At 40.2% G+C, this 253,481-nt stretch overlaps 11 protein-coding genes and 1 long non-coding RNA gene across 16 annotated transcripts in view; 8 read left to right on the top strand and 4 right to left on the bottom strand.

The window, feature by feature from the left end:
• LOC311260102 (cell adhesion molecule CEACAM5-like) overlaps positions 1 to 169 on the top strand; it is a gene marked incomplete at both ends in the record, with an annotated part of 13,271 nt that extends 13,102 nt beyond the window's left edge. The window contains 1 exon segment of the mRNA XM_084357614.1: positions 166 to 169. Within this exon segment, the coding sequence (XP_084213740.1) occupies positions 166 to 169 (4 nt within the window).
• A 6,238-nt stretch (positions 170 to 6,407) lies between these two features.
• LOC311260104 (cell adhesion molecule CEACAM6-like) lies at positions 6,408 to 10,003 on the top strand (the record flags this gene model as incomplete). The annotated part of the gene is made up of 5 exons (XM_084357616.1): positions 6,408 to 6,453; positions 6,954 to 7,268; positions 8,932 to 9,204; positions 9,374 to 9,625; positions 9,777 to 10,003. The coding sequence occupies 5 exons, from the start codon at positions 6,408 to 6,410 to the stop codon at positions 10,001 to 10,003; spliced, it is 1,113 nt and encodes a 370-aa protein (XP_084213742.1).
• A 17,618-nt stretch (positions 10,004 to 27,621) lies between these two features.
• Positions 27,622 to 34,436, top strand: LOC311260006. Its single transcript, XR_014622963.1, has 5 exons — positions 27,622 to 27,695; positions 28,729 to 28,800; positions 29,664 to 29,866; positions 30,878 to 32,600; positions 34,144 to 34,436. It is a non-coding gene; the product is annotated as an uncharacterized lncRNA (long non-coding RNA).
• Positions 34,437 to 46,512: 12,076 nt separating this feature from the next.
• On the top strand, positions 46,513 to 60,105 carry LOC311260105 (hemicentin-1-like; the record flags this gene model as incomplete). The annotated part of the gene is made up of 16 exons (XM_084357617.1): positions 46,513 to 46,561; positions 46,643 to 46,966; positions 47,264 to 47,539; positions 47,678 to 47,923; positions 48,025 to 48,083; positions 52,597 to 52,768; positions 52,948 to 53,226; positions 53,351 to 53,614; positions 54,405 to 54,686; positions 54,899 to 55,168; positions 55,965 to 56,243; positions 56,591 to 56,857; positions 56,938 to 57,216; positions 57,902 to 58,149; positions 58,260 to 58,387; positions 60,090 to 60,105. 16 exons carry the CDS (start codon positions 46,513 to 46,515, stop codon positions 60,103 to 60,105), a joined length of 3,438 nt encoding a protein of 1,145 aa, XP_084213743.1.
• Positions 60,106 to 68,482: 8,377 nt separating this feature from the next.
• Positions 68,483 to 70,858, top strand: LOC311260002 (cell adhesion molecule CEACAM20-like). The gene is made up of 6 exons (XM_084357486.1): positions 68,483 to 68,550; positions 68,653 to 68,973; positions 69,457 to 69,732; positions 69,836 to 70,084; positions 70,204 to 70,290; positions 70,371 to 70,858. The coding sequence occupies exons 1-5, from the start codon at positions 68,511 to 68,513 to the stop codon at positions 70,275 to 70,277; spliced, it is 960 nt and encodes a 319-aa protein (XP_084213612.1). The 5' UTR covers positions 68,483 to 68,510; the 3' UTR covers positions 70,278 to 70,290; positions 70,371 to 70,858.
• A 4,178-nt stretch (positions 70,859 to 75,036) lies between these two features.
• On the top strand, positions 75,037 to 81,211 carry LOC311260003 (uncharacterized protein). The gene is made up of 7 exons (XM_084357487.1): positions 75,037 to 75,118; positions 75,593 to 75,665; positions 77,601 to 77,942; positions 78,204 to 78,306; positions 78,913 to 78,947; positions 79,054 to 79,109; positions 79,254 to 81,211. Exons 1-7 carry the CDS (start codon positions 75,089 to 75,091, stop codon positions 79,392 to 79,394), a joined length of 780 nt encoding a protein of 259 aa, XP_084213613.1. The 5' UTR covers positions 75,037 to 75,088; the 3' UTR covers positions 79,395 to 81,211.
• A 3,453-nt stretch (positions 81,212 to 84,664) lies between these two features.
• Positions 84,665 to 88,267, top strand: LOC311259593 (nectin-1-like). The gene is made up of 5 exons (XM_084356828.1): positions 84,665 to 84,875; positions 85,159 to 85,500; positions 86,174 to 86,276; positions 86,601 to 86,635; positions 86,747 to 88,267. The coding sequence occupies exons 1-5, from the start codon at positions 84,821 to 84,823 to the stop codon at positions 86,773 to 86,775; spliced, it is 564 nt and encodes a 187-aa protein (XP_084212954.1). The 5' UTR covers positions 84,665 to 84,820; the 3' UTR covers positions 86,776 to 88,267.
• Positions 88,268 to 89,220: 953 nt separating this feature from the next.
• grik5 (glutamate receptor, ionotropic, kainate 5) lies at positions 89,221 to 195,894 on the bottom strand. Its single transcript, XM_084358621.1, has 24 exons — positions 195,830 to 195,894; positions 188,761 to 188,949; positions 187,545 to 187,682; positions 187,116 to 187,276; positions 181,120 to 183,177; positions 131,624 to 131,785; positions 129,653 to 129,817; positions 126,091 to 126,188; positions 125,495 to 125,660; positions 119,383 to 119,561; positions 118,563 to 118,616; positions 117,700 to 117,858; positions 117,169 to 117,321; positions 114,743 to 114,847; positions 111,634 to 111,741; positions 109,343 to 109,546; positions 108,215 to 108,328; positions 107,516 to 107,625; positions 107,117 to 107,290; positions 104,651 to 104,816; positions 103,270 to 103,495; positions 99,652 to 99,780; positions 96,903 to 97,024; positions 89,221 to 95,611 (listed from the first exon to the last, which is right to left on the bottom strand). The coding sequence occupies exons 6-24, from the start codon at positions 131,733 to 131,735 to the stop codon at positions 94,973 to 94,975; spliced, it is 3,183 nt and encodes a 1,060-aa protein (XP_084214747.1). The 5' UTR covers positions 131,736 to 131,785; positions 181,120 to 183,177; positions 187,116 to 187,276; positions 187,545 to 187,682; positions 188,761 to 188,949; positions 195,830 to 195,894; the 3' UTR covers positions 89,221 to 94,972.
• Positions 195,895 to 197,983: 2,089 nt separating this feature from the next.
• Positions 197,984 to 216,061, bottom strand: znf574 (zinc finger protein 574). 4 transcript variants are annotated; one of them, XM_084357081.1, is made up of 11 exons: positions 215,411 to 215,740; positions 214,922 to 214,953; positions 213,503 to 213,660; positions 207,600 to 208,794; positions 206,973 to 207,187; positions 206,560 to 206,739; positions 205,790 to 205,884; positions 203,487 to 203,581; positions 201,280 to 201,428; positions 200,612 to 200,899; positions 197,984 to 199,000 (listed from the first exon to the last, which is right to left on the bottom strand). In XM_084357081.1, the coding sequence occupies exons 1-11, from the start codon at positions 215,446 to 215,448 to the stop codon at positions 198,401 to 198,403; spliced, it is 3,045 nt and encodes a 1,014-aa protein (XP_084213207.1). In that variant the 5' UTR covers positions 215,449 to 215,740; the 3' UTR covers positions 197,984 to 198,400. The 4 variants fall into 4 exon arrangements, with proteins under 4 accessions (XP_084213207.1, XP_084213208.1, XP_084213210.1 ...); XM_084357082.1 differs by lacking the exons at positions 214,922 to 214,953; positions 215,411 to 215,740 and adding an exon at positions 215,979 to 216,061; XM_084357084.1 differs by lacking the exons at positions 214,922 to 214,953; positions 215,411 to 215,740 and adding an exon at positions 215,771 to 215,838.
• Positions 216,062 to 220,880: 4,819 nt separating this feature from the next.
• Positions 220,881 to 238,610, bottom strand: gsk3ab (glycogen synthase kinase 3 alpha b). Its single transcript, XM_084357469.1, has 11 exons — positions 238,468 to 238,610; positions 238,177 to 238,362; positions 231,459 to 231,646; positions 231,095 to 231,178; positions 230,253 to 230,363; positions 227,107 to 227,237; positions 226,605 to 226,809; positions 225,794 to 225,889; positions 224,800 to 224,986; positions 224,565 to 224,642; positions 220,881 to 223,743 (listed from the first exon to the last, which is right to left on the bottom strand). Exons 2-11 carry the CDS (start codon positions 238,349 to 238,351, stop codon positions 223,676 to 223,678), a joined length of 1,323 nt encoding a protein of 440 aa, XP_084213595.1. The 5' UTR covers positions 238,352 to 238,362; positions 238,468 to 238,610; the 3' UTR covers positions 220,881 to 223,675.
• A 231-nt stretch (positions 238,611 to 238,841) lies between these two features.
• On the top strand, positions 238,842 to 249,432 carry znf526 (zinc finger protein 526). 2 transcript variants are annotated; one of them, XM_084357468.1, is made up of 8 exons: positions 238,842 to 239,216; positions 239,698 to 240,085; positions 240,288 to 240,445; positions 242,285 to 242,380; positions 242,703 to 243,514; positions 243,616 to 243,751; positions 245,163 to 246,788; positions 248,825 to 249,432. In XM_084357468.1, the coding sequence occupies exons 2-8, from the start codon at positions 239,791 to 239,793 to the stop codon at positions 248,981 to 248,983; spliced, it is 3,282 nt and encodes a 1,093-aa protein (XP_084213594.1). In that variant the 5' UTR covers positions 238,842 to 239,216; positions 239,698 to 239,790; the 3' UTR covers positions 248,984 to 249,432. The 2 variants fall into 2 exon arrangements, with proteins under 2 accessions (XP_084213594.1, XP_084213593.1); XM_084357467.1 differs by having other exon boundaries at positions 238,843 to 239,216; positions 242,282 to 242,380.
• A 1,098-nt stretch (positions 249,433 to 250,530) lies between these two features.
• cicb (capicua transcriptional repressor b) overlaps positions 250,531 to 253,481 on the bottom strand; it is a 34,321-nt gene continuing 31,370 nt past the window's right edge. The window contains exons 14-16 of the mRNA XM_084357618.1: positions 253,401 to 253,474; positions 252,555 to 252,686; positions 250,531 to 252,469 (exon numbers count right to left, since the gene is read on the bottom strand). Coding sequence (XP_084213744.1) covers positions 252,180 to 252,469; positions 252,555 to 252,686; positions 253,401 to 253,474 — 496 coding nt within the window. The 3' untranslated portion in view covers positions 250,531 to 252,179. The remainder of the gene's footprint in view (positions 252,470 to 252,554; positions 252,687 to 253,400; positions 253,475 to 253,481) is intronic.

Raw genomic sequence — 253,481 nt, forward strand, 5'->3', positions numbered from 1 at the left:
TGGTGAATGAGAACTTATAAACTCAACCGTCTTTCCCTTGATGGTAAGTTTTGAATATGTTAAAACTACCATGGGCCAACAATTGCTATTCACTCAGTATAGAAGATAGTTACTCAAAACAACAACTCTTTACTTAATTCTCTCGTTTCCTTTTTTGTCCTGCAGGTGATCAGACAATAAAAAACATCTTGACTTTCACCAAGAAAAGTCACCAATTTATTTAGAATTTCAAGTTTTTCTCTTCAATCTTTAGATTATCCAGTTGAACTAAACAGTAACAGGATTATCAATGTATCTGAATGTTATTTTTAGACACCCAGAAATATAAACGTGCTTAAAGCTGCATTCATTGACTCTTTGACCACTTGGAGGCTTCAAGAGAAAATGCATTACATTTTTTATTGTCATTTCAGGGCCATTGCAGCATATGAATGCCCAATGTCCAATATTCACTGTCCTTTTAGCAGGTAGTGTTTACAGTGAGCCTTTTGCTGTAAACTCTGAAAACACGATTTGTCAAGTCAGTTTTGTTTTATATAGCCAAAAATCACAATGCCTCTACAGGCTTTACAATCTGTACAGCGTACAAAACCTCTTGTGCCTCAATCCTTGATTTACTAGTAAGAAAAAGAGGTGGGATACAACGGATGTCAAATTGACAGAACAAACCATCAAAATCACAGAACATAAAGATTACAATGAAAGAATTCAGATACATTTAGATTATAAAGTATTTTTACTGATCCAGGAGGAACTGAGCAGCCGGAGGTGTCGCCAAGTGGGTACCTGCGCTATACAACCTCCTCTCTGCCGCGGTGGTCTGGAAGATGACAGGCCACACAAAGAAGATTAGCAAGAATCGGTATATACCAATTTTGATGACTAAAATACAGATAAACACATAAGTGAATGATAATCCATGAGGGGCACCCAAAGGGGCGACGATCCAGATCCAACATCTGTGTGAGGCATCAGCCAGGAGAGAGGGAGGCTCCTGGGCCACTGATGGTCCAGCAGAAAGGAGCCTGAGTAAAAAGAGAGGAGAAGAAGGATAAAACTAGAAAGAGAGATAAAGACACACAGCTTGGTAGTTTGAGGGAAACAGAAACAACAAATAATAGAAGTTAGAGAAATACAGTGTTTATCAGGAGTCTAGAGATTGTTATTTTTTAGAGAAATTGAGAGATAATATTATAACTGTGGATCTGGGTGACAATTTAGAGTCCCTTTATGTTTACTGTATTACGAATGTAAAAGATATTTATTTGGAAATAAGTCCAATTGCTTTTATTGTACCTGAACAGCTGAATAAAAAGAAACATTTGTTGTTCTGCTTTTAATAAATAGTGATGAATGTGTATGTATTTAATTCTGGTGTTTGATATTTGAAGCATTGAAATGACTCTTATTGCTGTAGATATCTTTTATGTACTTTGTTTATTTCCTTAACAGTGCATATCTAATCTTACTTTCATTGTTCTCTCATGTCTTATGTTCCAACCTCAATGTTGAAATATGGAAAAATATTTGGTTGGGATAAGACATTATGCAAAAATTATGCACATAATAATCTTGTCTATGCCATGTGGTTCTGACAGCAATTTAATATGTAAATGCCGTTTAAACATAATGTCTTAACACTGGCAACTGTGTGCAAAAGGAGATTTAAAGTGCACTATTTCAATAAAACTGTATGTACAGGTGTATCCTGTCATTATTTACTTGAATTGAAACTTTTTTTGTTCCTATTTACTTGCAAAAAACAATAAATACAACAATAATGACACGTTAATGGTTAAATGAAGGTGCCTCTTAAGTTTACCCTTGATTATTGAAAACAATTTCAACAATTAGCTGACAACTTATTGTAGTGGCTCTCTACTCAGAGCCACTACAGAGACTTTTGTAACTTGCAAGACTGTTTATTCCAATAATAAAAAAATAACAGTGTGTGCTTGGTTAGACTGTGCTCATTCCGGTCTCAATCACCTCCACTTGTCCTGGTGAACTCACTTATCTTCCTTTCTGTACCCAAACACCACCCAGTGTTCAAAAAGGAGCATTACAACATATAAACAAATCATCCATACATATGTAATGGCTGTAACACAAATCATCAGACTTTAACAGAGCTTTTTATACATGTTAGGGTAGCAGTGATTTCATGAATCTTGTCCTCATTCATGCTGAAAAAGTATCTAAGTGCTGTGCTGCAAAATGCCTGAATAATGAGATAAATCCTTTACGCAGAGCTTTATGCTGTACTTTCTGATTTTTTCATTGAACTGCATTATATCGACAGGTGTTTTTTAAATTGAGTGATTCGAGCAAAATATTTGAAACACAGCCTCAGAAATTAGTGTAAAATTCAATTAAAGCTTCTTTGACACGGAGACGACACCAATAAAATATCATTGTATTATGTTCTCGTATTGGACTGAATTATAATAATATAATTTCCATAAATGAAGAACTAATATATTAATATTCATCATTCATGTCAATTAAACAGTGTATTATTAAATTACATATTACACAGATACATTACCAGCACAGGCTTATGTTTAAAACTAGCTTCATCTTCATGTATTATTGAATTTATCAGAGTATATATTCAATACTTATCAACAAATACACAAATTATTGCTATTTTTTTTCCATATTGTAAGAACATTTTCCAAAAATATTTTTTCTAGCAGTATATGCAAAATATATTTTAACTAATTGATTTTTTTAAAACATATCTGTGTATATTATTCTTGAAGCAAAATTACAATATATTGGTATGCATGGTCAAATGTGAACTTAACATGTATTTTTCAGTATATTACATAATATTTCTCAGTAGATGTTAATATTTGTTACATCATTATTTATTTTTGGTTGCTCTGTAAGGGAATGCACAGGGGTTTCTATTTTTCTGGTCACTCAGCACATACAAGACTCAACACAACAGACAAATTAATCTTTTAATTGATGGTGGTTAATTAACTTCTTCAAGAGTTGTATGCCTCAGCTGATTTTCCATTTAACATTAACTTCTGAGCCACTTGCCTCGCTGAAGTTAATACATTTCTATAAAGTGGAAATGTCAGGAAGCTGGTTTAAATGATTGAATTTGTGTAACGTCAGGCTGGTCACATTTTAACAATGCCTCACTTTTATGTTTTTCAGAGTCAACAGCATTTATCCAGCACATCAGAAAGGTGAGTAAGTTCAAGTCTTATCTTGTCTTATTGTATAAAGCGATGACGATGGAATGACTTATTTCTCAATCGTAAGAGTGCCGTCATAGTGATAATGAATCATGAGATTTAACAATCGCTCTTTTAACCCCCTAGAAAAATTGAGTGTGAAGCTGAGAAATTCAGACATTTATAAGATGTCACGGACAGCACGGAGCGACTTGTCTAGCTTTGAAGGTGAGTTAAGTGTGACTGAATAAACTGGAGAAGCATCCATATGTGTTTTCTTTTAGTTTTCGTACCTGTCTGTTCTGTGGTCTTACTTAATCAATATATTGACTGCGTGCCACAAACAACAACTCATGTATTTTCAGTTGCAGTCTTACTGTATTTTTAGTTGCTCTCTCTTCCTCTTTTGTTGTTCAGATTTGCTTAGAAATGACACCTTGCTTTAGTTCAACAACACTGTAGGCGTGCTGCTGTTTATCAAAACTCCTATCCTATCCTATTTATAATTATTTGTTAACTTTTCCTCCCGCAGCATAAACAATCATAAGAAGCCTTCCGCAGTTTCAAAGATCAACAATCTAAAAAAAGAGCAGTGTTATTGTTTTTTAATGTATTTATTCAAACCAACCATTTTATGTCTTCTTCAGGTTATTGTTCATTCTGCTGAGTTTGATGTTAGATGCAGAGTAATACTAATACAGCAGAAAACATGAGAGTTTTACCACATGCAGCCACATTCTCCTGTTATCCACTCCATCTTTTCTGGGTGGCGTGTCAAGCCACTGGTAGAACATCCTTCACCACAATTAGCACAACAACACTCCAATATAATTTGTACTAACATAATCTGAGCAAGTAAAGACTAAAGACATTTCCTTTATATTTCTATTTTATTCAATTACGTTTTGTGGGTACATCATTTCAGTTAGTTTTCATTTTTTTCTAAAGTCTAGGAGCATTTATATTTATTCTATTTAAATGTTTAGTTTTTAGTTTACTTTTAGTAGCCTTGGTGTTGCGCTGCGCAGCGTTGTTTTATTTATCTTATTCCATGGTGTTCTCTCTTTTCTTTTGTTTTTGTTGCATTTGCAGATACATTTTCCCATGCACCTGTCTGTATCTGTCTAGAATAAACAGGTAACTGAGGAGGACAACACATTTAAAGCCTTTTTCTTTTGTAACAAACTCACTGAGATCAGCTGGCCTGAGAACAATGCGAACTTCCTCCTTGTCCTTGGCCTGGTCTGTCCGAACATTGTGGATTAATGATTACAGGTGTAATAGTGATAGCTTAATAATGATAAAGAAGATAAGATTTCACCTGAGTGCAGGTCAGCTGCTAAAGATGCTCCATGACTTCCATTGTGTTTGACCAGACCAGCCTGACACGTCTGTTTAAGGGTCAGATACATAACTTCAGTAATAAATAACAGACAAAGTCCATTTATTTTTTCTACACAACAGGTATCATAAAATGTTTATAATAGACATAAATTATGAACTCAGGGACATTTGTCTATTGAGTCCAGCAACAAGGCCGGTGGTGTCATGATTTTCCACCTGAACCTACAAAAAGCACTGGCAGTTTTTTCAACATTCATCTGTAATTGGTGTCAATTGCAAATACAACTTTGAATGAACATTTTCTTTAGATTTTACAGTATCTAATAAGATATTTCTATCTCCTTTAATCATGCAAAAAATTTAAATACTACCAAGTTTTTTTTAGTCTCATTGTTTAAATGCCACTGCTGTTATAATAGAGACTAATGTCACACTTTTTGAATGTTTGAGAAGAAAGTACAGGGAGAGGTCAGATAGCAAGACCAATATGTGAAACATGAATTATGACATGATTTTCTTTTCAAGGCCGTTTGAGAGGTGAAAGACTGATGCTGGTGCTCTGACGCAACAATTGAGTGGACATGTCAGTTTACATCTTTTTACCTTTATGATTACACGAGGCAGAAGACAGGGCAAGAGGACACCAGTTGATAACAAACACTGATATTGATTTATATTGCCAGATGAGTCATCGACCAATCTGACATGTGAATGTGTACAGAATCACACTTATATTTAAAAGATTAACAAAACAGATCGTATTTTTTGTTTTTTTATTGATTTTTTTTGTTAAAACATCTTCAAGAGGGAATAAACGGGCAAAGTGCTTCAATTTTATAAATTATAGCACACTGAGAACTGCACGTGTAATAATAATTACTTTTATTTATAGAGCGCTTTCCAAAATCCACATTACAAAGTGCCTCACAAAGGCATCAAAAAAAAAGTCATACAATCATCCAGTTTTTAAAGAAACCTGGAAACAACAGGGAAGGGATACAAGAATCAAAACAAACATTTAAATTCAAGTAAAATAAGGAAATGCTGTGGGATAAAAATATGTTTTAAGAAGGGACTTCGAAGGAGATCCTAAAATGTACTGTATGTTGTAACGTAAGTAGAACAAGTAAGTATACACTTTTTTTTAGATAGGACAAGACCTAGAGAGAGATTTATTGATACTGTAGCAGAACCACAATGTCCAAAAGATTGAAACCATCTGGCGCCCAGGGAAGGAAAAGAAGAGGAAGGAAAACGTGAAAAAGAAAGAGGTACAGTAAGGTCAATGTGATGAAGTGAATGAAATGAATAGTTTAATGCAAGTTAACGTTAGGCATGTTCAGGTGTTATTTTAACCTGTTGGCTGTGTTTTCCTGCTTGCATGTTAGTTAAAATGTAACATCCAGTGGTCACATGTTCTTCTATTCTCTCTTCAGATGCACTTTTAAAATATTGAATACATACATGCAGTTTCTGTGTGAGTGTATGAAAATAGATTGTGAAATTGACTGCGATGCCATGGGGCGCCAGCTAAAATCTTGCCTAGGGCACCAAATTGGTCAGTGCTGGCACTGGTGACAATGACCATCTCTCTCTCTCTGGGGTGCGCTCTGTCCTACCTTTTCATATTGAAACAACGGTTGTTGTGGTCTACTTGATACACTATATATTTTCCTGCATACACATTGTTAATGATTATCAAGTTGGACCTTGATGAGGTATGATGACGGGAAATTCCCCTTTGCACAGTACTTCCTTGTACAAATTTCATACACCGAAATGAGCATTCATTATGCTGAAATCGGTAAAGGGAGCATGAAGTAAAGTGATCCTCTTCTGTCTTCTCATCTTGATGATACTGCAGATAAAATGGAAATAGCTGTGATACAATTCATCATCGTGGGAGTCATCTCAGGTGAGCTTTCATGCATTGATACAGCAGATAAAAGAAAATATTTATTAACTTATTTCTAAAAGCATAGATCAATTATTGATGCTTAACACTGTCAGATTACAATCCCTTCCTTATTTCGCTTTGGGAGATAAAATGTTACTGCAATTGAGCAGTTCAAGATTCGACTCAAGATGGAATGAGATTCTAATTGGTAGTTATATCAATGCATAGACAAATTAGTTCAGTCAATGCTATCCTCGTTCTAAGCTATCCCTTACAGTCCCTTACAGTGAAAATGGAGCCACATAACAGTAAACTACTGTACATAAACCAGTTAATTATTTAAAACAGAAAGTTGTGTGTGTCTTTGTGTAAGAGGACAATTAGCTCTCCTGTCCTACGTGCCCTTTAGCTGTAGTTGAAGGTTCTGTGTGATTGTGGTTGTAATCAAGGACATTATCCCACTGACCAAATACTCAACTTATTAGAGTTGTTCTCAGACCTGTAACTGTGTGTTCCAGGTTTAACCAAAGGAGCTGGTGTGTTGCCAGACGGTCCTCTGAATGCAGCTGTGGGAGACACAGTGATGTTCAGTACAACAGTGACTCCACCAGAAAAACCCTTTACATTTGTGCAATGGCAATTTGGTGACAAAATTATATTCAATACAGATACTAATGCTACTGCAGAGTATGTAGGCAGGGTCACCCTCTTCACTTCTACTGGATCTCTGGAGCTCAGGAATCTGGTTCTGAGTGACAGTGGAGAATACAGCATTTTCATTCTACCACAGGAAGGATCATCAATGACAGGAACCACCACACTGGAAGTTTATGGTGAGCAGATGTTTCACTTGAATCTCTTGTGGTGAAGAATGGAGATTATGTATAGCAATAGAGACAATATAATATTCTGCCAAAGTTTGAACAACTCTGATTATTTAACATGACAGATTTTTTTCTTTTGTTTTGGTCTGCACTCTTTTCTTTGGTTTGAAGTGGTGGAACACAGTCAGGAAGAGTTGGTGTAACATAACAAAGGCGTTTCTGTGCTCCAGTCAAGTTGAAGCATCATCTTAATCAGAATCTGATGAAAATGAGGAGGATGGATGATTGAGGATGTTTCGTGAACAAATGTTTCACATGTTGTTGACGCATCAACAGTGGATAGGAAATAATTGATAATTCTAGGTGTCCAAATGTGACGCATTTGAAAATACAAAACATCTCAGGCAAAACATAACACCAGCTAAATAGAATCTAAAAGTAAGTCTATCTATCTGTCCTCTCCGGTTGAAAGCACAATGCTTTTTCATCTCTGACTATACCTAGCACCACTGATGCATCGGGTCAGACGTGCTTTATTGACCTGTTGCTGAATGAACAAGTCCAAACAGAAAAAAATGTGTTGTAGAGAGCTTTTCACAAAGTTTATACTGCTCCTTCTAATGAACAAGTCTTAAAATTGAGCGTGTTGTAAGGGAGTCTGGTGACTTGCTTCACTTTTTTTTTACCCCGAAGAAGAAGTCTACTGTCTACAAACACGGAAGCAGACAGGACACACTTTAAACATGAAAACCAGACCGCTTATACAGTGATGCTGTGACAAACCGACATGTTTTACAAGGAAGGAATAATCCTAATGCATTGCATTTCATGCTGAATTTACAAGAAGGGACCAATGATTCAAAATTTAGCATTGTCATTTCACAAAGTTTGTTACGTTTCTCCTCATGATGCAACAACTCCTAAAATCAGGTGATTTGTAAGGGAGTCTGTGATATTGCCGTTACTAGTGACTTCACTTTATTATGTGGTCCATGTACATGACTCACACACAGCAGTCCACTTCTTGCAACAAGTGTGTGAAGAGTAACACAACAGCAGTTAATTTCTTTTTAATAAGAAAAAGGTATGACAGTGCACACCCCACATGTTTCTTTTGACCTATTTATATTATTGTCAAAATGACTAATTACAATGAAAAATTCATTATTTGTGATTAAAATAAGCGTTGTTGGTAATGTATTTCCCCACGGAAGTCCATGTAAGTCCAACCTTGAGCTTAATTAATATGACTTGAGGCTCTTAATTGCATTAAAAGCTGTTTTTTAAACACATTTTTTACTTTGTCATAGATGAGAAATTGGCAAAACTCAATGTTCATGTAAGGTGTTTCTTGATATTGTAGCGGTATGTGTGTGCTCTGTTTTCAACTGAACCCACACAATCTGAGCCATGTAGATGGCTGAGTTAAAGGTTGTTTAAAAGTGTAACTGTTAAAATAACGTTTAAAATATACTATGAATAAGTAACTTTATTTATTTACTCAGTCAACCCTGGGTTACTTTTGTTCCTGTTTTCATATTTTTCACACAACATCCATCATGGGTCTTCTAATCATCACTTGTTTAGAGTCAGTTTTTCTTCACATCATAAAATGTGTGAACTGTGACTCTATGTCACATTTACCACTTATTCATGATCTTTTGCCCAACAGAGAGAATATCAGGTGTTTCCGTCACATCATCAACAAAGCTGACGACTGAGGGGAACTCTGTCAACTTAACCTGTGATGCTGCTGGCTCTGTCTTTACCAGACTGTGGATGAAGGATGACTCAGATCTGATCCTGACTGGCAACATGGCACTTCACGAGGAGAACAGAGTTTTGTCCTTTAAAAGTCTGTCTAGAACAGACAGTGGAAAATATTCTTGTGAAATCAGCAATCCTGTCAGCAATGATAAAGCTCAGTACATCATGGTTGTGAACTGTAGGTAACTGTAGAGTTTATATATACTGCTCAAAATGATGTGTGCCAGAACAGTGTACTCCTGAAATGTTTTATTCAACACAAGATTTTACATTTTTAAATCACCTATTGAACAACCTTCACATTCTTTATTATTGAGCTGCTGTAAAACTTAAAATCTGTTTTTCAGATGGACCAGAAAATGTTCACATCGAAGGCCCAAGCAAGATCGCTTTTGAACAGACCTTAACATTAACCTGCACTGCTGAGTCCGAACCATCTGCTAGTTACACCTGGACACTGAATGGGACAGAGATACACAGTTCTTTTGTAGTCACGAAAGTCATCACTGGATTTTCTGACATCGGCAGCTACACCTGTCAAGCCATGAACAGTATAACTGGGAGAACGTCATCAGTGGTTCATAAATTGACTGTAACAGGTAACAAGATACTGTTGATTGCATTACAATCAGTTGATTGCATTGTGTGTAACCCACAGTATTATACTTCTAAAGAGTAGCAGGGGGTGGCTGTAGCTCAGTTGGTAGAGCAGGTGAATAGTGATTAGAAGGTTCCTGGTTCAAATCCCAGCTCCCCTGGGCAAGACACTGAACCCCAAAATTGGTCCTGATGTGCAGATGGCGCCCTGTGTGGTGCCCTCTGCCATCAGAAAGGGCCCTGCGATGAGCTGGCATCAGGTTGCACCCTGGATGGGTCGCCTGGATATGTCTCTCATCATAGTGAAACTTGGATTGGTTCCAGTAACTTCAGCCCTACTTTATCCTCTGAAAGGAGATCAAGCGACCCTCGCAGAATAGTAGATGATGAGATGAGAAGAATAGCAGGCTTCGTAAAGATTTTCCCTACTGACCCATTGCAGCAGCAGATTTATTTGAGGCTTATGAGTCAACATTGGCTTGAAATTCAAGGCTCTGCGTAAAATACCTTTAAAGGTATCATATGTAGGAATTCTGCATTAGTATATCTAAAAACAACAAGACCTTTATTATAAATTTTAATATAGTATATATTATATTAGTATATCTAAAAACAAGACCTTTATTATACATTTTGTTGAACTGTGTATGTGTCATGTTTCCAACAATGTTCAAACCCAGAGAAATCCACAATTTATTTTACACAAGCTTACACACAAACGGTGTGTTTTGTTTGGTTGCCGTGTCAGAAAAGACTAAATTTATGTTAAATAAAACGTTAAAACTTTACCTAATTTGTTTACATTTGTACTTGAATCACGTCAGAGAGATTGTTTAAATCAAATCAAATCAAATCAAATCAAATTTTATTTGTATAGCCCAAATTCACAAATCACAGTTTGCCTCAGAGGGCTTTACAATCTGTACAGAGACGACACCCTCTGTCCTTCGACCCTCGATTCGAATGAGGAAAAACTTGCCCCCCCAAAAAAGCCCTTTTAACAGGGAAAAAAAAATGCGGAAGAAAACTCAGGAAGAGCCACAGAGGAGGGATCCCTCTCCCAGGACGGACAGACGTACAATAGATGTCGCATGTACAGACCAGATCAACGAGATCACAATGTATACAATTATAATGGATGGTTGACAGGAATGAAAGCACATAAAGAGGCATCACAGCAACAACAATGAAATGCACATGGAAATGTGATTACTAGTGATAACAGTAGTAGTAGTTAACGGTAAGGATAGTATGTGGTAATGCATTACAATAATAGTAGTGGAACGTATGTAACAGAGATATGACTAATATTAGCGACTGTAGTGGTGGGTGTCAGGCAGGGCCATGGCAGTAGGCGCATCCACAATCAGGCAGGGCCATAGCACTAGGCGCATCCACGATCTGCAAACAAACACAACAATCCTGAGGTTAAACTCGCTTCACTGGTGGTGAACACACCACGACCGCGCCCGGGTCGTGGTGTGTTCACCACCAGTGAAGCGAGTTTAACCTCAGGATTGTTGTGTTTGTTTGCATTACCCATGCAGTGTTTATCTGCCCCAAACAGTTAGATTACTTTACAGTCAGGCTTGGGGAGTAACGGAATACATGTAACCGGATTACATAATTAGGAGACAAAAAAAAAAAAAAAAGGTAACTAATCTGGTAAAGTTATAGAAAAAATATGTAATTATTTTACAGATACATTAAGTGAAAAAGGGGATTACTCACAGGATAATAAAATAATCTAAAATAAAGAATGATATAGTAGTCTGAAACCATACACATGGGCACACAATACACTTTACGAGCGTCACACAACATTACTCTGTGTCACGGTCCTGTCATTTTGGTTTCATTGTGCGCGTGTTTTATGTGTTGTGTTATGGGTTGGGAATAGGTCTAGCAATCTATATTAAGCAATATTCAAATCAAAATCTGATTTCTTTCTGCATTGTCCATGAAATCTGATCAAATCAATATTTGTTTTTAAACTTTCACTTTAATTGTTGCATATTTAATAATGAGCATTCAATGTTATTTTAAAGAGATAAGCTTAGTTAAGGTTTAGGACCATGTTTTTAAGGTTCCTAAATGTGTACAAATATACGGAGCTCTCACAGATTCTCTGCTTTGACAAAGAACTAAGAAAGGAATTATTTTTTATTTACACTTCTCTTAAATTATACTTATTATTCAAAGCCTTCAACTGCATCTCACATTCTCATCAGCAGATAGAATTTGCTCAGTCATCACTGAGCACAGGTGATTAAGGTAAATCATAATCAGACTTATACAATACAATGGATACACTGAGTTTGCAGCTTTTTAGGTGTACTGCATAGACTAATGAATTCTGGTACTACTGTCCTACCTACATTAATCTGATCATCATATTAAGCTGTTGTTGTTGTTGTGTCAGAATGTTAAGGTTTAAGGTCCTACATATTAACTGGTGTAAACTTGGACTGCATTATATTGAACATTGATTTTAAAGTGCAACCACCAAATGTAAGCCTACCTAGCGAATTCATGTAAGTTTGACACAGTATCAACAAAATCGGAAGTTCACTATGATGTGCAAAGCATTTTGTGAACACCCCAAATAACCTTTTTGTTCTGTGTATCATCGTCATCAAATAATATGTGAGAAAATTTTGTGTTTTGTAATGGCAGGAGCTGGTGTAATATTTCAAGGTAGAGCCATAAATATTCAGCATCCCATGACAAACATCTGGTTTGGTTTGGTCTCAAGGGAAATGAGTAGATGGAAACCTCGAACTAAAATTATGGTGATGTGACAGTAGAAAATTGTTTATTCAACCTTCAAAAAGTCACTTGCCTATGTGCTGCTTTTGCTAGAGTGTTGCAATGTATTATATACTCCTATGGTCCTAAGCCTGACTTGAAAAATAGCCTTCACAGTGAACAGTAAACAATTTTCACAAATGTCCTTTATGATCCCATTTATGTCTCAAACAATACACAAACACAACATGTGTTATATATGTTGGATTTTTGTATAGCATCTGAACACATGACCACATTTTAACAATGCTTTATTTCTAATGTTTAGAACCAACAACAAAGCTCCGCCACCCCAAACTCAGAAACGAGGTCAGTATGTACCTGATGTTACTTCTATCATATGACCACACAGACAGAATATAGAATAAACTACTGAATGTATTCAACCTCTTTTTTCTTCTTTTGCCTAGAAGAAGAAGATAATGTGTATGAGGATATCTCAATGGTGTATGACACCATATTAAATTAGTGTGCTTTCCCTTTAAGGTAAGTTTGCTACTGTTCTCAGTTAAAGAAGCACAAAGAGTTTGTTTTTTCTGTATAAATGATTCATCTAGGTTTGAATCTATTGAAACTACTACTCTTTGCTTTAATCTCTTGTTTCTGTCTGTGTCCTGCAGGTGATCAGAAAATATAAACACCTTCAGCTGCACCAAGAAAAGAAGACACAGCGAACGTCAACTATTTCTCCTCTATCTTTAGGTTACCCAGTAAAACATAGCAGTAACTGGATTACTTTTAACTGACTCTTTGGCCACTTGGAGGCAGAAGTGCTCCACATGATGACACAAGAAAAAATCTATTTTTAATGCATGTTGATTACAAAATATAAGGACTGTGGTGTCGCCAAGTCACTTGCGCTATATGACCTCCTCTCCACCATGGTGACCAGAAGGACGACGGGCCAAACAAAGAAGATTGCCAAAAAGAATGATAATATATACAAATTTTTATAAATTAAGTACAGATAAAAACACAAGTGAGCGGTGATCAGTAATGGGGCCCCAAGTGGGCGACATTTCAAATCCTACATCTGTGTGAGGCAGTGACAGGAGGGGCCTGAGTGAAAAGAGAAGAGAAGGTTGAATAACTAGAGAGACACACAGCTTGGCAGTTTGAGGGAAACAGGAACAACAAACAACAGATGTTAAAGAAGTGCTGTGTTTATCAGGAGTTTACAGTTTACACAAGCTTTTATTACACCTTAACAGTTGAGTTTGAACATTTCTTAGTCTGCTTTTGCTAAACAGTGATAGATATGTTTGCATTTAATTCTGATTTCTGAATTTTACAGTCTATATCTGATCTAAAGTGTATATACTTATGTTCTCCTGGTCTCTTATTGTGTCAAACTTCAGCATTGAAAATGTAAAAATATTTGATTAAAATAAGACACTATACAGAAATGATGCATAGAAAACACTGGTAACTGTTAAAATGAGGTTTATCCCATCATTGTTTACTTGAAATTACTCATTTACTCGCAAAAAACCCAAAACAATAAATAAAAACAATAATGAAATGTTTCAATGAAATTGTGCCTTTGAAGTTTAAACTTATTGTGGTGACTATTGCTACTAAAGGATTGCTGGACCAAGTTTTTTCAGACATGTGTTTTCTGTATAGATTACTTTTGTAACTTGCAAGACTGTTTATTCTAACAAAAACAACAGGCCAGTCCTAATCACCTCCACCTGTCCTGGTGAGCTCACCTATATTCCCTCCTGTACCCTACACCACCCAGTGTTCAAAAAAGACAATTACAACAAATAAACAAATAACACATTCATATGTAATTGCTGCAACACAAATCATCAGACTTTGACAGTCCTCTTTGTAGCTGTTCTAGAGCAGTTGGGATTTCATGAATCTTATCCTAATTAATTTAGAAAATGTATCTAAGAGCTGCGCCGCTAAATGTCTGAACTATGAGATAAATCCTTCATGCAGAGCAACTGCTTGCCAAAAGCTCCAGTATGTTGCGCTCCTGTGGTCTAACTGTAGTTTATCTGGCAAGATGGACCTTTTTAATCATTAGATGGACATTTCAGAGGTATGATAGGAAAGTTTTCCATTGCACAGTACTTACCTCTACTATTATTAATATGGGACTGCATTTGTCAGATCAGCCTGTTTTATCTAATTAAGCCATCGTTGGTCCATGTTTGGTAGCATTAGGCGTGGTGTCTACTGTATTATTTGGTAGAAAGGGTAAAATAATGTCTAATTAATAGATTTTGGATCTGATATGGTCTTGTTTCTGATTTGTTATTGAATAATCTTGTGAAATTGTATTTAATAGTGTATGAACTCAAGTTCAGCAGTAGATTTAATGATTGATATTTACAGGAGTTCATTTAGCTAAATGTGTTTATTAGAGCAGTATTGGGAACTGAATTGACATAGAAGCTCTAAAAGCTGAGGTGAGTAGATGTGCTGGTAATTATTCAAATTAAAGATGTAAATGCACATCATGACATAATTTTAGTCATTTTCGTGGATTAACCCTAATTAAGGAGTGAGCACCTGACTTCACCTGCAGGATCAAATGAGCTCCTGTTATGATTGATAATGAACAGGCGAGGACAAGTTAAGAAAATAAAATATTCAGCAATATTGATTTTTAGGGGTCAGTTGCTTCATCATTTTGGTCCAGACTAAATATCTACTATTAATGGACTTAAACAGGACATCTTCAGTTTTTTGGATAACTATCACTGGATTGCCATGATATTTGGTTCACACAGTAATGTCCCACTTTAGTGATCTCCTGACTTTTAATCTAGCGCCATCATCTGGTTCAACACAGTTAATGTTTGCATACTAACGTGGTAAACTAAGATGGTGACCATGTTAAACTTTATGTAATATACTGTACTAGCCTTTCATTAACGCCAGCATTCTGATTTGTGTGTGGTTCAGAAGCAGGGGCTCTAATGTCTGTTTCACCTGCAGTCACCTTCCCTTGTGTTCTGGTTTCCTCAAACTGAGAGAGCATGGGATGGCAGTTTTTCTCAGTAACAAAAAATCAGTTGCCTTTTTTGGGCCTGCCTGAGTAAGAGGTACCAGTAGAATGCACTCTTGACCTTTTCCTTCTCCCAACAAGAGAAACAGAAACAAAAAAAACAAAAAAACAGCAAAGATTCACAGTTTGATTGTTGCTTTTACAAGAAAACATTTTTCAAACCCAAAACAAAGAGCTAGAATAGAATAAAAAGCTCTGTAGAGCTGCAGGATTGGGTGATAATAATTTGAGGTTTTACACTATAAGCCCTGTTACATTGAGTGTATTGTTAACAAAAAAGATATGTACGCAAGCTTTCATCGCATCTAAACAGTTGAGTTACATTTGTTGTTACTTGTTGCTATTACTATACAGAGATGCATTTGTTTTGCTTTTAATTCTGATGTTGATACAATGAAATGGCTCTTATAGTTTTATGCATTTTTGTACTGCGTTTTTCTATAATGTGGTGACTTAATGTTTCCAACCTCAATGATGAAAATGGAAAAATATTTGGTTGAGATAACACATTAAATACAACAAATAGAATAATACTGTTGTTTATGTGGTTTTAACAGCAATTGAATATGCAACTGTCTTTTAAATACAATGGCCAGACACTGGTAACTGTGGAAATGAGATTTAAAGTGTATTTTTTCAATAAAACTGAAAAATCCCATTATTACTTGAATTTACACTTGCAACTTGCAAAATAAAAACAATAAATCCAACAATAATGACACGTTAATGGTTAAATTAAGTTGTGCAATTTCAACAATTAGCTTACAACTTATTGTGTTGACAATTGCTACTCAAAGCAACTAGAGAGACTTTTGTAACTTGTTTATTCCAATGATAAAAAACAAAACAAAAACATGGTGTGCTCATTCCAGTCTCAATCACATCCACTTGTCCTGGTAAACTCACTTATATTCCGTCCTGTACACAGACACCACCCAGTGTTCAAAAAGAAGCATTACAACACATAAACAAATCATCCATACATACACCAATCAGCCACAACATTAAAACCACTGACAGGTGAAGTGAATAACATTGATCATCTCATCACAATGCGATGTTCTGCTCGGAAACCTTGGGGGCTGGCATTCATGTGAATGCCACTTGACACGCACCGCCCATCCAAACACTGTTGTGGACCAAGTACACCCCCTCATCACAACAACACTACCTGATGGCAGTGGCCCCCCAGCAAGACAATGTGCCCTGACACACCGCAAACGCTGCTCAGGAACAGCGCGAGGAATACAGTAAAGGGCCCAAGGCGTTGACTGGGCCTCCAAATTCCCCAGATCCTAATCTGATCAAGCATCTGTAAGACGTGCTGGAGCAGAGGCCCCGCCCCGAAATGTACAGGACCCAGAGGATCCACTATAAAACGCCCTGGTGCCAGACACCACAGGACACCCTCAGAGGTCAGAAGTCCATGTCTTGACAGGTCAGAGCTGTTCTGGCTGCGCAAGGGGAACCTTCACAATATTAGGCAGGTGGTCATAATGTTATGCCTTATCGGTGTGTGTAATGGCTGTAACACAAATCATCAGACAGTGCTCTTTATACATGTTAGGGTAGTAGTGATTTTATGAATCTTGTCCTAACTTATGATGAGAAATTATCTAAGTGCTGTGCTGCAAAATGTCTGAATAATGAGATAAATCCTTTATGCGGCCGTCTTCTGCGTCGCGGCGACGGCGGAGCTACGTCGTCGACCCTACGCCGTCATTGGGCATTCGAAGTTCTGCGTCGAGGGAACGCGTTCAATTCACCGCCAAGCCGGGGGGGGGGGGGGGGATTGGTTTCGGGGGGTTCTTGCTCTCTTGCACTGCAGTTGCGGTCAGAGCGGATATGCTGTGTAGCATTCTGGTCACAGTGTGGGGCTACAAGCTACATGCTACACAACACCAATACTCCTCCTGCCCTGCTGGGATCTCACAAAGCATGGAGTTCACAAGCAATAGGAGACAAGCATGCAAGCAGCAGAAGTAACTGGCGGTGTTGTTATACTGTTGACCGGAAAAGCAACTGCCGGAATGACGGTCTGAGCGGACCAATCCCAGTCCTTGCCGTTCGCGTCTCGACGCGTCGACGTGACGCGTAGTCAGGATTTTTTGGAGGCGCACGTCAGGCTACGGCGCAGGGTCTGCGTAGGGGTCTGCGTCGACGACGTAGCTACGCCGTCGCCGCGACGCAGAAGCATAAATCAAGCTGAGACTGTAGTGTAGGGAATGAGAAACACTTCAAGACACAAGGGGATGAAAGTTTGTCTGAAACATGGCCGGAAATACCTACGATCAGTTTTCATGTCTTCACCTCAATACGAAATACAGAGCAAATTCACAGTAAATCCACTATGAACGTTTCACTGTTCAGTACCGGCATTATTAATGATTATCAAGCTTGTTGATCATTGATCAGAAGTATGACGTTGGGAAAATCCCTATTGCACAGTGCTTCCCTGTACTACCATCATATATTGAAATCAACATCCATTATGCGGAAACTAGAAAAGGGACGGTGAAGTAGTGTGATCCTCTTCTCTCTTCTCATACTTGATGATACTGCAGATGAAATGGAAAAAGCTGTGATACACTTCATCATACTGGGAGTCATCTCAGGTGAGCTTTCATGCATTGATACAGCAGATAAAAGCAAATATTTATTCACTTACTCTAAAAGAGCAATCATCAATTATTGACGCTTAACACTGTCGGATTACAATCCCTTCCCTATTTTGCTTTGGGAGATAAAATGTTACTGCAAATAAGCAGTTTGATGTTTTTACCGAAGATGGAATGAGATTCTCACTGGTAGTTATATCAATGCATACCAGTGCATAGACACATTAATTCAGTGAATGCTATCCTCGCTGGCTATCATTTTAGCCAGCAACAGTGAAAATGGAGCCACATAACAGTAAACTACTGTACATAAACCAGTTGATTATTTAAAACAGAAAGAGAAGTATCTCCAATTGACTTCCTCTTTGTGGTAGAGGACAATTAGCTCTCCTGTTCTAAGTGTCCTCATATGATAGGTGGAAGAGGTCAGCTATTTCAGCTGGTCTGCAATTTGAAAATCAGCTTTAGCTGTAGTTGAAGGTTTTGTGTGATTGTGGTTGTGATCAAGGACATTGTCCCACTGACCAAATACTCAACTTATTAGAGTTGTTCTCAGACCTGTAACTGTGTGTTCCAGGTTTAACCAAAGGAGCTGGTGTGTTGCCAGACGGTCCTCTGAATGCAGCTGTGGGAGAGACAGTGATGTTCAGTACAACAGTGACTACACTAGAAAAACTCTTTACATTTGTGCAATGGAAATTTGATGACAAAATTATAATCAATACAGGTATAGATCCTAATGGTACTGCAGACTATGAAGGCAGGGTCACCCTCTTCACTTCTACTGGATCTCTGGAGCTCAGGAATCTGGTTCTGAGTGACAGTGGACAATACACAGTTCTCATTATACCACAGGGAGGATCATCAAGGACAGGAACCACCACACTGGGAGTTTATGGTGAGCAGATGTTTCACTCACATCTCTTCTAGTGCCGAATGGAGATTATGTATAGCAATAGAGACAATATAATATTCTGCCACAGTTCGAACAACTCTGGTTATTTAAAAGGACAATTTTTCAATTTTCTTTTCTTTTGTTTTGGTCTGCGCTCTTTTCTTTGGTTTGAAGTGGTGGAACACAGTCGGGAAGAGGTGGTGTAACATGACGAAGGCGTTTTCTGTGCTCTAGTCAAGTTGAAGCATCATCTTAATCAGAATCTGATGAAAATTGTGGCATTGGGGATGTTTGGTGAACAAATTTTTCACATGTTGTTGACGCATCAGTGGAAAGGCAATAATTGATAATACTAGGTGTCCAAATGTGACGCATTTGAAAATCCAAAACATCTCAGGCGAAACATAATTCAACACCAGCTAAATCGAATCTAAAAGTAAGTGTTTATCTGTCCTCTTCGGTGGAAAGCACAACGCTTTTTCATCTCTGAATATACCTAGCACCACTGATGTATCGGGTCAGACATGTGCTTTATTGACCTGTTGCTGAATGAACAAGTAAGCCCAAATAGGAAAAAAATGTGTTGTAGAGAGCTTCTCACAAAGTTTATACTGCTCCTTCTAATGAACAAGTCTTAAAATTGAGCGTGTTGTAAGGGAGTCTGTTGACTTTCTCCACTTTCTTTTTACCCCAAAGAAGAAGCCTACTAGTTACTGTTAACTGGATTTGTAAAATTTGACATGTTTGCTGTCAACATGTTAAATGTGGTGTACATTTTGAAATCAGTTGAAACAGTATGTTCAAACAGCTAATGGGAGGCAAGACGCACCTCAAACACGGAAGCAGACAGGACACACTTTAAACATGAAAACTAGACAGCTTATACAGCTAAGCTGCAACAAACTGACATGTTTTATAAGGAAGGAATAATATCAATGTATTGCATTTTATGCTGAATTTACATGAAGGGACCAATGATTGAAAATTTCACAAATTTCACAAAGTTTGTTACATTTCTCCTCATGATGCAACAATTCTTAAAATCAGGTGATTTGTAAGGGAGTCTGTGATATTGCTGTTACTAGTGACTTCACTTATTATGTGGTCCATGTCCATGAGTTTCACTCACGGACAGCAGCCTTCTTGCAAGAAGAACACAACAACAGTTATTTTTTTTAATAAGAAAAGGTATGACAGTGCACACCCCACGTTTCTTTTAACCTATTTATATTATTAATGTAAACATTACTGATTACAATGAAAAATTCACTATTTGTGATTAAAATAATGGTTGTAGTTGATGTATTTTTAGTGACCCCAACAGAAGTCCATGTAAGTCCAACCCTGAGCTTAATTAATAAGACCCAAGCTGTCTTAATTGCATTAAAAGCTGTTTTTTAAACACATTTTTAAATGTGTCATAGATGAGAAATTGGAGAGCAAAGTGAGGCAAAATTCAACATTCATGTAAGGTGTTTCTTGATATTGTAGCGGTATGTGTGAGCACTGTTGTCAAACATACCCACACAATCTCAGCCATGTAGATGGCTGAGTTAAAGGCTGTTTAAAAGTGTAACTGCTAAAATAACATTAAAAATATACTATGGGTTACTTTTGTTCTTGTTTTCATATTTTTCACACAACATCCATCATGGGTCTTGTAATCGTAACTTGTTTAGAGTCAGTTTTTCAAGAATCTATCCATTTTCTTCACCATCATAAAATGTGTGAACTGTGACTCTATGTCACATTTACCACTTATTCATGATCTTTTGCCCAACAGAGAGAATATCAGGTGTTTCCGTCACATCATCAACAAACCTGACAATTGAGGGGAACTCTGTCAACTTAACCTGTGATGCTGCTGGCTCTGGTTTTACCAGACTGTGGAAGAAGGATGACTCAGCTCTGATCCCGACTGGCAACATGGCACTTCACGAGGAGAACAGAGTTTTGTCCTTTAAAAGTCTGTCTAGAACAGACAGTGGAAAGTATTCTTGTGAAATCAGCAATCCTACCAGCAACGAGAAAGCTCACTACATCATGGTTGTTAACTGTAGGTAACTGTAGAGTTTACATTTACTGCTCAAAATGATGTGTGCCAGAACAGTGTACTCCTGAAATGTTTTGTTCAACACAAGATTTTGCATTTTTAAATCACCTATTGAACGAGCTTCACATTCTTTATCATTTGTACTGCTGTAAAAACTTAAAATCTGTTTTTCAGATGGTCCAGAAAATGTTCACATCGAAGGCCCAAGCAAGATCGCTTTTGAGCAGACCTTAACATTAACTTGCACTGCTGAGTCTGAACCATCTGCGAGTTACACCTGGACACTGAATGGGACAGAGATACACAGTTCTTCTAAACTCATGAAAGTCATCACTGGATTTTCTGACAGTGGCGATTACACCTGTCACGCCATGAACAGTATAACTGGGAGAACATCATCAACGGCTCATAAATTGACTGTAACAGGTAACAAGATACTGTTGATTGCATTACAATCAGTTGATTGCATTGTGTGTAACCCACATTATTATACTTCTAAAGAGTAGCAGGCTTCGTAAAGATTTTTCCTACTGACCTATTGCACCAGCAGATTTATTTGAGCCTTATGAGTCAACATTGACTTGAAATTCAAGACTCTGTGCAATTGCCTTTAAAGGTATCAAATGTAGGAATTCTGCATTAATACTGAATATCTAAAAATGACAAGACCTTTATTACAGTATATATTTTGTTGAACTGTGTACTTACATTGCCATGTTTCCAACAATGTTCAAACCCAGAGAAATCCACAATTTATTTTACACACCTCTACACACAAACGGTGTGTTTTTTTTGGTCGCCGTGTCAGAAAAGACAAAATTTAAGTTAAATAAAACATTCAAACTTTACCTAATTTGTTTACATTTGTACTTGAATCACGTCAGAGAGATTGTTTAATGGTGAAGCAAGTGAAGCAAGTTTAACCACAGGATTATTTGTGTTTGTTTGCGTTACACATGCAGTGTTTATCTGCCCCAAACAGTCAGATTACTTTGGGAGTTGGAGTTACTTGGGGAGTAGCTGGCACCGGACGTCAATAGACGTTGGTCTTTGGTTGGATTCAAGTCATGACGTCAGGTGACCAAAAACCAACGTCCATTTAATGTCTACTTTCAACATCTTTTGACATAGGTATATGGACGTCAAGTGACGTTAATATTTTGTTGTTGGGTCTGTTGGGTGTTACATGACTGATATCCAACGTCGGAACAATGTCTGGTGCCAACGTCATTTTGACATATGATTCTGACATTTATGCTGACCAAAAACCAACGTCCATTTAACGTCTACTTTCAACATCTTTTGACATAAGAATATGGACGTCAAGTGACGTTAATATTTTGTTGTTGGGTCTGTTGGGTGTTACATGACTGATATCCAACGTCGGAACAATGTCTGGTGCCAATGTCATTTTGACATATAATTCTGACATTTATGCTGACCAAAAACCAACGTCCATTTAACGTCTACTTTCAACATCTTTTGACATAGGAATATTGATGTCAAGTGACGTTAATATTTTGTTGTTTTTATGTTGTGGTGTTAGGCAACCAAAACCCAACGTGTGTCAGACGTCTTGTACTAACACAACTTTGACGTTGAATAATGACCTTTTTGAGGACTAAATTCTAACGTCTGGACAACATCTATCAAGAACGTTAGTTTGACATAAGATATAGTCGTCTAATGACATTGAAATTTGGTTGGTTTAAAGTTTGGGTGTTACTTAACTGATATCCAACGTCGGAACAATGTCTGGTGCCAACGTCATTCTGACATATGATTCTGACCTTTATGGTGACCAAAAACCAATGTCCATTTAACGTCTACTTTCAACATCTTTTGACATAGGAATATGGACGTCAAGTGACGTTAATATTTTGTTGTTGGGTCTGTTGGGTGTTACATGACTGATATCCAACGTCGGACCAATGTCTGGTGCCAACGTCATTTTGACATATGATTCTGACATTTATGCTGACCAAAAACCAACGTCCGTTTAACGTCTACTTTCAACATCTTTTGACATAGGAATATGGACGTCAAGTGACGTTAATATTTTGTTGTTGGGTCTGTTGGGTGTTACATGACTGATATCCAACGTCGGAACAATGTCTGGTGCCAACGTCATTTTGACGTATGATTCTGACATTTATGCTGACCAAAAACCAACGTCCATTTAACGTCTACTTTCAACATCTTTTGACATAGGAATATGGATGTCAAGTGACGTTAATATTTTGTTGTTGGGTCTGTTGGGTGTTACATGACTGATATCCAACGTCGGAACAGTGTCTGGTGCCAACGTCATTTTGACATATGATTCTGACATTTATGCTGACCAAAAACCAATGTCCATTTAACGTCTACTTTCAACATCTTTTGACATAGGAATATGGACGTCAAGTGACGTTAATATTTTGTTGTTGGGTCTGTTGGGTGTTACATGACTGATATCCAACGTCGGAACAATGTCTGGTGCCAACGTCATTTTGACATATGATTCTGACATTTATGCTGACCAAAAACCAACGTCCATTTAACGTCTACTTTCAACATCTTTTGACATAAGAATATGGACGTCAAGTGACGTTAATATTTTGTTGTTGGGTCTGTTGGGTGTTACATGACTGATATCCAACGTCGGAACAATGTCTGGTGCCAACGTCATTTTGAATATTTTGTTGTTTTTATATTGTGGTGTTAGGCAACCAAAACCCAACGTGTGTCAGACGTCTTGTACTAACACAACTTTGACGTTGAATAATGACCTTTTTGATGACTAAATTCTAACGTCTGGACAACATCTATCAAGAACGTTAGTTTGACATACGATATAGTCGTCTAATGACGTTGAAATTTGGTTGGTTTAAAGTTTGGGTGTTACATAACTGATTTTCAACGTCGGACCAATGTCTGGTGCCAACGTCATTTTGACATATGATTCTGACATTTATGGTGACCAAAAACCAACGTCCATTTAACGTCTACTTTAAACATCTTTTGGCATAGGAATATGGACGTCAAGTGACGTTAATATTTTGTTGTTTTTATATTGTGGTGTTAGGCAACCAAAACCCAACGTGGGTCAGACGTCTTGTACTAACACAACTTTGACGTTGAATAATGACCTTTTTGATGACTAAATTCTAACTTCTGGACAACATCTATCAAGAACGTTAGTTTGACATAAGATATAGTCGTCTAATGACGTCGAAATTTGGTCGGTTTAAAGTTTGGGTGTTACATAACTGATTTTCAACGTTGGACCAATGTCTGGTGCCAACGTCATTTTGACATATGATTCTGACATTTATGGTGACCCAAAACCAATGTCCTTTTAACGTCTACTTTCAACATCTTTTGACATAGGAATATTGATGTCAAGTGACGTTAATATTTTGTTGTTTTTATGTTGTGGTGTTAGGCAACCAAAACCCAACGTGTGTCAGACGTCTTGTACTAACACAACTTTGACGTTGAATAATGACCTTTTTGATGACTAAATTCTAACTTCTGGACAACATCTATCAAGAACGTTAGTTTGACATAAGATATAGTCGTCTAATGACGTCGAAATTTGGTCGGTTTAAAGTTTGGGTGTTACATAACTGATTTTCAACGTCGGACCAATGTCTGGTGCCAACGTCATTTTGACATATGATTCTGACATTTATGGTGACCCAAAACCAATGTCCTTTTAACGTCTACTTTCAACATCTTTTGACATAGGAATATTGATGTCAAGTGACGTTAATATTTTGTTGTTTTTATGTTGTGGTGTTAGGCAACCAAAACCCAACGTGTGTCAGACGTCTTGTACTAACACAACTTTGACGTTGAATAATGACCTTTTTGATGACTAAATTCTAACATCTGGACACCATCTATCAAGAACATTAGTTTGACACAAGATATAGTCGTCTAATGATGTTGAAATTTGGTTGGTTTAAAGTTTGGGTGTTACATGACTGATATCCAACGTCGGACCAATGTCTGGTGCCAACGTCATTTTGACATATGATTCTGACATTTATGCTGACCAAAAACCAACATCCATTTAACGTCTACTTTCAACATCTTTTGACATAGGAATATTGATGTGAAGTGATGTTAATATTTTGTTGTTTTTATGTTGTTGTGTTAGGCAACCAAAACCCAACGTGTGTCAGACGTCTTGTATTAACACAACTTTGACATTGAATAATGACCTTTTTGATGACTAAATTCTAACGTCTGGGCAACATCTATCAAGAACGTTAGTTTGACATAAGATATAGTCGTCTAATGACATTGAAATTTGGTTGGTTTAAAGTTTGGGTGTTACTAAACTGATATCCAACGTCGGAACAATGTCTAGTGCCAACGTCATTTTGACATATGATTCTGATCTTTATGGTGACCAAAAACCAATGTCCATTTAACGTCTACTTTCAACATCTTTTGACATAGGAATATGGACGTCAAGTGACGTTAATATTTTGTTGTTTTTATATTGTGGTGTTAGGCAACCAAAACCCAACGTGTGTCAGACGTCTTGTACTAACACAACTTTGACGTTGAATAATGACCTTTTTGATGACTAAATTCTAACGTCTGGACAACATCTATCAAGAACGTTAGTTTGACATAAGATATAGACATCTAATGACGTTGAAGTTTTGTTGGTTTTAAGTTTGGGTGGTACATAACTAATATCTAACGTCTGATGCCAATGTCATTTTGACATATGATTCTGATATTTATGGTGACCAAAACCCAACGTCTTTTCAACGGCATAATTTAAACGTTTACAGAACGTGATATTCTGACATCCTTTGACATAAAAATGTTGTCGCTTTTAAGTTGTGGTGATAAGTAAATAAAATCCAATGTCTTACAAACATCTAAAACTAACATCAGTGTGGCATAGAAAACTTCAACTTTAACGTCATAATGACAACATCGAAACAATGTAATATTCTAACATTGTTTGTTTGACGATATTTTGTTGGTTTTAAGTTAGGGTTAAGTAGCTAACTAATATATAACGTCATAATAATGTCTGATGCCAATTTTGACATAATAACATTTATGGTGACCTTTTTGTAATGTCTGTTAAACGTTTAATATTAACAAGCTTATAATTCTGACATTGAGATTTTGTTGGTTTTAAGTTGTGGTGATAAGTAGGCCTAATTAAAATCGAACCTCATCCACACGTCTATCACTCTGATATAGAATGATGACCGAAACGTTAAAAGTCATAATGTTAATCGTTAATTGTTGGATGTTGATGTTTTAGATGTATCGTGCTAACATAATATCGACGTACAATAATATAATTTTATGTTGACCAAAGAAAGTCAGTGTCAGTAGCGGATCAGCGTCAGTAGTGGATCTGACCATGCATGTCTGGGGATGTGTTTTATGAGCTAAATATTTTCAAAACCCTTGATGTGAAAATGTATCTGGGATGATACATTTTAACATCAAGCAAGAGAATCTCTTTAAAGTGTATCTCCATCTACAATTTACACTGTCGGCCTGTTTTGCTTGACACAAACTGTGAACTACATTTCCTGTTCATAACTGACCTATAACCAGTGTTACCAGAATGAGTTTAGAAAAAGAATTTTTCAGTCACATTCAAAATAAAATTATCCAACTAAAATACAGTCTGATAGCTCTGCTGTGTTTTGGTGATCACTATGTGTGGTATTGGGCCTATGCATTGCATCTTTACAAGCACCTTCAGTTCAAACTGCATATCACCATTCACAGAGCCCTGCATGAGGAGATGAGCTTGTAAAACTGTATGGACTGTCATGGAGATATTGTGGATCTCACTTCAACCCTGGTGCAGCTGTTATGGGATAGGGTTAAATGGGACTGTTTTATTTTAAAAAATTAAAAAATAATCTAGCTACCGCCAGGCCAAGCTCAGGCTCCAGCAGCAGCCAGCTACCAGCTACACCTCAAGCTTCAGCAGCAGCAGCTACTGTACCAATAGGCTAAACTCAGGCTTCAGCAGCAGCAGCTACCGCTAGGCTAAACTAGGCTTGAGCATTAGTACCACCAGGCCAAGTTGGCTCCAGCAGCAGCCAGCTCAGGCCAGGCCAAGGCTGCAGTGCTAGTACAGGAATTCGGGATGCCTCGGGCATGAACTCTTTGTGTTGATTGATGATTACAGTCACATGATTCTAAACACATCACTGTTTGATCCATTTGATTTGAATCACAAATAGTGCTGTCATGATTCAAATTTTGATTCTGATGTTCTTTGCATCAAACTGTCGCAATGCTATAGTAGGTATTTTTTGTTTTCTAGTACAGCTGTAACCATTATTGAATTACAATATTATTTTCTGTTTATGTATTTTTCATCACAGTAATTTCCATGACATTCACAAAATATTGCTCTAGGCCACCATGAACTGTGGGACATATTATCATTATTATTATTATTATTATTATTATTATTATTTATTCATCAACTTTCACCAAAAAACCCATTCAAATGTAACAGACAAAACCACAAAAACATTAAAAAAAACAAGATTGAGTCGGCAACCAAGGGAACGCCCACAAAAACGTCACTTCCGGCGTAAGCGACGTGGGGGGGGGGTCATAAAGCGCGGAGACGGCAAGACAACATCAGAGGAGACTGCCTGCCATCGGGTAATTACCACAGGTAAGTGTCTTCTAAATGTTGAGCATGTATGCGTGGGTGAATGTAATGACAGTTTGCTGTTTTTGTCAATTCATCATGCAAGTGCGGGAACAAAGTCTGGAGGTTTGTTCATTGTCGTTTGTAAACTAAAACATTCAAACTGAGCCCCTTCTCTCGGGCTCAACTGCAGCCTCCTGCCAGCAGCAGTTCTCAGGAGTGAAAAAGAAAAAATACAGCACAAGTGAGGCTCTGTAGCCGCGGACCGATACCCGGCCGCCACCAAGAACAGAAGCCTCGAAGAGTAACGTTAGGGTAGTTAGCGTCGAGTGAGCTGGTTTTAGCGGTGGCGGCTAGCATCCGCCGCTAGCATTAGCTTCCCAGCTCACAACAGCCATCTTACGTTACTCGTTACCACCGGGCTACCGTTGCTCGTGACGGACGGCGCGTCGTTAGACCTGGGCCCGGATGTTTTGGGAATAGCCCCGGATCTCTGTGCCTTTTTAAAAAAAAAGAAAAAATCAAATGTAATCGCCTAATGATGAAAATAGCCCCAGAGGTTTTTATGTGGTTGCATTATTCAGGGATGGAAATTAGCACCCGCCACCCCCCAAATACGGCTGAATTTGTGTGCTGGCTGGTGAATTGAATCAGTTTACCAGCCACTGTGGCGAGTTCAGTCCAGTCAGGTCTGATCCAATTATTCTTAATGATCGATCTTGGTGAAGGCATAACAGTGCGCTTTCCACAACCCTGGAGTTAGATCCGGTCAAATTATGTTTCTGATTGGACCAAAGTGTCAGTTCAGAAGGGCCGGAATTAAACATTACTAGAACGGCCGTAAGCGGTCATTTAGACCGCTAGATTTAAACTCTATAATCTCGCATGTAAATACCCAACCGCGTGATGATTGAATTCATTGTGTCACTGTTTTTTTTACACTGTTTAATATTTTCCTGAAATTGAAATTCATTGAAGTGAATGACAGATTAAACAGTAATGAAAATAATTGCAGCTCCTAACAACAGAATCATTTTGTTTTTGTTTCTTGAATTAGGTGATCTTGACGGTGCAGTAAGTGACAGTGAGCCGGAAGTTGAAGATGGCGAAGGTTCCAACTTAAGTGAAGGTTGGTTGTATTTGTTTTGTCCTCTTCTGTAATGAGTACTTGTGATGAGGTCAGAGGATATGAAAACATTTGCACAAATGTGACAAATAACATGTCTTTTAGAGATGCAGTGATACATAGTTTAAGTGAGGAAACAATATCGAGGGAACAATGTACAGTTTAAAACTGGGCTGTTAAACTGCCCGTGTGGGTATTGAAAGCTTCAGTAGGTAGCAAGTATTCAGTCATGTTTGCTGGAACTGTCACTTTATTCTGATAGTTGGACATTAAAAGAATAGTTCACTCTAGAACGAAATTCAGTCATTATCGACTCACCCTCATGCTGATGAGAACTCCGGTGTAGTTTCTTATTCCTCAAAGTGCAGCTGGAGACCCGCGGGGGTACCCTCCGACGGAATAATCCATATAACGAGTGTCAATTGTGGCCGAGAGGAAAAGGTCCATAAAACTACACAAAAATTTTTGTAATATTCCTCCATACTGCTTGTCCGCTGCAATCCAAGTGTCCTGAAGTAGCCACATCCAGAGTTTACTCGAAACGACCTCATTCAGTACATTTTTCTAGCCTAAACAGTCACTATGCTATATCTGCCTGGAGGCATGCTCCGCATTCACGCGAGTCTCCCTCACAGCGTTTGCACTACGGAAGCCGTGCCGGACAAGATGAACAAGACTCGCGATAGATACACACCGGTATTTACTTCCTGCTTTGAGCGCCCGAGCGACACACGAACACAAGAGGGATCTGCCTGCACTAGTGATTTTAAACTTTGACACTCACAGCAGGATGTAATATTGCGTGTAATATATTGTTCATCTTCATTGTCTTTGCTTAAAAAAAAAAAGATCTTTTTTTTTTACAGAGCTAGAGCTTCCTGCTCCTCCAAGGAAGCTGCAACGTGTTCAAGAGAGGGAGTCTTAGGCGTACTTGTCATCGTTGTCAACACCATCAAGTCAATCTATCTCTCCAATCCTAGAAGTCACTCCAGTCTCAAGGAAAAGGATCTTTCCAGAGGATTGCAATCCCCGCCCTCTTCCACACCTCAGGCTACCAGGCCAAAAAAAGGTTCTTCAGGACTTAATTCACTTACATAAATATTCTGCCCTAACAGGATAGGGACCCATACACAGTGGTATGCTACTATACTAATGTTATAGATTCACAATTAAAAGTAGTGTACCTATTTTAAACTCAGAAAAAGAAACGCTCAGTTGAATGGTTGTGAGGATTAAAATAGATGTCACCAAGTTGGCTATGCTGCTGCACAAAACTTTGTTGGCTATAACTGGTCCGGTATTGGCCCAATTGTCAAAATATTTACATCAGTACAAATCTACAAAACATACAATGGCAGACAGCGACCATTGCAGTTAACTGGTGGAAGAACTAGCTAAAAAAAATTAAAAACTGATTCATGGGAGTGTGATGGGAGAGGAATGAAAATCCACTCCCGTCTCTCCCTGTAGTTTGCGGGACTATATTTTTGTAATGTTGCAGAATTACACTGCAGGTTGTTGCTACAGGAAAGGAGCTGATGGACCAGATTCGGTGGATATATTGAAGTTTTACTTAAAGGAGCCGTATGTAAGACTGTGGCCAAAACTGTTTTTGCCCCTCGCCCCCAGACGCAAGGTTGCCAGACAGCGACATGCTAACCTCTGCTCTGCACACTCACACAGTCGGTCTTAAAGTAATAATAATAATACATTTTATTTATGGCGCCTTTCAGGGCACTCAAGGTCGCCTTACACAACATATAAACAGTCATTTAAAAAAGCAAAGGACACATATAAGTGCAATAAAAACAAAATAAAATCAGAAAACTGCAAGGTGGAAGACAACTTAAAGTGAGTATGAGAGTTTGAAGAGGTAGGGGGGGGGCAGAGCGGCTGAAGGCTCTGGACCCCATGGTGGACAGACGGGCAGAGGGCACAGTGAGGCTGATGGAGGAGGCTGATCTGAGTGCCCGGGAGGGAATGTTGATGTGGAGGAGGTCAGAGAGGTATGGGGGGGCGAGGTTGTGGATGGCCTTAAAAGTGTGAAGCAGGATTTTAAAGTCTATGCGAAATTTGACAGGAAGCCAGTGGAGTTGTTGAAGAACGGGCGTGATATGATTGATGGAAGGAGTTCTGGAGACAATACGAGCAGCTGAATTCTGGACCAGTTGGAGCTTACGGATGGACTTGTGGGGGAGACCAAAGAGGAGGGAGTTACAGTAGTCTAAGATAAGTATAAGTAAGATAATCATGTCTCTCTAAAACATGTTAGACTGCATTAGTTACTACCTGCAGTCAGAGGGATGAAGCAGCAGTAGGCTACATCTACATCTGTGATCTGCAGGTTATTGTTTCACATCACCACTTGGACACTACGCCCCGTATGTGTGTCTGTATAATCAAACGGTGTCTTTATTTTTGCCAAGCTTCTCAAGTTTTACTCTTTCAAATAATCAACCATCTACAGAACTTTTCAGTACGCTATTTTTCTACTTCTTCTCATCATTATTATTATTATTATTATTATTATTATTATTATTATTATTTAAAGTGAGCCTCTTATCGTTGAACAGAAAAATACATCATACAAGCAGCAACTTTTGCAGCCTTGTCAGTCTGCATTGAGCTACAATCCGGCAACATTCATGACTCTGTACAGTCAAACTAACCAAAAACTTCTTATTGATCATCATTATAAAGTTTCAGGGCGTTCCTGTAACCATGGTAACTCACGGTGCCAGAGAAGAGGGAGAGACGCTGAATGAAGCCGTTTACACAGATACACTGCAGACAAAGTCCAGACTATAGTTGTTATTTCACACATGTAGCACACAACAGGAGACTCCGTGTCAGATGAGTTCTCACGTGCTGACTAAACTCGGTTGATAACGTAGCAGCGCGACAAGTCCTTGCTAGCTAAGCAGCTAAACTTTAGCGCCGCTCCGTGTTGAGATCCCGCCCTGTGTGGGTCACTGCACTGTCATTGGTCAGGCGCACACACGCTGTTAACGATACCATTGGCTGTAGAGTGTGACAATCTGTCAATAATCATCAGCCAACAGTTCTCCTACGATCTACGTTGATCTCACAAGTCGCCTCTATGAAGTTTGAATGAAGGAAATCCGTCGTAGCGACGGAGAACTTTAATCCATGCCAGAGACAGGCGACCTGACCGGGCTGGACTCGTCTCATGAACCGTTACACACGTTCACCATCACTTTATTAACAATCAGCTCCATTTCACCTCATTTCCTCCCTCTTTTCCAACTTTAACTTTGTACTTCTTTCGCTTTGGCTTCACAACAGAAGGTGGCCTGTCAGACGGCAGAGAGACAAGCTGCTTATTTCTACCGTGTGATATCAAGGAAAATGAGCATAATAACCGATAATGGAACTCGATCTTAAATCGCAATCTCAATTGAAAATAAATAAATAATTTTATCTCCCAGCTGTAGCTGCAGCTCAGTGGTCCCAGTCAAATGCGAATATTCTCGCTGTTTATAGATCAGTATTTCAAATTAATATGATTAGTCTCTGGTGACATTGAGTGATTTTATGATAACTTGCTGTACATTTCTTATACAGCTCCTTTAACTGCAAAAGTAATTTACCTTGGAAATTATTTGTCTTAAGTTTAGTCTGAAAAATGGCTTAACTATTACATTTTCTTTGATTCTTGTAGCTTCCCAGAAAACTCGGCCCACTGTAGAAGACCAGAGGGGTCAATCTTCTGTCTCTCTCAAGAGGACCATCAACCACTCCAGTACAGAAAAAAAACTCCCCGTACCCAATGCCAGAAGCAAGTAAGTATATAGTATAAAACATATAGAGGAACTGCTTATTGATGTGTTAAAAGGAAAAAAAGGCAAAAGTAGTTATTTTGCAATATCAGATCTTTGAAATTAAATTGTACGTTAAAGACTGAGGAAGCCAAAAATAAATATGTTCTAAGTTTAAAAATACCACAGGAAAACATCATTAACCACAATGTCAAATTTGAAGGACTAAAAAATTATGCATCAAAGTTGTCAATAAATGAGCAGCATTCTCTGCCTCAGGACGCTGGGGGTATGTCCGCAGCAGGCAAAGAAACCACGCCCCCCAAAAACCAACATGCACTATGTTGATGTCCTTTACAAGTAGGCTAACCGCAACGTTTCACCATTATGTAATTTGTTCAAGTTCAAGGTTGGCAGGTCTGTGCTGGTCTCATTGATGAAATGTAAGAATTGTGGCAGTCGCATTAGTTTGTTTGAATTAAAAGTGAAGTTTCATGTGTGTATTGGACAGAAGAGCAGCGCTGCCTGGGGGCTCTGTAGTCTACCTACATAAATCACCACATTTACATCAATAAATGTTTTACAATGAACCGATCCATCTGCATTCAATTTTATTAAGTTAACATGGTTTTGAATACAGGATTTGTGGCAAAAGTTTGTCATGTCTGCTTATGTGAAAGCCAACGGAGACTACTGATGACCTATGTGATTGTTGAAGGGGTGTCCCAATTTGTAGGGGTTGACTTTCAACCCCTACCCCTTGTAGCTCTGTTTCAAGGGGCAAGGGTTAAAGGATAACTACCGTTTTTTACAACCTGGACCTTATTTCTAGCAAAATATATGGTCATTTACTCACCCAGATAACTTTGGTGTCATTTGGCGTTGTTCAGACGAAATTAGATCCAGTGTAGCGCCGGTATATCCATATAATGCGAGTGACGGCGTACCGAAGTGCAGCCTCTATGAGCATTATCTTCCACGAAACTAGTTCATTTCACCAATATTTTGTTACGATACGCTAGTGCTATTCCCCTCTGAGTCCGGGCTCGTCTATTGTCAACATCCGGGGTCTGTAGGTTGACCTACTACCTCTGACCTGGAAGATGTCGTCTCTGAGCTGCGCGCGCATCCAAGACAGCCCGGCTTGTTTACCTGTAGCTGCTACTGCTAGTTTGACCCCGGATGTTGATGACGGACGATCCCGGACTCAGGGGGGAATGGCGCTAGCGTATCATGACAAAATATTAGTGAAATGAACTAGTTTCGTGGCAGATAATGCGTTATATAAAGGCTGTGTGTCGGTGCCCTGTCTTTCGCATTATATGGATATATCGGCGCTACGCTGGATCTAATTTCGTCTGAACGACTTCAAATGACACCAAAGTTATCTGGGTGAGTAAATGACCATATATTTTGCTAGAAATAAGGTCCAGGTTGTAAAAAACGGTAGTTATCCTTTTAAGGGCTAGGGGTAGGGGCAGGGATGAAAATAAGAATTGGAATTCAGCCTTACTCTTACTGTTGCCTTACTTGTCCTGTACTCTGAAGTTTCAAATATTTCTTACAGAGTGTCCTGAAGACTCCAAGAAGGGAGGAGGAAACGGAGGCGAAGATTTCCGAGGCTGTTGCCTTCTGCCTTAAATATGCCCCAGACAGGGTGGGCGGAGGTGGCAGGAAAAGCCAGATGCAGCAGTGACTGTTATTCTACTTCCACCTCTGTGCACTGTCCTGTTGTTGTTGTTGTTGTTGTTTTTAAATGTTGAAACTGGTTTTCCCTAAATGTTAAATGTGTTAAAATTTTGTTTAAATGTTAAAATTTTAAACATTCTTAAATGTTTTATTAAAAAGCCTTTTTGTGAACCAGTTTGTTATTTACCCATACAGCTAAACAGTGTCTTAAATGAATACTTACCAACAAAAGTTCAAACATCAAACTCCAATATTGGTTTGACATCAAAATATAATGTATGTTGGAGTTTTGTCGAAAAAAGGGATGACGTCAAATCCCAATGTCGTTTAGACTTAAAATTCACATGTTGGGTGGATGTTATATTGTAATTGAAAAGAGTTGACGTCTAAACCCAATATTGATTTGATATCAAAATCCAGCGATGGATAGATGTTATATTTTAGTTGAAAATGAAAATCTGGTCGACGTCAAAACCCAACGTTGATTAGATATCCAAGTCCAACGTTGGATAGATGTTATATTTTAGTTGAAAATGAAAATCTGGTCGACGTCAAAACCCAACGTTGATTAGATATCCAAGTCCAACGTTGGATAGAGGTTATATTTTAGTTGAAAATGAAAATCTGGTCGACGTCAAAACCCAACGTTGATTAGATATCCAAGTCCAGCGATGGATAGATGTTATATTTTTGTTGAAAATGCAAGTCAGGTAGGCGTCTAGATCCAACATTGATTTGATATCAAAATCCAATGTTGGATAGAGGTTATATTTTAGTTGAAAATGAAAATCTGGTCGACGTCAAAACCCAACGTTGATTAGATATCCAAGTCCAACGTTGGATAGAGGTTATATTTTAGTTGAAAATGAAAATCTGGTCGACGTCAAAACCCAACGTTGATTAGATATCCAAGTCCAACGTTGGATAGATGTTATATTTTAGTTGAAAATGAAAATCTGGTCGACGTCAAAACCCAACGTTGATTAGATATCCAAGTCCAACGTTGGATAGAGGTTATATTTTAGTTGAAAATGAAAATCTGGTCGACGTCAAAACCCAACGTTGATTAGATATCCAAGTCCAACGTTGGATAGATGTTATATTTTAGTTGAAAATGAAAATCTGGTCGACGTCAAAACCCAACGTTGATTAGATATCCAAGTCCAACGTTGGATAGATGTTATATTTTAGTTGAAAATGAAAATCGGGTTAACGTCTAAAGCCAACGTTGATTTGATATCCAAGTCCAACGTTGGATAGATGTTATATTTTAGTTGAAAATGAAAATCGGGTTTACGTCTAAAGCCAACGTTGATTTGATATCCAAGTCCAACGTTGGATAGATGTTATATTTTAGTTGAAAATGAAAATCGGGTTTACGTCTAAACCCAACGATGATTTGATATCCAAGTCCAACGTTGGATAGATGTTATATTTTAGTTGAAAATGAAAATCGGGTTAACGTCTAAACCCAACGATGATTAGATATCCAAGTCCAACGTTGGATAGATGTTATATTTTAGTTGAAAATGAAAATCGGGTTTACGTCTAAACCCGACGTTGATTTAATATAAAAATGTAACATCTGCCCAACGTTGGATTTTGATATCAGATCAACGTTAAGTTTAGACGTTAACCCGATTTTCATTCTCAACTAAATACCAACGTCTATTCAACGTAAGAGGGCAACGTCTATATGACGTCTAGCTGACGTCTGGTGCCAGCTGGGAGAATACATGTAACAGGATTACGTAATTAGGATACAAAAAAAAAAAAAAAAGGTCATATTCTGGTAAAGTTCTGGTTGTTATCCTGTGTTCTGTGTCATTTCCCCACTGTACTGGATTCTAAGGTTGAAAAGGGATTTCTCATATCTTGTGCAGAACATAATGGGGTAACTAAAAAAGATACAAACAACCAAATAAAAAGTCAGAACCACTCATTAATAAGGTGTGACAATAATTAAATAGGTATTTATATCTGGCTATGAAATCACATAAGGAGGGTCTAAGGACAGAGGATGTTGTTCACTGTACAGATTTTTATTTGATAAAGGAAGAAGTTATTGTATGCTTTGTATCAATAGGTATGATTAGACAGTTCCTGTTTGGATAATGTTGTAAAAATCATGTTCTTATCCCCCTTTTTTTTTTTTAAGTCATCCCAGACGAAACATCAGGCTGTGCGGCTGGTTGCATCACTGGAATAGTAATTGCATGTTTGGTCGTCCTTGGAGGAGCTGCTGGTGGAGGGTACTACGTCTGTAAAAAAAAGTAAGTAGAGAGATGTAACCATGAAGCCATTTTGTTTTTATTAAGAATCTCAGGTTAGAAGATTCTTGACAATTAATAATGAATCTATCTCGGGTCCGGATTCTAACTTAATAGTTAGAAAATAAATTAATCTGTTGAGCACATTAATTATTTTTCTGTTGTCAGAAATACACAAGAGATTCAAGAATTGTGTTTGTTGTATTGCATCATTACTACATTAGTTCATATAAGAAAACAATCTAATATTAAAATGTTGAAATTTCATTTTTAATCGTATTTACAAATGACCCAAACACAAAATATATTACTGTTTAATTTTGATTAGCATCTGGGTGCTGACCACATTATTGCTTTATTTTTAATATTTAGAATCAACAACAAAGCTCCACAACAATCTGGTCAAAAAGGTTAGTATTTACTTGATCTGACTATCTTGCAGACTGTATATATACTGTATGTGTATATATATATATATGTATATATATACATACATTTTACATGAGAATAATCAGATGTTATCATTGTTTTGCCTAGAAGTAGAAGAACATGTGTATGAGGACACTTCTATGGTGTATGAGAACATTTAAATCAACTCTTTGTTTCCGTTTTAAGGTAAGTTTTTAACTCATTATTCTGATTTAGAGAAAAGGTATAAGGTATAAATGAAGATTAATATAATTTAAATAATGAAATTAATCTTAGTTTGAATCTATTAAAAGTACTATAGGCTCACTATTACTGTCCACTCAGTGTAGCAGACAATCAAAATAGCAGCTCTTGAATCACTTGTAATCCTTTTTTGTCCTGCAGGTGATCACACAACAAAAACACCTTCACCTGCACCAAGAAAAGAAGACACACTGATGTGTTTCGAATTTAAACTATTTCTCTGCTATATTTAGGTTTTACAGTCAAATTCAAGTGTAACAGAATTACTAATATAGCCGTGTTATTTTTAGAGACGCAGCAAAATAAGTGGCTTTAATTAATTGACAATTAGAGGGTTTATCAAGTCAAGCCAATTTTATTTATATAGCCATATATAACAGATTATACAGATCACAATGACAATTTTTCAGGTATATAGATTATAAAATACTATATGTGAAGACAAAAAAAGGAAATTAACAGCTGGCGGTGTCCCAAAGTGGCATGTGTGCCATGTAACCTTCTCTCCACCATGGTGACCTGGAAGAGGACATGCCAATGAAAGATTATGTAAATTTTTTGTTGACAAAAGCACAGCTTAAAACATAAATGATCAATGACGCATAAGGGGGCCCTAAGAGGGCGATGATCAGGATCAAGCCACTGTGTGTGGCCCTGACTGGCAGGAGAGAAAGATTCCTGGGCGGCCAATGGTCCAGCAGAGAGGAGCCTGAGTGAAAAGAGAGGACAAGGAGGAGAAAGAAGTTTGAGGGTGTAGAGTGGTTGGTTTTGTGCTATTCAACCAATCACAAGTACTGCTGTGAGGCTCAAGTTATGAGGACTGTTACTTATCAGCTAGGTTGTTTGAAGGTTTATGCGCATTGTAACAGCGTACCAAGAGTACTAGAAAGACCCGGGGTTTCACCAGAACTAAGCCGAGGAGGAGAATGAATGCCCGCTCCTCTTTCTAAGCACTGAGCTGAGCTGAGGAAGTTTAACCAAAATGTAACATAAAGGCACAATGTTTCATACATATAAATATCTATTTCGCCACAAACAAGCATCTGGTTCATCACATGGTTGTTTATGAGAGAAATTTCTTCAAACTCGAGATAAAAAGCTCTGTAGAGCTGCAGGGTTGGCTGATAATACAGTAATTTGTTTCATTTAATGTATTGTTAATATAAAATATATCCATATGAAAATATGTACACTGGCTTTTTTTGCACCAAAACAGTTGAGTTAAAAAACATTCCTGTTCTACTTTTACAACACAGTGGTGACATAATGGTGATGACATTTCAAGCATTGAACTGTCTGTTTTATATATGTTTTGTGTACTTTGTGCATTTTAACAGTGTATGCCTTATCTTATTTATATTCTCCTGATCTCTGATTGTGTCCAACCTTAACTTTGAAAATGGAGAAATATTTGGTTGGAATAAGACATTAAATTAAGCCCTGAATAATAATGTTGTCTATATCATGTGGTTCTAACAGCAGTGGAATATGTAACTGTTGTTTAAATGGTGTCAAAACACTGGCAACTGTGGATATGAGATTGTATAGTAATTCAATAAAGCTGTATATACAAGTATATCCTATTATTGTGTGTGCTTGAATTGATACATTTGATTTCCACTCATGTATTAGCAAAAGACATGGTGCACTATGACTCCAGTCACAAACACATGGATAGTAGGCATCAATATCTTGAGGTTTGCTCATTATCTTTACATGAACTCCTAATAACTCTAATAACTTTTCAACAAAGTGTTAAAGAAAAGAAAAGAAAATCTTCATTGATTCATCTTAGTTACCTACATGTTGAGTTACAACTTGTCTGCATGATGAGAGAAACACACTGCAAGACGTTGCCCTCTTGTGGTGTAAATGTGTTTGTATTAGCTTATTTATGGGTAATGATATGGCTAAAAATACCTTTGTACCGTATGTTTCACACAGTATATGACTTAAGCACAGTCAGCACAGAAAATATTGCTGATTACTCCAGGAGCCTGATCTCCTCTGTGAAGCCATTGCTATTTGGACTTATAAAATATATCACTCCTTCCCAAAACTTGCTTAAGATATTTGATTATCTTTATAAGTCTTGCTCCATGACTACATTGTTAATGATCAACAAGGTGGACTTTGTGGCTAATTAGATTGACACTGCACAGCACTTCCTTGTACAACCTTCATAAACCGAAATCAGCATTCACTATTCTTAAGTTAGTAAAGGGAAGGTGAAGTAGTGTGAGGCTCTTTTTTCTTGTCATACTTGATACTGGAGATGAAATGGAAAAGGCTGTGATACAGTTCATCATCCTGGGAGTCATCTCAGGTGAGCTCTTATTATTTGATACGGCAGATGAAAGCGAATCTTAATTCACTTATACTTTCAAAATATAATCATCAGTTATTCATGTTTCACAGCGACAGATTACACTGCCTTACAGTTTTGCTTTGGGATACGTTTTTTTTACTGAAAATAACTCTTAGTAATATCAATGCAGTGACACATTAGTTCAGTGTGAATGGAGATATATTTGATGGTAACCTGTTAAACAGTCAAAATGTCCTCCTGTCTATTTTCTATTTCAATTTAATATAATGTAACACCTAAGCTATTTCAGCTGCTTAGAAATTCGGCAACTAGCTTCTGAGGTTTTGTGTGATTGTGGTTGTGATTAAGGATATTGTCCTGGTGGCCCATTTTGAAATGTACTCCAATTATTAGAGCTCTTATCAGACCTGTGACTTTGGTTCCAGGTTTAACCAAAGGAGCTGGTGTGTTGCCAGACGGTCCTCTGAATGCAGCTGTGGGAGGGACAGTGATGTTCACCACAACACTGACTCCACCAGAAACACCCTTTACATCTATTGTTTGGACATTTGGGAGCACATCTATTATCAGCTTTAGTGGTCGAAACTCAACTGCACCAGAGTATGAAGACAGGATCACCCTCTTCATATCTACTGGATCTCTGGAGCTCAGGAATCTGACTCTTAATGACAGTGGAGAATACAGAGTTACCATTCAATCACAGGGAGGATTTCCAGTGGAAGGATCCACCAAACTGGAAGTTTATGGTGAGTAAATATTTCATATGTTGTACCTCTTTCAGTGCTGAGTGGAGAAGATTAATAATAACAGTTGAACAAGAAATTCATATTATTGGTTATCAAACTTTTTGAACTTTATCAATTCTTGATAAAAGAGGACAATACAGAGTTAACGAAACAGCTGGAAAACCACTGAAGGCATCGCCCAGACTGGCAATACTCAGTTAACAAATGTTTCATATGAAACCTCCAATACCAATGAATCATATTTGGTGTCTAAATGTGACATATTTGAAAATCCCAAACATCTCAGGTAAAACATACTTCAGAGTGTTAATACAAATCATAATATTAAAGTAGTTGTATTTTAAAGAGCAATTCTGTAATCTAATAAATATCTAGATGAAACTTTGAAGGCTATCATAAAGTTAATCACATTATCAAAGAAATCCACATTATTTGTAACAAGTGATGGAAATGTTTAATAACTTAGCATGAACAGTGATAGTGTTGTGGATATAAGGCCTACCAAATGTAAAAGTTAATGAGTAACTAAGCTAAACAGAAGCTGAATATGGGAGTCTAACTTCCCCTTCTGTTGAAAGTTTAACCCCTTTTTCATCTTGGACCACACCCATCATCTCTAATCAGGTGCTTGACCTGTTATAAAACCAAGCAGTGTTAAAGAATAAGTTTCTAAGTGTGTATTTTGTTATGTTAATGCAAATATAAAACACGTTTGTTTTCTTTCACAGAGCCAGTCCACAATGTAACGGTAACTCCCAGCAGTACAGACTTGGTGGAGTTCAACAGCTCCATCAGTTTGTCCTGCTCCTCCTCTGGATCCTCTCTCTCTTTCCTCTGGCTGGACGGCACCTCTGAAGTTACAGCAAATGACAAATTTCAGCTCACTGATGGAAACTCCACTCTCACTATAGTCAATGTGACCCGCTATGACCAGGGACCATTCAGGTGTCAAGTGTTCAATCCAGTAAGCACTGCTACCAGTGATCCAGTAACCCTCTCCATCAGCTGTGAGTTAACTTGCATGATCGGTACTTCAGAATCAGAATCAGAATCAGAAACAGATTTATTGCCAACAGGGATTTTACACCAACGAGGAATTTGTCTTGGTGAATAAGGTGAATACATTGAAGACAATAAACAATAAACAAACAGTGACTAGGGGGAGCACAGGGGAGAGTGTCAAAAAGTCTGTGACCGGGATGGGAGGGGTCGGCCACAATCCTACCTGCACGCCTCTGAAGCCTGGAGCTGTGCAGGTGTTGAAGGGATGGAAGGTTGCAGCCAATCACCTTCTCAGCAGAGCGTATGATATGCTGCAGTCTGCTCTTGTCCTTAGCAGTGGCAGCAGCGTATCAGACGGTGACGGTGACTTAAACTGACAACATCTGCATGTAAACATCAGATAGAGTTTAGATTATTGTCACAGCTTCTGATGGATTGGCTCTGCTTAGTTTTTTTTGTTTGGTTGCTTGTTTGTCTTTTGGTTCCCAGTGTTATAACTTCATAATTTTACAGTCATTTGGAAAGTTTTAATTGCAGTGCTGTTCTATTGCATAACATTGGGAATAAGTTTCTTTTTTTCGATATAATAATATAGTTGTGTATACTAATCAGTATCAATGTCTCACGATGTGTAAAGCTGCATCTAATGTGTCTTTAATTTTCATGCAATTTTACAACATGTTGTTTTTTTTGTTATCGTTGTGTCTACATGTAGACGGCCCAGGAAATGTCACCTTGATGTTATCTCCATCACACGAAGACTACGTAGAAGGTTCAGACATCACTCTGTCCTGCTCAGCTGTCTCCAGACCCTCTGCCCTGTTTTACTGGCTTCTAAATGGAGACTACCTGTCTGATACTGGACCAGAGCTCAAACTGGTGAACATTCAGATGAATCAGAGTGGAAGCTACGGCTGTCAGGCCTTTAACAACAAAACTCTGAGATATGAAACATCTCAGTCATTAGTTGTTTCTGTAATGGGTAAGTTGCAATTAATAGGTTGATTGTATGTAATGAGTCAGTAAGTTGGACACTTACAGGAAGTGTCCACCTGCATAATCTGTATCAGCTAGTTGTAAACTCAAATTGGTGTGTTTCTTTTAACAAAAGAAAAGAAAAGAAAGAGAAAGACAACAAAAAACATTTATTGTGTTACATTTGGGATGCACTGTACACAAAGCACCAAATGACAGACAAAGTTGTCTATGGTGAACATAGTGGAATATTTTTGCAGCTGAAGATGCTTTTCTCAGTAGTTGATGATATTGGGATTACATTCATCAGGTTTCAAGGAACTGGTCCATTACTCTATATGTACTCTCTGTGCAACCGAAAGCACATTACATGGCAAAGATCAAAAGTCTTGTAACTGTCAACTGTTTTGAGTCAGCTGAAATTACATAAAGGGACAAATTATTGTACATTTTGTATCCACAGGAATTATGCAGACACTTCCTGTTTGGATAATGTTGTAAAAATGTTCTTATCCCCATTTTTTCAAGCCATCCCAGATAAAACACCAGACTGTGCGGCTGGTTGCATCGCTGGAATAGTAATCGCATGTTTGGTCGTCTGTGCAGCAGCTGCTGGTGGAGGGTACTACATCTTTAGAAAAAAGTAAGAGAGCTATAACCAGGAAGCCATTTGCTTATTATTAAATATCAATCACAGTCATGGTAACTGTAACAGCTCAGTATTAACAGGTTTGGACCAAAAAGCACAACTCAGAGTCCTGGCAGTTATGTTAAACTTTAGTTTTGTCCATCGTCAGAAAGAAGTCAATACCCAACAGGCAAGAAAAGTAGACAGATGTTTCCAGTTAGGGATCAGGCTAAGGAGCAGATGTTAAGAAGCAGGCAGAATGGCCCATTTAAAGGTGTGTAGGTGGGCGCAGAAGGTCAAGTGAGGTGAAGGGCCCAAAAAGGGCTGCTGCTCACAATGAACAGTAAACAATCTTCAGAAATGTCCTTTATGATCGCATTTATGTTGCAAACAAAACACAAACACAACATGTGTTACTGTTTGATTTTTGTATAGCATCTGAACACGACCACATTTAAACAATGCTTTATTTCTAATGTTTAGAACCAACAACAAAGCTCCGCCACCCCAAACTCAGAAACAAGGTCAGTATGTACCTGATGTTACTTCTATCATATGACCACACAGACAGAATATAGAATAAACTACTGAATGTATTCAACCTTTTTTTTCCCCTTTGCCTAGAAGTAGAAGAACCTGTGTATGAGGACATTTCAATGGTGTATGACACCATATTAAATTAGTGTGCTTTCCCTTTAAGGTAAGTTTGTTACTGTTTTCAGTTAAAGAAGCACGAAGAGTTTGTTTTTTCTACTATTACTCTTTACTTTAATCTCTTGTTTCCGTCTGTGTCCTGCAGGTGATCAGAAAGATTAACGGACCAACAAAATCGCAGAATACAAAATACAAAATAGCAGAATACACAGGCCACGTTTCACATCCTACATCCGTGTGAGGCAGCGACAGGAGGGGCCTGAGTGAAAAGAGAAGAGAAGGTTGAATAACTAGAGAGACACACAGCTTGGCAGTTTGAGAGAAACAGGAACAACAAACAACAGAAGTTAGAGAAGTGCTGTGTTTATCATGAGTTTACAGTTTACACAAGTTTTTATTACACCTTAACAGTTGAGTTTGAACATTTCTTAGTCTGCTTTTGCTAAGCAGTGATAGATATGTTTGCATTTAATTCTGATTTCTGAATTTTACAGTCTATATCTGATCTAAAGTGTATATACTTATGTTCTCCTGGTCTCTTATTGTGTCAAACTTCAGCATTGAAAATGTAAAAATATTTGATTAAATTAAGACACTATACAGAAATGATGCATAGAAAACACTGGTAACTGTTAAAATGAGGTTTATCGCATCATTGTTTACTTGAAATTAGTAATTTACTTGCAAAAAACCCCAAACAATAAATAAAAACAATAATGAAATTGCCTTTGAAGTTTACTCTTGTTTTTTTATTTAACTTTATGGACAAATGGAAACTTATTGTGGTGACTATTGCTACTAAAGGATGTTTGGACATGTGTTTTCTGTATAGATTACTTTTGAAGCTTGCTAGACTGTTTATTCTAACAATACAACAAAAACAACAGGCCAGTCCTAATCACCTCCACCTGTCCTGGTGAGCTCACCTACAGTATATTCCCTCCTGTACCTAAACACCACACAGTGTTCAAAAAAGACAGTTACAACAAATAAACAAATAACCCATTCATATGTAATTGCTGCACAAAATCTCTCTTTGTAGCTGTTCTAGAGCAGCTGGGATTTCATGAATCTCATCCTAATTAATTCAGAAAATGTGTCTAAGAGCTGCGCTGCTAAATGTCTGAACTATGAGATAAATCCTTCATGTAGAGCAACTGCTTGCCAAAAGCTCCAGTATGTTGCCCTCCTGTGGTCTAACTGTAGTTTATCTGGCAAGATGGACCTTTTTGATCACTAGAAGGACATTTCAGAAAATTGCTATTGCACAGTACTTCCCTTTACTATTTTTAATATTGCACTGCATTTGTCAGATCAGCCTGTTTTGTCTAGCCATTGTTGGTCCATGTTTGGTAGCATTAGGCGTGCTGTCTACTGTATTATTTGGGAGAAAGGGTAAAATAGCGTCTAATTAATAGATTTTGGATCTGATATGGTTTTGTTTTTGATTTCTTATTGAATAATCTTGTGAAATTGTATTTAATAGTGTATGAACTCAAGTTCAGCGGTAAATTTAATGTGTGATATTTACAGGAGTTCATTTAGCTAAATGTGTTTATTAGAGCAGTGTTGGGTACTGAATTGACATAGAAGCTCTAAAAGCTGAGGTGAGTGGATGTGCTGGTAATAAATCAAATTAGAGATCTAAATGCTCATCATGAAAAAATTGTTGCTATTTTCATGAATTAACCCTAATTAAGGAGTGAGCACCTGACTTCATATTATTCACCTGTAGGATCAAATGAGCTCCTGTTATGAGTGATAATTAACAGGCGAGGACAAGTTAAGAAAGTAAATGTGGATTTTTAGGGTGTTGTTGGTCAGTTGATTCACCATGTTGGTCCAGACTAAATATCTACAATTAATGGACTTAAACAGGACAGCTTCAGTTTTTTGGATAACTATCACTGGATTGCCATGACATGTGGTTCACACGGTCATGTCCAACTTTGGTGATCTCCTGACTTTTATTCTAGCACCATCATCTGGTTAAACATAGTAAATGTTTGCATACTAATGTGGTAAAGTAAGATGGTGACCATGTTAAACTTTATGTAATATCCTGTACTAGCCTTTTATTAACACCAGCATTTTGATGTGTTCTCAACATGTCTTTACTGCTTATTATTACTACTACAGTTTTTTTTCTTATCTTGTCATTGGTATTTTTTTTTTACACTTTATTTTTGTATTGATTTAAATTGATGTTATTTTCCTTATTGCAGCTGACATGTTTGTCTCCGGCTAACATGTAAAGCATTGTATACATTTATGAACTTTTTTTTTGAAAAGTGCCAAATTAATAAAGTTATCAATTTATTAATTTATTAATTGTGTCATTACACAGAACAAAGACATAATAGTGTGGACACATGACAAAACCTGGACATTACCTGGCAAAATTCTGAAACAACAACACAAGTAATAATAATACTACAACGAATGTTAGCACTGACTGATAAAGTTAATATAATTATGGTTATTATTATTAGTAGTAGTAGTATAAACATGATTATATTAACATTGCAAAGCACTGCTTAATACATGAATAAATAAACCTAGACCTGGAGTTTTGTTTTCAAATCAAATCAGGTTAATGGTCACATACACAATCAAACAATGTACAGTGAAGTCTTTTCTCTGCATTCAACCCACTCTTGCACTAGCAGCAGTGGGACCAACTCCAGCTCAAAGCCAGCCCCTTGATCAAGGGCACTGAGAGGAGAATTAACCTAAGGTGCATGTGACACTGTGCTATCCAATGTTTTATCAGCATGTTATGTAAGTTTGGAGAGCCACAATTACAAAGGGTTAAGAGAGGTAATAATTAAGCACATCGAGCCTGTGGACCTCTTGATGGTGTGTTTCATTTATTGCTGATAATCTCAGGGACACTTATTCCATTGTTGCTCCAACGCAGACGGCAGAGGGTCAGATAACATCAGAAGGGGACCAAACTGAGTTATACACCATGAACTACACATTTCTCAGGTCAAGCATCCTTGTGTTCCTCTGCTCAGGTAAGAGATGTAATAGGAGTGATGTTCAAATTCATTATCTACAGAACTGCAGGTTGGTTAACTCTGTTCACATCTCAGCAGGTCTTTGCCATGGAGCCGGTGTTCTCACTGTTGACTCGATTCGCAGAGCAGCAGGTGAAAGTGTGACCTTTGCAACATCTGTAACACCGACCGCTGAACCGTTTCTGGCCCTGACTTGGAGCTTCAATGGTGTCACCAACGTAGTAACCTCTACCAGTGTAGATGTAGTGGGGCAAGGCTATGAGAACAGGATCAGCCTGGATAGGTCGACTGGATCTCTGGTGCTGCGAAACCTGACTGAAAAAGACAGCGGAGAGTACGAATTAATCATCATCCCATACGGAGCACCGCAGATTCAAGGAAGTGCAAAACTGGTGGTGCTGAGTGAGTAAGATTTATTCTTTTGAAGCTGTATTTAACGTTAGGAGAGAATTTAAAGGTGCAATTTGTAAGACAGAGGTAAGATAGGTGATTCTTGGGTTGGTGGATGGCCCGACCAACCAACCCAAAGCATCAGTGTTTGACAAACTTGGACTATCTTTCTCCAGTGATTTTCTGTAGAATGCTTGTGTACTCCAAATACTATATCAGCTACTATTTACAATGCCTTCTTATTTGAAACATAATCACAATTCTTGGGTCAAGTTTCTTATAATCTTTCATTCATGTTTTTGTGCACAGCCAAAGTGTCAATACTCCCGACAGCCTGCCCCGCAGAAGACTTAATCGAAGGAAAAACCTCGGTGAACCTCACTTGCAATGCCAGTGGTGTCGTTTCTACCAGAGTGTGGACGAAAGATGGCCAACCCCTCGCTTCTGGACTGAGATTCAGCTTTCACGATGGCAACAGAGTGTTGTCCATCAGCCCTGTGGACAGGAAAGACACCGGAGAGTTTCTTTGTAACGTCAGCAATGATTTCAGCTTTGATACGGCAAAATGCAACCTACAAGTCTATTGTAAGTACTTTCAATTGTGCCACAGTACGTTTATTAACATCTACATGTCACCTTTAAACCCTAACAAGAAGGTTTTTTCACTCTCATCATCATAAAATACAGTGTAAATGATCTTCCTCTTCATTTTCTTCCTTCCAGATGGACCAGACAGACCAGAAATCGTTCAGACACCAATAGGAGCAGAACTTGAGGATAGTGTCTTTCTCAGGTGCTCTGCCGACTCCCTCCCAAAGGCGGATTATGTCTGGACGTTCAATAACAAGAGGACACATGGGCCCATGCACTACATCCATGAGATGGAATGGTGGCACCTGGGGAAGTACACCTGCACCGCCAGTAATGCCGTCACTGGTCTCGAGGCCTCTGTGTTCCACACACTGACTGGTATTTGAGCTCTCTTTCAAATATCTCTTGTTTTAATGCTGATGTATGATTGAAAGTAATGGATAAAAAAAACAGAGTAATGTGTTTTTCTTCTGATCCAGACTCTTCTACTTCCATCAGTGGTTCTATGTCCATGATGGTTTGCACTGTCCTGACCTCGGTGGGTCTCATGTTGGTCTAAAGACTGCATTTTCTCTCTGGAGATCATTTTGATCAATTATTGTATTTGCTTCAGATAATTTGTATGTATTGTTGCTGTGTCCCTTTAAACTCACATAAAATTAAGCTGTGAATGATAAATGATAGAATGACATCTAGAGGTCCTTCACATTTATTGTTGTCCCTGCAGTATTTTTTACAATGTTCTGTACTACGCTGGCATTCATTACTGTGTGTAATGACTAATAGCTGTCTCAGTTCCTTTTATTATATATTAAGGCAATCAATTATTTCTGTAATGTTGCCTCATTTCTGCGAGACAAGAACAATTTGTCCTCATAGCAGCTTTGGTCTCATGACAGTTTCAGCTTTAATAAATCAATCTTGACACTACTTAACATTTCAGGTGTTGTATAACTGACCTGATATACTTGTTCTTGTGTCAAATGTATGATAAAGTGTTTAATGTTCTTTAACGCTGACTGAATCCTGATTGCATCTTATCAAACTGTCTCCATAATAAACTTTTATTAAAACTCTATATCAGATTCTGTAGTGTTAATGAACACCATCATGTACTGTCCATTCAGTCCTCTTTTTTCCACAAGGGTGCACCCAAGTGCTGCCACGAACTTCCCGGCAGTACTTTACTCTAAACTCTTGCCATGATCAAAGTGGATGTAAAAATGAATACAAAAAAGGCCATGGCCAACTAGTGCTCAAGAATAGAAAATGGAAACTGGAGCAACAGTGTTTAAGAGCTCAAGAGCAGTAGATTTAAATACAAGTGGGCAGAAATCAGTTGCTTAATCCTCTATTAAAACATGACTTTTAAGGAATACATTTGGGTTTGCACAGAGTCCTGGACTAAATTTGTTGTAAGTGAGACTATTACATCTAGCAATTGGTCTTGTAGTTAGTCAATTAGTCAAATAGTATTACTCTTAGATAACTACTTAAATCTTTTTTAAATTCTGCTCTTTTTATATTGTTTTCTTCTTCCTAACAACAGGCAGTGCTATGGTATTTTCATTGTGATGTTGATTTTCACAGTAGTACAATGACAAGTATCTTGAAACTTTAGCAGTGAGGCCTCCCGCAAAGGACTTAATGCAGGACTTGAAACTCCACAAGCAGACAAAAAACTCGTAATTTGGTGGAATTAGTCATGAAGTAAAAGTATTGGACAGAATAGGAATAGGAATATAATCTATATAATCCACATTCCTCACCAGCATCAATTTGATTGGGATTATGTCTTTAGTCAAAAGTAGTTCCAGTGGAAATTGTTCAGAATTAAGGCTGTGGACGATCAGGTTTAACTGTTGAGTCTGTAAAGCTGCGCCTGTATTTAAGTCATTAGAATATGTTGTTATTATTATTGTTTCAGAATTTTAAGAATAAGTTAAAATCGATGCCCATATTAAAAAAAATGACCCCAAGAAATGCAGCAAAGTGTGTATGTGTTATCTTATACTATTCAACAACTTTTTTAGAAGGTCCAAATCTGAAAAAGGTTTTTCAAATATTTTCCATTCCCTATGTCTGACCCCCGTGAAAGCTTTAAATTTAAACCTGTTGTAGCGATGCACTTTTTCCTCTGCTTTATTATCTTACCATACTGTATATAACACATATAAACATATACAAAGGTACAGGAAAAAATATACAATGCCCTTTTTAATCTTTGAAGGTGGGTGTCGGTTTGAGTCTTGTAAATTCCACTAATTAAAAAGCCGAGGTCAAAACTTTGTTGTTTTGTTTGTTTGTTTTTTGTTTGTTTTTTTGCTTAGCAACAGATCTAACTAATGAATGGGCTAATTAGCCTCAAAAAAATGATCAAAGGGCTGCAATGATGCAGGCGGCATTCAGCGGCCATAGAATAGGACTGCTGTAAATGATCTAACACTGGAACCATTCAGGACACCCAACACCTACAATACAGTACACATTACTGTCCAGTCACACTTAATCGTATAATATCGAAACAAAACCTGCATAATTTAAAGAATAGCTAAGGAGAAGCTAACAGAAACACTGATGAAAAGTTGTCTGTGAGCTGCCAGTTGTTTAACATTAACTAAAAACTCAAAGATATGGTCTGCAGTATGTACGCGTGCTCTAGAGAATATTAACAGCATTATATTTTATGTTCAGCCACTATTTTTGCATTACTTTATTTAGACAACTTTTCTGCTTCTGTATTTCTTCTCTCCTACAAAACTAACATTTATTCTTTCTGTAATCTGCCTGCAACAACTGTTTTTCTTTTCTTTTTTATGACATAATGCAATGTGACTATCGGTTCTTATCAAATTATAGCCATTATAAAGTTTTATTAAAGCTGGAAAAGCTGATTTGCACAGGCACAAATGATCTATTGTACTGCTGTTGTGTAATGTACTCTCTGATAAACATTTCGACTGTGAAATTAAAACATCTGGCTGCTTACTATTCCTGCTTCTTTGTGTTTTTTTCTTTGCTTATACAATCCAGTTAACACAACAAATGTGCATATGCGCTTAACAGTTGTCATACCTGTAATTCCATATATGTTATCAGTGTGTTGCACTTGTGCTTTGATCATAAATATTGATGACAGCAACAAATCTCCCAAAATGGGGGAGGGACATGTAAAGCCATTCAAATTGTCCATGTCACTAATAAATAAACTACTTAAACATCAAATAACAACCATAGCAACAGCACACCTTTCACAGCATGTGATTTTATTACTATTATCACACTGAGTGCACTGTGTTGTAAATGCATCATGTCAGTGTAATATAGTGTGTGGGCTGAAACACACAGTAAAAATCTGACTACGTGAGAAAATGTCAGAGAGCAGGAATATTTCATGTCATCAGCATTATCATTCAGTCATGATAATTATTGATGCATTTTAATAAACATAGCCATACATAAAATAAAAGACAAGGACCAATGAAAACTTTTTTTTTTGTCACTACCTTAATATGCACAGGAACTATGCTTTATCAAGAGGGAATTTATTGTAGGATTGATTTTAAAATAATATTAATAATAATGAATTAGTCTTGCATTTGTGTCCAATACTAATGACAACATAAACAGTAGATGTACAGATTTATTTTACAGCCAAAGTAAGCAAATTACTTGACATTACCTCTCCTCTGCATGGTTTGTCTGAAATAACTGCTTGTCTCAAAGCTCAGAGACTGTAGCAATAACTGATGCTGTTGTTAAAAGCAAAAGTGGTGAAAGATTCACCAATAACAGAGATTTCATACATTTGCAGCACCTTATGAGCACTGACAAAAATTAGAGTAAGACTATTATAAAAGGATTAATCAAAAATAATTTGGTGTTGCATGTGACGGTACGTCTTTTTTGTCTTGTTGCTCTGTGTTCATGGAAGTAAGTGTTCATGTTAAACACTTTATTTTACTTTAAGGTTTTTAAAGCTACTTTTGCTTAATTTGTTCGACAACAACTATTGCCACTCTGTCCTGGATGATTGATATGAATGTGCCTGAAGTTAACTAATCAGATAAGAATTACAACTTCTCACATTATCTGTATGGCTATTGATCATTGGTTATTGTCCAGAGAGAGGCACCACGAAAGTAGTAAAGGTTGTAACAGGTGAAGAAGCCCATGATCCCTCCCCTCAATCACTAACTGTAGCTACAGCACCTCCTCTCTGAAAACACTTTCTACATTCCTGGAGACTGCAGGAGAAATGGAAACATCTGTGATTCTGTTGATCATCCTGGGAGCCATCTCAGGTGAGCTTTCACCGACAACACACAACTCTTCCATCACGGTTATTCAGATTATTAATGTAACAGTATCAGTTTTTCTTTTCAGCTGTGACCAAAGTCTTGGTGTAACAGTATTATATTATTATTAATTCAAACATTAGTTGATTACTGAGCAGTGATTTATTTTCTATAATCAAAACATCATTAGTATAGCCTTGATTTTGATTTTAATAATCCTCTGCAAATATTCAAATTAAACTTGATAATGTCAGTTTAAATGTGACGACTTGCGGGAGGGCATAATCGTTGTTATCAAACTTTTTTCTTGTAAAATTGAGACCTGAGATTATAAAAAATTATCTTTACCAGCTAATCATTCTTATACTGAAATCACAATCTTGTATCAGTCAGTGCTTTGGTGTATACATGTGTGTACAATGTGTTGTACAAAGTTTTGTTCACACTTGCAGAGTAGAGGTAACACCTCTCTGAGCCTGATAGTTTCAAAGACTGCATTTGTTAATGCAATGATTGTTTCTTCAGTTGATTACACTCTCCCAGTCATCGAGTGTATTGCCACCTTTGTTTCTGTCACATTTATCCAAACGTCTGTCTCCTCCAGGTTTAAGCCATGGAGATGGCGTGCTACCAGACAGTCTTACTGCAGTTGTTGGAGAGACAGTGACGTTCACCACAACAGTGACTCCACCAGAAACACCATTCCTGGTAGTGACCTGGAGTTTTTCTAATGTTAATATAATAATGTCCCAGATTGGTATAAACATAACGGACCCAGAGTACACAGACAGGATCACCCTCTTCACCTCTACTGGATCTCTGGAGCTCAGGAGTCTGACTGTTAGTGACAGTGGAGAATACACAGTCACCATTATATCAAATGCTGGAGGAGCGCGGAAAGGAAACTGCAGACTGGTTGTTCAATGTAAGTTGTTACATCATTTACTCCCCCTTGAATTAAAAACATACAGAAAACCTTGTCAATATTTTGATCCTTTAAGAGACAGATTTTAAAAGTGATACCTACAGGGTCGAGAAGAGCAACTGATTTGTGCAATCTTTCATTTACAACTCCTAGTAATTGTTGTATACTTCAACCCACAGTGCCAGTCTCTAATGCAGTAGTAACTACCAGCAACACAGACTTGGTGGAGCTCAGCGGCCCTGTCAGTCTGTCCTGCTCCGCCTCTGGATCCTCCCCTACTTTCCTCTGGCTGAACAGCAGCTCTGAAGTTACAGCAAGTGACAGAGTTCAGCTCACTGATGGAGGCGCCACTCTCACTATAGTCAATGTGACCCGCTATGACCAGGGACCATTCAGGTGTCATGTGTTCAATCTTGTCAGTAATGACACCAGTGATCCAGTGAGCCTCTCCATCAACTGTAAGTTACTAAATTTAATCCTCAGGTGATGAATGCTCCTTCAGATCCCTTTTTTTTCCTCACGTTACAAACCTTTTATTGGTGACTCTTTCTTGTCCTCGTTCCATTATACCACACACTGCAGACGGTCCAGAAAATATTAATTTGACATCTCCATCACAAGAATACTACGCGGAAGGGTCAAACATCAGCCTGTCCTGCTCAGCTGTTTCCAGACCTGCTGCCCAGTTTTACTGGTTTCTGAATGGAGACCTGCTGTCTGACACTGGACAAGAGCTCCGACTGGTGAATATTCAGATGAGTCAGAGTGGAAACTACAGCTGTCAGGCCTTTAACAACAAAACTATCAGATCTGAAACATCTCAGCCCTCAGCTGTAACTGTGTTGGGTAAGTTGAAGTGAAACCTTTTACAGGCATATTCAATAAGATGGCTTTTTAATGTTAACAGAAAAAAAAGAAACCTTTCAAATCTTTATGATGCTTATCAAATATTGAATTCTAGATCCCTAACCTGATGTAATTTAGCTCATTATGACTGCTGTTGGTGTAATGCATTCTTGTGCCCACCTGTGGGAACTTTAAAGTCAAATTCGTTAATGCCGTTCATTTACTTCGTCTTTTAGTTTTTTAAGAATTTAAATGCATCACAGAAATATTGTTTGATGACTTCAAATAGAACAAAATAAACTGTAGGATAACTGTAGTTGTTTTGTTTATAATAATAGCATTGTTTGATTAGTCTAGATATTTGCCTTATTTTGATTTAATTTCAATAGTATTTTCTTTTGCTAGTTATTTGTTTAGTTTGATTACTGGCTGGTTTAGCATTTAGTGTTTGCGTAACCACTATTTTGTTTGTTTTTGCAAGGACAAATTGTTTTTGCCTTCTTTTTGCCTGTAAATTTGATTTAGATTTGGGTTTTTTTAACAAATGGCCACTGAATAAACTATTATCATTGGTCTTTTAAAGATGATAGATACTTGTTGATATAACTTATATCTGTATTAATATTTGTTATCTGTGCCATCACATAATTTCATGCAGCTTATCTCTCATGCATTATCATACAATGACCTAATTTTGAAAGTGTAAACTAAGTCAGAGCTCTTTAGGGTTAGAAATATTGTCATTACTTAAAAAGTACAAAATGATAATCAGTACTTTTTCATCCCACAGCTCCAGTATCCAATGTGAAGGTGAATGCCAGCACCACAGACATTTTTGAGTTCAGCAACAGCTCCATCAGTCTGTCCTGCTCCTCCTCTGGATCATCTCCCTCTTTCCTCTGGCTGAACAGCAGCTCTGAAGTCACACAAAGTGACAGAGTTCAGCTCACTGATGGAAACTCTACTCTCACTTTAGTCAATGTAACCCGCTATGACCAGGGACCATTTATGTGTCATGTGTTCAATCTTGTGAGCACTGGAACCAGTGATCCAGTAAACCTCTCCATCTACTGTGAGTTACTAACCTGCATGTTCATCATGTTCTCTCTCATATTAGTAGATTAAATTGTCCAGCTTGATGATTGATATTGAGTCATTAAGCTTTGTGTCATATACACCTTTTGCCTCACACTATAAACATTATTTATTTGTTATGTTCTTTTTGTGGCAGTTTTCTCCCCATTTTTTATTGGTGACCATATCTTTTTATGTTTCTTGCCACAGTTGGCCCAGAAAATATAAATCTGACGCTGTCTCCATCACAAGAATACTATGACGAAGGGTCAGACATCAGCCTGATCTGCTCAACTGACTCAGGACCTGCTGCCCAGGTTCACTGGTTTCTGGATGGAGACCTGCTGCCTGATACTGGACCAGAGCTCAGACTGGTGAACATTCATACGAGTGAGAGTGGAAACTACAGCTGTCAGGCCTTTAACGACAAAACTATGAGAAATCAAACATCGCAGTCTGTAGCTGTCTCTGTACTAAAATGTAAGTTGGATGACACACTTTTTGTTGCTAACGGCTAAAACAGCAGCTAGCACTTACTGCAGACTTTTAGTGTCCACAGTGTCTCCTTGAAGGTTAGAGGTTTTTGATAAGATGATTTTTTAGAGTTTGAAAAGAAATCACCTTATGAAACAACCTGCAATTTACAGTGCAGTGTCGTTGTATATAACAGGTACCAATATAAATAAGACTATGGGAAAGATTGGAACAACAAGTGGGCGTTTTGAAAGAAAAGCAAAATAAATTATACCTGAGGTTCTCTTATAAATACTGGTTATTTCAAAGGTAATAGTAATTATTTACAGTAATGATATACTTGACTCAATCCAACCTAATTAAACTTTATTTATATTACACTTTTAATACAAATGTGCAGCTCAAAGTGCCTCACATAGCAAAACTGAAAGTCCGAAATAAACAACCATAGATGAAACTATATAAAATTGCAACCGCAAAACAATAAAACATTAAAGATGTTTAATAAAATAATATGATTAAATGATTACAAGTTAAAAACTATGACTATCAAAAGGTTTTTGCAAGAGGGGACCCAATGAAACGTGTTACACAAGGAGTGCCTTTCAATGTAAAACAGGAAATCACAACTTTCCTCCAAATTAAATTGCTACAAAGGGCGTTTAGCAAGATCACTGATTTCTCTCCCAGTACTGTACCCAAAAAAGACCAGTATTTACTGAATTCAATACTAAATTGAGCATAATATATTTCTCATTCAAATGGTCAATATGTTTTGTTTTTTGTTTTTTTCTACCCATAGCGGAAGTCTCCAATGTTGTGATAACTCCCAACACCACAGACCTGTCAGAGCTGGGATGCTCCGTCAGTCTGTCCTGCTCTGCCTCTGGATCTTACCTGTCTTTCCTCTGGCTGAACGGCAGCTCTGAGGTTACAGCCAGCGAGAGAGTTCAGCTCACGGACGGGGGCGCCATCCTCTCTATAATTAATGTGACCCGCTACGACCAGGGGCCATTCGTGTGTCATGTGTTCAATAATTTCAGTAATTACACCAGCGATCCAGTGAAACTCTCCATCAGCTGTGAGTTACAGGGCGTACCTGCACAATCAGTCTTTAATGTTACAGCATCTGCATGCGAATGCTAGGTAGACCATTAAATTTGCAGGTTGATTCATGATTATTACAGCCATCTTGTCAGCAGTGGTTTCATCTAAATTACTTGTTATTGTGCTCCTTGCTGTTTGATTGTTGCAGCGTTTGACTCGTACTGAGTAAATGACAGCTGTATTTAGTTTAATGATGCAGTTCGGCATTTAAAAAACAGTAATGAAGCCTCCACACTGAGACAAGCTGAATGCAACATGCAGCTTTTCTCAAGCTACTATTCTTTTATCGGTGACCATGCTGTTTTATGTCTTCTTCCCCAGTTGGCCCAGAAAATATTCATTTGAAGCTGTCTCCGTCACATGAACACTATGAGGAAGGATCAAACATCAACATGTCCTGCTCAGCTGACTCCAGACCCTCTGCCCAGTTTCACTGGTTTCTGAACGGAGACCTGCTGTCTGATACTGGACCAGAGCTCAGACTGGTGAACATTCAGATGAGTCAGAGTGGAAACTACAGCTGTCAGGCCTTTAACAACAAAACTATGAGAAATCAAACAACTCAGCCTGCAGTCATCTCTGTACAGGGTACGTTAGAATAGGTTTAGTTAAATGGTTCAACATTTGAATAATTGCTGCTAACCTTTTTTTTTCTGTCTCACCCACAGCACCAGTCTCCAGGGTGGTGGTGGCTCCAAACAACACACACCTCTTCGAGTTCAGCAGCTCCGTCAGTCTGTCCTGCTCCTCCTCTGGATCCTCTCTCTCTTTCCTCTGGCTGAACGACAGCACTGAGGTTACACAAAGTGACAGAGTTCAGCTCACTGATGGAGGCTCCACTCTCACTATAATTAAAGTGACCCGGTATGACCAGGGACCGTTCAGGTGCAACGTGTCCAATGGTGTCAGTGGTGAAATCAGCCAGCCTGTCTATCTTTTCATCCAATGTGAGTTCAAGGAAACAAGACAAATCAGTCTCCATATACAAATTGAAAGACCATCAAAGTGTATTGTTTAATTTTAACTATTTTGAACACCTATAGTTCTAAACATCAGAATCGGTAAATCGGGTACAAGTTTTTACTAATACATATCACTAGTATTGAGACAATAATTGCATTATCTAATGAAATATGAGCTAACTTTAATATATTAATATAGAACAAAAATCTATACTTTGGATAAAGCAAGTTTAAAATTTCTTGTCTCATTTTGTTGATATATTAGAGTCGAAGGTTTTTACAGAGGTGTCTCTTTTATCACTCCATAAATCAGAAAATCCTGCAGTTAAAAATCAATTTTCACCTTTTTCGTTAAAATAAAAAGTTACATAAATCAGGGTTGGAAAACATTAGTTTCATTGAGGCAACCTGAATTGCCTTCCAGGCAGCACTACCTGAAAGGCTCAAGGAACCAAAGTTCCTGAAGTTTGTTGAGTGCTTGGCTTAGTGAATCAGAGTTATAAATACCTCATGCAGTACTGCAAAGGCAAAGGCCCACAATAAGCTTTGTAACAATAAGTGCGAAAGCCAAGAATTTAATACTAATCTCTCAAAACAAGTAAGATGGGACTTCTCGACAACAGTATGCAAGCTTAAGTTCAGACAATCTGTCTCTTTGCTTGTGTTCCAGATGGACCTGACAACGTGGCCATCAAAGGACCTAAATCCACACACGTTGGAGATTTCACCATGCTTTACTGCTCCACCATGTCTGTACCATCAGCAACCTTCACTTGGCTGTTTAATGGAAATCCAACTAGTTTTCATGAGGCTGTGTACATCCTACCGTCCGTCACAGACTCTGACAGTGGGACGTACACCTGCACTGCTGTGAACACTGTGACAGGGCAGAATCAAACAGTGAACCATGAGCTGACTGTGATAGGTATGTGACAAAAAAAGGAAAAGAAAGACTGACAGAGAAAAGCATTAATATTAATGAGATGTGTGTTTTGGATGAGAAAACATTAATTTTGGATTAATTGTTTTTTTCTGATTTCTCAGACTGTGACTGCTCAGCTGTTGTGGTGACAGCTACTACCATAACAGCTGCATGTTGCCTTGTGATTGCAGCAGTGTGTGGAATAATTGCGTATTGTCTAATAAGGAGGAAACGGTAAGCAACTTGTGATTTCTGTTGAAAAAGGTCCATAGTGACAACTATTAAGTTACATACAATTGTATATGCACACATGTCATAAATGTCATTGCAATGCTGCCACAGGAAATATCCGTATTTATAATTTACTTAACATAACAAAGTTAATATCATTAAAAAATACTTAATTGAAGGATGTTTACATTTGGTCATGATAGCTGTAGCCTAACTAATGGAAGGTTAATTGGTTTAGTCAAATGCTGCTCAAGACCCCAGTTGCAGTTTCATAGATGTTATGTTTTTTTAAACTGAGTGATCGATATGTTGGAGCAAAATATTTGAAACACCTTTCAACTACAGCCTCAAAAATTAGTGTAGAGTTCAATTAAAACTTCTTTGACACAGAGACGACGCCAATTAAATATCATGTTATTATGTTCACGTATTGGACTGAATTATAATAATATATTTTTCCATAAATGAAGAATTAATATATTAATATTCTAGCTTTTTTCATCATTTGTGTCAATTACACTGTTATGACAATATTTTCACCTTGTAATTACATATTACACTGATACATAACCAGCACAAACTTATGTTTAACACTAGTTTCATCTTCATGTGTAGAAATATATATTTCATAATGTACTTGCAATGTATTATTGAATTTATCAAAGTATATATTCAATATTTATCAACAAATATATACATTATTGTTATTTTTTTCCATATCGTAAAAACCATTACCATTTTCCAAAAATATATTATCTAGCAATATATGCAACATATATTTTAACTAACTGATTTTTTATACATATCTGTGTATATTATTATGTATTATCAAAATGTACATAAATTATATTATGTAATATATTCTTGAAGCAAAATTACAATATATTGGTATGCATGGTCAAATGTGGACTTAACATTTTTCAATAAATTACATAATATTTCTCAGTAGATTATTTATATTTGGTTGCTCTGTAAGGGAATGCACAAGGGTTTCTATTTTTCTGGTCACTCAACACTAACAAGACTCTAACAGACATAAATTAATGTTTTAATTGATAGTGGTTAATTAAATTCTTCAAGATTTGTATGCCTCAGCTGTTTTTCCATTTAACATTAACTTCTGAGCCATGAGAGTTCTTAATGCCTCACTGAAGTTAATACATTTCTATAAAGTGGAAATTTCAGGAAGCTGGTTTAAATAATAGTTTGAATTTGTGTAACGTCAGGCTGGTCACATTTTAACAGTGCCTCACTTTTATGTTTTTCAGAATCAACAGCATTTATCCAGCACATCAAAAAGGTGAGTAAGTTCAAGTCTTATCTTGTCTTATTGTATAAAGCGATGACGATGGAATGACTTATTTCTCAATCGTAAGAGTGCCGTAATAGTGATAATGAATCATGAGATTTAACAATTGCTCTTTTGACCCCCTAGAAAAATTAAGTGTGAAGCAGAGAAATTCAGACATTTATAAGATGTCACGGACAGCACGGAGCGACTTGTCTAGCTTTGAAGGTGAGTTAAGTGTGACTGAATAAACTGGAGAAGCATCCATATGTGTTTTCTTTGAGTTTTCATACCTGTCTGTTCTGTGGTCTTACTTAATCAATATATTGACTGCGTGCCACAAACAACAACTCATGTATTTTCAGTTGCAGTCTTTCTGTATTTTTAGTTGCTCTCTCTTCCTCTTTTGTTGTTCAGATTTGCTCAGAAATGACACCTTGCTTTAGTTCAACAACACTGTAGGCGTGCTGCTGTTTATCAAAACTCTGAATCCTCTTTATAATCATTTGTTAACTTTTCCTCCCGCAGCATAAACAATCAAAAGAAGCCTTCCGCAGTTTTGAAGATCAACGATCTCAAAGAAAAAAAGAAGTGTTATTGTTTTTTAATGTATTTATTCAAACCAACCATTTTATGTCTTCTTCAGATTATTGTTCATTCTGCTGAGTTTGATGTTAGATGCAGAGTTAATGTCTGATGGTTGTGCAATAATTGGTTTGACGTAAATACCTACGTATATGTTATACATTACAATAGCTGTAAATAATTCAGATAATAATTGTTATTTATTTAAGTGATTACTGAATAAAGTAATTGAGCATGTCTTTTATGATACATGTCATGTAAATATGTGTTTATTCAATAAACAAGTTATCGAAGGTGTCACCTTACTCTGTCACAAAGACTGGGTCAAAAGATGTTATTATTTAAGATGACTATAACAAACTAATGCAATAGAAAACATGAGAGTTTTACCACATGCAGCCACATTCACCTGTTATCCGCCCCATCTTTTCTGGGTGGCGTGTCAAGCCACTGGTAGAACATCCTTCACCACAATTAGAACAACAACACTCCAATATAGACGACAGTAGCTCTTAGTTCATTTTATGAACATCTCTGCAGATGAAGATAATATAAAGCTGCAAACTGTCTGCACTGTGAGGCTCTAATCAGGCTCCATGGTGGTGCTCTAGGCTCAACGCTAACATCAGCATGCTAACAATAACAATGCCAAATTGCGGATGTTTAGCATGTTTACTTATTCACCATCTTTGAGTTGTAAAACCATAAAAAGCGTTTAAAAAGTCTCAACTTTTTAGATCTTTCAGCTAGGTCGACCTGCTGTGACCTCGACAGAGTGTAGCTACTGCCGAGTCTTATCTGTCAGTTGTTAAATGAGTTAATATTTTACAGCTCAGAAAAGCCACTGTTTTACACTCATAAAATCCTCAATGTTTACTCAACTATACTGCCTGACTGACATGAGCCAAATCAGAAAACATTAAAGTAACACAATGTTAATGTGCCACCTCTCTAACTAGATATGTGTGTTGACTTAAATTTATGTTGTCTGTTAGATGCATAGTCTCTGTTGTTTCATATCTACTGCTTGTGTGTTTTATCATTTGATGAAAGCAGATAGAAAGATGGAAGGCAGACTTAGTGGTGCCGACATGCACGTGCAACAAATGCTGTAATACTGTACAATCATTAGAAGATATTTACATGCTCTGTGATGTTCCTTGCACGCCCATGAGATCACAGAAGGCCGCCATAAATTAGTATTAATCTAGGTTACTGTAGAGACAACATACAGTGTGTTATGACTGCAGGCTTCATTCTCTCTACAAACACAAAACATGCAACTGTTGTGTGTGTAGTAGCTTTGACTGAGTTTTGTTTCAAGTTTCAAATGATCAAAAACCGTCTTCCAGGTTTTTACCTCTATAATGTTCTTTGTGCACTGCAGATTTATTGTAGTTTTTGTATTTTTCGTTAAATTGTATTTGTATTTTATTTATAGCTCTTTTTTTATATTCAGTTTAGTTTCTGTTCGCTTCCAGAAAAGGTTTGCTCATTTCAATTTAGTTTTTAGTTGGTTTTTTCTTTTTCACTAAGTATACTACATTTATATTGCACTGGGGGTATCTGTTGCCTTCACAACACTTTGTGGAAACAACTGACTTGCAGTCATGTAGATATCCCAGTTTTAATAAACATAAGCATAAAAGCCTCTTCATGCTGGTTGTACTAAAAAATCTGAGCAAGTAAAGACTAAAGACATTTCCTTTATATTTCTATTTTATTCCATTACGTTTTGTGGGTACATCATTTCAATTAGTTTTCATTTTTTTCTAAAGTCTAGGAGCGTTTTTATTTATTCTATTTAATGTTTAGTTTTTAGTTTACTTTTAGTAGCCTAGGTGTTGCGTTGCACAGCGTTGTTTTATTTATTTTATTCCATGGTGTTCTCTCTTTTCTGTGAACGATTACTTTTCCTTTGTTTTGTTGCATTTGCAGATACATTTTCCCATGCACCTGTCTGAATCTGTCAAGAATAAACAGGTCACTGAGGAGGACAACACATTTAAAAACCTTTTCTTTTGTATCAAACTCACTGAGATCAGCTGGCCTGAGAACAATGCCAACTTCCTCCTTGTCCTTGGCCTGGCCTGTCCGAACATTGTGGATTAATGATTACATGTGTAATAGTGATAGCTTAATAATGATAAAGAAGATAAGATTTCACCTGAGTGCAGGTCAGCTGCTAAAGATGCTCCATGACTTCAATTGTGTTTGACCAGACCAGCCTGACACGTCTGTTTAAGGGTCAGATACATAACTTCAGTAATAAATAACAGACAAAGTCCATTTATTTTTTCTACACAACAGGTATCATAAAATGTTTATAATAGACATAAATTATGAACTCAGGAACATTTGTCTATTGAGTCCAGCAACAAGGACGGTGGTGTCATGATTTTCCACCTGAGCCTACACAAAGCACTGGCAGTTTTTTCAACATTCATCTGTAATTGGTGTCAATTACAAATCCAACTATGAATGCACATTTTCTTTAGATTTTACAATATCTAATAAGATATTTCTATCTCCTTTAATCATGCAAAACATTTAAATACAACCAAGTTCTTTTAGTCTAATTGTTTAAATGCCATTCCTGTTATACTAGAGACTAATGTCACACTTTTTGAGTGTTAGAAAGTACAGGGAGAGGTCAGAACACCAACATGTGAAACATGAATTATGGCATGATTTTCTTTTCAAGGCCGTTTGAGAGGGGAAAGACTGATGCTGGTGCTCTGACGCAACAGTTGAGTGGACGTGTCAGTTTACATCTTTTTACCTTTAAGATTACACGAGGCAGAAGACAGGGGAAGAGGACAGGTCACCAGTTCACAAGTTGATAACAAAAACTGATATTGATTTATATTGCCAGATGAGTCACCGACCAATCTGACATGGGAATGTGTACAGAATCACACTGAAATTTAAAACATTAACAAAACAGATTTTTTTTGTTGAAACGTCTTCAAGTGGGAATAAACGGGCAAAGTGCTGCAATGTTTCAAATTCTAACACACTGAGAACTGCATGTGTAATAATAATTATTTTTATTTGTAAAGCACTTTCCAAAATCCACATTACAAAGTGCTTCACAAAGGCATCAAAATAAAACATATAAATCATACAATCATCTGGTTTTAAAGAAACCTGGTAACAACAGGGAACAGATACAAGAAACAAAACAAACAGAAAACATTAGAACAGATTAAAGAAACAAAACAAACATTTAAATTCAAGTAGAATAAGGAACGGCTGTGCGCTAAAAATATGTTTTAAGAAGGGACGTATCTGAATATTTAAACCAAACCACAAGTGAAATTTTAAAGAATAAGACAAATCAGGGTAACGAATCATCAACATTGCATGGCTGTCCATCCTGGGAGATGGATCCGTCCTCAGTTACTCTTCCTAAGATTTTTTGGGCAGAACAATTTTTGAATCAAAGGTATAATGAGAGAGGGTGTTGTATGCTGCACAGATCTTAAACCCCCTTTATGATTTGTGATATTACATAATTAAAATTGCTTTTACTTGACAATAAAATGCTTCTGATAGAGAGGTCATTGATTGGTTTACAGTGCTATCAAATAAATACAAATCTATAGATGCTACTGAAATTAAAAGTGAATCCAACATGATAAACAGCAAAGTGGTAAAAACATGATAAACTGTTTCATATCAAAACAGCATATCTTTCTGTTCTCACCCATGATCGCCCATGATTGTTATATGAGCTTAAAAGATAAGATTAGTTTAGTACATTGAATGAGATAAAACATTTTATGATCCTCTGGAGAATTTGGCATCATTAATATATTATTAACTCTGCTGGATGAGGCTGTCACATGTGCAGTCAGTGGATAAGTGTATCGGAGCAGCTTGGTGAGGATTGTCTGACAAACTTTTATATTTTTGGTTTTAAACTTCATCTTCTGTTAAAGACATCAAAGAAAGCCCATCTAGTTAGGTGTAGGTATGGACACACGGTACAATAAACTGTGTGCACACATGCGACCTCAAAATTCAGCCGCAGTCTAGAGAAGCATTGCTCATCATTTCAGTAATGGTCAAACTCACATTTGGAAACCCGCCTTGGAAAATGAGATAAGGTGAGGCTTTAATGACTCGAATGGAAAAAGTAACTCAGCACAGAAGTGGTCAAATCACCCACAGTTAAGGGCAGTTAACCCAGTTTGCTGAGGCTTTAAGGAAGTTAAATGAAGTTTTACTTTATGGAAAAATACGACCTTATCAAGTGTGAGCATTGTGAAAGCAATCCAGATCATTTTTGATTTTTAAGTGTGTGGGTCAAGGGAGGGCAACGTCGGTCCTCCACAAGACCTCCTGAAATATCTCAGCAACTATTGGGTGGATTGCCACGACAAGTTGAGCTGAGCTGAAATCAGTAGAATCAATAAATATAACCATATAAAAAAAGTTAAATAATGCTGAAGATTCTTTATTTAAAACCCAAAAATAACCAGGAGGTTAACTGATGATGGGAAAGAACACTTAGTTTGTTTATCATAAAACAAAAAACTGAACACTTTGCTATTTCTCTCTGTGAATGCTGTGGAAGGAAAAACTTTTGTACTGAAGGAAAAAGTATGATTTCAACAAGATATGTAGTTGTATTATCTTGTCTTTTAATCCTATCAAATATAAAAGAATACTGCAAGAACTTGTTTTACTGAAGTAAATGTTATTTTTTTTCTATTCTTTACAAAATAATGTCATGGTGGTAGTAGTAATACAATTGTAATTTATTTCAGTCATTATTAACAGTTTTCCAAAATGAATGAACATAGAATCAAATAGACAATGATAAGCCATTAAATTAATACTAAAACACAAAAGGAAATGAAAGAATAAACAACAGTGTAAATCAAATCAAGTCAATTTTATTTCCACAGCCCAAAATCACAATCACAGTGTCTCAGTGGGCTTCACGATCTGTACAATGAATGAAAACCTCTGTCCTTGGACCCTCGTGTAGGCTGAAGCTTTAGTTTATTGTACCCATACCTTTCTTACATGCAATATTATTGTAAATATAGTTATATTATTATTTTAATTGACACTACATTTACTTTGCAACCAGAATCATACAGTACAATCAATTTCTTTCATGACAGTCCATATTAGGACAAAGTCACAGGAAGGACAGTAAGGAGTGGATTTTTAATGGAGAACTCCTGACGTAGTTATTCTATTGAGAAAAGGGGTTTGGTTTAAAACGTAAAGGGTGTCTGTCTGTTAAAGCGTTTACATTACAACAGACTACATACTGTGAAATATTTACAGACTTGGAAATAAGCCAACGAATCCATTCAGTGCTCATAAACATTTAGAGAGATGTAGCATGACTCCATATGTTAAGAATGCATTTTGTATCACATAAAACTTTGGTTTCTGTATTAAACTGGAGTTGTGAAAACCTGGAGAAGTATCGATTAAAGGGCATAAATATAAAGTTGTAAAAAGTCAGTAAATATGTTTTTCTCTATACTGTAGATATAGAGACATTTTATGTATCTGTACCTGGTAAAAACTTTTATTCCTGGGATGTCAGAAGTTAAATCTTGATGTAATTTGCTGATTGTTTTAAGTCAGTCGCTTGTTTCTTGTGTGCTGTTTTTTTTAAAAATTTATTTATTTTGGTTGTTTTAAGAAGTTGTTCCTTTATGTGAAACTGTTATTGTTGCTGTCTTAGTCAGGATTTTAAAAAAAACATCTGAATCTCAATGGCAATATATTCCTGGTAAAATGAAGGTTTATAAAATAAAATAAAAAATAAAATGTGATGCATTGTGAGATGATTTAACAGACAGGTATTAGGAAAGAAACTTTGGGTCACATATAGAAACTTTTATTTAACATTTTATTGCGAAAAACATTGAAAACCACTTCTGGTGTTGTCTTATCAAACACTCAGCACCTGATGAGCCACATTACTGCCAACACTCCCAGCATACAGTGAGACAACAGAGGTAAAGTGACATCATATTTACACTGAGAGAGCCACTTACTAAAGCAAACTGTATCTGTCGGTGACACATCTGTGACTGACGTTTCACCTCCCATACTGTACATTCACATGTCAGGAACTGTAGACACACGTGAAGGTGAATACCTCTTCGTTTCAGCTGGTCTTATGACAAACACAAACAATATATGCCTATCTCCACCTTGTTTTTTCAATATAAAATTCAGTCTCTCTGCAGACACTGAAGCTGAGACCTGTTTGTAGAGCTGTCTGAAGGAGGTTAAGTGTCTCTTGGACGTCTTTGATCCTCCTCCGCGAGGAATGCTACGGCTCACTGCTGCTTAAGAGACCCAAAACCACTCACTGAGGAGCTCATAAAACTGATGCACAACACGCCTTCACCGCCGTGACTCAGACATTATGCAATATAGTCTAAAACGCTTATATTATTTTTAAATTGATTTACTAATGGTTGAATGACCTGATTTAACCTGACTTTAGGACAAACATCTGCTTCTAAATCGATGCATGAATAATAAATAGTTCATCTTGATGTTATGCTTTAATTTTGAATGATATTGTATGTTTTCAGTCTCTGTAGTTTAACATCAAAGGTGCACTATGTAGTTTTGGGTAAGACATTTTAATCTGAAGAGAAAGATCTTCACTGACTTATTTTATTTATGTCAAAACAAACTAAATAAAGAAATGTGCTTTTTGAACTGAATAAACTGAATAAACAAACTGACCCTAAAGGACAACACAATTTCATGCTGTTTTATTCTGTTTGTATGTGGTGGACCCTGCCACCTTTCTAGCTTCAAACAGTGTTCTGTGGACCTTGTTTTCCTCTGAGAACAGCTTGTTATTTAGTCACAGAAAAAAATGAATATTTATGAGTTTGTATTATGACCTTATTATTTTTTGAATGTTAAAGTTCTTGTTAAAGTTTAAAATTCTTCTCCAGAACTACATGTTGCCCCTTTAAGATAAGACCAAGACTGAAGATGGTCAAAATATTGTGTTTCCATGCCTGTTTTTTGTAATCAAGTCTGGTTTGGCCAGCCTGAAAATGTTGATGTCTAGAGTTTGGATCATTTACAGCAAAGCAAGCCAGCAAAGTTTACAGACATCAGCCACAACGTGCTTCAGATTCAAAGAAATAAGATCAAATAAATAAAAAGAGATTGTCAACACAAGTTAAAATAAAAAAATTACACATGTTAACACCTCACAATACCTGCTTATTGGTAGACTATTCCAAAGATTAGGGGTTTCTGACTGGAAAGTATAAAGAACGTGTCTGAGGTATGAATAATAGATATAAAGCTGATCAACGCAACCAGTCTGATGCAACTACCTTCAAACTTTATGCGTAAAACACAAATCAAGTTCAGTTGTGGAGGAGAGGCAGGCTAATCAAATACTCTTGTGGTTTAAATTTTGGTAGATGTTAATTATAATCAACCTAATTTGAGGCAACAGTCATTAATTGATGGTTGATTAAATGTTAAGTAATTACATGACCTTATAAATCCGCCAAATTATGCATTGATTTCAGCATTAGAGCTTGATTTTTTTGTCATGCATTGTCTTTATTTTTTTATTGATTTCTTTTTAAGTGGGAAACAATCTTAGTCTCTGCCAGGACAAGATCATTAGCAAAGTCTTTGCATACAAAGTTTTTGCTTCAGTGAATTTCTAGATTATTGTGAAAAATATTGTTATTATTGTTCTGAGGACATGGCTGTAGATCTTAAAGAAGGCCTGAGGGCTGAAATGTTGTCTGTACATAAGTATATGGAGCCAGAGTGTACGACACACTTTTCCAGTCTATCTCCAGTGATCAGCGCCTCACAACAACAAGGGCGAACGTATAACTTGTTTAAAGCTAAATGGTTACCAGGATCATGTCGAAGTTTAGCTTAAAGACATGAGATTCTTCTTTGTTCAGTCAAAGTTAGGACACAGAATTGTTGTTCCTTAAATACAACTGGCTAGTATTTATCTGATCAAAGGACATTTCTACAAAAACAAATTAGTGCAAGTCTGGGTTACTCCTGACTGAACATATACCCACAGGCATTTCAGAGTATGTACACAGTGGCAGCATAAACAGTGTTTGTGCTTTTCATTACTGAGTGGGGGGCTGGAGCTGTGCAGTGGGTGTGGGGATGATAAAAGAGCAGGAGCACCACAGCTCTCCTAGTTTTCATTCCAGGGAGTGTGAGACGATGTCACATGAGTCATTATTCACCGCGGAGATGCTCAGGACTGCTGCTGGTTTGGTGCTTGTTTTATCAGGTAGATTCAATTCAAATATTTAATGCTTTGTTGTATCAATTTCAGGCCACACTGGACTCAAAGAGGTTTAACAGTGTTGTTCTTCATTTTCTATTTAATCAGGCATGTGTGTAGGTGAGGGTATCTTATCCCAGGGACCCCTGAGTGGAGCCGTGGGGGGCAAAGTGAAGTTCGCCACCACCCTCACACCCTCAGAGAAGCCATTCCTCTCCGTCAGCTGGAGCTTCAAAGGGAGGAACATCATCACCTCCACCAGCGTCAACGTCACTGAGCCCGGACATGCGAACAGGATCTCGCTAGACCGAGCCACAGGGACCTTGGAGCTCAGGAACCTGGTGCCCGAGGACGGCGGAGAGTATGCTGTCATCATCATACCAGACAAAGAGCTGCAGAAACAGGGGAGGATCACACTGAATGTGTATGGTGGGTTTAATGTTTCAAATATCTGATGAGAAACGACCTTACGGCCATTTAAAATAAAGGGTGGGGAGTTATGTCTTTAAAGGTCATTGTACTGGTATGCATGGATATACAGTACACTGATTTAGTACAGAAATCTGAATTTAAATCTACATCTCTTCATAGCAGGGTTTATAAAATTACATTAAAATTAAATGTGAGAAAATATTTAGTTAACTGAAATAAAAAAATGAAAACTAGACTTAAGAAAAATTTAAACTGCTACTCTGGGGTGACCCAAGCATCTGGTTCTGGTTTGCCTCTCCTCTGTAGCTACTCTTAAGACTAGTGAGAAAAAAACGATTAGAGAAAGAACTCAAAGATTGGTAGTAAATCAGTTGTGAGTAAATGTGCATGAAAGAAAGAAAGAAAGAAAGAAAGAAAGAAAGGAAGAAAGAAAGAAAGAAAGAATGGGTCAGCTCATTGGCACTCTTTTTGTTCTGCCAGTGCCGATAACTGGAGCAACCATCCGCAGCCCGGCCGCCATCTTGATAGAAGACAAAAGCTCCACCAATCTCAGCTGCGAGGCCTCCGGCTCTATCAGCACCAGAGAGTGGATGAAGGACGGCCGACCTCTCCATCCAAGTGGCACAGTCAGCTTCTCCTTGGACAACAGGATCGTCTTCTTACGACCTGTTCACAGCTCCAACCACGGCACCTACCAGTGTCGAGTCAGCAACCCAGTCAGCACCATGACTGTGGCCCATAATCTCACTGTGAACTGTGAGTTCTGCTCAGTGTAGACCATGGACACTCATTGTAAAATCAAAGAAAAGAAGCTAGCTCCTTCAAGTCTTAACATGGTGTATCTGTTTTCTCTGTGCAGTTGGACCTCATAATATGTCAATTATTGGGCCGTCAGCAGCAGCACCAGGCCAGAGAGTGACACTGCAGTGCACGGCGGACTCTGTCCCCCCAGCAAACTTCACCTGGACGTTCAACGGCAATGAGACACATGTTAATAACTCCTTGTATGTTATCGAGAGGTTAGATGAAGACAACATTGGGAATTACACCTGCACTGCCAGTAACATGATGACCACGTGGGAAAACTCCACAGTTCTGAATCTGAGAGGTGAGAGTCCTTAATATGTCAACAAAAATAAATGTTTATGTATTGTTCTCAACTGTCATGGTCATTTTTAAAATGGCAGTGCAAGTGGTGATAAGTGTCGTCTTCTTTCCTTTATGAAGCGTCCTGCGCTGCTCCGTGCTGGTCGTTTTTAGTGCTGCTGATCAGTGCGCTGACTCTGAGAGGGTTAATGTAAGAAGAAGTGGCAGGTGAGAGTCGTAAATTCTAAGATATTATCCCTTAGTGTTCGTATTTACTTTATCTTTTCATTTTTTTTTCGTATCTTCAGATAAAACTACGTTCTTTGAAAATTTGAGATTCTTCCCTCGCCTCACTGAGGACCCTGAATGTCAACCAGAATGTGCGACACATGAAATGTTATTTTGACTCAAGAGACCTTGATGCAACAGGTTGTCATTCCTGAGACAAAAAGGAAACTCTCACATTGCATAACAATCATCTTTCTTTTTAATGAAAAAGACTTTTTAAAATATATTTGAAAGTAATCACACAGAAGATATATGTTATATAATTCCATTATTTCTTAAATATTTTTGTCCAAAACTTTATTGTTCATATGAGCACCTGCTGGATTTATTATTCACATTTATTGTGTATTATTCTTGCATGTATGCAGACATAAGAGTGTAGTGTTTATGTTTTTGTGATTGTTTGTTTTTTTGATTTCTTTGCTGCCTTAATATGTAGATTTTATTGGTTTTAACTCTATTTTTTGTCAGTGTTTGCATTGTATAGCACCTTGTAACACTGGTTTTAAAAGGCGATTTATTAATAAAGTTTGTTATTATCATTATTATTATTATTATAAATCAACATTTGTGCGTCGACATTAACTGCCTTTTTCCTTCATAACTTATACCACACGTATTAATCCAACATGTTCCTGCTGATCACTGGATTCTTGGATTTATGTTTTCTGTCCCTGCTCACAGATAAACCAGAACATTGTGTGCACATGCTTGTGGGTTCTTTGCATCACAATTTGTGTGTTTAAAATTGTGTTATTACAGTATATGCAGACCTGACAGTTCCAAGTTATTCATCTTTTTTTTTTTTTTGCTGCTATATCAGACTGTATGAAGGCATATGTGCATCTAATTATTCGTGTTGAATGATCCATGAATAATCACATAATTAGCTCAGTAATATGTTACTGTATATGTGTAATATTTTCTTTATTGAGTCTGTTTATAACTTATTTACTTACATTTTAACAAATGCCCAGATTTCTCTAGTGTCAGGCCTGTAAGTACCATTATTTCCATCTGAAATGTAGTGAAGTAGTAAGGAACTTTAAACTGGTTATTTGGTTAGATACAGTAAACTAAACTATTTTTCATGGTGGAGCACTGAAAATGAATTGAGATGGCTCTGTAGTCTGGTAATGTGGTACGGCACTAAAACAAATGTGACTTGTTTAACCATTCTCATATTAGAGTTATTGATCTCACATAGTCACAAATAGATACATTACGTTATTGTCATGCATCCTGCTGAGAAAAGATTAATCGTTTTAAAAAATATGTCGCCTCTTTCACTCGCTTTCAGACACAATGCACATGCAGACGGATCAAACTCTTTACCACAGGAAACAGTGGCGCTCATACCACTTATGTCCACAGGGGCCGCCAGAATCAACAAAGAATTTAAGCCCTTGTAGCGACTTTAAATTATATAATTTGGAAATGCTTTAGTACTTCAACACTGTGCTCAGAGTAAGCACAATGCTTGAGTACAATATACTGGACCCCAACACTCACAACAGCACAGAAGCCACTGAAGTTCACCGATTTTACTTTGACTATTCAAGGTCTGAGAACCTTCGTCAACAAGATCTGTCTGCTGTAACATCCTCCAGAGCAGCTAATATGCACTGATACAGTCAGCAGTGTAACACATTCCTGATCTACAAAACTCTCCTTTTACAGTGTTGTTCATTTTGTACTTTTGCGTGCTTTGACTTGGAGGAATGTAACTCAGGATGCAGAGCTGGGTCTGTTGCACTTGTTATTCCTGTCTTGCCCTGTAGACCAGTCATTTACATGCAGGCAACAAGCTGAGTTCGACCAACTGAAACAGACAAAGCTTTGCATCCCCGACCTGATTACCCTGTTGAACACCTGGGGCTAATTCAGCTGGGGACTTTGATTGGTGGAGATAATTATGCATCACTTTTCTGAGATGAAGCTCCCTTCAGGAGGCTTGACACAAGGTCACTGGTGTGAGGCTTTAAGATTAATGCACTGTTCTGCTTTGTTTCTCCACACTGCTATCGTCCAGCATCTGAAACTGTTGAGCAAGGTGAGTTCTGACTGACAGCCTGAGAACACGTGGGGGTAAAAAAATCTGTGTTGAGAGTGTCTGTGGAGTGTGTGTCCTGTAACACAACATTTAGACCATCATGTGAGGACAAAACTCTGACGCTAAAACTATCAAGGCCATCGGAATGAAATATAATTATTTTTCACAAGATTAAATATATAATGTGTTGGGGTATACTCCCCCAGTAAAGAGCAAGGTGTAGTGCTGGTGAACGCAGCCTTGACTCAACTCCTCCCTCAACAAATTCCCTAATCAGGGCCAAGCTATAAGGCACCTGTGTGCCTTTGTTCTGCTTCCTGCACTGTCTCTGCTGTGGCTGTCCATGTGAAGAATCCCTGTTTGCTCCTTCCCTGAGCATTTTCTGTTTTTGTCTGGTGCATGAGTCGTGAGTAGGCTTAGATTTAAAATGTATTTTAACATGCAGTGAGCCAAGCTAATTTCAGTTTCCCCTTGTTCAGGCTCACCTGCAAAATAACACTGCTGTTTTGCCCACAGTTGTGCCTTTTAGCTTTGTGTTTTAAACCAACTGGGTTACCTTACTTTACTTTGTTGTTTGCTACCTTGTTTATTTGATTACTTGTTGTTTTTCTGACCATTTGTTTAGTTATTTTCTTAAGCAGAGTGCCATATTGTTGGGAGGCTCGGCACCCGTGGTCAGGTCCCTTCACTTTTTGCATGCGAGTAAACACAGGTATACACTATTGACTGCACCATTTGCTGTGAGGTTTGTTGTGCTGCACTAAATGTGAGTAGTAGTAGTAGCACCCCTGGACACTAGTCTGCCGCTCCACATATGGCCTCAGCTTAGTTTTTAAAATAATTTCATACACTTTACTGATTTTAAGAGTTTTTCATTTGCTCAATAACCCTTTCTTTCCCCCCAGCAGTTCCAACCCCTGTCTGTTTATCTTGATTATTTTGATTATTAAAAATAAAACCTTTTTAATTTGCTTCAAAACTCACGTCTCTACTCATTCAGTAACGAGCCTGTTTTCCCCCCTCAGTGCCCCCTCGCCACATAATAAAGAATTTAGCATTAAAAGTTTCAAAATGACGAGTTCTTGTTATATATTTTGTTGAGTTGTGTACTTTATCGGAAATGGTTCCAACAATGTCCACAAATTTACTCAAGGTAATGGTCCATGTCGCTATAACTTCGAGATGGAGCCGGTGGGTGAGGAAGGAGCCGTCAAATGAGACTAAATGTAATATTAAAAAAAGGACTGAACTGAAACTAACTTAAATTTATCCAAATTTTGTTCTGCGCTACGTTCTATTAAAGGAAAAAAAATCATATTGGCACATTTCGAACATACAGTATACCGACACCAATACGTATATCTGCAAGAGGTCAAAATCATATCAGTTGGGTGCCATTTAATACCTCAACATAACATGAAATACTTAAATATGATAGTTTAGTTTAGTAATGGTTGTATAAAATTGACAGCTCAAGCAGGACCAGTTGTTCTCTATTGTTCAGGAGGAAACCTGCAGAGTCTAATGGAAGGTAAAACTGGATGAAATGTTTTTTTATTCCCTTGCATACAGTAAAATTTTAAGTTATTTCTCTAAATTGAACATGTCTTTGTCAAAGATTTTAAATTCCATATCAGGGAACTTTGAGAAAGTTATTCAGATTGTGCAATAAGAGTTCTCTTGATAATAATGCTCTCTGTCACAGTTCATTACCATATTTTATTCCTCTTTTAGATATTGAAACTTTTGCCTTTATATTTGAGTTTTTTTAATAAGTTACCTGCATGCTTCAAAGCTTCTTTCTTTTACTTTCTCAACCTCAAAGACTCATTTCCCATTTCATTTCCCTTTTGAGACTATTTATGTTCCCCTTTCTTTCTCTTTTAAGTCGCACAAACACTCTGATTCTGAATATCCACTTTTAATGACTTTAATTTCCTCCTTCTTAGAAAGGAGAACAAAAGCATTGAGCGTTATCGCAAATCTGACATCTGCATACCCATGAAAGGCATCAGTCATACATTTTCAGAACAAATACATAAGATAACGTATCACAAGCGTTGCGTGTGTGAACAGATGACAAATCAATCATCAAACTTTGTGAGGTTAGTTTTGACTCACATCCTGTATTTCTACTTTCATCTCCAGGAAATCTACACACCAGAACATTGTAGTAGGACATGCATGTGTTTTCATTTGCTTTCGAACATGGAGCTGAAATGGAACAAAAGGAGGGCAAAAGCACTTTTCTGTTTAGATTAATACATTTTGCAACGCACTACAATCCATACTGCGACTATAATCAGAACATCTGAATACTTTTACCAGCCAGAGATGTTGCATAGCTTCTGATATTTACACATCTCTAAATCCAGAAACTATAACTCACTCTTGCGTTATAGGAATTGCTTTGTTCAAATATTAAAACTCTGACAGTTGGTTCATAAAAATGTCAGGTTTCAAGATCACAGTAGTGTTTCTCTAGCTGTCATTATCACCCCATGGCCACTAGAGGTCACTGTTCTATCACATGGGTTGCAGAAGGGACTAAACCAACAGTCGGAAATCACACATACTGCTTATTGCTGACTTGTAAATCACAGACTTGAAAAGTTCTGAAGAGAAACAGTCAGCCTGAAAGCAGTTTGATAACGTGGTGAAACATGTGAGCATCATCCTGCCATCATGTCCCCATCATCCTCTTCTCTTTCTTGGGTAAGTGACTTTGATTACTTACAACTGATAAAGCTTCAATAAGATGTTGACTTTGGATTTTGTCTAATTTGAATCTTTAGTTAAATACAAAGTGGACAAATACTGTTTTCATCTTACAGTGCTTTTGTTTAATGTACATTAGTCTGAGTTAACTCCCTTCTGAGGCTGTGGTTTTGCAACGTTATGCTGCAGCAGATGTCTATCAGTCAGCGATGGTGATAACAGCCTGTTCCTCTTTGCAAATTCTATTTCATAACTGAGACATTTCTCCTGTTGACTCACCACAAGTTTCTCAGTGTCTTGACTAATACACCAGCCACTGGACATCTGGCTCTCTGTCACCCTGTAGGTTTCCTGAATGTTGACATGAACCAAAGTACCAAAGTTCATATGCTGTTTAAAACTCATGTGGCTCATCCACAACCACTCATGTTGCATTGTTAACGTGTTTGTTATTTTGTCCACCACCTGTAGTTGTGCACAATGAAAACTTGCAGCAGATCAGCTCTCATGCTGCTGAAGTTGATGTACATCACTTTACTCCCAGGTAAGAAATAGTTTTTAAACTTTGGAGAGTTTACTCTGTTGGTAACGCTTCAGATCACGGTGCAGTGTGCAGTAATTCTTCCCCACAGTTAACTTATGTGTAGCTACTAATGGTGATCGTGTAGTATTGATACATGACTATAGCAAGGGAACACGAGGTGAAGTAAGAACAAGTGGGGAACAATGTGGGAACTTCAAAAGAATTGATATTGTATTATTTTGTTAGGAGCTGTTCAGTGAAGGGTTGTAATGAGGTGTTACTCAAGTACTGACGTTTTGAGGAACTTGCACTCTTGTTTTTCCATTTTTTTCCTACTTCCTACTTTACCACATTGTGTTAGCAAATATTGTACTTTTACTCCACTTCATTCATTTTTATAACTTTAGTTACTTTGCAGATTACATGCTGAATCAGAGCAAAGTAGCACTTTTCTAATTAATCAGTCTTGGGATGTAAGTTAGTACATTTATTTAAATACTGTACAATTTTTGAGGTACGTGTACTCATTTTCCGCTTTCTGCTACTTTGTTTCCACTCCATTACATTATGAAGTTAAGAATGGAAAGTACAAAATATTGTACTTTTTAGGTAACTGTTACTAATTACTCTCTGCATTCTGCATCAGAACATACAAGCACAATTTTAAATCATATATTTTTTTTATATATATATACACACATACTTACTTGTACTTATAATACTTAAGTACATTAATTGCCAGAAAATTACTTTTGATAGTTGAGTACATTTAATATCAGATACTTTAAAAGTTTTACTCAATTACCATTATATGAGTAACTTTTACAGTACAAAAGTAATATTTCATCTATCTTTATTTTGGTTGACTTTTTGGTACTTGTTGCAACATTAGAATTAATTTATTTTATTGGCAATCAGATTAAAAAAACATTGATTCTGATATTCAGAAAAATGTAAAATATTAGTATACATATTTGTAAATATATGTTCAATTTTCTTCACTTTTGATACTAAAGTACATTTAGTATCAGATATTTTAAGACTTGTACTCAAGTACTATTCATATGAGTGACTTTTACCAACGTCATATTTTAGCGATATATCTTCACTTTTACTCAAGCGTGACTCTTGGGTACTTTTTACAACACTGAAGCTGAATAACAAAGCTAAACGATTCGGGGAAGATGAGATAATGAGTCCTACTAGAATTTAACTCGAATGTGATTTAATTCAAAATTGTCGTTCACTAATTAGCAACACTGGAGGGGTAGAGATGATAAGAAAATGAGGAGGCGAACTTCATTTCACTTCTTAAATAACTATAATGGTAGGTTTGTGTTCTTACTGTGGAAAGAGTGAGTTGAGTATTACCAAGAACATACTGCACACCCGTGTTGTAAAGCAGGTCTACTTACAGTATAGAGGTTCAACCTTATAGTGGAGTGGACTCAGCAGCTTGATGTGCTGTAGCTTTATGTGGATTTACACTGTTGTCACACAGCGTACAGTTCTGTACACCGCAGCTCTGAAGGTTTCTCATCTTCATATTAGAAGCAGCACCTGTTAGTTAAAAGTTTTGAAGATACCACAAAGTTTCAACCTACCATCTTGTTCCCTTGTGCCTACGTGTATCATACATACTGCGCCGGTTCACCGTTTCACACTACGCTGTACATTGTGGGCTATAATCCAAAGTGTTACCTTTTTAAAAAAAACTGTCTAACACTATTCACACATTTTTATGTAACAGTACACACCATCTCTATTATAGCAACTGCTCGGTGATGTAAAAAGTTAAGTTTGTCTTTCTATACTGCTGATGAAAAGGTGAATTGAGTAATTACTGATAAAACAAAGTCGGTCAAAGACGGTAAGTTCATCACAAATGAACATCTGCCATCATATCACCTATCACCATACTTACCTTGTTGGTTTTTTGGGGGGTTTTTTTGTCAGTTCTTGAATCACAAGATGTCAAAGTCCGGCCTGAAGTGACTGGATACCTCGGGCATGATGTCAAACTACCATGCGATTTCATCCCAGGACTAAAGGAAACCAAAATCACTCAGGTTCAGTGGGAGCTCAAGCCACCAGGAGGAGAGGAAATCCTCATTATTGTTTCGAATGACAACCTTGGAGTTAGTGTTAGTAATACGTCTCTAAAGGACAGAGTGGAGTTTGCAGAACAATCTTTGATAATTAAAAATGTGGAAAAGGGAGATGCAGGGTCATACACCTGCAGCATTGCAACCTTTCCAAGTGGTTCATTTGAAGGAACCGCCAACCTTGTTGTTCAAGGTGAGTAAGAAAAGCATTTTCACACAAACTTTACCTATTAATATCAAAATTGGCAATTTGATTACAATGTTTTGTTTGTTTTTTCCTGCGACCTGTTAGTGGGGAGTAACATGGCTTTGATTCTCTTCATATATATTGTCAACATATTGTCTTGTGTTCATCTTCACCAATCAAACTGCAATGATAAATGAACTAGGACTTAAACTTAAAGTAATTTAATGATACACACACGGTTTGTAACAGTCGTGTTTCTTCTCCCAGAACAGATGCCGTTATCATCAGGTGTCGTTTCTGCTGTGGTGATTGCTGTCTTGTTGCTGTTGGTGATTTTGGCTGCCATAGCTTACCTCATCTTCATCAGAAGGTGTGTGAGTGTGTGTGTGTGTGTGTGTGTGTGTGTGTGTGAGAAAAATGTAGAAAAGAAAGCTTTTCCCATAACCAAGACTCATAATCATGAGGTATTACAAATACTGTCTATCAGTATTAATCATCTTAGAATAACTACATCTGTCTGATGTTATGTTGAACAGCAGCACTGTGTGTATGCAGACTAATGAGGATGTTGCTCTTCTTCTTCTTCCTCTTCTTCTTTATTTTGGTCTTTGGCATTTACAGTTACAGTCTTCAAAAGGCGGTAGCACAACATGAACCATGTATGCATGACTTCACCCCATGTATCTTTGTAATTATTATCAGCCTTGTTCATTTTTTCATAGACACAGTGCATGAGGGGATAACTAACCATTATTTTCTTTAAATCTTATTTTGAATTTGGCCTGTACCACAGAGTTAGACTGTCTCTCTTCACAAACATTTTTTGTTTACTTGAATAACAACTAGATTAAGGTTGAGTTTAGTTCATTAGAGTTCATTTTATAGTTAATTCAAAATATTAAAAATGCGCGTTTTGTTGGTTTGTTTCAGCAAACGCAGAAAAACTAATCATTGTGCTTTTGTTTCCTTTACTCAGACCTCATTCTTCAGTCAGGCACCGTGTCCACATTGGTAAGAAAACACGTTCTGTCTCATTCTATTTCTAAACAGACGCGATTCTTTTATATCACCAGTTTATCATTTCACTTCCCTTGACTAAAGCTTGTCTGTCTCTCAGATACAAGTGGTCCAGTGAGGGATGTGACCAGGCCATCTGTGATTGTGAAACAGGAGGTGAGGAGGAGCTTTCAGTATGATTAAGTTTTATAATGCTGATGTTGCGTTAAGAAAAGAGAGATTTGTTTCAGCAAAGTGACATAATGATACAACTGAGCACAAAGTGTCCATCTCAAAACTCTCTCTCACACTTACTCATAGGATGTGGTCTACGCTGATGTCAAACTCAAACCGTCCAGAGATAGAAAACCTTCATCCAGCGACAAACAACCAGGCACGGCACGTGATGATGAAGATGTCACGTATTCTGAGGTCGTAGTTTTGCGTCAGCAGCACGTATGAGACGGAGTGTATGACAGTGTTGTTGAAGTTATTTTTCTTTGAGAAGCTGAGGGAAATGACATTGTTAAAGCTGCCGTATGCAAGCTGCATTCACCATTGACTTTTGCGTCTCCTCACGTCTCCTGTGTCTCGGCCAAGAAGCTGCACTTGAACACACCGCAAAGATGACAGCCGACGCCCAACAAGCCCGTACGTTCTGCGCCTGCGTGAAAGGAAATACCTCTCTGTAGATATACAAACCATTGTTATGATTAAGCAGCATTTTTTTTGACACCCCTCTTGCTATTATAGCTATTTCTAATTCAAACTATGTTTTACAAAAGTTAAAATCGCACTGGCAATGAGGCAGAGGAGAAAAATAAGGAGAAATCATGGATACATCAGCTAATGAGGGGATTTCTCTGAAATGCTCAATCGACCAAAAAGCTGCTGACAAGGGCGCCAACTAGAGCCTCGTCACATGGTGGAGGCAGAAGAGTCTACAGTCACGCTAGCAGCCATGAGTCTGCCTTTGACAAAAATACATCATCGCTATATGTCATTACTTTTGCAGATATTTGCACACAAAATTTTTAAATTTTGACCTCATAGTGCTAGATGAAAACCCAGGGGATCAAAGGTTTTTCACTGGGGATCATTAACGTTTGTACCGAATTTCACAGCAATTCGATCCACCGATATGTTTCAGTGAGGTAGCTACAGTAACTGCAGCCTGGGTGTGATTCAAACATTGGCGTTTTGCTGCGAGTCATCTCTTCTCTCTGTCTCCTGCCTTTCCTGTCTCTCAGGCTGCCACTATCAAAATAAAGCACATATGTCAAGTCGATCTAACCACACAAACCACACTGTTCCCCTCGTGTCCTTTGACCATTGAAGGGGGAAGAAAAAAGAAGAAGAAAAAAATTTTAACCGCACGATCAAAGGGGAACTAACTCACTCATGTGTGCATGGTTTAGGGCCCTAAAAAGTGCCACCAAACTTGATTGATTTTAGTAGTAAAATTATCCTTTTATCGTAATTCAACTAAATTTGGCATCAAACATTTAGATACTACGGTGTGTATCTCTTGCTTTAACTGTTACTATCCAGCATTCGCATATGATCCTTTTTAGGATTAAAGGGTTTGTGAGTCAGAGAGGAAGGCTGCAGTTGTACTCTTTCAAATCCTCACTTGTTCTTTTATAATTCAGCCTGTTTCTTCAAACTTCCTTGCAGCAGCTGCAAACCAAAAACAAGAATTGAATATCACGACACCTTAGTGCATGTATTCTCATAGCACAGATACTGGTAATAGTTGTAGCAGTATTTTACACTACCCTTTATTCTGTCTGCTTTGGGTATGTTGTGCAGATGTTCACAGGTGTGACAGTTTGAGCGGGCCAAATGTAAAAAGGTGATAAAATATGGTTTGCAAAGTTGCTGTAATGATGCACACTGTCACTGTAAACAGTCCCTATCTGTCACCTGCTGGTAGCACGGCTTCCTGGCTGTGTGATGTTGTGGGTGTGAGGTAATGTCAGCTCACTGTGCAGTCAGAATATGAGAACTTAACCGTTTTTTTGTTTTGTAAAAAGACTAACTTAAGGGCATTTTTTTTTTTTTTTTATGTTTTGTTGTTCATCTCCTTTTTTTTCATGGTCATGCAGTGCTTGGAGCTTCAGTGTAATGCATTTGAGATATTTAAGTCCTGTCCTTGTTTATCAGATCATTCAGATAAGCAGACAGACACATAATGCACAGTTCTGTAAAATTTAGCTTGAACAGAAAACTTTTTGTTTGTGGGCTAACGTTGCTTAATAAACATTTGCTCAGACCTTACCAAATCCGTGGTTTCTCATTTCTCTTTTTTACAGCCGAGTTCTGTCATGACAGGAAACCGATAAGAGAGATAAGGTGATTGCTGTGTAAAGGGAGTGCATTGTGAAAGTCTTTCCAGAGCAGTGCATGATCATTTACTCAAACCAAGAAGAAAAAATGCAGCATTTCTTCCACTCAGAGAGCAAAGACAGGTGTCATTGTAGCACTTTGGAGAATGAACCACAGATAAGTTATGTCGTCAAGAAATCAAAGCCTAGGACAGACTGCAAGCAAGCATGGACACTGTGGAAGGGATGATTTGCAAATTGGTATTTCATTGCATTAAAATATTGTGGCTCACAACACATCATTTGTAGTCCTTTTGTGTTTGCTTTGTGTCTCTGTGGTCATTATGTGTCTTGGTAGTTTTGTTGCACTAAATGCTTTTTGTGCTTTTTTGTACTCGTCCCTCTTTGGTCATTTTGCATCTGCATACTGTATGTGGTTGTTTTGCATCTCTGTAGTCATTTTGCTCCTGTCTACATGGTCATTTCACGTGTAGCCATTTTTCATCTATTTGTGGTTGTTTTGCGTCTCTTTGCGCTCATTATGCGTGTGTGGTTGTCTTGCGTCTCTTCTTGGTTGTGTTCCACTTTATTTTAAGTGTTTTGCAACTCTTTTACTTATATTTGTATTGGCTTTGTTGTCATTTGCATGTCTTTGTAGTTGTTTTGTCTCTTTGAAGTCATTTAGCTTATCTTTGTGGTCATTTTGCACCTCTTTGTAGTAGTTTGGTCTCTTTGTAGTGTGAAAATCCTTTACCCACCCTTCCCTTTGCATTAATCCTGAGCTTATTGTGCACAGATCTGAATACTAGTGATGTCCTTCTCTCTTTTTTTCACTTCACACAGTGCAACCCCACAAGGAAATTACATTACTCCCATCCATAATTAGGAGTTAAGGAAACACCACCCTGATTAGGGCAAGATAGCTGAAAACGTTTGGGGAATTGCACATGCTTGATGTGGAAAAGAGTTGTGTGAATTTTGATGAACATGGATTCACTGGTCTGCAGCTCACTGAGCGAGCGTTCACAAAATTTGCAATAAGGAAACATATTTGTAATTTTCACCTTATTTCAGACACATACTGTACTGTATGGACTCTGCCTTCAGGTCTAACAAGAATGTATATTTCTTATTCCTTCCTGAAGTCCATTTTAAAATTAATTACATATGATTGACAATGTTTACACTAACACTGCATACAGTGAACCTTATAGTTTACCATTTTTAACCCTTTTTACAGTAAAAGCCTTTTTTTTCTAGATTCTTGAGATATAAATCATTGCAAACTGTTCCAGTGAGATATGGGTCTAAACTGTACATGTTTTTCACAGCATTGAGCTTTGATTGGGGTAGAGTAATGTGACCCCTCTGCACCTGGTGAGCCATTTACATACATTTGGCCGGCAACCAACATATTAACTGTTATTTTGGGAGTCTTTAAAGCATTAAACGGAGTTATACCACCTAATGTATGCACATGGTTTAAGTATTCCGATGAAGCCAGGGCCGTAGCCACCATTGAGGACACCGAGGTCATGTCCTCGGTACTTTTTTCCTTAAGTTTCGTTTCATTAAAACCGAAAGTAAACACGGTCGCGACGTGACTGCAGGTCTATTTTTAGAACGGCAATTAAATGAATCGGAGCAAAGATGCAACGTGGTGGTAAGAGGCTGCATCAATCCAAGTTATCATTTGTTGCAGCAAGAAAGGCAGAGGATGATCAGGCAAAGAGGAGGAAAGGTGACAATTGTAATAAGCTGAGAGAATGAGAAAAATAGCGAACGAGCCTACAGATGCAACAGATAGCCAATAGAGATGCTAAGAAGCCTGAGCAGGATCTCCACTCTCTCTCTCTCTCTCTCTCTCTCTCTCTCTCTGTCTCAAATTCAAATTCGCGTTATTGGCATGAATGTTACGAGAACTATGTTGCCAAAGCATCAAGAATCAAAGAAACAAAACAAATACAACTCACAGAATCAAATATATACAAATAAAATAAAAAAATAAATGATAAAATAAAATAAAAAAGTATATATGCATTTATACTGTATACCCTGTGTGTGTGTGTGTGCAGATGAAGTGCTGTCTCTCTCTTATACACAGATTGGGTGTCATTAGGCAGTTACAAGTTGTTATATATAATGAAAAATATATATATACAGTTCATATGAGATGATGATGATAATAATAATAATACATAAAATAAAGAAATGAAAAACAACAACAACAATATTATATCATAGCAATAATGGTTGTGTCTGTCTCTCTCTCTCTTTCTCTCTCTCACTCAATTCAATTAAATTCAATTCATTTTGCTTTATTGGCATGACTGTTACAAGAACTATGTTGCCAAAGCATCAAGAGTCAATGAAAACAAAACAAATACAACTCACAGAATCAAATATATACAAATATAATACAATAAAAAATAAAAATAAAAATAAATACAAAATATATATATTTATACTGTATACCTTGTGTGTGTGTGTGTGTGTGTGTGTGTGTGTGTTGATGAAGTGCTGTCTCTCTCTTATACACAGATTGGGTGTCATTAGACAGTTGCAAGTTCTTATATATAATTAAAAAAAATATATATATATATACAGTTCATATTAAATGATGATAATAATAATAATAATATATAAAATAAAGAAATGAAAAACAACAACAACAACAATATTATACCATAGCAGTAATGGTTGTGGTTAGCATTTGTGTGTTTCTCTAGTTTCATGGCAGAGTGTTACGTATTGTGCAGCTAAAAAGTTCTCACTCACTCAATCACTCACCATAGCCTATACCAAACACTTCATGTATACAGTTACAGATCATCTTAGTTGTAGTTTTTTGTGAGGCAGCAACACCACACACACACACACACACACACACACACTCAAATACTTCAGTTATAGTTTTATATATATTTATTTTACGATTACAGCAACGCATTCATACAAAGACACACTAAAATAAATGTTTCATCAGCAACATGGTACTGTGTGTTTGTTTTGTTTTTTCCGGGGGGGGGTCCTGCCGAATGTTGACCTCGGTATTTCAAAAATCCTGGCTACGGCCCTGCATGAAGCATATTAACTTTAAATCTAAATATTCTGCTAAAAGTATGCCACGTTATTTTTTTAAGGGTGTGACAACATCTCTGACATGATCAGTAAGAAATTATGACAAACCCAAACAAAATAGTTCAGCTCTAAACTCTTTCCACCGCTTCTATTACTGGGCTGGCTCTCTAGTAAAATGTAGCTTGTTTTCAGAATTATCTTTCTTATATCTTTACATTATATAAGATTATCAGTTAATCTGATGGATTCTGTGGAGGCAACCAACCTGTGAGTCAACAACACATGAGCGCTACACTGCGCATTATTATTGTCACCTGACCACATGAGGACACTGTTCTACTGGGGGTTATTGACAGCAGCTGGGAGGACTGAACCGGAGGAAGGAAATCATCACAAGTGCACTGCAGTTTGAAACCGGAAAACACAGTGGCAGGATAATTTGTGTAACAATACACCGTGTCTGTCATTTATTCGAGCACAATGAAAACTTGCAACAGATCACTCCTCATACTCCTGTGGTTCAACACGATCCAAGGTAAGACAAGAGGTTTTACATTTTGGCTATTTCTGAAAAGCTTTGGTTGTTCTTGTTTTTACAGAAGTGTCTTCAACTTTTTTTTACTTGAGTGAAGTGAGGCAACACCACATTCAGATACTCCTTTACAAGTGAAAATCCTTCATTTAAAATTGTACTTAAAGTAAAAGTATTACAAAAATGTTATAAGCAAGGAAAAGTTACAAATATTAATAAAGGAAGTCACTTTTGATTTTGATTGATGCATGAAAGAGAAAAAGCAACATGATCTTTTTTTTGTCAGTTCTTGAATCGCAAGATATCAAAGTCCGGCCTGAAGTGACTGGATACCTCGGGCATGATGTCAAACTGCCATGTGATTTCATCCAAGGACCACACAACAGCAATATCACTCAGGTTCAGTGGGAACTCAAGTCACCAGGAGGAGAGGAAATCATCATTATTACTTTTAATGTTATGTTTGGAGTTAGTGTTAGAAATACGCCTCTGAAGGACAGAATGGAGTTTGCAGAACAATCTTTGATAATTAAAGACTTGGAAAAGAGTGACGCAGGGTTGTACACCTGCAGCATTGCAACCTTTCCAAGTGGTTCATTTGAGGGAACCACCAACCTTGTTGTTCAAGGTGAGCATCAAATATCCAAATTTCATACCTGACATACAGGGCTTGAATTCAGGAGCTCAACTCACAGGGAGGTGGGATAAAATGAGGTTTACTTGACCAATAATAAAAGTAGGGTTTGGGTTAAGAGGAAGGCAGTCGGCAGAGGCAAACGTATCCAGATGGGGCGAAGTCAGGCAGGAAAGAGTAGTAAACAAGAATACAAGGGTAAGGCAGGAAGGCAATAGACAATCTGACGAGGAACTGAAATGAAAGGGCAGGTAGTTAGATAATGAGGTAATCATTGGGGATGGTCACAACACACTGAGGACAACTGCTGGATCGAGAAGGAATTGCAGGGTCTGAAATGACGCAGTCGGTGATACAGATTATCATAATTTAGCCGCATACACCATCAATACCAAACTTAAATTCAAAATGAGTTAGACATTTCGGAAAATCTACTTTTTTGCCAAGACTTAGATGAGCGGATCAATAGCACTGTCACTACTAAGAGTGGTATCAATTCATCTCATTCTTGGCAAGAAAGTGAGTTGTTTCGATGTTTCTCCATTGAAAAGGAGATTTTAATTTAGATGAGACTTTTATCTGGTTAAATAAAGAAAAAAAATAAATGAACAAGTGCATTTCCCCAAATTTCCGGACTTGTTGATCATAGTTGTTTGCCTCTTCACAGAAGAGGTGCCACTGATGTTACCTCGGGTGATTGCTGTTGGAGTATTCGTGCTCATAGTTTTGACCATGTTTACCACAACTTACTTCATCATCATCAGAATCAGGTGTGTGTTTGTCAGATGTGTATTTTATGTCGGAGTATACAGTGTGAGCTGCTCGAAAACAAACTCCTTCTATGACCAAGCAGGTCATGACATGAGATTACTAATATATCAGCAGTTATCATGTATTTAGTTAACATTTTTAAGGCTGCAGACACTACATTAAGGTCATTTTACATTCAGTCCATTCAAACTGTAAAGAGAAGCTGTGATTCATTGGTTATTAAAACACAAACTGTACTTCAAAGGGTCTCTGAAATGAATCGGAAGAAAATGTCTTTCTGAAATTAGGTGCAAATGAACTAATTATGACTATTCTTTACTCAGACGTGAGACATCAGTCAAGGACAGCGTCTACACTGGTGAGCAAAAAACACATGTGCCTCTTCTCTCTATTTCTAAACAGCAGCATATTCATTTATATCTGTAGGTTTGTTTCAGTTGCCTTTGACAAAAGCTCGTCTGTCTTTCAGATGTAGTCGGTCCAGTGATGAGTGATTGAGGGAGACAAAAGGAGCTTGGAGTTGTTCGAGACTGCGTACATCATTATAATAGGCTCGTAAGGCTCATTAATTTGTTCTTATTCGTTTTTGGACAGCAGATCAATGCTGGTTTTGTCCGTTTTGACGGAGTATGTGACAATAAGAAAAATGTAGAATAACGTTGTCCTTATTCTTTAATCCTGAAAAATGTGGCTTCTTCAGTCCGTCAGCTCATGCTCTCATAGATCTCACAGCACCTGAATCTTACAAGCCACTCAGGATAGTCTTCTGTAGGTGGTGCTCCTACATGCCACTCATGTCATGCTCACAGTTTTAAAGGGTGAGTCAAACAATTTTACAGATTAAAGTGTGTTTACAGGTCTTGGAGAAGTCCAATGAAAACTGCTCACTACTGTAAGTACTAAACACAACATTTTTTCTGCTTCCTGTATTGGGAGCTTCAAATGGCGAGGGACAGCATCCTGCTGACTTTGATGATGCTTTGACTTTTCCTCTAGTGTGAGGTTGATATTTGTCACGCATGCTAGCACAGTGAGTTATGATGAACCTAAACATTACCTGCATGTAAGCATTATCGTCATGACCATGTTAGCCTACTTTCGTGACATTAGCGTGCAGCTCAAAGCACCACTGTACCTTCACAGAGGAACTAGCACTCCTGACATTTAGCTTGTTTTAAATGCCCTTTCTACAGAGCACCAAAAGTCCCCTTAGGTTGTTTTTTTCTATCTCGTGCACAAATGTGAGTATTCTTTATTAAACCAAAACAAAGTTGCTGGAAATAATAATAATTCAATAAGATTAAAATAATACAGTAACAAATTAGGGTAAAACATTCACAGAATAAACACACAAAAGAGAAAGCATGCTAAAATAATGTGTTTTAAGACATATTGAGGAAACAGCTGGCTGCCTGATGTCCTCCCACAGGTCGAGGGTCCCTGTCTCTGATTATGTCTGCTGTGTTCACCTTGTGTTCTCAGAACATCTGAAGACAAAATCATTTTTTGATGTCTAAAAATATTCTTACGGGTCTGTTTTTTTAATTTGCTGTGTTGTTTTATTTATTTAACATTGAAATTCACTGCTTAATAAATTGTTTTTCATTTTGTGTATTTGTCAAGCAGTTACATCTGTTTTCTATCTATTGATGCTTAAAATTTGTTTACACTTTTGAGAAAAATCAGTCCTGTTGAACAGGAACAACAGTGCACAGTAAATTGTCTCTACATTTGCTGTAAAATAGAACTAACGCTCTGTTTCGGAGCTGTTGTTGCTTAATAAACTTCCTCATTTCCACAGCCCAATCTGTGGAAAACACCAAAACCAGCCTGAACCAATTTTGTCATTTTTCTTCTGTACAGTAGCGTTCTTTCATGACAGGAAACTGAAATGAAAAAGAAGAAAAATGCGGTTGTGGGTACACTTTGCTGATAATACTTCTGTTCTTTAACTGGTAGTTTGAATGCAGGACTTTAACTTGTATTGTAGTACTTTTACATTGTTGTATGTTGTTCCATATCAGTAAGCAGTGTTGTATAAAGTAACCAAAAGTCATACTTGAGTAAAAGTAAAGATATTGTGTTAAAATAACTCTTTGGTAAAAGTGAAAGTTGTCCGTACAAATAGTACTTGAGTAAAAGTCCTAAGGTATCTGATATTTAATGTACTTAAGTATCCAAAGTACAAGTAAAAGTAAATTATACATCTATTAACATGAATATATACTTTATACTATGGGTTGATCGATTATCAGCCTGGACTATTATCTATGGAAGCCCTGAGGGGCAAGGGAGATTTTTTTTTTTTCTTGTGCTCCTTTTTCTATGTTCAAAATTTTGTTTCATGTGTCGAGCCGAGTTAATTTTTTTTTTCATGTGTGAAACGGAGTGAAACATTTTTTTTCACTCGGCTCGACACATGAAAACAAGTTTTTCACTCAGATGAAGTTTTTTTTAAATGACACGAAAAAAAAATCATGTGTCATTTGAAAAACTACAGCTGAAATACAGACATTGTTTTAGTTTTTCTTTCATGTGTGGAGAAAAAAACATTTTACATGCTGCTGATGCAGCATGTTATCTGAAAAGTAAAAGTAAATTACACCTGCATGTGTATTTATGTTTATAGCTTGGTCAATTATCGGATACGATACTGAGCCTTCTTTTCATTTTTTCCGATGATCAGAATCAGTGTGTTTTTAAATTAGGTAGCTTGATTATATTAATAATTTTAAACATGCACTTTGGCTCTGATGCATCATGTATTCTGCAAAGTATCTAGTAACTACAGTTATCAAATTAATGTGAGTAAAAAGTACAAGATTTGACTCTAAAATGCAGTGGAGTGGAAGTATAAAGTACCAGAAAAATGAAATACTCAAGTGAAGTACAAGTACCTCAAAATTGTACTTAAGTACAGTACAAAGACACGTGTCAGCGAGGGACTGTTTGAGTATTTTATTCCAAAAGAAGTTTGTGTGTCTATAGGTTTGAACAACAGGGCGATCTCTCTGAAGAACATCGGTGCACCTTCACCCCGACACCTCCCATCCCACACCCTTCACCCACAATCACACTATAGAACCTCTTGCTCTTCAATAGGAATAATAACAACAATTTAATCATAATATTCATCATCATCATCGTTTTAATAATCCATTTAGCACTAGTATAGAAATATGAAAAAATACCAAAGAAAAGAACATAAAAGTAAACAAAAAGGTTTGTTTTGTGGAGCGTTCAGACACCCCATCAGGTTTGTTTTGTGACCCTCCCTTCCCTTTCATATTCATACCGACAATATTTTGGCTTTTTAGGCTTTGCACCCTCCTCTTGCCTCTCCAAAAATGCTCTGCAGCTAATAAATGCCTCCAGCTGATGGTTTAAAGCTGTTTATAGCCACTTATTGGCTATGTGGTGCTGTCACATATCAAGTTTCGTACACAGAACAAACCAAAGAAGACATGGAAATAAGACTCTGAAGACAATTTAAAAAACAACACAAACATCAAATGGGTTGACAGCCTTTTAGTTGACAGAGAAGGAAGTCAGAAAAAAAAAATGTTGTGGGTGTGTTTGCCTGTTTGTTAGCATGTGTGTGTTTGTGTGCGTGCTGTGACTACATGTGGAAGGTTTGGTTGGTTCCTGTTGCCTTGTCAGCATTCTGAACACAAAGGCAGAAGTAAACAGAGAGAAAGAGACGCATCAAATCCAGGCCTGCTTCTGCTGACAGCGATCATTCAGAGAAACAGCATAATGTGTGCAAACAATGTTATCATTCGTTATCTGGAGCACAACAGTGTCTGCAAATCTATTTCACTGCATAAATGCATAATTTTGTACAGCAATGAAATGTTTGCCAAGACAACAATACTGGGCTTTTTTTTTCATGGGGATTTGTAAAGGGTTGAACTGGTGGTTTTGCATGTTACCTCAGACATTTAATACTACTGCTGAATATGGATGGGTGGGAAGCCAGTGAGGGATCTTTTCTGATGCACCAACTGCTGCTGTGATGATAGCATGAAGCTCCTCAGTTAAAGATGAAAAAAGCAGCTGGTAACTTTAAGTGTTTATACCAATGCCAATATGGACTCCTGACAATTCCCCTATTGATTCCTGATCTTTGTTTGAGTGGGGAAAAAAAACTGTTTTAAACCAGTGATGACCGAGTCGAGCTGGCTGTAGCAACAATCTGTCATCATCTAAAAATGGAGCAGCAAACGTTTTCATTTAGGTTTTCCTCATCAAAGTGGCACCTGTGTGCCGAGTGTCAAACACAAGCTATTCCTGGAATTTAAGCCCATGTTGACCTGAAATGATCATTTCAGCGAGCACTGTTGCCATCTTTCTTTTCTTTCTAACTCCTTGTTATTGCAAGTTTCTACCAGTGTAGACGCATGAGATCGACATCCTCGTCGGGGTTGCAGCAATAAACTAGGTTTGAAGTATAGCATGGTATGAAAATTAACGTTTGAGTTGTTAATAAAAAAATATAAAGTTTATATCAAGTCATTAAGTTGAAATGAAATTATAATAAAGTATTCAACAAAAAAAAAACCTTGTTTTCATTCCTTCAAGGGTCATTTTCACACAAAAAACTGTAATACTGTATAATATGATGACTTGAAACAGTGATGTTTTGTGAGATGGTTATTATCGTACCGTGAAAATCTCACACAGCTGAAACCCTTGTCACTGCAATGCATAACTTTCAGAAAAACATGTCAGCATCGATAAAAGGAATTGATAAGCTTGGCGGTTTATGTTCAAGAGAAGGATCGTAGTACTAAAGGGAACTTCAAACTGGGCTGAAAAAGATGTGAATGTAAAAAAAGGAAAAAATACAGATGCATTCAGGAGGCAGAACAAGAGGGACTTCAAGAATTGAGAATCAGCCAGTGAAAAGCATTAAATTCATGAAGTGCTTTGGACTGTTTCTTTCTCTTTCCAGAAGCGTAGGCGGATGAGTTCAACTTTTTGAAAAACTTTTCGGTATCAGTGAAAGGAATTAAAAAGCCTGTTGGCATGCAACTTCAATGGATCGGACAATTTGGATCATGTTCTCGTCGTTTCAAACGAGGGGGGGAAAAGCTAAAAATGTTTTCAAAAGTACGTACTGATGTGTTCAGGAGGCAGAAAACAGGGACTTTCAATGACTGAGAATCCTCCGCTGGAAAGCATTAAATTCAGAACATCTGCGGTCAGGAAGTCCTAGAGACCATCTTAGGACGAGATCACACCAGCTGTGAATCCTGTCAACATGTTTACCTTAAGAACCCATGACTACTGATTACTACATTATTACATGAGTTCTTAGTACTCAAGGGTCAGACCACAGCCAGTTTTCAACTCACGACTTCATTTTGATCGGAATTACACCCCTGTAAAGTTTCGTGCGGGACCACGAATGTGAGCCAGGAGTGAGCTTTAAGTAGACCACACCCTCGAAACCCCTCATTTAGATGCCAACTACACCTGTAAAGTCTTGTGACTGCATCTTGCACAGTTGTGACGCTATCAAGCTGACACAATCTGTCCACAGACAGACTGACAGACATAAAACACCTGGCAAAGTACTCAAAACTGCGTCTGTGGTAGTTCCCGCAACAATTGGTGTCTCTAGGACCACATTTTGCCATGATGACACACACACAGACTCATAAGGTAAGTAGACATGGACACTAAACCGAATAATGGGAATTCAGTAATGTCTTACATCAGCTAATCCTCAAATCTCAGGTGTCAGCATTTCCTCGAATACTCCAGAAAGATTTTTTCTGACTAAAACTATAAGTAGACTAACTATAACTAAGGGTGTGAATCAAGCCGCCCTCGAGTTCAGTCAGTAAGTAGTGAGTCACTCCACAGTGAATATTTTGGGAAATGATTAGGTAACTGATTCAACGAACAACTGAGACACTGATGAGTCAATGGCCTGCAGTGCAGAAAATGCAAATACAGCACTTGATAATGATGTCATAACAAAAAAAGATATAATCAGGGGATGATGGGCCATTGTGCAAATAATGACACAGTTACACTTGCTTCTGAGGGGATCATTTCACAGAGCTGTTACACCACAGAGAAGACGGCTGCAGCACGCAAGTGTAATCATGGGTGTGTGTGATTAGAATAAACTAAAGGCAAATCACGCTGCAGTCACATCTGATATCTGTCACACGTTCATGAAAACAAGTAGATTGCAGCTCAGACTTTAACTGCACACTGATGTGTTTAACGCTTAGTAATGGTCTATAAAAATAAAGCAGATTTAAAGGCCCAGTATGTAGAATGTAATGGAATCTAGCGGTGAGGTTGAGGATTGCAACCAACTGAATACCCCTCGTCTCACCTTCCCCATTAAAAACGCAAAAAAAACAAGCAAGTCCTTCTCGAGAGTCAGTGTTTGGTTTGTCCATTCTGGGCTACTGTAGAAACATGCCGGACTCCTGAAGAGGATCTGCTTCCTCTGTAGATATGAACGGCTCAGTCATAGTTTCAGGTGATTTTACACTGACAAAAACATAAATCGAACTACAAACCATAACTTAATCCTACACACTGGACCTTTAAAGCAGCTGGCAGTATTGTGTATTTTGTTCTTGTCAACAGATACCTTGAAAAGCCCAAAACCACCAACGTGTTAGTCTGTCTCTCAATAGTTTCTGACTTCCTCTACCCCAAGCCTCTTTGGTCCCACTGAAGATGAAACTCTTAAAAAATGGGCACAAATATATACTTTAATTTACAAACATTTTGTTTTTTGCACTGGGCACTGAATTTTTTTAGCAACGACGCAACTCATTTCATGTGTTTTTTGATAGTTTTTAAAGTCAGAGGTTTACGGCACAGAGGAATAAGCTACATGAGGCTTTGGCTACTTATTGTGGTTTTTGGTCTTTCCATTGAATTTGTTGACAGTAAGAAAGACACAGAATGTCACCAGCTCTACCCTCAAATGCTCCTTGTGATCTTGATTGTTTATGCAACACTTACTTGGTGAAAATGCAGTAGCAACTTGTGAGATTGAACATATGGTATGCTTTGAATAATCATCAGCAATACCATTAAGTGTACCCAATTTCAAGTTAAATAGCTATAACATGCAAATCCACCAGTGTATTCCCTTTAAGCACCGTGGCTAATATACTGTAGATTGTTTCAGATGTAGTTTCACACAATATAACATTAACAACACAATTAAAAGCGACCAGATTCTCTTCTCAGCCAGGATGAAAAGCATGTATTTCTTCTAAACCTATTTATCAGCATGTTTCGCTGTGTTCAACCCCCTCCTGAATGAGTCCCCAGCCACCGAGGGGAGTAATTAGCCGATCAAAAGCTTGAGACAGTATTGACAAGGCTGTGTTGAGTCTATCACTCTGGCAGGAGCCTCTATCGCGAACGGCCAAGTCTGTCTGTTAAACAGAGAGAAGGGAGGAAGCTGCGGCTACAGCCTGCTGGCGCATTAACAAGCCCCTTAAAAGATGCCCAGAATTAACAGATCAGGACAGATCTAATAATGGAAGTAGTTCAGTTCGGGATTTCTCATTCAAATTCAGTAGTGTCCTTTTCACTCTTTCTGTTCTTCTCTATCTTGCCTCTCTGTCTCTGCCTCGCCCGCTCTCTCTATCTCTTCTATGCTGTGTGAACAGAGGTGAAAAAGAAGTAAGGGCTTGGCAAGCGTTACCCAGGATAACGAGGGACATTAATTTCACATTTCAAAGGCTCTTGCTCTCTCTCTCGCTCTCCTCTTTTCGTGCCTGATTATCTAACATTTGTAGAAGGGTGCTGTTGCCGGGTACATCGTTCTCCTCGCTTAAAGTAGTTACAGACAGACTTACAGGAAGCACAATTTTTTTACGAACACACACACACACGCACAGTGTAAAGAAAGGCAGACCAACAGTTTCCTCTGCTACTGTTTGCATTTTGTTGTCTTGAAGTCTTTTCATCCACCTTCCCTGATACCATTCGAAAAAAGCAGCTGTAGGGCACAGGGAGGGACACAAAACTCTTGAACACAATTAGCCGCAGTCTTAGTATGCTATAATCCACCATATTGTCACACATAGTCTGAATTTAACTCTGTAATTCCCACTTTGAACAATGGTAACAAAACAAGAAAGACAACAAAAGAAAAAAAAAACAACAGGAAATAATTCTCTGGAAGTCTTTTAGTTGCTTAGTTTTAAATCACATACGAATACAGTATGTCCTCCAACAAGGCTTCGTTTTACTAGAGGGGTACGGTAGTTAGCTTCCAGGGGAGTGTCTGTGGAAGAAAACCAGCACCCTCAGATCTAAAGGTGAAGTTAGATGGGGGGGAAGGAGAGAAAAAGGAGGCCAGTGGAAACCATCATCTGGTCATGTGCATTTCCGCTCAGATTTGTCCAAACTGAACTGTTCGATTACAGAAGCTTTATCATCTCACAGCGTGCTCGTAGCCAGTTCTGTATCCGTAGGCCTCACGCTCCCCCGGAGGAAAGGTTTTCCCTGCACATTCTCCTTTTAAAAGTCATCTCTTTTTCTGTTGGCTGACCTTGTGGAGTTCAACTATTTCCCTCCTTCTCTCCCTCTTATGTTCTCCAATGAGTCTCACAGCAGCGTCTCTCTCAGCAGCACAACTGTTCCTCAGTCACCTCATCGCTGGCTCCCTGCAGCCCTCTCACCCCGCCCAGTGTTTCTGGTCTCAGTCCTGGTCACCCAGTAGGTCTGTGGTGTTGCTGTTCTGTGGAGGTGGAATGGGTCGCGAGGTATGTGGTGGAGGGCTGTGGTGTAGCCGCCTTGGGCTGGGCCCCCCTCCGCCCTCACTGTCTGTGTTGTTGGATGAGGATGGAGGTGGGGGTGGGGGTAGCCTGGGCAGGGGTGCTGACGAAGGCGGTATTCTTGTGGTGGTTGATCCTATACTGGTGCCTGATCTCAGGCTCTGGATCCTCCGGCACTCCTGGCAGATCCTCACATGGGTGCAACTGCGGGCGGGCAGCAGCACAGGGGTAGGGGCTGGTGGAGGAGGGGTGGTGTTGGCCCCCAATGGATCATCTAGGATCCGCTGTGGCCCTGGGCCCAGGTCCACAGGCCCTGTCCCTCCTACGCCACCTCCTCCCCCTCCAGCTCCACCAGTCAGCGGGCCGGCTCCGCTGTAGAGCTTCCCGTTGCTGAGACGCATCTCCCGGACCAGGCGCAGAGGCCGAGGGGCGCCAAGAGCAATGCGTGTGGGGTGGCGCAGGGCTGCTGAGCTGCTAAGGGGCCGACGGCGCCGCATACGGGAGGTCTTCTTACAGGAGACGGCGTTTCGGAACTCTGTGATCATCTCCCGACAGACAGACACCTGGAGGAGCAAAGGAAGGAGGGAAGGAAGAGGGAAAGACGGAAGGGAAGGAGGCAAAGGTAGGAGGGACGCCACAGACCCAAAGTAGGCAGGCAGCAGAACAAGACAGTGGTAAGGCAGTACATAAATAGAGGAGAGCGGAGGAAAAACAATAAAATTGAATGGGAAAGCAAAACAAAAACAAGGCGGGAACAAGGCAGAAGGAACAGACACAGTAAGGCATGGTGAACGAAAAAGTCGCAGGAGAAGCGAGGGCACAGAGATCAACGAATGGAGGGTTGGTTTGAAAACAGAAATGAGGAGGTGATGGGGAAGGACGTGGAGATGGATAGAGATGGGAGAATATCCAAGGAGCAGAGAGAGTTATTACAATCCAAACACACAGAACACCAAAATGTTGTTTAGTTTATGGGCACTTCATTATGGCACTATGCACTATGAACGGACAGGCAGGCCTGCAAACTCAGGTGCACACATACAAACTCACAGCAGCTGTGCACACCTTCACACACACAGTAAGACACACCTTCACGCCCACAATTATCTGAAATCATTCCAGCAGCATGACGACTGTAATTTGCACACACGGCGAACAAAATGCATCAACATGTCCACTACAGAAACAACATTGTGGGTGAAATCATAACAAAAAGTCATGTGCTCACATAAACAGAAACAGTACTCGTTGTCGGAGAACAGACACTGATGAGAGGAGGTGTGTGTTTGACAGAGAGATAGAGGGAGGCACACAGTGAGATGGGTGAGAAGTAATCCAAGAATGGAAACGAAGAATACCAGCGTACATGTGAGGCATGTAAAAGAAGATACATCATGACATTTAATGCCAGGGAAAAAGATCACACTACTTCTTTATGCAAGCAAATATTGGCATCTCTCAATATTGCTTATCCGTAAGTTTAGCTCACAAACACTTAGTGCCATACTGTTAAACACCAAACACTAAAAGGGCACACTGACTTAAAAAACAGGCAGGACATGCAAAGTGAAACCAAATTCTCCATTTGTCATAAACATTTCGGACAATACAGCATTTCAGTGCCGCATACTCGTACATTCCTCTCGTCTCACATGCACATAACACACAGGATCTCAAATGTTATAGCACACACAAACAAACAGACAAAAATGGAGGCAAAAGCTGAAAAGAATCTACCCACTCACACACAAACACACACACACAAAACAACATAATCAAAAGGGTTGGCGGGATGCCATGGGAACCTACTGGGGTGTGTCTGTGGGGTCGGCGAGGGCAGGTATGGGGGCATACCTCATCGGTCTCTGCCGAGCGCCGTGTCGACCACACAAACTCCATAATGGCCACAAACACGGCAATAATGAGGCCACAGATCAGCACCACGAAGATGCCCCCAATGTTCTCCATGCCCAGACCTGGAAGTGGGCCACAGGAAACAAACATTAGTACACGTCTGTTTTTTTTAATTTACTAGCCATGGAGAGTACTTCACAGCCTGTGAAAACATTGTGTAAAGTCTTCTGCGGCTCTGCAGGAGCTCTGTTGGAGAAATAGTTTAACATTTTGGGAAATGTGTTTGTTTGCTGTCTTGCCAAGGGTTGATGAGGAGATTGTTACCTGTTATCTGTATGATAAGCTGCTATCCCCAGCAGCTGTTTATCTTAGCTTAGCATAGAGACTGAAAACAGGTAGCCTAGCTGAAGGTACGGAAGCAGAGAACAGCCGTACTCGATATTATTTTTCACAAATGAATTATTGTTATCTTTGTAATACACGCTTTGTTATCTCGGAATAACAAGATAGAAAACAAAAGGTTGTTATTTCCTGTTATTACTTATAATGTTAATCAATTATCATGACTGGGTTTCTTTACTAAGCCTGGTCTAACTGATACATCGGTCTATGTTAAGTCTTTTAATCTGACTTTATGTCGGTTGCACCAACCAAACTTAAGCCTAGTCTTGACTACGCCGGTTTTAGTGATGCACATCCATGTGGCTCTTGGGGGTTGGGGTTAGGGTTTATTATACGAGTGGTGTACCTTCCTTAATTAATAGGGCAGTGCGTAATGTGTGTGTGGAGTGAGTGTGTGGTGGAGCGAGTGGCAGAAAGTGACAAGCGGAGCAGAGAAGAAAGTAGGCAGTAAGTTTTCAGTTTGACGGTTCATGTACAGTGTATAATATATGATAGATTGTCAGTGAACAAGACAAAAGTAGAGCTCCGTGTGTTGTTTAACAACTGCTGGAAACGTGAAGACACATTGTTAACAACCTTCCACTGTCTTGCTAATTTGTAGCTAATCATTTCTAAATTGCGGCATCATTATGGAGGAGGAGGAAGTGTTTTTCAAAAAGAAAGAAAAGGCAATTACACAGACAATGAAATAAGAATATTAATAAAGCCAGCACGAGAAAACAATGACTGTTGAAGGTAATAAGAGACTCCTTTAAAACGTTTTCGAGTCAGAGGAAACTTAATAAACTTTGTGAAACTCTGTCTACGACAAATTCTTAATTATTTGTCCCCTCTTGTAAATTCGGCAGTACATTGAGTTATTCATTTCCTAATATTGTGTTTGTCTGTCCCGGTGTGTTACAGTACCAGGTTGTACTGTATGCTTCTCTGTGACTAGATAAATTACCTTGTAGACAGCAGAACAGCTGCACAGATGAGAGCAACACGCGGTTTGACTTTATGCCTGCGCTCCTGACCAGGTGTGAGATTTACAGACTCCGGTTAAGACCAGACGTGACTGTTGGTGCAACCGACCACAGGAGAGACATGCCTGCATGCATAAATGGCTTCTTGCAACTGTAGCAACTAATTTAAAAGCAACATTATGTCACTTTTTTCACCTTAAAATTCAGAATCATTTTGATGGTACAGTGTCTTGTAATAGGGTGTGTGGTGTCTCTGTCACTTGTTTCTGCACATGTAACTTCAGTGAGAGGGTAGGATCACAGCGTTACATACATGTTTACTTCAAGATACAAGTTTTCAACACATAACCTTGTTTTGATGTGATGAGTTTTGTTTGTAGTTAGCACCTACATTACATCTGACAAATTGTTACAGACCTGGAATTTGTATTTATGACAGTGTTGTTGTACTCAGACAACTGTATGTAAGCCCATCTCTTATAATAATTAACTATAATGCAATAACCCTTATATGAAATCTCAAACCCGCCACACAGAGCAGTATGTCACATATAACATGTTAAGTATTGGTGTCCACTGGAGAGATTCTGACTGTTTTCCCGTTTCAGTTCTTAATCCTAAACTAAGCTAACCAGCTGTTGGTTGTAGCCTTATATTGTTGTACAGACATGAGATTGGTAACATTCTTGACCTCAGTTTTGTGATCTCCGAGACACAAATTATCTTAATAGACAGCGTCTGTAGCAGATTTTTTTTTCATAAAAGGGACTAAAAGTCTGTATTTCTCAGCCTCTGCGGCTCCAGTTTCGACCTTTCTTTTCCAAAAATCTGTCTCTTGCAAGCATTTCAACTTTATCCAAGTGGAATACTAAATCACAGGAGCGCGCTCTCTCAATTGAATTAAAAAATGTAAATGACCCATGATGAAGTGGCTCACTGAATACCAGAGTTATGGGGCCCTCAAACATTTGAGATACACTGCACAGATGAAGCTCAATGATGCTGAAAAGGAAGGCATGAAATTGTTTCCAGAGTTAGCAAAACTCAAAGAGATTTTCATTTGACAGCGCTGGAATAAATGGTGAGGCGTTTTCATTGTCTTTGTCATTTACACAGGCACAGACACATTTAACATACACACACACACACACACACACACACACACACCTGGACAGACACACTCACTCTAATAAAACTGCCATTACACACCACCTGAGACAAACAGAAGACATTTGGGAAAGTAGATTGCGCTAAGCACCCTTCACAAGGACATTAGGTTAGGCATTAGCCATTAGCTGGACTGTAGCAGAGAGTGAGGAGACTATTACTGGGGACATTAGAGAGAAGGAGGGAGAGGAGACAGACAGCTGCGGTCGACTGACCCTTGGCACGGTGGTCCTCCTCTTTGGGACATTGGCCTCCCTCCCACCACCTCCTCTTCAGTATCTCAAGCCTGTTATTCTCCTGCAGCTGGAGGATGGCCAGCGTGATCTCATCTCTGAACGGAGACCCTGGCAAATGACAGGAAAGAAGGATAAGAGCAATTGGTGGGGGGACAGAGAAGATGCCGCAAAGGAGCCCAGACGAGAGAGAGGTTTTTTCGGAAGAAGTGGAGAAAAAGATGAGGAACGTGTGGAGAGTAAAGGAGACGGAATCAGAGGGAAGAGAATTTCTGTTGCAGCCTCGAGATGGCTACGAGTGATCTAACTGTGAGAATAAAGAGAGGATTAGTGAGAGATAAAGAGCGAGATTACAGCCAGAAAGAGCCAGTGGTATAGCCGCTGGTCAGACAGCATACAAAGCATGTTATGAACTAGATACAGTAGGAAAGAAGGTTTAAAGGGTCAGTCCCCCAGAAATTGCATATATATTTTCTCATTTAGCCGAGTAATGAAGAGCCATGAGGATAATCAGCAGACGTCATTGTGAACAGTAATCATTGGAACTACTCTCTGCAAGAAAATAGACCTTATGGGATTTGTTGAATGCGTAGCAAAGGCGGGTAGTGTTTCTAGAAAGACACATTACTAGTAAATGGTTTTTTTTGTTGTTTTTTTTTTAATGAAGACAAAGTACCCCTCCCCCCAGCTACCCCTCCCCCTTCTTGGCTGAGACCCACCCTCCATCCAAGTTTTGTGGAAAGACGTACAGTAGTTTTTATGTAATCCTGCTAACATGCCAAGCACCAAACGGACGGGAGTGAAAACATAACCTCGTTGGCGAAGGTAATAAACAAAAGTGTTATTTCCCACTAATTACTGCCCTTTGAGTGAGTTGTGGAGCTGTGGTTGTTGGATATTTGAATATAACTTTTGTGTTTGTAGTCCAGTGTGCTTTTTCACACACAATTAAAGGATAAGTTCAACATTTTGGGAAAGATACTTACTTGCTTTCTTGCTGAGAGTTAAAGGAGAATACCACAATTAAATACGCAGCTACTGTATAGCCGGGAGGTGATTAGCTTAGCTGGAAAAGCTGGACTGGTTCTATCCCAATAATAAATAAAATGAGTCCTTTAAAGCCCACTAATTAACCGTTGTATCTTGTGTGTTTATCTATGGATAAAACCAAAATGTTAAAACAATACATTACAATCGAATGGTTGCTTTGTGCTGGGCAGTTACCTCCTGAAGACCTGCTGACTTCAGAAAGCCACTGTTCCCTAAAAAGAAACAGTCCAGCACATAACTCCTCATAAAACTGAGTTTTATTAGCCTTTGGACAAAGCCAGACTGGCTGTTTCCCTATAATTCCAGAATTTATGCGGAGCTAAGCTAACTGTGTTCTGGCTGTAGCTTCATATTTAGGGTGCCAACTTCAGAGTACAGTCAGTCATCTAACTTCAAGAAACTTCAAGAAGGAGATCAAGTGTATTTCCCAAAAGTGTCAAACAATCCCTTAAAATTTAACTGTGAATAGAAGTAAACGAGAAAACACTGAACAAGCCCTTTATTTGTATTTTCAGCATTTTTAAATATATAAATATATCTCCTTGTGGTCTGCTCTCCATGCTGATGTGCCGTAACTCTGCTCCTTAAGTCGATCATATCTCCCTTTCTTTCCTTCTCCTTCTTCACTCTAGTCATGCCCTCCTCCTCTTCGTTAGAACAGATCACTGAGATGCACTGACACCACGTCTATGTGCTAAAAAAAAAAAAAGCTTCAGAAGAGCTGGACGCGTGTGGAAAAGCAATTAACTGCATGTTCATTACTTCCAGTTGAAATACTCACTAATCCCCTTAGATAAAAAAAAAATAAATCAACCACGTACACGACTTTTTTCAGATGTAATCTCTCACCAATCAGCACTGCTACATGTGTCTGTTTAGCATAATTGATCTCATGCAGGTGCTTCTGTCTCTCTTTCAGTCAACGGAGGGTATTTTCTTTGATGAGGTGTTTAGAGAAAGTCCTTCAGGATCAGTCTTCACACAGTTTTGATTACATATTTCTTTTTAACTCAGTGTGACACTGATCACAACAGCCACAGATGATATGTTTACATCCCTGCACGCTGGAATTGCTCTCATCTTAACTTTTCATGTTGAAGATTTTGTGTCCTGTTGGTGATTATACTCCTTCTGCTTCTTTAGCTGCATGTGGTATCCCCTGTGGCTTGATTTCAGGCCTTATTGCTAAATTATAGAGCTAATCCCAGAAATGACAGCAACATTTGTGATCTTCCATGACCTTTGAACCCCCGACGAGGCCAATGGTAGCTCAAGATCTTCTGTTGGTCGAAGTGAAAAGGCAAAAGATGATGGGTGCTCGCTGTAAGGGCTTGTAGGTTTTGGAATATTCTGCCTGGAAATGAGACTGACTAAATCGATGTTGATGTTCTCAAAAAGCTATTTATAAGACTTGTGACAGTTTCATTAACATATTTTACACTGTATCTATTTGTCTGTTTGTGCATAAATCATAGTAACAACTCATAGTGTAATAAATATTAAAGTAATTTATCAAATATGATAATATTCTGTATTTCTCCATATAGTAAAGGTAATAAAAATGAAAGTAACAGATTTCCAGATAGTATCTTTACACAGTGATAATCTCAAATTACTGTATGATTATGAATTGTAAGGAGTGTAACATTTGTTTACCTAATGATGAGATAACATTATAACACTTGCCAGGTTTCCATGCTTCATTGATTTTAACCACATTTTGAGAAAATTGGCAGAAGAAATGTGAATGAATGTCTGTTTCCATCAATTACCGTTATACCGTTATAGTAGGAGTTCGTTCAGTGCAGTAGGTAGAGCCAAGTCTCCTGTCAGAAAACCACCGTACCATGGCAGAAGAGGATGCAACAAGATGATGACATTAAAACGAGTGCCAGTCGAACATCGGAGCGATGTGGAGATTAATCTTTAATCGTAATTTTTTTTGTATGTCTTTGTAGACACTGTGTCATGGTTTTGGGTCGTTATTTCAATATTTCCAGTCTTATTTTGGAAGTTCTCTCCTTATGTGTCAAATTTTGCTTTACACTTCCTGCCTGTTTACCTGTTACCTGTGATTCATTTGTGGATTAGTCCCTGTGTGTTTAAATCTGTGTTTTCCCCTTACATATTTTGTTCCTGGTGTCGCTGTGTTTGCTCCTCGTCTTTTCTGCAATCCTGCCTGTGTTCCCTGAGCTTCACTCTGGTTTGTACTATATTTAGTTTTGTATTTGTCTTTGGTTTTTTGGATTTGCCCCAGCCTGTTTTTGTCAGTTTTGTTGCTTGCTTCTGATTTTTTTGGACTACATCTACAGATCACTAAAGCTTTCTATTTGTTTGTATACCTGCCTGCCTAGGGGTCTGGGTCCTTTTTATGCACAAAAAACAAGTGGATTGAAACGCACCTACTGAGATAAGTCAAGTTTACAGGTTTTACTACAATGTCTATATTTGACATTAATAAAGTTATTTGACGTTTTTGATTCATCAGTTGCTAGAAAGCACTTTGTGCAGCATGTGTTTTGTTTGAAACTGATATATTAGTCTTCTTACCCAGTGGCATGCCGATGCCGTAGCCCTTGGTGTCCAGCAGGCCTCCGATCTGTGTGAGATTACAGTTGAGGCCGCGGTGGTACTCGTTCATGGTGCTCTCCATCAGGAAGGCGTACTTGGAGTTGACCACACGGGCGATGCCCTCCTCTGTGCTCTTCACAAACACACTGGGCTGCTTGGAGTTCATGTAGTTCCACATCCGCTGGTAGGTCTGGTAACGCGAGTTCTGCAGAGAAATGGGAACAACGATGGGAATCAAACACTGACTACGGACGTTTGGCTCCGAACGTGTCCTATCATCTGTCTTTTCAGCAGAAATCGAATGCAGCTCAATAAAAATGAAAGAGGAAAGGATGGAAGAAGAGGAAGAGAGATGCATCCTCGATAAACATTGGAGGAAAGTACACGTACAATGGAGAATCAAGTGTGAATAATGACAAGCAGAGTGAAACATCAATGGCGAATACAGGGAAACGAGAGAGAACAGAGTGGAGGGAAGAAAGGCGACATGAAGCAACAGATAATTCACTCATGGCATAGCTGATGCATCATCTTTCATACAGATGGAGGTAAATCAGCACAGAGGAGGTGGTTCAGCACTTAGCAAAATATGGCAAGCTCCAAAACAGGATTAAGTGTTTAAAGTGTACAATTACATGAGGTATCTCTGTGTATTGTGTGTGAGAAGAAAGGGAAAGAGTAGAGAGCGCGGCATCTGTGTGTAATAACGTGGGTGTGTATTGTATGTGTGTTAGTGTGTCTGTGTGTGTGGATTAGGCATTGAGTGGAGTAATGTACTGTAGCATTGAAGCTGGCTTACGTAGGCAAACATAAACCACTCTTTCTTATATTCTCAATATGGACAAACACCACCAGAATGCAAAACACACACGCACGCACACACTCAATCTGGCATGTAGCCATTTCCCATGCAAGTAAACAAATACATGGCTTTTTATACACTCACCTACGCACACTCCCACATGCAAACACACCTACACACACACACACACACACACACACTCTCTCGATGACAAACACAGATGCCGACACAGATGCCGGAAGCGCTCTCATAAGCAAACACAGGCAGTCAGCCACTTAACACAAACAGCTATAAAGAAAACAACAGAGGAACTCAGAGATATAGTGGCAAATATGAGGACAACTGCTCACTCCAGGCATGGCAATAAAGACAAAAACACTGCAATAAATCACACATTCATACACAAACACAAAAAAACTTTTGTTGCTAGAAAGGCAATTCAGGAAATTGTCAGATAAATCCATGTGCCATCAAAAACAACACAATTTTACAAGTTCACATGAAAACAAACAACCGAAAAGCCAAGCGGAGCCGTTTAGCTGCCGCAGCCGGCCTTACCATGAAGAACGTCATGGTGCTCCCTCCGTGGATGGTGCCATACTCAATGTTGGTCTGGTCGGCCAAGTCGTCCGGAGACTCGATGGGAGCCTCCATCCTCTGGACGGTCAGGAAGGCTGCCAGGTTGGCCGTGTAGGAGGAGATGATGATCAGGGTAAACGCCCACCTGTGCGATGGAGACGCGAGTGAAAGGTGTAAGTAAGAATGGCAGACATCGATGAAATCTTTTATTCAGGTTACGTGTTATTTATACATCACAAAATTGATACATATCATGATAAAGTCTGGAAAATCAATTGGAAGACTTTTCAAAGATTAAACAACTAATTCCAAATCAATGTTTCGGGCTAATCCAGCCAAGGAAATACCTGACAAATATACCCAGTATTACTCTAAATCAGCCCTGCTCATTGACTTGCAACACTGTCCACGATGGCTTAAGACACCCAGAAATGTTAAAAGGGAGAGATAGCTCAGTTGGGCAAAAATTGGGCTCAGGTTTCCTGGACTAACAGATTATATTCTTCACCCACAACCTCAAAGACGCGACTCTCTCACGACCTTTCTTTCATGTCTAAAAGCTTCAAGAGGGAACATCATGTACCCACTCCACTTAATAATATCCCCTATGCCATATCTCGCTCAATTTGCCCTCCTGTCTTCCACTACCCTTTATCTCCTTAGCTCTCATAGCGATTATTATTTTTTTCTAAGCACACGTCTCGTTCATAGCCACAGGAATATCATCAGGATACTCTAGTATTTCTGTGAACTTAGCATTTTTCTGTTGTTTGCTTGAAATGTTGGAGCTCAGGGCCTGAAATGTATGTCGCCTATATACTTAAAATTTAAAACTCAAGAGTCATTATCTCACATTGCAGATGCGCCAAAAAAAAAGCAACCTCAAGGAAAAAAAGCAGGTTCTTGATAAAGAAATGAGTTAGCCTGTATTTTAAAACACATGTGCAAAGGGGGGCTTTTGCAAATATGGCCTCTAAAGCTTTGAAAAGTTTATCTATTATCTGTTATCATGGCTCTTACTCTATATATTGTCTCAAGACTCATTTGAATAACTGGAACTTAATTGTTTTTATAACATTATTTTGTCTACTAACCCTTGTATCATTTTAATGTGTCTAAGTGCGTCTCCTCTCCTTTGTTTATAACAATAAACAATAATGTAATATTTTATCTAAATCGTTTCTAAAAATTCAGAATTCATTTATTTCACTTTTTATTTAAAACTTTGTGATCCTCTGATTTTGTGCCATACCAATACAGTTTTATATCATCGTTGCCTCCGCCAAGGACATTCTGTTTGTTTTTTTGTTTGTTTGTTTGTTTATTGGTTGGTGTGTCAGCAGGATTACACAAAAACTTCTGAACAGAGTTCCACAACACTGAGATGAAGGTTGGGTCTCAGCCCAGAACAGACTGAACCATAAACTTTTCGTTGCTGAAGGGACGGATCCAGGATTTGTTTCTCGATTTCTTTAACATTGCAAGATTGTTTTTTTTTTAAATTTCGTAAAATTCTCAGGAAATAATGCGTGGATCTTGATGAAAAAAATCAGCCGTATTTGGTCTGCTGGTATCTATGAGAAAGTACAGTTTGATGCAGATCCTAGATCTGGTGAGCTTAAATTATGGTTGAGTTTTGTTCCATCCTCCACATGGCTTTATACCCCACTGGAAGCATTTCAGAAGCTGAGCCTCATGCCTGTCTGTTGACTTGTTCAGATTGTGTTTATTTTGTCAGTGTGGTTGAGTAGGCTACATAGTTAAAATGTGTGTTTTATTTCGAAAATTGATGGGATGCACAGCGTCATTCTGCTGTCTGACTTCCTGTCTGGCTCGATCTGCTCTGTGCAGATAGACGCAGCTGTGGTCCACTTCCATCAAAAACAGACTCGGCAAATATTCAGAGCGGAGAGCTGTTTCTGGGACGCTGCTGAGATGTGCCATGCGCAACCAATGGAACCATGAGCATTGGCTAGAACGTAACGCCATACAGACAGTGGATGGGGGTGATACAGGGCTATCACATTTCATATTGGATTAGGCTTGATTGAAATAAAGGCGACTGTCGGGCCTTGACGGAGGTATGCACTCTACCGAGTGTCATTCTCTTTATTATTATTGCAAGATGTTAATTTTGTTAAAAAGAAAGACATAGAAACATACTCTGCTTTGAATGATGATTTGTGTCTGATGTGTTTTTTTTAATAAACTAGTGAACATTTATTCATACTGAAAAATTTTGAATCTACAAATAATCCAATTTTCTGTTGGAGTTAAAGCAACCAAGAGAAATATCTATCCTACTTTTCTGTTATTTTATTTTAATTTTTTTTCTGAAGGTATTATGGTTGCTTATATAAATAGAATACAAAACACCTTTTTGATTGGATGAGGACTTTAAACGGTCCGACACACCCACACAAACTCATTCATTCTGTAACTTACCACACCCCACTGACACATCTGGTGGACAGGGCTCTGGGCATTATCTCCGATCCCTGCTGCATGAAGCCTCCGACAGGGAACCACAGGCTGTTTCCAAGGGTGTACTGGTTCTCCAACATGTCCCTGCGTTCTCGCAGACACGGGTGAGGGTTGTACCACTCATAAGGGCTCAGCCTGGGGGGGGAAACACAGGTACATGAATGACCTTGAGGTTGAACTGCAGCACAGTATTATACTTCTGTCATATCATTCAAGTCGCCGCCAATCAGTCACTCGATCCCTGTCAAAGTGTCTGCGGCAGGTTGTGTATGGTAAAAAATTCCGTTATGTGACAGCCGACTTGTGCTCGACAAGATAAATGGCGATAGAGCGCAGATGTGTGTGATGTAACGTATGGACCTTGCAGCCAGGAAGAGCACACAGCTGACAGCCAGGTAGGCGAGCAGCATGAAGAGCCAGACAGCTGGAGAGAAGGGATCGAGGAAGGAGAAGTAACCCGGCTTTCGACCCTGGTACAGAGAGGAAGAAGAAGAAGAGAAAGAGAAGTAGAGGGATGGGGCGACAGAGAGACAGACGGGAAGGTACAGTGTGTTAAAAAACAAGGTGTCATGTCTCAGCAGTCGAGGAATGTCCCCTTTGCACCACAGGAGGGCAGTGTCCTTCACTGTACTCTCATAGTAAGTCTGCAGTGCTTTGATACGCTAATGCTACAATCCATAAACGCTCCGTTTCACAATGCCTACTGCTGAAGCATACTTGGCTTAGACCAAAACCTCATTAGCAATGTAAAGCTGCCACTGTTACCCAGTTACAGAGCACTGACTTATTGAGAAATTTAAATTACATCTATAAATTTCACTGTGGACACAGTGGATGCAGCGCGTAGCGTACTACACAAACACAATCCTCGGATGAGATCAACTCTTATGTAATATTCAGTCTGATTCGTTAAGACTCCTCTTACAAGTGTAGGACGTCGTCATCTGTGCGACCCTGCCAGCTTTACGAGCAGTGCAAACAAAAGGAATGAAATCCAACACTTGATCTGTCGTGAGCATCACCCAACGGGCGCCCTACAGCCCCAGATAACACCCTCACCAGTTGAACTCTGTACAAGATGCTGATCCCCAGGGTCATGAACGGCTTAGAGAAGTCGATAACTTTCTCTCTCTCTGACGTGATGGTGAAGCCTGCCACGGCCAGGTCCGCTTTCTGTAGGATTGACAAAGATAGATAGGTAGATAGATAGTTGTGTGGGCGAGAGAAGGGTAGAGGCAGAGGAAGAGAGAGTCAGAGAGAGAAACGACAAAGCGGTCAGGTAACTGTGCAAAAATAGAAAGACACTTGATACCGCGCTGGGTACATGAGAGCTCTGTTTGTGTAAAATGTTGACTTCCCTGATAGAAAAATAAAAAAACAGAAAAGTTTGACAACGCACTTGAAAACACATTTGGAAAAACATACAGACGTGCACTCTGTCCCTTTCCCTCTGGCACACACACTCACACATCATCCACCATCCAAATTAGGCTAATTGCAAGTAAGCACTGGGTGGCTGGTCTTTCCACCTGTATAAAACCTCACAGGTCTCTGGTCGCTTTGCCTCCCCTCCATCTCTTCCATTAAACACTAATTGATGAACATGGACTGCTAATTAGAGCTGAGTGATCAGGCAGTGGGGTGGGCAGGGAGGGAGAGGAAGCGTGTAGAGCTGGGGGAGCACCAGTGTGGCAGGCCCCACACAGGGACCACAGTCTGGTAATTGAAGTATACCGTATGGTAATTAAGCAAAGAGGGGCTCTCATTAGCCTGCTTCAACCAGAGTGTCTGTCAGAGGCGCACTAGGCCTGGACAGGGAGAGAAGGAGGCGGGGAGGGCTGGGGAGGAGGAGGGTTTCTGCGAGGAAAGATGGTGCAGACAATTTTAGGCAATGCTACCACTCTCTTTTGGGGAATTATCAAGTCAGCTTTTGTCCTAGATAAGAGTCTTACTCCCCTTTGAGGGCAATTTGAGACATGGGAAGTTACAGCAGAGTTGTGGTTTGGGGCTACAGCGTGAGTGTGTGTGTGTGTTCTCACTACAAGTTTCTGTTTGTAGAGACACTGGTTGGAACATTTGAGCATGTTTCTGTGCTTCTGGTGTGTGTGAGAGACAGAGAGAGAGAGAGAAAGAGAAAGGGAGAGAAAGACAGAGACAGAGGAAGGGAGGGAGAGGGAGAGTGCTCACCCTGTTGATTAGCTCTCCAACCATGCCAGTCCAAGAGCCGTTGGGCTCTGGAGCCCCGTACAACCCATCATCCACCAGCTTGATCTTGAAGGAGAATTTCAAGATGTCTGCCAGCTCCCTCAGCATGTCGACACAGAAGCCTTCATACTGGTCGTTGCCCTGGAAGTCCTGGTAGTTTTCTTTGCGCATGACATATGGGTTCTCCTGAACATGGGGGACACGAGAGGTTTCAATCCAAAAGTAAGAATATCTTGTTTTTAGGAGGGATTACAGATCGAAATGTAAGGCTCAATGTTTCAAAACAGGGATTTCTATTGTAAAAAATAACTGTTATATCAATAATAGATTGAAGGAATAGTCCGACATTTTGGGAATTGTGGGGTTTTTTTGTTTTCTGCAAGAGAGTGATGAAACAAGATTCTCATATTGGTACTCTCCTACAATCAGAATAACTTGCACAGAGACTGGAAACAGGGTGAAACAGCTAGCCTGGGTCTTTACACTCATAATATGATTTGCCTGAAAAAATGACTTTGAATTGAATTACATGTAAGATCTCCATCTAATCTTATTATTAAAAGTTAAATGGAAAGTGTCAAATTTAATGCATTTTAAATAGCTATGTCTGATTTCTATTTAAAAAATCCAGACGTATACATAAACCTTACGAGTTTATTCAATTATTACATATAAAGGGTTTATTATTCAAGTATTATACATAAAAGAAATGCATTTCAAATGGGTTATTCTGTAAGAAAGAAAAACACACATCTAGGTATTTATACACACTGACGCAACATAATCACTCAAAACTTTGCATCAAATGTGACACTTTGAAATTGAAAATGTATATGTAATTAAAACACATTAAAGCTGCTATAAGCTAACTTCCTGTCTGTTTGCCATACGTTCTCTCCTGTCTACGTCATTACATGAACGTGCAGCAGCAATTACCAGACATCAGATTATTACCAATTACGAGCAGCAAACAGAAGGATCCTGATCTCGGTGAATTCAGAAGCAGGCAGGACTCGTTATGGAGTTATCTGTCCTGTTTTGATAAAGTGGGAAAATGTCTTCTCTCTTTTAGTGCATGAGCAGGAGGAGAAAGTAATCACTGAGAGAAACAGTGATTACTGTTGGAATGTAGCGCAAATCAACACTTATCTTTATTATCTTTAATAAATATTGATTAAAAATGTCGCTTACAGAAGCTTTAAAGTTACTGTTTTAGGCAAATAATTTTTTTGAGTGCAGGATGTTAACATCTCCCTCTCCAAAGCTCCTTTATTACTAAGTTACAGCTTGTTTGTTTAATGCGTACAGTCCAGTCTTTGTGCTAAGCCAAGCTTTATGTTTAGCTTTTGGCAAGAGTGCGAATAAGCTTATTTCCCAAATATCGAACCACTCCACTTAAGATAGCTAATGTACCAGCGTAAGTTGCTATTAGCATGTCATTGGTATTTGAGTGGAAGTAAGATTCCCTTTTTTCTCAAATGTAACTTTTTACTTAAATTAAATATAATGTACTTAAAAAGTAATTCCTCTCAATTTTACATATCAAAACCAGTTTATTTGTCATTTGGAGTACTGTCCAGCTTGTCAGAGCAGTTTCAGTACAGCTGGAAGGCTTGAGTTAAAAAAAACTGGGACTTGACTTGGCAGGGAGAGTCTAACAAAAAGATTATATATTTACAGTTTCATCATGGGAATTGAAGGATTCAGCTTTTTTGGAGCTTGACCAATACTATGGACTGAAAGTCAGGATATCTTGGCTTCTGCAGAATCAATTTAGACCTTTCTTTTTAAAAATCTGTCTCATGCGAGTCCTCCAACATTATGGATGTCTAGCTCTAGACTGCTGGAGTACTCCTTTAAAATAGATAAAATGGCTGCAGAAGTAGGTGAAAGAGCCAAGAAGGCAGACAGATTCAGTGACCACAGTGGAAGAAAAGAGGTAGACGCAGACACACATACTGTGTTTTTGCACATCTAGCCCAACGTTAAGATGATGGAGTAGCGTCATATAAAGGATTTAGTGATTTTTCTCATATGACATTACTCATATGGAAACCAGAAGGAGACAACCTCTAGTGTTTTGATCAGGATTTTGGCAGTTTGAATTTACTCACACATCTCTCTCAGCGCTCTGTCAGTTGCTATGACAGCTACAGTGACAGGAAAATTATCAGAAACAGATCACAGCACAGCATGAGCTGCGGCAGGGCCTGTGCCGCCACAGGAAAACAATCCTGACCTCACCAGCGTGGCGGTTGAGAAGGTAACCTTACCAGGATGGTGGTGACAATTAGGGTCTTGTTTGCCAGCGTCTCTGAGACATTAATATCCAGGCTGGTGGAGTTCATTGCCAGGGTGTTGTTAGAGTACCAGATCCCGATCTAACAGAAAAGAGAAAGCGAGAAAAAATCAATGGCTATTGTTGGATGAATAATGTACTGTTAAGCTCTAACTTCACTGCAACTGTTTTGCTGTTGTGGCAGCCTACACACCATCTATAGCAAAGAAGTATTTCAGTGAGTGCATTAGCACTATTAGTCTGTTTTATAGAGTGCTTTTGCATGCTGAATATTTCGATGCTTTGCTCTGGTAACCATAGTGTTACATACTGCATATGCACATTGCTCTAATTCCCCCCATGGGAGCTATACACATACCTGCAGTACCGTGCATTGTAAAAAAACAAAAAAAAACAAATTCTGTTTACAAGCAGAGCAGTGAGCTGGGACAGGATGGCAAAGTAAGTGAAAGCATTCATGATCCAGAGTTTCATTGCCACGTCTATTTTCCTTCACTAACACCTCAAATTGCATAAAGCAACAGCTCACATATTTCCATTTTATGGCGACAGTAAAGTCGCTTAGGTACGTAAGTGTGTGATTATGACCTAACCAATGTGCAGGGGCGGAACCGCGGCTCGCAGAGGCATTTCTTTGGAAGATATTACTGTACATCTTTCAATAGGTCAGAGGAGAGGTAATGACTCCTCAGACAGAGTCACAGTTTTTCTCTGACACTCTTTATCCCGCCCTGACATTTAAGAGTGTTCTTTTTCCTCCCTGCCACCACTGCCTGCCGTCAGTGTGTGTGCAGCTGTGCAGAGAGGTGTACAGAGTTAAAGTGTTAATTATCGCAACTCTCCCGCAGAGTTAACATCCAGGTTTAAGTACGGTTATCAGGTGGCATTTAGTGTTAGCACAGAAGGCAGTTGGCCTATAGTAGAGAACAGCAAGATGTATTAAGGGAAGGTGGAGAGAAAGTGTTTCCACCGGTCAATGAACCGCAACGTAATTCCCTCAGTCTGGATCCGCAGTGATGTGTGTGCTTATGCTTCATTTAGTCCTGACTTTGAAATGCAGGTGAAAACACACTGAAAATTGTCCCTCACCTTTTTCTTTAATGTTCACCGAGTCTGTATTGACAGAATAATGCACCGAAATGGTCTTGAACACCTCGCAGGCTGGGGCTGACAACATTTTTTTTTTTGGTTTCCCACATTGTCCAACTAACCCGAACAAATTCATTTTGGCTTGTAACCAGTACATCAGAAAGATAAAATGCCCAGAGTAACAGGGAAAATGAATGAGGAGGAATGTGTAGAACAAAAACTTTTAAACGAGACTGTGTAACTTTTCAAAGAAGAGGTGACACACGATTCCTCTTACAAATGAAAAAAGTGAGCAATGAAACATGCTCTTGCTTAAAATTCAATAGACTCAGGGTCAGGGAAGGGTTTTGCTGCTACAGCTTTAATTTGTCTGGTACAGTATGACCAGTAGCTTTATCACTAACAATATTGAGTAAGTTTGCAAACGTTTCACTATTCCTCTTCACTTATAATCCTGTAATTGCCACTTGTGGGCAGAGTGGGGAATACGCAAAACTTAGACATCCTCACTTTAAACGCTTGGTAGTTTTTAATCTAGGCTTGATCGTAATCATTCATATAAACAGCTGCATGATATGACCATATTGTCACAACACAATTTCAAAACTTTCACAGCTAAATGAAACTTAAACCCAACTGATTGTTCAATTCAGGCCTACTGCTAAGATCCCCGATGTTATATGTATCATAACAATACCAAAAAAAACTACAGGGTGCTGCTTAAAGGATTTGATCCAAAAATGACAATTAACTGAAGTCGGTGAAGACTTATCCAAGTGTCTGGTAGCCCCGAGTACCAAAATTGATTTCATAGACATTATTTACACCCTTAATGCTCAGTTGAGCTTGTGCACCCACCTCAGATAAGGTGAACGCGTACACTTTTAGCTTAGCAGCTACAGTGAAGAAAAGGGTGTAAATAAGGTCATTTGAAATCAATTTGGGATCTCAGGGCTTCCAGAAACTTGGATTACACCAGACTAACTGCATGGAGCCATGTTATTTTATTTTTTCCCCAGCTACTTAAGTTGTTTTCGAGAATGCTGCAGTGCTGTTTTGCTGAGAAGCTCGAGAAATGTTCTGTGGACTACGAAATTTCAGCCCATTTTCCATCGACATGGCAGTGAGTAGACAAAGGAGCAGGTATACTTGAACCAAACTTTTCAACATAATAACATTTCAGTGTTTTTGAATTGTGGTTTCAAGAGAGTTCAAGAGGTTCTAGGAATCATGACTACTTTAAAAAAATCTATCTCCAAGACGGTCCGGTTCTATACGAGACAAGACAAAGACAAAAATAAACTCCATTAAGACTCCTTATAAATATTGTATGCAGTATTGTATATAGGATTAGCAGAGATGAAGATGCTTCTGAACATACTGTACACTCTGAACTGAGCTCGAGGCAAATTACAAACACTGATTCCAACAAATTGATGTCACTGTTTGAAGCCGTGGGAAGAAAATAAATCAAGCGTTAATAAAATACCATTTTTGTTTGTTTTGATATCAGAGAATATCAGGTCAACTTCCAGCTTTGGCTGAGAAAAAACAAAACATCTGCAACAGTCCAAACATCTAAACATATTCCTACTGTACGACTGTAAGAACAATACTTACTCTGAACTCGACTCTGCAGACGTGCTATAAAATTCAGCAACCGTTCAATTTAATGAAATGAAATTGATGGACTATACAAGCAGCTAATGTATTCCAATAGCCTTCAGATAAAGTAAATGCGAATACAAATTTGCAGCTACTGCATGACCCAAGTCTAATGGCAGGTTACACTACAGTGCCGTCAGGTGAAACGCATCAAACAAGCTTCACAGAGGACAGATATTTTGGATACTATCAGGAGAGTCCGTGATGATGCTGACCTCGGTGTTAAACGCCTCCCCTGGCACTGTGACCTCAGACGGCCGACCTGTAACTAACCGTAAGCCTATGGGCGATGTAACCTGGCTGCTGCATGATAACAGGTGACTCCTGACCTCTTTGTGGCCTCCTCGGTGTTTCTCCAGGATCCGCAGGGTGTAGTTGGTCCTCTGACCTTTGCTGTTGAACTCCACACGCCCTGTCAGACCGTCGTACTCCACCTGGCAGGCAGACGGAGAGCGTGAGGTGAGGGAGGAGGGGAAAAGCAGAGAAGGAAAGATAAGAAAATGAGAGTGGAGTAGGTAGAAACAATGAATGAGAAATAAAAACAGGCAATCTTTTACATAAAAATAAACAATCTTCTTCTCACTATCCATCATGGTTTTGCAAACAGGTACTATCTACAGTGATTAGGGGGAAAGAGAGGGTGAAAGACAGAAAAAAAGAAAAAGGCTAGGGAGACAGAGGAAGTGTTTGAGGCTGGACCAGACATGGATGATCAGTTTTGGATCAACTAGGAGAAAGTGACTGAGCGAGAGAGGCTCAGATGGAGCAGCAAAAGGAGTCAACAGCATCCTAATAAGACTCAGAACTGCACCTCACAGCTCAGCTCTCCAAAACCCAGGTGCTGGCACAGTTAGCGAGATCTATGATGAATGGCACAGTGCTGAAGATGGAGCACACCATGATGTTGACTAACAAAGGCAGATGTCGGGCCGGTGGGGCGGAGGCAATGAGGGATGGGGCCTGGGCTGCCTTGACAACAGGTCGTCGATGAGAGAGACAGACACAGGCGACCAGAGATGGGAGATGACAAAGAGTAACAGGAGACAGATGTTACATGCAATATGAGATGATGGTGATTCAGAGTGTAGCTGTACAGCAGTCATCAATCAATAATTCTGATTAGTGACAATCATTTGAGTCATTTTTTAAAGCAAAAGTGCCAAACATTTGCTAGTTGTACTTTCTTTTCTCTGATTCAATTCATTAGAAATTGAAAATGTTTCAAGGAGGGCTACAATTATCTTCATTAACGATAAATCTGACAGTTTTTCCGTTTTATCCATGAGATGTCAGGAAATACAGAAACATGTCACAATCTCCTATGTAGTCTCATTACTTCGTTATTATGACAAGTACACTGTCAGAAAAAAGGTAAAGTTAAGGACTCAGTGTTATGTATCACTTCATTTGAGGAGGCACAAAAACAGTAACTAATGATTTAGAAATTAGTCATTAATGAGTCGTCACAAGTTTGTGTCTTTCAGCTGCTGGTTCAGAGTAAAGATACAGTATTTACGAACTAATCATTCCTGTACCTAATGATTTATTAATATGCCGTCTCCCAGTCTGTTCTCTAGTAACTCATCATTATCTCCTATATAGCCATTAAATCACAGTTATTCAGTAATTACTCAGTAACGATTCAGTGGTAACACTTTAAAATAACTTTCATTGATAAATAGTGAAAATGTATAGTCAAAGGTGCAATATGTAAGGATTAGACACCTGTTGGATTATACTCCGAACAAACATAGGGCAGGATCTCACCAGAGTTTGGACTGTCAAGAGAAAGGGGTTTTCAGACCCAGGACTAGCTGTTTAGCATGCTAGTTTCATTTGATAGCTAACTTATGAGCATGAAAATTAAACAACCAATCCATTCTGTCGTCATCTGTGCGCCGAAAGATTTCTAGATGTTGAACAGACATTTCATTCAGCACATGAATTCTTCATAATAAAGACAATACAGAAGAAAATGTGATAAATTCTCAACTTCTCCTTATTTGCATCATTCACACATTCTTTTGTCCTCCTGGGTATTTTTAAATCTGCCAATTTCGAGGGCCAGAGGAAGGATACGGTTCAGTGCCGTAATTAGGTTTGATTTTAATATATCGCAGTAATTTTGGTTTTAACAAAAACTCATTTAGCCATTTTTCTTCAAATCTAGCAATTGCTTAATTAATGGCTTATAAGCATTTCATTGTTTGTTGAAAGTAAAATAACTATGACTGAAGGTTATTCAGTAACATATAATTTTACCATTTATCAACAATGGGTGCACAGGGGCATTTTTAAACGCTTCTTTTTATCAGACCAACAGTCCAAAACACAACGATTCAGTTTACTATCACATAAAATGAAGAAAAGCAGCAAATCTCACATTTTACTGAAGCAAGAAAATGTTTGGCTTTTTTGTTTTAAAAGTTAATTTGAAGATGTCACCTTGTAGGCTTTGGGAAATTGTAAAGGGTATATTCATTATTTTGTAACAGCATTCTAACATTTTACTGAATAAACGATTTATGAATTCATAAAAAAAACAGATCATCAGTCGCTGCAGCTCAATGTATTTTGCTAATGTAGAAAAGAAACATCTTGACTATGACGATAACACATGGAGATGCTACAATGGATGTGAATATCAAATATGCACATTTAAAAAAGTAAACATTTAATTAAACTGAGCCTTCAGGAGTACATAATGTGCATGCATTAGTGATTTGACAATACATGTTGAGTTGTAAGCGTTTACCATGCGCAGGTAGTTCATAAGACTGGTCCCGTGTTGCCAGATCTGAGGTGAGGTGCAGCTGAGTGGCTTCACTCCGATTTCCTGACTGCGGTTCAATTCCCTCACCGCCCCCACCACCACATGCACCGCATCAAACATCAGCGCTGACGAGAGCTGTGGAAGGGGGGAGAGGAAACAAGAGAGACGTAGAGGGGGAGACAGGCACCGGGCGGGGGGGAGGGATGGATACAAAGCGAGGAAAGACATGGAGCCAAGGGAGAAGATGCAACGAGGAGAGAGGGATGGAGGCAGGGAAAATAACAGGAGAGAGAGAAGAGATGTGAGGTATGAGTAACCCAGTGGGGAGGAAACACAGATGGATACATCAATACCCATTAAATACAAGCAAAAGACTAGCTGAATCTCTTTAACTGCTCCATGAATCAGAGTGTGGAATAAAGTAGCTTAATGTTACGTGGCATACAAACAAGGCTTCGAAAATGACTCCTGAACGTGTGTATGCATGAATACTCAAGTGTCCACGAGACTGACCGCAGGGCCGGGATACGTTAGGTCACAGCCCTCCCTCCAGGAGAGGTTGAGACTCCTGATGAACTCCAAATAGAAGGGATGGGTGGTGTTAAACATGGAGAAACCCACAATGTTGGACTGCTCATCCACGATATCATCGAGTCTCAGTAGGGGGAAGTCCTAGAAAGGATGAGAAGATATTCAGATGAGTGACAATATTGTATCAGATCTTTAATAACACTGTGCAAAAGAGAGTGTGATGACGAAAAAACGGGGGAGGAGGGAGTAATGAAGATATTGACAGCGAGGAAAAGGGTAAAACAGTGATAGAGGGGAAAGAGAGGTTGATGGAAATGACTCCAGTAGCTTCTCACAGAAATACACACACAAGACATCTAAAGCACAAGAGCACACCGTCTTCAGAGGACGAAGAGGGGATAAAAAAAACAAAAATCAGGCGCAAAGCATAAAGTGACACATTAATTCAAATGGTAGAAGGGGAGGGGAGGATATCAAAGAGGCAGATGAAAACACCAGAAGTGTAGAGAGGGTGGTAGGGAGAAAAAAGGGCACATCTTGTCTGTCATCCACCTCAGACCCCTTTTTCTTCCATGTTTTTTGCCATCCTCCTCTGCACTTCCACATCTTTGTACAGTATGTTCATTTCTCAGATCTTTTCTCTCTCTCTCTTTCCCTCTCCTCATCCTTCATCTCCCCTCTCTTTTCTCTCCCTCTGTCACCCCTCTTTTCTCCCGTTATCTCACACTCTGTCCGCTTTAGCACCTTTGCCCGCTAATAAAGGGACAAAGTGGGAGAGAGGAACGTGTGAACGTGGAGCCACAAAAGGCCGAGGAGAGGATGGGGTAGCATTGGTGAGCTCTTACCATGGTGGTGAGGATGTACTTGTAAAATGCTGATGTCATCCCCAGCTCTGACGCCTGTAGGACAAAGAGAAAGAGAGAGTGAGAGTGGAAAATAAAGAAGAGGCAGGTGGGATACAGAATGTGGAATAAGGGAAGATGTGGAAAGATTGATGGAGGGAGGGAGAGAAAGGGCAAAGGAGGAGGGTTATTGAGAGGCAGAGAGTAAAGGAGACAGTTGGGGGACAAAGTAGGAGAGAATATGGGGGAGGAAAGGAGGAGGGAGAGGGAGCATACGTTAATCACAGTTTTACATCATCAGACTAACACTAGGACATTTCGCTGAGGGCGGACAGCCGCTCCAATATGCCCAGCGAAAACATCCCATACGCATTCAAACTGTGACTCACTGCGCTGGCTATCGGCATTACAGGCCGTACCATGAATCAGAACAAGCCTGGGTAACATCTGCACCGCATCCCAGCAAAATGTTCTTTTGTCAAAGACTTTCTTAAGAGTGTAAGTGATTGTTGCTGGCAGACACGAATAAATATTGTTCCCTATGCAGCTCTGGAGGGCAGAGAAGGTAAAAAAAATACATGTTAATTCTGTTAAGACAACAAAAGTGCACCCTGTGGGACTCTGAGAGAGTTGTTTTATTATTCTACAGATGGTGAGCTCTGCACGCCCTTCACGACTGTAACCTGAATCTTTCCCAAATGGGAACGTTAAAGAGAAAAGCTCAAATCCCAGAGTGCTGCTGTGTGTACTGTATACAGAAGTAACTTCACATCCTGCACGTGTGGGAGGCTCAGAGGGATGTATTGATGTTTCGAGATCTGACCTTCTTGAGGATGAGATAGGAGACAGAAGCATTGGCGTCGATGATGATGGTGGCCACTTTGTCGTCACGGATCTCCTTCAGCAGCGGTGTAGGGTCCAGGTTGTCATCCAGCATCCTGATTGACAGTGTCTCCCGAGAGATGAGAAAGCGGCGGACCAGTTCCTCCAATCTCAGCAGGCCTGAGGCAGAGCCAAAGCAGAGCCGAGCAGCATATCAATGTCTGTATCAGTAGACACAACTCATATTTTCCAGAATGTAAGCTTTGCAGGACCTGTGAAAATCATGAGTTATCCTCGGATGGCTATGCATTTGTGTCATTTTGCAAACATGATCGATGGTTTGAGTAAATCCCCACTGAAATGTGACATCATTTAATACGGTGTCTCTCTCTGTAGGACTTATTTCTATCTATTATGACCTCCACCAAGGAGATTTTTTATTCAGTAAGTTGTTAGTGAGCAGAATATCTCGGCATGAACATGAACTTTTCATCACATCTACAAAGGGTGTTGTTTCAGTGAGCTGTTTAGTTGCCTCCCGCTAGATTTTATATAACACATCATGCACATGAAACTGCGTATCATCCACCTTTATCGTTGCTCGTACAGATCTTAAAACATTTTTTTTTGACCAAATTAAAATCCTTAAAATGGCATTCCTTCTCCCTCGTTACAAATTCCAGAATATATGAATATGCAACTATTTTCTCATTTCACAAGTTTAAGTGTTGCTCTCAAGATGTCTCCTACTTCACTATAAAGTGCATTCTCAGTGTATGTGCACTGGAGGCTTCAAGTTGCCACTTCACACTTGTGCATGCTGAACATTGTACCAGGATTGGCTATAGAACTATTTGAGATGTCACAAATCATGCTCATAGGTCCACCTCTTAAAATGAGAGCACAGAGAAAAAAATGACTGTGAGAACATCCTTTCAGTGTGAAACTCTGCAAGTCTTTCAAGTTTTCACATCACATTTGTATAGGTTGCATATTGGACTAAACTAGTTGTAATGTCATAAAATCATGCTCGTATGTCCATTTTTACCATAACATTTAAATCCACTTTGCAAATGCAGCAAGATACTTGCTGTACTTTAGACATGTATGTAGCTACAGTAACATGACAAAATATAACTCGACATAACTAAGTGTTAGTGAGTCTGAGGCTTTATCCACGAGTGTCCTGGGGAGATCACTAATGAGGTTACCGGGGGAGCAATTATGGGTGACATGTCCAGTGGTCGTTCGAACTGCTGTAAGTAGTAAAACTGCATAATAACTGACGCACTGGCAGTACTTGACATGTTATAGTAGCTAAGTGGGTTAAGTAATAACAAGTGTTAGTAGTACTCACACGACTGGTCGCTAACCTAGATCTTCATGAATGAATGATATGCCATACCAATGGCTCTAAGAAAGAGCATTAGCATCCTATTACCATAAAAAAGCACTGATTATGGTTAAGTGACAGGACATATGGGAAGTCAAGCTCATAATTCATGTAAGGTATCACAGGGGTTAGGAAAAAGGTGGATACAAAGTCCTGATATTCCCAGACTGAGTTTAAGTGCCCTCCAAAATTCATGGCTACCATCAGCCAAACAGCATGACAAATTTCCAAACATTCTCTATTAATAGAATAATAAATTTAGATGGTTGTGAGGCCCCAGGTAGACACTCTTCCACGCTTTGTAATTCACTTTGTGTCTGTTGTCTCATCCATCAATAATCGTTTGAGTTCTGAGCGATGTATGTAATTTGAGGAAAGTAGTATGTGTTCAAAAAATAATGACAAGCTTAAACCCAAATAACAAAATTGGAGATTCATGGATTCAGACAGAATCCACAACTCTCTACGGACTTAAATATGAAAAGGGGGGCCTTGGCCTTTCAAATGTATTTATTACATTGCATTTAACTTGAACTTTGAAATGGGATCATGGCTTTTACTCAAGACCCATAGAGCATAGAAGAGGAGGCTTTAGACATGTTAAAAGGAGTCTCATTTCAAGGGCTGTGGTATACACCTTTATGTAAGAACATTTCTCCGTTATTAAAAACAAAATAAAACCAGATTATAAGGTTAATAACTCTACCAGTGTGCCTATAGAGTCATGATGAATGGCAGGCTACTTTAAAATGATGACTGGGTATCAAAAGGTGCATTAGACCTTTAGACCACTTGAAAAATCCACACGACAGAAAAGTGAAAAGACTTTTTATATGCTTTTGACAAGGGGACGCTGTAATCATACCAAGGTTGACAGAAACGGAGTCTACACTAGAAGAAGGACAAAATTGCATAGAAATTATACGAATTGATGAACAAAACATCAGGAAAAATTTGGACTGGTATAAACTTCAAAGACACTGAAGAATGGGATCATGTCCAGAAAACACTTCACACATCTGAAAGAGCAAAATGATCAAATATACTTTTGTTCCTAGAGAATATTTCACCTCTGTTTGATTGCACAGGATGGGTGTATCCAACTCTGATCTTGGATGAAAGGTCGTTACCTATACTATTCATCGTGATCCAGCAATGTGCCTTTTAAATTACACTGTTGAAGGAACCTGATCCGATCACACAAAACAAATCTTAAGAACCAAATGCCAAATACCAAATAGCAACAAATTGGAAGGATGCAGCTGGAGAAGGACTGTGGCTTCAAGCATTCCTAAAGACGATCACTTTCTCAACTTTATGATTAGGAACATCAATTGTGGAAGGTAATAATGGACTTACATACTTCTACTTGCTTCTACTTTCTATACTGATTAGTTAATGCTCTAAACCCTGATCTTAATAAAAGTACACTAAATTCTCTCTATTTTTTCCTTTTTGTTCAAGCGTTCCCAAGTGGTCTTATTGTTGGCACTGCTGTCGCGAAGACAAACGTATCTCTTTTTGCAATTTCCTCCAAGCAGTGCAAGTGACAAATGTGAGTTTATGCATTCATTTAGCCTCTATTGGAGATGTGAAAGCAGATAGAAATGGTGCCAGGCTGCCAGCCTGACTGAATCGCCAGTCAGCCTTCATGTTCCAAGGAGATTTCGTGCCCGGTGGCAGACAAAACTGCATAGTGAAAGCGAGTGCGTAGGGAACCAGTCCAGTGTTTCCTCCACATTCATTCAGGAGTGGTGGACCACCTCAGTAAGAACATTACCATCTCAGCTCGATAAAATAGGAAACTGAATACTATGATCTAGTTAACAAAACAAACAAACATAGGACCAAGTGCATAGAAGTAGCCCTTTAATCATCTAAATCACCTAAATGTAAATAGTGCTGCAATCACTTAAAGCACCAAACCCAAAATTCAGACCAACAGGCATGGAAGCGGAACAAATACCAAGATTTACCCCCTGCCACCACTGCTACAACACAATGTCAGAGAAAACACTGTAATCCAAACACTGCTGGTGTCGTTATTCTATAGCCATTACATCGTGCAATCAACATTTACTTAAAGCAACATTATGTAGAAATTGGCATCTTGTGTAACTGTACCATCACAAATCACAAAACCTTGTCTTTTGCCAGATAAATTATTTATTTTTATTGTAGTCATTTAAATGTTTTGCTTTTTTGTTTCCTTTTTTTATGCCTTAGTATCCCCTCAAAAAGAAAGGCTGAAATACAGTACTCGAGACAATTCACCCACTTCGAGTGAATTCCCCTTGAAAATGAGTATGACCAATGGCAGTCAAGACTCACTTGACATTGTGTGTGGAATGAGCCTTTACTAGAAAGTCTACTCTGCCGCTTCCTAATTGTAATTCCATAGTAAAGCACTCCTAGCTATGTAAATAAGTGGTGGGGCAGGCATCTGGGGGACAGAGGGGAGGGGAGAGGTAGCGCACAGAGCCCTTCAGCAGAAGAAAGCCTCTGTAAGCAGTGGGGTAATCACTGAACCAGGCCAAAACTTTAATTAGTTTGAGGAAGGAGGGGAAAAAATCAATGCACTTTACAGCTTCCTCTCCTCTCTCTCTCACTCGCCTTCTTTCACTTATTCTCTCTCTCACACACAGAAGCCCTAACCTCTCTGTGTCTCTCTCGTCTTCACCCTGTGCTCTAGTTACCTCTCTCTGTCTTTATCCATCTTGCTCTTACGCCGCCACCGTCTCCTCCTCCTTGTGCTCAGTCTCTCCCTCTCGCTGTCCTTAACCTCATCCATCTCATGAAAACTGCATAATAGAATTAGGCTCAGATAGCTCGTCGTGACCCAGGTGTAGCAGGAGAAGGATACATCGGAAATGACCCAAAAAATCTCTGACTCACTCTCATTTAACAGAATATCTATGAACTGCTACTTGCACGGGCTAAAGAGGGACAAATTAGATTAATGCCGTTTACGTGCTGTTGAAAAAAATGTCCAGTTTCTAAACCCGTTGCTTAATTAGGATGCATGCACAGTGGGTGTCAATGAAATGTGTGACTTTGCACATTACTCGCCTCACTGGCAAAAAAAAGAGAGATTGTCTACTTCACTTGAACACACCACTCTACACTGGGGTAAACAAGATGAATAAAACAAGTGAGCTGGTGGTAAACATTGTCTGATGTTGAAACTCTGCAGTGCCATAGCAGAGCCGCACACACAACCAAACAAGTACCCCAAAACCCACTCTCACATGTACACATATGCAGTACACTCAGGGGCAACACACACACACACACACATGCATGAATATATAACACACACACACGTACGGACAAAGTGAACCGAGCACTCAAATATATCAAACACAACAAATATATGAAATACACACATACCGTGCCACACACACCCACACGGTCGTTCAGAGTGTGGAACAAGCCTGTTGAGTGGCAGTTAGCACCTATTCTGCAGCCATGGCAACCAGCTCCATGGCGATAGATAGCACAGCCAAGTGGGTCAGAGTCTGTGAGCGTGATAACCTTGTATAGATCACCTTCAAACCAAATACATTACACACACGCACCACTCCGTCTCTCCACTGCATCTTTTGGCCCGAATGGTAACTATCAGCCTATCTGTTGCCTCGATGAGAAAGTCCTATGAGAGGGGCTGCTCTTATCTACCCATTCAACCGATGATCAAAACTGGATTTGAAAAAAAGATGTCTGATGCCATTTCAAAGCTCTTTTAGTTCAATCAAATGACAAGTCCACAAGGAATTCAGCTTACTTTCAGGAAACCTGCAGGAGGCTGCTTAACTGCTGGGGAGATAATGAAAGCATCTCACTGATTGAATCAATTTTTCATAATGTCACAGCTTTTTGTTTGTCAAAATCTACCCTTTTCACATGGCTACGAGAGGTGTTCACAGGCTCCAGTGGTCCCACTTATTCTTTATGCGATTGCCCTTCAGTTTTTGTACAGAGCTACTTGGCTGGTGTGAGCAGTCAACAGCTGCACAACAACTGGTCTCGGCTCAGTTTCACTCAGGACTGGGCAGAAAGTCTGGCAATTATTCAGCGGAAAAATTAGGAATTTGCCACCTCCTACAGCACATAGCGTACCTTGTCATGTATTCACAAAGCGTTGATTGAATACTACAGCCACCATCCGACCAGGCCCTTTAATTCCTGCGACTCTCGATAGGGTAGTGCATAATAAATCAATAACGCACTCTTTCAAAATGAAAATAAAGAGGGCTAGTGACTAAGCCCCGAATCCCCTGTGATGTTAAAGCTCTCTGAGTGCCTGGCAAGTTAAATCAACTCCCCTAAGTTCTTGCAATACTGGAAAGCATTTCCAACACGAATATTTATTAAATTGGTTTGGACTAACAACCCTCTGAGGTGGATAAGAGACAGTGTGTGAGAGCATGAGTAATAAATAGGAAAGACTGCAGCATGAGCCATGTTCTGAACTCTGACAACAGACAGAACTTTATGACCAGACTGTCAAAGTCAGTGTCCAACTGCGCAAAACAGTCATATCCGCCCAAACAGTGCGAACGTGCCAACACTCCCACGGAGGCATTTTCACACACACACACATATAGTAGGTGAATCAGCTTGTGAGAAGATGCATTTACACCCACCTAATCATAAACACAACCATGCAGTCAAACATAATGTACTGTATAACTATACTACAGGCTACATGTGTACTCACACTCAGCCTTGGCGCAGACCAGGCTGGCTGAGGGGTAACTGAATGAGCGCAAGATGGCTCCTATGGCCAAGCTCAGGTCCTCGTTGCTAGGGTACAGAGTGACAGAGGCGAAGCGCAGGTACGGCAAGCGGGGAGTTTCCTCTGGACCAATCTTTACATGAGGGATCTGCCAGAAGGAGAGAGAAACGGAGGAGAGAGGCGATTAGGGAAGGCGAGCAAAGCAAATATGTTGTTATTAACTTCCACCCAAACACAACAGGAAAAAACGGTGAGTAAGGAAGATCCATTAGAGGTGCTACAGGCTGAAAAGAGAGATAAGAAAGATGGCAGAGGCAGAGAACAGAGTGCCGTAAAGATAAAAGGCGACGGGAAGAAAGGAGGAAACAGTTAGAAGAAGTGGATGACGGTTAATTATATGAGTAGAAATTGAACGGGCAAGAAAAAAAAGGAATCTCTGGATGCATTTATCATGACGTCTGTGTGGGTAGGAGGGGTAGTAAGTCAGAGAGAAAACGGTGCTACACGACTGTATGCACACATGATGCAGAGGCAGTTTTGTACAGTTTTGTGTGTGCGTGTTTATCTTCCACACTCACCTCCTTCTCTCCACATATATGACTGACAGTAGAGCCAGAGGCGGGGCTGGAGGCGGGACCTATCACAGAGACGACGCCTTTGGGTAGAATCTGACACACTGAAAGGAAGAATAGAGAAAATAAACACTGGGTATGGAGACACACACCTTTCCTCAGCGTCATTTTGATGGCAGCCTCCAGCTGGCATACAGTAGGGGCTGCTATGTGGAAATTTAAAAATGCAGAGAAAACTCAGAGGATACATCTTGATTTCTATTAAGGCACCGATTTTATTTTGAGATAAACACTCCAAAAGCTAGAGCAGGGGCAGGCCAGGGGTAACTTGCTGCTATTATTCACTTCTTTAGACACTGAGACGATTTTTAAGACATTTTGCTATAATCATTTGAATAAAACTAACAGACTGGTGGTCACCTCCAATTAACAAATGCCAGTTTCATTGTTACCCTTTCAACAGGAGGACATTAATGTGGAAGAAACTGTGACACATTTGTCTATTACTACAACTACTTTGCTCATGAATAGCTCAATTAAACATTATCTTTCTGAATCAGTATGGTCTATTCAAGAATCAGTTTCACTGATCAAAACCCCCGAAGTCACAACAAATGTCTCTACTACGTCCACATTGTCATGATCCGGAGTTTTAATTTTGTGATTTCCTGTTTTGTGTTGAATATTTATTCCCATGTGTCATGTTTTACTTTTCCGCTTCCTGTCTTTGTTTGTTTTCTCACCCTTTTTTCCTGCTCACCTTTGTTCCATTCGTTAATCACTCCCTGTGTATCTAAGCCTGTTTCCCCCATACTATCTGTTTGTCTATTTTCATCCTGTAACTCTGTGTTCCTGCGTTTCTGGTCTGTTCCCTGGTCCTGTCTTCCTGTCGTGTTTTACCTGCGTTTGCTGTCTTGTATTTCTGTCATTATCGCCCACTTTTACCTCTGAATAAATGTATAAAGTGGTAACGCTCAGGTATTGTGTCTTCATCTGAAACCTAAAGATCAGCTCAGGTCAAAAGTCTTAGTTTTTTTTGTCAACTGTTTCATGAACAAGCCATGTAACTAATAAAGGTCTTTAATCAAAACGACACTCTTGCTCCTCTATGCATGAAGTTTGCTCTTTTGCACACATTTCCACTACGCTGAATAGGTACATGAATAAATGATTAAATTACAGGTTATGTTCATTGTCTGTCTTATGCTTGACTAATTGACCGGCTTGTAGTCTGTGTTACGGATCAAGAGCCGTAACAGACTCACATGTCCACCTGCCAAAGACAATTAAAAGAAACTAGTAAATGCTTGAAGGGAGAACACTGGAAAATCTGCTTATTTGCTTCCTCGTTGGAAATTGGATGAGAAGACCGATATCTGCATGATAAATATGAAGCTACACTTAACTAAGCTAAGCTAACTAGCTCCAGTTTCCCTTTTTAGCATTAGTGTGGTGTCAATTTCCTCCTGTAAGCCTTTGAATGTCTGGTGAGTTCATTCTTATTGACAACATTTTCTATCTAACCAGCTGAAAAATGCTTGAACAGATACCGGAGAAAAAAAGTCTGCTGGCATAACTGTGTTATTCTCATAGTCAAAACACTCTTTTCCTGCTGGTATATTTAGTTGGTATCTAAATTCATTCCAATTAGTCCTCTTCAGTCCCTGCCACTGTCTGTGAGTGTGTGTGTGTGTGTGTGCCTGTGTGAGAGTTGTACTGTATATGCCCTCACTTTGCCCATGTGTGAATGTGTATCTGTGTATGCAGATGTGTGTGCATGCATGTGAAAACGCCTGTGTGTGCGGGTGTGCGTGCGCGCGAGCACGCCTCAGACAGCAGTAGCTGTAAGATGATGAGCTCTCTGATCCAGAGACCAAAAAACGCTGCAAGCAAACAAGCCTGTCAGAGTCTCCTGCCCATCGGTCAAGGACACACACACATACACTCAGAGACACACGCCTGCAACTCAAGCATGCACATATGTACACAACTCTTCTCAAGCACACGTACACATTTTGCCAGTAGCTTGTGGCAGGGTCAGTGACCTATTAGAATAGGAGCAGGGAGGCTGTGTCTCCTCAGTGACTCGATTCAGCAGTTCTTCTGTCTTTACAGACTCCAAACATTCAGTTTTTTAATACTCTGTATATCGATACAAATTTCATGCAGCGGCCTCTGTGGTGCGGTGCTGTGTTCTGTTGGCCTGCACTGCTGGTCTGTATTAGTATTTGATGATTTGTTTGTGTCATAGCCTGCAGAGCAGACAGTGCCAGCTGTTACTGGAGGGCACTGGTCCACTGTTTTTAATGAGACAGGCTTACTGGCCCATTACTAGTCTCCAATGAGATGTAAACTAATCAGCAAAGCCCTTACTGGTTCCTAATCACATGAAAGTGGTTGTGTTTTTTATCATTTTTGTCATCATCTCAGGTTTTTGCTCACAAAGTGGCAGCTTTTGAGAAAATCTAATTATCTTTCCCAAGAAAATATCAGCACCCTTCTTAAAGGGACCCCCCCCCCAATAAAAAAAAACAACATATTTTTCCTCTTATCTGTAGTGCTATTTTTTTAGTTTTGGAGATATCAGCTGTCGAGATGTCTGCCTTCTCTTGAATATAATGGGACTAGATGGCATGGGTTGTGGTGCTCATTCAAAGCACCAAAATTGCGTCTGAAAACAGCATATTTCCTTACAAAAATCATGACCGGGTTTGGGCCCCAGGAGCTCAGTTCGGAGAGCATGCCGCCCATGCACAGAGGCTATGCGCTCGCCGCAGTGGCCCAGGGTTCGATTCCAACCTATTACCCTTTCCTGTCATTTCCCCTCTCCCTCTGTTTCCTGTCATTCTCCGCCTGTCCCATCCAATAAAACAATGAAAAGGCCAAAACAACAGAAAGCAAGAAATCATGACCTTGATACTCAAGATAATCCACAGAACTTGTTGTGAGGAGTTTCATGTTGAAGCTATTTCTTTTCTACCAAACTAAACCGGCCAACCGTGTCAAAACGCAGAAGGAAGTTTGCATCGACTCATGAACGTTCCTACATGGAACTGCTCACAACAAGGTCTGTGGATCTTGAGTAACCACGTCATGATTTTTGAAAAGCGATGTTGCTGTTGAGTTTTACAAATCTATTTCATCGGGGCTTCGAGCATCACCTGTCGAGTGCCATCTAGTTCCATTATATTCAAAAGAAGGCAGACATCTCTACGCCTGATATGTTCAAAAGTTGTCAACTTACACCAAATCTAGATAGCTAAATAGCACTACAGGTAAGAGGAAAAATAAGTATTTTTGATTTTCGGGGTGAACTTTCCCTTTATGTGGAATAAAACCTGCAGTATTACGTAGACTACTGCTCTTTTCTTCTCTGTACTGGTCACTATTAATATTAATAATCCATATTACTAATAATATCTACCGGTATTTTTAGTGACCACTTTTGCCTGTGCTAATTAGAAGCTATGCCCTATTGGACTAATGGATAGAGCTGGACTTAATCACACTGATGGGCTGTCTGAATCTGCTCTACTGGTCTTTTGTGGTGCACATCAGCTCTACTCACTGGTGTCAGTAGTGTCGTACTGGGAGTCTTTTTGCAGCTCGTATATGTCCACCTCCACTCGGGCTCGGGCCGGACCCTCCATCACGCTGTTGATGTTCTCCCTGGCCAGGGCCAGTGCCAGCCGCTCCCCACGCCCACACACAGACTGGTCGTCCAGGATTGCCGCTAGAGAGGCAGGAAGGGAAAGAGAGTTAGGTGATGTAGTGTAGAGGAGGACAGAGCATGAAGATGGAGGGCAGTAGGAGGGAGCAGGTGAGGAGTAGGCAAAAGAGATGAGGAGTACAGGTGGAAGATCCATGCTTGTGTGTGGGTGGAGATCAGTGGGGCTGACAGAGAGATCACAACCACTTACTGCCAAAGGAATAAAGGTATCTGAGCTTAATCAAATTAGTATGCATTATCAAATTCAAATAGTATCAGAAATAATAAGAATTGTTTCAAAAAGATTCCCTTTGTCATACAAAATAATTTGGGGTGATACAATCTGGCCTCAATGGAGTTACTCAGTTATCAAAACGCTGATTGCCAGACCCCTTTGATAGCTGACAAATGCTGTTAATTGGCATTCAGCACAATTTTACCCAGTTTTGTTGCGGTGTTTGTAGTTGAGATTAAGTTGGTTCAAAGCTCAAGTCCGTTATAGTCTAGTAATTCTCAAAGTGGAAGAAAGGTCCCCAGCAAAATGTGAGTGCCATGTTTTCACTATAATTCTATATATATACTATATATTTTGGTCATGGGCTTGAATCACTTTATATAAAACATTTTCAATTTCATGATAAGTATGTGCTCATTACCAATTAACATATTTGAAATGTCTTTGAAACAGCCCGCAATTAACACAATAATCACCTCAAAATTTAGTGAAAATTACCCCAAAATGATTTAATAATAATATTTTGCTATTTCCCAATACAGACTTAATAAATACAGTAGCTGGTAATTTCTTTTTTACATTTCCAGGAAACTTGGAACTGGTTTCTGCTTAACTTCTGCTGATCAGACCATTTTAGATTCCCACTAGTATCTGTCCAACTTCCTCTCAGCAGGCCACTAAATTTATGTGAGTTGTTGCAGCTTACTTTACATAGTTTCTGCCCAACTTCTCAACCATTTACATTCAAACTAATTCAGCAATCCACAATCAGGCTCTCTCTCTCTTTCTCTGTCACACACGCACACAGTTTTTACACACAGGCACTTGAATGATATGATATCAACTTTCTTTTTTCCCGTTATTCATTTATTTGCTAATTTATTGTTGTCTCAAAATATAAATAGTGACATTTAACTTGAGTGGTGTGCAGACAATATCACTAGGTCTTACTTAACAAGCACTAAGGCATGGAACTTTAATACGTGAAATTTGTCACTTGATTCATGGTTATAAAGTTATATATGTTTGTGATTAACAATTTATGGTGGCTAAACTATATTTCAAAAAGAGACATTAAGGAAAATTGTTCCAAAGTTGGACTGATTTGCTGAAGTGGTGGGAATTTGTAAAAATGTAAATGGTTAAAAAATGTAATGCAATTGACTTACCTGCAAAAGTTAGACAGAAAGTAGTTGGAAATTAACCCACAACATCTGCATTCACTGTGTGCATTAGCTGTTTAGGCCAGAAAAAAAGTCTTTAGTGCTTTCTTTAGAGTTACTCCAAAAGAGGACAGAGACATTGCTGCAGGTGTCAGAAAGCTCTTTTTCTTTTTAGGGGCAACTCTACTTTTATTCTAACACCTGCATGCTATATTAAGCGATATTTTATTGTGAAAGAACAGTTTGGACACCATCAGGTATAGTATTAGTTCTAATTTGTTTTTTTAGTGCTTTGCTGTGACTTTTTCGCTTATTGTACTGACTAATGTGGCACCCTGAGGCTCCTAAACAGGCTAAAAACAAACCATGAAAAAAGTATGCTGAGAAACTTTGTGATCCAGGTGTTGTCAGGAAGGTCGGCTGGCCACTCACCCATGCGGACGGAGGAGAGCAGGGGGGCCTGACTGAGGGAGCGTGGCGGCATGGTGACTAGCAGGAAGGAGAGGAAGTGTATTGACAGCAGCAGTGCTGGCAGAGCCGGCATCTTCTACTGCTCCTCATGGAGAATGGTCTGCTGGCTGCCTGTACCACCACCTGCAGGAGCGGAGGACACACTGCACGTTAGTGGACACGTAATCGTTCCCCTGGCACAAGATGTCTCTCTTTAAATTGTCATCCTGCGGCTTATCTTCAGTTTGCTCTGTCACATTTCCATGTAGTGGGAACACCTTTAATTTGACAGCACATACAATAGACATTTATATTCAGCTAAGAAGACGTTCACTGTCATATCACAGAGGCATCCTAGTCCCATGCATAGAGTCTGTCTATTGCAAAAGAAGAACCCACATCTCTATTCATGTCTCCTGTGGAAACTCTGCCGTTTAGATGTGACAAGACTCAGCCTTGAAGAAATCTCCAGCGGTTCCAAGGAAAAAATCACAACAAATGGCACACATACTGCCACACACACACACACACACACATCTACACTGCATGTACACATGCATAAATACATGTAAATAAACCAACACACAGTCACATACTACAAAAGCTCACTGAACACAGATGGAGGGACATGTGCCTTGACAACCATTCAATATATACCCACTCACGCACTCAGTCTTTCCATGACCTAACAATCATCCCCCCACTAAACAGACACACAAACACAAAAACACACACAAAGAGAGCTCAGCAGAGCTCCACTGATGCTAAGCAGCCCTCTCTAGGAGTGACAAAGCCTTGCTCTGACTGACAACATGACAAGGCGAAAGGATGGAGAGATGAAAGGAGGGATGAAGACAGAAGCGAGGAGAAGAAGTGTTGTGTGACGGACTAGGCAGGGAGGTTGAGGGAGTGGTGGTGATGATGATGGTGGTGGTGGGGGGGGGCTGTTGACCTGCGAATGTTTCAAGCGTCTGGATCAGCGGTCTGAGTTTTAGACAGATCTGACTGACAGCTGAAAGAGTCAGTTCATGGCCTTCAATTGACCCCTGCAGCTGTAAACAAGGGGATGCTGGAGCGGAGGAAGGCTGACCTTTGACTCTGACGAGTGCATGTGGGGTTTGTGTTAAAGGAACATCCCTCCCACCTCCATCTTTTTCACTTTGAGATCTTTATTTCGTCTTTTTCATCTCCTGCTCACCTTGTTTAGCTTTGATGTTTAAAGCACATCAAAAAACTGCAACCCTGTGCTTTGAATCCCTCTGCGCTTCTCATAAATCAGCCAAAATTCCCTTTTTACCCCTTTCTTCTTCTTTGTTCTATATGCAATTACTGACCTCACATTCTCCCTGTCAAACTGTACATGCCTCTCATTCTTGAGTTTGTGCAGCAAGTGTGTGCACAAACATGTTTGTAATACTAATAGCATGTGCCATACTGTGCAGATGGCTGTCTTGCTCTCATTATGGTTACCACAGCTCAAACAGAACAGAGGCAGGGCTTATGCAGGCCATCTGTATGTGTGACACAACGCAGAATAACAGGCACACAGTAGGAGTTTTTTTGTTTTTAATAAATCATTTGCTGTTTTAACACAGCATGTTACATTAAAGGTACCAATAAATAATTGCTGCATCAAAGAGTTCTATGATGTTCCACGTATATAATGGTGTACAACAGAGACAGTTATCCCACAGCTGATTATTGTCACCACGAAGTGAGATCACTGCTGTCACACAGCTGCATTGTACTCCATTTTGCTGGTAACCACTGTACTCTGTTTGCTCCCCACACCAGTGCTCTCTTTCTCAATTTACTCCTCGCCAGTGTGTGAGGCGTCCGGACCTGTGTGTTTATTCCAGGACATGTATGGGCATGCGCTTACTTCGTGTGAGTGTGATGGCGTATTGATCGAGCCCGGCTCAAGTGGCGAGCCCTCAGGTGCGGTCAATCAAAACAATGGGGAACCTATCAAGGGAGCAGTGCATTTCACAGGAGCCATCTGATTGGCTTTTACCAAGAAGCAGATTGCCATGATGACGAATAAGATCCTAACTGAGGCAATGCCTTCATCAATGATGGGATGGAACCGGTGCTATTTCATTGTTATTGAGAGCTATTGACAGCATTAGACAGGGAAGATTACAGCATCTATACTCCAAGGGGAAGGAGAGGGAGGGAGGGGGGGAAGGAGATGGAAAGCCGTGATAGAAGTAAGGAGAATCAGAGAAAAAAAGAAAAGAAGCAGAGGGAATGGGCTGGGGACGATGGGGGAATAAAAGAACAAAATTGAATACAGAGAAAAGAGATTGGAAAGTGTTTCTGCAGAAAGAGAGACGCAGAGCAGGATAGACATAGAAAGGCAGAAGAGCAGAGGTGGAAAGTAGCAGTATAGTACATTTACTCAAGTGTTGTACTCCAAAATATACGATCAACATATAAAATATGATGCCTTGTTATAGATTAAGCTTCCAACAGTACATTAAGTAAAATTAGCTTCACATCACCTGGCTGCAACATTAAAGATGCTGCTTATATGTTCATCAATAACTCTAATCCAGTACAATTAAATATACTGGGGACATTCTGTACTGTCGGGCTGACCCCATCATTACATCAGCAGTTAAACTCTGTTTATCACAGTGTGTTAATGACAAATTTCATATTCATCACTGCTCTCCGTACGATAAATCTGGATGGACTTCTTCACTAACAAGAAGGAAAAATCATCTCATGATATTCATCTCTGAAGCACAGCTCACATCTCGCTTAGATATCCACAGTACATACTAATGTAATATATGCACAATTTGAATGGAACAAGTTGCCTTAAAGCTACATTACCCTTTGAGAATTTTAAGCCTTACTGTCAAATGTGTTGGTTTTTATTAATTCTGCTTGCCGTTTAAATGTTGGTTGTTTAACTTAAGACGCTCTTGAACGAGAGTTGAGTTGTTTACTGATTATTAATGTTTCAAATATCTTGTTCTGAGATAAAACTCTGAAAGGGGCTGTTTTGCATGATAAGTACATTTGCCTTTGATATTTTACAGTAAGTATAAAGTAGTACTTCACCGCTGGAAAGACGGCCCTTGCATAAATCTTCTATCGGGAGTATTCCACTAGCGCTTTTGGCACTTTGGGGCCAAAATGCGCTCGCCCTGCCTTCAAGCAGGTCACTGCGACATGCAGCGACTGTGGCCAGCCCATGACGACCCGTCTCTCGCTCAGACAAGTCCCTCTTCCTACTTGAAGATATCTGCTGTATTGTTCTGTGTTCGACATATTTCTTGCTATACATTTTAGGCAAGAAATAGGCAGTGTAGCAACATAATCTTGGTTTGTAGTTTATCAGCACTGCCTAGTTTAGACAGTTTGATTGGAGATTGGACTATTGGATTATATTCTTTGTGTCCCTGGATGTACGCTTATAAAATACTGAACAACAATCTTTAGTTGATACAACAGCCCTAGGAGCCGCCAGATGTCAGTTTGGGAGGATATTTGCCGGCAAAAAGTGGGGGGCTCTGGGTGCAGGCAAAATGGAGAGAAGACAACCAAATTACAAAGCTGGTTGAAAATCTTCAAAGTTCCTGTTTAAGTGAGATTTTCAATGCAACACATGCATTTGTTACATTAGTGATTTTACTCCTTCCACCACTGCAGGAGAGTGAAAGAAAGCAGGCAGCAGTAATGTGGTAGTAAAAGGTGGAGGGAGTCAGGGAAACAGACACCGTCAGGGAGAGGGAGAGAGCAAACGGTGAGATACTTTTACTATACTACACTGTTTAATCTGCGAGGACTGTGTGTCTGGCTGCTGTACGTGCTCTCTCTGCTGCTGTAATAGTACATGGCTGAGTCCCTGTAGCAGTCGGGTGTCAGTCTGCGGGGAGCTGGAGCAGTGAGAGGCCCAAGCAGAGCCAGACTAGTCTGAGCTGTACAGAAAACGACGCTTCTAGCCGCCCCCCACCCCACCCCACCCCCATGCTCGCTTTCATTCTGCACCCTGCTGTAAGTCACCCTGCGTGCTGGCACCACTGAGAAATATACAAAAGCAAAAATACATAAATATCCTGACTTACTCTCTCTCTCTCTCTCTCTCTTTGTGTGTGTGTGTGTGTGTGTGTGTGTGTGTGTGTGTGCAGGAGAAAATTATAAAAGATAGAGAGACAGAGAGAGAATGGAGAGTGAGCGAGGGGACATTCATTCCCAGTTGGAGATTTAGCTGCTTGCTGCACGCATTCATCTTAGTGAGTGTGTATGAAGGCATACGCATATTTGTGTGTGTCTGCTGATTTGTTTGCGTGTGTGTGTTCTAGAGACTTGGCGGCTTGCTTATAGTGTCTGCAGTGCCTATTATGAAAGAGAAAACCGTAAAATCAGAGATCTTAATTATCTAGAGGGAGCGCGAGGAAGGACGGGGGAGGGAGGGCCAGAGTGGGATGGAAGGAGGGAGGGAGGGAGGTGGGGGATACGGAGAAAATCAGAAAACGAGGGAACGCTATCTCGCCTCAAACCCCCAGGCAGATGAGGAGAGGATGAACGGAGACTAAGGCAGAGGAAGCAGGATGAGCGATAGCAAAGGGAGGAGAGGAGAAAGAGAGGGATGCGGAGAAAGACAAAAAGGACTCAGATGGAGAAAAGCAGCTTGCGGGGGGGAGCGTGGGGGGGGAGTAGAGAAGTAGGGTGTTGGTGGGGGGGCTGGCGAATCATTTGTTTTTCCCCTTCTGCCTTATTGTATGACATAAGAAAATCTGACAGTTATCATAATGGAAGGATGAATCATTCCCATAATTGAATTTGCAAGTGGAACGGCTTCAGTGGCTGTGGATTTAAAGAAGCCTGTACCGCCAGCTATTATGGGACACAAGTGTTATTTTTCTCATTCTTCCTACAATTAACAGTCATTGTTGACTAGAGAGGGCCTGTTGCAGACAGCCGGGCTGCTGTCCCTGAATGAGCACAGGCAGGCCATTTCAGAACATTTGTCAACCCCCAGACGCTGTGGATGAGCTGGGAGGTCGGTCTGGTGTGTGTGTGTGTGTGTGTGTGTGTGTGTGTGTGTGTGTGTGTGTGTGTGTGTGTGTGTGTGTGTGTGTGTGTGTGTCTGCGTGCGTGTGTGTCTAAGCATTGTCAGTGGGAGTGGAAAAGCACCAAGGACCCCTCATTCACCTCTTTTGGCTTTTTGTAGGATTAAGTGTTTAGTACTTTGTGTCTGCATCTCATATCAAAGCAGCAGCACATGTTTGCGGTCGCATTGACTCAGCAGTTTCACTTTGCACACATTCACACTTTCTCCCTCTCCTCTCCTCTTACATGTACCTCTCTAATCTCACCATCTCTGCCTTTCTCTTCTTATCTTTGTCCTCCTCTCTATTCTACTGTCTCTTTGTTCATCTTATCCCTTTTGTTTCCCCATTTCCATTTTTTCTGTGGATTATTACCCTCACCTTCCCGTCTACACCAGACGTTAAGTTGAGCAAAAGTGATTTATTCCTGTGATGGTGGAGGCTGGTGTGTACAGTACAGATTGAATGAGTTTACCGGAGAATGTTGAGTTAAATGTTATAGCAGCTTGGCCATATGGAATAAAAAACAATAACATGGACAGCTACAGTAAGCAATGCAATTAAATACAAGAGTAGTGCAATTAAAACAACCTTGTGAGGCTTTGTGTTGAATGGGTGTTTCAGGGAGGACTTCCTCTCAGCCCAGCAGGGGGTAACAATTAAATGAAGACCTGACAAGGAAGTGCAATCTAAAGCCCAATTCACATAGGACTAAAATTACCAAGGGACCTCATGTGATTTAGAAATTACCCCCCATAACTGTGTTTTGTGAGGCGCATTCACAGGGGATAAGGGAAGTTTGTATTTTACTGACATTAGCTGCCGAATATGATGTCAAGGCCCTTTGTTTCTAGTGAAGCGTGTTCTTCAGCAGCCATATTAATGTGTTACAAGCATGAATACATATGCAGCTCATTTAGATCACGTAACAGCTTGTGGCTTTACTTGAATATGGGAACCTTTTTTGTTCATAACCTTCTCTGTCATTTATTTTAAATGTCAATAAAGCCAATCTCACAGCTCAGCGGTCGACTTCTGTTCCAGATATTATGAGCCGTGATCAAATTTCATACTCAGTTGTCTGACAACAGAAAAAGTTTTTTTTTTTTTAATTAAACCAAAGCCGATTCACATGGCACTATAACATCACAGGAGCTCTGTGTTTGGTGAAATATGGCAAGTAATTTGTGGTGGATCTTTTGCTTTACAAACGATCACTGTGATTAAAATCACAGACGACCTCAACCAGAAAGAAGAAGAAATAAATTAGGGCTCTCCAGGTAATACTAGTCCTGTGTGGATAGGGCTTAATACAGCAACATCAAAAACTGCAGCCTCAAAAATAAGTAGAATCAACTACCCTCACCCCAACACTACTGCCACTCCTAGATGATGAACGATTAGTGTAAGTTTACGGAAGAACTGTGTTTTCAGATTTTAAAAGGCAAACACTAAGACCCTCTCTACACGTACACAAATATTTCTTTAAAACAAAGCTTTTTCTATGCATTTGGCCCTTTGTACAAACCTAAACATCTGAGGTAGCTTAAATCGGACCTTTAGGAAAACTCCTTGAAATATCCACACTTACATTCTGCTCTGCTGCATAAAACGGCACACTACTTCCTGCATTGTCACCATATGATTGGCACCGAACACTGGCAGCGGACATAAATTCCATCATAAAATATGAACAGGACTACTGAGCTGCTCAGAAAGAGAAAGAGAAGAACTTTATAAGCAGTGATAAAGAGATCAGACGACAGGCAACCAATTAATCAACGAATTGAGCATTCATTACAAGTCTAAATCATTTATGAAGCGAAAATGTCAAAAAAAATAAAATAAATAAAAATGTGCTGGTTGTAGCTTCTCAATTGTGAGGACATTTCTGTTTCAAATCATTACAAAATGAGTTTGTTTGGGTTTTGGGCTGTTTCAGAAAAAACAAGCAGTTTGAAGATGTCACCTTGGGTGTTGGGAAAGTGCATTTTTAATTGCAGAATAATGATGAAAAGAGATGCATTTAAAATGACTGCAAACCAAAATGTATTTACTAAAGTAGACAAACCCAATCTGATCTTCATCAGGTCGAAAAAAAAAGCAAGTCGAATGCAGATCCGCCTGGAATCGAAACGTTGTCTACTTCAATAAAAAAGTGTGCAGGCGGTACTCTTCTAATTAGTGCTAATTTCCAATAACCTTGCACCCACATGTGATGTGCGCCTAACTTCGCTCTTTCTAATTTGTATGATAAACATTAGTTGCAACAGTAATTATATGCCTCACACTTATTACCTGACTATCATTTTGTGGGTTGCATCAGGTGTTCGTATTATTGTGTCCTACCCAGTCTCCAGCCTTCTGTCTCGCTGTTACTCCCACCCACTTCCTATATGTTTTCACCTCGTCCTCCCTCAGCAGGGCTGCAGACACTTTGATCTCTCATTTTCAGTCTCTCTCTCTTTCTCTCTCTCCCTGTCTCTCTCTCTCTCTCCGTCCTCCCCCACCTCTGTATCTCTTCTCACTCAGCCTCTATCTATTTTGTCTCTCTTCCTCAGGAACACTCTATACCCCTGTCTCTTTACTGACCTCTCTTGCTTCTCTCCCTATCTTAGCTCTCACCGGTCTCTTCAATCTCGACAGTGCACTTTCTCTGTTACAGTCCCCCTTGTCCCCCCCCCCCCCCCCCCCCCAAGCTCCCTCCCCCTCGACCCCCCTCTCTCTCTGTTCATTGGACATGGATAAATTCTTCCCAGTGTTCTCTTTGACAAAGAGGCCCTCAGTCAGTGACACCGGCTGCTTGGGGAACCACCGTGCTCCTGTGACACTGTCACATCTGAGTATGTCACGCACAAACATGCACACACAAACGCACGAGCATCCACTTGCTGCACACGCATACACCAAACTCTCGAGGAAGGTTCAAAGAATATTGTGTTCGCTTGCTGATGCGTAAGCGCATCTTTTTGTTTTCTCCCTCCCGATCTATGCCTGCGTGTTGTGTGTTTGTATGTGCCAGCGGTGAGTTTGCATTTCAGCCTCCCTGCATGCATATGTACCACCTGCTGTTCAGACCAGTCTGGTTTGAGGGGGGTGAAACTCAGTGCACTTGTTTTTCAAAGGAGCTGTTTAAAAAAGATGTGCTCCTCAGTGTGACTAGCCGTCAATGCAGGCCCCACTTGTTGCAGCTGTGGCTTATGTAAGCACAGCAGTTTAATCACAATTAGGAAGCTCTCCTTGAACTCACTCGCCCCCTGGCTTGTTTAGAGAGCTAAAATTTGCATTCAGAACAAAGCCTTGGAAATATATGAGTGATATTATTACACACGGCGCTGCAAAGAGAACAATGCCTGAGTCAGAAAAGAGCACTGTCAACTTAAATCAGTGTCGGGTATAGACATGGAACAATATGAATATTTCATGTCACATTTATCCCGTCCAACATAATTGCGATTCTCGATATCATCCCCAATATCATCAAAATATTCAATTTTAAAATCAAAAACAAAATACTGGAATCACTACTAACATTACATTTTGTTAGGAAAAAAATATTTTCATTGCATCACAGATAGGATTTGTTTTGTGAAAAACAAACAGTCAAAAAATCTTAATGTAACTTATGTTAAGTCGTAAAAATGTAAAAGGTTCTGCTATGTCCAAATTAGAAATGTATCATTGTTGCCTACATGGCACTTTCTACAAAAAAATCAATTTAAGGTATGCTGTAATTGATTTGAATTCAAAAAATATATACGTCTATGAGAGCTCTATATGGCAGTGCTGTGACTTATAACAAGAAGTTATGCATTCATGTAATCTAATCAGAAAATGAGTTCCTGACTGGGAAAATTCCAATGAAGGACCCTTTAAGTCAACAACTCGGAAGCATTTTGGTACCTGACTTGCCGACTTTGAGGTCACATAGAAACATGGCAGAAGAAGTTTAAAGTTTGGTTGGTGGTTAGAAACTTAAAGAAGCATCATTTCCCAAAAACACCAGGTGAACCAAACAGGAATAATTGACTTAGACCTTAGAGAGTTAAATAAGTAATCGCGAAATCATAAAATCTTCCTGCACAAATAACGATAAGGATAAATAAATAGTTGTAACCATCTCCCTGTTGTTTTTTAGTTTGAAATCCATAGCATTTATGCACAGTCCATGTAACTTGTTTTTGTGGGGGATAAAATGCGCAAGCCATGCTGAGCCGTGGTGAGAGGCTTGGGGCAATTCAAAATAAATCAGGAAGCCAAGACAGGATTGACGTCAGCAGGCTAGACAGACTAGACAGGTAGACTTTTTTCAAGCCATTGTGTGAGGATATGCACGATTATCTCAATTAGTATTATCCCACAATGGAAAATTCACCACGATCAACTCAATGTCTTTGAGTCTTTTTTTTCTGTGGTAAAATCTTTAGTCGTCCCATTCCTGGTTAGGTATCACATGGATGCTATAATTGAACATTTTATAGGTGCATTGGGTAAGAACTTTTGTTAAAAACTAAGCTAACTAGCTAATGATATATACAGTTAGCGGCAGTTGTTATTCTGGTGATTTTTTTATTTCTTACATATTGCACCTTTAATTTCCATCATAAATAGCTGTTACGGGTTTTGTTCTAGGATTTTTGTATAATAGCATTGGTGCATACTCTATTTGACTTATCATAATCCTGTTCTTGCACCATAAGCCCCCTTGTGTTTTTGAATTTTTTCAACTTGCCTTTTTTAGTAGTTGCTGCTGCTCCCACTTTACAGCTGGCCATCCGAGGAGGAGGGTTTTCTTTTTGAATTGCCTCTCCTGAGGCTTCTTTCAAATTTGTTCGCTTATGTGCTAAAGGGTTTTTGCGTGTGTGAATACTATTTTACTTGTCTTCTTAGAGAGCTTAGCGCCAATGGTGTGAGCCTGTAAGGCCCATTGAGACATTTGAGCGTTAGATGCTGCTATACAAATAAATCTGACTTGACTTAAGGACCTCATATTAACACAGAGATCTTCTGTGTGTTTCAGCCAAATACTGATGCAGAATGTTAAAATTATGCCTGATACTATACAGCGAGAGAGGATGTGTTACTGTACATCATGCAAGCACATCAGAGTCGGATGTTTAGTTTGTTCGATCAGTCAGAGCGGAGCAAAGGCTTCACAACACAGAGATGTTTGTGAATCACTTGAAGCTGGTGAGTGAATATTGCTTTAAAATAACCACATATTTACAGTGAACATCAAATAGAAAAACGGAAGCAGCGCTGCTATATGCAGTGAGACAGACAAAGGTAGAGTGTTTGCCTTCGCACTGCCGTAGCTCTGTGATGAACCGATGAACCGACTCCACACAGCTCTCCCACTTAGACACCCACGCGCCGCACACACACACACACACACACACACATCAGACACACACGCAACAGATACATAGGGATGTACACAAACATATCCAACATATTCATCTTCATACACAGACACACACACACACACACACACACAACACACACACAGGTTGTGGATTAAATGACTCAGATGGCATTTGCTCTCTCTCTCTCTCTCTCTCTCTCTCTCTCTCTCTCTCATTGTCAGGTTTTGCTGCCGTGGCAACAGAGTCGAGGATGAGAGGAGGAGGGAGTGGGAGTGGGGAGGTAGTGTGAAGGAGACGGAGAGAAAAGAGAGGAGAGGAGAGCGAGCCAGTGATGGAACAGGTAAATGAGAGATCGGGGAGTCAGAGCCCACTGGTCATGTGAGGCGGGGCTTCGTCACTGCTGCAGTGTGTGTTTTTTCTGTGTGTGTGTGTGATTGACTATGCTCTAATAGTGAGAGGCAGAAACACAAGGAATGTGTATCTGCTACGTGACCGGGAACAAGTGTGCACTCTGCGTCTGACTCGGGTGTGTGTGTACTGTATGACTAGGACATGTTGCGTGTCCACTCATATCGTTGTATAATTCTGTCACCCACGACCGCGTCTAAAATTGGTCATCCGGGATCAGGACGAGCCGTCACACAGTCCGAACTGATAGAGAGCGACTGGGAGAAGAGGAGAAAACAAACATGAAAATAAAGGGGCAACTGAGTGCTGCGAAAGTGCTCTTCTGATTCAAGTTTACATGTGGGGTTTCTAGTTTGTGTTTTCGTCTGTACTAATTTGCACTGCAGAAAGCAGCATGCTCAAATTTGGTTTGTTTTCAGCTGCCCCGGGCAAGAGACAAATTCTCTCTGACTGCACTTCTCAGACTCAGTTCAACATCTGAAAAGGATTCACTTGCAACTATGCAAAGTAACTAAGCAAAGACCAAAATATGTAGGGCAAGCCACTGTTCTCATTCAGGAGATGAAAGATCGTGCTCCCTTGTAGTGCTAAATTGTCAAGTTTTTACGTGGAGTGCCAGTAAAATCCTGCCGAAAATAAAATGTTACATCATGTTTTTTTCAGAGGAAGACATTTCGCAAAGAAATCTTCCAAAAATCACCTTCTTTGCTCAAGGAAATTTGCACAGATGTGTAATAAATGAACAAGACTTAAATCGTTTCTTAGTTAGATGAAGTGTGTTTTTATGATGGCTGCAGGTGTGATGAAAGCCTTTCAGAGAATCAATATGACAAAATAAAAACATCATTATATCTTTCCAGTAAATTTCTTTCTATGAACAGACATTAATCATTAAAATGATCAGACAATGCGATGTTTTCAAATTAACAACAGCGTAAGAGCAGTGTTTTATTAGTAATTGCTATTTGTAAGTACTTGCCAGTTCAACCCGCTGAATCAAAGCTTTCTCCACATATTCACTTGTTAATCTGTGACTTTAATACACTTATTAGTTGAGTCTGCGCCAGGCAGTGGATGTTAAAATACTTTAATTTAATGAGAATAAATGTAGTAATTATCTTGTTTACTTCATGTTTCTATGCCTGACATTGTTTTCTGCTCGTGTTCAGGATTGTGCCTTGGGATAAACGCATAAAAAATACATTTTTACTTTTGATTCTGCTGCTAAAATAGCTGAAACTTTGCTTCAGTGCCAGATGGTGAATATAAGCCATGAATAATGCCATGCAACTCGAGACAGCGCCAATCCGTGTTGACTCAGCGACAATCTGAAGTCTGCGTCTTAATAGATAATACTGACTTTGGCCTTCGTGTTACTGTAGCAGAAAAATCTCTAAATATGGTATCTACAATTAAATGAAATAATACACACAATTAGTTCTATTTCTTATCCCTACATGTGCATGTGTAAAGATAAAAGAACAAAAGCTGCGATGAGCAGGGGCAGTCCTGGTGGCTGTATTGGATTACATAATTGATCAAATTATTTATGAGCAATTTATGAGCAGAAAAAAAAAACACAGCAGCATCCATTTTAAAAAGGTCACAAAAGCGATACAATGACACAATGAAGCCTAGAGGGACTCTATTTCATTGTGTCTCATGTTGAAAACAACATGGGTAGGAATAAAGCGCATGACCTTGGTCGATGTCATTGCCTCTCTCTCATGTTGTCTTTCATAATGCGCTCTGCAACATCCAGCACACTGGAAATGCCAGGAGAATAATCTTTAATAATGTCCTTTACCAGATTGTGGAGTTGTTCGAATGTAAAGAAAATGCCACATCGCTGGAGGAGGCAACAAACGCGCAATAATGAATTTTCAGTGTTCTATTTGTGTTAAGCCATAAATTATCCTTTTAATCAAATGTTTTCATCAGTTTTACAATTTCACTATAAAAGCCTACAGAGCATGAATACATTAATAACAGTATTTGAATACTGACCACGAAACAACGCTTTCATCAGACCATATTTTATTATTCTAATCCTAAAGCTGTACATATGTCCTCTCACGGCTGCTTGTTTCAGATTATAATTGTATATTATGAAATAAAAGTGTAATTCATTGGTATTTATGTTGTGTAAATTGCCCGGGGATAGTTTGTTCTACTCTGATTGATGTTAGCCTGGCTGAGCTATTCAACTGGCTGCGATACATATTAATCAGATCAAATTAGTCATATAATTATCTTTTTAGATTTGTGGTCTGAACAGGGGCTAATGGTCGGCATTTATCAGAATTTTATTCCCCTCAAAATCATTTCACAGTTTGCCTGAATATGTAGCATGTCTCTTCAAGATGTTGTATAATTCTGTCACCCATGACTGAGTCTAAAATTGGTCATCTCCGCTCAACATGAGGCATCACACTATTAGGTCTGATAGGGACTGACTGGAGGGGGGAGAGGGACGGGAAGCGAGATTCAGCAAAACACAGAAATATGGAGTGACTGGGCACTTTCAAAATGTTGTTGTGCATCAGTTTTGCATAAAAAGCTTTTTATTTGTGTATCCATCTGTGCTAAATGCATTACAAACAACAGCATTCCCAAATTGTTTTCAGATGCCCTGGGCGAGAGGCATTTTCTGTACCTCCCAGGCCCAGTTAAAAAACAGAAAAGGACATCATGCAGGAAGGAAAAGAAGATGAAGATTTGAACACTATTCGAGCAGTATGATTAATGAACACAATTTTAGTTTCCAAGTTGTCGGAAGATGAATGCTTTTTACAACTGCTGAGGAAAAAGCATAACATTTCATGTTGTACTGTATATTGCTGAACATTTTTGACTAAATATGCGAGGAGGGGAATACAGGAATGTAAAATGATGAAGTAATACTGTTTTGATGAAGAGTTTTCTTAACTATGAACAGCAGTTCTAAACATTTGATTTAGAAATTTAAACTTTATTGTGCGGTGAGCAAATGCAAATACCTTTTATCGTCAATTAAAGGAACATCCACACCAAGAAAGATTACTATTGCAATAACTATAAATATGTATAAGTAGGTTTTTTTGAAAACACCACAAATGGCGGAAAATAACTTTGGGATCACTTTCAGAGTGATTTGACATATGACAGACACGCCGAGGCCAATCACCATCCATCTGAATTTGCAGGGAGCCACATTCACAACTTATTAAACGCCTTATAATGTATATTAGGCTGCAAATTAAAACGCGTCATTTTATCTGAGACATACTGCCAAACGGTCTTTGGCACTGATGGGGTCTCTGAAGTTGGTTTTGTCCTTACTGATGTCCTCTTTGACAATTGCCAGGATAACGGACTCGTGCAAAAATGAATAAAATTTGATCAAGAGACAACAACTAATGTAACAGAGTCTTTGAAGCATTTGTAAAACCAGAACTGACACAGCTTGTCGCTGTTGTTTACAGAACGTTGTTCATCAGTGTGGATGCTCGAATTGTTATAGTTCTTCCTATGGACGGCCCTTAAAAGTCCCATATTATGTTCATTTCAGGTCCGAACTTTGAGTTGGAGTGTCTACTAGAACTATTTAAATGCTTAATTGTTAAATAAGACACATCATTTTTCTTATACTGTCAATTGCTGCAGCGCTGATGGTGTTTTTGCAAACATGTCCGTGCTGGGGGCATGGCTAAGGGCCACTGTATAGTTGTGACATCACAACCATGCAAAAGTCCTGACAGCTCGTTTAAACCGTCAGTTTCTGAATACGGGCTGTGTGCGTTTCTTGCTATTTATATAGCACCAAGACCTGCTTAATAATCAAAAAAGAGATGGGAATCTCACTTTGTACAATATGGGACCTTTAAGTATAAATAAGGGTAAAAGACAGTATTTTGTTGTGCTTAAATCCCTAATATTCTCTCAGCGTACCAGATGAGTGTACTATCAGTGTTTTCAGCTGCTCAGGTCATGTTTTTAAGAAGTTAGCTGTTAGCTTCAATATGCATTTCATCTTAACATGAACATGACGGTCAGCAGCGGAGCACTGGAGGCCAGAGGTCTGAAGCATAACAATGGCTCGGATGATCAAAAACATCACATCTGACAAATGATGAATAATTTCTTGCCATTTGGACCTTGATGCTATCTGTAAGTTAATATTTAATGTCCCTGGCCAGCAGGACAGATTGGCTTTTTAACCATCTCTGCACGTTTCAGCTGAGCAGGAGAGCTGCCTCACTGCAGAAGAGCTGTCGAAATATAAAAAGAAAACAAACTGCTATGGTGCTGATTTTCAGTAGAGATGCAGGTCACTTTCAGGCTGTGTGTGCACGAGTTTGTGTGAGCGTGTGTGTGTGTGGTTGTGTGTGTGTGTGTGTGTGTGTGTGTGTGTGCCCCTCCATGACCGCAGTGTAACCTTCTCAAGGTCAATTAAGTGATTCAGTGGTCAAACACTGCTGCAGTACATTCAGTTCAGCTTTCTCATGCTAAATTGTTGGTTATCCCTCCGCCGGCTCTATGCTAATAGATGGTAGCATATGCTAAAAGCAATGTCTGTTAGAATATTTATGCAACAGCGCCGTATTTAATGCAGGATTAGCATTTGTTTGCTCCATTGTTGAGTAAATCAGAACCAAGCACTGGTGAATAAATGCATAATGCATTCAGTTAGCCCATGGTACATTAGCCTTAGAAGTTCCACAACTTACTACAGAATTATGAATATCCACATTCATTTTTTATACGACTTACAACTGGCATCTCAAATTAGAATCACTCATTCACGTTACTTGATCTAGGTCAGGTTTAACTTCATTATGCATGAGAAATGTTTGTTTATTCAATTGCTCATTTATCTGAATCACTGTGTCTAGTGCACTATCAATGTTTTCATGCCTAACAGCTGCATTTTTGACATCTGAATAGAGAATAGAGATTGAATGAAGTAAATAAAATATCACATTGTTTGCGGGTGAAAGTGATCTAATACGTCTTTTCACACAATGTGATTTAATGTGTATAAGCATATATTTATGTACTGCGTGTGCTGCACATTACGCCAGCAGGAATGATGAAAAGACCTATGTGTGCTATGTTTGTAATGACTCACGCATTGTATTGGTGTGCTGAAATAACATAATGAGACCAGAATTAGATTTAATATATTTACAGTATTTGTAATAGCATCCAGCCTGAACCCAAATTTCACAACCTCCCTCTATTAGATCAGCACCATGAAACAAAAGCTATTCCACTGTCAAAGGAGCTGCTGCATAAAGCCCTGCAATCATTATGACAATGTCCAAAAACTGCTAAAGAAAAGAGAAACCCAACCCTCTGTTTCCATAATAATCCATGAAAGAGTGGACACAAAAAGCCACAAAACGGTGTTATGGGCGATGACAAAGAAAGTTTTAATTGAATCGCCCATATTTGCATTTTAACTGCAGTGTAAGTCTTGCAGTGTGTTGGTGTCCATGCTGCAGTGGTGATTATTGAGGAGCATGGCTCATGATTTGGCAACAACAAAGCACACAAAGTGTTTTTGAAAACGGCACTTTTTGTATCCTGCATGTCTGAGATAAATGTAAAACAATGTAATATGACGGCACGGGAGCCTCAGTCACTGCAGTCCCTGAATTTACTCGTCCATTTTATTGCCGGTGTTTTCACATGGTGCGTCTGGTCAAAAAAAATGAGTTCCCTGAGGAATAAATAGGGAGTGATTTGAAAGTTGCCCTATATTTGACTCAGTTGCTTTCAAATCCAGCCTGTCAAGTCGCACCGCATGCTGCAGCACCTCTCACTCCGCCCGCCTGCCTGCCTGCCCGGCGGCCGTCCGCTCGGTCAGGTGAGTTATTGCCAGGACTGTTCCTTAAACACCCCACCACCACCAACACCACACACACACACACACACACGCTCCAAGTCGTCCATTACTGTGCCTGTCAGCCAAGCGTGCAATCAATACTCCCCCTCCGACAGCGTGCACACATGTGATGGAAGGCAAAAAGGGAGGAGAGGAGGAGGACAGCAAGGGTAAAGAAGGGATGTTGGAGGGAGAAGAGGGGTAGAAAGGCAGGGGAGGAAGGGGAGCGTTAGTGATGGGGAGTGTAGGGCTTGGGGGCAACGGGTGAAGGAACAGGGGAAAAAGAGAGATGACAAGAAAAATGTCGAGAGAGCGGAGACAAACAACAGAGCGCAGTAATATATAACACAACACGGAGATAGAGTGAGTGTGGGAGTAGGAGATGGAGGACAGAGATGAGGAGTGGCAGAGGCAGAGGAGAGATGGAAAATAGAGGGAAAAAAAGACAAAACGTGTGTGTGTGTGTGTGTGTGTGTGTGTGTGTGTGTGTGTGTGTGTGTGTGTGTGTGTGTGTGTGTGTGAGAAAGAGAGGAATGGAGAGAGGTTGTGGGTGGATGTGGAGAATGCTATATATAATGGCAGAGGTTCAGGAATAGATCAGAGTGATTGTGTTTTGTGATTACCTAACACTCACATCTGCAAACAGTAGCAGCCACCAGCTGACATCAAAGACCACAAACACACACACACCCAAATACCCTGCACACACAGTCATTGACACACATACACGCCCGGCAAAGTAAGGCTGGCACACGCGGGCCAGCAAACCTCATCTTCATGCTAAACTGAACTAACTCTCCACTAAAGAGCTTCTGTCGTCTGGCCCGGATTGATAACGGAAGCAAACACTGCCCACTCACAAACACAAACACTCGGACACAAACACATTCTTGCCGTGCCTCGAACACATCTCATATACATAAAAAGATTCATAATCACATATAAACACACAGACATGGCTGTATTGTAAACACTCCACCGGAGTAGCCATGCTAGCCTCCTGCCACACACAGGCAGACATAGAGCAGACACAATGAGCCATGGCAAAGACCTTAATTGTTCATTTTTTGCTCTGCAAGAACCCTAACCTTTTTCTATTGTGGTCTGAGAGGAGGTGTGCCAGCTAAGTAGGACAACAACCGAGATCCCATTATTACCTGAAATTCCAGCAATCATCTTTTAATTTTTCGTGGTGAAAAAGGCTGCGTCTGCTTGTTTGTCTGTGCACGTCTGTTATCTTACATATTTAAAATGTTCATGTAAAGTCTAGTGGGCGATCTGGCCAAAGTCTAATTGCACAATCTATTTAATCATAATCACAATCCAAAATTGAGATCTTTTTGTTCTCAATTTTGAGATCCCTGTAGACCATGCCTATTCAAATACTCTGAAGAAGGGCCAGATCTAATTTTTTTTTTTTTTAAGTGCCAAGGGGCCTTTTTTCATTTCCTATGTCTGTCCTCTGAACGTGTGAAAAATAATAAAATCTCTATTTATTTTCTCTGCTTTCTTTATTAGTTTTCATGATTGAAACATAAAACATTATATCTACAAAAGTACAGCAAAAAAACTATTGACTGGGCTTATTAGCCAACAAACACAAGAATCAAAGGCCCTGAATGAGGTTATTAAAGGGCTGTAGGGGGTAGGGCTAGGGGGCAAGTAAACAAAGTGCAGAATCTTGATTAACAGGTGGCTCAATCTTGAGATCTATTCTCAAATCAATCACAAGAGCAGAAGACAGTGACAACGTTGCAACAAAATCTCCCAAGAACAGTGTTTCTTTACCTCAGGCCACCAAAACAAAAACCCAAAAATCATTTCATACAACAGGCGTTTCTTCCCTGCGAGTGTTCACAGTAGAAATGTCATGACTATAAAAATAACTCACATGGTCCTATACTTGGAGAGGTAAATAATTCAAATTGGTTGCATCATTCTGTATGGTTGGAACAGTGTTTTAGATAGAGATACTGTTATTTTAAGAGAAATTGTTTTTCTACTGAAAACATTACTACATGATCTAATAATTATGTGATACGCCCCAGGAAATAAGTATTTAAAAATCAAGGGAAAACATTCAAGCGAATTACCAGGGGATGTGTGTGTGTGTGTGTGTGTGTGTGTGTGTGTGTGTGTGTGTGTGTGTGTGTGTGTGTGTGTGTGTGTGTGTGTGTGTGCGCGTGTGTGCGCGTGTGTGTGTGCGTGTCTGGATCCCAAACAGCTTCCTTCAGCCTCGGGAAGACCTGCTCCCAGCTGGGCCAGTCTTCAGCTAGCTGCTCCACCTCCTTTGATTCCCAGCGATTGGGGAAATTAAATAGTTTCCGCGTGTGTGTGCATGCTTGCTTGTGAGTGTGAGTGTGTGTACGAGCTTTACTCTATGTCCCTGAGTGTTCACAGTATGTGTGTACGTGCTGTGGAGACGTCTACACAGCGTAGCCTGGTTTGTTTCCTTCCAGTCTGAGGTGATGAGAGGAAAGGCTTAGGGCTCGGAGGGAATGCTACCGCCAGGGCACAGAAGTGGGGCCTCTCTCTTCTCTACTTAGACACCAAATTACTAACAAAAGCCAACGATCACTTTGTGTCTCCTTACCGAGCTGTGGAGTCCAAGAATATCTGATGAGGATAGAGGTATGGAGGTGCTCCAGTTTCATGCCTGCATAGAGCAGGCGGTGAGCTGCACGCAGCCAAGGTGATCCCTGCCAGCCATTTTGCCCTGCATTTAGTATTCATTTTCCAGGCGATCAAACCTGCTGCCAAGAGGTGGAGAGAGAGCGTGTGTGTGTGTGTGCGACTATTAACTCACACAAATTGAGTTTGTGTGAAGTCCACATGCTTTAACAATCACATTGGTGTGGGTGTGCAGATGTAGGCTTAACACCCTCACAGATTGACACATAACAAAAGTGTCTGTGTGTAAGGATGTGTGTACGTTAATGAACTAACAAACACGTGTGCACCATGCAGCAGGGCTGATTAGGAACACGGGGATGGAGCCAGAATAGGCCAGGGGCCAGCAGATCCAGCTCCCTGCACGCAGCCAGTGGAGTAAACCTGGATGCGCACTGCTTCCTGCTGGAGAAGGATAAGGGAGGAAGGGGGAACACAGGAAGTAATGAGAAGGGAAAGAACAAAGAAAGCAGTAAAGAGGGGTGAAGCGGGGAGAAGGAGGATGAGCGGAGGAAGTGGGTTTGGGGAGAAAAGACAAAACAGCGCAGTAACAGGATGAGCGGGAGAGAGGAGGAGGGGAGAGGAGCGATAAGGGGCAGAGTGAGCAGAAAGAGAAACCAAGAGGGGGATGAAAAGTGTTCTGTTCTGGTGGTGGAGGAGGAGAAGGAGGAGGAGAAAACAGAGGAAATGGGGATAGTCGACGAGAGGGAAGGAGTGGAGCAGCAGTGCCCTGGCAGCGTGCGGTGGAGGCAGGCAAGATGGCTGCAGGGGACAGAGCACCCGGCCAAATATGGTCATCAGGACCCAGCTCTGTCCTACTTTCTCTAATGGGCTAAACCAAAGCCTGGATGATGCAGGAAGAACCATATATGGTCAGCGGGCAGCAGCGTCGGCTCTTGTCTCTTTGATGTGTCGTGCTGGAATGAGTGATGCAGGACTTAGGCCTAATATACAAACAAAGCCCTACAGCATGCATACACACAAACACACACACATACACACACATACACACACTGATCTCTCTGATTCCCTCTCTTTCATGGTGAGCTAGTTGACATGCCGACCCCATCTAGAAAACGGCGATGAGGGACGCTTCTTAAGTGTGTGAGGGTGACTGAACAGGTTGTGAACACATCGTACCTGTCCATCTGTGTTTGTGTGCGAATGTGTTTGTGCGCCTATGACCGCATTAAGTGTGCCTGCCTGCTTATATGCGTCTGTGTCACGCCACCCGAGGCTCCACCAAGCTGTGTGAACTCTCATCAATCTATGAAGGCTGCCCTTAGGTTTCACTCTGGGCTACGGTGTAATGGACTGGAGACACCCACCATACACACACCATGTGGCCAGGTCAACAACCTTCATCGGCAACATCTGTACGCATGGGCGGCAATCAGGGATGTACAAATACGGATAGACCAAGGGCATCGCTGCAAGTGGCTCACCTCCTGTTGTTGTTTGTCCTCTCTATCTTCAGAAGTGCTCTCAGATAACAGCAACAGTGTATCTATGTCGTACACATTGTTTTTGCTTTTGAATTATTCCAACTCCTAATTAGCATCTTTTGTCCTCAGTGTATTTCCTGGCAATGCTATCCACCCCAGAATGTGGGGACAAACTGACAAACACTGATCACAAAGGCGTTGCCATGGCCGGGAGATGAAGCATGCCAACAGTAAAGCACTGCTACTGATTCATCTCATCTATTTCAGTTGTCCTACGCAGGTCTTGTTGCTATGTGAGTTGCTATGATTGACCAGTGGGTCTCACATCCATACACACAGAGAAATTCCATTCCTGCCTGCATAAAGCCATTATATTAAGGAGCAGTGCTTCAAAAGAAGGGGTCTCTTTCATTATGGCTTCTGTGTCAGGAGCTGCAGAAACAATCACATTCCTGCAGCTGTAAAAACACCTTAAACAACTAATGTACTGTACAGTAAAGCCAGTCATGCGGCAAAGAAATGCCTTCAAAGGACAGGGCTGCTAGGTGAGATGGCTCTCAATGTGACAAAGTGAAGTCGCCTAACAATGCTCCATATATATGGACACATAAAGGGAGGTGTCACTCTCGCTATCATTGAAGCGAATAAGTCCTAAATGATCCCATCACAAGGGCCTGCAGGCTAAAATAACAACAGCTAAGAAACTGTATACAGGCTGTTGGGGCAGCCAGGATTTAGAGAACTGTGACTTTATTACTAAGATTCAGAGGAGCGATCATACACATTTCGTGGGGGGAATCTGAAACATACGCCCACGACGTATCTGCCACCACACTGTAAACAATGACAGAACAAAGAGATGCTGTTTACAGTATGTTTGTGACAGCCCACACACAAATGTACCCATTATCATCAAAAAATATGCTCAGTAACAGCACATTTTCAAATCCTTCCCCTCCGCCCAGGAAATGTTTCCAACAACAACTCTGGGAATTGTTCAAGTGTTCAAAATGTCACTTGCGTTCGTCTGCGAGGCATCGTCCTCTTCATCAGCCGCTCATCTGCTGCGCATTTGAAACAGGCCCCAGTGTGGGGCTTAGTTCCTGTTCTTCCTGACAGCTACACTTACAATGAGGCCTGTTGGCATCACAGTATTGGTTAACATTCAGCTACTATGCTGCTTAACAACTCCACTGTGGCTGCTAAGCCCCGTATTAAAGCATAGATAGGACGCCAAAAGAGTTCTCTGCATGCCACGTTAGACAGGCATGGTTTCATTCAGAGTCCTGCTGAGCAGAGAAAATTACAGACTTCCTGCAATGAAAAAATAGCAATTTAAAGTAAGCAATTACTGTACACATCCAGTGTATCCTGGCAACTGCTTTATAAATCTGTAGGAAAAAAAAAACTATGAGGTCTTTATCTGATAAAAACAGTGGTCAGGTGTTACAAAGGAACTAGAAAAAGAAAGAAAGACAGAAACAAGAAATATGTCAATGGTAAGTGAGTATATGTCAAGTTCAGTTGAATTTAAGTGCTTTTAAGATCTGCCTCAGGACAGGTGAGGTTGGAGTGAACGAAAATGGGATAGTGAGGGAGAAAGACGGCCCTCTGTTCCTGTCAGGTGAGCTGACACACTCACAGTTTCTGACAGTGTTGTGTTATGAGTTTGCATAACATGGACACTCACCGATGGCCAGTGGGAAAACTGACAGCAGGAAGCATGTGTGTGCACAAAGGAGCACGTCCTGTACTTGTCTATGCTTGTGGAATGCCTAAAAAGAAGTACATTACATATGCAATTGGGTGTGTGTGTGTGTGTGTGTGTGTGCGCGTGTATATTTGTGAACATTCAAGTACTTGTGTGTTCATGAAGGTGTGTCTGTCTCTGTCAGCGTTCAGAGTGCAGCCAGCAGTGCGCTGATGGCTGCGCTGCGTGGATGACACCTCCTGTTGACAGTGGGCTCGGAGCGAGGATGCCAGTCATAACATAACAGCAGGAAGGTGGGAGGACATCACCTCCAAGCGCACACACACACATACACAGTGACACACTATGACACAGTGTTAAAGTCACATCAAGGTCCTTATTTAGATTGGCTATCATCTCTGACCTCTCTCTCCATCCTCATTAGTCGGACTAGACAGCCTCTGCAGGCCTGACGCTGCCGCAGGCCCACACACAAGATGTCACATTGCTTCATCAGTGGTACAGTAACTAATGCACACAGCCTGTAGGTCTCATCCTGCTCGTGGACGTCTTGTTGTGCCATAATTGACTGTTTGATTGACATTCAGTCTGGTTCTTATGATAGCCTTTTTGCTAATCTGGAAGCAGGTCCAAATAAACTCAACAGTGATCTCTAAGAATTTCACCAGCATTTTCTCAAATGTAGGTGAGGTGGAATTCACAGGATTTTTGATAGATCTGACACAGATAACAGTAAGTATTATACAACATCAGGGCAGCTAAAATTCAAGACGCCAGTTGTCATTGGAGGAACAGTTAGAGGTGCACAATGACTGGAGAGGAGGGCATAACATGACGTCTGGCAACGCTCCATGACCGACACGTGAGCCAGAAATGGGTTCATTTCAGGCCTGTGTCACATTTCTCTCTCTTGATATTTTAGTTTGAATGTACTACTGTTACAAAAAAATCTAATAAAATGCCAAAGTGAAGTCTACTGCACACTCCTTTAAAATGTCAGAAGTCAAAATGTCAAATGCCCATTGAATACGACCTTAAATATCAAAATGAAGGTTGAAACAAGCATTATCTATGGACGTCATCTGCCCTTATCTAGGGAACCCATCCAGCCTTAGCCTTTAATTATTAATGTTAGCATGGGTGACAGAAAAAAATGGCAGGTCTTTTACCTAGAGGACAAAACCTTTCATTATCTGTCTTTCTTTCAGTCTTTGTTCCTAATTCCATTTCTCTTTCTCTTTTTTGCTTCTCCGCCCCCTTTCTCCGCATGTCTCAAGTCAATTCGGTTCAGTTCAAAGGGTCTTTATTAGCGTGACCAGCCCTGTGGCGAGGTGCCAGCTCACTGAGAGGGAACGCTATGATGGAACATCAGCAAACCGCAGGAATCTCACCACCGCTACATAAACACACTCATCAGGTGAAGAACAATCAACATGGAGATGAGAAAATCTATGCGTGTGTGTGTGTGTGTGTGTGTGCGCGCTGTGAGGTTTGTGCAGGTGCTCTTGTATCATACGTTTTAATCCAGGCTTACGTATATTTAGCAGATGAAATTATTTTATTAAGCATAAACAAAAGGTAAATGTGAGAGCGCTCTCGCCCACGCACGTCTAGCTCACTTTGACTGGCAGATATATTGAGTGATCCATGCATTAGTCATGTCTGCAAGGAGGACGCATACACGGCATGCCAAGCAGCTACTGCTGGGGAAAGAAGGGGGCGGGGGCTGATTGGCTGGACTCATTGACTGTAGAAGAACAGGGGATTAGCAACTAAAGGTGTCTGATGGCAGGTTTTAAACCCTGAGGTTGGATTAATCGCTCATTGCCATCAGATACCAAAACCACAAATGCAAAGTTTCAGCAAGGCACGGAGGCTCTGCGGAGCTCAGATGATTTAAACGAGTAGGAAACGCTGCAGCTGAGTGCAGTAACTTGGGAAAACGACTTCCATTTAAACCATTATTACCCTTAATGGAACAATAATTTTCAAAATCACCACTAAGAAACACTTTGGAAAAAGTACAATTAGCTATTGAAATTGCTACTGTGTACCAACTCTGGATTTCTAAATGAGGGTTTTTCTGTTGATTTCAACAGAGATTTGAAGGCCTCATGTGACATTTTGCGCTGGCAGCTGTTTTAAAAACTACTGTTAATCAATACAATCTCCCACTGAGTCTTTCTGAGAAAGTACAATGTGCTCTTTGTGTTTTATAATGGATTCTGTAAGATGAACGGGAAGATAAATGACAATCTGTTACAACACCTGCTAAGAGGAGGAACCTTGAACCCTTCATGATAAACTTGAACACTTCATTTGTTGGCATTCAGACAACTTCAGCTTTTTTCTGCATTATATGTTCCTGTTTATACATTCATGCTTCCTTATCTTTATAGTAACCTTTTTTTATGTCTTTTGGATCATCTGTGGTGTCTTTGTTACAGCCATGTCTGGACTTAATGAGCCTCAGTCTGTGAAGTTGGTAACCTTTAAAGGAATAGTTTCATGTTTGGGGAAACTACTTGTCATTTATACATTTCAGTTTGCATCCTGAACTTTGGGACAGAGCCTGGGTAACTGTTTCCCCCAGTTTTCAGCTAAAGCTAACCACGTCCAGGCTGTAGCTCAACAATAAGCATTTAGACATGAAAATGGTATTGATCTTCTCATATAACCTTTGGCAGGAAAGCGACTAAGCGTATTTCCCAAGATGTCAAACTCTGTCTTTAACTTGCAGCAGTCTTTGGCATGTGGGAAAAGGAAACGGTGAACATTTAACGCCCTTAAACAGAAGTCTTTTTTAAAACAATCTCTACCCTGTCAGCACAAATGGAGTGAACTGCATATCATGCTGCTAAGCAAGGTTATGTGAGGTTATACAGGGCAGGATTTTTACCTCTGCCAAGGAGATTACGTCTTCACCTGTGTCCGCTTGTTTGTTGGATGGTTTGTCAGAATAATTACACAAAAACTACAGAAGGTGGTGCATTTAGGTGGCTGGTATCTATGAGTGAGTATAATTGGATGTGGATCCAAGGTCTGGTGAGCTCCTGGCATGAATTAAACCCCTGAAAACTCATCCCTGTTCCACACAATTACATATTTCAAGGGTTTTTCTATGATCAAATCCCTACCTGGCTTTAAAATGGCTTGGCTGTAACCCTAAAACTTTGGCTCGTTAAGCATGCATTGTTCTACTGATATGCAAATTACACATATTCTAGCTCCGCCCCCATTCCACAGCAGCACCTGCATTTTTTTAAAGTAGGGAAACTCAGAATGTAAAATACAGATAATTAGCTACATCTGCACACCTGACTTCTTCTGAATACAGCTCGTTTCACTATGTCAGTGAGATAGAATGCCCCACCGCGCAAGTTGATGGGATTGGTTCCTTAGGTTTGTGACATTTGAAACCCTGGCTATCTGAATACATTTTTTTAAGACCGTCATTGGTGCAGTGCAGCTCTAAAGCAGGAAGGCTCAACCATGGCGTTGACTTCTGCTCATGATATCTCTTTTCTAATATATAAAACACTATTTGGACAGGTTAACAAGGTTAAAAACTTCAACTAAAAACTTAAAAACTTTATTTTGGTCATGGATGGTTTAAAATTGAGAGTGATGTCTATCAAGTTTGATATTGGATTAGGCTTGATTGTTTTAAAGGGGACTGATGGGCTTTGCTGAGCACCATTCCAGTTAGTTATCTCGATGTTGTCTTCTCAGAGGCGGTTGCAGCTTGGTTCAAATTGTAAATTTAAGGTTCTTTGATCGCAACATAAGTTTCAACCACTGATGTTATAAGAGGACAAATCACGTGCTGCATGTTCTTTGTTGCCCTCCTCAGTGACTTCATGTTGGATACAATGGCGCCCTTGTGAATCTCGTAGTAATGAGCATAAACCATCCTCATACAGCCTAATGAGCACGACCAAGGGCAAATGCAGCTACACACCCTCACACAAACACACACACACATTTACCTGTCAAACATATCATGAAACACGTGCACATACACACACCCAGGTGGTCTCATATCCTTGTTGTGTCTCAAGCCAGCTCACCTATTAGAAAACCAATCATGTTCTGCACCTGGGCCTATAGACGGTAGGAATTTGGAGCGATGCTAGAAATCCGACTCGCTTTCCTGCAATCTGCTTATTTCTTGTCCAACAAATGATCCATTTGTCATAGAAGGAAAATCATGAATGCTGCAAGAAAACCTGAGAAATCGGGCAGCATTTGGTAGATTGTTTGTATATTGGAATAAATGGTTTGTGTCAGGCAGGTACGCTTTTGTGTGTTTGCGTGTGTGTAATAGAGACCGAGAGAGCGTGTGAGGCTAAACAGAGCAGAGAGACGCACAGTTTATATGCTTTCAGAGTTCATATACAGACACAGAATCACTTTAAACTCATAAATGATAACAAAGAAAAGGGTCGACGAAAGGTCAAAGTGGTCAACACCATCTCTGTGTTGTCACATTTTTATAATAATAGAGAAGAGAGGGAGGCTGGCTGGTAAGTGAGTGATTCAAACTTACATTATGGCAAATACAGGGGTCAACACAATAACACTAACTCCTGTACAGTATAAAAAAATTCTAGGGCCTATGAATAAATGCTTTTTTAGACTTAGATTCAACAGAACTGCTTCACAAAGGTAATTATAATTATACATGTGATGGTGGTATTAGCATGCTATGCTACACGCTGGCAAACTAATGTTAACATTCATGTAACACTACACTAACAGAACTTGCATACGGCTGAGGCTAAGTCTGATTAAAGTAAGTCTGAGTATCCTGTTGTTCGCGCAACAATATGGTCTTCACTCCAGTAGCACCCTCAAACCAAATTCTAATTTATTTGGTTTGTTTTCTGGTTCATAATGAGCATTACTGCCTCACTGAATTTTACACTGAACACTCAAGCTGTCATTTTTTATTCCAAATTCAAATTACCATTTAAATGTGGGTAAATACTGGATCTGGAATGATTTGTCTAAATTCAAAAATTCAGTGTATAAAAAAGGATATCCGTTAACTGGTAATTACCGTTTTTTGAACAGCAAATTTCTGTTGAAGTCTCACTTATTCAAATCCCTACAGTCATTTTATCCAATGAACATAATTAGCTCTTGCCACAATTGGAATTTGATTAAAGGTAGAGTAAATTATTCTGAGGAAAGATTGATGTGTCTTATTCCCAGGTGGGCAGATTCCAATACGTTGGGTTGGTGTTGTTTTGTTGGTAAACACATATAATGTTTGACCAGTCTGTTGGTATAAGAGCAGCAGATCGAACCTTGTACTCCAGTATGGAGCGTTCCTAAACAGGATATGATGCAGTTTGTGAGAAAAGCCCCCATTTCCTTTGTACATTGCAGTGGGAATACTGTAAATTACATGGATGAATTAAGGACTAGTGGACACAATTTTTTTGTTTTCCCTGATTTAGGCAAATAAATGACACTGATCATCGTTGGGTGCTGAATGGGTCTTTTCCATTCATGTTGACCCTTATGTTTTGTTTTTTTGTTAGAATTATTTTCAGACGGTTTATTGGATGGGAATAGAATGTAAGAAATGTCACATTTATACTTAATTTGTCTCAATATCTACCGTATTGGATAAAGTTTGCTAACAGAACGCATGCTTCATATTGGCTCCTCACATACATTAATAAGATAAAATAATTACATCATATGGCCTTATTTGACTTTCCAGACTGGATGAATCAGAATCACATTTCAGGAGAAGTGCTGTTGTGGTGCTCAGAAAAATTTATTCGTTTTACAGCTTCTTCTTTTCCAATGACTGTGTATGGGCCAGTGTGCTTGACCAGCATGTGATGATCCTGGATGTTGCAATACTCAGTGCAGCAACTCCACAGACCAGCTCTTGTCCTGGGGGCTTGGTAGATCAACAGCACGCTCAAAAATCAAGCCATCTTTGCATGAATTCTGCACACACTACATGATAAAAACCAGTATGTTGTATGGAACAGAGACACAGCTTTTTCCACTATTACTGAACGAACAGATGATGCTCTAACCCCTATAAATATTAACGTCTTAACATGTGACATGTAATTAAGAGTGCCCGTGTCCTCGGTGACACTGTGATAGCTGACTGCAGCCCTCTAATTATCCAGGGCTGTAAATATTGTATTATTCCATATTGAGCTGCAAATTACACTGGGGTAACACATCCGGTACTAAATACAGCTGATAAGAGATGACACACCGACGCCTCCGTCTGCAGCCACGCCCCGTGCCTCACCTTTCACCTGTCTCTCAACATGCCATCAGCGTCACTCCCACACATACACAAACCACCTAATGCGCCATCCACTATAATCAGTTTCACACCTCAGAGGGACAGAGCGAGGGAGCGAGGCAGAGAGAAACAGTGGCAGAGTGATTAGCTTGACATCACATAAAATAAGGGTGTACTCGAGGATGGGTGGCAGGCGAGTGCAAGAGAAAAATGAAGAACAGGTGAGAGGCAGGAAACGAGACCAAAGCTAATAAGATGGCGAGCTAGAGCCAGTTGCAGAATAGAGGCATTGAAATGAGCGAGAGGAAGAAGAGATGGGCAGTCGGCGCTGAAATAGAGATGGGACGTGGAGACATGGCGAAGGCAGACAATGAAAATCAACACCATTTCATTTCTATTTAAAAGAGAGAGGCAAAATAGAGAGAAGAATTCCTAAATGGCTCAGGAAAAATGAGGGATAGATAGGACATGCCTGGAGGATATCACTATATTTATACTCTACTATGCTATTATTTATTTCTTTCTCTCCCTCTCTCCCCTGCTCCCTGTGACGGGCCTGATTTTAATAACATGCATATCTTTGTTCTCCCTCTTGATTAAGGGATGGAGATTGGGAAGACAGTGCCGCAGGGGCCAGCGAGGACCACACTCCTGCCGGATGGAAGACACATCCCCCTCCTTCTCCTTCCCTTCCTTGCAACAATCCCTCCATCCCTTTACCCCACTCCTTCACAACATGCCTCCACCCTCCCCTGCTTGCCCTGCGCATCTTCAGCCTATCATTAACATTCCCCGTTGCTTTCTCAGTTATGATTTCTCTCCCCTCCCTCGTCCTGGATAGCCTCCTTCTGCCCCTCCCTCGTTCCCCTGTCGGCACCCCCCTCATCTTCATCTCATCAACCACGCTTTGCATCCACTATACAAGGAGGGCCCTCCATTCCACACCTCTGTTTATTCATTATTTTGTGGGAAAACATCAAGACCTGAAGTTGATACTTAAGCTGGTATGATATTAATATACACAACAATATATATGCAAAACTCAACAGTATATATGCGGAATTCTCATGTAAAATTGCCAAAGTGATGTCCAGAAATTAGCAATGTGTCACTATCATATAATATACATCAAAAACCTCCCGGTTTCATAGTTTTTAGCCATGCTAGCTACAGTACATGGCCTTGGAATGGCAATGCCGCTCTGTATGTCCGTCAGTCAGTTGGTCAGCCCATCCAGACTGAAATATCTAACAACTACTTCATGCATTGCCTTCATACTGATATAGTATCTCCCAGTTTGTTCTCTAGTAACTCATTAGTATCCACTATACAGCCCTATTCAAGAGCTACTCATTAACAATTCATGACTTATCAGGCTATTGCTCAGTGTTACAGATTTTATACGCCTACATCTTTTACAAAGAAATAAGAAGCTTTGTTTTTTCATTTTCCATGCCTAGACGTCACTTTTTGTCAAAGAGCTGGATAAAATAATTTAAAGTTTTTGTTTTGCCCTCATACCACCTTCCTTTTTCCTCGCCTCCCTCTCCTCTACTTCTCCAACTTCATCCTGCTGGTAACAACCCAATCTTCCAGCCTCCCTGGCATATTAACATGACAGCCGTCAGCACCTCTGTGCGGCGTGGCCTTTGCACCGCGAGTCTGTAAGGATGCGTGGACGGGTGTGTATGTGTAAAGATGTGTCACGGCTCGCGTGGTTCAGTCAAGTGTGCGGGAGCGGAGAGGGCAAGCATGCAGAACATACATGAATATTTATTCAGTTATTGTATCTGAGGTGTGCATTTTCTGCTGTCTTGTCCTTCTTGGCCAATTATACCATTTTGATTTGACAGCTATAGTTACATGTTATTTTGCAGCATAAAATATTATTATACTATTACAAACTTATGTTTACATTGATAAAAATGAATTTCAGGGCGAGAAGAGATTCATACCAACAAGTGTTTATCAAGGGTGACTGCACTGAAGTTGTAAATGAGTATAAATATCGAGTATAAACATCTAGGTACAGTAATTGATGAAAAACTGTCATGGTACAGAAACACTGATGTCATTTATAGGAAAGGATTACAATGATTTTTTTTCCATGTGGAAGCTTCAATCATTTAGAGCGGACAAAGAAATACTGGTTCTGTTTTATCGTTCATTTGTATAGAGTATTTTAACTTTCTGCTTCATTGCGGACATTTTTCACTGTCTGTAGTAAAGTGAGATTGTTATTATGTCCAATACGACTGCAGGTCAAAAACAGCGCAGTATGTCACTGCTTTGTGAGACACGAGTGGCAAGGAAAAGACGGACAATCCTCAGTGATGTACAGTATCACATCCCGTCTACGGTGAATATGAGCTGTTACCATCAGGACGGAGGTACAGTACAGGGCAACACCTTTTCTGACTGCCCATGACCAGGGTCCTTTATTCCTTCCGGTATACAGCAGCTCTGTTCAACAACTACTTGTGATATGACATGTGTCTCACTTGCATTTTGAATATAAATATTCTTGATTGTTGGTGACGTTGTGGTTGGTGGTTTTAACAAAAATAATTTCCCAAACGATAATAAACAAAAATTGCGAAATAAATATGATGCAACTGCCAAACAGATTATAAAGTGCCTGTAGTTTAGACACATTTCTAGTCGGGGTGTAAACCAGAAATTATATCACGACACAATATTAAATTGATTCCTTGGACAATGATATGATATTTCCCAATATAGTCTCTTACGATATGATTTCGATTTGATTCAATTCAGGGGCCTGCGATCGCTATGAGACGATATCAGTTGCCCATTTAACACAATCCGTTACAGAGGAAGCTGCCAACCTTTGCCTTCCTGCTTTTGGTCATAAAAAAAACAACAGATAAATGATTGTAAGAAATTGCAGCCATTTCATTGTAGTAAAGTTTACTTTATATTGACCACTACAACACAGGGAGCGATTGTCAATCAATTACCTGCACTGTTTGAATGTTTAGGGGGGAGGTGCGCTGGCTCCGATGGCGAAGGGGACTCAGACGTGCTGTGGGAATTTCAAAATAACGAGTATCTGAAAAATGATGATATGGATTGATGTTTTCACTTTGCATCGATTCTATTGTATTGTTGATTATTTAATCGACATATCAATTCAGATCAATGGATCGTTACACCCCTAATTTCTACCAGTGACAACATTGAATATTGCTTACAGATATTATAAAACACGCTGAAAGGGTAGTAATTTCATATTTGATACCAATGTAAAATATCTTAGCTGCTAATACTTGCATACTGTATATATAGTTAAATTGACAATTCACCCAAATTACCCAAAACAAAAATTCTCATTTATCTTCACTGGCATGTGGATAGTTTTGGCTTTGGGTGGTTGGAACTCACAGTCAGTGGTTTTAATAGAAACTATACCTTTGGTAGAAAGTAATTCCAATAAAAACTGCTCACTGTAAAGTCATCCAGAGTAATTGGGACAGTGTTTCTGGAATGACACTGTGCTGCTGAGCTGTTTCAAGGTAATATTTTATTGAGCACCACAAGCAAACAATAATATCAGAGACGTATATCTTAATATCTGGATGATTGAACCAAAACTATCTGGGTGGCTAGATGCCATCAGAAGAAAGTGAGAAATGATGTAATTCAGGCGAACTGACCATTTAAGGAAGATTTTTAATGCATGTATTTTGTTAATAATAGATTATTTAGGGTATTGCTGCTTTAAGTGATTGATTATGATTTAAGTATGTACCTTGGCAAGCATCACCACAGCAACCAAACCCAGACAGGCTTTTATTGGTCAAATAAAGCCTGAACAACGCACCGCTGCCTGCAATCAGCTGCTGTAACTAAATATGTGTGTGTGTCGATGCATTTTTATTCTATGAATGAGGATAGACAGCACTGCGTGTCTACAATATGTATGTATCTGTGTCATATCACATTTAACGCGTCGCTTCACTCACCACCCATTGATTCATACTACCATGATGATCTTTCAGTATCGCTCCTTTGTTTTTGCCATTTTGCATCTGTCTCACTGTGATGCATTTTCCCTTCCCTCCCTTAAGCCTGTAATACATGCATGGCTATACACAACCACACACACAGACACACACAAACGGATTGCGGATGTGCTGACACAAGGATATTCTTCCTTCCGCATGAGCCTTCTCCTCTAAGCTCCAGGTCAGGACAGAGCTCATAGCATCCACATACCAGTAACAGCTTAAAGAGTGGTTCTCATGCTCTGAAATCAACACAAACACAAGCCCAACGAAACAAACACACACAAACACATGTGCTGCATTTATTTTTCATTATCTTTCACCTTCTCAGGAAGCCTGTTTCCCTCCCAACAACACTTGCTAATAGTCTTCTTTCCCTCCCTCGTTCCCTCCTGGAACAAAGGTGAAGGGCACGGAAAAGAGCAGATGAGGGAGGGAAAGAGAGGGAGAATCTAATGGTGATGTTTTTCAATTGGGTTGATTTATGGCTGGCTGTAACCATTATTTCACCATTTACTCCAGCGGGCTGGAGGAACCAGGCTGGACAGCTCAAGCCGGAGGTGGGTTTGAGAGCAGAACAGCAGAGCCACAGGAAACACAGGCTGTATTCAACAATGCCTGCTATACTAGCAGTACGTACTCATTTGGCCAAAATGTAGCATGTAGCATGCAGAGCGCGGACAAAAACAAAATCTGCGGTATGCCAAAAATGCCAGGATGTCATACTGACTCTGAAACAATCTCCAGCATTCATTAGAAAAGTCTACCTCCATACTGTTCCCCACAATCTTTATTTTCTTTAACCTTTATTTAACCAGGAAGTCCCTTGAAGTTAAAATCTCCTTTTAAAGTGAGACCTGGCCAAGATAGCACACCAAAGTTACAGGAATTATACAATAGAGCAAGTCAAAAAGTCAAAAAGGAGCACATTTGAAAATAGACGGGGGGCCACAAATACATTAAAGTCCATCCTAGGAATAGCAATTACACTTGTCGGTTACACATTAGCTGAAGTGTGTTCTGAAGATTATTGCATGACCAGGGCACAGAATAAGAGAACGCTGCTCTACCAAGTTCAGAAAAATCTTGGGAACCCAGAAGAGCACCCATCAAACGGAGTGGATCAGTAAACAGCAAACCGTTGTTGTTAAGTGATAGGAGATACAAAGGGACTTTGAAAATGGAAATGTACCAATGCTGCAGTCTCTTTAGGCTTAATGAAGACCAGGAAATCAAATTATAAAGTACACAATGTGTTCTGTTCAAGGAGTTGTTTTTAAATTAGAGAGAACTGTGATACAAAGCATCAATGCAGTGAAGTTTACAGGAGGCAGCACGCAGGTGAACAGGTGTCCCCATGTACAAGTACTGAATTGAAACAAGCCTCATTTTGATAATAAAAACCGAGCCTAACCTTCATTTTCTTTACTAGGTTCATGGTCACAACAACGGGTCAAACCAACAATGGGAAGTTTCATATGCTATTTCTTCACTTAAATAATTTCTGAGGATTTTTGTGGTGAAAAATCAACTTTGTAGATTTTAAATATTTTTACGAAAAATGAAGAAAATCAGCAATGTTGTCAGACTTCTGAAAGTCCAAAAGCGCCTGCGGATCGGCCAATTACGCTCACAGACTTCTCTTGCACCACAGTGTATACATATGTGTACAAACTGTACCTCATACGGTGATACCGTGAAATTTTCATGATATTTTCAGCAAGTTTAATGAAATGGCAAGAATACAAGGATAATGTTACACTTCCACACCAACAGAAATTGCTGAATGAGCTCCAACTCATCGACAGATAAGTGTTACCCATTTCTCTTTTTTGGGAAAATCCACACATATAACTTATCGATTAAGTATAAGTGAATTCCACAATTTAGCTGTGGCCATTCAGCCTGGCCAAGCATACTGCAAAATAAATCAATTAAATTCAATTTTATGTGGTTGGTGCTTCGAAGTACAGCCATAGTTAGGACACAATGAAGAAGAATGCAGCCAGACTTTCAGGATGAAGACAACCAGGGCAGAGACAGATAGGACAGAATGAAGGAATAAAGGAGTGAGTGGGCGAAAGATAAAGAGGCAGAGGAGGGAGCAGAGGGGGCTTAATGAATGTAAAGGCTATAACAATGAGGTGAGGTAAATTGTCCATTAACTCAAGAGTTTCTCATGCGTGTGTGTTGCCTCACCATAACGTTCCAATTTAGCACGTTACACTCCGATGCTTCCTGGCCAGACACATGCGAGGTGTCTTTAGGATGCCGAGTTAGACCGAAGTAAGACAGAAGAGAACGATTGAGGTGGACAGATAAGAGGCAAGAGAGAATTGTGACAGAGGGGAGAAAGGGGAAGGTAGGAGAAATAAGACAGGGAGAGCAAGATGGGGGAAATGTAGTGGTGAAGCAGAGATAAGGCGAGAAGATAGGGAAGCTGGAGAGGAAATATTGAAAGTTGAGAAAGAGTGCAATAGGGGGAGAATGGATAATTCAGCTGGAGAGGAGGAAATTCACAGGGGGAGGGAGATACCATCAGTTCTTCAGATACGGAGGGAGATAGTCACTGCAGAGGGACAGGATCAAGATTTCAATACAGGCCCGAAAGGAACAGAGAGCACCGCATTATCACAGAGCCAGAAACACAATTATTACTTTCGACAGCCCCTGAGAGAGAGGAACAAAAAACAACTAGTGAGCCTGGGCAGCCATGATGCTCAACAACAATTTGGTGGCAGAAAAGGCTGCACTGGATGGGAGGCTAATTCGTTTTAATTGGTCTGTGCAATCTTCGGGTGCGATGAGGAAGATAATGACGGGAGGGACGAAGCGACTTCTAACTCTGATGTAGCCTAACTGGCTAAATCGAGTCTGTCACATCAATGTCATTAAAGTGATTCAACAATGGATATCAAATGTCACATATCAATTAATGTTTAATGAGTTGAACGAGTGCACGGCAACAGACAAGGCGCCTCATCCTACAGAATATCTGCACGCCGCAGGCTTTGACGCTAGTGATGGCAGGCATTTGGCAGCGTTTTCATACCGCAAACCGAACACAAAGGGACACCTGTCATTAGCACTTACAATGAGTCAGTTTGGTGTCTAAAAAGCTTGTAGCAGCGTGCCAGAAATAGCCGAGCGTGCTCCTTCAACACCTTAGCTGCTAGCATGACTTGGAGTAATACTTGCTGGTAGGACGACAGCATTTATTTGGCCACGGAGGCCTGAGCAGTTTTGACAGATGTCAAGTTGAAATGATGAAACGCATCAAGAAATTACCAACAGTTCAAAGGCCTCTCCATTCAGCAGTTCAGCCAAGACTGCTGTGTACTCTTTTGTTTATGTGTTTATAAAAGCATGTGTCTGTGTTCGTGTGTGTGTACGTGCAGGCGCGTTTTTGTGCGGTGTATTTGCGTATGTGTTTGGATGTTGCCAATGTGTGTAGAAAAGGAACACACACTGCATAAAATGGATTAACTCACTATTATGGAGGAGCTGTCAGATGCCTATAAGACCAAAACACATTTCCCCTCTCATCTCCCTTTAACCGATGTTGCTTAATCTCCACCCAGATCCGCCTCAGAACGACTTAAGGGCTGTTACTGATTTCTCTAATGCTTTCAGATGAAACCTATGCTCTGACATGTATTCAGTTAGCTGGCAACAAAAAAAAACATGTGCACAGCGTAAAACAGTGATGGAAAAGCAGTGAAAACTGTGTATCTCACCCTGAGTGATGTGGGGGAGGGTTGGTTATGTAGAGGGTTATTCATAACCAGCAGCCTGCTACACTGGAGGCTATCAAACTTCACGAGTGTATTAGCAATTCACCAGGCAGGGTTTCTAATCACACCACAGCTGCACAGGGCTGCATGGGCTTATAAGGTGCTGGTTCATATTCTCAGCCTTGGGGGAGCACTGGGTTAATATTCCAACTGCCTATAGATGAGTTATGATTTGGAGTGCAAGTGCTGGGAGAGTTATGTAATTTGTGTTATCGTTATCAGCAGTAATAGACATTATCATCAGTTTGTTTCCGGCAAATGAAAAAAAGTGAAGGCATTACAGTGAAACTCTGCAGATTATTATAATGGTTTTCTTAATAAATGTGCTGACAAAACAGTATCATTGGGTCGTTGACAGCGTAATTGGTAGGTAATTTTGAAACACTGAGCAATGAACAGATAATACAGTACAGTAGAGGATCTCAGATGTTTTCATGTCTACATGGTACACTTCAGCTCCGTGAGTTTTGCTTTTAATTGGCGCCTCCATTCTTAATCATCAATGCATGCATGATTAGACGACCACAAGGGTTAAAATGATAAATCCTTGCAGAGTTTTCATCGCAGTAAATGATCATGGCTACAGTTCTTTTATCAACATGGCCTCTTGGTCTCTAATGAGCCTCACACCTTCAGCGTTGCTTTGCTCGAAAGCAAACATAGCTCATGTTTATTCATGATATGCCAATATGGGCCACTTCAAAAGATTGTCCGTTTGGCACTTTCAAGGGAGTTGCTCTCTTCCTCCCTCTCTCTCTTCCTGAGTTACAGTAGCTCCTCTTTGGCCCAGCCTGCCACACCTGTCTCCCTGCCAGGACTCGAGCTTTATTTACCGTAAAGCTTTCACACAGATAAACACAGCAACTCAGCAGCTGCCGTGCACACACACCCACAATCCACACACACGTAGGCGCACGCGAGTGCATTTTGTGCACCAGCACGCACCCCAGATTTTGGCTTACGATCAGAGCAAAACAAAACACGGCTGTTCTGGGCTCGCCTGTTTGTTTGATTCCTGTCTTTCTTTTTGTCGATTGTTCTCGCTCAACACACCTTCCTCATTTTTCATCCACCTCATTTTTGATTGCTTTCCTTCCATCTTCAATCTTCTCTCCGCTGTACCCGTGAGAAAGCAGTGGCCTGAACTGGAGGAGGTGGTTGGAGGAGTTGGAGGGAAAGCAGATGACAGGATAGGGACAGAGTTAGTCCAGCTCTCTGTCTCTGTCTCCCCCCTGCTTCCTGATGGCTAATCAATGTGTTTGGGTTTCCCCTTGTGGCTGTGGCCCAGGCGGCTTGAAAGGTGAGCCCAACAAAGCTTCCCCTTTCCTCCATGAGAGCACCGAGAAAACCAGCCGCCCTAAGTCTGGCAGATTAGCTAGCCACTCGAGGACTTTACATCTTTCTGCTGAGCTATCGCTTCCTACCTCCTCTCCCCAACACCTCCTCCCCTCTTCCTCCAACATCCCCTCACTAGAGAAGCCTTGGAGGATACAGTTGTACACACACACTTCCCTTTATTAGCATATTTCTGAATTTGGGTTTTCTTTTAAAATGGATTATTGTACAACAGTGTTTTAATATAGAAGCCTCTGTGGGACAGTAAATCAGGTTGGCGCTGTAATGTTGTGGTCTCCAGTGAAACGAGCCCAATGTTTTTTCTGCTTCACAGCAACACTGAGTGAGATGGATACATGGAGGCAGTAGAGATGATGGCCCACAGGTAAGCATTTAGATGAATTACGCACACACAGACCCACACACACATAACAATCATCCAAATGGTACACTGATCTCCACAGCAGCATGGCCCGACAGGCTTGATTGCCAAATGAAAACAAAGGCTGCATGTACAGTGCTGACACACACCATCAGTCACAGATAGCCTGCGGTCACAATGATTACCTGCTGTATGTAAATCCATTGAGCAATAAGGCAGGTTATCCCCTTATGAGACGAGGCTGTTATTATCGTGGACAGGATATCACCAGCGAGTGCCACTGGCCAACTGCTAACGACTGATTATGTCCCATTGGGACTGGACGGCGAAATTGGAAAATGGTGATATCGGGAGGCGAGGTCACACAAATCTTCAGGCGGTGCAAATGATGGCTGTGTGTTTTGTCCTCATTTGTCGGAGTGGGCAAAGGTCTGACACTGTCGGGTAAACAATGAATCTTCACTGGGGAAACAACACACAACACCACTAATTAGCCACCTGGTATGTACTTGGATTTCCACCAAGATACAATGGAATTACAAAATCTTTTTTTTCTGATGTTTTATGCAGGTTGATCCTAACTTTAACTTTAAAGTTGTTTAATGTCATGAGAAAGAAGTTAATTCTGTGAGCTCTAAGGAGAAATTTAACATCTATCAGCTAATTTTTTTGGCTTAACTGTTTTGTTTCACTCTTACCACTAATGTTTAAAAAACAAAAACACAGATGTTACACAGAAAGACATTAAAACTAGGGCTGGGCAATATATACAATATATATTGTTATTGTGATTTGAGACTATATATCATCTTAGATTTTGGATATCGGCATATTGTGACATAGCTTAAGTGTCGTCTTTTCTTTCTTTTCTACCAGACTGATTTATTAAAAATCGTATTGTTTTAATATTAAAACGTTAAATGTTAATGAAAGTACCAATAGTCATCCTAACATTGTTAGGATTGTTGTTGACAATATCGAGGGACTTGGTCAAAAATAACATGAAATTAGATTTTGTCGCCTAGTCCTAGCCCTTATAACTGCTTTACAGAAGATTCAAAATATCAAGATATATGCTGTGTATCGCTATAAAGGCTAAATATAGTGCAATATAATTTTGAGGCCATATAGCCCAGCCCTAATATTAGGTGCTCTATGTCACAATTTGCATGCAATAATACCTTTTTTATTGATATATAATATGTGAGTAGATTGTAATGTCACGAGAAAAATGAGACTTTCCCCGTCTATCTAGGTTGCCTACAAGTCTGTGGACGATTTCTTTAAGTAGTTTAATGTTGCTGGACTGTGGGTTTCTCTGTGAAGGACTCGGGTCAGATTTTACTGACAGTCCAAAGGATGTGACTTTATGTATCTTTTTGAGTGTCTCATCAACAGTAGATAAACTTAGTTTAGAAATGGAGTCCACTAACATAAACTAACGACCAGCTTCTACCACAACACAGAGGTTTTACAGAGCCCCTTTAAAACCCCACTGCACACAGACAGACAACGACAGTAACTAGATAGTAGAACAGCATATAGCAAATATTTCCCTCAGGAATTGGTTGACATCAAAAACAGATCTGAAAGCAGGAGTGAAAATAGGACTTAGATTCATCAGGTGGCCAGATGTCTCAAACCAAATGCTAACATTTCTCTGCATCTGTTGAATTTAAATATACATCTGTGTGCTAACACGTCCTCAACTTTCTGGGGCTAAGCTCTGACAACATGTAAAAGCTTATTTCTGTTTCTCCCAAGTGGCCAAAACACCACTCATTGCAGGTTTAGATGCTGTTGAATACAATTAAAGTTAATATAGCATCTGCTATATAATACCTTCATACGATACTATTCCTAATCCCCAATTTGCTCACTAATTACCAATGCTTAGAAGCTTTAATCTAGCAGCTTTAAAGTGAGACACACAACATGTTGTGTCTCAAGTTATCCTACTGACTTTCTTATCTTATTTTCTACTACCCACCTGCAAACAGCAGAGCTGAGGCTGACGGCAGGTGCTAATAGACTGCTATCGCCTGTGTGGATCAGGAGAGTGTGTGCTCTCTCAGCCTGTTTTACTGTGGATCAAAGACTGTCTGAAATCCTCTGTGCCTTTCAGCATGACCACAGCTCTGCTTCTGTGGTATAATGAAAACATTTATTCAGGCATCTATGACACACCAGCGCTTACCATGACATCGGCAGAATGCACACATGAAACCCCGCCTCAGGGTTTCATTATGTATGGAATTCAAAGGAATTATAAACACAGGCGGGCAGCGCAATACGGTTCTCATCTTGACAGATCACTCATCTTGATATATGGAGGGAAAAAAACGCCTACACAACATTTATATGGCACATACAAGCATGGTATGCAGAAACATTGTACACCCATGTGCACACTCACATGCTATGTCAGATGTACATTTAAAAGGGACATATAATGCGCTCATGCAAAAACGCAAACAGCTCAGTGTACGGAAGTAGTTCATTGTGCACTGGAACAATTTTTTTTTAGACTTTTTGGGGGTCTGATGAAATTGAAACATCACCACAGACTTGGAGATTCTGAGAAAAGCACCAGATAAATTACCCTAGCTTTAGACTCTGATCCCTGAGCAAGTGAATAGCTCAGGAGGACTTGAAATAAACACTGGTCAAACAACTCTGAGGATTACATCAAGTACCACCAAACCCGAGGCAAAAATTGTTTTTCATTTGTAACTGAGCCTCGTGGATGATGTGCTCCTATTGTGTAGCTCAAGCGAAGTAGAAAAGTATCGCCCTCAGGAAGGTGTCAGACCGTTTAAAGAGTTACTTTGCTTTAGCGAAGCATTTTTGCTTGGTGTCACGCACACCTCCATATGAGCTTAATTATAGTCAACACTTCCTTCCCCGAGTCAGTGAATCTGTGTTATTCACAGGCTACCTTTTTACGTCTGTGCTCATCTAAACGTTATACCTCAAGAAGGCAATGATGCAGATAAAATTATATTATTTCATGACACTTCTCTCTACGTAGTTGCAGCAGGGGGCAGTGGTGGGGAGCTGCCAAGATTTGACTCAGTGGAAAAAAGCTGTCGTATTTTCCCCGACCCTCCACACGCTGGTAGAAATCTGAAGGCCATAAAATCACAAATGAGTTAATTAATCATGTTGTATTTTTTTTTAATTCAGTTATAATGACGTGATATGGGCCCATTTGGAGTATTATGTTTCATTGAGTCAATTAAATATTTAGCAGTTTAAAATCAGGCACTAGCCCGTAATCAACTGCTGCATCACCATTTGGGCAGCTGAGCTGGAACTGACTCGCATGTTAATACTTCTGATTGGCGGAGCTGATTGCAAGCTCTTGACTCACGATCCAAAAATACCAGTGTTGTGCAAACACTGAGACACAGGGCAAAACATGGAAGTAGTGATGAAATATGGCCATAGACTTTATTTTAAGAACAAGAAACAGAGACGGCATCTTTTCTATTTAATGTGCTTTTTATCAGACCACAAATGCTGAAATAACCTGGTCTGCTCACTAATTCAGAGATAAAAGTCCCCCAACGTGAGTGAATTAACATCTTACTGATTATTTAACAGAGGATGATGCATCTGCTGGAGTCTGACATCTGGTCAGGCGGAAAATGTCATAAGGATGATTTAATACAGAGCTATTTAGATAATTATATAAGAAATGAAAAATCTCAGGTGGGTGATTTCATTAACAACCTGTATATTTATGCTAGTCATAATTTCTTGAGAATATTCTTTGTCATGTTTTGTGGATGTCATGGGAAATTGAAGGGAGGCTACCGAAAATCTTTCACATTTGCATTTTGCATGGACATCCCTGGACAAGTGGGCTGACATTTTTATTTTCTATGTGGTCAGTTTATTCTTTATTTTACAAAACTGATTAAAGTAGTAATATTCATGACAGAGCATATTGTTTCTCATTTCTAAGCAAAGACGGACTATCTATGCTTGATACAAACCTAAATAGTGAACCTAACTCAAATCAGAGTGAAACATCTTACGTGAAGAAGAATTCAAGTAAAAACCAAAGATCTCTATGTGCACAGTAATATTCAGGTTTATTAGTATTATCAATAGAAACTGGCAGGTTTAATTGTCACCTAGAGGAGGAAAGGCTTTGTTTCTTATACATTTCAGGTGAGACTGTGAGTCCATTTTGATATATTGTTCATTTTATAATGATTTAGAGCCTACACTTTTTCACAAAATGTTGTTTTTCAGAAAAGCATTGTTATTTGTTGATTTGTTTACATGCTAATCCAGCTTGGATTTAAAGGTTGCTCCCTGCTAATGTGCAGGCACAAGAAAATGAAAAGGACAAATGTGCAACAGGAACTGCTGTGTCCACATCTTTACAGAAACCTGTCTGCAGGACAACATCCCAGATCAAGCGTCTGGACTTTAAGGGGACAAAAAGAGGTGGACTGTTGGCATCGTTGATGCTTGGTGCTCACAAACAACTAAACTGGAAAGACAATGTTTCCAGATGTCGAACTTTTAATGCAAAGGTGCCAACAATAGTACCAATTTTTTTAATGTATATTTGTATATACATAACTGTATGTCTCTGTGTAGCATGAAGGAGTTTACAAACTTCCATTTGCTATGCAACCCTGTGGGGATCAAATGTACGGTCATTATTTACCTTTATACTTGCTATTATTAAGTATGAGTCTAATGAGAAACAAGGACAGGGGCTGAGACATCAGTCACTGTTTCAGCCTCCAAAGTCTCAAACTTGAAGAGCAAGCGCGTGTTGAGCTTTTGCGAATGTGGAGTGTGTGTTCGCAGGACTTTTGTGCAAGCGGAAGAGGAAGGCTTCCTCGCTGGTTTTTGTGTGCGCAGGTTTTGAGACTACTTGAGGAGCTCCATTTATCCCTCTCTTCATCCATCTTTTGCCTCTCTTTCAGTGCTGCCAACAAGACGTCTGCGTTGTTCGAAAACGGATTTTGACATTCATTACCATGACAACACTAGAAGCTTCAAGCTCTAAATTTGGTTAAGCATTATTATATCTTTTTGTAATCCATGAGGGCTGAGCACTGGTATATGAGCATGACACAATAAATAACGGTAACAATATAATAACCATCATTAATAAATGGAAAACTTTTGTGCATTCGACTTGAGTTAAGAGTTATTTCACTGTTAACAAACATTGAAATGCTTAAAAAAACATTTACTTAGCAATAGTTTATTGTTAAGTTGCAAGTGATGTTTGTAAATGATAAATAAATACTGTGTAGTTCATCTGTAAACACTATGGCGATTATAAAGATGTATCTGTATTTACAATTGCATAAAGCATTACATTATTTGTCAACAGTGACATAACTATTAACTAAAGTTTAATTAACTGTAAATGGACCATTTACTAATGATGGTTATTTTAGATTGTTTCCTAAACAACAACTACTATTTATCTCACTTTGTAAAATCACACTAGCAGTTTGTCCGAGTACATTAAAGCTAATATGTGGAAATTCTGCCTGATCCAAATCCACCATGAAGTCCTGTGGAGTCTTGCAGAGCTGAGCTGAGTCATACGTGTATTAATGATCAGCTTCAGAGAGAGGCGCTACCTGTAGATATCATGATGAGTGCCATTATTACACTGTCAGGAAAACTGCCGCTCAGCAGGAGCCGCAGTGAAACATGAAAATGTGAAATAGATTCACTAGACCGAGGCTGACAATGCTGTTACCTCGATGACTTTTGAACAATTTTTCACACAAAGGCAATTATGTAGAATTGTACCAGAATGGATGAACAGTGCTTACACAGTGCTTCAGCTCATATTGTAATCAAAGACATTGTCCTTCGACTTTAGTCACACTGTCTAAATATGGGCTTTTTAAGGTCTTCACAAAAAGCCTCCCTAAACACAGGCGCATAACTTCAATCCTTTATAATTAACAGCTATAGATACTGTAATGACTAACGATAATGAAATCTCTGATCAGCACAGTCACTCCCATAATCACTGTATTATCTTAAAATAAAATCAGTCAAATTAAACCAGTTTTCCTTATTTTGCAGCATGACCCCCTCAGGCCTCCTCGGGGGTCCTCAGACAGGTTTGATCAGTGATTGCAGTGTGACATTCCCTGCTGAGACTCCATTTCCAGCCACAGGCTTCGCCTGCTTAGTCACTGATTAGATTAAAAGGTGTGCTCTTTCACGCTGAAATGTATTGTCTGATCTTCCGATCCAGGACTGACACCCTCTGACAGAAAAATATATGGTTATTACCATGAAGCTGGCAACGTTCTGTGTGTGTAGAATAGTTGTTAACAACCTCTATTTCGAATTTTGTTTTTGTTTTTTTTTTAAAAATAGACTTTACAAGAGAAAAACAATCATGCAAAACATGTCAAACTATAGACTGTCTCTATGACCTAATTAGAAACAGTTTTCTATTCTGTTTTAATCATTTTGTCCTGTGATTTAATGTTAATTCTGCCTGCAAACTAGCTTTTCCTGCATTTCATTGAATATAACAAATGAATGAGGCGAGCAGAACCGGCCTCAGCTGAAGCTTTAAAAAAAACATGATGAGCACGGTGACATGAGTAAACCCCTCTGGTAAAAATCAAGAAATTGACACAGACTTAATGAGCAGTCATGCCACGATGAAAACACGCAACACTACCCAGAATGCTTTTCGCCAGTCTTGCCATGTTCTCTCAGGGACAGGTCCTGAAATGACCTCAAATAGAGCCTATCAGCCATTGTCACTTACACACTCACACAAGGCAGTGGCAATCTAGCCGTGAAACATTATAGCTGTGACTTTCCGAGCCTCTGCCAACCAACTGATTGGGACAGGCCGGGTCAGGACTGATCACCTGAGCCTCAGACCGTATTACAATTACACTGATAGAATACTGACCTTTTCTACTAATGCTAATGCAGGAGAGTGTCACTGCTGTCTTTAGTGTTGTCCTGGGTTTATCTACTGAAGCACTAAATAATCAGAAGTACACAAAGCGGTTACAGTAACAGTACACATATACAAACAATCACACTTCCACCCAGTTCACACACATCGTACACATTGCTTTTATCTTTTTGCAATCCAATCTTAATGACTCCATTAACTGAGAGGCCATTAGCGGCATTCACTTTATGGCCAGCCAAACAGCCCAGCCGGGAGCACATTATGGAAAGGGCATGTGTGTCCTAATGTCCATTTCTTGTCATCCTCCTCACACACACACTCATACACTCACTCAATCTTTCCCCCCAAGGCCAGCTAGCCTGAAGGAAGCAGGAGTGGACAAACGACTAAGCAAACAGGGCCATTTTTTGTGCTCCATTAGGCAATGAGGAGCAAAGGTTTAGTGCAGGCTGCAGTGCCTCGCGCTGGTGGTCAAGCGGCGGAAGATTGAAGGCAGAGGAAACTGAAGTGCTGCTCAGTGTTAGAAGAGATCTCATATCCCAAATTAGCCTGGCTCGCTTTGGAGCTGGAGCAGTCTGAGACACTTCAGGGGTGAACAGCCATGAGAACAAGAGGAAGCCAGTCACAGCTGATAAAAAAAATGATGGATTCAGCATTGACAACAAGCCAACACTTATCTGTTCCTGCTATAACACTATAAATATTAATGCATGATAATTTATCAGCTGATATTTGGAAATTTGTATTGTCGTCTACTATTGATGAAATTATGATTGCCTTCAATGACTTAATGGGTGCGGTAGATAACGGTATGCACCTTTAAAGTTGGTTTGCGATCCGCCAATGATACAGAGAAGAAGAATGATGCTCATGACGTCAAACTGCTGCACCTGAGTAAAACCATGCAGTGTACACTAGAGAGCCAAACATGTCACGATGTGGACGTTTTTACAGGTTCAGACGGAGACGAGGCCATTGCAATTTGCGTAACATGTTCCACAAGGGTTCAGCACGGAGGGAAAAAGTCTACCAATTTTATTACAACAATTCTTATTGGAGCTATGGAATCATCCATCTTCACTCACTACATCTGAGCCTTTCTTACCCTCCGGTGTGCAAAAATGACAGGTTATAACATTTTAAATTAAAATTTAAAATATGAAATGATCTGTTCTCTTATATGGGCCAGGAGAAGCAAAAATCCATACCTATATATGTATAGAGGAATGAAGCATTCCCTTCTACATGACAGTACAGTGAAAGACATAACAGCTGCTGACCACCTCTGAAGAAACAACATCTGTTCCAACCAAAGAACTGTAAAAGAATTAATGATGCACACAATGTAAAAATGTGTTTTTGTCTAAACAGTAACCGAAGCGGAGAATCATTGAGATACGTTACTGTCAAGCATAATCAAAACTGGAACCAGCAAATACAAATCTAGACCAGCGATTAGAAAATCTAACCCTGAGGGATGATGGGATCACTGATCTGAAAGGGCCTAACTGATCCAAACAGGGGCAAGGGGAAGCTCTGGAACCCAATTTGAGAGATTTTCACATGAACCATGTGCATTTCTGCCACAATTTAGACCAAGTCGACTGAAATGATTTACTGTACTGCTGCTGCGAAAAGCACTTAAAAAGGGGAGACCGAATGACACGAGCACGTAACTGATAATTTGGAACATCATCTCCATGTTGCCTTTCTGTTTCTGCATGTCTGGACTCGCTGAGCAGGGCGCATGTGATTCAACGATGCTTTCTGACTGGAGCTGTACTGGTTCTACGGAGTGACTCATACAGTTATTCTGTGACTGCGGGGCTCAGCTGGGGACAGCCCGGGGTCGAAGTTCATTTGATGTCACCGAAGCAAATACACTCCATGACATGTACATGAAACCTCCACTGGATGACAAATGTGCTGCACAGGAAGAGAAACTGAAATGAATGGTTGCCAACTCGCAGTGGTTTAAGGCGGCTTTAAGCTGCATGTTTGTGCCCTGTGTGTCATATTTCATTGATTTCGTTTTGTACCCTCCGCTCTGCTTTGTTATTTGTTACTCTTGTACTATCATCACATGCTAAATAAGTCTTTTCAGTTTCCAACTCCAAGCTCATCTTTAGCTCTGCAGGCAAACCGTTGTTCCTGCTGAGAGGAGAGTGGAGATACTTCATAGATCATAGAAGGGGGTTCAAGCCCAGCCCAACCCTGATATTAGCTCATGGCTCTGGGAGCGGTGGGTTTCACATGCTTGTACTTTACTTCCACTGAGCAGGACTGGACAGCGGTTTTTGCTGTCTGCTTGTTTTTCCCCTCTCCCGGGGGGGGTTGGGAGACCATTTATCAGCTACCACAAGAACATGTATCGATGTGCAACACAGCCTGGGAATTCAGCTTTTATTACACTTTAAACTGCAAGGTCAACTGGCAGGAATCCGTGTCAAAGCTGTCAAGTGCGGAAACATGAAACAAATAGCCCACGCAGAGGATGTGGTGTAAAACATCGAGATAAGGAGCGCAAGTCTCGACCATGAGGGCCTTGGTTTATGTTTACGCGTGTGGAATCGGGTAATATACAGAGCCTTTCCCCCGTTTGCTTGATTTTTGTTCTTTTTTGAGCCGATAGAGCAACATTAAGAACTGGGGAAAAGATAAGGCGAGTCAAAATTTATGTCACATGACTGAGCATGATGCCATCCATCCATTTGAGGAAAAAACCTGGGCTGACATTATCTCTAACTCACAGTGTGTTTTGTTTATGGCCACTTGTCATATGAACAGCCACACCAACTCTTTCCACTGAGCGGCAAGCAGAGAAGCCATGTTGTGAAGCAAGGGCCCTTGAGACTGTGTAATGTAGTCAGTACTGTCATGCCTTTGATGCCATCATATGCCACTCCTCCTCTCTTCTCTGGGTCTTCTGACAGTGACAAAGGGGATCGGCAGCAGTGTGTTATCACTGTGCAGCCGCAGTAATCGTATTATTTAGTAATCTTAATTCTGAGAGGCTGACCAACAGTGTGAACAAAGCGGGGCCTTGCTAAGCCCATCAGAGTGCTCCCATGGAGCAGAGGTCTTTTCCTGCTCCGCGGCCCCTGTAGGCCCACGCACTCCCTTTTGCCTGTCTGTTTCTCACCCTCCCTCCTCTTTGCGTCCTCCCCTCTGTTGCTTTCTGTCTCACACTCTGTCTCCTCTCTCATCCCCCTTCTGCTCTTGTTCTTCTATCTCCCGAATGTTTTTCATTCTCTCTCTCTCTCTCGCTCGCTTTATTCCTTCCTTTTTTTCCCCCCACCCTCCCAATCTTTCTGTCTCTGTAACGCTCTGAGCTGGGAGTTTGTGTAATGGCGTTATTCACAGTTCATTGGTCTGTTTGAAGGGACTATCTTGATTGAGCGTCTCCTGGTGCAGGGCCTGGTGACTGTGGGAGTGTATAAAGATGTGGATGTGTCCACGGAGATAGATGGGCTTAGTAATATGCAGGACATTGCAGAGGCTGGGTCTCAGGATAGGGTTTCATCCAAGGCAACACATAGGGAGATAAAAGGAGGCTGGAATGATATGCAGTTGGGGTGTAATGCTCAGGGCATTAGACGTGAAATGGAGGCAACAAAGAACTAGTCAGGGAATCAGAGTCATTCTCATTAGCTGGTTCACCCTCTTCAGTTTTAGCCCCCCGTCCCCTTTTCCATCTCACCCTAATGAATGCAAGTACACTGACACAGAACCAAAAAACTGCTCTGAGAAGCAAAAATACTCACCACTAATTAGTTCAAATTAACCTCAGGACCAATATGTAGGCGTGCACACACACACACCCCTCCACACAGACACACACACTCACACGCAGAAAGGCACCTCCATCGCCTCTCTCTGACACTACTCTGATGCGGTTGTAAGCTTGGCTGTAAGATCAAAATCTCAGTCTTTGGCAGACACACACACAAAAACACAAACACACACAGGCAAACACACACACATGCTCAAATTGCCCGGAGCAGAGGAAGCACAGGAAAGCAAATCCGCTGTGAAGACACCATAAAACCAACACTGCAGAAAGACGGACCACGTCTGCGTTTCTGCATACATGAGCTGAATACACTAAAACAACATGCAATGGACATGTGAGAATACACACACATACACACAGGAAGAGAGAGAGTCCTACTTACAGAATGAATCAGACGTTATCAGAAGTGCTGTGCCATATTAACGCTGTAGTAGTGAGTCAACACAGGCATTGAGATCTGAGACCACAGGGTTTTAGCACTTCAGCCGAGGGGGGGACGTCTTGTGGGAGTCAGAGGGGTTCACACTGTGTCATTGGGGGGTGAGGACATATAGAGGGAATCTAGAGGATTCCAGTGTTTATACTCAGATGGAGAAAATAATCCCGTGGGGTCAAGGCAAGAAAAATCAACAATTGAGAGAGGAGAGGTTCAACTCTGTGTACAAAGAGAATGAGGGATCGACTGAGTCGGTGTTTTTCTTCTTTCTATCTCTTACTTTAAGAAAAAAAGATAGCAAGAGCGAGTCTTGACAAATGAGAAAAGGAAAGGGTGAAAAATTAGTCAATCAAAATGGGGCTCCACCTTTCCTTTATGCTGTCTTTTTCTGCTTTCCTCTGTGTGCCCACTTCTTGTTTTCCTCGGGATTGCGGAGGGCCTAGGAGCAGAGGAACGCCAGCATCAGAAAACCAATCACCTCGCCAGACGACAAGAGAACATAAAGGAGTAAATGACAAGCAGATGAAGGGGAGGATTTCCGACACCTGCTCTCTCCCTCTGCTTCTCTGCCTGCCTGCCTGCCTGCCTCCCTCCCGCTCTCTCTCCAACCTGTATTTCCTTTCTAGTAACAGCCCACTCCCTCCCAGCCTGTATTTTCTTCAGTGCATGGGCTTGCCACAGTACTGACTGAGGTGGGTGCAGATGGAGTGAGATTCTCCAGAAGCTACAAACACAGGGGTGCTCCTCTTCTTTCTTTCTGTCTCGGCTTTCTTTCCCTCTCTCTGTCTCTTCCTCACATACTGCATAGAATGACAATGAATCGCACGCCGTCTACTGTGCCGGCACTGGATGTCTGCCTGGCTCTGTGCCTGACACTTGGAATAGGCTGCGTACCCGTCTTCCTGTCTGACTGTCTATCTTCCCGTCTGTCTGTCTTACCAGCCTCAGAGCTTGTCTGTCATTCAGTATAGCTGTCTGTTTACCAGGCCATCTTTCAGTCTGTCTTCATGCCAAACACTGAGATACAGACCAGGCAGGTGCAGGGGGGACATTACCCTACTCTCCTGCTCAAGTGCCCCCCCTGGTGTAAATCCTGACCCCTCCCCTGCCCATTGCGCTAAATAGCCTCCGACACAGCACAGACGATTTAGAAAGAAAGTCTCGAGGAGGATTTTGAACAATCCCAGTTAATTCTCTATTTTTCTTTTCTTGCCTTCTCTGCTTCTTTCTCTTACTTCTTCGTTCCCTCTCCACCTGTTTCCCTCTATTCTCTGCTTTTTCTCTCCTTCTCCTCTCCTCAGTGCCCGTCTCCTTGCTCGTTATCTATTCTGGACAGTCTGTCCCTCCTCTCTCTCCATCACTGAGGGAGGATGAAGAAGAATGGTGCTGCTTCATAATGTATTTCTCCGCAATGTGTGAGAAAGATGGTAAAAAGGAAAGGGGGGGGGGGGAATGTGGGATAAAGAGAGAGGGTTTCTTCAAATTGTTCCAAAAAAAAAAGTCCTCTTCCCCCACAGCAAATCAGAAGAGAGACCCTCTCGAGGGGTGATTTTCAATTACTCGCTTTTGCCCACAAGCCAATCTGGAGAAGTGGCCCAGCTGTGAGGTGTGCACAAAAGTGTCGTAATCTCGATAGGATATCCGGTCGATAAATCCGGACATGTCCGAAAGCTCCATACCATTGCTCAAGCATCACTGCAGCAGCCTATTTCATTTCAGATGAAGTCCAAGAAGCACAATCGTACAGCTCAACAGCTTGATTGGTTTGTTGTAAGTCAACTCCTCTGAGGCTTGTCAAACTCAACTTTTCTCTGCTTCCTGTAGTGGGCTTCTGGTGTCAGTAGCTTGTCTGGCCTCAACTCTGCAGGTGCAGTCCTCGCTGGAGTAGCTCGAGCTGATGGCTGGAGATGGTGGCGGCAGTTAGGTGTGGAAAGCTAGTCGCTGGAGGGTGTGTGTTGGCTTCCATGCTGCCCATTTGGTGTCCATCTCTGCAAGTCTTCAGATCTAGAAGGTGGAAAAGAAGAAGAGAGGTGGGAAAGTAGAGAGGAGAGAGAGTGAGAGTGCATGAAAGGTTAGCATGGTGACATTTGTGTCACTCTGCCTTATCGCGTACGTCATTCTCCTCCTCGTCACACTCCACCCTGCCTGTCGTCCTGCTGTCTATTCCGTCCTTGTCACTCTTCCTCCGACTTTGCTGCTTGTTTGCTCCTTCCTACTCTCCACTCACTCTATGATTTGATCCTTTCAGTCTCTCCCAACGAGCTCATCTTCAAACACTCTCCCCTGCCGTCACATCTCTCCTCTATTGCCTCTATCCAATTTTAAATCTACACCTAGCCCGCTTTCATCCAATCATTTCTCCTGTCTTTTTCTTCAATTCCAAGTTACCTGTCTATCACACTCCACAGTATTCAAGACAAGAAGCATGTGAAGGAGCATGTTGAAGGACAGAGACAGACCTCTGACTGGTGAATGTGCCTGAGGCATGTGGAGGACTGAAGTCCAAGCTCATAGCAGTGGTCAGGTACAAGCAGTCAGACTTGACTGGTGTAGACTATGGTTGTCAGTGTTATTCAAAATTCAAACTAGCATCTGTCCAGCATCTGTTATGATGTATTAGAATTTCAAAATGTTGCGATGTGCCTTGTAATACAGCAGGGTCTTTCCTAAAACACACTGTCCGTCTGATCCACTGCATGCCCTGTTGCCCTCAGTAAACCGAGGTTGCTCTCTTTGCTGACATGAAAAGGAAATGAGAGACTTGAGAGCTGTGCTGAATGGATAATCATGACACCAAACCATCTCAGAGATAATTGGAGGGAGCATTCTGGATTCACTGAAGATGGAGAAATTGCATAAAAAGATAGGGCAGTTTGCTAACTTTGTAAAAGGCAACTGTCTTATCGTAATGCTTGTCACTCAACTGAGGCAGCTGAGGCACCATGAATGAAAGACACAGTAAATTAAACAATGTATTTCAGGATAAGGCTACGTGGGTTTCAGTTTGATTTTTTCGAAATAGATTTTTTGAAAAAGTGACAGCCCGAGTATAAACGGGCCTCTCAAACTAATAATAGGGTTGCAATAGTCTGCTCATGTTTTGTTACAATACAGGATGGAGGGATCGCAACTTTATACACTTTGAAACTAATAACAAAGTTGTACTTGTTAGGGGTAAAACTGCGTTTCTGAGTTTCACTATCCATACTTTTTCTCACAGGTTTTAAAATAAATGGAAATCAAGGAATAAATTGAGTTAGTCAAAAGTTATTGAGCACCGCTGAATTGTCCAGAAAATGAACAAACATCAGAATAAAAATGTATCGATGATAAAGATGCACAATATGGATTATTTTCAGCCAGTACCAATAACTGATAATTACCTCCTTCACATGTCCGATACCGATAATTTCACATTTTTGTATTTTAAAAAGAAATGAATAACCTGGAGTTAATTCAAATGTCTTTTTCTTCTTCTAGGGCACTGGTGCCCAAACTTTATCTCTTGGAGGAAAAAACTGTATTTGTATTGCACTGTTTTGTAAAGAAGCAAAGTGGTAGTAGGATCCCAAGAGACTTCCTGCACAAAGTGACTGCCTAATATGCTCAGACTATGAAATATAATTGAAGATTAGGGATCCAAGTTATTTTAAGAGCATTTCTATCTCACCAAAAATTTAACAGTGTAAACAGCGATTTATATTTTGACTTACGTAAACCTTATGGTTGGGCCAACTTTGCCCCACAGCCCCCACTTTGGGCAGCCCTGTTTTAGGCAAAACCAACTTTAAAGATGCATACCACCTACGTGCTGTATCGTAGGCAACTGGACTTGTTTGTCACCAACTACAATATCTGAGTGCGTACTGTAGATGCTGCGCTTCAATGAAGTCAGTGAAAGTAATTTGGCTTCAAACAATGAGCTATTTTTATCGGCTACAATTTAACAAATACAGATAAATAGCTGATAATAAAAATTGCCCAGTATCAGGCAGATCATTTATCTGTCGGATATAAATCGTGCATTTCTAGAGGGTGAAAATGAGAATGAGAGAGGGGCGAACCATTCTCAGTTTGCCACAAACTCCAATTTCCTTGTTTTTACACAAACTGATAATAGATTTGGGAGTAACAAAAGAATATTTTAAGCCTGTAAGATTTCCAGGCAGCGTTTGAGACCTCTCACAGGTCATAATGTAGGCATCTGATTGTGCTCTCTTGCATTTAATGTACACAATTAAACTTTAGTGCCTTCTGGGAGTCATAACTGATCAGATTTGGCTTATCCTTTGATAAATTATTCGTCTCCATGATTAACATAGCCATATTTATGTACCTTTCTATTGTGCCAAGACATATTGTTACATCTCCTCACACAAACAATGCTCCAGGCAGACAGGTATGCCAGTAGATGACAGATGGCAAAACTAATGTTGGTCTGAGCTGAGACAGACTTGGAAGCCTGTTGAGTTTCTTTTTTTTTTAAATCTCCTAATAAATCATACCGCCTTTTGTCAACTAGATTGCCTAAACCTAAAAATAGCAGCATGTCAGATCTTTGCTACCCAACAGGTAGTCTTGCCTCTGTTACTATGCAACAGTTTGCACCTGTTGAATATATAAAAGGCATTTTTGAATTCTGATCAAAAAGCTCACAGCGGAGTGATGAATACCTGGCTAATTCAGAACAGCAGGAGAAAGCAAGCATTTATTTAAAAGTAGATGTGAACTCAAAGCCGTGCAGCGACAACAACTTCGCTTTTAACAGAACAAAATTAAATCATTAAATAGGCTTATTGACTCCATCCTTTATTCTGTAGTCCGGTGAGGTGACGGTCCATTTAAAATGAAACATTAGAGGTCATTCAGTGTATCAGCTCTAATCAATACTGCTGTGTGGGTAAATGTGACCCCCTTGTGACACCTATATCCTCATAGGACCATTTAGGATGAGGCCATGTGTAAATGTGTATGTGTGTGTGTGTGTTGACTCACTGGCTCAGTGCCTGTATGTGTGTGCCTGTGTGCACAGCCTTTGTTGGCATCATTTGCATGCTTTTGTGTCGCACGTGTGAAAAGATGGAGGTGGGTGTGAATTGGTGTGCAGAAGGTATGTCAGCAAGGAGTGCAAAGACGGAGGTGTGCGTAAAGCGAGTGACAATGCCCGTGTGTGTGCGTGCGTGCACATACGTGTCACAGCTGTCATGCCTGAAGCAATTAAACACATTGATCTCCTTCATAACCTTCTGTTGTACCAATCCCACACACTGAGGCTGAACACACACCTCTGCCCTCTCTGCATTGTGTCACAGACACACACACATGAAACGCTATCACAATGATTGACACAGACACAGAAATAGCAATCCTTTCACACACACATACTTTCACAGCATCTCCATTCATTGCCTGTGTCAGGAAAGACACTCAAACGTCTTCGGTGAGTCTGAATCCTAACAGAATGTAGAGAGAAGCTTGAAGAGACCGAGAGAGGGATGGAGGCGAGGAGGGGGGAGGGGTGACACAGCCAAAGAGGGGGAGAGATAGAGAGGCAAAAAGGGGATGGGGGGAGAGTGGTGTGGGAAGCAACAAATTGAAGTGAGCCATTCAGATTTCATTCAAATCCATCAAACTGGACAGGCCCATTAATGTCTCGATGGAGAGGAAAAAGGATGAGGGGAGATGGACGCTGGATGAAAAGAAGACGCAAGAAGGGATGGAGGGATAGAGGGAAACAGGTGGGGGAGTGGTAGAGAGGTGGGTTGGACAGGGTGAGTGGGTGAGAGACACAAGAAAATGAAAGGGGAAAACCCAGCAGTGGTGAAAATGCTCTGAACATAACTGCAGACTGAAGAAGAGGAGGCAGACAGAGAGACATAAGAAACAAGAAAATTATGAGGTGAAAGAGGAAAAAAAGGAGGAAGAGAAGGACGGACACTCACCCATTTCAGTGGGCTCTCCACAGGCGAGCACAATCCCCGCTCTGTGATCCCATCCTGGGGAAAGGCGCAGCGAGATCCTGGAGCTCCCTCCACTGAATACCAATGGGGCTGCTATTATCAGCTCACACACACACGCTCACACACACACACACACACCGGCACTGTGGAGGAAAAGGCACAAACATATAGAGTCAAGTCTGGTGTAGTTCTTAGAATTAGGAAAAAAAAAAAACTGTTCAGTGATGCAAACAGCATATCACAATAGAAGAGACATTGCAGCACAACTGCATTTGCATTCCCTTCTTCCTCTCTTATTTTCTCTTTCTTCATGAAAAAAGCATCAGAGGCAGTGCACAAGCCAGAGGCATCAGTCCACACACACATACACATGTTCACACACTGGCATTTGCAGCCCATACAAATACTTACTGAGCCTATATTCAATCCCAGCAAGTCCCACGGTCGACTCTATTCTGGCTCGCAGCTCGTCGGCTTCCGAGGATGTTAGGGAGAAATGAGTTGTCCGCTATTTTCCTTTCCCTCTCCGTGGGTTCCTCACAGCAGTATCTGATGCAGAGATAAAAGGATATGAAGGCAGACTCTTCGCCCTCCCTTATTTTCTCCTCATATGCAGTGTACATCCAGTTTTTCTGTTTCCATTTGTTGATTCAGGTCCAATCTGTCCGCCTGCCTGTGGACTTCGCTGTGATTCGGCGACACGCGACGGCAAACTGCATTCACTTAGTCACCCTCCCCTCTGCCTCTCTCCGCTCTGTCTCTCCCCTTGCTCAATAGTATACCCGTACCTCCTTGGCTTTCTCCAATCTAATCAGCTCTCCCTCTCTCTCCCTCTCTCTCTCTGCACCCTCCCACTCTCTCCCCTCCCTCCCTCCTGCTTCCCAACACCCACTCCTTTACTCTCTCTCTCTCTCTCTCTCTCTCTCTCTCTCTCTCTCTCCCTCCTAGGTATTTTTCTCAAAGATGAATATCAACTCACCCCCCACCCCCCCACCCTCTCTCTTCTCTCTGTCAGTCTCTGCGATAAGCATTTGAAATAAGGGGAAAGGCAAAAAAACTGGGCATGAAGAAAACACACTATCTGAAACACACACCCCAACAGAGAGAGGGAGCGAGGGAGTAATCATAGGGATGTGTTACATCCCAAGCCAGGGTAAACTACCCTGACAGAGTTTGACATGGCTACATGCTCAGGGTGACGAACGCTATCACACCACCACGCAACTCGCCTCATACCCTATGACAAACATCACGCACTAACACGCACGCACACAAACATATATGTACCTACTCACACAGCAAAATCAGATGTAAACACACAATTGGGTTCACATACCCAAGGCACATATTGACATTATGTCACTGATATGCACAAACAGAAGCGGGGGAGGTAGCGGTAAACACACACACATAAATCCTATCAGAGCATAAGGCTAGATCAAACATGTATGTAACTGTACACAGTGGTCCAATGTAACTAAGTACATTGACATAAATACTGTAAAAATCTGAAATATTCAGTTGCATTGTACTTTACTGAAATAGTTCCATTTAATGTTACTTAACACTTTAACTGCACTAGGTTTCAGGTTTTTACTTACTTAGTTACTTAGGAGCAACTACTTACATTTTTGTTGGTTTGGGGTTTTTTTTGGCCAACAGTACAGACAGGAAGTCAGAGGAGAGAGAGATGGGGGATGACATGCAGCTGTCCATCCAGAGGTGAACCGGTGATGTGTCAGATGGCGGTCATCACCAACGCCTTTGTACCAGGGTTCAGCCCAGTCACCAGGATTTAATGTTTGCAGTTAACTTTCTGCAAAAAGAAACATCCAAGTTTGTTTGTGGCATACGCTAGGTACCATATTTTCCATTTTATACAAAACGTGCCATATCACGTTCATATTACATGTTTATTCACTGACTTTCACATCAGGAGGTGGAGGAGATGGTGGTGGAGTTACAGGCAACAAGGCAGCCAAAGAGGCGATTGCAGATCAAGTCTGCATTTGGGCATTTGTAAGCGTGAGACCACTGGATATTTTTAGGAGACCTAGGGGCATTTCCACCCATGTTTGTTACGACCAAAACCAAACATTTTTCATGGGAAGTCGGGCCAGCCGCAGCTGTGTTTGTAGTGAGAGATCCGGGTGATTTTAAGGATACCTGGGGACATTTCCAGCCATGTTTGTGGCAACCAAAAGAGATGTCTTATGCCAAAACATGATGTTTTCCTAACCATAACCAAGTGGTTTTTGTACCTAAACCTAACTAAAGAATTAGCATAATGTTGTAACAAGAGAGAAATAGAACATTGAACCTTAACAAGCGTAAAGTTGCATCGTAAAGAAAGTTCAGCTTGAACTTATTTGTGGTTTTGCAGAAACATGCTTAACTAACATTTATTCTGGCAATTAGGTTGCTGGATTTCAGTTAAAAAAAACTGTGGTTGGACCACATCCTGGAATATTTCAATTTCCTGAACAAATGGGAGAAACTGCAGTCAAATATTATCTGTGCTCACAGAGACTGCTGATGCCTCACATCACCGGTCCAAATTGTCGGTATTTGACAACATGGGACCACCTTTAATACAAATTCAAATTGTGCTTAGAAGGACTGGAGCGATTTAAATATATCTGACAGATTTTCCCCCTATATAATAGTGATTACTGGATGATGGAAACCATGCCAGGGCACCCTGGTGATTACAATTTCACACAAAAACAAATCAGTTTAAAAAATATGATGCATTTTTGTGGATCTAATATACAGTTGTACAGGCAATATGCTATAAAGTGTATAAAGTAGATACAATTATCTTATCTTTGACCAACAACAAAATGATGATGTTGTTCAAACATTAATGCATTTATAAAAGTAATGCAACACAAAAGGTTCACTCTGCATAGTGGGCACTACATTAAGTTAATGTAATACTTCTGCCCTTAATTAGTTAAGTAAAATTCAAAAAGAGGACGTTTACTTAAGTAAATGATTCAAGTACTTCTTCCACCACTGGGTGAACACATGCACGCATACTGTATGCTCGCACGTTGCTCAAAATCATCCCTCCTCTCACCAGAGCACCCTGACACTTCATGTGGGACTCCCTTGAATGGAGTTGACATCCTCCTCACTATTTATAATGTTCGCTCATATAAGGCACAACTCCACAACAGCATGAGCCCACTGCAAGCAGACAGCAGTCTCCAGAGAAGTAGCTCACACTATATGATGTCCCATATCCCACTTCTATCACGCTACGCTGTCTCATCCCCCCTAACGAGACCGGGACATTGGCCTTATGATGCCTTTGTTTCTCTCTGCTGGTGCTCTGGTCGGTCCAAGCAGCCTTTTCACTATAGATCCTTTTCTTAACCTTGCAGCTCCAGTGCTCTCTTTAGCATTTCTTGTCCTCCAAGGCTATTAAACTCGCCACAGTGTGTTGAATCATTGATTTTGTCACTTTGTGCATGAGGTGGCTCTTTAATTGCTGGTGACAACACTGTGTTTCCTTACAGTGGTCTTTGTAAATAATGCTTTAAAAGATTTTTAGAGGAGGTGTTATGTTACAAGATTGCTATTTGAATTTAAATGAAAAAAAGACAACTCAATTTGCTGTGTGTGTACTGATAATTAGTCCTCATTTTTCCAGTCCAACCAATACTTTTACTTAGTCTACTTATAATATAAATACACAGTGGCGTAATGTAAAGTTAGGGCCTATTTGTGTCTCCCATATTGACTAATACCCTCTGATTTAAGCCTTTGGATACATCAACTCCGGTTCGTCCACTAAGCTGTCCCCTAATCAAACAGGGAAGCAAATATAGTTTGTGACAATGCTGAGCTGTCTCCTCTGCTTTGGTCTCAAACAACCCCCCCACCCAGTGCTTCATCATGTTTTCACCTATTCACTTTGCATCTCATAAAATAATGTGCATCTCAAGATGTCTTTGTCCAGTGGGCGGACAGTGCTGGAACACCTATTACTCACTCATGCTTGAGCCTTTTAGACTGCAGACATGTCACGCCAGCGGTTCCCTAAGGCCATGGCATTTTTTTGTTTGTTTGTCTGCACGGACATCTGGATATGACTGTTTCTGCATGCGGCCAACTTGCAAATGTAAGATTCTTTATTAGGCTCGGTGCATGTGGTGTGTGAGCGTCGGGACGGTTACGTACACAGCGTTACCCCCGGCTGCGACCCACAGCTGTAGTTTTCAGGAAGTCGGGAGGACTCTCCGTGCGCTGTCTCTCCCATTCCATCACACACACTGACACACGCCCCGCAGTCCCAGTGTGTGTGTGTGTGCTGTCTAATTTACCTCTGGTCTAATTTACCCCTCTCTTGGTTTTCAGCACTACAGGGTGACACTGAATCTGCTCTGTGAGAGTGACTGTCAGCGTATTTTACCTTAGTGGTTTTATGTCTAAACTATACGTTGATAATCCAACTTATAGAAATGCAATAAGGCAATTTAACTTAATAATACTGGTAATTTTGAGCCTTATTGCATCCACTCAAAGTCTGCTGTCACTCTCTGTTTTACTCTCCCTCCTCTCTCTAAATATGCATTCAACAGCTGTCTCTCTCTCATCTCCATCCCACACCACTTTGCTCTTGACAAATTGATGTGGAGCGCTTTTACATAACAACTACGTATCACACACACACACACACTCTCCAAATACCATCGACAGCACAAATGTAAACCTTACTCAACCATTACACGCACACCTCGCTGCAGGTGTCGAGAGCCCAGTGTTTGCAATCGCGAATGAGTGTTTCCCTTACTTTTCTCTTTGTAGAACACAAATGTGGCTTCCATGTTAACTATTGCTTGGAAAGCATGCTAAAGAGGGGAGGGAGAGGGAGAGGATGACAGAGGGAGGGGGGAGAATTGACATTCTGCCCGAGCACTGCGCTGTGCTCGTGGAATAATGATTAGCTCCTCAGTATTCTAGTCACAAATGCTTCACTATCAATGAGAGAGAGAGGGAGAGAGAGAGGAAGGAGGAAACACGAGGGAGGGGACACAGAGGGAGGAGACAAGCAGGGGGAGGTGGGGGGGTGGTGAAGAGGGAGGATGGATGGGGGGGCGCGGGAGGAGAGGAGCACACAGGGAGAAACAAGGTGAACAAGAGAGCAAGGGATGAAAAAAGTGAGGGTAATAGAGGACAAAACAGAGGAGTATAGTATGACATAAGCAATAAATGTAGGTGCTAGTATGCTGCAGTATGTTCACACACACATACAAGGATGCACGCTGCACATGTTCAATGTGCACGTTAAACAAATGCAACAGTCAAACTACAAACTAAGCTAGTGCATGCACACACAAACACCTCTTGTGCACCGTTGCATCCGTTCACGCACACACACACACACACAAACACACACAGAGAAAAATACACCACTACACGCGTGGAGACTACTTTGTCAAAGTCACAGCAGGTACAGCCACCTCAGCAAAGAGAGAGACAGAGGCTATGTCGCAGGGGGGGGAAGAGAGGGAGCGACAGAACGGGGGAGTAATGATGAAAAAAAGGGAGAAAGGAGAAAAAGAAAATAGGAGAAGGGCAGAGGGTGGAGAGGAAGCATGTGCAAGCAATAAATATGTAATCACAAGGCATGGAGAATGATAAATGTATACCATTACTTAAATAGGTCAATCATACATTAATAACCACAATATGATAATAGAGTTGGGAAGTCAGCTGTAGCCGACTGACTAAGTTTGCATAAGTGTGCTCACTTAGTCAAATACAAAGAAGTACATCATGTTTTTGCACGCCCCCCTAACTCAGACTTTCTATTTTAATGCAGATCATCATGAGAGAAGTGAAATGTTTTTCAATTAAGATGGAAATATTCAAGAAAAGGTTTTCTGTAATGCCACTTGTAGGGCTCAGCAAAAAATGTCATAATTATCAATTACCATAGTAGATAGCATTTATTTTTAAAATCAGAAACAACAGAGTGACCAAATGTTGAGGGATCCTTTCTCTTTCCTTTCTCTTTTACACATGCAGTCCATGAGACATTAAGCTGATGAAGATTATGAAATACCACCTGCAGCAGCACGAGGACCAGACTTAAATACTGTATATTTAAAGCAAAATGAAAATATAGTCATTATCTACTTATCTACTAAACCCAGGTAAAGTTTTGTAGCAGGATTTCTGGAGCCTCACAGCAAAACAGCATTGCAGCATTCTCCTAAACAAGTGGAGTAGATGTGGACTTGTTTAAAATGTCCAAAAACAACCCATAAAATGGCTCCATACAGCTCGTTCACCGTGGACCATTAAGGGTGTAAAAATTGCCTCTTCAATTTTGGATGTCTGGGCTACCGGGAACTTGGATTACACCATATAAGAGTGTAAGTATATAAGTATGGAGCCATTTTATGTTTGCTTTTAGCTGTTTTCTTTACAAGTCCCCATCTACTCCAGTTGTTAAAGAGGAATGCTGCAACACTGTATTGCTGTGAAGCTCAAGAAATGTGTTTTGAACTATGAAACTTCACCCAGCTTTCCATTGGCATGGGGGTGAGTAGATAATGACTGTATTTTCATTTTTTGGTGAACTTGATGTTGCAGGTGGCATTGCATAATCTTAAACAGCCTAATGTCTCCTGGACTGCAAGTGGAAAAGTGAAAGGAGTATTTGTATATTAGAGCACCTACAGTAAATATGGATAACATCTACAGTGTATTATGCACCCCGAGCAGGGGGGACCAAAGTAATTTCAGGTTCTGCATACATCTGTGGTAGTGTATAAATATAACTTAATAAAACATGGTTTTCTCCCCGTATAGAAAACTGCATAATTTGTCTTGCAGCGACATATTGTGTAGCACTGCACATACTGCACTGACCTTAACATGATTCATCTTTTCCTTCTCCTGAAGCATAACTACTGGATGTGTGCGTCGCTGGTAAAATGTTTGACCTTTAACAGCTACATGATAGTTTTACTGTGATATTTATATTGCATCCCTTCAGAAATACATTGCAGCATGACTTGAGTTCGTTGTTTAAGGAGTGGATGAAATCAGCCGCCTCTCACAGACTTGATATGCATGAAATCAGGGCAAAGTTCATTACTGTAGCATATAAATAAATATAGTGTATAGTGTAAATAATATATATAGACTGCACGTTCAGCACTTGAAGACATTATACCACGCATGTATGTAAAGATAACGCCCTATCACTGCAATTATCTTTGTTAGAAAATGGTTGCATGATTACATTTTCACAAGTATTAAGAAAGTGTCAGCTAACAGAATATGCCATCGTGTTACCGTGGAAACAAAGCTATGGCCAGCATCTCCACCTTACCAAGATGTCAATAAAAACGCCATCGACAAAGCATGACTTTAATACTTCTCTGGAGACTCTGTGGTTAACGGGTATACAGTGACTATAATAGTTTACTGTAGGTCTATGTGTTTTAATTTGCAGTGATTTACAATAATATACTTCCAGGATGTTGGCGACTAGTTTTGTAATGACGTTTTTAGTGTATCCTTCAGACAGATCATTATAGGCCCACACTGCAAAAACGCAATTCATATTAAAAAGGAAGGAAAGAGTACTGATTAAACAGTAGAGGTTAGTTTACTCACAGCATTTACAATTAGCATAATGATATAATTATACTTTGGTGTTTTTTTTTATTCCCAACCAGGGGTACTTGTGCCGCCGGGGGTAACTCTGCTGCAGTTGCCAGAGGGTAAGTGGAAAGAATGAGGAGAAGCACAACTAATTTGAAAAAATGAAATTATGATTTGATTGAGCAATAACACCCTAACATCTCATTGAGTGTCTAAAAACTAATTAGCAAAGCAGAGAAGTTGCAACAGTTATATTTGCTAAAATAATGGATAAATGGTTTGAAACGCTGAAAGCAATGGATTTCCCTTGAAATGGTTGAAAGTGACAGATTAATGGTTGCATTAGTTTCCAAAAAATGATAGATAGCTGGCTGAGATAGCTAAAATAAAAAAGTAAATTATTAAATACATGGATAAATGGATGTAGAGATTGAAATAAGGGTTGCGGTGATACACTGTTTTTAAGGTATGCCATGGAAAGAAAATTGACAGCTATCATACTAAGTACATTTTACATCTATGAAGGATTAAAACCCTTAAAAACATAAATGGTTAAGCTTGATTAAAGTAACATTTATGGATAAAAAACAGTTGAAATTACTTAATTGGTAAACTGTTAAAACAGCTAACGTTAAGAGTAGCTAACATTAACAGACAAGTGCTGGTGGAAGTATTTAGCTAAGATAATTGCCAGGTAGCTCATGGAGAAATTGTTAAAATAACGCAAGCTAAAAGTAATGAAGGGGATATATAGTTGAAAATGCTTAAATAGGGAAGTGGTTAAAATGTCTACAAGTACTGTATATATGGTTGAAATAGATTAAAATGCTTGTCGGTATGCTAGCTAAAAGTAAGCTAGCTAGCGTTAACTTCCGGCTGAACGTCCATCTTGTGCCACCTGTACAAACATGACATTAACGGCATCTGACCAAACGTTGTACACAGTTAACACTGACCATAGGAGGAGAAAAAAACCTTTTTTAAAATCCACATTTAAAATCGAAATCAACTTCCAGCTGTTATAAACCCGTGTGTCTACTTCAAAGCTGCCCTGGTACTATTCTTACCTGGAGGTGTGAGCCAAAAACAGAGCTGGTGGTGTCCTCCACCTGCACGGGACACTGTGATGTCAGCGGGTTTACTGCTGTGAGAGCTGAACATGCACATCCTCTCCTGAGGGTCACTTCAGTATTTTTAGTGTTTATGATATATATATATACATATATATATATAAAAAAAAAGGGATGCCCAGGGTGAGAGCATCTATTGCATGTGCTTGTTTCTCTCTTTTTTTCTCCCCCATTTGCAAGAATTACATTTCTAAATCTGATGGTGATTTTAGAGCCATATCTGCATAATTGTCCATTTCATTTGGTTGTATTAAAAATAAATAAAAGCCCTCTTCTCTCTGGCTGCTTCTTACAGCCTATCAATGCCATGAATAATTTAAATACGTAATTGCACATGCCAGCAAATACAGTAGTTTATATTCCTCTCAGCTGTGTGCATGGATGATTATAAATCATTTAAAGTATATTGGTTTGTGTTTTCGTCAGCGAGGTGCAAAATAGAAACGGCTATTCAGTTAAACGCAGACCATGTAAGTTTTCAGGGAGAATCTCCAGTGAACTGAAGGTGTGTTTCTTGTTTCAAAAGGTATCTTTGAAAGTAACAGCTCCCATTAGGTCATTAGTACAATGTCTTAACATCATAAATGATATTTTTAATCCAATATTAGACTGTAAACATAATTGTTTGGTTTGGTTATTTCTGCATCTATTCGCAGTTTCATTCATTTTTATACATCAAGCTCCAGCTGTATTTATTTGCCGACAGTTAATTTAAATGCTCCATTTTCATTGTCATTATCAACAGAGAGCTGCTGAAATCAGCTGCATTTGTTTGACCACAGCTATTCCCCATCTCAATATTTACAATTGTGTGTTTGCCGTTTAACAACCAAGACACACAGCAAGTAAAACCAGATCAAATCTGTCAGCTCACGTCTTGGCACCGTGACATGATGTATAAATCACATTTAAAGCCGCAAGTGAAGCTATAGACTGAGGAGGATTTAAATTACATTTAAATCTGGATTTCAAGACTCTGTATGACTGTGGGGAATAGCTGTTTTGTTTATCCCAACGCAGAACAAAAGACAAATCCACAAGCTCAAGTCTGAGCAAAGGAATGAAAACAGCAAGACAATATATTGTCTTCTGTACGGCAAATAGACCATTAAACTGCAGTCAGACGGCTTCCCTGGAGCATGTGTCTCATGATTTCACCTCCAGCATCAACAATTTCATTACACATCTGTGTGTTTGGTGTTTTTCACTTTCAATGTTAGGCAGCAGGTATGATAAACAGCACTCCACCAGAATATCAGCTCTCAAGATTTGCCAGGAAGGGAGGAAAAAAAAACACGTATTTATCGACTGGTTGCCTGTTGACTCTCTCAGAAAAGAAACGAAGAGCAGCTAAATTCTTGGCAGCAGCTCCTTTTTGCTCCTCAGGAGCCCTCTATTTCCTGATATGCTTCTCACCCTGCAGAAATGCTGCCATTTCCCCCATTTCAGTTTCCCTGCACAATCATCAGCATTTCTCCTTCCATGACATGAAAACAAACTAAGACTGAGTGCCTCTGCGTGTGTGTGGTTTCAAACCCCCCCTGTCAGCAATCACTGGGTGGGAGACAGCCATAAACTGCGCTTTAGAAGCCTATAATGGGCTACTGCAGCGCCGGCAAAACTTATATCATATTATGCCTCTTCCCATTCAGACACAAATAGGATCATTATTTTTGATAACTATACGGCAAGTGCTGGATAATTTCATTGGACTACTTGCCACTGCATAATGCCCTACTTTAGCTAAATCATCGTAAATCCTACCGTATCTGCGATTACTGTATTTAATTACAGCTCAAAACCAATCAATTACATAATGTCCTACAAATTATTGGAACATTAGGGTTGATCTACACACACAATTCTACTTCATTCTGCCTTCCACTAACGTAAGTGCGCGTGACAGAGCGGTTTGAGCAGCTGTACTCCTGCTGAGTGGTCTGTATATTTCTCAGCAGGAGACCTCATATTGTTTGTCAAATGGCAGAAGTGGCCATTTACAGCAGAACCTATAAAGTCAATCCCATTTGATGGGATGGTGGCAATGCCCTTGTGTCATCCACCTTATAAAATGATGGACGTTCACAAGTGTGAAAGCTGAAGCGTTTTATTATAAAGAAAGCAGAAGACATTTCATGGGCCACCACTGGTCTTCCCCCTAATAAACAGGGGCCGTAAATACACGACTGCATACAATCCTGGGCCGATTTTACAACCCGTTTTTCCAATCAGTTGGAAGACTAATCTAGGGTACATTCTGTGCATCAACTTAAAATTAATTTGATTTACACTGCCACCTTTATTGAGTTTTTGCCCAAGGGAAGATGTAAAATGGTACTTCTACACAGGATGGGACCTTTATTGAAACTGGCTCAGAAACCTATCAAACTATTTACATTCAAGGAAATAACTGGCAATCCTTCAATCATCAAACTTTGCACTCCATCAACAGTCTATATTCTCAGCTAATCTTGCAGTCTTTCTGTGTTGTCCTTTACACAATAGTTTTCATACAGTCTCCTCCACAATGAACTCAATAGCGTGCTGCGGCGACTGGCTCGTCTCCACCATGGTGATTTCATTCCCATCCATGGTGATCGTGGGAACAGTGATGCCCTGAGCTCCCAGAACAGAGGAGGGCAGGATGACGACCTGTGAGGCCCCCTCAATGCCACTGAGCTGATCAGACGGTATCATGACCGTCTCTGTACCTCCTTCGCCCCCTTGCAGGACATAGATGGTCTGCACCGTGCCAGACTCAACATCCCCTGTGGTGGTCACAGTAGACAGCACCTTGGCCCCCTCCAGCACCTTCTGGACATGGGCAGCCTCAGCAGCCTGCGCTACCTCGTCAATGGTATCCAAAGGCAGGTCACCGTGTAGCCGGATGTGTTTATCCAGGTTGGAGCGGGAGCGGAAGGCGGCAGGGCAGTGGGAACATGGGTAGGGCTTCTCGCCACTGTGGGTGCGGGCGTGCTCAGTGAGCCGGGCGGCCACGCTGAAACTCTTGCCGCAGATCCAGCAGCAGAAAGGCCGCAGTCCACTGTGGATGCGCTCGTGGTCCTGCAGGTGGGGCAGCTGGCGGAAGCGCTTGCCACATGTGGCACACTGGTGGACAAAATATTAAAGAAAAGGTAAGAGGATGGCAAGAAAATACAGTTCACAACAGAGCCAGTGCACAAAACTCAACTGCAATTAATATTTTCTGAGAGCTCTCTATATTTTTCTGCAGAAGCAGCACTTCCGCTCTGGCTGGTGTAGAGGAAGAGCAGAGAGAACAGGGTATGAGGGAAGGCAATAAAAACTAAACAAGTGTGTTACACTGCAACGAACAATTCTTTTCGTTATCGATTAATCTGCAGATTATTTTCACACAATAAATCAATTAAGTCTCTGGTCTAGGGATGCATGATACTGGAACAACTGAAATTGCAGTATTTTGGTTTTCAGCTATATGTTTTGAGATATGAAAGAATACAGGAACAGAGGCTATGCACATGATGTAACGGCAGGGCGAAATCACCATGGTTACAACCAGAGAGTGGCAGAAAAGCTACTGAGGGGCAACATATATATAGATAGATATTTATCAAGTGATGTCATCTTAATGTTTTGCTTGAATGCTGCAGAAACACAAAAAAATGTGAGTTGTCCCGACAGTCCAACAGTCCAAAACACTAAGATATTAAGTTTACTCTCATAGAAAAACAAGAATCTTGAACAACTGTATAATATATTTATTTCTGCTACATTTTGTCTATCAACTAATCAATTAATCGTTGCATAGCATGATCAACTGGAAGAGTAGACACTAAAAATAAATCCTGCCAGTCTGCTGAGAGCCAAACTATTTATAAATAAAGTAATCACATTAACAATTCCAGTCGTACCTTTGCTGCCACCTTACACTCGCTCTCTGCTTGTTACCACCTGAGTGCAGACAATGAACTACAAGTAGATACTTGATTAAACCTAAAGCAATACAAAAGAATGACTCTGCTGTGCTTTGATTCCTACTGGGGACACTCAGATTGAAAGTGTAATCCCTGTTGTCAGTTCTGCAGTTTCATAATCTCTGGGAGATATACTCTAATAAAACTACCTCTTCTGGTGAGTCTGCTTTTTATATAGTCAGCAAATATAAATGTCCCTTCAGGAATGCACAGTATATTTGATTTAAATTAAAATTCATCCCCACAACCGCTGGTGTGTTTGAGGACCAGTGCTCCTTGGACCTCAATCCTTAGCATGGCTGATAGATATGACTCAAAGCAAAGCCACAAACATTAAATCAATTCCTACAGTCCGATGTGCTGAGATGGACTTGGGTGGGTCCATAGTTGATGTCCTGCCTCGTCACCAGAGCAGCGGAGAGAGAGGGAGAGAGTCCCAGAATAGTAACAGGCACAGAGGGGAGCTGACAGGCCCTAACTCAGCCCTGCCATTAATCACAGGTACACAGGGAGGGAGGAAACACCCGCAGGACACACACTGCACAAATGGCCATGGTCCAGAACCAGAGAGATGGCCACAGCCATGAACGGGTGTGACCATGGGGGGTGAGGCTGTGCTGGATTTCCATTTGAAATATGGATGTTAAGGGTTTGAAAGTCTTGTGTAAGAAGGACAAAATAAGTTCCAGAAGGCTCAGAGAAATCCCCTTTTCACGCAAACACAGACACACAGACACACACACACCATTGCCTCTAGCTTTCTTACCTCAAAGGGCCTCTCATCAGTATGTGTCCTCATGTGAACATTGAAGGTGGAATTGTAGGCAAAATCCTTGTGGCAAATCTGACAGCGAAAGCGGGGTCGGTTTTTGGACTTGCTGAGCGTTCCTTGGAAGTGGGCCATCACATGCTCCTCCAGGGCACTGTTGGAGGTAAAGCGTCGGCGGCAGGGCCTCACTGGGCATTTGAGGGGAGTCTGGCCAGTGTGGGATAACCGATGGAGGTCAAGGCCCTCCTGGGTCATGCAACGGTGGCCGCATAGGTCACACTCAATCTGACGGAAGAATAAAGGGAGGAGGGAGGAAAGAAGGATGAAAAAAAGGAAGGCAGGATATGAAAAATAGACAGCCGAGAGCAATTAATGAAAAGAGAAAAGGTCGCTGTCCTCGTGGTCTGACTGAGACGTAACCACAACGTCACAGTTTGATTAAAACGAGGGACCTTTGTTAGATGTCACCCAGCTTTATCAAACCCCACATTTTCTCTCTGTCTGGACCGTTAGCAAACTAATAAAAGGCAAAATGACAAAAATAAAAATCTACAAACAAAAGAGGTAAATTGATAGCAGGATTTCAACACATTGCCTGAGTAATTGTTAAAAACAAATCTGAAAAAAAGAACAATCATTTTTAATTTTCATGATTTTCTCTCCACCTGTCCAGTGCTTCGTCCTCGGCCTTGGCCGCGTCCACGACCAGCGGTCTTCTCCTCCTCTGTGGTAGGGCAACGCTGCATGTGGATTTCCAGCACTGACTGGTTCACAAACTGGGAGGAACAGTGCGGACACATCGCTGGCTGCTTGTCTGTAATGGAGCAGTGTCAGGTGTTAGGCAGGTAGTCATACTCTCTGTTCATGCTGCATGATCGCTCCTGTGCCATGCTAATTATCGGTTGGTTGATTTGAGTTTGGTGATTTCCAGCCGTCATGCCAGCAGTCATGCAGTGACAGGTGATTGGCTACAGTACTCAAACACTCAAATGCAGCCAATTTTTCAGTGTCGACATAGAAAGCACCTGTGGTCAATGATTGCCTATAATGTGAACACACAAGGTAGCTCCTCAACAAATATATGCCACAAGATGTAAAGAATGAACTGTTGGAATAAGTGATTAGCAACAGGTCTTTAGACATGTCACAGTAATAAAAATACAGGTGTAAGTAATCAAAATGAGCAATGGCTGAATTCCTTTTCAGTCTCCTTGTCGCTGATTAACTGTCACACTGTCATGACTGACTGGGCCACTTGAACAGAGCAGAGCAATCATTCATGTTATTAGGAACACCTGTGCTTTCCCTAGTATGACAATTAATCAAATGGCAACACAATTTAACAATTAAACTAGGAAATTAATCGAAATACTTGGATATTTAAGTCATTTATCAAGCAAATATTCAAAGACTTTCTGCTTCTCTCTGTTTTATATAATAATAAATCAAATATTTTAGGTTTTTGGACAATAATTCTGAAGCTCTGTTAAGTTACAACGGCTCTTTTCTTTCCACATTTTGTAGACAAATCAAATCATCGAGCTTTATTGATTAACATTTTAAAATCGAGCAGCAACTAACAATTACTTTCATTGTGTTCATAGTGATCAGAGTCCAATGTGACATTTCAAGCTACTTTTCTGTCTAACCAATAGTCCAAAACCCTAAAATATTAAATTTACAGCAATATAATAAGGGAAAAGCTAATGAGTTAGTTTGTTTTGTTTTTTTTGCTTGAAACTTGACTTAAGTGATTGATTTTGATTGATTTGCAGATTTGCTGCAGATCAGTTGACTGATCACTTCCAATCAGCTGGTGACCTGGTTGTATTTTGGCAATGCAAACCAGACTCTCACTGGGTTGCTCTTGAGAACCTGGCTGAGAAATCGCTGACACTGATGGTTCATCAGCATGTCGATAGGTCGTCACGCCAACATCTTGCAATCTGCTAACCATCTGTACTGTCTACCCCGGTGGGGAGGATCCACTCCGCTCCCCATTGGGACCGTCTAATTAAACCTTTAATAAGGACAATCTCTGCCTATGGCCCTGAACTGATCAATGGATCAATCTCACCAATCATCTCTCTCAGAGGAGCCACGTACCTCTGACCCCTGCTGCTCGCTGACTCTTCATGCTTAATTAATGAGGTTGACGTTCCAACGCCCCCCAATTCATTTACCTCCACCTTCCTCCTCCATTCCAGACACAAATCAATGGAAAGTCATTGACCTAATGCATCGGAGGAACAATGCACATATAACATAGATGTATGTTTGTAAATAAACAAGATAGGCCACCCAGGCAAACCAATGGGGGGCATTTAACAGCAACTTTGTGTTAATCAATAGTAATTCACTGCCTGCAGTACGATAAGGACATCATATCTAATTGGTTTCCATTACAAGCAGGCTTGTGGGGGCTTGCATCTGATTTCTTGATATGTTCACCACATGTGATCTCATCTTTAATCTTCCTGAATGTTATAATGCACACAGAGAGATGGAAAGATTGATCAGCAGCAGATGAGAGGAAATCATACCTCATACAGTCACACAGTTGAAAGACGTGAGATATAAACAGCTGAATAAAAAAGATGTTCAATTTTTCATAATTAGTTTTTCTCAATTCGTAAATACAACAGGGCTCAGATAAGGAATAGTTTGGGTGCTTTGCTTCTCATTTTTTGGAATATATGCCAATTGTGTGCTCTATGTATATTGCATTTATTATGTATTTACCTTGTAGATTGATGAGGGAATGTATGTATATTTATTTATGTTTTATTTGTTTATTTATATGATGATTTGTTGTATATACAGTATGTATAAATGAATAAATAAAACAACATACTGTTTGCTGAACTCTCACCTTGGTGAGTGAGCGAGTGCAGGTCCAGGTCTTTCCTGCGTTTGAAGGCCTCGCCACATTCAGGGCAAGGGAATGGATGGCTGGTGTGGAGCAGTCTGTTGAATACACAAACACACATATTCATGTCGGTGCTTTAACTATTTTGTATATTACTGACTGTTTAGCATACTAAAATAATTCAAATATATTTTAACTTGCAAAAAGAATGACGTACAAAAACATGTCTCACAGTAACAGGCAACATTCACACACACAATTACATTAGATAATTATGCATAAGTTCCCCCAAAAAAGACTCATAAAAACTATAATAATGAGGGGTCATGTTTTGGTTTTAAGCTGCCACTCTATATGTGACTCGTAGGAGGATTACCAGCAAGTATGTGCTTAGCTGTGCTTCACGTTAAATAAGGGGCATTAAGTGAGTGTATAAACGTTAATAATAAAATAAAAGAACAGCAGTAAACTAGGAGGAGTCAGAGTTAGGACATGAAAGACTATATTTATCCATTGCATAACGTTACGCTGGATATAGCCTTAGGGGAGGAGAGAAGTGTTAGGATGTATTCACCTAATGCTGCATCAGACCTGCTTTCACAGCAGGGAAAAAATAAAGTACTGGTTCTTTTGATAGCTTCTCGTAATCAGAACAAACACAGATGATGTTGATGTTCAGGAAACACACAGCTCTGCTTAGTATTACATACAAGTATATGTATTATGTATATCATACTGCTGCAGGTAATGTGCCAGCAAAAGCCCTTAACCACAAAAGTTACTTAAAGCATAGCAGGATGCTAGAGGTGGTGCGCAAGGACCTCTCAAGGCCTGTGTAAGAGGCCAGGCTGTTTCTGTTCCCTGTTAAATAGACAATAGAAATCAATATTTCAGGAACAGCTGACCCTGAGGCGGCTGGGAGAATTAAAAATTCAGTCAGGGTCACCTCTTCTTCAAGCCAGATGCTCTTTAATGAGTAGGGGTGACGCTACAGTATTAGTACTACTACACTCAGGTACACACTGATTTAAGCTGAAACAATTCGATTAATCAATTTGTCGATAGTCAGAAGGTTCATCAGTAACAATTTTGAGCAACACTGAATACACATGCTTCTTGTCAAATGTGAAGATGCTCCTTTTCTAATCTTCTAAAAGAGGAAACTGAATTTGTTTGTTTAGCCGAAGGTTCTTTCTTGACCTTGGAAATCTCAATCGTATGAAGGATATTTTCCACTATTTTTTTTTACATTTTCTATCAATTTTGCAAAGTTTAGACCAACCACTTATGGAATCTAAGAACAATTTCTTCAAGTCCAGTATTCAAATACAATTCTGAGGTACTCAAACTTTTACTTGAGTACTTCCATTTTCTGCTACTCTAGACTTCTACTGAACTACATTTTGGAGGCAAATATTGATTCAGATTCCAATAATCCAAAGAATGCTAAATATCGTCGTATTCAGTCAAGCCGGTAATCGTTCGACCCCTAATGATGAGCACTAATATTGATTCCTATTTTTTCTCACCTAGCACAGCAGAAATTTGTGGAAAACTATGGTCAACAGGTTTCCTGAACATGTCACTGACATTAATGTGCCAACTTTCTGATTACATTTTATAACTAGATTACTGTCGTTCTGGTAAAAAAAGGCATACAATTTAAACACTGCAAAGGCCAATGTCAGTGCCAATGACAGTATTTATGCTTTCACATTCAATATGCTACAGACACCGCCACCGCTACAGCCACCGCCACAGCCACAGCTACAGCTACAGCCACAGCCACAGACAGACAGACAGACAGCCAGACACACAGACGGACACACACAGTATATCCTCTCCTCCTTGCTCGGCCAGGTAGGACAGGACCAGGCTCTTCCCCCGTCCTGGGTTATCGTTATCATCTTAATTTACTGGGCCTCTGTCTGTCAATCATATGCGGCTGCGGCTCAAGGGCAACCAGACATCTCAGTCAGCGTGTTTGCTACACAGCTTAAAGGTCTTGCTCAGTAGTCAGACACGGCTCAGCTACTACAGCTCCTGGCGAAGGGGAGGAGGTTTATCTAAATCCCGTCCTGGGTTCTGTTTGGAACCATAATTCTAATGTATTTACACGGTAAACAGGGTTGGAAATTATTGAATATTGACAATCTCTGGTCTATATGGAAATCCAGAAGTTCAGAGCTGGTCAGAGTGTTGAATATAGTGTATAGAGTGCAATCAAAGTCTTCTGGTCAATTCCACTCCTGCAAATACAGAATGCTGAATAACCAATGTTACTGGAGTGTTGCTGTTGTTATTACTTGTGATGGTTGAGCTGATCCTCGGTGCTGAACCGTGAGGGGCAGTGAGGACAAGCGAAGAGATGAGCGGCTCCCTCATTGTCCAGAGTGCACACCTGCATCGAGGGACACAACAGTTACGGTCAATAAAAAAGGATTTCACAGCCGGTTATCTACCAAAAACATCTTTTTATAGAAAGTCTGAAAGGTTTTGTCATAACCATACCATGTCCAAAGTGTGAAGACTAGAAACTTTAATTTTTTTTTTTTATGTGTGCAGTGTTCATAAAGCTTTTTGAGAGTAAAATACTTCTCAAGGTACCTAATTCCAAAAATGTCCGCACTCTCGAAACCATTGTGATCACATCTAAACTGTTACTATAAATGCAACTGCAAAAAATAAAGCGTACATAATTCTTTTATACCCACGATGTTGAATGTATATTGCCATTTTGTTTATTTCACTAGCGTCTCATATTAACTTTGATTGTATGTTTTGTTCATGATTATTTAATTCTTGCTAATTTCCATGCTAAGAAAAAACAAACATAACGACAGGATTGTTTCATTTCAAATATAAAAAACTGTTCAACAACAATAACCCCTAATGTAGCACCATAAGCACCCACTTATCTTGCACTACTTACCACTTCTACCTCCACCATCTTGTGCACTATTTATATTTAATATTTTTTCTTTCTCTTATCTCAAACCCTGTATATTAGATTTTAGAATGAAACCTTTTGATTTGAGTGGTATGTTATTAAAAATAAAATGGAATGAGACTGTACCGGTTTGCGTCCACGCTTGCGTGGCGTCAGTGTGGATGTGTGAATGCGTTGGTGTCTCTTCAGGGTCGGCGCCTGCGAGAAGTTTTTGCCACAAACATCGCAGCTGTAGGGCTTGTTGCCTGTGTGGCTCATGCTGTGGCGCAGCAGGCTCTGGGAGTTGGTGAAGGACTTTGTGCACACCTTCAAAACAACAACAATCAGAGTTAGCAGTTAGCAGTTATAACTTTCAAAACAATATCAATTATGCAGAGATGCTGGAGAATCTGTCAGATATAATGAGGTTGGTGGTTCATATTGTGTGTAAAACTAACCATCTTCAAAAGCATTACATCATCACATCAAAGTCAGCTACATGACATGAATCACATTTACATCAAAGAAGAATATCCCTTAGACTTAAGAAAGATTGCCACCTTGCACGTGAAGAGCTTTTCTCCAGTGTGGCTGTAGACATGGGTGCGGAGGAAGACGCGCCGGGTGAAGGTTTTGCCACAGTAGGGGCAAACATGTGGTAGTGGTGTGCGGGCCCAGTCCTGCAGCAGCTTGGCAGGTGGAGGGTGGTTGGTGTTGTCTGAGTCTGCTGCAGTGCTGCACTCTGACTCCTCTTTGGTGCCTGAGCCTTTGTTTCCTGACACCAAAAAAAAAAAACACTCCAATGAGAACCAAAATATCAAGTGACAAATGCCTTATTTTCTTAATAGAGCTTTAAAAAGGTCCAGTGTGCAGGATTTGGGAGATCTATTGACTACGATATTCATAATTATGTTTTCATTAGTATATAGGCCAAATACACACGGTGGACATTTTTCCTCTGACATCACACTAAGGGTGAGAAGCTCAAATGCTGGGATGTTGTTATGCTGCTGTGTTCCAAACCTAAGAAATCTAACAAAAGATCATTTCATCCTCTCACGAATTTACCAGCAACTGAAAATGTGATGGATAGTCAAAATCTGGCAGGACATGGGCCATCTGCAAACTCTCTGCTTGATGCCACTAAATCCCACACACTGGACTTTCAAAACAAATATTTTGCTTACCTTTGAGCGCACTGGCGCCACTCACAATCCTGAAAGAGGGCCTGCTCCTCTTTGCAACGGGTGAAGAACCGGACTCACCAGCAGAGGCAGATGGGGAAAGCAGTCGCTTTGAGCTCTGCGGTGTATCCTGATCTTTACTGGTGGCTGTTTCATCACTAGTTTCAGCTCCATCCGCCACCTCAGTCTCTGATGTGAAGCTGTGCTGCCGGCGATGGTAAAGGTACAGGGTGGTGTTCATGAAGCTCTCCCCACAATGGGTGCAGCTGTGTAGTGGCTCCTTCAGGTCATGCTTCTCCTTACGATGGGTGCCCAGTCCTGCCTCATCGTTAAAGCTCTGTCCACAATGGGTGCACATAAACAACTCAGGCTGTGTAAAACTACTGGTGACAGCAGCGGTGGGGGGAGTGGCATCCTGCTCCTGCTCATCAGTCCCATTGTTCTGAGCGCAAACTTCCTCTGGTGCCTCTGCCTTAGGAGCCTCCACCACCCTTTCCTCACCTTTCTGCCGGTGCTGCTTGCGGTGGTAGAGAAAAAGAGTGGTGTTTAGAAAGCTTTCACCACACACAGAGCAGCGGTGCAGAGCTTCCTCAAAGCCGTGTTGGGTCTTGCGGTGGGCCACAAGTTCAGACACCAGGCCAAAGCATGAGCCACAGTCCACACACAGGAGCACTGGTTCTGGCTTAGGCTTTTTGTTTGCCCCTCTCCTCTTGGGAGACGACTCCTCTGGACTAGAGGTCGAAGCAGTCACAGCAACAGGAGGATCAGAGCTCTGAGCTGAAGTAGTTTCTGCAACTTGCGGCCTCTCCTCCTCCTCCTCCTCCGCTATGGGTTCCTCCACTGGTTCTGGCTTAAGATCTTCGCAAGTTTCACTCTGAGAGAGAGCAGAATCTTCTGGATTCAAAGTTGAACTGGAGCTCTGAGCTGCATCGGCCTCTGGCTCAGGTTGCGCATCAGGTTTTGACTTGCTCCCAGAGGGAGACTCCTGACATGTCCCTTCTTTACGATGTTGCTGCCAGAGGTCCAGGGTTTTGAATAGTTCATCACAGTCCCCACACTGGTAGAGGATTCTGGGCTGGTCCGATGTTGCTGTTGTAGCCTGATTGAGTACATTCTTAACAGGTTGCACGGAGGTTTGTGCTGCTTGAACTTGAATCTGTGGTACTGCAATGGCCTTAGATATATTTATTATCTGTTGCTGCAAAGGCAAGGGTGAAAAAAATAACATCAGAGATTATTCTCAGTATTTCACTTGTTCTGTGCTTCTGTGTACAAAAGGAAACAACTCTTGCATTACAAATCAAATAGCTGTTTGAAGTAAATTCAACCTGCAGTGCTTTTACTTTATATAATTTTTTTCTCTCGGGCAGATGAGGGATGAGAATTCAGTATTGGGGTACTGAGGTCAATTAGAGCAGCATGTGTTTAGAGCCAAGGTTCCACTGAGGGCTCCAGACAGCCAAGATAAGGCCTCAGCCTGGCTGATAACTATCAAAGGCCCATCAGGGTTGAATGGGTCACTCCGCAGGGTTTTACATTGGCTCCCTTAATCTATTTAGATGACAAAAACAGAACATCAAGGTCGAGCTTAAAGACGTCTGAAACTGTCTCAATCATGACTGTCCACCATGTCTCACATACTGTAATGATTTATGGGCTTTTGATTTAGCATTCTGGTATGTGAATACTGAAGACCGCCTTCAGGTGATGGCTGATTGCATAGCATGCTGACTGCAATAATGTGCACAATGTTTGTTTATGATAACTTCTGGCTAAGAAACCCCTGCATCATGCCTTAGCTCACATACAATTTAACTATCTTTTTTAAAGATGCTATTTCAAAGTGTCCATGATTGCACTGTTGTGTAGATATCAAAGACGCTAGCAATTTCATTGGTACTGGTCTCACACAGAGCGTGATATCTGTTGGAAGTATTAGCAGAAAAAAGCTTTGTTTATAATGTGTTCAGAACAGTCACACATGTGAAAGATGGCTCACCAGTACTCCCTCATTCAGAAACCTGAACCCATCAATGTTAGAGGTCTCATATGCGAAAAGGGTTGTTATAAAAGCTTACATCTTAATATTAAACACCTCTAGTTTGAACCTTTGATTCTTCTGATAAGTGGCCAAGCTTTTACCATCCTGAATAAGGCTTTTCACACTGCACACTGAAGAAACCTTGGGCAGCATTAAAATGGAGGATATGAAGAAAAGGGTTTCTGAGATTTGGAAAGATTTCTGAGTGTGTGATCACATCCTCTGTACTGTCATATTTATGATACAAGTGAGACTTATTTTCATTTTTTAAGCTTTCATTATGAAAGTTACATACCAAATCAATTGCGGGCATATATTGTATGCATGAAACTCGCAAGTTTTAAGTATTGTGAAATTGTAAACCCTAACCTACACATATAGGAGGAAAATTTTATTTAATTTTTTCTTTTTAAAAAACACAGGTTTGAAATATTCAAAATCCTATTTTTTTATTTAAAAAGCTAGGGTGAGATTAGAGAACATGCTAAATCCCAGTATTTCCAAACAAGGCTTTTTAGATTCCTCTAGGACGGAGATGGGTTGTGAACTCTGCCATCATTACCACACAGTTGTTGTTGAATTATTTGCTCTTCTCAGCTTGACCTAGATTTCCTTGACAATCAATGAAAGTGACGTTGTGTGTGTGACTCCTGTCCATCTTGCAGTGCCTTCAGTGCAGTGAAGCAGCCAGCTGCTGCCTTTTTTTTCCACAATCGAATATTAGTTTTCAAAATGGAATGTCCTTTTTTTTTTTATTCGATTATATATTTGATTTTAATATTCATTGACAATCCTGAAAGGGAAACGACAGAAAAATTACGTCTGTTTCACCTGTTTGATAAATGCAAAAGATTTTTAGATTGCCATTAATATCAATAATTGAATAGCTTTTGTTGCCAAAATGATTATGGCTTGACTGTGTATTGTTAATTGGTGTTGAAGCTTCAGTAAAGGACAATAGTAACCACCCAACCAAAAAAAAACCACAAACCCATTTGCATCCAGTGAATGGTAGACACAAGTGTGGAGCCAAGGCCCCAGCTCTGTCCTTCAAGCTTTGTCTGCACAGCCCATTTAGCAACTGAACACTAAACATTTGGACATGCTAATTTAATGCTGAATAAACACGACATGGTATTGGCACTACATCAAAGTTCCCAATTTATTTGACTCCTCTGTTGCACAGGTTTATCAACTGCTTACATTTTGCTGTCAATTGCAATAAATGAAACTAAAAAATGACACATCACTTACCAAGCAATGGTTCTTGTTTGAAAGACACTATGAGACGGGTAGCAAGCCACCAGCCAGAAAACCAAGACTAGTAAACCACGGATAATGTGCCAATCTTAAGGTCTACCAACCTGACCATGCAGTTATTGTGTCACTATTTTCAAAACTAAGAAAATTTAAGATTTCATGTTTTAGATGGCAGACCCAGCGAATGTAATAACCTAATTAATCAATCATTTTTGCAGAGCTTCCAATGATGCCATATGTGAAGTGCATATTTTTCAGTATGCTGATAAGGAAGTTAGCAGATGCTGCAGATGAGTCATACTCTGGTCCAAAAGGGAGAAGAGGTGAATTTGTTTCGTAAGAGCAGGGTTCCCTTCTGATCAACCAAATGAGTGAAAAAGCAAACTTTAACTTTCACTTGTTTAGTGGACAGGATTGAAGAGACATTGGTTAAAAAACACTCTTTGCAGCTATTTGTAAAATAAACACACTGTTTTATAGTAATGTCACATAATATACGCAGATATTACGATAATCTAGCTAATGAAGTGGGGATGTTTGCAATAAACCTGCTTCTGGCAAAGTGGAGGCCAGGAAGCCATAAGGTACCCAGGTTTTATAGTGTTTCTCCAGCTGTTTCATCTATGAGAAGGCCAATGAGCGATCCATCAGGAGAAAGTATGGCATTGACTGATGCATTCCTCATGCTCCTCTTCCCGCTGGCAACTCAGGATGCAATTTGTCTGTCATGAGTGTCAGTGTGCTTTATGGACGTGTGTTGAAGACTGTAAGGATGGAAGCCTAGGCACTGGCTCAGACAGCCATGCCATACTGCTAAACGAGGGCCAATGACTGCTTTTAACCCCGGGGGCTTTTCTGAGGCTGTCATGGGAAAGCCAAAAGAAAAAGGTGCCAGTCGCACACAGACTCAGCAGAATGTGAGTTAAACAGAAAAACCAGCCCTATTAAACAACTTTCAAATTTTGCAATTCAAATAGTTTTTTTTGTCGAACTCAGAATTAATAGAGCTCAGCAGTTCTGAAGAATATATTCCAAACAGCACACATAAGGTAAAAAATACCGAATAAAATGCAAAAATCTGCAGGACTCTCAAATTCACTACGAGCCAAAACAATAGAAATACAACTGAATTTACATAGAGAAGCACACAGGGGGAGAGCACAAAAAAGATGAAGACATTTTGCCCTTTTTTTCTTCATTGTTTTGAACTCAAATTGTTCAATGTCACTGGAGCATGAGGAACATTCTGGTGATTCAGATGGCTTTGCCGGATACCATGTAAATATGGTTCCCTGGACTTCAATCTGGCCGGCGACCTTTATCAGGTCATTCCCTCCTGTTTTCCTGAACTTTTAATTCAAATTCATGCCCAAATTAATGCTGTACTGGCTTATATTTTTTAAAACCATGTTGCTTTTTTATTAAATCATATGACCTAAACCTTTCTATAAAGAAGACGTTTCAGAATGGAGCTCAACCAACATGTATGATTTATGCAACATGAGAGTTAAATAAAAATAAAAAGCATGCACTGTAATATAATCTGAATTATAAAGCCTGGTTGAACACCCCATAATCAATCCACTTTCAGCACTGCCACATTTTCTCCTGTTACACCTGTTTGCCTCACCAGTGATTCATTACTCTGATAAACAGTGTGCTAATGTGTTATTTTGCCATTAAGCTAGACAGAGAGCAGTTCCAGGTAGCACTTAAGTACTTGGAAAAACCGTTGAATAATCTGGAGGCTTTACTACACAGGGGGAGAGTTAGAGGTCTGGCAGATGTGCTTGTACAATGACTTAGTGATAGGTTTACCAGTTTAATGTAGGCATATAAGTACTCCAGTGCAAAAAACAAAACAAAAACCACATTACAGGTAATGTGAAGATCTCCACATCTAACGAGCACATTTTTAATGTGTGGTTTCTAACTGTTTTGATATATAACCATGTGGTTATTTGTGATGATGATTTTTGGTTATGCTTTATCTCGTCAAATAAAGGAAAGGAAAACATTAAAAAGGAGTCATGTCAAGTAGCAATTATTAATATTATTATTATTATTAATATTATTAGCTACTTGATTAAGTACACCGAGCTTAAACGTATTAAATCTAATCAAACAGTCCTGCAATAACTCCTGCCTTCGTGAAGGTTATAATTTTCAGCTTTCGTTTATGAGGCGTTGATCCAACTCTATGGTCATTTTGAAGGCTGAAGTTTGTGGAGCGGTTTTGTTATTCTGGCTTTTGTTACTATTATTGTGTCCACCCACTTTATATCAATGAGGCCACAACTAAATCAGATATTAATACACAGCAACACCTTGAAATGAGTCAGTAAATCATAACAAACAACTCAATGTTAAGTGCTCTGATCAAGGTCACTATTACTATGATGAGTAGCAGAGCATTGTCAATTTATGACTAAAGATCTCTTCAATGTCGTTCTCAAGATCTGATCCAGGGGCTTTTGTGTTATCACACTGCTGTGATGTTAGATCGCAATATTGATGTTTTAGGTTTTGTTCCAAGCTAAACTCAACAACCTGCGTTCAAATCACCCAGATACAATTTACATGATAAAAAGGGTCCAGTATTTACCCGAGCCTGTAGCACTGGAATAGTGGCAGTAGCGGCTGCAGATGTGTCTGGCTGTTCATCCTCAGCAGTGCATGTCAACTGGTGCTCGAGTACCTCCTCCAGAGTGTTAAACTCCTGGTAGCAGGGGAAGCACATGTACACGGACGAACTCTCCATGGCTGCCAGGGGATTAGAAATCAAAAACATTTCATAAGAAACGCAGCAATGCAAAACTGATTTAGATAAAGGTGAAACAGTTCACAAAACTCAGCATGCTTAGAATATGAAAATAATATCACAACGTGAGCCTTATACAGATGCCTACCCACCAGTGCATTACATTTGAAGTTAGGTTGTGAACATTGCCCTCTCCTGATGAAAAGACGTGCCTGCATACATTATCAAGACAACAGCTTGAACACAAGTGCCAGGAGGCTAACTCTGGGGTTGCCAAGATGACTCACCATGCGCTGAGCCTGAGCTAATTGTTATTTTGACCATGCAGGTGGCTGCTCAGGTAGAAACCTTGCCAAGCCTTTTCTCTCTGTCTGCCATTTCATGGGCCGAGGCGACGTTTAGCTCCAACATCAATTAGATATGTGCTGTAATTGGACCCGGTGGAAGAGCAGTCTAGCTCATGCAGCTTTTGAAAGTAACTATAATCAAAACACAAACCTTGCCACTCGCCGGATACCAATCAGACCTTACACAGCCCAGCAAAACTTTACTTCGACAAATAAACAAATAAAGAAACCCACTGAAAGACACACATCAATACCTTTGACAGACATCAATGTGACACGCCTTCTAGTAGAAAATTTTAATTGGCAGACAATGTAATATCTTCAAAGATAAGGCTGGCCAGGGCTCCAGGGTGCAAGTTCGACTGAACATTTTCATTGATTGAACTGGTGCGCCAGAAAGTCAGCAGGGTTAAGAAAAAATATAGCCTTTTGAGTTTATTTTTTAACAGTGAACTGGGTATGTAGACAGACAAATATTAAAACAACAAGACATTTTCTTCACGTTCATAATTTGTTGAGAAATTAACTTGATAAAGTTAGGCACACTAGTGCAACCAGTGTAAAAAGTTGGTCTAGAGACTCGCTGGCCATGTTCCACGTTTTGGACCAAAGTCAATAACGCTGTGTCAGTCTCACTGCTTTCCAGCTTCTTCAGCCTGTCCGTGACACATTTGTTCCTACTGAAAATCACAACACATCAATTCTTTTTTAAAAGAATTGACTTCATCCAAAAAAAAAAAAGTAAAATCACCAAACAGCTGGAGAATGTAGGTTTTAGCAACAGCGTGTTTGTCTGGGACGTTTTTCAAATGCAGATTTGGTGAATTAGTATGTAAAGCTACTGGACAGTGTATATGGGATCGAGTCATAAGAAAGCAACAGTAACCATATTTATTGCAATGAGCTAACATGGCACCTGTTGTAGTTTTGGTCTTTTGATGGGTCTTGCTTATAGAAAGAAACACAAAGACTATAATCAGACACAATTATGGCGTAACAATAATGCCCCACTGGGCCCTATTGAGGTTTGGGCCTGTCTGGTTTCTCTTTTCAGCAGAGGCTATACTATTCTGGCACAGGTGGTTAGATACAAGCCACTGGATTTGCGCAATACTGTTCAGTCTGACAGCAACGTTTAAGGGTCAGATGTGAGATGTTCTGCATCCGTTTTAAACCATTTACTTGCAAGCACCTGTAGTAATTTCCTTTTTTTTTTTACAACATGCCTTTATGAGTGAGCCATGTGTAGTTTACATTTGTCTAAAAAACCATGATATGCACTGTGGATGTTGACCTAATGCTAGTAAACACTCATGAGTGCTAGCTAGCGTTAGGTCATATGCAGGGACAATGTCAGTCCGATGTTGACACACAAGGGAAAGGATAAATATTAATAACTTCTAACTTTAGTTCACGCCATCGCCGGCTAACACCAAGCCTCATGTTATGTTAGCTCCTTTGATCGTCATGCTGGGACTCTGTCCCGAGCTAGCTTCTCTGACAGCAGCTCCACAGCTAATCGAAGCTAACGGTTAGCAGCTAACCTAACTGGCAAACTATATTAACGCTATCACAGTGTTGCTGATATGCAACGATGGCCATCTTTCTAGCAACATGGCTATCGTGCCGCCGGCGTGGAAGCTAGCTCTCTCGCTAGCTCGCAAGCTAATAAAACGACCGTGAGATCAGTCCTTGATTGCGGGCGTCGAAGGCAACTTAGCTGGCGTCTAAACCCCTTTTTACCACTTGGACCAGTGGTGCTTACTTTCAAGCACAAGGAGAAGAAGAAGAAAAGACCGAAGAAGGAGGGCGGGATATGCTTCTTCGGTGGTATAATGGCGGCGACAGACTAAAAGTTAACATTAGCTGTCTCCCCCCGTTGAAATCCTCCATACATAAATATCAATGTGCTGTACGTCACCGAAAAAGTAGCATTTGCGTAAAATAAGTTAAAGTATTTCAACAAAACTCACCGTCCTCAGACATTGTCGGTCGAGGAAATAGGACAGCAACTTCAGTTTTTTCTGCATGTTAGAAGGCTCGCTCTGATTGGTTGTTTCGGTCAATAGATGCACCAATAGTGATCGAGTACACATAACACTGAGGGGGTTTGTAGTTTAAAAGCGCGCTAAAGAGCAGTGGCAGTCTCATACCGACTCTGCATACAAAGTACCAGCACATAGGCCCTACAGTGTATTTCACAAGAAACTATTATAACTTCCAAGAATTAACTTCCACGCTTAGCTCATGAAATAATAAGAAATGATAATAATGTATACGGTGATTTATTTAACTTTATAAGTCAGAACCCTCATTTAAGCAAGGACAGGCAGTTAAACTCTCATGCAGAGCATATAAACTGCATATGTTTTTGTTTTTGACATGCAGGATCCAAGCCAGACATTCAGCCAGAGGTCACTTCTGGTTAACGTCAGTGTTTCCCCTTTCCTGCTTGAAACCATGATAACATCAACAGTGGTTGCTTCAATAACATGAAGTTCAAATAAAGATCTTACAAAAGTATAGGCCGCTTTGTTTTATTTCCGTTTGCAAAATAAGTTGCATAAGGGGAAGAGCAAAGGGCCATTGGACTAGTTATAAACAGTACCTGAAAGTCATACTTTCCTAAAATTAAAAATGTATGCTAAAATATTATTATGGCATACAAAAGGTTTTATAAGGCAACACAGACGTGCACAGAGCTCTGAGTAACACTCGAGTCAAATGCTTCAGTTTTTGATAAACGACATTGTTTACCAAGCGATGTAATCGAACAACCACAATCTGAGTTTTATTGCTGCAGTTATTTGACTCAGCTGTACTTGAATACCAGAGGTGTATTAAGTCTACACTATATAGCCTCACACTTATCAGATTTATCCTCTTCAGAGTGAATACAGGCAGGCAGCTGCACCAAGTATTATATACGGAGGTCAGTGAAAGTATAGACTAGCCCACTCCACTCATTTCCCAGAATTACACAGTGCCCCGATGTGCCCCATTGGCTGATTGTGAAGATGAGCAGCTCCTCCAGACTGCTTAACCTGACTCCAAATGATATTAAAGAGCCCGTTGGGCATTCAGCCAGAGGGTCTGGGGCCACTCGGGCTCCACAGAAACTGTTCAATCTGCTTGACACACTGCAGAATAACATTATTCATCCTTGACATATCGTATCACCGTGATGATGACTTGGCATGTTTTTCATCGAAGGCTACGGTTCAGGTCTCAGGAGAGGAGGGCTGTCATGTTATGCAGCGATGATTGCTCTGTATCATCTCACATGCTCTGGATTCATCCATGTGATCCGTCTTTATCACAGATTGTGTTGTTTACCCAACATCTTTATCTCAAGGGTCTTGAGCATGGCTGTAGTCGAACTCCAGTGGTAATAGATGAATGAGAATGAGCATTACATTTTATATGTGCTGCCAAAGCACAATTAGATTATGAGAAAATAAGGAGGGGAAATTAATAACAAAACAGTTTAATACTAGCATTAGTTAATAGAATAAAAAAGTGAGAAGAAATAAATGAAATAACACACATACATTACACATACAGTAGAGTCAGAAAGTCTGGGAACACCTGTGACTCTCTAGGATGGCGGACGATCCATCCTCAAATCCCAAAACATCATTTTTTGACGAGTTGGGAAAGAGACTCAAAAATCAACTTTTCTTACAAACAGCACTTTTTTAAAAAAAATCTTAATATTCGTATTTTAATATTTTTTGTGTAAACCAAAATCTTTCTTCGAGAATCATCAAACAGTGATGCAAAATGTCAGGCCTTGAATTCATATTAATGATTAGAGATGAAGGTCAAGGCCAGGTAATACCAGGGCAGGGTATTAATTTATGAGCTGAATCTGAAGGGCAAGCGAGATATTTTAGTAAGTACTGGGCTGCAAAGGTTCTGCCAGAGCCTATAAATATTTTCTTCTGAACCTGGCGAAAGACAAAAGAAAAAAGTTAATGGACACCCTGAGGCTTCATTAAATCCTGCTCCTCTTTTGTGAACGGCAGATTCTTGTCTGAGTTTAAACATTTGAGTTGTTCGGAGAGACTTTGCTGGCCCATGAAGATATTCAAAGGCGTTTGAGATGTGTGCTGAAGGTCCTTGACATGCTGGAGCCAAATGAGAGCTGAAGTCAACGTGATTATCAGATATCTTAAAACTGAAGTGAGACAGAGATATAACGGTTATAAAAGAGAGTGACTGAAATACAGCACCAGTACAATACCGGCATGGTAATTGTTCAAGAAACCAGCCCCCCTCTATTCACACTTCTGATATAATCACACTGTGGAAGCACAAGATTTCATCAGTCAAGGTCAAAAACATTTTCACTGACATTTCCAATAGCGTGGTTCCCATAACAACCGTTCTGATTTCATCATTCTCCAAATGGTCCCTTCCAGAGTTCACTGATCCGCCCGACTCCACTGCAGAGCATAAGAGAGCTTCATTTCATTAATCCCTCCTTGAAAAAGGTTTCATTCAAAGCTAAAGTAAATCCTATGACTCACACCTGATAAGCAATTTATAATGCACCGCACATTGTAAGGTCCACACCAAAGTACATTAAATGAGAGCTGCTTTATATTCAGCACATCTCGTTATTAACATTTCTTGTAATGGAAAAGGTACGTCATTAAGAGAAGCCCAGAAACTGGAAAGAAGACAAACAGCACTCCTGAGCCATTAACCAATCTTTTGATTGGTTAATGGCTCAGCTCCTTCCTCAGCTGAACACAAGCTTTTCATGGTGATGTATGACTGAAAAACAGACTGCATCCTGGGATGAGAAATATGCAAGACGAGAAAAATGCAAGACTTCCACCCGGTCGTCTGAGGGATGGCTCTGTTCTATCAGCCAGGATTACAAAACAAAATGTCAAGGCCTCTTTGCCTCAAATCATCATCTGACTTATTACGTGCATCTTCACTTTATTAGTTAATTTCATCACTGCTGACTTCTGCAGTGGTGGAGGAAGTACTCACATCCTTTACTGCAGAAGTAATATGAGCCAAATGTACTTAAAGCATCAACAGTAAAAGTACTCATTAGGCCAGTGATAATTAAATTCATTTGATATATTGGATTATTATGATTATTATAATGATGCACTGACAAACAAGAGGAATTTTACCCATAAATGTCCACAGTGGAATTTTATCATTTCATCTACATTCACTTAAAATAGCCTGCTATCTGAGCTAATCACAAATCCATTCAATGTATTCAAGAACATTGTTTAGTTGTTGGTCACGAGGGATAATGGATGATGATGAAATTAGTAACCCCATGTAAGTAACAACTGTAGTATGAGACAGAAATGGCTGCATTTAAAAAAAAAAAAAAAACTACAGGAAGTTATATGAAATGCTTGTTATGATTGGATCCAGAACAACTTTAGCTACATGTCTTGACATGTTTCTACGTGGCTACTCAGTGGCGCTTTTCTTTAACATACTAAATATAGTCATTTGTCATTAATGTGTGTATGTCATATTTGGTCGAGGTGGAACTAATTCAAATTAATTCATATACTTTTAGGTAGTTTAATTTACTGCATAAGAATTATAACGGTTTATGATATCATTATAGGTTTTTAATCTGAAAAGTAACCTTTATCTAGGGCAAATCCAATAAATACAGTGATGTTATAATTATAACGCTGATAAAGTAAAGTACAGTTATTTCATTATTATACTAAATAGTATTTGAGTACATATTCTCTTTTACCTCTGGTTTTCTGTTGCACCATTCACCTGCTAGGGGGCCCTGGGGCAAAAAAGCTGCTGTTATACCAGTGGATAATCACATAAATAGATAAATAAATGTTATTGTTTAGTATATGTAATTCCAGTGGATAGGTGTGGTCTACAGTGTGAGGCCTTTTAACATCTGGTACCTAAAGTACATTTTGCTGATAATACTTCTGTACTTGCACTATGTTGGATTCTAAATGCAGGATTTACTTCTAATGAAGACGTTTTTGTTTTAAATGGTTGTATTAGAACTTTACATTTGCAGAATAGACAACAAACTAAAAATATAGATAGCCTTTTTTTTTTGTCTTCACATTTTTATGCAATTGCAACAGTGATATTATCGGTTATTAAATCAGTATCAGCAACACCGAACAGATAATCTGTCATTATTTCCACATTACTGCTGGACTCACTAGTTGGGCCTCAAGATGCTAGGAATACGCTACATATGAGCACAAAATGGAAACATTGACGTATAATTAGATTTTGATGCAGGGAAAAGGGTAACTCCACCAATTTCCGTCATTAAAGTGTGTTTACAGGTCTTGGTGAGTACTGCTGCTTATGTGGAAAAGTGGTGTGAAGCCTTCTGTGGCTCCAGAGAAAGCCACTGAAGTTGACTACTGAGTGACATCACTGGAGGCAATTTATGAGATTACATGCAGCTTCCACTGTAGCCGCAAGACTGTAAATACATATTTTTAAAAATTGTGGCTAATCCACATTGCTTTTTTTACCCACAGTTGCTGTTGTACTCCAAAGCCTGTAACCACACTGTAATGTGTAAAATCTATTGAGTTACCCTTTAATAAGAAAAACCCATTAACGCCTTGTGCTCATCAGTCCATCATCCCACAAAATATTTCCAGTTAAATAAGGTCAAACCTGCAGTTTTGGGGCAGCTGAACCTTGTGCTGCAGGACTTCAGGTAGCATTGTTTTACTTCATATTACTGATGTTTTTTTTCTACGCCGGACGGGCAAGTAATCAATAAACATGCTGTTCTAATGTCATTCTGACTTGTGTTCCCACTGTGATCATGTAAACATGGTTCAATTAATCAGGTATAATTCAATCACGAATGTGAGACAGGAACAGTTTCATCACTTTATTAATGAGTTTAATTATTTATACCAACAAACAAAAACTGTCTCTCTCCCTCCATCCCTCTCTCTTCATCATCTCCTTTATCCAACCGTTCTGTTCCCAACAATGACGTTTTACCCTCAAGACAAGGGCGATAAAAGAGCAGGGTCACAGCAAATTAAAAACAAAGTGTGACAGATCAGAAGGTGGAAACAAAAAAACAAAACAAAAAAACCCCCCATTAAAATAGCACATTTAATCAGCTCTTCATGTAGGAAAGAGTACAGAATAATGTCCATGGTCTGCCAGCACACATACAGACACACATACATTCCCTGCAGCTGTGCTCAAGAAACTCACCAAGTATCTGTGGAGCAGACACACACTGTACTAACAGGTCAAACCCGTTACACTCATACGACACATGGTAAACGAAAACAGGAGACGGTCGGACACAGGAGATGATACATGTCAGTGGACAGATTCATTATTTCCCCTTTTCCTCCAGGCACGCACACACACACACAAACACACGCACGCACACAAACACACACACACACACACACACGCACGCAGGGTGATCTGTGCTCCCTCCCAACACCACGACCCCGTAGATCCAGAAGCTTGTAACATTCCCTTCACATTGAAGTTAAATGGAAAACTGGAGTTCCACCTGTTGGCTGGCATGTGCACCTGCATACATACAAGACCACTGATTGGAGGACACACACCAACATCTGGATTTGAGTACAGTATCTTGGATGTGAAATCACTTTGCATGTGGACTAAAATTTTGAATCAAAAAAATAAAATAAAAATCCCTCAATTTTACCCCCCGCCCCCTCCCCCATGGAAAAGAAAAGATACCCCACCCGCCCAAAAAACACAATACAATAAATAAAACAGTTATGACAACATTTATGGGGAAAAGGGAAAGTCGTGAAGAGAGAAATTGAGGGAGAGAGAATAAAAATGAAACATTTTGTTCTGTTTTTCCCCTCCTGAACCAGGGACTGAAATGAAATTGTATTTACAGACTGCGACTGAGGATAAACAGTCCGGCCGCTGCTGCTGCACCGGTCTACTAGAGAAAAAAAAAATTACAATAACAACAATATAATAACAATAATAACAAAAAATAACAAAATAAAATAAAAGGTACTTGATATTTACAGTTTAGCAGTGAAAAAAGGAGGAGGACAGAGGGAAGCAGTAGGCAGAGGGATGAGGACAGAAAGGAATGGAAAGGGGAGGCTCCAAAAAGCTGTTGGGTTTCAGGGGTTTGAGCATCATTTCTGGTCAGATTATAACTGAGATTAGTGGAAGTAATATAGTGTGGTCAACTCAGGCTGAACATGCACACTTGCGTTGTGGAAGAAAAGAAAACTAGACCGTTAGGCTGCGTAAGTCATTCAAGATCAGTTCCCGCCTCCATCGCAGGACAAGAAGAACATGATATGAGCATCACAGACAGGCTTTTTGGGAAGGTGCGCCGAGGGTTTCAACTAATCTCTCTCACTAACTTAATCCGTTCAGAATCCTCCCCTTGCACAAACAATAACTGTGAATACTAGTGGAAATGACAATGACGAGCTGGGTGAACAGCGAAAGCCGCCATTAGTCTTTCTCTGCATTCTTCAACATAATCAAGTTAATATGAAATTTGATACCATAAAGCCACATAATTAATGAGGTGACTATTCACCCTACAGCGCTAGGCAACTGTGTTTATGACATGAGAGACCTTGAGGCTTCTGTATTAGATGCAACTGGAGCCCCTCATTGACGGCTCCCTCTGAGTGAAGTTATGTTAACAGCTGGACAGTACTCATAACTGGCCCCTTTGTTTCCCCTCTACTCCCTTTGAAGATGTGCAATCAACATGAAACGCTTGGTTTCCAGCTTAACCAAAGAAAACATGAGCTTATACTGAAGAAACTGAAGATGTGCACTACGCTCGCATTAAGCTCCCACTCGTTCACATAAAAGGCAGCTGAGGAGCTAATGGTCAAAAAGAAACCGTGAAGACAGGCTGTGGTGCCCCCCTTAATGATAAAATTTAAAACCACCTCGTATCTAAAATGACATGGACAAAAACAGTAAGTTCTGTCTGGGAGATTAAAAAAAACTCTTCACCTTTGGGCTGGGTGAAGTGGCAATACTTGAGTAGAGTTCAGGGTAGAAAGTGACAGAAAAAGCCACATGTCTACACGGTGGCTCGTACATTACGAGTGTGACATTTTTAACCCTACTAAGGATGATTGTCAATATTAGCCAGGCCTCAACACGTGGCCCTAATTCTCTCCTCCATAGCCAATCAGGACCACATTCAACGGCACCACTGCCACACATAAAATTAGCTAATGCAAATAAAATGAACATAAAAAAGGGATAAAAGTCAACTTTAGATTATAACACAGAAAGTCCATATAACATGTACAACCTCCCATCTCATCTCCCAAACATCCAACCCAACCGATTTAAAGTTTGTGTATTCTAACAGGCCAGACGAGAGCCAGCACAGGCATAGAACTGCAGCTTATATTAAGCCCAAGCATGGCTACCAAATTGTCCTTAAAACAAACATCTTCCTGAAGCTAGCAGCCAGAGAATTGCTTTCTATTGGTTAAAAATTCAGAGAGTGTAGCAACGCTGAGTGTTTATGTGGGTGTGTATAGTTATTTCTTTTCTATCTTGGGGGGGGGGTTTGGAGCCAGGAGGGAGGTTGAGAGGGGGAAGAGCAGAGGAGAGAAAAGGAAAAATGGGGGAAGACAAAAAGAAAGGATGACAGAGGGATGGATGCTCAGGTGCTGTTGTTGATGGATCCAGGTGCTGAGCTGGGCTGGGCGGAACTGTCTGACACACTGCCCTCTGTAGGGGGGGAGAGGGAAAACAACTGTCACCAACACAGCTCATCTCATAGAAATAATTAACCTTTTTGGTTGATAATTCAGTGTTAATTTAAACTGTGTATCAAGTGATTAGAATGCATCTAAAAAAAAAAAAAGAAAAGCTGAAAATAAGGTCCAATTTCAGACTATGGCTGGCAATTATTTTGTCAACTGATGGTTTAATATCTCTGGACAATCAAAATTAAGTGCTACTTGCAATGAGGGCTGGCTGATATGAGCTTATAATACCATCAAAATACACATTATATATTTTTGATATTTTGAAATCTCCTCCAAAGCACTTCATACATCCTAGGACTGGGCAACAAAATCAAATATCACAATATTTTTGACCAAATACCTCAATATCTATTTTTGCGACAATATTGTAGGAATGACTATTGGTACTTTCACAAAATATTAAGACAATTTTGTGATAAATAATCAACAGTAAGGTTGATAATAGTTAAATGGTTAAAGTATTAGAACAAGTAGAACAGTCTGGTCAGTTCAGAAAGTTACATGACTTTACTGTAATGCAGCCTTTAAAACCAGGAAAAGACAACATTTGCGTGCAAAATTATGATATAATATTGAAAATCTAGGGCGGTATATAGTCTGATATCATGATAACGATACAAGATCGATACATTGACCAGCCCTACTTGTAATTATTTTGTAAATTCACTTGTGCTTGAACAACAAAGAGCCAAATAAAAACTGGCAAAACACAAATAAGAAATTCCTAATGAAAATGACAGCATCAAAAAATAATACATCATTTTGTTTTCTGATACGTACCATGTGAGGCAGGCGATGTCTGTGCACGAGCGTGAGGAGGAATGAGTGTGGAGTTCAACTGGGGCTGGATAGACAGCTCTGAGAACAGAGAGACAGACACATGTTCAATTAAACATTAACCACTTCAGACAACCTATCATGAGCAGGTAAGTGAAGCTCACCAGAGGTCAAATACAAGAAACACATAGTGGAGAGAAAAGAGAGAAAAAAAATAATGACAGGGAGGTAAACTGACCAACGGGACTGAAGTTGAAGAGGAGCGGCAGTTCTCGCCCGCTGGGCAGGCGGGTGTTGGGCTGGCGCAGCTCATCGAAGAAGGCGTGCGCGCACGCCTCCAGGGGAGACAGCCTGGTCACCGGCGTGTATTCCAGCAGTCGAGAGCAGAGGGCAATAGCCTCTGGTGGGGTACGAGGCTTAAACACCTGACAGAAGAGAGACATTTGGAAAAGAAATTCAGGGTTCTGTATTAACATAGTCTGGAGAGGGAATTTGGGTTTATTTAAATCCAAGGCTTACGGTGCTTTCAAAACAGAGGAGTTGCAGCTGCTCACGCTTGCTTTTAATGTCAACATGATAGTAGCAGTAAAGAGAGGGACAGCTGTGCAACTATACAACTTTCTGCTGTGGCAACAACAGAAACTACAGCGAGGGAAATGACACAGGAGCTGATTGTACTGTATCTGAGTTCCATGAATTTTACCAGCGGAGATGAATAGACTGATCGATAAGGAGAAACAAATTGGAGCTTCAAAGTAATCAGATAATAAACAATGTTTCTGTTCAGGGCTAGCAGATAATTGCTATATTAATCATGTCATACCAATTTCCTCAATTTTAAAGCTACAACTAACTACACTTAACTACATGATTAGCTAATCCTAGGTAGATGGCAGCAGCTTGTGGTGTAGCCTACAGGAGGTAGCTGGAGGCAGAGATGTGCCCTGTAGCCGTCAATCCGAAATACGAAACACTGATGTTGCTCTTCGAAAAATACAAAACTATATAAGATTCTAAATAAGTGTGGGCTACTTTTAAATACTAAAATCCTCAACTCTTTATACGTAACAACATAAACTATCAAAGTCTTAGGTAGTCTTTTGGTATTTTCAATGACATTTTCTTATCTCAGGGCAAAAAAAGCTATTTCAGAAATATAAATACTAAAAACTCACACTGTTGTTGGGATAACTCTTATCTAGGATTAATATTCTCCAGTAGTGTGAACATACCTTTGTCCAAGGGTGTGCTTTGATCTGTGGGAATTTGAACTCTGTGTAGTTAGGGTTCATCTCACGGATCTGCTCCCTTGTTGGTGTCCCCAGAACCTGACAAACAAGGGTGAAAAGTTAATGTTCATTAATATTAATCACACGTCCCGCATGCCCGCACACAAAATGTAGAGGAGGGATTGTGTCAGCGTAACAAATACTCTTTGTTATACCAGGTGTACAGCTTGCATTATTCTCCTGGATGTACTATTTCTATTTAACAATGTCTGTATCTTGTTACTGAGGTTGTCAAAAGAATCAATTCTTCTTCCATACCATGCGTTTGAAACAATATTGCATTTGATGGTTTGAGAGTACCAAAGCTTTCAAAACTGATCTACAATCAGATTGTCAACTCAAGGCTGTACAGATTTAAACATTATTAGAAATGTGTTGGTATTTGTTCAGTGACTTTTGGGTACCAGGACTGTGTGCTAAAAAAGGAAAGACAGAAAAAATAACCCTATTTTGTGTGCCTTTTCTCTTTTTGCTGTGGTATCAGAAGAGTAATCTACTATTGTATTAAAGTGGTATCGTTACAACATTACTAGATAATACATTTACATCAAAGTACATGCGGTGAGGTAGCATATGTATGTAACAAACTTTGCTGGAATGAATCAATCCTTTTTGTTTCTTTTCCCACAGTTGCTTGAAACCCAAAGCCTGTGCTGACAGCAGTTTTAATTCCAAACTTTACATCGCGCCTCTTTTAACTAGCATCTTGTCATCAGTTGGCTTTCGGCCAGTGTGTGCAGTCCCCCTGCCGTACCTTGATGATCTCTACTAGCTGGTCCACACCGCTGTCCCCAGGGAAGATGGGCTGGCCCAGCAGCAGCTCAGCCAGCACACAGCCGGCTGACCAGATGTCAATGTTGGACGTGTAGTCGGTGGCACCAAAGATGAGCTCTGGGGCACGATAGTACCGTGAGCAGATATAGGACACATTCGGCTCCCCCCGGACTAGCTGCTTTGCACTAGAAAATGGTAGAAGCACGATGAAGCAGAAAATACAGTTCAGGTGGAGAGCGGCAGTAAACATGAAACATTTGTGAAGCATTTTTCAGCATGTTTGTTCTCACAGAACGACAGTATGTAAGCCAAGACAGAAAGGCAAGAAGGCTCATGATGGATCAACAACAGGGAAAGTCAAGACTGAGAACAAGATGGCTACACAAACAGACAGCCGTCTAAACAAGCACATGAGACACAGACAGTCACCATAATATGATAAAGACAGACAGAGACGTCCAGAGGCAGTGTCTACTACCGACCTGCCAAAGTCACAGAGTTTGAGGATGGCCGTCTCTGGGTCCACCAGTAGGTTCTGGGGCTTGATGTCTCGGTGACACACGCCCTGGGAATGGATATAAGCCAGACTGCGGAACAGCTGGTACATGTACACCTGAGGGGGGACAGAGAGGGTCAGCATGACGCTCGACAGTGTTTAACAACTCCAACAGAATCAGGCAGATATTCTACGGAGATAAGAAAAAGAGCATGAGGACACCCAAGTTCACTCCTGTCACGTCAGGTGATTCATGGCTCACGGGTGGAGCTCCAGCTTCACTGTTCAATCATGTAGGATCACACCCTTTTATTAATAGATAGAATGCAATTTAATACCTTTTTCACAATCATACTGGCATAAACTGGTATAAAAAGAATGATGGAAAACCAGTGGGTAAAGTATAGAATAAAAATCAAATATTTCAGTTGTTTCCAGCGTTATATAACAATAATTCCTAAAGAAATAATTCAATGAATGCAAGTTCATTCAAGTTTTTCTAGAATCTACGCTTAGTCATTATGATCTTCCCAGTTACTGTAGCTAGCTGTAGTGACTGTGTTTGCCTTCAGTCTGATGGTGCCGAGTGACACTGGTTGAACAGCTTTCCCCTTGTAGATATTTAATGCCTCATGCCAGCCTGGAATTGGATACAAAACCATTTTATAACTTTTTAACGAACATTAGTGCCTACAGAAGGGAAAAGAGAAAAAACAACGTATGTACGTAGCGTATGCAAATTAGATTTAAAACTTTTGAATACCTGCTGATACCCTGTCAATTAACTGCACTGTAAAAATTCAAACATGATGCAGAAACTAACATTTGATTATCATTTGGATTGGTAGTCTTGTGCGATGACCTTAGCTGACCCGAGTTAAGCTCGAGTTGAAGCAACAATTCCTTGCCAAGGGGTTGGGACCCTTCCACCCACTCACAACCATACCCACACCCACACACTGTACCATTGAAATAAAGATAGACATTTTCTCTAACCGTTGCTAATTTCTTGGGAAAACCTTCAAGGACATCATCACTCCTCGGTCTAACAATTCCCAATTTGTAGACATTCACAGACAGGTTGCAATGTTAATAGCTGTTAAAAATATAACCGATTAAGGATGTATTAACTGACAACTAGAAGTAGGACGAATACATAAAAAAAGTATCTTGTTACAAATTACAAATACCCGTTTATCAGATATATCAAAATAAAATACTGGTATCAGAAAATGTGTGAAAATGTTTTACTTTGTGTTCTTTTAAATCAAACTTTGAAGTTAGTGATTAAAACAGCTTTTTGATGGAAAAAGTCCAAGATATTTAACATATTATTAATGATGAACTGATAAGCAATTGTTAAGGCAGCCAACTATCAATTAAAGATATTAAGATTTGAATTTAAAGGGATAACAAGCCAAATAGTTTGGGAATGTCTGAACTAAGTTCTAGCTATCCTCAAAAAACATCACTCTCTATGTGGCTCTTGTACTGAGGATAACACAAGGCGATACATTTTTCCCCAAGCGCATCAGCACATGTATGTCTGTAACATTTATGTCAGGTGCCAGTCACTTCTAAATGTGCCCTAATTTTTTCTTGGGTGCACTGTGTAGGTTGAAAGAAGCAGCTGTGTGGTCTCGATGGAGCCTGCAGTGGTGTTACTATAACAAAACATACACAGGGGTGAAAAATTCTTATTGTGGATGTTTAACAACCTTCATCCAACTCCTATTTGACATTTGACTACGCATCCTAGGTCAATGATATCATTCTCCAATAAAAATGGCTCCCACAGTTAAGTCTGCACCCATTTATTGTGTCTGAGGAATGCAGACGTAAACATCTTAATATGACAAATCACCATCATCATCACTATTATCATCACTATTACCCCCATGATGCAGTGACAGCAGGCTGGGCCACAGATTATAAAATGATTAGAGACAAGATGACTGGGGGACGAGAGATGATGGGTGAAAGGGGGCAAAGAGAGAGAAGAGGAAGCGAGGGGTGAGGAAGATGGAAATGTTAAGAGTCGTGGCAGAAGAAAAAAAAAACAAGGCCCAGGGGACAGAGAGGGGGGAAAGAAGACCCCAGACATGCTGTGATAGAAGTGTGTCGCTGGAGGACGGAGGGATGACAGAGGAGAGAGAGAGTGAGAGATCAGTATGCATCTCAAAGCCACAGGGGAGCAGCAGGCTGAGGTAGGGAAATGGGCCATGAGACAGCTATAATGTCCTCTCTGCTGCTCCAAACACAGTAAACACACAAACACTGTCTCTAAAATGAGCACCCTTTTAAACAGGGAACCAAGTCTATTGCAAACAGATTAATTCCCATGGGACCACCTTTTCCGTTCTGCTTTCATAATCCTTAAAACAGTGAGCTGTCTGTGAAAAACAAACAGGAAAATACTTGGCTGCGTACAACATCCACAGGCAATTGCTGAACAAAACTTTACCTTCAGTTTTCACTGAATTTCTTTTTGAAAAATGCCAGACAAAAGAGGAAACTCAAACAAAAAGAATAGGATGAAATATGTAAATCTCATCCTATTTATCATTTGCTACGATGACCTAGCGTGGAAATCAGTGACTAAAAACATTTCAGTGGTATACTTCAAACCTCAAAAGTGCAGAGAGCACAGACCTCTGCCATAGCAGCTGTCTTTCTAACAGATCATATTTGTTTATCTTGTGAGTGTCTCCTACAAAACAGAAGATGAAGGACATGCTGTTTGGCAATCTGGATGTCAGGGCTTCCCAAAAAACAAACAAGTGCAGCATCATAAGTTTACAATGCATTTTAGACACATTAATCCCACATCAATCACAAAAAATTCATACAGAGAATGCATACTTAATTTCCTCAGCGTTTTAAAGATTAACAGACGGGTGAAAACATGACCTCTGAGCGTTGAGGACACAGGATTGTCTGTAGTCAGTAAAAAAAATGGATAGCATATTAGCTTCTAAGATTATGACAGCATTTCCCTTTATGATGAATACAGAAATGGAGCATGACATGACTTAAATTAACCCTTTTGGTGGCTATAATGGCGTGGTAAAAGCAGTTAGGGGGAAGAGCCAGACCCAGCTGTGTGTTAGTGCGTGTGTTGTGTCCACCCACCTTAACATAGATGATGGGGATGGTGGTCTTGGCTTTGTTGAAGTGCCGAGCCACCCTGTACACTGTCTCAGGAACAAAGTCCAGCACCAGATTCAAATACACCTCATCTTTCTGGAGAAGAGGAAATAAAGAATAAAAGAAGAATGTATAATCAGAGGTAGAAGTTAAATCTATAATAAATCTGATGTTATGTACAAACAAACAAAACAATCTAATTTAATATGTTGGAGAGTACATGGTGAGTAAATAAACAAAAAATAATTATGTGACTGTAGGCAGTGATTAACTATATGACTGAAGATGGCTTTAGCTTTTGTGCTTATTATCCTAAATGAATATTTGCAACAGACAGTGACTTAAGGATTACAGTGGAAGCAGCTCACTGTCACAACATTTACACTTTTTAAGTAATAAAACAGATATATCTTTATGAGCTTAAACACAACTGATTTAACTGCCACAGTAAATATTGCTGAAGTACAATGGAGAGTATATGGATATTCATTGACTCCAATGTAATACTACTCTAATAATAGGCATAAACTGTACAATGTTGTATTTGTTGACTGAGCTGTGAGTGATGCTAAACTGATATAGCTTATGTTTTCTCAGACACGTTTAGGGCAAAAGGCAGTAATAATAAGAAAGCTCAGCAAGTGCTGTAACCCTTACATTACAGTACAGAGTGTGAATTTAATGTACAATAAAGACCAAGATGAACTTGTCTGAAACATGTCTATGAATCATCGTTGATGCATGCACATTAAAAAGGCTGGGTGTGGCGACACAGTGCTTCATCTATAAACTTGATTCCTACCACATGAAAGTCAGTGCATACACACCTTCTCTCCACTGGAGTAGAAGAAGTAACGTAGCCTCACAATGTTGCAGTGGTCCAATTTCCTCATAATTTGCAGCTCCCTATTCTAAAATGAAGAAAGGAAAAGGGGAAGGAAGGCAAACATTGTGAATTGTGCAAAAATATGAATATCATTGCAAACTGGCACAAGTCCTTAATTCAAGACAGTTACTGAAGAATGTAAAGATCTAATCAACAGAGTGACGGAGTAATGATTATGAAAAATACACATTAGGTCATTTGCTTCTACTAAAGGCCACCACAATCTTCTTTGTAGATGCAAACTTCCTATTTAACGCTTGCTGCTTCACCGTTATTATCTGACGAGTAAGCCTGACTAAGCATACCTTAAACCTCTTGTCTTGGAGAACTTTCTTAATTGCCACCATCTCCTGGCTGTCAATGAGGCGAGCCTGGTAGACCACTCCAAAGGAGCCATTTCCTATAACTTTTATGTCTGTGTAAGACACTTCCTGCGGGCGATCAGGGCCCTGCCCGGGTGTGGCTACCACCGTCGTCACTTTGCCACTGTCTCCTGTGGACGAGAGCACAAACACACCTTGTTAGAAAGATCCTGAAACGATTAGGCACATCCACCCTCAAGCAATGCACTCTAGTTTCACACAAAATGTACATTTAACATTGGAACAATTTAAACACACAAACATATTGTAATGAAACCATCAATGGAATTTAAAGCACCAAATGGGTAAAATTGTGTTTCTCGCATGCCTGAACATAGTGACATAACCCTCTCCAGTTCAGCCTTTAAAACAGTGTCCCTAAGAGAGAAGTTAAATATCAACAAGCACTCCTTCCTGCTCTGAATGGTTGTGACCTACAGTATGTGGCGGCTCCCCAGACACACTCCACTGGCTCATAATGGGCTCCTGATACTTCCCCGCAATACTTTCCTGCTTCCCCCCTGAATGAGGCAAGCCTGGTAGGTAAAACTAGACTAAACACCTTTCAAACTGGAGACACATATATAATGCAAGTCTGCGTTTAACCCAAGTTAGACCCATTCATATGAGACTGTTGTCAAAGATGATCCCTTGTCATCACAGTTAAGACTTACAACAGTGTGTTGCTGCTAAAAATACATCATTTATGCAATAACCAAATAAATTAACCGATAAATTAGTTGTTTTTCCTTGCAGCCAGCTTCTTTGCTTCACTCGCCCATTCCCTCTGAGTATGGCTAATGTTTGAAAAGCCGGCTAAATGTTGTTTAAAATCTATGAGATTAAATTCCCATTAAAAATAGGAGAGCCTGGAGCAGCACTGCAGCCTACATTAAACCCAGCTCGGGACAAGTCACAAAGCCAGGGCGGGTGACACATTTTTCATTTTCACTGAAAAAAACTATTAAAATCATGATGATGTGACATTTGTTGCGATCTTCACCAAACAAATGTTTTTTTACACCTGAAGAGTAAGATTTGTAGTCCAGGGCACCTCTGCAACACTACGGTACTTCATTAAAAATGCTGTTTTATCCCAATTTTACCGTAATCAAAAAATTGCAGCTTCTTGTGATGTGGATATTATACTTGGTCCCATTGCGATTTTAAATATATTTTGAAAACAGAGGCTGGCAAGACAGCAGGACAGCCGATATTTGATTTTTGGGTCCAGTGCTGATATTAGGATGCATGAAATTCAGATAACAGCTGATATACACATGGGCTGTAGTAAAAAGGGCTAGTGGGTTTTAATGTGAATATCACAATAGATACATTTTTATGATTTGACTTGTGCCACAAGTAAGGTGTTAGTGCTGATAGAGAAGTCTGCAGAGCTCTAGATCAAAACAAGCTTTTGACCACGCTGTAGAGTGTTACATAGTGTAATATCGTGTAAACAGGAACAGGACATCAAGTCCAGGCTGAGATGCAACTCTTGGATAAGAATAACTTGTTGTGATGTTATGATCTGAACCTTCAAAGGAACACCCATTCAACGTTTTCCCTGCCTCCAGGACTTATGAGTACACTGGTTAAATTAACAACAAAGTTGGATATAATTCAATGAAACAACACTTAAAAATACGATGCTTTGCTGATTAAGTGGCTTTGGAAATAGGAATAAAGTAACGGCCACTGCACCATGATCACATTATACAGGACTAAGAGGACAAGAGGGGGCTCTACCACTTATATTACAAAGGATTTTAGAGGAAGGAAGGAGTAGTGTCATCATCAGGCTAATGTTTGACCTTGTGGAAATCAGGAAAAGTGAGATGATCAAGATCTAACAGTAACTGACAGCTCTAGTTAGGGTCAAGTAGCTGCTCAGTGTTTTACGCCTGTGCACGTGTTGGGTCAAGACTGATCTGACAAAGCGGTACCAGAAGCAATGACACTGGGAGGGGAAGAAGAGCAAAGAAGAGGCCCATTGCCAAAAGGCTTGTCAGAGCCTGTGATAAAATTGCGTGGACAGTAGCACACCCAGAAGTGCTACCATTTCCTGGGCTTGCTCACTTCGCCTGTCTCGACAGGACCCCTCCTGATCTCTAGTAGGTCTCCACGTCTCAAAATGGAGTCAGACAATAAAGCATTTTGGTCTCTCCCTTAAACGAACAAAAAACCAAGACAGTGATTTGTCGTCATCGCCTGCTATTTCTCTATGAATACATTTGCTTTCACAAATAATATTTAACGATGTAATAATTTCCAAATTAGATTACCACCTCCAATTGATTCTGGCTGACAAATGACAACTATATTCCTTTTCCATTTTTGCAATTTTCCAGGAAAAACTTTTTCAAGGTTATCAGCAAACAGCCGCCGATGGCATATCCACATGATTGGCCTAGATCTGATCTCTCCCCTCAGGTCAGCAGGGAAGCATTCAGCTTTTGAGATCAGTCATTGTGCGGTTCCTCCACATTCCTGTATTCCAGCTCCACAATACACTGTTCCTCTGTATCTCCTTTTAGCATCGCTTTCACACTCTTTTTAAACAAGTCAAGTCAGAGGGGAGCACATTAAATATGGAGCAGCTGTGGCATGATAGTCCCCTGAATAATGAATGCAAAAATGAGCACTCTGCCCAGCTGTCAGTGAAGAGCTTTGGTTTCTGATATGTCAACGAAAGCCTGATGAGTAAGAGAAAAGGGATGAGCAGATTAGCTTTCATTACACCCACACTTATTAGCAATTAGCTCAGGGCTTGTTTGTAAGTCTAAAACACATTTAACTTCATAATGTGATCAGCAATTGTATGATGAACTCCAAGAGGTATTCAATCATCAGTGTGAATGATGACTACAACAGCACCTTGGCTTATATTGACTGATGATGGATTTAAACTGGGCGTGGCTTGGATAAATCATTCCAAAGGTTTTGGTGACTTCACAATAGAAGATAATTCAATTGACCCAAGTCACCGATACCAATCTGAGTCACAAAATAAACATTACAAATAACTATCGAAGGCCCTTCCATTTACTGATCAGATCCAAGGGTCTTGTTTTGTTCTGCGCAGACTCAAAATGGTGCTCTTTTTTACAGATCCAACTTTTCTCTCGCGTAACCTACCTTGCGTAACCTGCCGTAAGTGCTGATCCAATATGACGTTCTTTTTTAACTAAATATAAATCTGTTTAGTTGCTCCATCTATCTTTTTGTTGCTGTGATTGTATCGGCACTAAATACCTAGACAAAGGCAAACTGAAACGCTGAGTTTCATGATGACACTGATAAAGGAAATATATTAAATGTGTATTTGTCACGTGGTGCTTGATTAGTATTGGTACATCCCTGTACTTGAACATAAATTTACTATGGAGATAATTATATGTGTGTATGTGTGTTCATAATTTGAAGGCATGACGGATGCAACTGGAATTTTAAAGGGTGTGACAGGATATATGGACATGTCATAACCTACAGATCATCGTAAAATAGCTTAATAACTTTAAAATGATTAACTGGCAGTAGAAAGGTATATATTAAGATACTACAGCGCAGAGTAGTAAAAACTTTGAAGTAATGAAAGCTGGCTGGAAATGCTTGCTCAGATTCTTGCAAGGGGTGTCCCCATTCCAGATTCTTAATCAAAAATTGATTGAAATTAGCTTTCGATTGTCAAATTGTTCAAAGGCAGTATTGGCGATACGACCCAACCTCTCCCCGTGCAACTATGGTGCACGTCAAAAGGTAAAAAACCTTCAAAGACGACACAGCTAGCTTAAAGGTAGTCTGTGGCTGCACTTCCAGACACTGATCAACTGACTGGTACTGGAAGTTAACTCTGTCAGCATTGGAGATGTAAGGTTTATTTTCTTTATCAGGGATACTTTATTGATTTGTTTAAGATGAAAGTTTACTCGTGGGGGAAGAACTGAACTGAACAGAGCTGACAGCATTGCCACAGTTCCTGAATTGATTTGTTTGGGAAGAGGGTTTACTTGGGACGGATTTAAAAAATGGAACTTTGTAATAAACTGAATTTGTTTTGTTTTTCATTGTAATTTCCCGGCAGCGTGGCATTTTTTTGTTGAATTCTGGAGTTTACTTTTGGTGATTATTTGAACTTTTCCACCCCTAACATGCAAAAAGCCACCAGGATGGAGTTAAACTGTTGTTGTAAAATCCCCCTATCTTTCTTAAAGAACAACTTGAAAATGTAAAGGATAGTTGCAAGGGCATAAAAATTTTGGTAATCTATACAAATCCAGATGTGATAGTCTAACAATAGCACAGCCATCAGTGCTGAAAAAAAAGACCCCGACCTTAAAATCTAAAGTCACATCAAATTGTGGATTTGGAGACTTGTTACATCCCCACTTCTTACTCTTCTTATTAACTGATGGGATAAGTTCTGGTTAAACTCTATTGTAGCCTATATTTTTTAGGCAAAATTAGTGCTGTGCTGTAATTAGTCTTAACTACTCATGGTTAGACTACACTTGACGTTTCCAAAATGGAAATGTTTTCTTGTTCTGGAAAAAACGGTTTGGATTCTTCAAAGTATAGCGTTGGAAAAAAGTAGCGTTTTATTATTTCAACTGATGTTATCAAATAATCTGTATTGATACAACTCCTAAGATTGATTTTGTGACTGTTGTTTGTTTCACCAGTTCTAATCACTTCACATCAGTAAAGATCCCTTGAGGCTTTGATCAGCCAAAATGACTAAGTTTTCCCTTTTCCTCCTACTTTGGTCAGCCTTAGCTGGTCTCTGTCACCTCCTGCTCTCAATGATGACTTTAGTGATTTTCAATATTGCTGAAGACACCATTTAGTTGTTCACATTGACATATTGTACTGTTGACAGGCATCTGAATGAGTATAAAGCAGTGATTCAATCCAGTTGTTCCTTCCCTTCTGCACTTAAACCATTGATCAAATCACTATTACATGCTGCCAAGTTGTCTGACAACAGTTAATAGATGTTAATGGATATATCAGTATTGTGTGATTGGAAGTATTGGCAGACTCACAGAGAGAGTAGAGGTAGCAGAAAGTGGCCTGTTAACATTACTGCTTCACAGCATCTGACTGCTTCTGAGCAGGCAGACATGATCCTGCCTCAAGCTCAGTTTTCCACATGCACGTTAAAAAATGAGCCTGGGGTTTTCAGACGTATTCACTCAAGAGAGCTTAGCTTTTGGTGTGAAAATAGTAGGATTAGTTTGGCCAAAAGGTAGAGATGGAGAGGTGTTTTCAGATTTAGCCAGCTTAATATCAGTGTTGTCTAAAACTGAGTAAGGGAAAAAGTGAGCATATGAATGAGTTAAATCACCTGAAGATCTGCTGATTAGCTGTATGTACTAACTTCAGCAAAGGCTTCCTACACAGCAGGCTGAGTCAACTTTGATCTTTGGCTTCTATTCATTCACCTCTTCTAATAATCAACACACTTATTATTTTCCAGGAGGGCCCCAAATAACTCCTGTTTTTCTTTCCCGTCTGAAAACGCAATCTGAAACAAGAGCTATGATGCTATTTTCTTCCGTCTCTCCCGGTCTGTCCTTCTGCACACCTCTGTCCAACTCTACAGATCTTCAGCCAACTGCTACCGCTGCATAGCTACATGACCCCAGAGCATTCTGCAAGTTCTTGTCATGACACCAACAAAACCAACTGGAGGGACTTGTTGTTGGCTAACCAGGGTTTTCAGCACAGGCAACAAAATGGTTAAGAGTAAGCATCAGCATAAAAGTAGACAGCCTGCTAAAGTAGGCAATTGCTTAGGTGTACAGAAATGTAATTTGATTGAGAACTCGTCCTCCACCTGTGGGTTAGTGACACAGTTGCACAGGCAATATGCAAATTACGTTTGCCAAATTGTTTCCATTACACATAGCAAGATTTCTCCCTTTCTGGATTAAAGATGACCTGAGATGGGGTTGGATTAAACTAAACCAGCTGTTTTAACTCATGCATATGTGCAATCATGTATACATAAGTCACCATATACTATTTAATAAGCAGCTGGAAGTGCTTTTTAGACATTTTCACTGATAATATATATTTTTTTATTTCTTCAGGCTACCATAAGACGTAACGTTATACAAGCCTAACCCTAGTTTGGCAAAAACTCCGTGCAAGATCAGACTAGACCAAGGACGACGCCTAAAAACTTAGACCATATAATTTCAACCTACTCCTTACAAACGTTAGCAAGCTAGCTAGCTTCCACATTTGATATTAATGACGAATATATTAGAGTGTCGGCTGGCACCAACTCTATTCTTGGGTTACAATGCAATAATAATGGTTAGATAATGTTGCCGAAAAATATGACATAACGTTATTTACCGTCGAAATATCAGCGGCTTATTTCCAAGCTTGCCACCAGAAGCTAACGATAATGTTAGCTATGCGATAAAAGCCCTTGATCGCAGTGGTTCCTTAATGAAAAACACAGCTAGCGTTAGCTGAACAGCTAACTTAAGTTAGCTAACCAGCTAACAGCTCGCTGGCTAAGGTTAGCTCCGCGACAATGATCGACATTAATACTCTCCGGCACATTTCTTTAAAAATAACGTACAATCCGAGTCTTTGCAATAACATGTAAGTTGAGCCTATGATGGAAATATATAACAATACTCACTAGGCAGTTTCAAATTCCCAAAGCTCGTCGAGCTGCTTCCACTGGCTTGTGAAGCCCCAGTTTTTCCTGTCGAGCTTCCACCGGCTACTGCTGATCCGGCACCGGCTGCAGCGGATCCGGGAGCTCCGGGAGGCTCAGCGAATGAGCTGGTCCTGGCCCGCCCGCTGCCGCTCATATTTGTGTGAACTAAACCCGGGGCAAGGTTGAACGTTATTAGCAGCCACACCGGCACAGACTTAAGCTATATGTGTATGTATTTTAATATTCGATATAAATATAGACTACACTTACAGCGTTCTGTATAGGTTGCCCGTCTCCCCCTTTCTTCCTCTGTAGAACGGTGATGGTGGGGGGACTGGGGAGTTGACGCACGACGACGCAAAGCTCGCAAGGGTTACTGGGAAAATGAGTTCTTTGGAGCTTAAAGTCCCGAGTGCTGCTCTAAGGTAAATTTTAAATCACATTTACGACGGAAATTACGATTGCAGTGTTTAATAACTTACTGGCACGTTGAAGTTGCGTCCTGGACATGTGGCTTACATAATATTAACAGAGTCAACAACGCTTTTTAAAAACGACCAATCGTTTCTATGAGTCTTAATAATTTTGTAACGGATTAAAGCACAAAAGTACCTCACTTAAAATCAAAAAGCTCACAAAGAAACTATAAAGATGAAAAGGGCTCGGGATTAAAGGGCTAAAATAAAAAAAAACTAAATACAAAAAAAAACTCTCCAGTCGACCAAAAAACTACAACACCCAACAGCTAGGCGGGTTAATGATTGACAGTCAGCCTGTCCAATCACAGACACTGAAATGTTCAGACTACCGCATTGGGCGGGGCTTCCTATCACAAGAATGGAGGCGATCGGCGGGCAAACGCTTCATTACACGCTTTGAAATGTAATTTCCCACGAACTCTTTTACATTTTTGGATTTCCGTGCCACAGCTGACGACCGGGGACAAACAAAAAGCGTACGCTTGTGTGAACTGCGAGTGATGACTACATGGGCAACTGTCCAACGAGAGTAAATGAGAGGTAAGGAGAAAGAAGGGCCCGCCGTTGTAGCCGTTGAGCTGCGGGGAAAAGTGGGTAGCGCCGCCTGACGGACCGCCCGACGAACCGGGGAGCCGCTGTCAGGAAACCGCGGTGCCGAGAAACAGGTCTGCAATATCGGAGGGAGCGCCGCCAACAGCTCTCCATATGCCATCACACACTGTAAACAATGATATGAATCACATTTGGGAGGAAAATTAGGCATTATTTGTGTGGTACTACGGAGTAGTGGACGCACTGTTAGCAGCACAGGGCCTCCATTTGGCTAACGGCTGAAAAATGCGATGTTTGCTCGCGGAGTTGTTCCAGAGTGTGTCTGTGAGAAAACTGCTGTCTTTTATATGACTGGGCATTTATGTGTACGAGTATGTGACTAATGTTTGAGTTGTGTGAGAGAAAATGGCCACTACGTACTGACAGAGTTGTCTTACCTGTTGTCATTTAAATGATTTCTTTACCACAGGTGTGCCTTTACCTTCTGGATGACTGAAGTACTCCTCATTCATTGGACGCAGCATTGAAGTCACATAACACAGCACACCCATAGAGCAGCAGCATGGCCGGGCAGCAGGAGGAGGCAGAAGGTGTGTACATGGAGCACCAGTATATGTGCAGTGAGTGCCATCAGCTCTTCAACACCCTTGAAGATGTGCTGATCCACCAGCAGATCCACACTGGCCAAGAGGGAGAGGGAGAAGGGGAGGTCATGAGCATCCAGGGTGTCCACGAGTTGGGGCAAACCCAGCAGTATCAGTGTCTGGAGTGTGGGACCCTCTTGGTGAACCCAGAGGAGCTGCTGCAGCACCAGGAGATGCACATGAGAGAGGCTGGGATGGAGGTGGAGCAGCAAGGTGAGTGAGCATGAAAAACTGGAGACGTGATGCAACGTGATGCTGTTTGTGGGAGTGGATTTCTGGCTTTTTACAAGGAAATGCATTTATCCAATAAGATAACGGAAGGGAAGCAAACATTTGGCTTCATACTATCTGTAAGATTTCTATTTTTCATGGTAAAACCAAGAAAGAGCTGATTGTGCATGTGACTGTTTCCCAGAGCTGTGTGAGGTTTTGGAGACAGAGGAGGCAGGGTCGGCAGGACCTGTCCAGTACCAGTGTCTTGACTGTCTGGCTCTGTTTCACTCACCTGAGACCTGGCTGGAGCACAGACGGACCCACAGCAGGAGCAGCACTCACAGTAACACTGAGACAATGGTAAGGGATCAAAAAAGACTTCTTTGTTCTGATCTGGAAAGTATAACTGATTAACTCAAGTTTTCTGTATGAGTACTCGAGTAGTGTTTCTGCTGCGATCGTCACAATCATCACACGCAAAATAATAAACAGACTGGTGCAGACTTTTTAAAACAGTAACACTTATTTTGTCTGTATGTCGCTTCCTGAATGTAACGTCGTTGTATCAATCACATGTTATTATGCAGTGCATGCAGATCATAACATGTGCAGTATACACTGGGCTACAGCAGTAAATGATACTGGCTATATTCTGCTGCAGACATACTCACACATCCTAGTTCTAGATTTGTGTTTGCTAACCCAACTCTCTTAAATGATCAAGTGCAGTATCTTGTGTTGTTATGTTGTTTTATTGAGATTTTTCAAGGAACATTAACACAAATGAACAAGTACAAAAGACAAAAAATACACAAGACTAGACAAAAGCACAGAGTCTCTCTCCATAACATTAATGATTCAGGAGTCCGTCAGCACAGCACTGGTCTTTTGAAGATGTCATTGAGTGACAATCGTACAGATCAAACCTGGAAACAAAAGAAAAGTCCCTGCATCACAAAGCAGAAAATAAAGAAAGAACTGACTCCTTCCATCTGCATGTGACTTCATAGAAAAATGATTATACATAATAGTAGTAAACATGAGACATACGTGTACATCTAAAAGGTAAATAAATCCCTCCATAATATATTGTCTGGCTCCTATGACATGTTGCCCCGTATAATATAAGACAAAAACTGCTTCCAGACAAGCAAATATGACTTTTTATGGTTATGCAGGTTGGCTATCATTAAATCAAATGATGCGCTCTCTGTAGTTAGTTTAACACACTCTCTATATTCAGGTCTAACTTGGCTTTTCCAGTTAGGAAAGGTTTAAACTTTGATGCTGAAATCAAGCCTATTAAGTATAAAGCAAATGCTGGCTTGGAGAGCTTGGGTAAACACGACCTGTCACCCCAAGAGGGAATAGGCGAACGTCGCTACTACTGTACTGTTTTGATTATCTCTCTCCAGAAAGGCAGAACCAGAGGGTTTCAGGGATAAAGGTGGCTTCACGCCCTTCACATTTCCAACACAAACTATTTAGTGCATTGTCATTTTTATTGGGAGTTTGTTTTCAGACTATCAAGTTCTGAGAAAATGCATTTGGCACACAAAATGGCTGACACCTGAAAATACTTGGTCAGATCTTATTATAGAGGAGTTAGGCTGAGAGTTAGATTCCAGCAGTAATACAGGTGTCAGCATTCATTTTCCATTGTGCTCAACTTGTTTATGAAATTTGTTTATTTGGTAGCAGTCAAAACCAGTTTTAGATTCTGGAAATATTTTTCCACGAATACAGTAGCAAACTCTCCTAAAAATCTCTGGATGGTGACGACACTTAGTGAATCATTTTCCAAGAAAGATAACTTGTGATTGTTTGTGACTTTGCATTAATTAAATTTGTGTCAGGTGCCATATACTCTGACCCAAATCAGTGACTATCTGATTTGGGTTGTATAAGAAAGCAGAGATTGGTTTGTTTCTGTTCAGTAATTCTAGAAAATACCAGTTTCAATAGTTGTCACTGCCAAACAGCAGACATCCAGTCTCTGAAGCGTCTGATAATCGACTAAAAGAGAGATGAATCAGAGTGATGGCACCTCTAAACTGTTTGGACCTTTGCTATGCTAAATGAACAAGCAATCATCAAATATAATTTAATAATATAAAACTAATTTCTGTAGCGCTGCATTAACTGAATATAAAAATGAAATTAAATGGAGTAACCCATATTTTTTGTCCCTTGAAGCAGGAGTATGTGCTTCAGCCCGATGGCACCATCACTCCAGTGAATCACATGCAGAACTACGTGCTGAGTGAGCAGCAGGCTGGAGAGATCTTGGCACAGGTACTTGGGATTGTAAACATCTCACAGCAGAGGAACAGATATGACAACTTGATGAAGGGTTTTTAAGGTGCTATTTGTAAGAAAAGTTGATTTTTGAGTCTCATTACCAACTCCTCAAATACTGACGCTCTGGGTTTCCCAACTTGTCAAAAACTGATGCTTTGGGATTGTAGGACGTATCGGATGCCATCCCAAAGTGTCAGTTTTTGATGAGTTGGGGATGAGATAAAAAAAATCAACCTTTCTTACAAAATAGCACCTTTTAAGTTTTCGCTCTTTGAGGGTAAGTTCCTTTGTCAGCATTTCTGTGTGTATGTTGCAGGTGTTCGCCCAGCAGCAGCAGCAGCAGCAGCAGCAGCAACAACAACAACAACAACAACAGAAGAAACGTCAGTCAGTCTCCAGACATGCTGCACCCTCCCGTTCCTCCCTGCTGCCACCAGTGACGGCCACCCCCGGCTCTGCGACCATGCACCTACAGATTCTCACAGCTCAAGCGCTGGCAGACAACTCTGGCACTCCCAGTCTGCGCCGCTCCAAGCTGCCCCCTCTACTGCCTGCTGTGGGCCGAGGCTCTTCGGCCAAGCTAGGGGTCCTGGAGAACGGTGTCCAGAGACTGGAGTTAAGGTTGGCCCCCGGTGTCCAGGATGACACCCAGCAGCAGCAGCAACCAACAGAGGTGGTTGTCATCCACCCGTATGAATGCTCAGAATGCTCCCTTCTCTTCCAGACCCCAGAGGACTTCCTCCAGCACCAGGGAGAGCACTTCCTGGGTCAGGACAAAGAGAGCGGAGAGCCAGGCGTCATGAGTGGCTTCGAGGAGGTGCGAGGGAGGGAGGAGACTACAGAGAGGGTGGAGGACGTTAGGATTAGAGTGGCAGAGAAGAAGGTAGCATTCTGTGCCAAGCCCCAACCGTGTGAGATCTGCAACCGCACCTTCACCTCCATCAACCGGCTGGCTGCTCACAAACGTGTGCACGAGCTGGGCACACATGAATGTCCAGAGTGCGGCAAGGTGTTCAAGAAGGCGACTTCACTGCAGACACACATGCGCACACACTCGGGCGTGGCCAGGTACCTGTGCGTGGACTGTGGCAACGGCTTCACCACCGAGATGACTCTTATCATGCACAGGTAAAAGGCTCAGCGACAACACGGCAGTCAGGATAACAGTGAGAAACTGACCTCAGATATGGCTAATGATTGTTTCATCTTTTCCTTCTGGTGTCTTACAGGAAGTCCCACACTGCAGATCCTCTTCACAAGTGTCAGTTCTGCAACAAAACCTTCACCAACATGACCAAGTACCTCTACCACCGGAGAACCCACCTCAACAAGGACTCATCTGGCACACCTGTCCCTGTCTCTATGGTAGTAAAATAAGCATTTATGTTCACAACCTCTAGTTAAAACCTCATATACTCACTTGAAAACAGTTAAAAGACTATACATTTAAAGTTTATCTCGTCAACTCAGTTGATTTTTGTGAATGTAAGCTTATTCTATGTTGGTACAGGGGCAACAAAAGACTGGGAAACTTGTGTAAAGCTAAAAAAAATACCTGTTTGGAACTTTAAACAGGGAAACCGTTTAACTGATAACAGGTGATCGTACCATGATTGGGCATGAAAGGGGCATACTCGAAAAGCTCAGTCGTTGACAAACAAGGTTCACCACTCTGTGAAACTAATTGTATTAAGGTTATAACTACAGAGGTGGAATGGGGAGACAGTTTTGTTCCTCCTCTGATCTGCCAGCGGAATTAGTAACAGAGCCGCTACAGAGGTGAATCGACCTCTGTGTGAAAGTGTAAGTCGGCAGTGTGGGACAGTGGTGCGGCATTCTGATGCCGTTCACAGTCTGACAGCTAAACAGATCCTTCACTGGAACTCTCTCAAAATAAAAAATAAAATATCCCACCCTTGAACCCACTAAAGCAACGTTACAAGACCAGACAACATTCGTCTAGCAGGCAGTGTCTTTCGCAACTTATATCAGGATAAAAACACTGAATTTATACGTGGAAGAGTTGCTGTCATCCTGTCTGTCCTACTGACACTTCGTCATACTTCTGCCCGGTAAACGGAGTCTGTCCCCGGCAGCAAGAGCCAGGCGGTGAATTTTGAGCAAAAAACTCTTTCGCCTTCCACTATTGTGTTGTTGTAGTTACTGTCTTTGGCAACTTATATGGAAAAAAAAAATCACCAAATTTATGTGGAATAGTCACTGTGACCTTGTGAGTCTAAAGTGAACTTCCCCCTGGAAAACATCATCACACGCAGTGAGAGCCAGACAGGTTCCACTGTTTATGATGGTGATTATATGATGTAGTTTTCGAGCAAAAATCTTCTCTTTGTTGCTTTCCATATAATTATAAACAGTCCGTGGATACATTTTTAGATATACAGGTGGAAACGTGTTAAAAAAACCACACAGATCTCAACGTTATGATGTGTACTGTTGCGCCTATTTTGGTTCCACAAAGCTGGTTTGCGGAACGAAATGACACACTGGAGTGGCTTCATGCCGGCACTGTTTGATTCAGTGTGAACAAACAAAGGCGGTGTAGAGGGGAGCCTTCGTTGCGGTGCTATTGCGGACTCTCTGTTTGAAAAGGGCTTGTGGAACTCATCCTGTGTATGAAGGATGTTACTACATGGACTCGTTATTGGTAAACGCCATTAGTTTGAAATGCTTGCATTCATGTTTTACACAGCATCCCAACATTTTTGGAATCGTGGTTGTAGGTTTCAGTATGACATTTGCCTGTTTTCTTCTCTAGGTCTCAGCTCCAAGAAGAGCAACTAGCTCAACTCTTGCCATCTTACAGAGAGCAAGAGAGAAGAAGAATTCTGACTCTGATGACGCAAAAAGCCAGATGCTGGCCCCTCTCACAGAGGAAGAGATGGAAAAGATGGGGGAAGAACACAAAGAGCTTAAATCAATACAAAGTTCTCAAGGGGGTGAAGTGGAGAAACGGGTGGAGGACAACAACATGGAGGTGTCTGCCCCACTTCAAGGCAAAACCACTGACCCCCAGCAGGTAGCAGATTCCACCAAGTCTAGCTCAGCTCCAAACTCTGCTCCTCTGAATGACACTGGAGTCACACCTGGCTCCGCTGATTCAGCAGAAGCTGCTTCAGCTACATCATCAGAAAAAGAGCCTTTTTCTTGTCGTTCCTGCTCTAAGACCTTCCCCTCCCAGCTGCAGCTAGTTCACCATCGACGCAAGGCACATGTCACCGAGCGCAAGTTTGTTTGTGGCATGTGTGGCAAGTGTTTCAAGAAGCACATCCACGTGCGCAACCACATCCGCACTCACACCGGTGAGCGGCCCTTCCAGTGTTCAGACTGCGGCAAAACTTTCTCATCCCTCGCCAATCTGATGAGGCACAACCTCATCCACTCTGGCGTGCGACCATACCGCTGTGATGTCTGCCACCGCTCCTTCTCACAGTCCTCAAACCTCCGTCAGCACACCTTGCTGCACTCTAATGCTGCAGCACTTACCTGTCCGGACTGCCCGGCCACCTTCCGCTGGCCCACCAAGTTAGCAGCACATCGCTACACCCAACATCCAGGCGCTCCAGCTCCTTTCCCATGTCCGCACTGTGAGGCTGGCTTCCTGACCAAGAGGCAACGAGAGAGCCACTGTCTGGAGCAGCACCCCACCATGGCGCAGGCTGGTACAGGGATAGAAGTCGGCAAAGAGACAGACAAACAAGCAGAGGTGGGCAAAGATCCGAACTCAGAGCCCTCCACCTCGAGCACAGTAAAGACAGAATCAGGGGATTCATCCAGTTTTGTGCGAGGGGGTTTAGATTGCAACATTTGTGGGAAGAAGCTCAATTCTCCTGCCAATCTGCGACTTCACAGACTGAGCCACTGCACCTTAGGCCCAGGGCGGCCCCGCTGCACCTCAGGGAAGCGACCCAAAGCCCACCAGTGTCCCGTCTGTGGCAAACTTTTTGTGTCGTCCTCCGGAGTTGCACTTCACCTGCGAGTCCACACTGGTGAGCGTCCCTTTCCTTGCCAAGTGTGTGGCAAGCGCTTCCGTCAGAACACTCACCTACGAGAGCACCTGCGCACACACTCGGGCGAACGTCCATTCCGCTGTGAGGTGTGCGGAAAGGGTTTCATCCAGAGCATGCACCTGGCTGAACACCGTCGAACACACACAGGCGAACGGCCGCATGTGTGTCCACAGTGCGGCAAAGCCTTCAAGACCTTCTCCAACCTGAGGAACCACAAAAAGACCCACGCCCGGCAGCAGAGGCTGGATGAAGAGGCTGCCGCTCAAACTGCCATGGAGACCGGCTCTGCTGTGACAGTGGTGGACACTTCGACAGTGGAACTAGCTAACGGGCAGCCTCAGCTCATCCAGATCCAAACGTCAGATCTTCAGCAGGTTAGAATGAATCTAGAAGTCACCTCATCCATTAAAACTGCCAATAAAAAGCACAGCAAGAAGCTAACGTGAGCATAATGCCATGGGGACTACGTTTAGCCCTATCTAGTAAATAGATCAGTCAAGTTTTCCTGAAAAACAATGTATAGACTCATGAAAAAAACGATCCCCCTCAATCTTCACATAAGATCCAACAGAAGTATGAGGCAGTGTCTGTCCCACAGACGCGGCCTGATCTAGACAGGACTGTTGTGCCTTTACTGTAGCTATCCATTCTGTAGATAAAGGTGCAAAGGTGGAATGAAGGGGTCATTGTTTTTTTGCCTCTGAGCTGGCAGCAGGGGTAGCGAGAGCGTTGAATTGATGTCTGTCATTTGAGCTGGCATGGGGACAGGACGGGACAGGGGTGTGACGTTTTGACAACTCGTTATGCGTGCGTCTAAAAAGTAGTGTAGACAGTGTAGAAAGGGCTTGTATCTGCAGAGACCCTGCCATCTGTTTGTAATTTCTCATTTTGGGGTGTCCCGAACGTCTCCAGCCAATAATGGCGCACAAGGTGTCCGGGCGGGACTTTTACGAGGCTGTCAGACCTGGTATCAACATGCATCCTGGGTGATCTGATCACAAGTGGACAGCTGTAGGTACAGATGTGAACACCCCCGAGACGTATTGAGGAGGTCGAGTCACATCGGACCACATTTGGAGGTCGTCTTGGCCATTGTTTTCGCAGTAGGGGTCAACTGATGAGGCTTTTTCAGGGCTGTTACCGATTATTAGAAATCAAGGAGACTGAAAACAGATATTCATTTGCAGTAAAAATGAAAATCAACCAGTCATGAAATAAACCTAAGTACAATTTAGGTTGCTAGGTGCTGTTCTTAAGTGCAATTAAGTGCAAGACTTTACTTGAGTATTTGCTTTTTCTGCTACTTTTTACTTCTTCGCCACTACATTTGATACATTTAGTTACTAGTTACTTTACAGATACAGACTATTCCGTGTCTAGGTTAATAATCGTGACGTGTTACCAATCAGGTACTGTTTTAGGCTCAGCACATTTGTAAATTATTTTATCTGCAATCTGACAGACAAATCACTGATACTCATAATCGGATAATGCTGAATATCGGCCCGATAAAAGGCAGAATGGATTGAGCACTGTTTGATTTCCATGTGTTCGCTAATGTGAATTACATGTGTGGGCTCGCTTAAAACCTGTTAATGTTCACAGCAGATGTTTGTAAACTGGTGTAACCAAGCATTGAATTAGTAACTGCAGTATCCCCGAGCTCCTTTTACAAATTGAGTGATTTTAAGAGGTGTTGGGTGAGGACAAACTTAACAGACTTTGTGAAATGGCAATGTCAAATTCTGAATCCTTTGAGCCTTCCTGTGAATTCAGCATTAAGTGCGATAGATTAAGTTTCATTCCTTGTCAGTTTGTCACGGCACCGTTGTACGAGCCTTGCTTCTTCCATGGCTGAAGTGCATCTTACCTCCTAACATTTAGCAGTTTAGCATTTACACTTAATTTTTGAGAGAGAAAAACATTCTATTGATTACAAACTTTAGGCAGCTGCTTTGTTGCCTTTGGAGAAAGATCCCTTATATTTAATTCTCATTCATTTGGCAGAAGTTATACATGAAAATATTTCTTTCCCCCATTGTATAAAAAACCATTTGTATCCATTTGTTCCAGTGATGTACGTGCTCATATAGAGCGGTGAGTGGTCACTCGAGACGCATGTCGAGACGCATTTAATGCCAGGAGTGAACTGACGGCATGAAGCTGTCCATTTGTGATCAGATCACTCAGGATGGACGTTAATACCAGGTCTGAATTCCCTCTATAGAATTGTAGGGACCAGATCGTTCTTCTGGTATGGTTGAGCTGGGGAGGAGAGGCAAACTTTGACAAAATCTAAAGTTTACACTGTTGAAAACTTGTGAGAGGATAACATTTAATCAGTAAATGTGTCCGTGTCCTCGCTGTGCAGTAAGCTAAACTCAATCTGGATTCTGTTTCCTCCTCTTAGGGGCAGGGCACTCCGACCATCATGTGTAATGAGTTTGGGGAGACGATAGCAATCATATCGACCAGCGAGGGAGAGGAGCTGCCTCTGGAGCAGGCCCTGGAGATCTATCACACAGCTCTGGAGAACAGCCTCGCTGTGGACGGACTGCAGCTCATCTGAGGACTCACCTTCAACAAAAATAAGATTTATCCTGCTGTCGCTGAATCGATGACTTCAGTAATTGTCTTAATGCTGACTGAAACAAAGACTGAGTATTCAGTTCAGTGTAATGGTTTACTGGAACCTGATCATTTCTACTGGACACGAATGCTATAAAATGACAAAATGCATATGGAGTTCAGTAACCACACCAAAGTATATCAACTTCCCTCAAAGCTCTGAGAGGAATCAGTATAAACATGTATTGAAATGATGAATACTTAAATTTGGCATTCGTTATGATAAGGACCATTGGTTGTGCCTCAGATGACATTTGTATGATTAATTTTATCATTTATATGAGATGGATGTGACTTCTTCTGTCTAAAGGTTTGCTCCTGCAAACTGTTGCAGTGAACTGTTCTGTTGTAAATATGTGGAATCAATAAATGGTTTTTCAAGATGATAAACATCTGTAACCCACAAACTTATTCAACAATCAACATTCACATAGCAAGAGTCGACTCTGTACAGCTCTGTAGAGCTGATGAGAACTTTTCATTAGCTACTTTTATTTTTAAAGAGGTTCTAGTGAACCATTTATATCAATTTACATGAATTAAACACTTCTTTATTGGCCATATGTGAGCAGACTGTAACACATGCCTGCAAGCAAAAGAAATGAGATTAGAGGAGTTTGTTTCCTGCATTCTGGTGACATTTAAAGAATAAAAAAACATTTAGTTTTACTTTTAATTCTCATAAAACACTGCAGAATAATTCACCCTCTGAGGTGAACTTTTGTAAATCTGGCATAATGTGATTACCACTTTTCATTCATATATTTTATGCCGTGTGTGTCAGCCTTTCGATGGGGATTGATGCAGTTCGACCCCCGTGATTGACAGAAAAATTGACATGGCAGATTTTACAGCACCTTTCCTTCAAAACTATCTTAACTGGATTATTCTCTCCAGGTTGCTGATATTTGTTTATATATTTGTCCTCTCCCACTCACTGAAAAGGACGAGATGCAGCAGACTACACCATGTACAGCACCAGAAACAGGTCATGATAACTAAGAAGTGAACATTTCTCATAAATTGGGAGAATTGTGAGCCCATAGGAGAATGGGAGTCTCCTGGAAAAATCGGGAGGGTTTGCAAATAGGTTGTAAAATGATGTGAAAAATGTGACCTTCCCTGTCGCTCTCGTTGATAATTTGTTTAAGTTGTTTGATGCTGCTGGACTGTGGATTTCTTTGTGAAGGACTTGGGTCAGCGTTACCATAACGGTCCAAAGGATGTGACGTTCTCGAGTGTCTCGTCTCAGAGCCTCTCTCCGAACAAAAATGATGCTTCACTTTAGATAAAAGTCTTGCACCACCTGTTTTTTTTTTTGTATCTCTGCTTAAGGAAAACCCATTTTTCACATTTCCAGCGATGAAATCACTTTAATTGAACACCTAATTTTATTTGCATACTGAAAGATACAGATACAAACTTAAATTATTCATATAAATTCCTCTCTTGTATACTGGAACAGCAAAACAAGGAGCATAACACAAAAACATTAACAGCCATATTTATTATTTTTTCCATTTCTTGTGTTTTACTTTTGGTAATGGGTGTCTTAAAAGTCAACTTATTGTTCAATGACAGATTTTTTTCCTTATCAATAATATAACGAGTCTACTGACTCTACAGTAATTATTTACAACACAACCAAGTCTTGCACAAAGACACAACCAGAATTAGATTCTACCAGCTCTCTTTGATTCATCACCCTCCCCTCGCTTCCCCCGGTTTTCTCTCCGCCTGTCTAAAAAAGGAGGTCTGGAAAGAGCAATAAAGTGACAAAGGGAGGAAGGAGGGAAGGGAAGAGGTGGAGGAAGGAGATGTACAAGTGTTGAGGGTATAGAATCAAACTTAGCCAGGGACAGAGAGGCATACGTCTAAAAACATACGGCTTATTACTGTTCAAAGAATATAAAGGTCCACGTCGTGTTTTCTGTCCTCCTCTTGGAAATGAGTAAAAATAAACTGCACCGCAGGTCCTTGCTGAGGCGAGAGGCCAGTCAAGGGAAGACTACAATGGAGGAACTGCACAGGTGTGGAGCAGCATCGCTCACCTGCCTCCAAAATGATATATTTATAAAAAAAACTAGTACAACAAATCAACAGCTGGTAGAAATAAAGGAAACGAAAGGACCGGGGCTCACTGCAATGATATGAGAAGTAATAATAATAATAATAATAATAATAATAACCATCGGAATAGTACAACAACAAACTGAATATGACAATGTTAAAAAAGTTAATAAAACTGCTTGGCAATAGAGGATTAAGGCCGTATCAGCCTGACCTCTACGACTAAGAGCCAGGATGTGCCCATTGACTCTGACCCTCCTCCTTCCTTCATGGCTAGCGAATGAGAGGCACAGGAATGCTTGGTTCCTTCCTTCTGGCATGTGCTCGGGTCAGTCGCAAGAAGGGAGGACTTGGCCAGACAAGTTAATTGCAGGAATGATGGCACTGCCAGAAATCTACTTTGAATTTCAGTCAGTTTTTTTTTTTTTTTCAGTCACTTCCTGGTAGACCTCCCCTGAAGGTCTACATGTGAGCAATAAAATGGAGAAAATCTGATCGTTGCAGGTCCGTAGTAATGAGTTCTCTTGTCAAATCAAATAGTTTCCGGCTGTTGAGGGCCCAGCCCCCGAATGTCAGCAGAAACAAGACAGTTAAGTCTACATACAGCTTGTTCCTCAAGCAGATACTTTACTCCTCTTATCCTACTAAAAACAAATATCAAAACATGTATCGTCCTTGTTTTAAAACCGCCCATATAGGGTTCGTCAGGTCCCTTCGTTCAAAAACAAGAACCCTTTTTCTTCTTCAAGGTGAAAGAGTGCAGCTGCACACAATGGTCCTTCGTTCACTGGCAAACATGGGAGCTTTTTCTCCAAGGTGGTTAATACAGAGTGCTAATTCAAGTGTGGGAATTGATAGTTTGTGTGTGTTATGTGGTAGTTTTGTGCCACTGGTCGGTCAGGTGTCCTTTTTTTTTGGTACAAGGGTCACACATTACAAAAAAGAACCCTCATCCTATCATTGCATACAAACATCTCTCACTCTCACAGGTTGAAATCAGGATCAAATCAAAACAAGTGTGTAAGCATGTGGGGGGTGGAAAGGTGTGACTGATTTGTCAGCGTCCCTCATCTAGAAGAGTCCTGTGAATCGCGAGCATCCTCCGGGCTCGCCTCTGTCCCTTGCTCGTCTTCGTCATCCTGCAGGTCCCCGCATCCTCTCGCAGATCCTTCTCCTGACTGGGAACCGGAGGGTCCAGGGAGGGAACCAGTTGAGTCCGGGATGCCTAAACCCGTGGCGTCAGAGGGGGTGGCCGTCTGCATGATCTTCTGCCGGACCTCCCTGATCTTCAGCTGCAGACACACCTTGGTGGGGAATATATCAGAGTATCTGGTCTGGAAGGCTGCAGTGGCTTGAGCTGGAAAGAAAAAAGACAACATGGATGAATGTGGAAAGTCGATCTCAAAGTGTTTCTGTATGCAGTGTGTGTTTTTGTGTCTTACCTGATGGAAAGAAGCCCTGCTCCTGGAACAGCTGCATGACCAGTGCTCGCCTCTGGTCCAGTGTTCGTCGCAGGGAGGAGTACGGCACCTTATCAAACTCCATTTCTGTCAGGATGTCTTCTCCGTCCGTGGCTGTGAAAGAGACAAAGAGTTGAGTCTTCAGGTTTATTTAAGTCCCTTCATGCCTACTGGACATATTTCATTGCACAATCTCATCTGTTGTTTTGATTCCTGGAAAATAAAGTATAATATATAGTATTCATTCCCTACACGAGGGTTCTGTCCCACACTAGGGGTTTGCCGAAGCTTGGTGGGGAATCACAAGGCTTTCTTGATTTTAATGGGTGTAAGAAAACTTTTTTAAAAATATATGAAATAGGTTTATATCTCAGGGGGCATTTCATTTATTTCAAGGAAGAAAACTTAATAAAAATGTTATGAAGTATGTATGATTGTTAAATATAAGAGAACATATACATAGTAGAGACAGAGAATTGTATGCAAAGTTTCTAAAAAATATCAAAAAGTATTAAAATGTTCACAGGGAACAATCTGGTGCATTGCAAAGTTTTTTTCTACAGAAACTACTTCATGAGTTAGTCATCGGTGAGTATTTAGACTCATCCTTCAATAACATGATAACTAAGAATCTTTATGTTCTTACCCAGTTTATTGTTTTTTCTCATTAAAATAATCACTTTTGAAAACATGCACAGATTATTCTCACTGGAGGTGAGAGTGACAAATATAAAGCCAACAACAGAGGAGGACTTAATTTCAATTACCCATTTAGAAAAGTTTTTTACTAGAATGGTCTCCGTGCTTTTGCTCCTCCCTGTGTATTACCTGCTCTGTCGAAGGTGAAGATGTCTCCCTCACACTTGGCGGCACTTTTAGGTGTGTTGGGCTCCGAGCTGCAGCTTGAGC

This window comes from Pagrus pagrus, assembly GCF_965226575.1.
Source record: "Pagrus pagrus genome assembly, chromosome: 7".
NCBI lineage: Eukaryota > Metazoa > Chordata > Actinopteri > Spariformes > Sparidae > Pagrus > Pagrus pagrus.

What these genes read in the sequence shown, in the direction of transcription:
- grik5 (XM_084358621.1), bottom strand. Translation starts at nt 131,735, where the DNA reads ATGCCGGCTCTGCCAGCACTGCTGCTGTCAATACACTTCCTCTCCTTC. An exon ending in ACCGAGGAGGCCACAAAGAG is followed by an intron (nt 111,742 to 114,742) that starts GTCAGGAGTCAC and finishes CTTTTCTGTTAG; the next exon opens with ATCGGGATCTGGTACTCTAA. An exon ending in TTGGAGAGCTAATCAACAGG is followed by an intron (nt 108,329 to 109,342) that starts GTGAGCACTCTC and finishes TCAATCCTACAG; the next exon opens with AAAGCGGACCTGGCCGTGGC.
- gsk3ab (XM_084357469.1), bottom strand. Translation starts at nt 238,351, where the DNA reads ATGAGCGGCAGCGGGCGGGCCAGGACCAGCTCATTCGCTGAGCCTCCC. An exon ending in AAACTCTGTGACTTTGGCAG is followed by an intron (nt 226,810 to 227,106) that starts GTCGGTAGTAGA and finishes ACCATTTTCTAG; the next exon opens with TGCAAAGCAGCTAGTCCGGG. An exon ending in GACATCGCCTGCCTCACATG is followed by an intron (nt 223,744 to 224,564) that starts GTACGTATCAGA and finishes CCCCCCCTACAG; the next exon opens with AGGGCAGTGTGTCAGACAGT.
- LOC311259593 (XM_084356828.1), top strand. Translation starts at nt 84,821, where the DNA reads ATGAAAACTTGCAACAGATCACTCCTCATACTCCTGTGGTTCAACACG. An exon ending in GTGGTTCAACACGATCCAAG is followed by an intron (nt 84,876 to 85,158) that starts GTAAGACAAGAG and finishes TTTTTTTGTCAG; the next exon opens with TTCTTGAATCGCAAGATATC. An exon ending in TTCATCATCATCAGAATCAG is followed by an intron (nt 86,277 to 86,600) that starts GTGTGTGTTTGT and finishes TTCTTTACTCAG; the next exon opens with ACGTGAGACATCAGTCAAGG.
- LOC311260003 (XM_084357487.1), top strand. Translation starts at nt 75,089, where the DNA reads ATGTCCCCATCATCCTCTTCTCTTTCTTGG. An exon ending in CGCCAACCTTGTTGTTCAAG is followed by an intron (nt 77,943 to 78,203) that starts GTGAGTAAGAAA and finishes TTCTTCTCCCAG; the next exon opens with AACAGATGCCGTTATCATCA. An exon ending in CTGTGATTGTGAAACAGGAG is followed by an intron (nt 79,110 to 79,253) that starts GTGAGGAGGAGC and finishes ACTTACTCATAG; the next exon opens with GATGTGGTCTACGCTGATGT.
- LOC311260002 (XM_084357486.1), top strand. Translation starts at nt 68,511, where the DNA reads ATGCTCAGGACTGCTGCTGGTTTGGTGCTTGTTTTATCAG. An exon ending in GATCACACTGAATGTGTATG is followed by an intron (nt 68,974 to 69,456) that starts GTGGGTTTAATG and finishes TTGTTCTGCCAG; the next exon opens with TGCCGATAACTGGAGCAACC. An exon ending in CCATAATCTCACTGTGAACT is followed by an intron (nt 69,733 to 69,835) that starts GTGAGTTCTGCT and finishes TTCTCTGTGCAG; the next exon opens with TTGGACCTCATAATATGTCA.
- znf574 (XM_084357081.1), bottom strand. Translation starts at nt 215,448, where the DNA reads ATGAGGCTTGGTGTTAGCCGGCGATGGCGTGAACTAAA. An exon ending in GCAAGCGTGGACGCAAACCG is followed by an intron (nt 205,885 to 206,559) that starts GTACAGTCTCAT and finishes CCCTCGATGCAG; the next exon opens with GTGTGCACTCTGGACAATGA. An exon ending in GAGGACGAAGCACTGGACAG is followed by an intron (nt 200,900 to 201,279) that starts GTGGAGAGAAAA and finishes TTCTTCCGTCAG; the next exon opens with ATTGAGTGTGACCTATGCGG.
- znf526 (XM_084357467.1), top strand. Translation starts at nt 239,791, where the DNA reads ATGGCCGGGCAGCAGGAGGAGGCAGAAGGTGTGTACATGGAGCACCAG. An exon ending in CACCTGTCCCTGTCTCTATG is followed by an intron (nt 243,752 to 245,162) that starts GTAGTAAAATAA and finishes TTTCTTCTCTAG; the next exon opens with GTCTCAGCTCCAAGAAGAGC. An exon ending in AAACGTCAGATCTTCAGCAG is followed by an intron (nt 246,789 to 248,824) that starts GTTAGAATGAAT and finishes TCCTCCTCTTAG; the next exon opens with GGGCAGGGCACTCCGACCAT.